Raw genomic sequence first — 288,358 nt, forward strand, 5'->3', positions numbered from 1 at the left:
AGAAGCTTTTAAATGTTATCGGCAAATGTAAAACACAGCAACCCTATTGACACTGGAAATGTTTACCGACTGGCCTTAATAATTGAGGTGAAAGAAGAAGCGAATCTATTAACAGCTACAGATATGGCCCTTTCCCCTTAGGCATGTCCATGAGCCAAATCTGACAATAGTTGTGTGTATCTATTATTTTTAATGAATGCACCACTGCCAAGCAGTTCTATACTAGTAGAATGGTCCTCTTTGGAATGTCATGGTTTTGTATAGCCAAATGAAGGGCTCATCTACACCAAGAAGGATATTAAACTATAAAAGCGATATGAAAGTGGTATATAAAAGGCAGGAATTGCAGCTGACAATTGCAGCACCAAGGAATTGCAGCACCAAGCAGGATATAGCAGTATGAAAGTGGTATATGGTATGTGTCAATGGGCCCCAACAGTTGTCAGTGCACTTCAATACTGCTATAAAGCAGTAGTGTGTCTCCTGCCTTTTATATACCGCTTTCATAGTGGAATATCATGCTTGGTGTAGATGAGCCTGAAGTCTCTGCAACCTTGGTCCAATCTACACCAAGCAGGATATTGCACTATGAAAGCAGTACGAAAATGGTATATAAAAGGCAGGAGCCACACTACTGCTTTATAGCGGTATTGAAGTGCACTGACAACTGTTGGGGCCCAGTGAGACATACCACTTTCATGCTGCTTTCATATCGCTATATCCTGCCTGGAGTGGTTCCTGCTTATTATATACTGCTTTCATACCACTTTCTAGGGATGTGCTACGCTTCTAATCGGACCGGCGAATTAGAAGCGGAGTGGGGGCTTCGCCTGCCCTTAAGGCGGAGGCGAAGAGGATTAGTGGGCCGGCGGAGCGCAGCGAAGAGGATCGAGGTGAAGGCGGATCCTTCGCCTCAATCCGGAGCTCTGCCGGAAAGGTAAGTGGGGTTTACCGGGCCCTGCCGCTGTCGCTGTCGCCCATGCGGCGACAGCGGCAGGTCCCGGTAACGCCCCCACCCTCCTCTTCCTTACCTGCCTCCGTCCGCGGTCCGTCGGCGTCTTCAATTGAGCCCGCGGTTCAACCAGGAGCAGCCCAGACTTCCTGGTTGAACTGCGGGCTCAATTGAAGACGCCGACGGACCGCGGACGGAGGCAGGTAAGGCCCCCTCCCCCTTGGTCCCTTACCGGGCTCTGCCGCCATCGCCGCAGAGGCGGCGATGGCGGCAGGGCCTGGTAAACCTCCCGCCCTCCTCTCCCGGCCTTACCTGGCACCACTCCCCTTCACTGCGGAGCTCTGATTCGGAGCCGGAGCTCCGCGGCGAAGTGGAGCGGAGTATGGGCGAAGCGGCGCGGAGCGGAGCGGGCCGATCTGAAATTTTCGGATCCGCCCACAGGGCGGATCGGGGGGTCCGTGCACACCCCTACCACTTTCATAGTACAATATCCTCCTTGGTGTAGATTAGGCCCTTGTTTGCAGTAAGGTAGTAGTTAATGTAAGGGGATTGGGGGCATGGTAGGTTTAGGATCTCTATGGCCTCCAGTATGTTTTCTCTGTGATTGCTCCTCCCCTCCACCCCCACCACTGTCTCTGACCTTTCTCCACATAGTTTGCCCTCTCTTGCTCCTGCCTGTGTAATGGAACAGAAAATGGACTGGACCAACTCTTTCTGAAACCCTATGCTGTACCTGCATTTCATGCAAGAAATTGTGAGTAAGCCATTTTACTTTTCTTCACTAAATAAGAGTGCCACTTTCAGCATAGAATCATAGAATAGTAGAGTTGGAAGCGGCCTAAAGGCCATCAAGTCCAACCCCCTGCTCAATGCAGGAATCCACTCTTAAGCATATCCGACAGATGGTTGTCCAGCTGCTTCTTGAATGCCTCTAGAATGCCTCTTGAATGCCTCTAAGGCCTTTGCTAGACCAGGCTATATCCCAGGGTCATACCCGGGATCATCCCTGTGCATCCAGTTGACACACAGGGGATCCCGAGCTCAGGCAGAGATCAACCCTGCCTGGCCCCGGGATATAGCCTACCCCTTTGGGCCCGCTTTTTCCCATGGTCTCGGGCTGAGCCCAAGACCGCGAACATGTGGCGGTCTTCATGGCTGGAGCTGGGAGCTGCGCACATCAGGGGCAGGGTGGGGGGAGCAGGGAAACCTAATTTTTTTAAAAAAGAAAACACCTACCTTGGCGCACGAGCGTTCGTGCACTTCGTTCCTTTTTTAAAAATGGCGGACATGATGGGTCTCTCCTTGAGCTTATCGCGCCTGACGTGTAGACTAGGGCGACATCTCGCGATACTTGCATCGCGGGGTCTCCCCTTGTCCGGCGCGGATTTACTGGTAGGTCTAGCAAAGGCCTATGTTCTCTTACCTTCAGTGTAACTCTGTTTAGTTCCTTTCCCAAAATCAATATGAAGTAGAATTTCTCATGTGAAGGTCAGTGGTGTAGTGGTTATAGTTTTGCATTAAAATCATGGAAAACTGGCCACTCAAAGGGTGAGCATAAGCCAATCACTATATATCTCATCCTAACCTACTTCACAGGCTTGTTGTGACGTGTATCCTGCCTAAAGTTCCAAGGAGAAAGAGCAGGATAATAAATATGCATGCAGGGTGCAATAGTAAAGCTACTACCAAGTGAGTTCCTAGGCCTGATGTTCAGTCCAGGAGCATCGCAAAGTTGCTGGGGAAAGTGTTGTTGAGCCAAGTAATTCATACTCCTTAATCCTATCAAGCCACTGGGATTCCAATAACCTCTTCAATACACATAGAGAGGGTAGCAATTTTCTCTCTCAGACAGGACCAGCCCTACTATTAGACAGTGTGATGCAGCCACCTCAGGTAGATACTGGGGGTCATGAAAGGGCAGGGAATTGTTAGTTGCTTAAATGATTATTGTTGAATTTTTACTGTCAGGGAAAGGGGGAGGGAGGCATTGCATGTGGTGTTCTGTTTCAGGTTCCAAACTAACTTGGCTGGCTTTGCATGCACTGGCTATGCACCTTGACTTGAGGGTCATGGTGGTGAAGATTGCTGTTGTCTACTCTGCCCACAACTTGGTGCTGCTACCCTTGCACCCATAAATGCTTTGGGGCGGTTGATGAATCCCCTAAGAATACTGTGCATAGTCCTTTGGAATCTGGGTCATGATGGTTCCATCACACTTGAACTCTCATTGGCTCAGGTGTACTATATAGGTGGGGCTACCACACGTGGAAGGGCCTTTTTGGTGGCAGCACCCTTGCTGTGGAATTATCTTTTGGAAGAGATTTGACTGTCTCCCATGCTGTTGTCATTTGATTGTCAGTTAAAGACCTATTTATTTATGCAGAATTTTGGAGTATAGACGAGTACTTTTTTGTTTTTGCTTGCTTGTATTGATGTTTTTTATTACATTTTTTTGTGATTTTGGACTCATGCTTTTAGTGTGATTTATGTGTTATATTGTGGTTTATATAGGCTGTCAGCTACCCTGGGCTCTTTGTGGGGAAATTTGTTTGTTTGACAAACAAACATGGCACTGTGATAAAAAAAAAAGTGAGATGTCCGTGCTGGCCACCATGTTCTTTTGGCTTTTTCAGTTGTTTGCTTCTGTGCTGATCTTCTTTTAGTCTTGACTTGCCATCAGGTTTCTTTTGTCTGAAATGATCTCAGCCCCAACTTGTTTTAGTCACGTCTTTGCCCTATTTTGGCCTACTATAACTTCCTTGTTCTAAAATTGGCTTCGTCCTCTTCAATTCACTCAGTATCTTTGTCTGATACTTGATTACTGATTGGCTCTGGTTTCATGTGACCATGGGCACGTCTATACCTACCGGCTATCCAGGATTCTGGGCTTTCCCGCTTACGGGATCATTCCCCAGTGTGCATATCCCAGTGCGATATCCCGGAAGTCAGGAGGGATGCCCCAGGGCCACGTGTGTGTTTTTTAAGGGCAGGAGCCAATCATGCAACTGTGCAGGAGCAATCCTGAGCAAAACATAAGTAAAAAAACAAACAAAAAAACCACACACCCAAAACTCAGTGCCGAAAAGCACCAACAGCCATCCTGGGGATGGTGAAACAGCTGCCCCCCCCAACTATGGGCACAGAGCTCCATGCCCATTTGCAAAGCCCTGCTACCCACAGAGAGGAGGGAGACCTGGGAGCCTGTTCCACACTGCCCGCAATCCTCGGGGTGCAGTCCATTTTATCCCGGGGGAAGTGAGAGGTCATCCCCAGTTGACCCCGGGATCAGCTGTGCGACATTTGGATGCACAGGGATGACTTTGAGCTGACCCCAGGATAAATGGATGGTGTTGACATGCCCCACATCGGTGGTTCCTGCTCCAGGCTAAACATGAGGCAGAGGGCATGTCTACACCAGCCCTATATCCTGGGATCATCTCAGGATCATTCCTGTGCATCCAAATGCCACACAGGGGATCCCAGGAGAAGGCAGGGATGATCCCTCCATTTTCCTGGGATAGTCCTTAGGTGTAGAAAGGTCCAGAGTCATGAGATTAAGTTTAGAAATAAATTGAGCTTTGGGTTCGGAATACAAATTCTACAATGAATTCCAAAAGAAATTGTGCTTAAGAAAAATTAACATAAAATTGTATAAATAGCACTCAGGGGTGTGTGTGTGTGAAATCCTCCAAACCAAAGGGGTGTTGGTATATCTATATAAGAACACGTCAGTGTGATGCTTATTACTAGAGAAATACCAGAGTGATTTTGCACATTTTTTTCTTTAAAAAAACCTGAAACTTGAGCAGTGTAGATGTGTAGAAAAATTTGGAAGTTCAAAACAGTTCAAAACTCAAGCTTTAATAGCCATCTGTGCTCTGGCCAGATGCCTGAAGCAGTTGGCAATTACAGTTCCAACTTAGCTTTGCGCTGTCCAGGGATAAAAACACAAAAGTTAAGACAGAGGAAGGCCTTGGGCATTGTGAGTTGGGCCCACTCTCAGAGCGACTCTTTTGGCAGCACAGATGGTGGTGGAGGCAGAAATGAATGCTCTGTGGTGGCGGAGGAGGAGGAAATAAATGGCCCTAGGAATAAACGGGCTTTGAAATGTGGAGGAAGAGAGAAGGAGGTGAGCTGGAGGCCTGAGGGGAAGAAGCAAATGTTTTTCAGTGGCAATGAGTGTGAGGAAGGGAGGGACAAATGTCATAGGTTGCATTGACAGAGGGCCTTTAAATCTGGGTGTGTAGAGGGGCCAGCCTGCGCTAGAAGTAGCGCGGGCTGTCGCTTCTGTCTACACATGACACACGATGGGGTAAAGGAAAGCCCCGTCATGTCAGCCATTTATTTTTTTACATTTAAAGGGGCCATGTGTGCAGGAGTGCACCAACTATGTTAGGCTTTTTTTTTAAAAAAAAAAAGAGTGTTCCCTGCTCCCCCTGCCCCAGATTCCCCCCGCCATGTCTGATGCCCCCCTCGCCCACCTGCCCACCCTGCCCGATGCCCCCCTGGCTGCAATCTCTGATCCTTCCGGCCGTGATCTCCCTCCCCCCTGACCGCAATCTCCCCACCCTGGCTCCGCTCTTTCCCCCATCTCTCCTGCTGGGTGCACTCTCCCCCCCCTGGCCCCATCTCCCTCCCCCCATGATTCCCCCCCCAGCTTGATGGGCACAGCTTCTCTCTGCTACTCACGAGTAAGGCATGTAGCCGGGAAAAGCCGTGGAAAGGGCTAGACCGGGTCTCAACTGGTGCTGGCTATCCCAGACCAAGGGAGGGTTTAGCCTGGGCTGACCCCAGGATCCCCTGTGCGTCATCTGGACGCACAGGGGTGAGCCCGGGTGCGTCCAGATGACCCTGTTGCTAAACCCTCGTCCAGCAACAGCCAGAAAGTATCCTCCATACACCTTCTGGAGTACTGACATAGTGGAGACAAGGAACAGGATGTTTCACCCTCAGACTACTCGCGCTTATGGCGACATGGGCTTTATGCCAATATATAATGACTTCTTTGATCGCTAGAATTTGAAACTAGGTCCCCAGAGCACATAGAAGGTCTGTAAAGATAAAGATGAATAGATTCTGGGGGTCGTGAGACAGACTATGATTGATATCATACTGAGGTTCACTACGCTAGGCTCTCTTTTGGTTCCTATGCTTTCAGTGGAAGATTCACACACATTTTGGCAATTTCACTCCAGCCATGAAGACTAGCTCTTCTGGAGATGATAGCCGAGTCTCCGTGGATTTTGCAAAAGCTGCCAGATACTGGGCCAGATCTACACTACTGCTTGAAGTGCTTTAAAGCACTTTATAACAGTTTTGAAAATGGTATATGGAGTGTGTCCTGGGCCCCAACAGTTGTCAAAACAATTATAAAGCACTTTAAAGTGCTTTAAAACAGTAGTGTAGATCCTGCCTTGGATTCAGTCCAGACTTAGGCTGTTGCTGGACCAGGGTTTAGCCCGGGTTGAACCCCGGGCTTGCCCCTGTGCGTCCAGATGATGCAAAGGGGATCCCGGAGTCAGGCAAGGGTAACCCTCCCTTGCCCCGGGGTATTTGGCTACAGTTGTAGCCCGGTATTTCCCATGGCCTCAGGCTGTGAGCGTGTAGACCGGTCCACCGCATTCCCCAGCTACTGCAATTACTTGCAAGTAGCTGGGAAAAGGGGCGGACAGGGCACAGCGCTCCACAGGAGCAGTGCGGCCATCAGGGCAGGGCAGGGAGATCGGAGCCAGGGGAGGGAGATCGGAGCTGGTGGGGGAAGGAGATCGGAGCTGGCGGGGAGGTCGGGGCAGGTGGGGGAGTGGGGAGAACAATTAAAAAAAAAGACTTACCTTTGCTGCTGGTGCACTCCTGCGCACCCGGCCCTTTAATACTACAAACAAAATGGCGGATGCAATGGGGCTTTCCTGCAGCCCGTTGTGTCTGACGTGTGGATTGAAGCAACAGCCTGCGCTACTTCCAGTGCAGGCTGGCCCCACCTCACCACCAGATTATCAGTTAGGTCTAGCAACGGCCTTAGACTGCAATGCTATGACAGGGCCATAGAAATGTCCAGGTTTCCTCTGATTTCTTCAGAGGACAGAAAGAGATCCCTGTCCATGCTCCTGTGGAAACTTCCATACTTGCTGATTCTCTGACATCAGAATGGGGGGGGGAGGGGAGGCATGAAAGGGGTGCACAGTCCTCCTGATCCCCAGACATGACCACAAACTGGAGAGAAATCTATGGCAGCCCTGGAGACAGTCTAGATAAGTTCCCTCCCACTTGTTTCAATGGGAGGGAAACTGAAACCCCACTTGGGAAGGTAGATAAAGAGCAAAATCAGTGTTCCTCCTTCACTTCCTACATGAGCCCAGCAAGGTGTTGGATATCTCGGACACTCTGATGTCAGAACAAAGGATTGGCCTTCCCATCATGCCTAGAGTAGGCCATTGAAAAGAATGGGAGAAGTTAGTCATGATGGATGGATAGTAGAGAGGATTATAGAAGGATGTATAGGAGATTATATATAAAATTCCAGACAGTTATAGCCATCAACTGGGAATTTGGAAATAAGTTGTTTTGTTTCAGCAAAATTCGTTGGGGATTGTTAATGGCTCTTCAGTATTACTAGTATGCTCTCTGAAGGTGTGTTTCCAAAGGAACCTGTGGATTTTTGGATGTCTGCCTTCCTTTCTATTCTCTTTTCACATACTGAATAAAGCTGAGCCTGTTGCTGCCAAGTCATTTGAGTCCGGTTGTATTCTCTTTCCCCGGATAAGTTTTCTCAGCTTTTCAGCTAGTACTACATTCCATAGTGAGTTGTGCCACATGTCAATTGTTAGGTTAGATACAATTTCTAGTCAAAAAATCACTGGAATGAAGTTGTATTGGTTTCATTAGTCTACTGTAAGCATGACTAAGGCCTAATCTACACCAAGCAGAATAGTGCAGGAGCCACACCAAGCAGGATATAGCACTACGAAAGCAGTATATGGTATGTGTCAATGGGCCCCAATAGTTGTCAGTGCACTGCTGTAAAGCAATAGTGTGGCTCCTGCCTTTTATATACCACTTTCATACTGCTTACATAGTGCAATATCCTGTTTGGTGTAGATTAGGCCTGTGTCTGCATCCAACCCATTGTTTGAAAATCTGTCTTTAGAGGTTATGCAATAATTATAAAGCAAGCTCTTCAACCATCTGTGCATCATACATATGCTAGCTGTTAATTACGATATACTATAAACCCAAAAACCTGGTCCATAAAACAGAATCTGCTGCAGAAGCAATTAAAGGTCAAAAGTAGACATTGTTTTAAATACGTATCTAGGAGCTAAGGGATTGTTTTGGGGTTGTTGTTTTTTACTCTTGAGTAAATGGAGATCCCCCCCATCTCGATCTTAACCCCCCAAGCCCTCATGCTTGGCTCCCGACCCAGATTAGTCCCTCTGTACCTTCTCTCTCTCTCTCTCTCTCTCAAGTTATAGATGCTAAGTAATGATTTAAAAGTTGTAGATTTAAAGTAATGTCTGTTTTGGTCCTAAAACATTTGACCTCATGAGCGACAAAGACAATATTAATTCCAAGTGATTTAAGTCTCAGATGGTACCATCCATATCAAGAAATGATTAGTTTGATTTTGGAGAATGTACAATGGGTGGGAAATCCCTGGCAAAACACTATGTCTCTGCAAATCGAGACTGGAGATCTTCCAGAGAATAAAAGAGCCATATTGACTCTATCAAGGTCACTTAACTGGGCCTGGAAAACATTCAGCTACTGTAATGTAGATATAATGTTATACTCTTGAAGGAGTATAACGGAAGATTTAAGGTTATTATCAGTTGAAATCGGGTGCAGATGAAAAAAAAAGAAAAAGATTGCAATATACACTTTGCCAGTGTGTAGCATGACTCCTGGAGAAAATACTAGAAGTTAACACCATTTATACATAGATCTTGATGAAATCAAAATCTGGATAGCTGTTAGTTATCCATGGGGAGAACAGGGGAGGGCAGAGTTCAGGATTGTTGTATTGATTTTCTTTTTTATTAGAATTCAGTGGTCCACCAACTGGAGCCAAAGGCAAATTGGTGGCTCAGGTAGAAGAGGTAACCACCTGCTGAAGCCCATGAGCCATACATTATCTTCCAGCAGGCCTATCCAGTAGAATTTTAGGATATTTTTTAGTATGTTTTAGGATGCTTTTAGGATGTTTTTAATCAGTATTTTATGTATTTTATGCTCGTTGATGTTCCTTGCCTCAATCCAATTGGAGAGGTGGGTAAGAAATATATTATTATTATTATTATTATTATTATTATTATTATTATTATTATTATTATTATTATTATTATGCTCTGCATACAGAAGTACAAATCTGCATTTGAGTTTCTAGATATCTGGGATTCAGTCTAGCTGAAAGCTAACATCTGCTATTGCTAAACAATTGGGAGTTAGAATACAAAGATTCTCAAGATTTCCATAGTTTGGCTTTTCTACTACCTTCTTTTTAAAACACACACATATGCACACACACATACTTGCACATGTAAGCAACACTCATCAGTGGGAAAGGATACTGACACATGATCCATACTCTCCAATATTTTACAGATAAAAGGAAAGAGACTTTAGTGCATGAGTACTTCAGTTGGCCCAGAGGTAGGCCTGGTTGGCCACGATGGGTCATGAAGAGAACCTGGGTGCCAAAGTGCACAAAAGACAGAAAGAAAAATCACACAATGGCAGATGAAGTGTGTCTTGGACCAACTATTCCATATTAAGTTATCTTACTTGAGTAGATAGCCCTGTGTGAAGTTGTTTGACATGAAATATTCCATGTATTTAACATATTGTGCATTGCCACAGTAACTCAGTTATTGAGGGGTTTAAAAGCAGGGATGTATGAGAGCTTGCAATGTGATTCGTAGACCGCCACCCCCCAAAAAAAACGAAAGTGAGACAGGATGAGTATGTTTAAAAAATAAGTACATTTCAAAAATGAGTACGTTTCAAAAAACATGTGCACAATTGATGCATACATTGGAAATATACACAGTTTTTCATGGAAAAAGAGAAAAACAAAGTTTGCGTGTGGGAGATGCTGGGAGTTGTAGGACTTATTTCTGTCTAAACATGTGTAGGATTAAATTATGCTCTAAGGGCGTTGCTAGACCTGCCGGGATAAGCCGGCAGGGAGGCGGGGCAACGGCGTGCTAACTTTAGCGTGCACCGCCCAGCCTCCTAGATGGCCAATGCGCAGGGACTACGGTAGCCCAACAGCATCAGCCATTTTTTTTTTCAAAGGGGCCACGTGCGGCCTGAAGACTCCGGACAAGGTAAGATTTTTTTTTTTACTTAAGCCCCCCCCATCCGCCCTCCCTCCCCATCCCCGTCCCGTGTGTTGCCCTCCGCCCTCTCATGTGTCGCGTCTGTCACCCTCTGCCCCCCTCGCCCTCCCGTGTGTCGCATCTGTCTCCCTCCGCCCCCCTCACCCTCCCGTGTGTCGTGTCTGTCTCCCTCTGCCCCCTCGCCCTCCCATGTGTCGCGTCTGTCTCCCTCTGCCCCCCTCGCCCTCCCGTGTGTCGCGTCTGTCTCCCTCTGCCATCCCCCTCTCCTGCCGGTCCGGCCTTCCCCCCCATCTCCCCCCCCGGATGCCCCTGGCTCGATGGGCACAGCGCTCGTAAGATGGTGAGGAAACACAGGCCATGGCTAGATGAGGGGGTTGTACAGGGAAGATCTTGCATTTTATGATTGCAAGTTCATCACCCTGGTCTAAACAAGGTGTGTGACATCACGGCTGCATTTTTTTTAAAAATGAGACGGAGCAGACAAGTGCTCATGCGCAAACCGGAGTTTTTTTAAAAATCACACACCTTGCCCTCACCCCACCCAACCCCTGATGGGCACAGAGCTCCTGAGGAGCTCTGTGCCTGCGTCCAGCTCATCGTGATTACTCGCGAGGAGCCGGGACAAACTGTGATGCCCGGCCGCACGTTCCATGGTCTCGGGATCATCCCAAGACCATGGAAATAGCTCCTGGGATGTCCTGTGAGTCATGTGGATGCACAAGGACGATCCCAGGGTGATCCCCAGAATATCGTCCCATTATTATAATTATCATAATAATTATGATCAACATAATTATTGGCTCATGTAGAGATGACATGGTAATCAACATAATACAAATGATAAGAGTAAGGCCTGAGTCTGCCAACATGGTCCCTAGAGGTTAGGGCTTTGATCATGACTCAGTAACCAATGGAGCAGACCCATTTAGCGTGTCTGCTCCATTAACTAAGTATGACTAAGCCTGGGTCCAACTTTTTGTCTTACTCTTTGAATACCTTTGTGATTGGCAGACCCGGAGATAATTTCCCAAAGTAACTTCACTTAGAAGTCTTTCTCTTCTTCTTTTTCTCTTTCTTGCCAAAAATGTCTGATTGGAATAAAGAAACCTGATTATCTGAAAGTCAAGTCATATTGAAGTAGGACCTTAAATTAATATCCATGTTGAATTTTTATCTTGGGTTCTTTACTTTTTGGTCTGTGAAGTTGGAAAGCAACATTGATTTCATCCCTGCCATAACGCTGAGTGCCATGATACTTTTATTAGTGCTTGAGACCTTTTCTAAAGTTTTCAACAAGATGATATGGCTCCTATGGTTGTCAAGCGTGACTTTGGAAAGTTACTTTCCAAATATATTTTTCATAATAGCATTCTTGCTTGTATAATTTGGTTTTTTAAATAGCAAGTATCATAGTGAAGCTGGCATGAATTCAGCAAGTTCTGTTCGGTTCTGCCTCTGTCATGGCAAGATTGTGACTGAGCCTTAAGTAGGGCTTGGCTTCCTTTAGGCTGGCTAGCCCCACCTCCACACTGCTTAAAGCCTTTTCTGTAACAACATCCTCTCCGATAACCATTGAGAGCCAGTGTGGTGTAGTGTTGGACTGGGAGTCAGGAGATCTGGGTTCTACTCCCCACTCTGCCATGGAAACCCTCTGCCTGACTTTGGGCCAGTCACAGACTCTCAGCCCAGCCTACCTCACAACAACCTACTTGTTGTGAGGATAAAATGGAGAGGAGGATGAGGAGGATGTATGCCGCCTTGGGTTCCTTTGAGGAAAAAAGGCAGGATATAAATTTAATTAATTAATTAATAATAACCATTACCTCAGGAGTCCCTTCTTCTGAGAATGAGGTGTTGATATCCTCAGAGCATGAGGGTTTAGATCATGACACAAATCTCCCTTATCATCCAAGTTGTCAATCACCATTTGTTGCTCAGTTTCATTTGATTCTAAATCATATGATTTGCTTAAACAGTGTCCTTAATTCAGACTTTCTTAGGTGCATTGCCTTGTTTGCCAATCTTTTACAGCTCTGGGCATGATGTACCAAGAGGTTTAACAGCTCTGGCAACTTTACTATTTATTAAATACAGATGCAGGTCTCATTTTCTTTTGAAAATGCCTGCAGTTTAGACGGATAAATTATCTAACAAATAATCCAGAGAAACCTGAAAGTGTATCACTGTTTTTCTCAAATAATGGTGTGGCTTGAGATAACAATTTACTTTCATGAATTCACATTACCTGCAGGGAGGGATGTCTGAAACCCCTGAAATGTGTTAAAAGTCTTATCAAAAGTCTTTTAAATCCCCTTAAAATTTCTCAGATGTTGTGCCTGCCAAGTAACCTTCAAAATCACTTCAAGTTTCACTTTAGGTGAAATCCAGTGTCTGGAATATCAAAATACTTTTACACCACTATGATTTATTATTATTATTATTATTATTATTATTATTTGTCATTACATTTATATCCCACCTTTTTCCTCTTTCAAGAAACCCAAGGTGGTTTACAGGATCCTCCCCTCCTCTCCATTTTACCCTCACAACAACTCTGTGAGGTAGGTTGGGCTGAGAGTCAGTGACTGGCCCAAAGTCACCCAATGAGCTTCATGGCTGAATGGGGACTAGAACCCAGGTCTCTTGAGTCCAATACTCTAACCACTGCACCACACTGGCTCTCTTATGATACATGTTGTGATGTTACAATAACATTATAGGGTGGAGGAAAATCCCTGCTACTTTGACTTCCCTTAAAATTGTTCCACAAGTGGGAAGCATAAACGGTCAATCATTAACACACTTTGATAACATGTGGTAAAATTACTCATGCTTATATTTTGCATTGTCAAGTTCTTTCTAAATTGGTTTTGCATTAATAAGAACAGTCACTAGATAATAGGGTCACAGAATCACAGAATTAATGTCCACATGATAGGAAGGCAACAAATTCTATTGTGCTGCAACTTTATTGATTACTATATCAGGTCTACTTTTATTGCTTTTTATCAGGCCTTCAAACTTAGAATCATATAACAGTAGAGTTGGAAGGGGCCTATAAGGCCATCGAGTCCAACCCCCTGCTCAATGCAGGAATGAGCCACCAAGGTCAACAGAGCCTCCCAGTCATGTCTTCCAGTTTACCTAATGCTTGAGAACCAAGGTAATTAGATCATCATCATCATCAATGTTATTTGAGCAGGGCTTGGGAGAGAGGCCAGTTGGCATGGAAGCCATATTTTTTATAAAAGAGAGCAGAAAAAAAAACTTTGTGAAAACTAAGTGAATCTTTGGCACAACTGATCTCAGAAATGTTTGACAGAAAGTAGATTACAGAAGCACACCTAACCTCTCAAGCAGGGGAGTGAAAAGCACCTGGCTGGTGCCATTTCATTTGAAAATAAACAAGAGTAATGTTGCTGCATTATGAAACAACTGGACTTTGCAATTCTAATTGCAGGTTCACTTGCAGGAAAGTTGTGATACAGAAAGATGCAAAGCAATGAGGGACATGAACCCCAAGGCTTTTTAAAATAATAATAATAATAATAATAATAATAATAATAATAATAATAATTGCACTCACAGAAGCTATGATAAGAACATGAGAAGAGCCGTGCTGGATCAGACCATGGGTCCATCTAGTTCACACAGTGGCCAACCAGCTGTCAACCAGGAACCCACGAGCAGGTCACAAGTGCAACAGCACCCTCTCACCCATGTTCCCCAGCAACTGGTGTATATATGATAATGCTAGTCTTTTTTGGAACACTGGATTTTCCAGTTTACCTAACGGCAGGATAGCGTACTAAAAGGGCAAAATGAAAGGAAACGAGGAAAACTTGAACCAACAATAAAATAGCAAGAGAAAGAAAACAATGCATAGGATTATAATTTAAGATGGACACTGAATCAGAGCAAAGGCTTGTTTCACTCAGTGGCCAATTAGATGACTATAGAAAGCGAAGCCTGTGAGGGAAATAGCCCTCTCTCACTGTTGTCCCCTGGTAACTAATATTTAGAGGCATACTGCTTCTGATCCTGGAGGTGGGATATCACTATCATCATTAGCCATTGATAGGCATCCTCTATGACAAGGGTAGGCAATATGGTGCCCATAGGCACCAGTGTCCCATTGTACATCTTTCTTGGCAACTGCTGAGGTGCCCTAACTACTCTCATATTTAATAATAAGAAAAGTGAGGGCTTCTAGGTGCTCCCATCTTCTTTCCCAATGGATGCCTCTGGTCCATACATGAGACTCCGAGACATTCTTAGGAATTGAAGAAGGCAGGTGGTTATAGGTCAGTGCTTTCATCTGCAGTGCACCCATTTTGTTGTGGTGCCCAGGACAGTTTCTCCAATGGCCAAATGTCCCTACAGGCCCAAAGAGTGTACCTAACCTATCTCTATGAATGTGAAAAAAAAAAAGCCTTTTGCATCCATCTAAATTGGCGATAGCATAGGAAAAATCACCCTTTCACCTCTGTTACAGTCCAGAGTAGCCTTCCCTAACCTAATGCTCTCCAGACGTATTGGTCAACAACTCCCATTAGTCAGCATGGACAATGAATTTGTTATCCAGCACATCTGGAGAGCACCAAGTTGGGGAAGAACCTAGTAGAGCCTTATTGATTGATTGATTGATTGATTGATTGATTGCATTTTAATACCACCCACTAGCTGAAACTCTCTGGGAGGTTCACAAAGATGAAGAAATGGGGATACACCAGGAAGCTTGAGAAGACCCATTAATGGTAATGTGACTTGCTTCTACACTGAAGAACCTTGGTGATGGGCCTTCTCTGTGGCAGCATCCACCCTCTGGAGGACCCTCCCTTGTGTGGTTCGGGAAGCAGAAAACAGAATATCTTTTAAACATCTCCTGAAAACATACCTTTTAACACAGATGTTCCCTGGTCTTTAATGTAGCTGATTTTATATTGCCTTTTAAACTTTTAATGTTTTAAATTTATACTTGTATTTTATGGTTTTTAATTGTGCACTGCCCAGAGAGCTTCGGCAGATGGGCAGTATAAAAATGTAATAAATAAATAAATAAACTTTCACCATTCAGGGAAGCCAAATTATTACTTGTTGAAATCCACCTTCTTCCTCATAATTAATAAAGAAACCAGACCTTCCGGCTTATGCCGGCAGGGAGGCGGGGCCGAGGCGCGCTAACATTAACGTGCCTCCCCCAGGCTTCCACACGTCGGACGTGCAGGGACATCGCATCCCCGTGGCGTCCGCCATTTTGTTTGTTTGTTTGTTTAAAGGGGCTGGGTGCGGCCCGAAGACTCCGGAGACGGTAAGTGGCGTTTTTACTGTTTTTTAAAAAAAGGGGGGGGCAAAGGATGGCAGGGGGGGTGGCAAGGGGGGAGGGGGGAGATCGCGCCGCTGCCGCCCGAGCAAGCAGGCGAGCGGCGTGCCAGGCATTGCCCGGGCAAGCGCCGCTCGCCTGCTTGCTCGGGCGGCGGCGGCGCGATCTCACCCCCCTCCCCCCTTGCCACCCCCCCTGCCATCCTTCGCCCTCCCCTCTCTTCCCCCCCCGGGCCGATGGGCACAGCGCTCATATGAGCGCTGTGCCAGGCAGGTCCGCGGCTTTTCACGGCTCCTCGCGAGTAAGCGAGGAGCCGCAAAAAGCCGCGGAAGTCCCTAGACGTTCCCCAGCTCCGGCCTGAGGCCGGAGCTGGGGAAAAGGCATGCCATAAGCGAATTCGCTTATGGCGCGTTGGAGGAGGCCTCAGCGCGGCCTGCCTCCGGATTCCCCTGTGCGTCTTCTGGACGCACAGCAGGGAAACCAGGTCAGAAGGCGCGCTAAGGCCTCGTCTAGGAGGGCCCCAAGTGCTTTCCTTGAGAGTGGAAAGCATTACACAACAATGATCTACAAGTATGCCATGATTTTCTGATCTTCTTTTCAATCTAGGGTCTGCCACACTATGCTTACATTGTGCAAAGACAAATACATTAGAAGGCATTTCCCATCTCATTTGTAAATAACTATATGCTTTCCAGTTGGGTTTTCCTTTATTTCTAAGAGAGTTTTTCAAAGATAATAAGGTGTGCAGGGTGGGGGTGGGGTGGAGTAGCGGGCTTCTTTTGTTTCTTAAAAAACCAGGTTCTGGTTTAACTGCTTTTTGCAAAGAGAGGTAATACCAAAGGTAAAGAAACTGTAACAGTATTTCTTGACATTGTTAAAGTGCTTGGGTAAAAAAGAGTAAATGAGTTGTCTGCACTGAATGATGTGTTTAAGACCACAGTCGCACTTAAAGAAAAATCAGATGAATTGCTGTAGCAGAAATTTCATCAATGAGCTGTAAAGGGTGGACTTTTTTTTTCCTACTTCAGCTAATAGTGTGATTTCAAGCATGGATTCATTCTCATTTTTGATGTTGCTAAAAAAAAGTTTACTGGGTTGTTTTGATCGACTAGGTGAATTACTCGAAATAAAAAAAAAAGCATTAGATATGCTGAATATATATTCACTAAGACAAATCTGGTTTGTCTTATTCATTTGGGTAGTTCCACTAAAAAGCCGTTGGGAAGATTGGGGGAAAGAAAACTAAGAAAAATTGGACCTTCTGTGAGTTTCACTTAGCAGAGAGAAACCATTAATATTTGCCATTAGCAGGGGGAGGAAGCCGGAATATCAAGGGAAGCGATGGCAGATAATGCTTCACTTGTACCTCTGAAAGTAAAAGTTCTTAAGGTGAATTTACAGAGACAGAATAGAGGTACTAAGAGCCAATAAATAAAATGCATTTTCTATCTCTCTTAAGTCATTGGTATTAAGACATACAACCCCATCCAAATTGCTAGCTAGGTCATTGTGTTTGTCACAAGAGTCTGGTGAGAATGGAATATCCTAGATCAGCCTTCCCCAATCTGGGTCCCTCCAGACGTTTTGGCCTTCAACTCCCATCAGCCCCAGCCAACATGGCCAGTGATGAAAGGAGGTGTATTTAAAAATATTTGGAGGGACCCATATCCTACAAAGGGCTATTTTAGTGTTGTTAACCATCATGGCTGATTGTTTAACTTGGAAAAAAAGGAGAGTTAGGGGAGACATGATGGGGGTGTACAAAATTAAACACTTCTTCACACAGTGCATAGTTAAACTATGGAATTCAATACCACAAGATGTAGTGATGGCCACCAATTATATGGCTTTAAAAAGGGTTGGATAAATTCCTGGAGGAAAAGGCTACCAGTCCTGATGGCTATGAGCTGCCTCCAGTATCCAAGGCAGGAGCCTATATAAACCAGTTGCTGGGGGAACATTGGTGGTATGTAATCACCACTTTATGTTCAACATTAGAACCATAGAATCATAGAATAGTAGAGTTGAAAGGTGCCTATAAGGCCATCAAGTCCAACCCCCTGCTCAATGCAGGAATCCACCTTAAAGCATATCCTGACAGATGGTTGACCAGCTGCCTCTTGAATGCTTCTAGTATGAGAGAGCCCACAACCTCCCTAGGGAACTGGTTCCATTGTCATACTGCTCTAACCGTCAGGAAGTTTTTCCTGATGTCCAGCCAGAATCTGGCTTCCTGTAAGTTGAGCCCATTATTCCATGTCCTGCACTCTGGGATGATCAAGAAGAGATCCTGGCCCTCCTCTGTGTGACAACCTTTTAAATATTTGAAGAGTGTTATCATGTATCCCCTCAATCTTCTCTTCTCCAGGCTAAACATGCCCAGTTCTTTTAATCTCTGCTTATAGGGCTTTGTTCTGATCATCCTTGTTGCCCTCCTCTGAACCTCCTCCAGCTTGTCTGCATCCTTCTTGAAGTGTGGTGCCTAGAACTGGACCCAATACTCAAGATGAGGCCTAACCAGTTCTGAATAGAGGAGAACCAGTACCTCATGAAATTTGGAAGCTATTAATGCAGCCCAAAATAGCATTTTCTTTTCTTTCTTTTTTCTTTTTTTTTTTTGCAGCTACATCACACTGTTGGCTGCAAATTAAACTTTCCACTAACTACTGAGCACATCATTTGGGGAACAATGTCAAGGACATGCTTAAGGATGCTGCTGAGTTCACATTTCGGGCCAAATTCTGGATGTGGGACAGGACTAAATAGCAGACTGGTGCAAGCTAGAACTTAGCTTTCCACTGGGTTTTGAACTTCTGTTGCGGTGCGGTGCTTGGTAGCTAGAACATATCAAAAGATATGAAAACAGTATCCAAAAACAGATACTGCCCATGTAATAACATCGAGGTGGAATCCATTCTGCATGTGCTTTTCCATTGCAATTTTTACCAACAGGCAAGGAAAGACCTATTATGTCCTATTATGCAACGTCTCCCTGGACGATCCCCTGAGTCACTCCTAATTAGTCTACTTCAGGGCTCCAGTAAATCTACCACTGAGCAGGTGGCCAAATTCCTGAATTTGGCCATCTGCACCAGATCTCTTATGGGTGTTGATTGTGCTTAAATCCACAGATTAGCAGTTTTATTATCTATATATCCCTCCCTTTTTCACTATGCTAGGCCCCAATAACCCAATTCTGTTCCCTTTTCAGAAACCAACAAATAACAATCTAGTATCTTTAGTGGTTTTGTAATACTCCCTATTTTTTATCCCTACTTTGTACTGTTTTATATAATGGTGTATCTTCTTGTTTTATATTGGTCTGTTGACTGTAAATAAAGAAATACAAATACAAAAGATACATTTAAATATTATCTTGAGGGGAAAATACTTTGTCCCTACTCCGCCATGGAAGCCGACTGGGTGACATTGGGCCAGTCACAGACTCTCAGCCCAGCCTACCTCATAGGGTTGTTGTTGTGAGGATAAAATGGAGAGGTGGAGGATTATGTACACCGCCTTAGGTTCTTTGGAGGAAAGAAGGTGGGATATAAATGCAATAATAGTAATAATAATAATAATAATAATAATAATAATAATAATAATAATGGAATCAGTAATTTATGGAAGATAAGGCTATCAATGGTTACTAGTCATTATGAGTATATATTAGGAATTTTGTAGGCCGCTGTAGGAAAAGAATGCTGGATTAGATAGGTGTTTGGTTTAATTCATCATGAGTCTGTTTAAATTCTTATGTTCTTAGTATACTGATAAGCCAATTTAGGAATACATATGCACTTCATTCAGTTTAAGTATCAGTCTTGCCTATTTGACATGATGAAACTGTTTAGGTTTTTTTTCTTTTTCTTTTCTTTTACGATATTATTCCCAATTTTCTCCTTGGAGACTCATTATTCTCCTCACCTTCAAACACAAAGAAGCAATAATTGATTGTATTTCTCTAGGCTCCTACATATGAGGTAAAACCCAAAGTGTGGCCTGTTTGATTTAGTGTTTTGTTTCAACAAAGGCCAACAGCACTATAGCAGGCGTGGGTATGGGGACACAGAGGTGGGAGGAGGAAGGTTATATTTTTGTTGGCCTCATCTTTACAGTGAGGTTGGGCTGAACTCTTTCATTGAATGAACATTTAAAAGATGCTGATCCTTAAGTTGTTCTACTTCCATGGAATGTCCTTTCTGACTTCTACAATGTAGGAAAAGAAAACACCATGATAACAAGAAGATATTGGGGAAGGGGGAAACTTTGTCCTCACATTAGTTAGGTTCCCCAAGTTTGGACAAATTCATGGTGGATAAGGCTTTCAATAGCTATTTGTCCTGATGGCTATAAGCTACCACCGGTATCAGAAGCAGTTGCATGTGAACCTGGGTCAGAGGGTCCTCTTGCACTCATGTTCTTCTTGTATGCAGCTGGTTCGCTATTGTGTGAACAGAATGCTGGACTAGATGGATCCTTGCTCTGATCCATCATGGCTCTTATGTTATTCAGTGTTCTTTCTCACATTCTTTCACAACATTTCAGAACTGAAATGTTGTGAAAAAGATGATGATTAACTGATCTTTCTTTACTCCACACTACATGCAAGTTCTTGCCTCATTGCATCTGACTGGCGCTCTGTCCCCAAGGGGATACAGAGGAAGAAAAGCCCAGATAACTGTTTAAGGTATTTAAGGATCAAAACCAGCACCATGAATGAAGTTGAGGAATTAATATCTGGAATTCAGGTTTTAATTTTTGTGAACCACGCAGAGAGCTTCGGCAATTGGGTAGCATAGAAATAAATAAATAACTACCAAACCCCTTTTTATTTTTTGGCATGATTGAATGAAATTTTCAGGGATAGTTGCCCCTTCTGAAGGATCAATCCCACCATGTTTCAGTTAAAGAGTTGTATGGGTTTTCATGCATTGCAACCTTGATGTTCTTAGGATATCCCAAAGAGGAGATCCTTATCCCACTATGTACCTTGAAGACCATTGTTTTGAAAATGTCAGACAGTCTAGAGGTGTCCTTAAATAAAAACCTGCAAAGTTGTAGAAGGATAAGTGCAGTGGTTTATGTGAGATGGGTGTCCTCAACCTATAGGGGGGGGCATTCACTTCCCCTTACCTCCTTGCCCCAGGTTTTTTAGGACAATTTGTATGAAAATTGCACACCCATAGAGATGAAACCTACAAAGTTTCATAAGGATAGGGGCAGGAGCTAGGGAATTTTGGTGGTTGAAAAACATTTTAAGGGTTTGTTGGGTGTGTGTTTTTCGTAGTGAAGCCCAGTGGCCTTGGAAGAATTGACATCTCCCGTTCCCATCCTTGCTTGCCCCCAAAGCACAATGATAGGAGCCCTGATGAGCCCAACACTCATCAGTGCTTTAAAGGAACAAAACCAAAAGACACAGTCTGGAGAGGAGACTGAAGTGATCCATCTCTGAGTACATAATGGTATTTTAAAAGCCTCAGTTTGGCCCCAGCTTCAATTCTGGTGGTTTCAGAGGGAAGTCTGCTTCACCTTGGAAGGCACCAGAAATGGTCCAAATGGCCCAATTTTTCTTGGGCTTTGGGCTTCATCTAAATCCAATGCACATCCCTACTATGCTTTATGTCTTTTGTTTGAGGGTGAACATGAATATATCCCTACTGCAATGTCATCTATGTGGGGCGGCTTTTGAAAAATGTTCAGAAACTTGCCTTTGGCTAATCCAGATAATGAGAATGCATTATGTCTGTTCATAGAGCTTTGAACTAGTTACCAGTCAATTGCTAAGCACAAATCAAAGAAGAGGGCTTGCTCTTTAAAACCCTAAACAGTTGAGGTCTAAAATAAGACCAAGACATAGGTGTCATAAACCAGCAAAGCACACTTTTACTAATGGGAAGGGAAAGAACAGAGTCCCTACAGTGGCAGAAGGCTTTAATTAGCACCTTCCAGAGGAGATCTTCACAAACCCCTAGCGAATATTCATGAAAACCAGCAGTAGGGGGCTCAGTAGGGGGAAGATGTGACATTATAAAGAGTTCATTTGGTGCTAATACAGAAGATATCCTGCTGGGAAAGAAGGATTAAAAAAAATGATACAAAATGTGAATTTTCACAAAAGCAAAATCTACACTAAATGCTTGGGCTTATCTCCAACTGTACTTGATTTCATTTGCATAATAATGTTGGGATTTTGGAGGGAGTAGATCATACAACCATGGTAGGGTGTACTATATTCTGAACGTTTCACATCTGTATGCATGGCAATAAAAATGTAAATCTTGACGACATCTCAATATGACACCATGTGAACTGTGTGCGTAGAAATGTTAGCATTTAAAACATCCTCTGGGAGCCCATGGAAGTCTACTTGTTCATTGTACATATTCATCATCACATACTTAGTGAGAAGTAAGTGTATCTTTTTCCCCTCCCATAAACATAGAATGGGATGTTATTGATGTGTTTCGTCTGCTTTCACCTGCTTGATACCTGCTTTCAGGTAATAACATAGGCAGGATCTACGCTACTGGTTTAAAACGGTTTATAACAGTAGTGACAACTGTTGGGGCCCAGGACACACTCCCTATACAGTCTTCAAAACATTTTCAAAGTGTTATATCCTGCTTAATGTAGATCTGGCCCAGGATATGACACTTTGATAATGGTTCAAAAACTGTATCTGGAGTGTGTCCTGGGCCCCAACAGTTTTCACTACTACATAAACCATTTTAAAGCAGTAGTGTAGATCCTGCCATAGTATTATTAGTATGAAGAGAAGTAAAATTCAGAAAGAACTGGAATGGTCCAATTAAAATGAGAAGAGAGAAGTGTTCAGTAATGTGACTGAGGCTAAGAGACATTATGCCAATAATTCCCAGACTGGGCTTGCTATGGTGCTATTAAATTATGAAAAATAAGCAAAACTTTGCAAATTCACTTAGTTTGCCATATTTATACAGATTGCACAGTTTTGCTTTTCTTATTGCAGAATTTGAATTTTCATGGAACATAATCTTTTAAATCATAATACAGCCCAACTATATGCTCTAAAATGTTTACAAGTTTATTTTATGTTTGGGCCCAGGTTCTTTGTTTTTCCAGCAAAAAAATATAGCATGAGACCTTATTTGATTTCCTCTTTGGTGAATTGTACTTGCTAGTTTTCACCTTACAGGAATACCGGTTAGAGAATATGGATTAATATAGAGATGTATGAGAATTTCATTTCAGTTCATAAACAACTCAAAAATGCCCCATTGGCAAACCTGAGCTATCTCAAAATGCTCACTTTTTTCAAAATGCACAACTTTTTAAAGATGCACAACTTTTCCTATTCAAATGAACTGAAAAAAAGTCACAAATGACAAGAGAAAGCCAAACTGACTTTTGAAGTAAAGTTCAGTTACAGGAAGCCACATTCCGGCTGGACATCAGTATGGCAGTGGAACCAATTACCTAGGGAGGTTGTGGGCTCTCCCACACTAGAGGCATTCAAGAGACAGCTGGACACACATCTGTCAGGGATGCTTTAAGGTAGATTCCTGCACTGAGTAGGGGATTGGACTTGATGGCCCTATAGGGCCCTTCCAACTCTACTAGTCTACGATTCTATGAATTTTAGTGACCTTGGTTCTCTCATCCCTACATTAATTCTCTTTCCTAATTCTCTTCTTCTTTCTGTGAACTTCAAAATGGTGTGATATGCTTGTTGTCTGGGGCAGCTTAAAATCATAAGTACAACATAAATTATAATATAAAATATTAAACACTGAATATAAAACTGCATTTCCCATGAAAAGCTGTGTAGCACGAAACCCCCTGCATGTATTTTTGTGACACTGGACAGGCTTATTCCTTTCCGAAGAGGCTACTATAACTGTGACTATCATCCAATTCTGACCAAGAATGGCGGGGGGGGGAGCCTTCATTTTTATTCCCCCTGCTAGCCAATAGGAGGCATGAAGCCTTGGATTTCAACACCTCATCTTGGGTTTGGTACCCAGGTCCAAAAGGACAGCCTCTGAATCAGTCCTAGCAGTACCAGGTCATTTCCCAAAGTGCTGAATTGGGATCCAAGTTGGATCTGGGAGTTGGTGTACACATCTAATGTGTACAGGAACAATATACCTCCTGGCTCTGCTGCAACATTACAGACCCCACCAGTCCTGCACCTGGTGTCCACATGTTTGGCATGGCATCAGAAAAAGGCAACTAGATACATGCATGCATAGGTTCTCCACGTGGAATTCTTATGACGCAGAATGGCATGTTCACCTTTTGCAGAGAGATAATACCTCTGGTATTTAGATAACACTAAGTTATCGGATTGGAAGGAAGTACAGCCTTACTCCTTTTTATTGCAGCTCAAGCAGGTCTTTGTACTGGACAACAATAATTAAATCAAAATGTCTGAGATGTACCCTTTATTTTAAAAAAATCTTATTTACTTAAAACATCAAACAGTATTGACATGATAATGAGATATGTTATGAGAGCACAGAACGTATATGAGAAGACAAAGTGGTAGTTGGAATAAGCAAAACACTTTTCAAAAAGCTTTCTGAGGATTGTTTCAGGAACATGCTTTTCTTTTTTAAAATAGAAAAAAATGTCTTATTCATATGATATTTCTGAGCTGGTTGGTTGAAGTTGGAGCAGGGAAAAATACATTTAAGAGATAAAAGCCCACATCTGAAAGAAAGAAAAAAACAGAGAGACAGAAGGAAGCTTCTGGAATTGGAGAATTGAGCGAAACAGCTGAACTAACAACAGTAAAATATTTCTTGGTAGGGACTTGGATGAAATAAAAATTCAGGCATTTGAAGAAGGGTTTAAATCAACATGTGAGGGGAAGGAGTGCTCCAGCACCACCCCTGTCCCTTGTTACATTTATCACACTGTGTTTGTGGAGGGAGACACTCTGAAGGGACAACCTGAGGGCTCTCCAGTAAGTGAGGATGTTGAAAAATCTGTGTTCTGGGTCATGGAGAGCACCTCCATGGATACAAACACTCTCATCTTCAGACTTTTGCCCTTAACAAATTCAGGGTGCCAAACAAAATAAGGGCCCCCTCCTTCTCCTCACATGTTGCTTTGAACACTTTTTGAACAACTGAATGGGGCTTCAGTCTACTCAAGATAACTTGATAGGTTCAACCCTTCTAGTTTTTATTATTCCATTGCTCATACGTTTTGTGTGGGCATGTATACGCATTCAGATTTTAAATTACTTTCCCATTGACATTTCTTTTCCAGTAAAATCTAAAGTTATTTGAAACTTTGTGGTCTCTATTGGGGTTGGCGTGTTACCCTCCCCATATCTAATAGCACCCCCCCCCAGCCTAAAATTGATGTCTGAGACCCAGATAATTTTAAGGCTGCTTTGGTGGAGGAAGCCAAAGGAAAATGAAAAAGAAAGATTTTCACCTGGTGCCAGTGGAAAAGGCCACAGGAAGGGAAGGGCAAAAAGGAGCAGGTGCACAATATTTTGCCTGTTTTCCTTTCCATTCACTGAACATTGGACATTTTGCTGGTCCGTAAAAGCTCAGTCTGACCTGGTAAGTCATCAATTTTGTTCTGTTGTTGTTTTATTGCTGGATGCAGTCATTGATACAAGTGAAGGCACGGAAGGCAAGAACAATAATTTGCCCAAGAAGGATTTAGCAGGGTGCTTTGGCTCCATTTTGTTTTCTTGTTCAGACTCAGCAGGAAGACTCACAGGAGCTGGCAAGAGAACCACCTACAGCAAAGGCAAGTGAATGCAGGAGAAGAAAGTAAATAAGCAAGCAAACGCACCTTGAGGAAAAGAAAACAAGGTTCAGCCTCTCAACGACTTCATCTATGTGGGGTCCCCAGGGAGGCCCATCTGTTGTCCTCATTAGTAACCTCCTTGAAGCTGGTGAAGACCTTGCTTTTTGAGAAGACACTCAATGTCCAATTCTAATCCATCTCTAATTTATTTATTTATGTACAATATTTATATTCCGCTCCATATCTAAATGTCCATATATAAAAATCAATTTCCTCATTCAGCTTGGTTGTCTTTTGGCCCTTTAAAGTTCCCACTTTTTCTTGAGCTACCAGGCTTTTAACCAGCCGAGAGGAGATATTTCAACTTGGTTAGGGTTTTGCTTGTGTGTGTGTGTGTGTCTGTGTGTGTGTTTAGCCCTGTGTCATTTGCTCTGCTCTCCACCAGCTGCCTCTCTGGAAAGAGCTTCCTGTCCGTCTTGAGAGTTCAACTACCTTTGCTCTCCTCAGATCTGTGCTTCTCCGTTGTTCCACTTTTATCTTTCTCCTTCTCCCACACACTTCTATTTTGGGTTTTGTTTTGTGCGGTTTAAAAAACAACAACTCTGTGAGCCTAAAGAAGAATAGAAATGATAAGGAACAGTCGATGTTTCTGATCTCATGTTTTAAAATCCTCTAGTGAGACTTTCCCTTTCCCTAAAGAAAGAGGGCACCCGATTGCATCTTGATATTGGCCAACATTATAGCAAAACAACAACAACAACAACAACAACAACAACAACAGTAAATGTGGCCATGCATCTAACTTTATGGAGCATACTCCTCTATTTTAGAGAGCTGGCAGAGGACAGTCCTCTATTTGAAGGTGTGCTCCATTTTATGATCTTTATCAGAAACCAGTCCAAGTCTGGTTTCCTCTACAGAACCATGTGAAGGGGAGAACAGCAGGGGGTGTAAAGTTGCTCATCAATAGTTATCACCTGGACAGCAGATTGAGCAAGCACTCAGGTCATCTGGTCACTTCCCTCCCCACTATGGTGAGATGTATTGCATTTCTATTTAAATTATAATCATTATCTCTATAATTGCACCTATTACTAGTGTTGAGGTGAAAATGCCCCAGGGCCGGTGCTACCATTAGGCCAACTAGGCAGCCGCCTAGGGAGCAGACCTCAGAGGGGTGCAGTACTGACCTTTGAGGGTCACCGTTTTATACAAATTAGCTGTTTTAAGAAAAAAACAATAAAAGGAAAATATAATAGTTCAGAAACTCTTATTGAATAGCTGAATCAAAGTTGGCAATTTTGGGGTGTGTGTGTGCAAGAAGCTCGCCTTGTCTAGCGTGCAAAATAGTCTGGTACCAGCCATGCCCCTGTGTCTGGCCCTCATGGGCCCAGGCTGATGCACCAAGCATCAGGACTGGCCCGTGCCCGACTGCTCTCAAGCCTTCCAGAGCAGTCGGGTGCACTTCCAGCCTAACCTTCCCCTTTGTCCTTTTCCCCTGCTGTGTGAATGGTGGCCGCCATTAACACAGTGGAGGAAATGGCATTTTATCCCACCCACCCATGCCGATGGAAGCCTATTAACAGGGCCTTTAAGCTGCTCATTCGGGGGTGGGGTGACAAACATGATTTCCCCTTGCATTAAGAGGGTTTTTAAGGCCCCGATTGGCATTTGGAGGGAGGCAAAACATGCTTTCTGGGGCCTCCAGAAAGTGCACAATTCCCCCAATCAAGTCCAGCACCTTGGATAGCTCCTTTAGGATTCTTGTAGGGATGTGCTCCGCTCCGATTAGAAGTGGAGAATCAGAAGCGAATTGGCCTGCTCTGCCTTGCCCAGAGGTGGAGTAAAAAACAGACCGGGGACCCGTAGAAGCACGGCGAAGAGAAGCGGCCATACGCAGAGCGCTTCTCTTTTCGCGGACCGATCCGATCGCCATTTTGAAAAATTTTGCCCATAGGATTGCATTGCGGAAAAGAAAAGGGGATAACTGTGTTGTTTTTTAAGCTATCTTTCTGAAACTTCGCGTGCTTAGAGAGTCGTGGCTGGGGGTCATTTTGAGCCTACTCTCAGCTCTCTGCGTGCTGTGGTTTGCTTGCTAGAATTTTTGGAAAAATTGGGTAAAACAGCGGGAAAATACCTTTTTCGAAGGGCTGAGGGGCAGAGTCAACTCCCGGTCATGATCACATGATCCCAAAGTTGGAGGAGGGGATAGGCAAAACGGGTAACTTGGGATTCTGGGAACTTCTCTTTCTTAGTCTGAATGGACTTTTCCCAGTGTTTTTTAAAACAGTAGCCCCACCAAATGCACAAACAAAACCTGAAATCATATACTAAGCCAATAATAAGAGATAGAAAAAACACAGCACTGCTACCCACCCTAACTTTGGGGAACAACTGAATAGATGTGGTGCAAGGGGATGAGCTCCCCTAGGGCATATGGACGTGCCCTCACTCTCTTGTACTTGGAGGGCCATCAGAGCCCTCCAAAGAGTAACCCAGTGGATCAATGCCTATCATGAGTTGAAGTGAGCGTTTGCTTCTTGAAGACTGGTACCTAGACAGGACCAGTCAAATTGGCAGATGATTCCCCCTCTCCCGGGCACGTCCCCCTATTACTGGTAAAAGACAGATATAGCCTTTTTAAAAAAGTTCTTCTTGTTGTTTATTCAGCAACACTGCTGCTTTTAATTCCACCCCTCCTTTGTTTATTTGTTTATTTATTTATTCCATTTTATATGCATTACTGGCTTATCCTTGGCTCACTTCCTTATGCCCCCAGAAATGTCTGCTGCCTGCCTGCCTTCCCTCCCTCCTCCCCTGCCCACCTCGCAGGGATGGTTTGTGTCTGGCTTTGACTCAGGGGAGAAGTCCTTCCTGCGCTCAATTAGACTTTTGGAAGTTCCAAATCCATTTTTCAAGTGTGGAAAAAGATTCATATTCAGGTTGATCTCTACTCCCCAATTCATGGCATCTTGGGATTTCCTTTGAAATGGCCCCATTGAGCTGTCTGCAGGTTTAAGCTCCGCCAAAAATCAGGGGATGATGGGATTGCCTTGTACCTTGGCATGATTGTGGGTCTAGATGGCATCTGTGAGTGTGCCCACTTCCCTTTTTTTATCTGTCCAAATGTCAGAGAACAGTCCACGTCTGCAAATGGGGTGCCCGATTTTCATAAATTCCCCCCAAAACAGGGGATGATGGGACTGCCTTGAGTCTTGGTGTGCATGTGTATCCCTGGATAAGCTATCATGGTGGCGAGTTTGAGGTTTTTAACGTGCAAATTGACGGAGCTATCGAAAGGGGTGTGAATGAGGTGCCCAATTTTCATAAATTCCCCAAAAATCAGGGGATGATGGGACTGCCTTGAGCCTTGGCATGCATGTGTATCCCTGGATAAGCTTTCATGGTGGTGAGTTTGAGGTTTTTAACGTGCAATTTGACAGAGCTATCGAAAGGGGTGTGAATGGGGTGCCCAATTTTCATAAATTCCCCAAAAATCAGGGGATGATGGGATTGCCTTGAGTCTTGGCATGCGTGTGTATACATCCATGAGGTGTCATGGTGCCAAACTTGAGGTTTCTAACTTTAACAGAAAAAAGTTGTATACTTTTTTAGCTTAATGCAAGCCTATGGGGGAAGAAACAGAGCTCCGATCCGGATCCGGAGCTCCGCAGCAGAGCGGAGTGGACATAGGCGGAGCGGGGGCGGAGCGAAGCGGCCCAATCTGCAAATCGCAGATCTGGAAGAGAAGCGGAGCGGGGGGTCTGTGCACACCCCTAGATTCTATGTGGTTCTGACTGAATTCACAGCCCCTTCAAAACTGGAGCTACCAGCCTTCATTAAAAGTAGGATATAAATGAATAAAATAAAATGAAATTGTGGCAGAAAGCAAATTATAGTCAGATCACTTAATTCCAGAGCAATGTATTTTCCATTTTTCTTGTTCATCAACATAACCTCTGTTCAAATTTCATTTTCATCTTGAATTCAGTCCTCATTTTAATTCAGTGGGACTCAGCTTCTGTTGCTTCCTGGAGGATGGGCCCAGGTCAGGGCATATTTTAATTTACATTTTGCATTGATTTTTTTTTTTACAAATGAAAATTCATAAGGTTTATCTTAGTGACTGTATTAATTTAGAAATATTTAGTATTCAATTGGCATGCTTAGAAGAGAGCTACAAGAAAGCTCCATCGAATTGTCCTTCTCAGAAAAATATGAAATATAATGCAGATGCTTATGTTGCTTCCAAATGCAAGTGTAAAACTATACAATTAAAAGGAAGATACAGGGTGTGGTTGCTCTTGTCAGGTGAATAGCCTATGCTGGCTAGCAGAAAGCTGTTTTGGTAAGGTGTCCATTGTGTTTCATCTTGTTTTCTTTTTCTGCTTTAAACTTTCTCAACAAGTACCATTGTATTATTTTCTTTCTGTAGTTGTCTTAAATACATTTGCTTTTTGTTAACACCAATTTTAAAAGATAATCTATGACCATCTATTTATAAAGTAACTGTGGTGTGTGTGAATGACCCAGGCCTTCTCAGCATCAGAGAACCGTATCTCTCTAAACCCAGAAATAGACAGGAAGTAAGAGCTTGTCATGGGTCTCCTTAATCAGGGGGTGGGTGGGTTTCTGCTTAATGAAATTTATTGCCCTTACATTTTAACTCTTACCATAACATCTGAATGAGCAAAATCAATCATGTTCAACTTTCACACATGACTTGATGGGAGTGATCAAATAAACCATAAAGCCTCCACAGAAATCACTTTCCGGTACCTGTTCCAGGCAGTAAATATTGTCCAGGGAAAATGTTCTGAACATCAAGTGAGCCAAACCAACCAATATCACCACTCATAAGGGAATAGATGGGATTTGTGCAGCAATCTGGAGAACTTCCACAGCAAACATGTTGCAGCACTCATTCTGGGAAGTAGTCCATGTTCCAGCAAATGGCCCACAATGGCAACTTCTGAGGGATCCAAACCAACCAAACAGACAAATCACACATGACTGGATAGAAGTGATGCAGGCAGTATCCCACAATATTTAAAGTGATGACCAGGCTTTTTTTTTTCCAAGATACAGATTATTGCCCCAAACATGAACCAGATGGGATTTTCTGGAAACCTTGTGATTTATAGCATCAACTCCATATAGCCACATGTGACTTCTGAATTCAGATGGTTTTGCCAGCTCAGATATTAATGTTCTGTTTCATTTCCCCAGAATCCCAAACATCACTTTTGTGGAAATATCATTGGAACGCAGCAGTAACTAGGGTGATAGGACAGGATAGGGATCCTGTATCTTTAACAGTTGCATAACGAATAGAATTCCATCAGATGTAATTTGTATGCATGCAGCATCTGGTGAAATTCCCTCTTCATCACAACAGTTAAAGCTGTAGGAGCCCTGCCCTCTTGACCAGATACAAAATAAGGCAGGGCTCCTGCACCTTTAACTGTTGTGATGAAGAGGGAATTTCACCAGGTTCCCCATATATACAAATGACACCTGCTGAAATTCCCTTTTCTATGCAACTGTTAAAGATACAGGAGCCCTGTTCTCCTTTCCATATGGTCACCTTAGCATTAAACCCTGTAACTGGTAAATTTGGTTTGTTTGGCTGGCAGAGAAGTTGGTGTTTTTCAATTTGTTGCATGCCCTCTCTATTCCCTTATGAGTTATGTTTTTCAATACTTTGGCTCACTTGAGGTTCCAGGCTGTTTTCCCTGGATAATATTTATGGCCTGGAATGGATCCCAGAATATGATTTCTGTGGAGGTGTTGTGGCTTATTTGATCATTCCCATCAAATCATTTGTGACTGGTGAATTTGGTTGACTTGGCTCCTTTGGAAGTTAGACATCTGCGCTCTTTTTCTAAATACAGACTATTACCCAGAATGGGTACCACGATGTGGTTTCTCTGGATACTTTGGGTCATATTTCTTCCCTCCCAACAGTCATTTTTGTCAGGTGAATTTAGTTGATTTGGCTCACTCAGACATTGGTGTTCTGGGCTATTTCCATCAGATACTGTTTATTGCATGGAACAGGTACCCAAACATGGTTTCTGTGGAAGGTTTGTGGCTTATTGCATCACTCCCATCTAGTCATGTGTGAATGCTGAATTAGGTTGGTTTGGTTCACTTGGAAGTTGGTGTTCCGGACTATCCTGTTCTGTTCCAGATGGGTTCTGGGCATTATGGGGTTAATAATATAATTTTTGCAAAGGATTCAGCCTAAAATATTGTTCCCAAGTGTCTCTGAGGCCATAACCCCCTCTTCCTGGTGGAAGGCAACCAATCATAGGTCGCCTTCCACCGGGTACCACCTAGCCACAGCTCCACTGTGACTCAAGAGTGAGGTTTGGGCACTGTTTTGACACCTCACCTTGCTCTGGAGAAAAAAGTCAGGGTAAGTCCAAACTTTCTCTCTCTGCACCTTTGACAGAAACCCTTGGGTGGGTGTATGATTGTAGCAGTGTCATATAATCAATGCTGTGCCGCCGTGCACCCACCCCAGGGCTTTTAAAGCATTTAGACAGCTCCCTAGTTGCGTGGTTAACATTACTAAATGTATAACAAATCTTTAAGAGATAGTGCATTATTTCCACACTAGTGGCAACAGAAAAAGACACAGGAAGAGCAAAAAGTAGTGTAGGCACACCTGTTTTCCCTTCCATTTACACAATACAGTGTTGCTGCTACGTGGCAAGAGGAGTGTGTTGGGTTATTATTGCCTATTATTTATTTTTTCTCACTCTAGCAGTTACCCATTGCTTTATATGAGTACAGCTAGTCAGTGGAGTGCTGTTACTTAAAAATTTGTTAGTGATCAAAACCACAGCAGTACTCGTGTAAACTCACTTTAGATATTTCTTCTTAGTCTTCCAGGATATTTGATTTATACTGAACTTGGGTGGGGTGGTCTATGACCATAATAAATTTGATTTGATTTGAATTTGGGTGGGGAGAAGGAATAAAGGCTGATAGGAAAAAGCAAAAGTCCAATGAAAATAATAAACTGGCTTGATACAGTGGTCCCAGGAGTGGTGAAAACAGGAATGAAACCTGACCACATGCATCATTATTCCTGTTCTTCTGCCTGTTAAATGTGACAGGTCTGATACGTGGGAAGCGGGTGGGGGGGGAGGGGAGGAATATATTATTAATTAACTAGCCATTTCCTGGCTCCAATAGTGCAAAAGGAGCCAGCAATCTGCCTGTGACAGTATGTATGATTTGCTGATAGCCTAGTTAAAATATAATACAATAAACTGATAGGAGTTTAGTATATAGCTAGAGCTTACAAGGTTAAAAAGTAATTATAGTCACAGGACTACTGAAGAGCGATATATGGAGGAAACCAACGAATTGTAGAGGTATGTCGTTTTAAATCTGTTTTGTTTGTAAATTTCATCACCTTTCTAAGTGGCGCTTATGCAGTTGTGTTATAATAAATCCTCAGTTCACAACTTCTCAGATTTATAGGCAAGTTGCAAGGAACTTTCCTGTTATGCAAGAGTTATGCAACATTCATTTGATGTTTTAAAAGAACCTTTATCCTTTCTAATGATAACTTGGTGTTACTTTTTAGTTGTCAATAATCACTCTCCAGAGAGGAGAGATGGATTATAATTATTGTATTATGTGCTGTTTCTCTTGTAAAAAAGAAAGAAGCGACATTTAATGCTACAAGTTTACAGGAGAAATAGGAAATACAAAAATAAAATAAAATAAAGTGCTGTGTAGCCACAAGTATCCATGCTGTAGAAACATCCTGGTTGGGTTACAGCATAGCTGTAAGGGGGATTACCTCTGAGGTTGGTTTCAGAAACTTCAGTTAGTTCAAAATACATACAGCTACTAGAAACTAAAAGCATGTCTATGTCTGCATGTACAGAGCACATGTAGGGCATAGGGGACCCTTGGCAATGGTCTGGGATATGATGAAGAGCTGCAGAGGAAGGGGGAGGTGACAGAAATCGCCCCCTCCCCCACATGGATGATTATTATTTAATTATTTATTACACTTATATACCGCCCCATAGCCAAAGCTCTTTGGAGGGTTTACAAAAGTTAAAAACAGTGAACATTAAAAAGAAATATACAAAATTTTAAACCCTAAAAAGCAGAGAATACAAACAAAAACAGACAATTTCCAAGTTAGGATTGTATATAAATAGAAGTTTCCTTGTTACACTGAAAGTATATTCTGAAATATAACTTATATTCAATGTTGCCTGAATTCTGCTCTTGTTTGCAAATTGATTGTTCGAAGTCTGCAGTCCATATTCACTTTTCTGGGAGAAAACCCCGCGGAACTCACAGGGGCTTACTTCTGAGTAGACATGGAAAAGATTGCGCTGTAACTCATTTGACAAAACTATCTACCCAGGGTCCATAACTTACTAATTATTGCCTTTTGACAACCACTTTGTGCCAGTCTGCTAAAATGTAATTTGTGCCAATGTGGTGTTTGGCTGATCATCTTAAAAATCCATAGGTGAGGGAGGGGGAGAGTAGATGAAACTAAGATAACTGAAAATTCAGTATCTATCTATCTATCTATCTATCTATCTATCTATCTATCTATCTATCATCTATCTATCCTCTGGCCTCAGCTAGACCAGAGGGTTGTTCCATGATGATCTTGCGATTTTATGATCACAAGATTGTTGCACTGGTCTACACGTGGCATGCAACATCGGGGCTGCCATTTTTGTTTTGTTTTAAAGAAGAAGGAGCGCATGAGCACTCGTGCGCACAAGGTAAGTCTTTTTCTTTTAAAAAATATCCTCGCTCCCCCCATCCCACTGCAAGGAGCCAGGACAAAATGTGACGGGGGGCCACACTTTCCACAGTCTTGGGATCATCCCGAGACCGTGGAAAAAAAGGAGGCCTAAAGTGTAGGGTGAGATGCCAGAGCAAGGGAGGGATCATCTCTCCTTGATCCTGGGATCCCCTATGTGTCATGTGAACGCACAGTGTCGATCCCGGGAATCGCCCTGGGATAAAGCCCCGTCTAGCTATGGCCTTTGTTTCATGGCATAGATACTTGAATATTTCCAACGTCTTTCAAATCAATCTTAACAATGGATTATTTTGACTATATATGGATATATTTGCAGTTTAACCTATGCAATCACCTGAAATGCTTTTATTCCAAATGCAAACTCAGCTGTTGCCTTATTGATCCGAGCAGTAGATATTACTTTAAATGTTTTATTGCTAGTTACAGTTAAACATTAATGCTACCATGTTGTTCTTCACACAAGATTGAGCAGTTGGCTGTGGAGTCCTAGCACTTCAACAGTCAGTGTTTGTCAAAGATGGGCACTGTTCCTAACTTTACTAAGCATTCTGTCTCCCTGGGGATTCAGCCAAGATGAGCAGCTGGTATGTTTATTTCTTGCAAATCACAAGCTAAGAGATCAAAGTTACACTGTATTTTAATCCAGCTTTCTGTTGGTTTCCCTTTCCAAATAAACATGATCCACGAGGCGTGGATAGTTTTTGTAAGAATAGTATAGTTTTGCAAGAAATTGTACAGGATTGGCTTAGCAACCCAGGAGAAGTAGAACTGTTTAGTGTTTCCTTTATTACTGATACAAAGTTTTCCATCCAGAAGGTATATATATCTTCAGCCATGCACAGCACATTTCATTAGGGTGTGCATCTAGGGAATTTTATTTGTATGTATTTTTAAAAGGATAACATTTATTGTATACTCAATCATAAAGGACATTATTTTTATTCATTTATTTATAAAACATTATAGACACTGATGCTCTACTCTGCATTCAGCTTGCCTGACCACGGGTCGGCTGTTGCAGGTGAGGGTGGGGGAAATGAGGGGATTCTCTTTAAGACTCAGCATTGTTGGGGCATTGTGGTGACACTGGCCAGAGGAGGGTCTTACGAGACAATCTTAGCCTTTGGGGGCCCTCCTCCTGGCCTCTTTGAAATGCAGCTCCTGGCAGAGAGGCGCCCAACAGAATGATTCCTTTTTGGTCCTGGTGCCAGGAGCAACAGTGTCCTCTCAGAGGCAGCACTTCTGTGGCACGGCAGCAGAGCCACTAGAGGACAATTCCCACTGCATCTGGATCATCCTAATGGCCCCCTCAATTCAGCAGTTATTCCTTGAGATATTAAGCTGTGCCTGGGCACACCCAGCACACCCCTTGTGCATGTCTATGTATACATAAGAACATAAGAGCTCTGCTGAATCAGACCAAGGGTCCATCTAGTCCAGCACTCTGTTCACATAGAAGCCAATCAGCTGTCAACCAGGGAATGACAAGCCGATATTCCCCAACAACTAGTATATAGAGGCTTACTGCCTCTGATACTGGATGTTGCACTTAGCCATAAGGACTAGTAGCCATTGATAGCCTTCTGCTCCAGGAATTTATCCCCCTACTTCCATTATTACTGGTACAAAGTTTTACATCCAGAAGGCATATAACTTCAGCCATAAGACAAGGGCTCTTTTATCTTCTCAAACAAGAAATGGCTAAGAGTAGTTCTATTAATAGTATTATTACTGCTTCTATAGTAAAGAAGAGCACAAGCTTAGCACTTCTGTGGTTGTATTTTAACTATTTGGATCAAAGGTCGTAAAGCACATGTTTGCGAAATTTGAATTAAGCCTTCCTTGAACATTTGTTCTTAATGTTCTCTTCCTCTCTTTGTGTCTGTGTGTGCATGTATCTAGATGGGGAAGAAGAAATTCAGTGGACTGGAAATCTCTCTGAGCACTCTCTTCCTTTTGGTGGTGATTGTAGCCTGTATCTTGATTGGACTTCTAGCGACAGGTCATTCTGGTCTCAAAGGTAATCGTTAATAAATCCATGTAGCAAATGGGAGTGTTTTTCTTTTCCCCTATGAGGGGTGGGCTATTAGGAAGCAAATGGTGGAGTGGAAGTTTTAATCCTTCTCTCCCCATGCACAGGGGTCTTGATCCAAATCAAAGCCACACTTACACTAGAATAAAGAAAAAGTTAACCCTCAAGTACACATTATAACATGAGTGTAACATGTAGTTTGGCTCTCAGTGAGCCATAATTGAGAGAATGCTTCAATTGCTAGAAGAGAAACAGTCAATTTTAAGTGTATCTGAAAACACTATTCTGCAAGATGTTTCCCATGTGATTTTGAATAATACGTCTAGAGCCAGTTCAGATATTATTAGGACCAGGTTAATTGGAGAAATAACTTTTCATATGAATGGAACACTTGTCTGAGTAGTGTAATGTTGGAAGAGCTACTCACAGAAGTTCATAGTAGCTACTTCCATGAACATGATGCAGCAGAATGCAGAAATTCCTTCTTCTGTAATGTGACAGCACAATCTTCCATTGAGTATTTATTTATTACATTTCCAGCACCCATTAGCCAAAGCCCTCTGGTCTAGATGGTTTTATTATACCTTACAATAACATTGAAATTCCTCTTATTGACAAGTAAGCAAATAACTACATTACTAACAGCACTCCTAAGGTTGAGGAGCTCTGTCTAAGATTGTGGCAGAGGTTTTTTTTTAGACAATCCTATTAGTTTTTCTAGACCACCCAGTCTAAAGATCATACTATTACTCCATTATTATCTTGACCATAGGTCACTGGGGGGGGGGAAATGAACGTACAGATATGAACAACTTACATAATAAAAGGCATTAATAATCAGTAAAAAACAATTATCCAAGATAACATACATACAATTGTTCATGCATCAATCTAGTACATAGGTTTCAAGATAAGACTGAAATTGTAGATTTTTTTTCCCTGTGAAAAATATAGTCATTTACCACAGTTATTAAACAATTGCTGTTTGCGAGCTAAAACTCAGGGTTTGTTTGTTTTTTGCTGTTGTGGATTGGATTAGTGGTTCAGTCCAATCCAAAAATGAACCAGTTTTTTGGTTTGTCATGAAAAGCTGAAACTAAGAAGTGCATTCAATTATTTGAACCTCACAAATACAGTGTGTCTCGATATAGGGAACTTTCTAGTACAGACCCAGGGTAGATGGCATTTGTTCCGACCTCTAGAAACCTGTGTTTATTTTTAATGAAATATATGAAATTATTTGAAGGATATATCCTTCAGAAATGTCTTGCTCATGATTGCAGGTGTTTGGGGAAACTATCTGCCTGTTGACTGTATACAGCTAATTTAAAGGGAAGGCATGAATCTTAGGGTGCATTCCTCTGGGTTGCACCCTCATAAGACGAAGGCCTCTGAAAGTGGAGGATTTTGTGTATCCAATGTGCTGCTGAACTGCTGCCAGTAGGGTGGGAGAAGCGAGGGAAGTGATTTTCACCACTCCATCCAAGATGGCTGCTTCTGTGACTTTGGGAAGCAGCTGGTACTGTTCTTTCTACTGTAGCTGCAGGGGGGGTGCAGGAAGGCAGGGGGAGGCATTGGAGACCAGAGTCCCTCTTCTGAAGCAGCTGCAGTTTCTATGGCATCAGAATGGCTCTGAAGAATCCTATAGACCTTGGGACGATCTTCCAGGACCATAGGACAGCTCTTTTAATCATTTTAATCAATTAAAGTCTGTTACCATGTGAAAAGCTGTTCGTGTGAAGAAAGTCATCACACAGTTGCGGTGATTTTTAATCATGGCAATGAAACATTTGGGAAGTCTGTATATCTATGAGGTAAATCACTCTGCGACATTCCATGCATGGAGAGATTAAAAATGGCATCCACAACGCAGCCGTAATGTCTAAACCAGGCCTATGTTGTTCTTGTTTATGGGGTGGAGAAGATAAGAGTTACAAATCTAATTATCCTGTTTTGAAAGTGCTCACTCCGGATAATGACCGGGGAGTTGTCTGAGTTTAGTCAGCCAGGTCATTAATAACACATGGGATGGAAGATTTTCCTTTATTTCTGGCATTCCACATTATGGTAAATGTGAGATATAGTATATAGAACTCCATTTGCCATTTGCCTTGTACATTCATCTGAACCTGAGCATTTTATTTTTAGGCTGTGGTTTAGTAAAACCATCAGTGCTTATGCTAATTTATTATATGAATCAACCAAAGGGAATCACTATCATGTTCCACTGATCTTGATGGGAGTATATTACTCATATGTTTAACCCTTTCATTGAAATCAACATGGCTTAGAATTGCTCCAGGTTTGGAAGATCATGCCCTGTCTTTGAAATTCATAATTTATCTAATGAATTTCAAACTTCTATTGAAAAGGAAATTTCAAATAGGGATGTGCTCTGCTCTGATTAGAATCGGAGAATCAGAAGCAAATTGGCCTGCTCCGCCTTGCCCAGAGGTGGAGTAGAAGCGGACCGTGGACCCTTAGAAGCATGACGAAGAGAAGCGGCCATAGGAGAAGTGCTTCTCTTTTCGCAGAGCGATCCGCCCACCATTTTGGAACATTTCTCCCCTTAGGATTGCATTGCGGAAAAGAATAGGGGATAACTGTGTTGTTTTTTAAGCTATCTTTCTGAAACTTCTTGTGCTTAGAGAGTCATGGCTGGGGGTCATTTTGAGCCTACTCTCAGCTCTCTGCGTGGTGCGGTTCGCTTGCTATAATTTTTTAAAAAATCAGGTAAAAAAAGCAGGAGAAGCACCTTTTTGAAATGCTGAGGGGCAGATTCATGATCACATGATCCCAAAGTTGGAGGAGGGAATAGGCAAAACGGGATACTAGTAACTTGGGATACTGGGAAACTTCTCTTTCTTAGTCTGAATGGACGTTTCCCAGTGTTATTTAAAACAGTAGCCCCACCAAATGCACAAACACAACCTGAAATCATATACTAAGCAAATAAATAACAGATAGGAAACACAGCACTGCTACCCACCCTAACTTTAGGGAACAACTGAATAGATGTGGTACAAGGGGATGAGGTCCCCTAGGGCATGTGGACATGCCCAGTGCACACACTCTCCCACCCTTGGAGGGTCATCAGAGCCCTCCAAACAGTAACCAGTGGAGACTAATGCCTATCATGAGTTGAAGTGACAGGTAGCTTCTTAAGACTGGTACTTACTTAGGGGCAGTCAAAAATTGGCATATCCCCCTCCCCCTGGGCATGTCCACTTTCCTCTTACTGGTAAAAGACAGACATAGCCTTTTTAAAAAAATTCTTCTTGTTGTTTATTCAGCAACACTGCTGCTTTTAATTCCACCCCTCCTTTGTTTGTTTGTTTATTTATTTATTTATTCCATTTTATATTTACACCCCATAGCCCAAGCTCTCCTGGCTTTTCCTCTTCAGTGAAGTCAGGCAGGCTTTCATTGTATTTCAACTCCTTGTTGTTGTTGTTGTTGTTGTTGTTGTTGTTGTTGTTGTTGTTATTGCTATTAATATTAATTAGTACTGCTATTATTAACGTTACTATTGTTGTTGCTGTTGTTTAATAATGGCTGTGATCACAGTGCAGTCAATCAACTCTGAAGCAAGGATCACAAAGCTTTACTCTTATCCTCCTAGCCTCCTAGTTATGGGATGCAAAAGAAAAGGCATCTCTCTGTGCTGCTCCCACCTCATAGGGATGGTTTGCATTACTGGCTTTGAAACTATCCTTGGCTCACTTCCTTGTGCCCCCAGAAATGTCTGCTGCCTGCCTGCCTTCCCTCCCTCCTCCCCTGCCTGCCTCGCAGGGATGGTTTGTGTGTGTCTTGCTTTGACTCAGGGGATAAGTCCTTCCTGCGCTCACTTAGACTTTTTGAAGTTCCAAATCAATTTTTCAAGTGTGGAAGAAGATTCATATAGGTTTATCTACTCCTCAATTCATGGCATCTTGGGATTTCCTTTGAAATGGCCCCATTGAGCTGTCTGCAGCTTTAAATCCTTGAGATACTGGGGTGTCCAGTTTTCAAAAATTTCCCCAAAATCAGGGGAGGCTTGGATTGGCTTGAGTCTTGGCATGTGTATGTATATGTCCATGATGTGTCATGGTGCCAAACTTGAGGTTTCTAATGTGAAAATTGACGGAGATATCGAAAGGGGTGTGAATTGGGGTTATGGGTGCTGCGTTAGAGGTTAAAGCCCCGCCAAAAATCAGGGGATGATGGGATTTGCTTGAAACTTGCCATAAATGTGGATCTAGATGGCAGCTGTGAGGGTGCCCACTTTTTTATCTGTCAAAATGTCGGAGAACAGTCCATGTCTGTAAATGGGGTGTCCAATTTTCAAAAATTTCCCAAAAATCGGGGGAGGCTTAGATTGGCTTGAATCTTGGCATGCATATGTATATGTCCATGAGGTGTCATGGTGCCAAACTTGAGGTTTCTAACGTGAAAATTGATGTAGTTCTAGCATGGGACTTGATTTGGGGTGAGTTAAAAGGTTAAAGCCCCGCCAAAAATCAGGGGATGATGGGATTTGCTTGAAACTTGCCATGAATATGAATCTAGAGGGCATCTGTGAGGGTGCCCACTTCAAAAAAATTTATCTGTCAAAATGTCAGAGCAAATCCCATGTTTGAAAATGGGGTGTCTGATTTTCAAAAATTCCCCGAAAATCAGGGGAGGCTTAGATTTGCTTGAGACTTGGCATGCATGTGTATCCATGGATAAGCTATCATGGTGCCAAGTTTGAGATTTCTAACATGAAAATTGATGAAGATATTAAAAGGGGTGTGAATTGGGGTTATTGCTGCGTTAGAGGTTAAAGCCCCACCAAAATTCAGGGGATGATGGGATTTGCTTGAAACTTGCCATAAATTTGAATCTAGATGGCAGCTGTGAGGGTGCCTGTTTCCAAATTTTTCTCTGTCAAAATGTCAGAGTAAATCCCATGTCTGAAAATGGGGTGTCCGATTTTCAAAAATTCCCCGAAAATCAGGGGATGCTTGGATTGGCTTGAGTCTTGGCATGCATGTGTATATCTCCATGAAGTGCCATGGTGCTGAACTTGAGGTTTCTAACTTTAACAGAAAAAAAGTTGTAGGGTTTTTTGGATTTCAATGCAAGCCTATGGGGGGAAAAGTGGAGCTCCGTTCCGGATCCGGAGCTTCACAGCGAACCAGAGCAGACTATAGGCAGAGCGGACCCGATCTGGAAGTTGTGGATCTGGAAGAGAAGCGGATCGGGGGTCCGTGCACACCCCTAATTTCAACAGGTGTCATTTGTATATATGGGGAACCTGATGAAATTTCCTCTTCATCACAACAGTTAAAGGTGCAGATGCCCTGCCCTCTTTTAAATCTGGTCACTCTAGGGCTTAGCTAGACCTAAGGATTATCCCAGGCAAATGCAGGGGTCATCCCTGTCTGCTCCCAGCATCCCTTGTGTGTCATTTGCATGCACAGGGATGATTCCGGGATGTTCCTGGGATATAGGCCTGGTCTATATATTGGCCTACTTTAACTCCTGCACCTTTAACTGTTGTGATGAAGAGAGAATTTCGCCAGGTTCTCCATATATACAAATGACAGCTGCTGAAATTCCCTTTTCTATGCAACTGTTAAAGATACAGGAGCCCTGTCCTCCTTTTCATATGGTCACCCTAGATTATCATATGGTCAAAAATGTGGAAGTATGTTTTTGCTGGGTCAGATTCAAAGCCAGGCTTTTTAGCTTTGTGGAGATGGTCATAGTATATACAAATGTATACACAGGGGATTGGGATTAACCTGCTGGCCAACACCCAACTTCTATGCATCAATTGTAGGGCCTGCATGCACAAAATGATAGCATCAGAATTTGTCATCTCTACTGCGCACTGTCTATCTTCACAGTAGTCCCATCTAAGGAAAAGAAGTGATATGGCTGCACATCAGAATCTGTCTGATGTTTGAAATAGGATATTGCCTAGAAATTAAAATTAATCCTTGATTTGAGCATAATTTGTGTAATGATAGCTGAAAGAGTTTGATCTATTTTTTTCTAGTTTTTTTTTAAAAATTCTTATATATTGTTATTTTTGGGTTACATCCAACATCCTGTGAGAGAACTTCCTTCCTCTCCTTCCATTTTCATCCCCTTGCCCCGAACCTGCTCTGGAGGATCTCCCTATCTTCTGGATCTGATTCGGGTGGCATGCAGGGGACTTCAGAAGAGAGAATCTATTCCACCACTGATTTCCATTCTGATACACAGATGGACACCACTGGATACAATCTGTTTTTCGTTGCTGGTCAGTACTCCGGCCCCTGGCTAATGCAATACATTGATTGATTTCTTGCAGATTTTTCACCCACTTGTCGACCTGTACAGCCCTCTGAGAGGATAGACTGCATTCCGGATCAAGTGGCAACAAAGGTACGAAAAAACATATAGAAGAAAATAATATTTAATAATTATTAACTATAAATCATTAGTTCTCTCTGGATAAGGTATATTAAGTCATCAAGTATGGGAATTTAGATAAAATGGTGGTAGTAATTCCTTCCAGCAATGATTACTTTGGAAAGGAAAGGAAGGCTTGGCCACTCTTTGCCACGTAGACACAGCATGCCAAAGGACATGTTCTTTCTTGTTGCCCGCAGCCATTTCAGGGGATGGGCAGGCTAATTTTTTCTTTAGCCTGAGGTAACCATTATGGACAAGGACTTGTGGCAATTGCCTCCTCCCAACTCCCATGGACAATTCTGATGGGGATGATCCAATAAACCAGTACTCCTTCAGGTTTATTGGATCAAACTAGATGTGACATTAAGCACCAAACTAGATGTGACATTAAATATGTGTTTGCATTTACTGTTCATGTTGTCTTTTTTAATGCAAATAGTATCAAGGATGGGCTGATAATTATTAGGATCACAGAAAACATAAAAGTGGATCATAGAATCATAGAAATGTTGAGTTGGAAGGGGCCTGTGAGGCCATTGATTCCAACTCCCTGCTCAATGCAGGAATCCACATTAAAGTATACCTGACAGATGTAATCACCACTTTATGTTCAAAATAATTAGAATCATAGAATCATAGAATAGCAGAGTTGGATGGGGCCTATAAGGCCTTCAAATCCAACCCCCTGCTCAATGCATGAATCCACATTTAAGCATACCTGACAGATGGTTGTCCAGCTGTCTCTTGAATGCCTCTATTGTGGGAGAGCCCACGACCTCCCTAGGTAATTGGTTCCACACTAGAGGCCTTCAAGAGGCAGCTGGACAACCATCTGTCAGGTATGCTTTAAGGTGGATTGAGCAGGGGCTTGGACTCAGTGGCCTTATAGGGCCCCTTCTAACTCTACTATTCTATGATTTGGTGAACTAGCCTCCTCACACCTTCCTTTCTATTAAGGGCCAATGCCTGAGCCAAGATATTCTCCTATGTTACAGGGAAGCAGACATACACTAATCATAGTCCAGGGCAAATGCATAGGGTCCTTGGGCCACTTTCCACTCCACACATGCCTCCCCTTGCATTGGGTCACTAAATGCTATGGTGTGGCCGCAGCAAAAAGATTCAGTGGCAAAAAGCTATGGGGCCTTAGAAAGGCCAAATTTAGTTTGAAAACAGATGAAGACTCTGTAGCCTTTTTGCCACCACTGAACTTAGTTGGGCAGGGGTAGGGATTGTGGGGGCTGCACAAGAGGATGGGGGCTCACGGGCCACATGTTGCCCTCCCCTGCTCAAGTGATTTAAGGATTTACAGGGGTTGTTTTGAATCCTCAGTAGTTCCCTTCAGGGTTTGGTAAAATCTTTTCTCCGTTCCCATTTGGCCTGCCAGCACATCTGCGTATGTGGGCTGCACTTTAGAAATACAGTGAATGAAGAATGCTTCCTTAAGAGGAAGGTGCACTAACCCACAACACACACACACACACACACACACACTATAGCTATCTCTGCACATTGGTGCAGATCTGTTTGTGCCTGATACATGCCCATCAGGTGGTGTAATGGTATTACAACTAGTGCTGTGTTGATTATTTTGATTCTTCCATATATATTTTTTTGCAATTCGTGGGGGTGGGGGGTGCAGGCAAAATGAAAGCTTCAGTGAAAGAGGTTGGAGATGGAAGAAATTCCAAATAATGTTCTCATGGTGGTGTGCAGGTATTCTGTTTAGCCTTTTAAGGGTGGAACGTGGCCAAGTGGTCTTCTTCCTTTTTTCATTTGTTTTTAAACCTCCCCATGCACTTGCAGTAGCACATAATTCTTTACAGAGAGGCTTCTCCGGCATGGCAGCTCTTCTTGAATGCCCATGAGAATGAGCTTCATCACGTGTCTCATGGGAGTTCAGGAAGAGCTACCAGGCTGATAGCCTTTGTGCCCAGCGCCCTGCAACAGAGCACAGGGTGATTTTAATGTTTAGAAATGGACAGGATACCTCAATGTTCTCCTACATTTAAAAAGGTAAACAGAAACCCAAGATCATTAAAAATTCTCCCTGTCCCTGCAAAAACAGGCAGAAAATACAATGCCAGTATGGGATGCTGCTCATCATAACTGTTCATATTTAGTAAAAATGTAGGCAGGCAAAATCCAAGAACTTCTACTTGAGAGGCTTGTTTCAGGCTGTCCTGCCCCTAATCTTGGACTTGAGAATCTCCCCATTTCACCTCTGTTCAGCTAGTGAAACCTGAAAGCAATTAGCGTTCACTATCATTTATTTAAGTAGGTGAAAATTCGTCAGAGGTTATTTTTTAACCTCTAATCACAGTTCGTCTCAGTGGCAAAGGCCCACCATCCAGTAGTATTTGCATTCATGAACTATTTATGCAGTTATAGATGACATTAACTGTAGCTGAGCTTCAACCTTTCCTCTTTCTTATCTTTTTTAGATTGGACAATTATTATCATAGTGTGGTGCTGTTGGTTATTACTATTACTAATGGGCTATCGGTTATTTTTGGTTCCTGCTCCACTTTTGAGGTTCATTGTGATCATATCCAGAAATAAAGAGGCAACACACATAGTCAGGTAGACTAGGGGCACAATTTTATTAAATTAACAGCAAAGCAGATCTGTACAATGGTGAAACCAGTGCAGGTGTTAATGCTAAACTCTTAAGGATGAGCCTGACTTGCCCTAGGTGGAGGTAAGGATTTATGGATTTTGTTAAATCTATTCCATCTATGTTTCACAGATTGTCAGGTGTCTTCCTTTCCATCATCTGCTCATTGATGAAATCTGTGTTTGTTTGTTTTTTTGTAGGAATATTTCAGTCTTCTTGCACTAATTCACATGTGTGCTAATGAGCACACATGCCTAGGATGACCATATGAAAAGGAGGGCAGGGCTCCTGTATCTTTAACAGCTGTCTAGAAAAGGGAATTTCAGCAGGTTTCATTTCTATGCATGCAGCATCTGGTGAAATTCCCTCTTCATCACAACAGTTAAAGCTGCAGGAGCCCTGCCCTCTTGACCAGATACAAAATAAGGCAGAACTCCTGAAGCTTTAACTGTTGTAATGAAAAAGGAATTTCACCAGATGCTGCATGCATAGAAATGATACCTACTGAAATTCCCTTTTCTAGACAACTGTTAAAGATACAGGAGCCCTGTCCTCCTTTTCATATGCTCACCCTAAACATACTCAAGTGCACAAATTCACATGACCAAATGTGCATTAGTGCTATTATCTATTACTTAATGCAAATTTTGGAGATCTGTTTTTATACTGTTGTTTTTTATGTTTCTGATGTTTTTTTTAAATCGTTGTATACTTTTTAATGTTTACCATTTTTAACTGTTGTAAACCGCCCAGAGAGCTTTGGCTGTGGGGCGGTATATAAATGTAATAAATAAATAAATCTCCCCCAAAATGCAGAAAAATTGAAAAATGTGCAACTCACCCCCACCCCACAATCTGCATTTTAATGCTATAGCCTATGGGAGGAAATGCTCATTTTTGGTTGGCTTTTCAAAGTATTGTGTTTTCTGGTGAAGTATTGTGTATTCTGTCACTACTGAGGTGGCTTTCCTCTGATTCAGCAGTGTGGCTTTGTTTGTTATCAGTGATGATGTCACATAGCCAAATCAGATTGGAAACTTGGCACTGTGATGTCATTGTGTTCATTATGTGGTCCCTGATTGGCTGGGATCAAAGAAGTGGTACTGCAGTGATAGCTGATTTGGAAAGCAATTTCACACACCCCTTCCCATTACAATTTTTACATCAAAAAAACAGGGGGGGGGGGGGAGAAAGAAAAACAAATCAAACTTCATGAAATTTTGGTACAGCACTAAAGAAGGGTTGGCATGAAGGTACGAATGTTGGTTACTCACTTGGATTATTATTATTATTATTATTATTTATTTATTTATTTATATAGCACCATCAATGTACATGGTGCTGTACAGAGTAAAACAGTAAATAGCAAGACCCTGCCGCATAGGCTTACATTCTAATAAAACCATAATAAAACAATAAGGAGGGGAAGTACTTGAAATGGAAAGGGTACGAAAATCAAGTTGGTTGTTGAAAAGTGAGAGTCAAGTACTTCAAAAGTGTGAACAAATGTTTCGGCTCCAAAATATTTTCTTTGTTACTGGGCAATTTTCTTGTGATAACTCCCCCCCCCCCCCACACACACACACACTCAACCCAGCTTTTCACTGAAGGCACATGCATGTTGGTGATTAAGAGCTTCTATATAAATTCTGTGGCACACAATGTACTGTAAGACGAATCACGTAGATTCTGGGATAACTCCCAAAGGCTTGCACTGGATTCTTGATTGATACAGCAATTGTGTGAACTTTTCAGAGTCTTCTTTTAAAAGCAGTTGTGGGAAGAGGGATAACTGAATGAATGCAAAGGAAACAAATGAATGAATCAATACTGACCCTTAAACAATGCTGCCATTGTAGTCTTTATACAAATATGCAGAAACGGATATATTTGTTTGAACTCTTTTGTTAAATAGGGTTTTTCTTTAACTATGATGAATGGACCTGACATTCTATTTCAGAATTGGTCCAAAGTAATTTTCCTGGATGTATTAATCATGGACATTGCTAAGTACCCAAAAGATTCAGGGGCTGGGGCCCAACAACGACTTATTGCCTACAATCCATATGTGCTAATTTATATATGGAACTATATAGCTAAAATAATTTAAATTTACAAAGGCAAGGGAAATCACTGTCCAAATCACTCTAAACTCTTCAACTTGAACCCCCAAACAGTAACCCAGATCACCCTAAAAGAGTTCCTGTTCAAATCTATTCAGTTCCCCTTCAGTCACTCTCATATTACCTGATAATTATCTTAGATATAGCCAAACACCCCCATCCAAGTAAAGCAAATAGGGACTCCCATCACCACCAGACATCCCCAATTTAAGGGTGGACACAAGCAAGCTCTTCTTCAGCTTCTCCTCTCTTCCCCTGCCCCCATATCCCAACCCAACCTGAACTAAAAACAGCCATGGCCCCTTTCCTCAGCCTCCTCTTTTCCTCCACACACCCATCACCCTTCTTCTTCTTAGGGTGCCTTCTCCTATCTGAAGTTAGCTATCATTGCAGCTATTTTTGCTCTAAATAATTGTATAGAAGTTACATTCCCTCAAGTTCTTTAGCCATGATGTTCGTCGTCTTCCTACCAATCTTTCCCCTTCAGTTTTCCCTTATGCAATAAGTTGGAGAAGTGTGCATAGTTCTCCTCAAATAATATGACCAAGATATTGCAGTTTTCTTCTTTTGATGGTATTTATCAGTTCTGTTGGTTTGTTTACCTTACATACAGTACATCCTCATTTGTTATTCATTCAGACCATGGTGTCTTCAACATACCCACATTACAACAGATTTTGTATATCCACATTACAAAAGATTTTGTAGAACAGCTGAAGCAGTCCTAACATGCTAACTGTGGGCTTTGCTAGACCTACCACCTAATCTGGGCGGGAGGATCGGCGAGCCTGTGCTACAAGTAGCATGGGCTGTCGCGCCTTGCTAGACGTGGACGCGACGGGGGAAAGCAAAGCCCCGTCGCGTCCACCATTGGGGCTGGACGCAGGAACGCTCCTGCGCTTAGGGAAGGCCCTTAAAAAAAAAACCTTCTCTCGACTCCCCCCTCCCTGGTCATGAGTCTCCCCCCTCTCCCACCGGCTTTGTTTCCCCCCATCCCCGCCAGCTCCGTCGCCCGCCCACCAGCCCCCTTCTCCCCTGCCTCTGACCTTCCCCCCACCCCCCGGGCTCCGATCTTCCCCCCCACCTCCCCTGGGCTCCGAACTTCCTCCTCCCACCTCCCCCAGGCCCCACTGCTTGTCCCGGCTACTCACGAGTAAGCGCGGTAGCCAGGAAAAGCAGCGGAATAAGCTAGACACCCACAGTCTTGGGCTCAGCCCGAGGCCCCGGTAATAATGGGCCAAAAGAGGCTCCGGTTAGCCCGGACCGAAGGAGGTTTCAGCTCTGGCTGACCCCGGGATCCCCTGTGTGTCATCTGGACACACAGAGGTGAGCCCGGGGTCAACCCGGGCCGAAACCTCCATCTAGCAAAGCCCTTAAGATGCTTCAAAACTGAATTGTTTGTAACTAGTGATGGGCAAACGTACTCTAAATGGAATCGTATTTTGCTCACCTGATTCTGAATTCTTCTGTCTAATCTCAGATGACAGCTCTCCATTATTCAGAGTTCTCATAGATATGAACTTCTACAGAAGGGGGGAAAACCCACTCCTTGCCCACCAGTCTGCTACCCAGGCTGCATCGCCCTCCTCCCAGCCTATTCTCTTGAAATGTCATATGAAGGCTGGCTGGCTTCAGAGATGGTATTTCAACCCAGCAGCACTTCCTGAAATGCCCATGGGACCACACCATGAGACGTGTGCTGGCATGGTCACATGCCTTTTCCAGGAAGCTCCTGTTGGGCTGGAACACTATACCTGAAGATTATGTGCTGCTGCAAATATTAAAGGCAGTTTTCTAAAACAGTAATGAGTTTTAGAAAATTTATTTCTGGATCAAAGGGTTGAGGAAAATGTCATGCAGGTTTCATCCAATGCCTCTTTGCCATGATGCATGCCACACCTCTGGGAAGAATATGGATGCCCTCTCAGCTATTCGGCTGAGCTTGGGTCACACTCTTTCTGACTCAACTGGCTGTGTGTGTGGGGGGGGGGGCTGTTCCACTTCCTGTTTAGTACCACAATCACTGGAGGAAATTGGGTTTCCCAGTTCTCCTTAGGGAGGTTGCTTGAACTCAGACGTGATAAGCTACAAACATGGGGCCATTTGCAAAATGAGTCTGGTGTGCACAAGATGCAAATCCATGGAGGAAAGCCAACCATGGTTGACTTCAGGCATGCAAATATTGATTTCAAAGGCCTTGTGAAACACATACGATCATTCGGAAATGAATTTGGAGATAATTGCAGCTACTAAATTAATTCTGCTTTTCTTGTTGATAATACAGAGCATATGCACACTCCGTGGTTGCTGCTGGGATCCTCAGAATGAAACAAACACGCCCTGGTGCTACTTTTCTAGCAGTCATGGGTATCAAGTAGAAGGAAGCCTTAAAGACACAAACACAGGTAAGGAGAAGAAGGTTGTTGTACTGCAGCAATAATAAACATATGCTTGAAATAGTATGCAGGCCAGCATAACTGGTAGGTTATGCTGGCCTCCATACTGATGGGCATTACGTTTGTGTAGGGTTCAGTGCTTTGCTTCATTGGCTTTTCTAAATGGATTTACTCAATTCACACCTCCCATCCTTTAAGCAAGCCGAGCCCAAAAAGTACTGCAATCTGATATATATATATATATATATATATATATATATATATATATATGAGCTTTTCAATGTAACCCATTATAAAAAGTGCACACAAATGGATATATCTGGGGAAAGTGTGGACAAAAGTGCATTTCAGTATGGAAAAACCCACACAAAATGTGTACATTAGAGTAATGTGCACAAGTGCAGATTTAAATAATAAATAAATAAATAAATAAAATTTCATGTGGAAACAGGGAAGAATGACCTTGATCGCTAAAATGACATAATCTCAGCAGATTCAACTTAGGCCTTAGCTAGACCTAAGGTTTATCCCGGGATCGTCCCGGGGTCATCCCTGTTCATGTAAATGACATACAGGGGATCCTGGGAGCAGGCAGAGACAACCCCGGGACGATCCCGGGATAAACCTTAGGTCTAGCTAAGGCCTTCGATAGCATGATATAGATAGAGCTCCAAAGACTAATTTTGCTCTATAGTTCATTGGCTGGGATTGGTCAAGGAATTTGCTGTCCATCCACAGGGGGCTTGTCTGTATGCATGAAATACCCCACCATTACTGTACAGTTGTGACCCATCGTTTGTATGCCACAGCCGCCAACTCGCAGCCACATTGGGCTTTTCCCCACAAAATTGTGCTTTATCTAAGTGTCAACGTGCCACCACTTTCCTCATCGCTGCAATGCCACCATGGTCATTTCTGTTGTCAGTGGCTGCTTCAGTTCAGGATTTACAAAAAGTGGGTGTACCAAGGGTGGATCTCAGTGCCGGATAGGCATGGGAATGCAGGGCAGGGAGCAGGGAGTTAGCGAGATGTGGGGCTGTGGGTTTAAGAAATGAAGCTACAAGCTTGCAAACAAACAAACAAACAAAAATACAGGCTAGAGGGGAGGGTAGCCACCACTGCATCCAGATTGTTTGAACAGCTGATTGGTGGCCAGAAAAGGAGTGTAAGGTGGGAGAGCTGGAAACGATCGGTGCGTGGCCAGCATGCCACTATTTACACAGCCAGTAGTGCAATCCCATCCAGGTCTACTCCAGAGTAAGACTCACTTGCTCCCCATTCTCGCTGTCTCACAATGCTAGGGTGACCATATGAAAAGGAGGACAGGGCTCCTGTATCTTTAACAGTTGTAGAGAAAAAGGATTTTCAGCAGGTGTCATTTGTATACATACAGCATCTGGTGAAATTCCCTCTTCATCGCAACCTAGTTAAAGCTGCAGGTGCCCTCCTCTCTTTTGTATCTGGTCAAGAGGGCAGGACTCCTACAGTAAATGTTAATAAAAATTCCCATTTTGCTTCTTTAGCATTCATTGGTTACTTTGAGGAAATTTCTTAATGAAGACTTAAGAGAAATATCATGAATATATAATATAATGAAAAAAATAAGCTTGGTTGCTGATTGTTATACCAAGGCAAGTAATTTGTGGTTTTTGCACTTTTTCCATATTCTATTTTTTTTTGGTCAAAAGGAAGGGAGGATAGCTAAAACATGAAAGCTTACTATTCATGTTTTATTAGTAAAATAAAAGGGACCCAAACTTTAATGTCAAATATGCGTGCTCCTATACTTCATTGAATAGTTAGTTACATGATGGAGCGAAAAGGAGCAGAAATGTACAATGAACCACCAGCTAACCCAAGAACAAATCACATTTCATTCTCGGCCTTTTGGCTAAGATCAAGTGTAGTATCTGTTCTTATCAGTTTATGGTTTTATACTGTTGTTTTATACCTTTGAATGTTTTTAATTTTTGTGAACCGCCCAGAGAGCTTCGGCTATTGGGCGGTATAGAAATGTAATAAATAAATAAATAAATAAATAAATAAATACAGCTTTAACTGTTAGGATGAAGACAAAATTTCACCATGTGCTACATGCATTCAAATGACACTTACTGAAATTCCCTTTTCTATACAACTTTAAAGAAACAGGAGCCTGTCCTCCTTTTCATATGGGCACCCTGATTTTTCCCAGACAGGATAGCCCGTGCTTACTCCTGCCTTTAAACTCTGTTGGTTCTGCTTCACAGCACTGATGCAAATCCAGCAGGGATTTGGGGAGCAATCAGGAGGCGAAGCGGAGTCATATAGACATGGCCAGGGTTGTTGTGAAGAAAAATAAAAATCAGCATAGCAGCGCATGTTAAGCATTTAAATGTGCTACAACCGTGAACAGCTACTATTTCTGGGCTGCATAATGAGAGTGCCCAAAATGGGCTACCAACAAATCCTCCTTCCCATAACTCTCTTTTCCCTCTGAGTTTGGAACCTTAGGCAGCATTTGGCCCAAGGGCTGCTAGTTGCTACAGATGTTATAAGTAAGAAAAAAGCAATGCTCTGATGTTTATGGCTTTTATTTGTTTTTTTGTTTGTTTAAGGATTTCAAGCTACACTAAGAAGATTGCCTGCACCATCTCTGTTTGGAAATGACATTGAAAAGATTCTCCTCACTGCAGAATATCAGACAGCAAACCGTTTCCGGTTCAAGGTTAGAATATTTCTTAAAGCAATGCTGTTAAATAAGTAGGTCAAGACCCACAACTGGTTTGCCACCTGACCTAGGTGGGTCACGGCACCAGCACTACCACCAGCTACATATGTGTTAACAAAATTAAGAAGTTGGTCCCATAATACATGCATGGGATTTATAGCACAGATCATATATTTAAACAAATAAGGCCCTAAACAACTTAGGTCTAGTACTGTGTCAAAAATTTTGACCATTCCATTTTCAAGATTTTTTTTGGTGGGGGGGAGGGAAAAAAGAAAAGAAAACTCAGGTGAAAGAGGCTGGGAGAGGTGAGAATTTCAGAGAATTTTCTCCTTGGGGAGGGTGACAGGGTTCCCACATACCCTTTTAAATGTAGACAGTTGCTGAGGGGGAGTCTTCCTTCCTTTCTTTAAAAAAAAAAACACCTCTGGTATTTTCAGGAGCCCAGTAATGCTTACTGGATGCTTATTGGAAAGGGTGAGGTCACATGGCCTCCAATAGGCAGCCACTAAGAACTGCTGGGCTCCTCCAGATGCCGTAGGAAGAGGGGGAGTTGGCCCATGAGCAACTGGCTGCACTTTTAAAAGGCACGTGGAAACCCTGTCCCCCTCCCCAAGGACAAACATCCCTGATTTTTCCCCTCTCCCTGTGAAAGAGGCAGGAAAAAACAGTGCCTTTTTTTGCAGGGAGAAAGTTCCCCAGATTTGGCCCAGCACTTGTTGTTTATTTGTTCAGTCATTTCCGACTCTTTGTGACTTCATGGACCAGCCCACACCAGAGCTTTCTGTCGGCTGTTGCCACCCCCAGCTTCCCCAAGGTCAAGTCTGTCACCTCCAGAATACCATCCATCCATCTTGCCCTTGGTCGGCCCCTCTTCCTTTTGCCTTCCACTTTCCCTAGCATCAGCCTCTTCTCCAGGGTATCCTGTCTTCTCATTATGTGGCCAAAGTACTTCAGTTTTGCCTTTAATACCATTCCCTCAAGTGAGCAATCTGGCTTTATTTCCTGGAGTATGGACTGGTTTGATCTTCTTGCAGTCCATGGCACTCTCAGAATTTTCCTCCAACACCACAGTTCAAAAGCATCTATCTTCCTTCGCTCAGCTTTCCTTATGGTCCAGCTCTCGCAGCCATAGGTTACTACGGGGAATACCATTGCTTTAACTATGCGGACCTTTGTTGTCAGTGTGGTGTCTCTGCTCTTAACTATTTTATCAAGATTTGTCATTGCTCTCCTCCCAAGAAGTAAACGTCTTCTGATTTCCTGGCTGCAGTCAGCGTCTGCAGTAATCTTTGCGCCCATCAGCCATTTTGTCCGTGCCTGATCTCTGCAATCATCAGAAGAATCACTTCCGATGGTGCCACATGGTCCTGAGGTTCACCCCAGGAGCACTTTTGTGTTGCAGCGTCCGCCCTCTGAAATACTTTACCAATTGACATTCGACAGCTTCCCACAGTTCTGATGTGAAGACGTCTTCTTAAAAGTCATCTCTTCACACAGCCTTTCAGCTATAGTTTGTAGCACACAGTATAGTGTGCTGTTGTACTGGTGATTACTCTGGAATTTTTTTTTTTAAAAAAAGATTATTCTAAGGTGAACATGCTACAGAAATTCAGTCTGGAGGGTGCACGGGTGTGGGTGAGAGTGGGCAGGCTATCTCTGTGCAGTCTGTGCTATCTCTGCACCAGTGACAAAGCTAGATCAATCAGCACCTCCTAACTGTGAGCCTAGTCCTTTATGGGAGTCCAAACCCAACCAGAACAGGATGAACACCATTTCTAGAGCCAGAAAAAACACCCACCAATGCCTACACTTTATCAGGATTAAGCTTCAGTTTATACTGGTCCTTTACCGGTCCATCATGGATCTCAGGCATCAGTTCAACACTCCTACGGCATTAAATGAGCTGGGTGTCATCAGTATATTGACGACACCACATACCAAATTCCCAGACTGTCTTCCATCTACCTTGAAAGGCATCTTGCATGTGGCCGCCAATTTTCACCTGTGGTGTGTTGCCATAGAAGTGTGATCTAGGACCTGTAGTCAGTCCATGTGAGCCAACAGCAAAAGGTCTGTGACTAGTTCTTTCATGTGAATGGAGCCTGCACTTCACAAACATGCCTATGCAGAGTGCAGAAGTTTCATAGCAGAGAGGCAGAGGTTCCACAACCTAGAGATGAGCCAACGTTTCTCAGAAGTTACTCCTACTTCTTCTGTTTCGTTTTCTTACTGCTCCACGTTGAATAAGAATGCCACTTTGTAGAATTTTATCCAAATCTTTCCATCAATTTGTTAACATGCTAAACATCATCCCCCGCCAACTCTACAATATTTTAGAAAGGGGCCAGATCCAAGGCATTGTGGATGATGCAAAATGGTGGCCAGGCTGCCAACATAACAGCAATGGAGGGGGGAAACACTTAGGAGGGAGAAAAAGAAAAAAGAAACTTTGCTACTCTTACTGCTAAGAGTGAGGCCTTAGCTAGACCTACCTGTTATCCCTCAATGGATGAGGGAAGATCTTGCGTTGTGTTTAACCCAAGATCCCTCCTCTGTTTACACACGATTCACGACGACCTCAGAAGGAGAGGCGTCACGCCCACCATTTTTTTCTTAAGGGGCCAGCAGCGCATGAACGCTCATGCGCAAAAGGTGAATATTTTTTAAATTTAAATTATTTTCCCTGCTCCCCCCCCCCGATGGGCGCAGTGCTCCTCCCAGCTCCACGTGAGGAATCGCGAGGAGCTGGGTCCACCTGTGGCACCTGGCTACACGTTCCATGATTTTGGGCTCAGCCCGGGACCACGGAAAAACCGTGACCAAAGTGGACGCACAGGGATGATACCAGGGTTTACCCTGGGATAAAGCCCCGTCTAGCTATGGCCTGAGTCCCAGAAGCTGTTGGAGTCATATAATGATTGAAATAATGAGACAAACATTTGGCTGAAGGTGTCCGCCAACACTACCATTCTGTAATAGGCAATAATGAATTCAGATAGAGGATTAGGGGCAGAAATTAGTTTAATTTATATTTTCATGTGAACTTATTTAATTTGCACATTTGAATCACTAATTGATTGAGCACAATCTTATGCATGCTCAGACAGAAAAATAAATCCTACAATTTCCAACATTCATCAGCCAGCCATGATGGGATTTGTAGGGCTTTCCCTTCCCTGTCCATCTAAGCATGCATAGGATTGCACCTTAAGTGAGCTAAAATTTAGCTGCCCTTTGAAATGGTTACCTCTTTAAATTGTGCAGTGGAGTTCTCCAATCAAAAAAATGCATACAAACTGTGTATATTAGTGAAAATATTGTTGAAAACTGTGTTATGTTAGGAAAATTGCTTTCTAAACACGTGCATATTAGCTAAAAAAGATGAACTGATTGTAAAACTAGAAGAATGAGAAATTGAGGAAAACAAAACTCAAAGATTTTCCACCCCTATTCATATATTTCTTAGACATTTAGGATGTGTTTTTCCAAAAAGGTCCCCTGCAGAGGAGTCTTTGTGCTTTACTTTACTCTTAATAGTCAGTGCTGAAAATTAGGCACACATGTAGCATTTTGAAGATTCTCAACTGAATGTCTATGATGTCAAGGTGTGAGGTAGAGATTGCTTAGAATAAAAATCTCAGATCTTAAGAACATGAGAAGAGCCAAGAGTCCATCAAGTCCAGCACTCTGTTTCCACCTTGGCCAACCAGCTGTCGACCAAGGACCCACAAGTAGGACATGGTGAAACAGCACCCTCTCATCCATGTTCCCCAACAAATGGTGTATACAGACTTACTGCCTCTGATACTGGAGGTAGATCTTGTTCAATGCTACCACAGGCAAATTTAAACATGCCTATCATCTTTTTTTTACTGAAGAAGTGTTAGTCAGAAAAACAAATATTTCCTTTTAGTTAATTGTAAAAAAAATGCTTTTAATGAATGAGTCAAGAGAACGCTCAGTAAATCAGAAAATTTGCATGGATCCATTAACTACAGCTGCAGACAGTTGGCTAATGAATCCAGTGTGTACAGCAGTCTAACACAATTAATTATATTCATTAAGCATGTAGCATGCTTAAAATTGATTCAGAAGACAATTGTGATGATAAGGGGTAGCTGGTGTTCAATAAGTAGAAGTTAATTTAGGGATCCCTATTAACTTTGTTGCAATTGTTTCATTGTTACAGATTACAGACCCTGCTAATAATAGATATGAAGTCCCACATCAGTATGTTAAGAAAACCTTTGATGGACCTAAAGCAAGCAACTTAAACTACATGGTTAACATCACCCAGAATCCCTTTGGCATCAGTGTGATCAGGAGTAGCAATAACAAAGTCCTGTAAGCTCACTTTTCTGTTTTGTTTGTTTTTACTGTAGTTAACTTTTTCAGTTGTCCAAGCGCTTCACCCTAGAAATAGAGGGAGAGCACTAATGCAGCAGGGTTGCAGAGGATGAGGAGAGTCATGTTTGTATGTGCAGGAAAATGCTTTTTTTTTTTTTTAGTCCCAATGCATTTTGACAAGGTCACCTTCAGAGTCATTGGCCCTGTTCAGAAGACACCTTAAACCACAGTTTTAACCATGGTGGTTAAGCCAGAAAGCCGGGCTGTGTTCAGAAGACAAGCCGAAGGCAGGGGCGGAACCAAGGATAATCTTGCAAAATGTTATTTGTATAAAAAGGGTTTAATGAAAGTGCTTATTATTTGTATTAAGATGGTTTAATGGAAGGCCTATGATTTCATTGAGCAGACAACTGCAAAACCCTTGTTGAATAAGCCCTGAGGAAGTAAGTTTTTTTGTCCGAAACGCGTAGGCACTTTCATTAAACCCTTTTTATACAAATAATATTTTGCAAGATTATCCTTGGTTCCACCCCTGCCTTTGGATTGTTTTTTCACTCCCTCATGGGGTTTCCCTTCTCTTCCTGCGTGTGTTCAGAAGACACCTTAAACCATGGCTTTATCTATGGTGACTAAAGCAATAAGCCTTATTCACCGTGGTTAAAGCCGTGGTTTAAGGTGTCTTCTGAATGGTGCCACTGTGAGAGAAAATTGTATGCACAGCAACACTATTGCTGGGGGAGAGGGAAGGGCATGCAACAGCCAAGTTACAATGAAGTTTTATCAAAACTGATATTTTAGCTGGAGGATAGATGTTTAGAACCTCTGTAACAGCTGCAGAGCCACTGTGCATTTGTTGTTGGGGGATAAAAAGCCCCATAATGTGAAAAAACCCAGTGTGGGGATGGATAATGGTGAAAGAAAGAAATGTGTCGTGATGACCTATTATATTGGGGGGGGGGGGAGAGAGAGAGAGACTGAAAACAGAAACACAACTGTTTTCTTTTGAGCTCACCATTATGGTGACAGGCAAATTAACAGTGTTGATTAATTACTCATCTCTTCTAGCTTTGGACCTAACTTCAGTGTAGCCAGTTACTCAGAGATCAAGCACATCCTGTAGAGCTGCAAAATTCAACGTAATGATACTGAAACAGCCTCTATATTTTTGGAGACAAGTGCAGACACCTGTGTTGTATAACTAAGAAAAGCAAGAAACAGATCATACAGTCTGATTAAGAATTTATAAGGACAAGAGCTATGGTTGCACATGCACCACATTATTATCATTACCCTCAGGGCTAATTGATTTCCATGTCCCTGTGGGTAAGGAACGAGGAAAACAGGGCAGACAAAGAGAACATCAGAGCCTGCTCCAGTGGGACTGTAAGCTCCCCCACAAGGCTAAGTGACACCCGTGGCCCTGTGGGTAAAAAGGAAGAGCAAGGGAGACATGTAGAAATGTAGAATTCCATGTAGAATGTTTTCATGAGTCTGGCACATCTATCCGGGGGTGGGGAATGTATGCCTGATGTTGAACAATGCCTACTTTGCTGGCCTTGATCTAGATTCAAAACAGGATGCAATTGGGGAACAGTAGGGCAATAGACATGGTCAAGAACAATAAGGTATTGGCTCAAGCAGACGAAAGATCTACAGGGCAGAGGCCAGTGTGGAGTCAACACCAGGCAGAAAGCCAAGTTCAAAGGCAGCAGTACAAGACTGGAGGGGCCAGAAACAGATGCAAGTTCAAAAGTTGGAATATGGGACAAAAGTTGGGAAAAGGAGATTAAGCCAAATCTGAGCACTTAAGACCTTCTGAAGGCCCTGAAGGCCCCTTCACCACTTTACACAAGCATTGCTTTTTCTGTGTGTGTGAGATGAAGAGATGTCAAGAGACGTAATATCTTTACTGTATGATCATCTTCGGAGGCCTTCCTCCAGATGCCCCCACCAAATGAGGAGAGGTGGGTGGCTACTAAGGAGAGGGCCTTTTCAGTGGTAGGATGCCCTCCCCAGAGTAGCTTGCCTGGTGCCTACATTGTGGTCTTTTCGGCCACTGGTGAAGAATGTCTATATTTTCCAAGGCTTTTTAGTTCTTCAATTTTGTTCATCCAGTACATTTCTGTACTTCCCAATAGCTAAAGCTCTCTGGGTAGTTCACAACATTTTAAAACATAATAGAAAACCTTTGACATACAAAAATTTAAAACATTAGTTTGAAACACTTTGAAAGCATGTTCAAAGTCCTTGCTGCTGTCTTTTACTGGGTTATTCCTCACCCCTTTTCCCCACTTCTCCCTGCGAGCCAGGATTTTCCATAAAAGCTGGGCTTCCGAGATCCAATCTTCCACATAATGGCTGCCCTTAAATGGCCATTTCTGCAAGATTAGAGGCATAAAGGGCAGCTTTTATGCATCTAATCTTGAAGAAATGGCCATTTACGGCTGCCATTGTACGCAAGGCAAAATCTGTGCACTTTCAGGAGCCCAGCTTTTCAGAAAATGCCGACTCTCAGCTGGCTTGCAGGGAGAAGTGGGCAGCTATGGGCGCTCACAAGCTGTGCAGCTCTTGATGATCCCCATGGCTCAGCGAGCTGGGTCTGGGGATGCAGATGGGGGGCTGCCTGCCAAATTCCTGTACCCAACTGGATGCCCGTGACATCCCTCAAAGTATAGGCTGAGTAGAGTCATAACATCTTATCAATGTTCAAACAGATTCAACACCACCATAGGACCACTGGTATATGCTGACCAGTTCTTGCAGCTCTCCATCAAAGTGCCCAGCTGGAATGTTTATGGTGTGGGAGAACAGGTCCACAAACAGTACCGTCATGACTTTAACTGGAAAACATGGCCCATCTTTACCCGAGATGCCTTTCCTAATGGGGTAAGAGCTTTCCTTTCGTTATGAATTTTGCTTTAATAATGATTCCTTTTCAATGGAGTGAAAGAAAAAAATAGACAAGCAAACTGAACAAGTAAATTCTATGATTCCATTTGTTCCTATAATAGGAGGTGATACTTCTTCAAATGCCACTATTTATAATGCTGACTCTAGGTTTTCCCAGATGTGAGTTTTTGTGAGGGTTGAATTCCCGATATTACCTATAAAAGGAAAAGAGGGAATTATGTTTGAGGTCCTTTTGACATTAGTATTCTTTCTAAAGATTTCAGAAGGATTGAAGGACTTGCATGGTTCTCTTTGGGGAGCCATATGTCTGTATATTGTTAAGGAACTGTCAGTCTTTACTCAGGCATGTTGTTCTGTATTTACCATTGAAATTGCCTCTCTACGAAATTGCCTAAGAACATACATTCCCCAAACCTGACACTGCTACCAATTATTTAAAGAACATTCTGAGCTTCAGAAATACTGTTGTGTATGAGAACATATGAAAAGCTATCCTGGATAAGGCCAAAGGCCTAGCTAATCCAGCATCCATCAGTGCCCAGCAACTACCCAGCCTCTTAGTGAGCTTCTGTTTTACATAAAAATGGCGGGAATTTCTGGGAATCTAATGTTGTGTAAATGGTGGCCATAAAGGGGCCACTTACGTAATATTAGACTTCTGGAAATCCTGAGCCACCGTTTTTATGCAAAATGGCAGCTGTCCCACAGTGCTTGCTGGGTGCTCACTGGCCTGTCCAGCAGTCCAGAGAAAACAACCACGGTGCGCAGATTACAGTCTTGCAGATGTAATCCTACTCTTAAGCTGTTAGAGCAGGCAAGGCTTGAGCCTACAGGTTTAAAGGACTGCTGTGGCTTCCAGATGGTGGCCCATGTGCAGTCCTTTTCACCCCACCCATGTAGAGCAGCGTGTGGAGCTAGCTCATGGCAGCCACTACAGACCTCCCTCTCCAGGCTACTGCTGTGCTGCTGGACCCTCAGCTTAATGAAAAGCCCTTCTGCACCTCATCTTGGAGCATCCAGCAGGTCATGGTTTCAGGAACACCCTCCACTCCCAGTAGATACAACAGGATGCCAAGACCTGCGCTGGAACATGCTGCTTATTTAATACTTATGGAGTTGCAAAAAGGCCCAACCTTGAGATCAGCAACCCAGCTGTGATGCTGCATGTCCTGCAGTACTTCAGACACCTGGCACACAGGTAAAAGAGTGGTTTAGTGTCCCTCCCAGCCCCCAGATTTTGCTCACCACTATTGTAAGAAAATCTGTGTTCTCTTTCGGTCCTTTGTTTATGGAAATAATTTCCTCTTTCTGGATGATGTGCAGGTGGCTACTATAATATAATATATAATTGGGTTCTAGCCAGGGATTGTTTAATGTCACTGGAAAACAGAATGGAAAACCATAGAAGGCAGCAATAGATCATAGATGGGGAGAAAGAGCCTTGGGGCTGTCCAGCTTCAAGGAGCACCTAGACACCAGACTGAGCAGGCACATAGGTCACCTAGTCAGTCTTCTCCACTATGGTCAGATGTCTGATATAAAATGGTGAAACTTTTCCATATTTTCCCATTAAGCAATGACACCATTTTTCTGAGGCATGTCACCACTTTCATAAACTAGAGTTGTCAACCAGCAGATTAAGTCAAGGCAAATGATTTCAGCTTAGTCCATGGGCGTTTTCAATGTGAAAAAATGCCCAAATGTGGACTATTTCAGTTGGCGATTGCCCCACCCCCTCTATGGGCTCTTCCATGAGATTTAGCAGAGCTTTGAAAAAAGGACGAGAGCCATGGCTTCTACCCAGTTCTATCCTTTTATTAACAGAAGACTCTTTGATCGAGAAGAGGCTTCCATGGCTGGACAGGAGACAGACAGAGAGAGAGAGAGAGAGAGGTGATTTTCACAAGTCCCTCCTTCTTTCTGTAGCCGCCACCCTCCAAATCTACTCAAGAGGGTTGCGGAACAGCATAGAAGGCAGTATAGAAGCCCACATTGGAAAGGGGGAATTTGCAAAAATTGCCCACCTTTGATTTTCATTCACAGTCATTGACTCCACTGGGTCAAATAGCCTGGAGGGAAGGATACAATTGGTTACAACTCCTGATGTTCTTCCAGATGTTGGTTAATTTCAAGGGTGGGTGGTATACTCGAAATATGTTTTTACCATAATTTGGGCTGATCTTCCAATATCAGAAATAAACTTGAGAATCCAAAATGAATGTATAATTGCAAATGTTTTACTGGCTCTGCTCTAATGCCTTTAATGGCATCCTATACTCAGGAAGTAAACAAATTGTTTGGCTCAGTCACTGGAAGTTTTGTGTCCTAAATATCTATGTATCAGGGTGTTCTTAAAGGCGAAGGGACATTTGTGGTGGTGGGGAATTGGGACAACTCTGACTGATTGGCTGTCTGTTTCTATTATTAGTTAGAGCTAAATGAGCCAGGCTTGGTAAAATTGAATGCCTAAGGTTTCATTCACATGACCATGCACTAAATTAAAGGAATCTGTGCCTAGTAAACAACATAACTCTCCAAATGGTGACCGAGCTAATCCAGAAGCCTGATGCTGGATTACCAAGGTACTGGGATGGAGCCCAAGAGCCCAAGAAAAGTATTTTAATTTATTGTGTTTTAGTTCTTTGATGGTTACTCAGATGTTTATAAGGGCTTTCAAATGGAAGATACAGGTTTTGTGGATCCCTGTCATGCATATGAGTTCTGCACATTTTAATCTGCTCTTCTTTTCTTCAAAGGACATGACCAATCTGTATGGTGCTCAGACTTTCTTCATGTGCCTAGAAGACAGCAGTGGGCAGTCTTTTGGTGTCTTTCTTATGAATAGCAATGCTATGGGTAAGGATGTTACTTCTGATTATGATGATGATCAAGTGGCTTTCTTATAGCTTTTGCTTCTTAAATACATAGGTGGGTTAGTGCGGTTGTTGTGGGGACCAACATATCTTTTACCCAGGTAACACATTTCTTGTGAAATTATACACTAAGGGTGAAATTCTGTGCATGTTTAGACAGACCAAAATTCCTACACCCAGCATTCCCCAGCCCACATGGAGTTATTTCTGTCTAAACATGCATAGGTTTCCCCTCTAAATGTATTCTTTTCTGGCTATGGAAACAAGGGTTTTCTTCTAGCTAGCAACAGTAACTTGGTTTGCACATAATGCTAACCCATGGTTTATTTAACCCATGTTTAACCCATGGTTTGTTGCCCTATCGTCAGAAGTAATTAGGACTGAATCAGTTCACCTGGCACCATCATTGTCATCTTTTCAGCACCAGGCAAAGGATGTCCACTGCTCCCAGGCATTTGACAGCATGTGATTTATTTATTTTTAATTGGTCTGTTTAGAAGATACCTTAAACCCTGTTGGTTAAGCCACAGGGTTTAAGATGTTGAGTGCAATATGTTTTGCTAAACCCTGGTCACTTTCTAACCCCAGTCTGACCATTTGCAGCAGGGTTAGCATCGCTAACTATGACTTAGAGTCTTGTATGTGACAACACGATCTGTGGTTAGTGCTAACCCCAAAGAACCACAGTTTCGCTAACCATAGCCCCTGAAGTGTCGTCTGAACAGGCCCAAAGACAGGTGTTTTATCAGGTCTCAGTATTTCATGTAACTGCTTTTTCTTGCTGTTTTAAATCATTTTTAATTTCGTATCTTAAAGATTTTATATTATTTTTGGGTTGCAATTTTTTAGAAACGCCCAGAGAGCTTTGGCTCTTGAGGGCTATAGGAATGAATGAATTAATGAATGAATCACTGGGAAACTTCTTCTCCAGCCTGTGCCTCCTTCCCTGCAAGGAAAAGTTCTTATATCTCATCAGCCATTAATCAGATATAAGAACATTTCTCTTCCAGGAGATGGATGGAGCTTGGGGAAGAAGCTGGTGAACCACATGGGGAACCGTTTCAGGCCAGATTCCCCATAGCCAAATTAACCCAAGCCCAACTCTCTGGAGAAGATTTTTATGTCTGTTTGTATAGGGGGAAATCTATCTACTGGGGTCTGGCAGTTCTGCTTTTGGTGGGGCTGTGGACCCACTCTGAGTTTTAGTCATTTCCAGCCAGAACTCTAAAGGAGCTATCCAAGGTGCTGGAGCTGTTTTAGGAAAAGCAAATCCACTCTAAAATGTGTGGAGCTGTGTGGACCATGATGTGCCAAATGTCACATATAAAAATCCAATTAGTATAAATGCAGCAATAAATTTCAGCCATGGACAGGGTCTCCTTATAAAGATCTAAACTTCACAACTCATGCCTTGAGTTCCTGTCCTCTAGATCAAAACAATTTTCTATTGGAATCAATACAGCATCACACTATATAATGAAAATGTAATATGTGAAAGAATTATACCCATGAATCACTTCTTACCTGCTCAGCCATCTGCAGGGACACAGGTTGGTGGTGAAGTGATTTCTGTAAATAACAAGTTCAGATATGATACTTCCACAACAATCCAGGCATAAGAAATTGCTCTCAGGAATGCTCTCTTCTCCCAATTATGTCAATTGATCATGACAATTTATGGCAAATATGTCCTTGTGTTGGGCGTGTCCTCAAGCTAACCTTAAGATGTTTGTCCTGGCAGATTTTGTTCTCCAACCTGCCCCAGCCGTTACATACAGGACAATTGGTGGAATTCTAGATTTCTATGTCTTCCTGGGAAACACTCCAGAACAAGTTGTCCAAGAATATCAGTCGGTACGTTTCTATCAAATGCAACATTTCTACTTGGTCAGTGATGCCGCTCCTGACCAATGATGGGTGAAATTGCTCACAAATTCATTCATTATTTTCTTGAAAAGTAACACATTCATCCATGTAATGTCAGATGAGAGTTTTCTTTTAATTTGGGATGTCATACTGTGCATTTGAGTTTTTGCTCATACACAATATTAAGCTGCACCTTGGGAGCTGTAGTTTAGAATTGTGTAATGATCACGGCATCATGCATCACCATGCTATGTAACCCTTCTTGACTGGCTATTTCTATGTGGCCTTTCTACATAATGTTCACCAACTGTTACCATTTGTTATATGGAGGACAGGTGCATGGATTGGTATATGGAGGTGCATAACACCTGTTTCGTCAAACAAAGCTGGTTTATGGAAAGAGTTCAAATAGCAACCTTTCCCTAAAGGGTTAAAGTGATGTCACATTTTCTCCTGAAAGAAAGGGGTCAAAGCAGCCAACTCAGCATATGCGCAGTAATGCTAGAGTTTAGATGCACCTGCTCCAAAACTCACAATCTATTCCAAAATTAATTTTAAAAAATCATAAGACAGTGATCCAAGCTCACTACAAAGATGAGCATTATGAAAGCATGAGTTTCAACCAATGAGTTGACTAATTACAAAATTTGGTGGATCGCTATTCCCAACATCTGGTGTCTTGAGGAGATCCATAAGACCATTAGCAATGACAAACCTCTGTGAAAATCTCTTGTAGAAACAGTGTTACTTTTGCTCAAACAACATGTTAATTATTATCTTCAAATGCACCATTTCTTTGGCCAAAACTATTTGCAAGGAATATTCCCACTTGCAATAAATGTCTTCAACCATTTTCCATGGAGATGAAAGGAAGCAGTAAACTGAAGATGTGAAGATGTAGTAAATGATTTACTCATTGAGTTCTTCTATGCTCTTTGAATTTTATTCACTCCTTGTCTTCTCCCTTGATTTATTTACCTTTGAGTTTGTTTATAATTTAAAATCGAACATCATTCTCTAAAGCAGCATTTCCCAAGCTTTGGTTCTCAGAATTGTTGCACTAAAACTCCCATCATCCCTGACCACTGGCTATGCTTGCTGGGTATGATGGGACTTGTAATATAACAACATCTGGGGACAGTATCTGATGATGCACAGCCATTAATGTAAATACTATTGCACCAGCATAAACTACCTTGTGTAGCACATTGCAGTGAACTGACCTTGAAGCGACTAGAGCATGAATGACTTGAGTGCAGGTCCAGTTTCCCCAGGTAAGGGCACAGCTGGTACACACACTGAGGCTGGTAAAAGGCTCTTTCATCTGCCATTGCCAACTGAGCATCTAGGAGCACATAGGAGCATTCTTTACACACAGTTTTAGCCCAAAGCAAGGAGCATGCTGAGAAGGAACAAAACCCTAAGCTGAGAAGTGTTTGCTTAAGAGAGAACTGCACTCTGTCCAGAACAAGTTTTACATCTATTTCTAGAAACCTAATCCCTCAACTAGGGATGTTGCAGGTACCAGACCGATGACCTATGCCCACCTCCTTGGACCTAGTCTGTTGAGCCGCAGTGTGTTTGTTGTAAAGGTCCCATTTACACAACTTGGAAAATATGCTATTTCTGGAGCTGCCATTGTTGTGCACAATGGATGAGGGCAGGCAGCCCTGCTGCTTCATTGGGTGCTCAGTGAGCCACAAGGAAGCTCATATAGTCCTGCAAGTGGAGGTGGGCATCAGGAACGGGTTGGCAGGCAACTGATGGATCAGGACATGGGTGAATCCATCCATCCCTCCCCCCAACAAAAAGTCCTTCCATTTTGTCAAGATTAAGTTTCAATCGGTTCACCCTCATCCAATCAAAAACAGCCGCCAGGCACTGGTTCCAAACTTCCACAGCACTCCCAGGATTGGATGTTGGGAACAAGAAATAGAATTGAATGTTATCATTCCAAAGTTAATTGTACTAGCCAAAGGCCATGACGAATACATCAAAAGAAAGCATCCATACATATACACTAATACAAATACCTCGAAAATACACAGATAACTTGAAATTTATTATAACAAAAATTAAGTTTTCACTCAACAGTCTGAATCTCCATGGCAGTTTATGGCAATTTTGTCTAGTTCTCTCTTCCTGATCTTTTTTGCTGCCAGTGCAAACAAAGCCACTTTATGTGTCTCATAACTGTTGGTATCCCTCAGAAGAAAAAAGAACTCTTTCTGCAAGGGCATTCCTATATCCATAATGATACTTGAACTCTAATCTCTTTGTGGTCTACTTGATAGATCATTTAAACTGTGAGAATTAAAGCTGTGATAATGGGGGAGGGGTGTAGCTCAATGGTAAAGCACCTGCTCTGCATGCAGAATTTATTAATTTATTTACAATATTTATATTTGTTGTTGTTTATTCGTTCAGTCGCTTCCGACTTTTCGTGACTTCATGGACCAGCCCACGCCAGAGCTTTCTGACGGCTGTCGCCACCCCTAGCTCCCCCAAGGTCAAGTCTGTCACCTCCAGAATATCATCCAACCATCTTGCCCTTGGTCGGCCCCTCTTCCTTTTGCCTTCCACTTTCCCTAGAATCAGCCTCTTCTCCAGGGTATCCTGTCTTCTCATTATGTGGCCAAAGTACTTCAGTTTTGCCTTTAATGCCATTCCCTCAAGTGAGCAGTCTGGCTTTATTTCCTGGAGTATGGACTGGTTTGATCTTCTTGCAGTCCAAGGCACTCTCAGAATTTTCCTCCAACACCACAGTTCAAAAGCGTCTATCTTCCTTCGCTCAGCCTTCCTTAAGGTCCAGCTCTCGCAGCCATAGGTTACTACGGGGAATACCATTGCTTTAACTATGCGGACCTTTGTTGTCAGTGTGGTGTGTCTGCTCTTAACTATTTTATCAAGATTTGTCATTGCTCTCCTCCCAAGAAGTAAACGTCTTCTGATTTCCTGGCTGCAGTCGGCGTGTGTAGTAATCTTTGCACCCAGAAATACAAAGTCTGTCACTGCCTCCACGTTTTCTCCCTCTATTTGCCAGTTATCAATCAAGCTGGTTGCCATAATCTTGGTTTTTTTGAGGTTTAACTGCATCCCAGCTTTTGTACTTTCTTCTTTCACCTTTGTCATAAGGCTCCTCAGCTCCCCCTCGCTTTCAGCCATCAAAGTGGTGTCATCTGCATATCTGAGATTGTTAATGTTTCTTCCTGCAATTTTAACTTCAGCCTTGGATTTGTCAAGCCCAGCACATCTCATGATGTGTTCTGCATACAAGTTGAATAGGTAAGGTGAGAGTATACATCCCTGCCGTACTCCTTTCCCAATCTTAAACCAGTCCGTTGTTCCGTGGTCTGTTCTTACCGTTGCTACTTGTTCGTTATACAGATTCCTCAGGAGGCAGACAAGATGACTTGGTATCCCCATACCACCGAGAACTTGCCACAGTTTGTTATGATCCACACAGTCAAAGGCTTTAGAATAGTCAATAAAACAGAAATAGATGTTTTTCTGGAACTCCCTGGCTTTCTCCATTATCCAGTGGATATTGGCAATTTGGTCTCTAGTTCCTCTGCCTTTTCTAAACCCAGCTTGTACATCTGGCAATTCTCGCTCCATGAATTGCTGGAGTCTACCTTGCAGGATCTTGAGCATTACCTTGGTGGCATGTGAAATAAGTGCCACTGTCCGATAGTTTGAACATTCTTTAGTGTTTCCCTTTTTTGGTATGGGGATATAAGTTGATTTTTTCCAGTCTGATGGCCATTCTTGTGTTTTCCAAATTTGCTGGCATATGGCATGCATCATCTTGACAGTATCATCTTGCAATATTTTAAACAGTTCAGCTGGGATACTGTCGTCTCCTGCTGCCTTGTTATTAGCAATGCTTCTTAAGGCCCATTCAACCTCACTCTTCAGGATGTCTGGCTCTAACTCACTGACCACAACGTCTGAGCTATCCCCAATATTATTATCCTTCCTATACAGTTGTTCCGTATATTCTTCCCACCTTTTCTTGATCTCTTCTGTTTCTGTTAGGTCCTTGCCATCTTTGTTTTTGATCATACCCATTTTTACCTGGAATTTACCTCCAATGTTTCTAATTTTCTGGAAGAGGTCTCTTGTCCTTCCTATTCTATTGTCTTCTTCCACTTCTGCACATTGCTTGTTTAAAAATAATTCCTTATCTCTTCTGGCTAACCTCTGGAATTTTGCATTTAATTGGGCATATCTCCCCCTATCACTGTTGCCTTTTGCTTTCCTTCTTTCTTGGGCTACTTCCAGTGTCTCAGCAGACAGCCATCTTGCCTTCTTGGTTTTCTTTTTCTTTGGGACATTTTTTGTTGCCACCTCTTGGACCATGTTGCGAACTTCTGTCCATAGTTCTTCCGGGACCCTATCTACTAAATCTAGTCCCTTAAATCTGTTCTTCACTTCCACTGCATATTCATTAGGAATATTAGTGAGTGCATATCTGACTGATCTGTGGGTCTTCCCTATTCTCTTTAGTTTGATTCTAAATTGTGCAATAAGAAGTTTGTGATCTGAACTACAGTCAGCTCCAGGTCTTGTTTTTACTGTCTGTATAGATGTCCGCCACCTTTGGCTGCAAAGGATGTAGTCAATCTGATTTCGGTGTCAGCCATCTGGTGAAGTCCATGTATAAAGCTGTCTTTTAGGTTGTTGGAAGAGAGTGTTTGTTATGCACAGTGAGTTGTCCTGGCAAAATTCTATCAGCCTATCTCTCACTTCATTTTGTTCTCCTAAACCATGCTTACCTGTAATTCCAGATGTCATTTGACTGCCCACCTTGGTGTTCCAGTCTCCTGTAACGAAAATAACATCTCTTTTTGGTGTATTATCCAGTAGGTGCTGCAGATCCTCATAGAACTGATCTACTTCTGCTTCTTCAGCATCTGTGGTTGGGGCATATATTTGGATCACTGTAATGTTAAATGGCTTACCCTGAATTCAAATTGAGATCATTCTGTCATTTTTTGGATTGTATCCAAGCACTGCTTTAGCCACTTTATTATTAATTATGAAGGCTACTCCGTTTCTTCTGTGATCTTCTTATCCACAGTAGTAGATCTGGTGGTGTTCTGATGTGAAGTGGTCCATTCCAGTCCATTTCAGTTCACTGATACCCAATATATATACTGCTCCCCATTCAAGAATTTTGGAGCAGCGGAGAAATTGAATAAAATAATAAAAACAGAATAAAAACACACATTAAAAGTACATTTTTAAAAGAAACAAAGTGAAAATAAAATATCCCCAGTTCGATTCCTGGCTTCTCCAGGTATGGCTCAAGCCAGTCTAAAGTGTTGAGCAGCCCACATCTACCACCATCCAATAAGGAGGAGCCGCAGATCAATGGTAGAGCATATGCTTTGGATGCAAGTAGGGCTAAGACATCTTACCTGAAATGCTGGAGCTACTCAATGCTGACAATATTGAGTGAGGTGGGCCAAGAATCCAACTTGGTATAAGGCACCTTCTCATGTTCCTATGACTTGTCCAAGAGTATCCAGTGACTCTAAAGAGGAATAAAGATGTGAATGTAGATTTTTCAAATCCAGATTCTTCTGCCCCCAACAGATTAGGTACCATTGCTCTTCATTGGAGTCTGCATATGTAAGCTTGGTTCTGTGATCAGAATGGCATAATGTGTCTTGAAAGGCTAGCTTTTAAAATGATAATAATAATAATAATAATATATTTCTTACCCGCCTCTCCACTTGGATCGAGGCAGGGAACAACAGCGAATATAAAACACATAAAAGCTGCTTAAAAACATAGTATACATGATTAAAACATCCTAAAAACATCCTAAAAACATCCTAAAATTCCACTGGATAGGAGTCTGGAAGGATTGTCTTCCGGTTGCCAATCTTCCACTAAACACAGTGGGCAGTATCCTATGCTGCCACTCTGTTTACACAATTGATGTAGCACTAATGCAAGTGACCCCCGAATACAATACTTATAGCTTCTGCCAGTACAATGGGTTTGCCTAGAAAACCTATTGTATCAGCTTAAAGTATTGGAATGTATAGACAAATTATCTGCAGACAACATCGTATTTGGATGTTGGTGTTGCACTAGAGATTGCTTAACGCTAGCACTAATCAGTTGATTAAGTCAAGTGGCAGCACTGGATACTGCCAATGATGCAAAACAATACTTACCCTGAGCTTCTTTGTCTGTTTTCAACTTGCAGCTTATAGGACTTCCATGGATGCCCTCCTATTGGAGTCTGGGGTTCCAGTTATGTCGCTGGAACTATACAGATATTAATGATTTGAAAGCTGTGGTAGCACGAAACCGGGCAGCTGGAATACCTTTTGTAAGTATTCACTTCTTTTGAGGGCTAGAGTGCAATATCAGTGTGATTTGTTTGGAGAATAGATAGCAGTTATGCAGGGTTTATGATACTACAGCCTATGTTTGGCTGGTGTTTCAGATCCTGTATATCTGATACTGGTAATAATACCTGAATTTAAGTCTATGGTGGTGAATAAGAAGTTGAAGTCATGTGTAAAGAGGTTCAGCACTGATTGGCAACTTCAGTAGCTGATAAAAACACTTCTCTTTTATCCCAGACTAAGGCTCCATTCACACATTCCTCTATTCGAGTGTGAACTATTATGTTGTGGTGAGGTCCCATTTTACTATGGTATGCATATGCATCACAGAACTATATAGCTGGGATAAGTCACATAGGATGGGGAACAGCTCCCATACCACTAGAATAGCAGTGATTTGCAACTTTCAGGGGGTAGGGGGGTGCACACTTACCCACCAGCCACTGAAATTCAATGGTGCAGTGTTACAAAAAAAATCCCCATTCCTTAAAGGAAAGGTTGGGTTCTCCTTTAAAAACAAGCCTTTTTTCCCTGTTGCCACACCACCAAACTTTGGCAGAATGGCAGTACCCATAAAAAAGTCCAAAGGGATCCATGGGCCATGTGTTACCCGCTCTGCACTAGAGGTATGCATCAGTGTGGTCAAAAGACCATGTCAATAGGGATGGGTGAACATGTGATGTTCAAGCTCATTGAGGTTTCTCTGGATTCTTCTTTGAAGCTGTTTCACTTTGTTTGCTTTCCCAATCAGGAAAAAAACATTGAAAGAATACACCTTGTTTAAAATGTGGTTTTCCCCTACAAAATCTGCATCCCCCCATAAGCTAAGGCATGAAAATGTGAATTGGTGGTGGTGGGGGATTTGGACAAATGTGCATTGTGTAAGTCCGGATTTTCGAATGTGAATGCATATTTGGGGAAATTGTGAAAATTTCCTGAAAATTCCGTTCCTGCTTGCATTTGGGGTTGTGAACGGGGCATGTTCTCAGGATTTGTGATGAGGAACAAAATTCTCGTGCATCCCTACATGTAAATCAAGTGTGCTCACTCGGTGCCCTCCATGTGTTTTGGACTTCAACTTTCACCAGACCCAGCTAGGGAACACTGTTGTAAATAGTCACAGGGGCATCACACCTGATAGGTGGAATTCACATTGATGAATGGGCGAACAACAAGGGAACATGGTTGGAGTTATTTGGGATTCTTTCTTCTTCTCATGGCAGCTGGAGATAATTCTGAAGTTTTATAGAGTGCACAGAATAGCAGAAGACCAGTCTTTGAAGCAGGGAACAAGTTTTGATAGGGTTCCAATAAAGTTTTCTATGCCAAGCAAGCATCCTAGAAGAATGTCGAGACGACAAAATCAAGGATGTCATTTTAGACTTCCCCACTGGGAGCCTGGTAGGAAGCATATTGTCCCTGGAGGCTGAAGAACTAAAATGAAAACAGGTGCAAAATTTTGTCACACCTGGAATATTTAGTTCAGTTATTGCAAAGAGCATTTATCTTTGCGCCCCCCCGCAAAAAAAAGCAGTTTCATCAGGTAAGTGAAAGGGTATTAAAGAGGCTGGTTTTGGGGAAAACCAATTTTCTGTGTACCATTAATGGCTGGCCAAAGCTGTGATGATTTCTTCTTCTTCTTGAAGTCCACTTTTCTCATATATATATATATATATATATATATATATATATATATATATATATGGAAATTACATAAAATATAGCCACACAGCAAGTTGCCATGGTAATGGAAGGCAGTGGTGAGGAATGAATTATACAATACACTGTAAAAGGTTCTTATTCAGGCTTTACATGCATGAAACTGCACCGATGGACAGTATTTCAGTGTCTGATTTTATCACTCTGTGCAGGAGATGTGGAGTGGACTTACTGCAATGAAACACTAAAATATGTAGAAGCGAGTTTATAGGAAATTGACATATGTTCGCATAGTAGGATTGCAGATCCAGATATTGGGTTGCAATGCAGACATAATTCTCCCAATTGTTTAAACATGGTTAAAAACCCGGGAATAGTCCATGGGCTCAAATGTTCGTTTTTTCCATTGTGCCTCAGCATTCATAATCATAGTGTAGTGTTATGCCCAATGTGATATGTGTTATTAACCATAGTTATTGCTAACTGAAGTTAGCTATTAATTAGAGTTTAAAACCAGGTTTAACAGTACATATATGTGCTTGTCCTCCTGTGCGGCAGCCCCCTCCCAGGGCCCATTAATCACAGGTTAAGCTGAGTGATATTTGCTAGGTGGTGTTACCATGTAAGGAGAGAGAGCCTCTCTCTGGGATTTTGGTCAGAAACCCAAACTCCCCACCTCTAGTCTGAATTAAAAGAAAATATTAGGGCTGTACAGGACCCCGCCCCCACCCTGATTTGCTTCGGAGGCCAGTTCTGAGGTTCCAGATTGGCCCTGATTCAACTTGGGTTTCATCGGGCCTGGGCTGATCTGCTTTGGATCTGGATCCGAAGTGAGGTTTGGAACTCAAAGTGGGTTGGCGTTCGCGAATTCCTAGGCACCCACCAAGCAAGTGCTTGATGGGCACCCAGGAAATCTTGGCATGAGGCCAACTGGGAACCCAGAGTGAAGACAGATAACAATTTACTAAGTGGTAACTTACCTTGATGCACATGCAAACTTTTGGTAAGCTCCTCATCTGGTTTTTTCCCCCTGCCAAACGTTGATGGACATCTTATCCATTCCTATATGCCCAATTTTCTGAAGAGATGAAGGAGAATGATAAAATGATGGACACTGTTAGTCAAGACAATAAGTTTTTCATTATAATACACTGTTGCCAATGTAAATCGAAAATATGAGAGTTTAAAAGCTTCAAGGTGTTTAATCTTCACAATGACTTCAATTCCTTTTTAGGATGTTCAATACACTGATATTGACTACATGGAAGACAGAAAAGATTTTACTTATGATACAATAGACTTTGCAGGCCTCCCTGAATTTGTTCAAGACCTGCATGACCATGGACAGAAATATATCATCATATTGGTAAGTCCAATGTATTGTACAATTTCATAGATTTTCTACATGTGGAAATGTTATTGAAACGATTGTTTGCAGATGATGATGATGATCATCAGCAGTAGCAACAGCATCCTTTCTTGTGTCAATCAGGCATATTGCAAAGTGCCTCCCCAACCCAGCAGTAGCATTTTTGGCTATGGCTGACTCAAAATACCCGCTCCATTTTTGCTTCTTCGTTTACACTGAAATTTCCCCTATAGTTCCCATGAGAACAATGCTACAGGATGATGTAGTGTTGTTCCCAGGGCGATTATATGAAAAAAAAAATGGTGGCCACCAGCTGGCCACCACTGGGAAGAACTCAGCTGTAACCACCACTGCTACTGCAAAACTAGCAGAAGAGGGAAAAAGAAAATTCCAGGGTGGAATTTTCACCCACTTTTGCTCCCTTGCCCCTCCCACGTTCAGCTGTAAGTTCAACATCAGGGGCATTTCTGCATCATTGGCCTCTTCCAAGGACCCCAAAGCTGAACATTCCTGGTCTGCGCCTTTACGGAGGAGAGGAATTTTCAATCGTTTTTCTTTATCATTACTTGTTCAGGGATATATCAGTTGCATAATTCCACAAAGGCTTAGGAAGAATACAATTTCCTATTCCTCGTTTCTTAGGACCCAGCTATTTCTATGAATAATCGCCAAAATAATACCCCATATGAAGCCTATAGGAATGGTGAAGAAATGAAAGTGTGGGTAAATGAATCAAACGGAGTAAGCCCTCTTATTGGAGAGGTAAGTAGCTATTTATCTTTTAATGGCAGGCTTTATCACCAAGGAATTTCTCTTCTGTTAGCCCCATTAAAAATAATATGGAAAAACATATTACTCTGGGAACAACTACCAATAATCCCACTCCACTCCAACAGCAGTGACAATCAACCACTTTTCCTAAACTGGTGCCCTGCAGATGTGTTGAACTACAACTCCAGTCACCCTCAACAAGCATGACAATTGAGCATATTGGCTGGGAATTGTGGCCCTTGCCATCCAGCACATCTGGAGGGCTCCCATTCTGGAGGGCACCAGATGTGGGGACGACTGATGTAGAGGGAGGGAGTTGTCTACCATTGGCTTGTGGGACTAGTTGCCATATTGGCAGTCCTCCCCTCCCAAAAAGACAACAAAAGCCAGCCAGCCATGCTGTTAGCCTCCTTGGATGATTGTTTCAGAAAAGAAAAGTTAGAGATATAGATTTTCCACATCAATTGTTTGGATGCCATGATGAATTTATAATGAGACATGGGGATACTTACATATGCAGCGGTATAGGAGATCTATATTTCTTTACCTGGTTTTGGAATTTAAATGTAGCAGTTCACATCTAACTTGGCGTAAATCAAAACTCTGAACTTGTGGAAATTGTGTGCAAATGAACATCTGAAATTGTATAATCCTTTCCTCCCAGACCCATGAATATTGCTTAACAGCACTGTTTCTGAACTGGTCTATTAACTTTGTTAATACCCTGATTATTCTTTAATATCTCTTCCCAAAAGGGTATAAATTTTAGACAGTCCCACCATGTATGTAAATAAGTCCCATTCATTCTAGAATGTTCCCAACATTCCCCCTATGTGTATTCTGGGATCTTCTTTTTTATCTCCCATGGGGCAAAAATGTTTGCTTTGCAGACAAAAATGGGACAAATGTGTTCTAAATAATTAATATCACCTTGATGTTGTAATAGGAGTCTGTGATGAGGGATGCCTTTGGAATCTAACGAGTTTTCTCCTTGATATTGGGATTTTGCTTTACTGGGAATGTTTACCATATTGGAACTGATTAATAGCTGTAATCTGTGGTACCTCTGGAGTTGTCATTCAGGAAATGAGAGAAATGTTACAAAAATGGTGTGAGCAGTTATTCTTTTTTTTATGAGGGGAACTTTCAATTGCATGGGTTTATTTGACGCAGAAATGAAAGTTGCAAATCTTCTTAACATTTAAGAAAAGAAGAAGAAGATCCATGCAAGACCTGTAATATAGAACACCTCATGACTAGGGGCTAAAAATGTTTTGTTTTAACTTCATAAGATAAACATACATACACATACACACAATTATACAACCAGATTCTTAGGGAGAGGGCCAATATATATTCCACCCCCACCCCCAAAGAAGGAAGTATAAGGGGGAATCTACACTGGCCATTTATTGCAGGATTGTATCACAGTCATCACTAACGGGGCACGTGATGTTCACCTGCTCCCTTAGTGATCTCGGGTTCATCTCTCAGTTATTCAGGAATATCACTGGCCTCAGCTAGATGAGGGGGTCAGAGGGCAACAATCTTGCAATTTTATGATTGTGAGATCATCGCCCTCGTCTGCACTTGGCGCGCAACATCCAGGAATGAAAAGGATGTCACGCCCACCATTTTGTTTTATTTGTAAGGGAGATGGAGCACACGAGTGCTTGTGCACAAAACTGTAAGGATTTTTTTTAAAAAAAAAAAAAATCCCTGCACCCCACCCCACCCCCAACCAGCTGTGACGCCCGGCCACACATTCCACGGTCTTGGGATCATCCCAAGATCATGGAAAAATTGTGCTAGTAGTGTAGGGTGAGATCCTGGGGAAATGGAGGGATCATCCCTCCCTGCGCCCAGGATCCCCTGGGCATCATGTGGATGCATAGGGATGATCTCGGGGCGATCCCCAGGATATCTCCCCGTCTAGCTATGCCCACTGCCTGTTTTTGTCACTTTTTTTGGCTCTCTCACTTCCATTATGAAGAACATTTGCAGTGTGCCCCCCCCCTTTGTGAGGTCATTGCTGTTCACCAGGAGTTCTGGGCTCAGCAAACAGCCAATCAGCTGTGAGGGCCGTGTACATGGGTATCAGCATTATCGCAGAGTGTCTTTTTAAAAAAACAAACATATCTCTACGCAGGAACGTGTATTTGATGGAGTTTATATCCCCCCATGTGTTGCGCTTATGCGCATCCCTAATGACTCAATAAAAAAAACCTTGTGCCCTGTAGCCATCTGCCTAGCCCCGCCCACTTCTACTGATACACATGCGGAACTGCCACACCAGGGCACATGTGCTTCTGCAACGGCATTCCTGAAATTGCGGGTAAGACCAGTTGTGTGTTCCCCTTAATGGGCGATCTCTGAAGCTGGGAACATGTGGGAGCATGCTTCTTCTGTTGCGAAAGGGCTGCAAGTGTAGATCAGCCTTAAATGAGCATACTCTAAAATCCACTCTAGACATTCTGAAATAATTTCCGCTACCCCCCCCCCCCGGCAACTTAGCAGAAGATAACTGGAGAAGAACCCCACAGTAGTGGTACAAAAACTGAGCAGAATTGGGCAGCAGGGCAGGGAGATCCATTTATCCCTCTTGATGAGGAATTCTTAAGTTGGGCACACTGCATGAACCAAAAACCAGTGCAGTAAAAAGTAGGTTTTTATATCTTACATTTGAATGCATCTTTGTACTTTACTGACTTTCATTCCTTTACCTCGTCTTCGGAGCATAAAAGACTTCATTTGTTTTGTTACTAAGATTGTCCATGCATCTCTCGCTGGCTCCGGTTCACATTGTACATTGCAAAAATGCTCCTTAACTTTCCCGCAGGTGTGGCCAGGAAAAAGCGTCTTCCCTGATTTTTCCAATCCCAGCGCTATTAAGTGGTGGGTTGATGAGAGTAACAATTTCCACAATACTCTCCAATTTGATGGACTGTGGATTGTAAGTACTACACTTCAGAAATATATCTTTTGGAAAATGTCCTCTCAAAGTTCTCCATTGTATTCACAGGAAGCAAAAGTAGGGGATCCTTTCACTAAATGTTTTCCAGGGGGAGACGAATGTTTACAACAGTTCCTTAAGCGGGGGTTACCATCAGCAGCAAGAGCGATGTGGCTTTGTTCTCCCTTCCTCTTTTTCTTTCCCACAGTGCTCCTCCATGGGCTGCACAGCTGCCATTTTTTAAAATCTCCCACAATGCCTTGGGCTAGCTCTCCAGGGAATTGTGAGGGGGGAATAGTGGCTGTCATAAAAAACTGGCAAAAGATATTCAGCAAAATTGCCTTTTGTTTGGAGGAGACTGAAAAAGAAAATTCTCAGAAAGCTCGCAATTCTTTTTATTTTTCCTGAGAAATGTCGGCTTAGTTCTAAACAGGATACATTCTGACATCATTGCATTCTCTCTTTCTCACTCGTTCTTTCTCTGCTTTTGAACAAGGGAAAAATTAAGCACTGGGTACATGGGTACAGCCTTTGTGGCTGTAAATATTTGCGTAGTACGCAGAATACTATGATCTATTTAAATTCACTCCTGTTATATGACACAAAATGTTTCTACCATGGACCACCATAAATTTAGCAAATACGTATTATGTAAACAACATTATGTTTGGATAATGCCACATAATCTGTTAGTGCAAGTTTCTTATTGATTTGGATTCTGGAAGAGCAGCTTAAAGATGAGCAGAAAACATTATATTCATTCAATAAGAACAAATTGCAAAGAGTAGAGCCATATCCACTTGGTATGGGAAAAGGGAAAGAATCATGGCACTCCATAAATGTGGATGAGCTTTCATATTTGGAGACTGTGCCCATGGTTATAGCCATTACAGTTTCCCCTCTGTCCCACTATAGTTTGGTCAAACAGGTCTGGAAGCCTTTAAAGCACTGTAAACATCTGCACAATGATATTTTATGATAGCAGGATATATATTTTTGAAAGGGGGGAATAGGTATATTTGTTACAACAAGCAGCAATGGCTATATATCATATATCCTTCAGCCTTGTTCTGAAGTTTATGGCCTATGCCAGGAGTTAGCAACTTGTGGCCCTCCAGAAGTTGTGACCTACAGATCCCATCAGCCTTAGTCAGCATGGGCAGTGGTGAGAGATGATGGGAACTGCAGTTCCAACAATGCCTGGAGGGCCAAGGGTTGCCCACCCCTGCCCAACCCAATTAGAATTGTGTGGGGGAGAGAATGACAGTGAGCCTATTGCCCTCCCCTCCATCCTGTCCTCACCTCCTGCCTCATGTGGAGGGCTAACTGTCTGCCATTGGGGTGCTGGCTCTTTTTTCATGTAGGCTCACTGCACAGTTTAGAACCCTAGGAAACCAGAGTTCTACTTGGCTTGGAGAGCCTACTTGAAGGGCCGCCTTTACCCATAACAACTTAGGGGTGCCATGAGCACCCAACTGAGTACAGAAGTCTGGCAGGGCCCCTGTGTCCCCACCCCCAGAACCAGTTGGGCATGCTTGGCTTGTCACGAGTGTGGACCCCGCCTGAACACTTGCAAGGTTCTGGTGACCGCTTGGCAGTTGCCCACGTGCCAAAATTGTGCACTTCCCCATCCTGCATCAATGGTGGCTGCCATTGACACCAGAAGGGGGAGTGCGCAATTTCAATTACATCTCTCTTGTGTTAAAAGCAATGTGCTTCTGATGTAACATGCAGCATAGAGGTGAGACTGGACAAGAACAATGAAAAATGCTGGGATGAGGCAGGTAATATGTTTGAGTTCTATTTAATAAATACCTAAAGCACTACTCACAAACCCATAAATTGCTAGGGACACTTGACATAATATTCTTTTCAAGTGTAGGTTTGGAAACAAAATAACCAAAAATGGAATACATGCCACAGATCAGCTGCAGGTTCCTGATCAGTGTACATTTGGTGCTAAACTTCATTTTCTGCCGTAGAAAATGAGGGATGGCTCTTCATCTTTAAACACATCTCTATGGTGTTTAGAAATATACCAGTACATCTGGTTAACCTCTACATTTGAATCCACGTTCTCCATTTACCACATTTATCTGGGTATTTATTTTCATTATGTCTTTAAAGAGTCAGCTGAATAGACATGAAGATTTAACTGACATCATAGGCTCATGCATTTCTCCCAATCTTTTCCAGGACATGAATGAAGTATCCAATTTTGTTCAGGGATCAAATTCTGGCTGTGCAGTAAACAACTTAAACTACCCACCTTTTACTCCGAGTAAGTTCTTAAGAGAAAATTCAGATCAGTTCACAGTGGAGAATCTGTATCCGTTCACACATCGCGCTAACCATCCTGCAAATAAGCTACCATGAGTTGATTGGTTGCTAACCTGACTGATGATTGAGCTTGCCATGGCTTGATTCTCACCACATTCCCCGTCAGTCCTCCCATCAGCCCTGGCATATATCCCAGGTGCTTTTGTGGCAGAACTCCTAGTTTCCTCAGGCTCTAGCTCTGTTTTTGCTGCTCTGGCCAACTGGCACTGTGGCCATTCCCATCAACCCATGAAGAAGTCACCATGTCAGGTTTGGACAACACAACAAGCCACCATGGGTATGAACTACCCTGAAACAAGCCATTGGTTCTCAGGGCATCTTGTTCATGAAAAAGAAGCCTGCAGAATCCGTGACAGGTTCACACAACAGAACCACCCACCATGGGTGATCAGCCATGGTGGGTTGTCCTGTTGTGTGAACCAGGTCAGTTTGTCCCATTATCAGTCGTTACAAAATTAAATTTTCATATATTTGTGAGATCAGTGTTCCAACGAACAAAATAAACAAACGAGGGCTAAAGCCTTAAATATAATATTGGACATGAAGTTCTTCTGGCAAAGAGGTGTTTTCCAGTTAAATATTTCATCATTACCCAGTTCATAAGCTGACTTTTCTAAAGTAGTTTTTTTCTTGCTTTAAAGTTTATCAATTGTATTGACTTTCTTTTGCCATTAAATTGATTTGCTTTTCAAGCAGAACTAAAATGGAGTTCCAAATGCCTCTTGAGTAATAATTTGCAATAATATCACTTTACAGCATTTCCAGATACACTACTTTGATTCTTCAAAGCTCAAAACTAAGAAATGTCTCATCCTGAAATGCCCATGCCTGTTTCTGATCAGAAGAGCCCTGCTGGATCAGACCAAAGTTCCATCTAGTCCAGCACTCTGTTCACAGAGTGGCTGACAAGCTGTTGACTAGGAACCCACAAGTAGGACATGGATGCAACAGCACCCTCAGAAAGATAGACAGACAATGTTTGGTGCTTTAGGAGCAATAAATAAGAAGTGGAGCCTACAAGAAACTGTAGCGAGGGTTCCAGCCAAGTGTCATGGCCTCCTCCATTATACTCCATTACATCCCCCACTCCAGTTTTCTCCCATCCCACCAGTCAGTCAACATTCCATGTCCACTGAGCACGCTCAGTACTTATTGAGCTGTTTTGGTCCCCTCTTACTTTTCTTTTTCTATTGTATTTTTTTAACTCCTGCAAACCATGGTGTTCCTTCAAAACTCCTAATACCTCCCTTTTGTGAAGATAAGTTCACCGTTCATACATAGACTTGTGACTTCAGTATGTCAAACATTACACCATGTTGATTCTCCAGCCTTGCAGAGATGTTATGCTTTCACTGGAGTCAGATATGCTGGTACAAACTATTGAAGTGATTTGGTACAAAAGTCAATATAATGTAGTGGTTAAACTATCCATTTTGACCCAGGGAGACCTGGGTTGCAAAAAAGCAATGACTGCCAAACTCACTGGATTAACTTGGGCCTGTCTGTATCGCTCAGCCTTACTACCTCACAGGTTGTAGTGAGGGTAAAAGCAGGGAGTTGAAGAAGGATGTGTGCCACTTGAACATCATTGGATGAAGGGCTGGACAATTTTTCTTCATGTTGATGACCTCTTAGTTTGAAGCCAGAACAGATGAATTCTACAATTGGTCTAGATCATGCATTTGCATCATTTCTCTGCATAATTTATCCATTATGGGGATGAACTGGTAGGGTACCAAAGGCCACCAGCTGCAACTATTGGGATCTTATTCAGCCACTCTTCTTTCAGCAGGCAGAATCCAAACACTTTCTGACATATCTTTGAAATCATAAGAACTAGAAACAGGACCTTTTTTTAAAAAAAAAAATGAAGCCGAAGATCCTCAGGAAGCCAGATGCCCCATCCAAAAGCACATTCTGTACTCGTTCATACAGCCATCTTTGAATCAACATATGCTAATGATATGCGATAGTCCACATAGACATGAGCTGGGACTATGTTCCAGGTTCATCAGGAGTAGCTCTAAAGATTTTGAGCATCATCAGATGAGCGTTTAATAGCATGCTCATTACTTCCACTCACAGATGTTCGCGGGTCCTTTTGACGCCACCGTCCTCCTGCTCTTTTTTCCGACAAAAAATAAGACAAGGAAAATCTTCTTTTTTACTATAACGAGACCTGCTACCATTTCCTGCTGTATGATAAAACACCCACTGAATGGGTCACGTGGTTGTTGCTTGCTTCCTCTTTCTTCCTGTGTGAAGAAACAGGAAGCTGAATGTCCTTACTGTGGGACAGAAGCAGGAGGCAAAGCGACGGTAGGGAAACACAGTTGTCTGATGAGGCTCTTTGTATTCAGTGTTCCATTCTCCGTTTTCAGTCCATGATAAATAAATAAATAAAATAAGGCAATCATAAGCCCAGAGGCAAAGCCAGGAGATCCAATTTGGAGGGGCTGTAAAGAGTCCCTGGACACTGCGTCTTTTAACCTTTTGGTGCTTGCTCCAGCAGTTGCAATCTTATACACACTTACATAGAAGTAAGCCCCATGGAACTCAATGGGGCTTCCTTCTGAGTACATAGGATTGCCCTGTTATTCTCTTCCCTGGTCTTGAGAATTGCTCTTGATGGCCCAGACTCATTGCTCAGACCATTAGTTTTGCTAGAAAATAACAGTGCTCTGTGGCAACTCATTCTATTGAAAAGCAGTGGCCGGAAAGAAAGCATAATGCTTTTTCAGATCTCACTTCCTTTTAGACAGTGGTTTATAATCGAATGATCTTGCCTGTGGAACAAGAGTGGCTGAATTATACCTCTGCATTCACTCTGATATAATGACCATGTTTTATCTAAGTGTTATGAGCTAATGGGTGAATTATTTCGCAGTTGTTCATTGATTGCTAGGAGGACTTGGGAGGGGCAAAGTTAACGGGGGACTTTGAGCTCCAGTGCAAACCATCACAATAAAGCAATAAAGACAGTCTTAATACACTATTTTCATAGGAAGCTGCCTTAAAATCAGACCATGGTTTCATCTAGCTCAGTATTGTCTACACTGACTGGCAGAAACTTTCCATGGTTTCTGATGGAAGAGATACTGGGGATGCTGGGAATTGAACCTGTGACCTGTTGCATTCAAAGCATATGCTTTAACACTGAACTACTGGCCTTCTAGTCTCCATGAATCTATTGTAGGAGATCTAGTGCAAAAAAAGTGGATACCCCGTGCGTTTCCTGAATTTTCTGCATTCCATAAATACGAAACCAGTAAGCCCCTTTGTCTCGAGCTTTTAGATACTGAAATGTTGAACACAGAGTGGTACTTCAATGGCATTTCCTCTCTCTTGGTTACACAGAAATTCTTGATGGCATCATGTATTCAAAGACACTTTGCATGGATGCAGTGCAGACGGCAGGGAACCAATATAATGTCCACAGCCTTTATGGATATTTCATGACTATAGCTACTGATCAGTAAGCAATTCCTCATCATCATTGTCTCATTTTATTTTCCTGTGCTAGTTTTCAAGTAACAGGATTTGTGGAGATGCTAGTTCACCAGAGATGCTCTAGTTTAAAATGCTTAAACTCATACATTTGGAGAGGGGTATAGAATTTTTTGGGATATCAAAAGAAATCATTTGTATAAGGTCCAAAGCAGACATTACTTTTTAAATGTGTGTCTGGCAGCTATGGGTTCTTTTATTTATTTTTTACTCTAGAGTAAACACAGGGACCTCAGTCTTGGGCCACAGCTAGACCTAAGATTTATCCTGGGATTATCCAGGGTTCGCCCCTGCCTGAGCACTGGATCCCCTGTGTGTCACCTAGATGAACAGGTTTGACCCCTGGACGATCCAGGGATAAACCTTAGGTCTAGCTATGGCCTTGATCTTAAAAGTCCCCAGCCCCATGTACGGCCTGAATTCAGGTCAAAGCCCCTGTACCTATCATAGAATAAAACTTAAAGCTGCCAGATGCACATTTAAAATAATATCTGTTTTGATCCCAAGTCTCAATGAGCATAAATTCTTATACTGCAAAGTTCATGCTTAATTATCCAGACTCATAGTACAGATCTTAGAAAAAACACTATGTTTAGATGTCCAGACTTGCATCTGAAATCTAAGATCAATTAAATCAGCATTCCCCAGCTTGCAGTACACAGGGTTTTTCTTATGGCCCATGGAAGCCTAATGCAGCCTGACCAGTCACAGACTGGCACAGTCACTCCTGTATCAATTGGTTGCACCTCTTTCTTGGTGCAGTTTAAAGCAGGTTTTGCAACTCTTCTGCCTACCCAGTTTGAGTAGTGATTTCAGCAAAACTCAAAATTATTCAGTTCATAAGTAGAATCTGACATCTGTGTAATTCTTGAATGTATAAAGTGAAGGAATGTGTGAGATTTTTGCTTCCCTTTGCTGAAGATCAGAATACGCCCTTTTCACACTTTGTCCTCTCATTGATTTTAGTAGGTGGGAGTCAAACATTTGCTTGACTTTCCTATCAAAATCAATCCAACATTGGATGGATTGAGTGTTCTTTCATTCTCTAGCCATCTTAACTATAAAGAATGTAGAAAACATTTCTGTGCCCGAGGTATCCTGGCATTTGATCTTTGTGAAGTAGAGAAGCACATTTTCAAATATTCCGGGACATGTTGCGAATACTCACTGGGGGCTGACCTACACCAAGCAGGATAGTCCACTATGAAAGCAGTATATAAAAGGCAGGAGCCAAACTATTGTTTTATAGTGGTATTGAAGTGCACTGACAACTGTTGGGGCCCATTGACACATACCATATACCGGTTTCATACTGCTTTCATAGTGGACTATCCTGCTTGGTGTAGATATGTCATGGGCCCCAACAGTTGTCAGTGCACTTCAGTACCACTATAAAGCAGTAGTGTAGATCCTGCAGTGCACCTCAATACTGCTATAAAGCAGTAGTGTGGCTCCTGTTTTTTATAGACCGCTTTCATAGTGGAATATCCTGCTTGGTGCAGATGAGCTCTGGGTGCGACAAGTCATTCCTTTGTCCTTTTTGCCCCCTCTTTCCCACATTCATGCTATCTCTGCAAACACAGGTTTTGGAATATTTATTTATTTGTTTATTTATTTATTACATTTCTATACCGCCCAATAGCCAAAGCTCTCTGGGCGGTTCACAAAAATTAAAATCATAGTAAAACAATCAACAGGCTAAAAGCACAAATACACAATACAATATAAAAAGCACAACCAGAATAAAAACCACACAGCAAAATTGATATAAAATTAAAATACAGAGTTAAAACAGTAAAATTTAAATTTAAGTTATAATTAAGTGTTAAAATACTGGGAGAATAAAAAGGTCTTCAGCTGGCGACGAAAGGAGTACAGTGTAGGCGCCAGGCGGACCTCTCTGGGGAGCTCTGTTCACAACAGCTGTTGAACATCATAGAGCTGTTAGCCAATTGCTGCTTCTCCATACCTCCTGTCCACTATCCCGTATCCCTGGATGATTTGAAATGCGCTTCTCTGTTTCATGCAGAACAGCAGCAAATTGAGCTATTACATATACCAAGCAGGATCTTTCAAGTAGTATGAAAGCAGTATATAAAAGGCAGGAGCCACACTACTGCTTTATAGCAGTATTGAGGTGCAATGACAACTGTTGGGGCCCATTGACACATATCATATACCTGCTTTCGTACTGCCATATCCTGCCTGGTGTGGCTCCTGCCTTTTATATACCACTTTCATACCGCTTTCATCATGCAATATCCTGCTTGGTGTAGATTAGGCCATAGTGTGGATTGTATTCCCAGAGCTTAACAGTTGATATTTGAACATTTGCAGTTGGGAAAACATGTGTGTGTGTTTGTTTGTTTGTTTGTTTTGGTTCATACTGTTCCTTATGGAGGAAGTGATGCAGACACACATCTGTACTGAGACTTCTTGGGAAGGAAATATGTTTGAAGGCACCAACAAAGCAGTGTGCAATCTGAGAGGTGTGCCCAGAGAGGCAGCCTTTAACAGTATTTAACTGAATGAGGATCCTTTTGGTCTAATAATGTCCCAAATTCATTTTCTTTTTAGGGCTCTCCAAACTATTTTCTCTGGAAATAGAAGCTTCCTCCTTTCTCGATCTACTTTTGCTGGATCTGGGAAATTCTCAGGACATTGGTTAGGAGATAACGCTGCCAATTGGAACGATATTAAATGGGCGATACCAGGAATGTTGGAATTCGGTCTCTTTGGATACCCATATGTAAGGCACTTTAATTATTCTACATCATTCCCCTGTAATGGATTGCCAAAGCACAAGTTAGATTTTCTTGGACTTCTTTTTACTTAGTGAACAAAAGAAAAAAGTAGTGAATAGAAGGATTTTTATAGACATTCTGGAGTCATAATTCATTCTGTACAGTTTATTTAAGGATTGATTATCTTAAAACAGAGATTGAAGTTGAAGTTATTACTAGATCTAATGTAGATCTTATGCCTAATATGTGCACTTTTTTTTCCAGATTGGAGCAGATATTTGTGGGTTCTTTGACAATGTCTCAGAGGAACTCTGCAGACGGTGGTTGCAAGTTGGAGCATTTTACCCACTTTCTCGGAATCACAATGCTGAAGCACATGACGTGGGTCCCCTTTTTAAATCAAACCCAGGTTTTAACTGTTTGAATTCCCCTTCTTTCTACTAATAACAAATGTAACATTCACTTTCAGCCTAAAGACCCTGCATATTTTGGGCAGAACTCTCTTTTGGTGAACTCAACTAAACACTACCTGAACATTCGCTACACTTTGTTACCATATCTCTATACTCTCTTTTACAAAGCCAATGTCCGGGGAGAGACAGTCATAAGACCTGTTCTGCATGAGTAAGTTCACTGTTTTGTTTTTAAAGAAAGGATGTTGTATGCCTGCGGAGGAGCTATTGATATTACTATGGCCAATATCCTCCAGTAATTCTCTTATGCAAATGGAACTGAGTGCTCAAACAACTGGAACTAGGGATTCCAAAACAATTCCAGAAACTAGCGCCAATGTTCATTCCCAGAACAGTCTCCTTTTATAAGTTCTGCTGACCTGCTCTGTTCCAGAAATGAGCATTGCTGCTCATCTCTGGATGTTTCTCAACCTGTAATTTTTCATTACACTAGTAGTCAGGGGAAATAGAATACTGCCTTACGTTTCGGGATTTTTTGACTTTATTTCCAAAGTACTTTGATTTGGCTAATGCATCCCCAAGAAAAGTAGGCTTTGGCCATTTCTACACCAGCCTGTAAATTCTGGGCTGGTCACGACCAAGCCCCTGTGCATTCAGATGAACCACAGGGACTCCCAGGAGGAAGGAGAGACAAGAATGTGTTTTCCCACGGATAAGCACTCCCTGGGAAAACCTGATTCTTCTAGGCTGATAACTGTTACCCAGAGGACCCTTTCTTCTGCTGCTCCCAGACTGTGGAATGGACTGCAGGAGGAGATTCATCAACTTAACACTCTCTCTGAATTTAAGGCAGCTATATAGACTAGTCTCTTCCAACAGGCCTACCCAGATGAATTTTAAACCTAAGAATTTTAAGATGTCCTGATTGTTATTTTAATATTTTATTCCTTTTATATGCTCTTTTAATTAGTTTTATGCATTTGATTTATACTGTATTGTACTAATGTTGTTCCCTGCCTCAATCCAAAGGAAGAGGTGGGTAAGAATTATTATTATTATTATTATTATTATTATTATTATTATTATTATTATTATTATTAATTTTGTAGAGCCTGCAGCCATTGACCAGATCTACACCAAGCAGGATATTGCACTATGAAAGTAGTATGAAAGCGATATATAAAAGGCAGGAGCCACACCAAGAAGGATATAGCGGTAAGAAAGCGGTATATGGAATGTGTCAATGGGCCCCAACAGCTGTCAATACTGCTATAAAGCAGTAGTGTGGCTCCTGCCTTTTATATACCACTTTCATACCGCTTTCACAGTGCAATATCCTGCTTGGTGTAGATTGGGACAGTGACAGATTGAGGTAAAGAGGTATAAATGTGATTTAAGGTACATGTATGTATGAATCCAAAGAATGGTGTGAGGGATATAGGTAAGAGGACTCGGCTTGATTATTGCATGTATTAATGAGACAGAAGTGGGATATTAGCAACATACACATGTGTGTACATGCACACAAATATATTATGTTTGGAAATAGAAACGCCTGTCTCTGAATTGTCTTAATTTGAAACAAACTGCCTGCATTTCTCTCCAATTGCATTATACATTAAAATATGGCAGTACAGAAGCATGTGCCCAATTTTATAATGGAACTGAAAAACATGCTGCTATATTATAAGCATCCAAGTTTTAATGCTGCCATTTTTCAATTCCAGAAGAAATGCCTCTAAGCCAAGAAATGCTCTGGCTACAAAATTAATTCTAATATTGTCTTGTTCATTTAGATTCTATTCAGATGAAGCCACCTGGGCTATTGACAGACAGTTCTTGTGGGGACCTGGGCTGCTTATTACTCCAGTCCTGGACCCGGTATGTCTAATTATATTAAGCTACAATCTATGTAATTAGTTGTTTTAAAGAGTGTATGCTCATATGCCATATCAACTCAGAATTCATGATGATCTCTATCAGGTGAAAAATGAAGGAGTGGAAACAATTGACCTCATTATCATAATTTTGTATAGCTATTTTTGAATATTTTTGAAGTGTTTCCCATAAATTGCTCACATTTGGATGATCGTATTTCAGCTTAATCATATCTCAGCCAAGATATGATCAGCACCTTTGCTCCTTCCTTTGTACTGGCAACCAACAAATCAGGAACTCTTTGTCCAACTATGGTCAACAGCTTTGGAGTAAGCCAGGATATGAAGCCATGGTTTAAAGCTGGCTTAACATCCTGGCTTGTTCAGGAGCCATTGATAAAACTTTCCTGGCTGAAATGGAAAGGCATAATTAATTGAAGAGTTCCTGCTTTGTTTGTTTGTTTACTCATCCACAAGAAAGGGGCAGTGTGCACACCCCAAAGGGTTGATCCGATCTTTGTGTAATAAGCTAAGGCCGTTGCTAGACCAGGCATTAGTGAGGTGTGAGGCTCGGTGTCCCTCCTGTGCATCCAGATGACGCACAGGGGATTACTGGGTCAGGCCGGGCTAACGCTTCCCTTAAGCCGAGATAAGTGGATTCGCTTATGGCCTGGCTTTTCCGCAGCCCCGGCCTGAGGCCAGGGCTGCAGAAGGTCTAGCAGGGTCCTTGGCTTTTCCCGGCTGCTCGCTAGCTGGGAGAAGCCATGGACTGGGCACAGCGCTCATAGGAGCACTGTGCCCATCGGGCCGGGGGAGGGAATCACGGGGGTGGGAGATAGGAGCCGGGGAAAGGCTGGACCCAGCAGGAGGGGGTGAAGAAGGACAGGCACGGGCATCAGGGACAGGGCGGGGGGAGAAGAGAGGGCATGGGCATCGGGGACTGGGGAGAAGAGCGGGCATTGGGCATCGGGGACGGGGGTGGGGGGAGAAGAGCGGGGACGGGCATCGGGCCTGGCAAGCGGGGGGAGAAGAGTGGGGATGGGGACGGGCCTGGCAGATGGGGGGAGGACGGGCGAGCAAGTAGGCAGGGGGGCATCAGACATTGTGGGGGGGAAATCAGGGGCAGGGGGAGCAGGGAGCCCTTTATTTTTTTAAAAAAAAATCACTTACCTGGTCCGGTGGTGCGCTCCTGCACACATGGCCCTTTAACTTGTAAAAAAAATGGTGGACGCAATGGGGCTTCCCCTTGCCCCATCGCGTCTTACGTGTGGAAAAGGGCGACGGTGCGTGCTAGTTGCAGTGCGCCATTGCCCCAACTCCCGGCCAGATTATCAGGTAGGTCTAGCAAGGCCCTCAGTTAATGATTGTCCAAATATGTGTCCATTATCTCTTTGATCTTCACAGAGAAAGACGAGCAGTGTAATATAAGAAAAGACTGGGATGTGGATATAGTTTACTATTGGATTTAGAGCAGGAAAACCTTGGTTCAACTTTATGGGCTGCCGTTAAGGTGACTGGGGCCAGATCTACACCAAGCAGGATATGACACTTTGAAAACGGTTTGAAAGCTGTCTACGGAGTGTGTCCTGGGCCCCAACAGTTGTCACTACTGTTATAAACCATTTAAAAGCAGTAGTGTAGATCCTGCCCAGGTGGCTTTCAAGCAGGGGTTAAGTCTCAGTATAGCCTACTTCAAAGGTTTGTTGTGATGAAACATGGCACAGGAAGGAACAATGTATATATGCATGCATTTATTACACTTCTATACCACCCAATAGCCAAAGCTGTCCGGATGGTTCACAAAAGTTGTATGCGTGCCACCCTGAGCTACATGAAGGGAGTTGAGGCTACAAATGCAGTTCTTGGTTTTTTATAAAACAAACAAATAAACAAACCCCAATCTCATTTTAAAAACAAGCACTACCACCACCAGGCTCTAATGGTAAACCTGCTCTATTGGAATGGTACCATAAAAAGACAAATGCACCTGATGTAGGGAATAGAAAACTTGTGGGGTCCTTGTCCTGTGAATTCGTCAAGCCCTGCTTGTCTTGTCCTGTTCCAAGGAACTAGGCTGGATGAGTGCTCGAGACGCTGTGCAAGCCTCCCAAGGTCTCAGCAAAGCACACTTTCCAGGGCCTCTAGAAAGTGCACAATTCCCCCAGCATAGCATTAACATCATCGGAGGATCTGTGCACTTTCCACAACAGTTAAAGCTGCAAGAGCCCTGCCCTCTTTTGTATCTGGTCACTCTAGTATAGCTAGTGCAGCTTTAGCTGTTGTGATGAAGAAGGGATTTCTTCAAGGGCTGCATGCATACAAATGACACCTGCTGAAATTCCCTTTTCTATACAATTTTTAAAGATACAGGAGCCCTGTTTTCTTTTCCATATGGCCATCCCACACTACTTTGCTTTTACTCAGTTACCACTCATATCAATGAGACTTGTAGAAGAGAATTTTGTCTGGATTGCACTACTTTTGCAGCAACTATTAAAACAAATTGCAATACTATACAAATAGCTTTAACACCCCCCCAATACTATACAAATACTGCATTCTATCAATTTCCTATCATCTCTTCTCCTTGACATCTCTTGACATATGAAACACTTGCTTGTTTAAATTTCAGGGTGTGGACACAGTGACTGCTTACATGCCTGATGCTGTGTGGTATGACTATGACACAGTAAGTGCATGACTATAAGAAAATGTTCCATATAAGTATCATTGTTTACTAGTTAAAAATTAGCATTATCTTTGGACATGTCTACACCATGCCTTATCTCCGGGATCACGCCGGGATCATGGCTGTGCATCCACATAATGCACAGAGGATCCCGGGGGCAGGGAGGGATGATCCCTCCATTTCCCTGGGATTACCAGGACGGCTTTTAGCCTGATTTTTCCCACAGTTTCGGGATCGTACTGAGACTGCAAGAGGTGTGGGCAGCTGTCCCGGTTTTGTCCCAGCTCCTCTTATTATTATTATTATTATTATTTATTTATATAGCACCATCAATGTACATGGTGCTGTACAGATAACACAGTACATAGCAAGACCCATAGGCTTAAACGCGAGGAGCTGGGAACCAGGCATGGGGCACAGAGCTCTTCAAGCACTCCGTGCCCATCGGGATGGGGGGAGCGGGATCTTTTTTTAAAAAAACCCAACCCTAACCTTTTCGTTGGAGCACCCGTGTGCTCATCTTCAATAACAATAATTTAAAAAATGCCGGGTGTGACATCTTCCTTCCTCCCAGGATGTCCTGCACTCGTGTGGACTGAGGGGGAGGATCTCATGATCAGCATATCGCGAGATCCTTCCCCCTCCGCCAGGAGGTGTAGACATGCCCTTCCAGAGCTTTCAGTCTAGCTGAGGGCTGGCCATCAGTTTTAACACATTTAGAAGCTCCTTTCAGCATTTAGCCTCCAGTATTTGAATACCATCCTCCCCAAAAGCATGTTACAATGCAATCATACACATTGCTGCTCAGAAGTAAATCCCCTTGTTTTTCAATGGGGCTATTTGCAAGTAAGCCTGCATTGGATTGCACCGTTAATCACTGTTCTTATGTTCTTCCTGGAAATGGATGGATGGATCAAACAACTGCATTGCAGTATCTGGTTTTTAAAAAGTAAACTCGGACTCTTTTAAGGATCATGGCTTTCTCTGTATGTTGATCAATTTATTATGGAAGCATGATCAATTTTCTATATTGGATGGCACCAACAAATTAAGGTGTGAGATTTTTGCAAGAATGTGGCTAGGGGTCGGTGAACTCAACTGTGCATGCCTCAGTGGGCACCTGCTTCAATGCTGCAGCCACTCACCTCTGCTCACTGGGCCACGAGAGTCTCAGAGAGGCTTGCAAGGCCCCAGGGAGCGCTTGGCAGCTGCCTATCCTTCTACCCGTACACTGAAATTGTGCACTTCCCCTTCCTGCATCATTGGCGGCTGCCATTGACACGACGGGGGAATTGTGCAATTTCTGGAAGCTCCGTAAATTGCACACTTCTCTCCATTGCCAATGGCAGCCTTAAACGCCCCATTGACACAAGGGAGCATTCGTGCCTTTACCCTTATGTCACTGGGGCCTTTAAGGCCACCATTGATGCAGGAAGGGAAAGTGTTTGATTTTGGCACATGGGCGGGGCCTTGCAAGGGCTTGGGTGCGAGTCCGCCTGAGCACTCGCAACATCCCTAGTCATGGCCAATTGATTTCGAGGAGATGGGCAACATCCACCTCTCTTGTCTAGAGCAACTTGGAATTTGAGATCTTATGAATATTGTAAATATCTACCCTGGCTTTCTCACTCTCATAAATTAGAGCATAAGAGCACCTTGGAGGAAAAAACAGTTTCAGATGTATCTCCCAGCCGACAAACTAGGACTTCATGTCAGAGGAGGTTACATCTTTCCAACTCAGCAACCGGCCAACACAACGTTTTACAGGTACTATCTGAGGATCAGATTTAGAGACTCCCTTATTCCTGGTCCGTTTGATTGATGCACAGCTTCTGAAGTACATTTCAATGCAATTACTTCAATCTTCTGTGTCTTCCTTGAGGTCAGACTAGGGGTGGGGAAGACATTGGTTCAGTTCACATTTTAATGCAAATGTACCTAATTTCACACTTTCAAAGCAATAGGTGAAGCAAAACCCATTTATGCTTTGAAATCTGCACATCTCTGAACGTTGTGGTGGAATGCTCCAATCAAACAATGCGTACAATAATTTATTTAATTTATTTTTATTTATTATTAGATTTATGTCCTGCCTTTTTTCCTCCAAGGAACCCAAGGTAGTATACATAATCCTCCTCCTCTCCACTTACCTTCACAGCAACAACCCTGTGAGGTAGGTTGGGCTGAGAGTCAGTGACTGGCTGAAAGTCACCCAGGATGCATCCAAGGCTGAGTGGGGACTAGAACCCAGATCTCCCGGCTCCCAGCCCAACACTCTAGCCACTACACCACACTGACGCTGTGTATATTAGGAAAACATGCACACTAATGTGTGTATATCAGTGGACATAAAGTTTTAAAATGCAATATATTAGGTGAATTGCTTGCAGAAAATGTGCTTGTTTGCATGCAAAAAGGCATGCATTGGCAGAAAGTACACAAGACCCATACAAATTTTGTTATGAACTTTTTTCTTTTTTTAAAAAAAATATCTCAATGTTTGGGATAAACATAAGTTTGAGAAAATGAGGAAAGGAAAGCGAAATTGACATTTTATCTATCTCTGGGATAGACTAAGAACTACATATTGTGTTTGACTGGAAGTAGTAGCTTTCTGTGATACATCATTTTCCTTTAAATAATACAGCCTGAAAAATACAGCTCATTTGGGCCCAATGTCCCTTCTAAGGCTTTGATGGGAGTTGAAGGTGAAGGTGAATTTTTGCCACACTAATGGTATTACAGGCACTACTCAGTGCCAGTGATTTTGCTAAAAATTAGTGTGGCAAAATGTTGTAAACAGATACCTGTGCATTTGTCTCAATGGCATGCATGGGAATTTATACCGGCTTATATAGTCATGGGAAGTGTCTCTTGCTTCCTGTAATTATATTTAGCCTCACAGTCTAAGGAGTCACACGTGAGCTTGTATATTCTCATTTATCCCAACATAAGCCCATATGTTTTCAGTTACTTTGGAGTAATCATGGAACAACCGACTGGATTTGCACCATTATAATGAATACAGGATGCCTATTTTATTTGTCACATACCTATTAGATTTAATTCTCACCTTAGATATTATCATTGTCTATGCCAATGAATTATTTTTCTTATAAACATTCAATATGCTTATGAGAAAATCTGTGGTGATGTCCACATTCTCACAATGGGAACCAGATACTAGGGGTGGGTGAGAATTATATATATATATATATATATATATATATATATATATATATATATGTGTGTTCTAAGATTCATGAATGTGTTCATAAATGTGATTTAAGATTTATTTATTTATTTTAAAAAGTGAATGTGGTAGAAAGTGAAACTGAGAGATTCCCCATCCAGACTTTGAATGCTTTGCTCTAAAAATTCGGAGTCTCTCTGATTCTAGCTTTCAACCATGGGCATGTCTACATGAGACTTTTATCATGGAGTCATCCCTAGGTCACCCCTGTGCATCCACATGACACACAGGGGAACCTGGCAGCAACCAGGGACGACCTCTCCATTTTTACAGGATAACTGGTTGCCCAGTTATCCCGATTTTGCCCACAGTCCGAGGACCATCCTGAGACTGCGGGAGGTATGGGTGCAGCTCCCTGCCCATCAGGTGAGGGGTTGGCAGCAATTTTGCCACCCCTGGGATGGCAGGGAGCAGGTTGGGGGTCCGATTTTGGGGGGAAAGGGTTTTCCTCTTACTTTTTTGTTGGAGTGGGGCCTCGCTCTTGTGCGACCAGCCCCGCTGCTTCCCGCCTAAGAAATGGCAGCCATGATGTCCTTGCTTCCTCCCCAGATGTTGTGCACTATGTGTGAATCCAGGGGGAGGGTCTTGCAATGAGCACATGATTCTCCGCTGTCCCTCCATCTGCACCCTTAGGTGTAGACATGCCCCACTTTAGTGGTGCTTAATTAGAGTTGCCACATCTTTTTTTTCTGACACCCCATCTTTCACAGCTACATTGTAGCAGGCACAACATTATTATTATTATTATTATTATTATTATTATTTATTTATTTATTTATTTATTTATATAGCACCATCAATGCACATGGTGCTGTACAGAGTAAAACAGTAAATAGCAAGGCCCTGCCACATAGGCTTACATTCTAATAAAATTATAGTAAAGCAATAAGGAGGGGAAGAGAATGGAAACAGGCACTGGGTAGGGTAAACAGGCACAGGGTAGGGTAAAGCTAACAGTATAACAGTATAATTAACAGTCTAAAGTCTGAGCAACATCAAGTTTTAAAAGCTTTAGGAAAAAGAAAAGTTTTTAGCTGAGCTTTAAAAGCTGTGATTGAAGTTGTAGATCTCAAATGTTCTGGGAGAGCATTCCAGGCGTAAGGGGCAGCAGAAGAGAATGGACGAAGCCGAGCAAGGGAAGTAGAGACCCTTGGGCAGGCGAGAAACATGGCATCAGAGGAGCGAAGAGCATGAGCGGGGCAATAGTTTGAGATGAGAGAGGAGAGATAGGGCGGAGCTAGACTGTGGAAAGCTTTGAAGGTCAACAGGAGAAGTTTATATTGGATTCTGAAGTGAATTGGAAGCCAATGAAGAGATTTCAGAATTGGAGTAACATGGTCAGAGCGGCGAGCCAAGAAGATGATATTAGCGGCAGCGTGGTAGACAGAAACCAACGGACTGATATGAGAAGAAGGAAGGCCAGAGAGAAGAAGGTTGCAGTAGTCCAACCGAGAAATAACCAGTGCATGAACAAGCGTCTTGGCAAAAGAGACAGACAGAAATGATCGAATCCTGGCAATATTATACAGGAAAAAGCGTCAGGATTTGGCTACTGCTTCAATATGAGGAATAAAGGAGAGTGAGGAATCAAATATAAAGCCAAGCCTACGAGCTTCCTTGACCGGAGTAAGCGTAACATCATTGACAGTAAGAGAGAATGAGAGATGAGGAGAAGGTTTAGGAGGAAAAACAAACAATTCAGTCTTTGCCATATTAAGTTTCAAACGACGATGAAGCAGCCAGGCTGAGATATCTGAAAGACATGCCGAGATACGATCGTGAACATCAGGAGAAAGTTCCGGAGATGAAAGATATAATTGTGTATCATCGGCATACAGATGATATTGGAGGCCATGAGATTGAATAAGATTACCCAAGGGCAACATGTATAAAGAAAACAACAACGGGCCAAGCACCGAGCCTTGTGGAACCCCTACTGAAAGGGGAAAAGAGGAAGACGAGTTGCCATTAGCCAACACGCTGAAGGAGCGACCTGCTAAATAGGAGGCAAACCAGTTATAGACAGAGCCATAAAGACCAAGGTCATGAAGGGAGTCTAAGAGAAGATCATGATCAACCGTGTCAAAGGCTGCGGTTAGATCAAGGAGAATAAGAACGGAATAAAGGCCTTTAGACTTGGCAGTAAGAAGATCGTTGGTGATCTTAGTAAGGGCTGTTTCAGTGGAATGCAAAGGACGGAATCCGGATTGAAAAGGATCCAGAGCAGAGTTACTAGAAAGAAAGTCAAGACGAGAGTAGACCACACGCTCCAGGATCTTTGAAACAAAAGGCAACTAAGAGACAGGTCGGTAGTTAGAAAGAGATAGCCTGTCAAGAGTAGGTTTCTTGAGAATGGGAGAGACTGTAGCAGTCTCTCCCTCTGTTTGAAAGCAGAGGGAAATGAACCAGAGGACAGAGAAAAATTAATAATATGAAGCAAGGAAGGAAGGATAGTGGGAATAAGATTTATAATGACGCGAGAAGGAATCGGATCACGAGAACAAGTGGAAGGCTTCGAAGAGCGCAGTATTGTAGACAGTTCATCAGCTGAGACCGAAGGAAACGCAGAGAAATTTGCAGGAGGAACTGGCAGATGAGGAACAGGAACTGGAAGAGGAGCAGAGCTGGCCAGATCGGAGCGAATAGTTTGGATTTTAGCATTGAAAAAAGAGGCAAAGTTGTTAGCAGACAGAGAGGCAGGGAGAGATGGTGGATTAGGCTTCAGAAGAGAATTGAAGGATGCGAAGAGCCGCTGAGGATGCCTAGCATTTGACTGGATCAGCGTTGAGTAGTACTGCTGTTTGGCCAATGAAATGGCAGAAGAGAAAGAGGAGAGTACAAATTTGTAACGGACAAAGTCCGCCCAGTCCCTGGTCTTACGCCAAAGGCGTTCAGCTGCCTGGGAACAAGAGCGAAGGTAGCGGAGGAAAGAGGTGAGCCACGGTTGGGGTTGAGAAGGGCGAACTATCCGAGTTGTAGAAGGAGCAAGATTATCAAGAGTTGAAGATAAGGAGGAATTAAAGGAGGAGACAGCTGAGTCCAAGGAGACAGCCGAAAAGACAGAAGGAAGAGAGGAGGCTAGAGACTGTGAAAAAGCCTCGTAGTTGATAGATTGCAAGTCACGGCAAGTGCGAGAAGCGGGACGAAAAGGAGGAGGATTATGAGTAATATTGAAAGAAACTAGATGATGATCTGACAAAGGAAAGTCAGCCTCTCAATAGTACTGTTGAGCCTCTCAATAGTAGGAATAGCTATACCTATTAAATGTGGTCAGTGCACATAGAGTTCAGTTCAGTTTTGATTGGCACTTACCAAAATTTGCAAATATCCTCATAAATCTGATGGAAAGAATTTGAAATTTAAAATGTTCTGATGTGGGAGAAAACAAAACTGACAGATTTATCCATCCCATCAAAATACTGAAAATTATTGTGTCTATTAATTAAATGACAATAGAGATTAACATATCCACTTGCCAAATTGTAACTCTTGGAGTCAAATGCACCTCTAAAACATAGCAATGTACGGTATTTTTTTTTAACAGCCGTCAAAATCCCATGGGACTTCTAATTGCCTTGGATGAGAATGGAACAGCAGCTGGAGACTTATTCTGGGATGATGGCGAAACCAGAGGTAAACCAACTAATGTTAGAATAATAGAAGTAATATGTATAAAATCCTATTGTTGGTATGGTTTCTATTTCTCATTTCAAAACATTACATTAATTATGCAGTTAATTTGAGTGACAGCAATTACACACCTTGCCTCCTTTTATTAAAACCGCACACACTGTGTTTATATAATCTTTCAGGCCATCTATAACCTTTTAAGACTGCATTCCTATATACACTTTCCTGGGAGTAAGTCCCATTGGACACAATAGGACTTACTTCTAAGTAAATCTAGGAGAAGCCTGGGCTGCTTTAAAAAGAAGAGGGTTATAATTTGGCTTAGAGTCGCTGTGATAAATTATCAAATGCCTTTGCTAGGTAGGTACGGATCCTGCTACAATGGGAACACATTTCAGTCTTTACAATGTCTTAGAAGCCAGTGGTTTATTGTGTGAAATATACAAAACAATACAATATCAAATGTTATTTCCTTAAACCTTCCTAAAATCTCATGAGCATGCTTCTTGCTTTTCCAAATTTGCTAGTAAACTGGTTTCTTATTGTCAACAATTCCTTTTCCCTGCTAAGTGTTCTAGAGTGTGGTATCTATCAGTTTTATTTCTGGAAGTTGTAGGGCATCTATCGTTCACTCTACACAACACAATAACTGTCAAGTTTTGGTTATTTCGCCCCCGCCCCAGAGGGCTATTAGTGAAATATGGCTAAAATATTTTTTAAAATGGAGATGAATAGTATGAAGAGACAGCCTTCTGCATTTTCTTTATTTAGGAGCCCCTGTTCCCTAGATCAATCTTCCCATCTGGTAGCCACCAGAGGTATTGTACTACAACTCCCAGTATGCCACAGTCAATATGGCTGGCTGGGGCATGTTAGGAGCTGTAGTCTAACACATCTGGTGGGCCTCTGGTTGAGGAAGGCTGTCCTAGAAATTAGTCCTGGGACTGTATTATCTATCTATCTATCTATCTATCTATCCATCCATCCATCCATCCATCCATCCATCCATCCATCCATCCATCTATTGTTTTATTGCACACCTTGAGTAAGATTTGGTCAGACAAGCTGGGAGCCCAAATAGCTACAGAGTTTCTTTAGTTGCAACATCCATCAATTGAAAATGAGTGAGAAAGACTTTAGGGGCCTTTCTACATTAGGCATTTACCTAGTGTTCATTATTCCCTACTCAAAGTTGTTTACAGGTTCCTTAGATGACATTGTGACTCTCCAGCTTTGCTTCTTCATATAACCAGCACTTTCAGCAAGCCTTTTTGGAGCAGGGAAAATGTGGCATTTAATTGTGAAGGCGAATGAAAGCGCAATTTCCTCTTTGTGTATTTACACTGTTCTGCTATACCATAGTGTCACCTAGGGGTTATGCAGTGGAAAAGCAAGAAAATACATATTCCTCATGTAGTGCTCGGATATAAATTTGACCAAAAGTAGAAGCAGTGGATTAATGGCCAATTTACAGCCCCATGTTAAAACTTAAAGATGCAAGAATGCAATATTTATTTCTTGTCCTTGAAATGAAGCACTCAATGTTGTCCATACTTTTTCCATGGTGTGTTAGTTTCTTGTGCTGATCAAACATCCACACACACACACACACACACACACACATATTTTTAACAGATGTTACTGTATGAAAAGGTACCATCTGCTTGGTAACCCTGATTCTCTGGGACTGAAATGGCAATGTGACTCCAAACAGACATGAGGTTTATTAAGCTTCCTTTCCTCTAGAACACCATGTTGTTTTGAAATTTTGAACTTTTGAGAGTATGAGAGTGGGAGTGAAATGTCACAAGTGCAGTGAATTCCTTGCATGAACCCGGAATATTAGAATGTCAGAGTAAATTCTAAATTATTCAGTACACACTTTTCCTTTATTTTTCTCCTTCTTGGAGCAAAGGCAGCATCCTTGTTGATGTCAGGCATAGGGTTGCCAACTGACCGAGGGGGGGGGGAACGCCCCAACCTCCCCTGTTGCTTTTAACAGCAGCTTGATGTGAGGAACTCATCCAGCGAGGCTTTTACTAGCATAAAGATAATCATTCTCATCTGCAAATTGCTGGATAACAAACCAATGTTAAAAGCAAAGATATAGCAGTCAGGTCAAAAGTTGGCACACCTAATGAGCCCTAACGTATGGTTCCCAAAGGAAAAAAATGCACCAGCGTTCATGATGTCTGCATTCATACCGCAATGCTACACACAGCTTTATGTCTTAGGCCAGATCTACACCAAGCAGGGTATTGTACTACGAAAGTGGTATGTAAAAGGCAGGAGCCACACTACTGCTTTATAGCGGTATTGAAGTGCACTGACAACTGTTGGGGCCCATTGACACATACCACATACCAATTTCATACCACTTTTATACAGCTATCCTGCTTGGTGTGGCTCCTGCCTTTTAGATCACTTTCAAACTGCTTTCATAGTGAAATATCCTGCTTGGTGTAGATTAGGCCTGGGGAAAAGGGAATGAGTGGATTCCATATTTGTTCTGTTGTTGTTGTTGTTGTTGTTATGCCATATTTTTATCTGGCCTTTCAAACTGTTATTGGGCCCATTCAGAAGACACCTTAAACCATGGCTTTAACCATGGTGAATAAGGCTTTTGAACAGGGCCATTGCCTCCCAAAATTGCTCACACCAATAAAGAGAGAGAGAGAGAGAGAGAGAGAGAGAGAGAGAGAGAGAGGCCCTGCCTTCAGAGTAACAAACTAAAGTGATGACATTGATTAAATAGGGGAAGGGCATAATTTATGGAGGCTCCAGAAATTGTGCAGTTCCCCTGTTGCATCAATAGTGGCGGCCATTGATGCAGAGGGAAGTACACAATTTTGGCATGAAGCTGGACAGCTGCTGAGCTCTCTGGAGACCTCACAGGCACTCAAGCATGGTCTGTGCTCATGCCAGGAGTACCCAACTGGGTCTGGGGAGGTGAATGGGGTGTGGTTCAGGGCACTGGACTCCTGGGCCATTTCTACATCTGCCTTTTTTCCTGGGATCATCCCGGGATCATCCCTGTATGTTCAAATCACACACAGGGGATCCCGGGAGCAGGCAGGGATGATCCCTCCATTTTCCTGGGATAATCCTTAGGTGTAGAAAGGGCCCTGGACTCAGCTGGGTGCTCATGACATCCCTAAATAGCATTGGAGGGAAAAGAAAAAGAAGGGAGTTCAGTTCTTCTAGGCCAGAAAAGATGGGTCATGGTCTCAGGGATGGGGAAGTGAGCATGATGTGTTTCCCTTCTGCTATTTGTTCCCATCAGGAAAGGAAAATTTTGGAAGGTTGATTAACAAATTTTTGCACACATACAAAAAACCAATTCTGCATTGTCATTTAGCTAGTGTTGTGTATACATTGACTGAATAAATGTTTGCCTTATGACATGCTGCTTCAAATGTACCTTTCCCTCTGTATTTTTAGATACAGTGACAAAGAACTCCTACATCTTATATGAATTTAATGTCTCCAATGTAAGTATATTTTCAATAGTGCTAGAGATTAAATGGCATCGCTCCCCAAAATTGTCCTCAGGTTGCTCCTCTGTGAATTTTTGGTGTCAAATGTCCAAAATTTCTCTGAGTACCTAAAATATTATAAATGGAGAAAGATGGTAAAAATATGTTTCAAGCAATGATAATGCTAACAATCATGGCTAATTGCCATTCATCATACCTATATAATTTATTTATTATCTATTTATTAAATGTATATACCGCCCCATAGCCGAAGCTCTCTATCAAGGCAAAGGAAGCTAGTTTGCAGTCCTACAGGATTGCCACATTTCAGACGGAAGGCTCCAAGAACAGAGTCCTCTGGCCATTCAGTGCCCTGCTGGCAAACTTCATGCTGGGAGAGAGAAATGGAATTTTCACCCACGCCATCCTCCTTTGCAAGAATTTCTGCTCACAGTTGGGCCTCTGAGCCTCTCTAGTTGAAGCTTGCTGTTGGAGGCAGGCCTGAGAGGGGCCTTTGGATCTGGTAGTTCCTCGGCGTCTCTTCTCCCATCCTCATCTTGCCTGCTAGCTTGTCTCCCTCCTTCCTCTTTCCAAGGTCAGAGCTTTGACCTTGAATAAGGAGCCGCCACAGAGCTTTCTGTGATTATTATTATTAATTACATTTGTATACCACCCCAAAGCCGAAGCTCTCTGGACGGTTTACATAGAGGGAGGGGGGATCCCGCAATCTGATTTTTTCACAAACTGATCATATCAGCCCCACCACCCTCCTCACCCTGTACATTTGGGGAATGACAGTCTGAACAGGAGAACCTGCTGTACCCATGGTGGGTCTCCATGTGATCCAGGACCCTGATTTTCTTTCTACTACATTCTTCCCTCTTTCTGATTCACCTGTTCCCTTTCCTGGGTCTCATGGCTCATCTCTTTTTGCTCCCTTTCTCTCCTTACTTATGATTTCCCCCAAATTGTGCTGTATTCTTTCCCCCTTCCTGATTTTCACTTCCTACTATCCCTTTCTCTCCAAAACCCGACCTCCTCCCTTCCTTCTCCATTTTTAAAGTCCCCAACGCTTCTACGTGAATTTTTCACTTCTCTTTTGTTGTGGCATATCTTGTAACAAAATTAGTCAATTGGAAGCAGGAAGCTACCCAAGGTTGTACCATGCAGTTGGCTCGTAGCTTACTAAAATAAACACACATGTTCCAAATATGTTCTAAATAAAGGTGCATAGGGCCAGGCTGCAAAGTCCAGAAGAGCTGAACAAACATAATGTGTGGGAGTGATGAGAAACGAAAGAGGCTGCAACCTGCTCTACTGAGGTTGAAAAGTTCAGCTCCCTCTATTTCCAGCTCTTTCACTTCTGATTGCAGATACTACTTTGTTAACTAAATAGAACTGTCACCGGTTTATTTCATTTAGGGCACAATTCTATGCATGTTTAGGCAGAAAAAGTCCTACAATTTCCGTCTGTTCCATTATTTTTTTAGTGTTTTGTCTATGTTTGTTACATATATGTAGTGTTATTTGTTTCCTCTATGATTTTGATCTCCTTGACCTATATGGTCAGAGGCTTTATAAGTTTGTCTATTTGTTGTTTCAACCATCATGGTCATATCTGGAAACAAAGCCCGATGGGGAGAGACTGAAAGAACTGGGCATGTTTAGCCTGGAGAAAAGAAGATTGAGGGAGACATGATAGCACTCTTCGGATACTTGAAATGTTGTCACACAGAGGAGGGCCAGGATCTCTTCTCGATCCTCCCAGAGTGCAGGACATGGAATAATGGACTCAAGTCACAGGAGGCCAGATTCTGGCTGGACATCAGGAAAAACTTCCTGACTAAAGTATGACAATGGAACCAATTACCTAGGGAGCTCATAAGAACATAAGAAATGCCATGCTGGATCAGACCAAGGGTCCATCTAGTCCAGCACTCTGTTCACACAGTGGCCAACCAGCCATTGGCCAGGGACCAACAAGGCAGGATATGGTACCACAGCACCCTCCCACCCATGTTTCCCAGCAACTGATGCACACAGGCTTAGTGCCTCGAACACAACCATCAGGGCTGGTAGCCATTGCCTCCAGGAATTTATCCAACCCCTTTTAAATAGGGGTGTGCACGGACCCCCCAATCCGCTTCATGGCCCAATCCTCTTCGCGCCGCTCCGCCCGTGTCCTGTTCTGCTCTGCAGAGCAAGATCCGGCTTCACTGCCGTCGCTACATGGACAGCAGCAGCGGTGGCGGCGCAAGATAAGCCACCTCCCCACCCCTTACCTGTATCTGTCATTGCGAGAGTCAATTGAGGACCCGGCTTGAAGCCAGAAGAGGCCTCAGCTTTCACTTCCAGCTTCAACCGGGGCCTCAATTGAAGCCCACGACGGACAAAGGTAAGCGTCCCTCCTCCCTGCTCCTTTACCTGGCAGCACCGGCGCCACATGGATGGTGGCACCAGTGGTGCCAGGTAGGCCAGCCCCCCTGCCCCCTTACCTGCATCCATCACGGGCTTCAATTGAGGCCCCAGTTGAAGCCAGAAGAGGCCTCGGCCTTCACTTCTGCCTTCAACCGGGGCCTCAATTGAAGCCTGAAACAGACGCAGGTAAGCGTCCCTCCTCCCTGCTCCCTTACCTGGCGCCACTGTATGGATGGCGGCACCAGCAGCACCAGATGAATCCCCCTCCCCCCCCACTTACCTCCAGGTGAAGCTCCAGATTGAGGCTATCCTCTTCGCCTCGATCTGCAGCCCCCCCGACTCTCTTCGCCTCCGCCTTTTCCGGAGGCGAATTAGGCCGGCTCGCTCCTGCTTCTCTGAACCAAAGAGAAGCGGAGCACATCCCTACTTTTAAAGCCATCCTCCAACCTGTTGTTCTCCAGATGGTTTGAACTACAACTGTCAACATTCCTGACCATTGGCTATGCTGGCTGGGGCTGATGGCAATTGAAGTTCAAAAAATCTGGAGGGCTCCAGGTTGGGGGAAGGCTGCTTTGTTCCTATGATTTCTAAAGAAGTGGGGGGTGGAAAGCCAAAGGGAAAAGGGTGGAACCTGGAGAATGTCCAAAAATATTTATTATAGCCTATGCATTTTGGACTGTGTAGTTATAGGGGCACTTTGTACAACAATATCAGCTCACTTCTCTCCTGAGCAATAATGTGCTATGATTTTCTCCTCCTCCTCTTCTTTTTTTTATCAACAACCCCAAAAACCTTGTAACTACTTTAAGCAGAGGCGTGGCTGGCCCAGCCATGTTCAATCGGTATGACACCTTTTTTTCTTTAAATGTGCCCTCTTTGGTGTGGGGGCTTAGGACAAAAAAAAAAAAAGGAGGAGGGGGAGGGAGCATTAATTTAAAGAAAAAAGTGGCTGCGGGGAAACATTTAATTCAACCCCCCTACCCATGTGTGATGGTCCCAGTCTGGATCTGGACCCCACATGCCTACACAAAAGAATGAACCTGTTCAGACATCATGCTAAACCACAGTGGTTAAGCATCTTGAGCTAAACATTAAGGCTTAGTGTGTCATGTCCACCATGATTTAGCATGTTGTGTGAACCATTCCTAACCGTGGCTACATAAATATTGTTTAAACACATTGAATAATAATAATAATAATAATAATAATAATAATAATAATAATAATAATATATTTACTTCTTACCCGCTTCTCCCTCTGGATTGAGGTGGGGAACAATATTGAATACAAAAATTAGGGGTGTGCACGGACCCCCCACTCCGCTTCATTTTAAGATCCGCCATTTTCGGATCGGCCCGCTCCGCCCCGCCCCCACTCCGCCTGTGCCCACTCTGCTCCGCTCAGAGCTCCGGATCTGGATCAGAGCTCCGGTCCCCCCCATAGGGGGGGGTTACCAGGCCCTGCCGCCATCGCCGCACATGCGGCGACGGCGGCAGAGCCCGGTAAGTTGGAGGGGGACCTTACCTGCCTCCGTCCGTGGTCCGTCGCCGTCTTCAATTGAGCCCGTGGTTCCACCAGGAAGTCTGGGCCGCAAATGCGGCCCAGACTTCCTTCTGGAACCACGGGCTCAATTGGAGACACTGACGGACCGCGGACGGAGGCAGGTAAGGGAGAGGAGGCCGGGGGTTACCGGGCCCTGCCGCCATCGCCGCCCATGCGGCGACGGCGGCAGAGCCCGGTAAGGGACCAAGGGGGAGGGGGGCCTTACCTGCCTCCGTCCGCGGTCCGTTGCCGTCTTCAATTGAGCCCGCGGTTCCACCAGGAAGTCTGGGCCGCGGCCCAGACTTCCTGCTGGAACCACGGGCTCAATTGGAGACGCTGACGGACCGCGGACGGAGACAGGTAAGGGAGAGGAGGGCGGGGGGCGTTACCGGGCCCTGCTGCTGTCGCCGCATGGGCGACAGCGACAGCGGCAGGGCCCAGTAAACCCCACTTACCTTTCCGGCAGAGCTCCGGATCGAGGCGAAGGATCCGCCTTCACCTCGATCCTCTTCGCCACGCTCCGCCGGCCCCCCAATCCTCTTCGGCTCCGCCTTAAGGGCAGGCGAAGCCCCCCGCTCCGCTACTGCTTCTCCGGTCCGATTAGAAGCGGAGCACATCCCTAACAAAAATATTATAAAATACGTAGAACTGATTAAAACATATAAAACTAATATGTTATTAAAATAACAGCGAGACATCGTAAAATTCGACTGCATAGACTTGCTGGAAAAGATCAGTTTTTATAGTATTTTTATATTCAAAAAGACTTTTGACTTGTTGAATCTCTTCCGTCGGGCCATTCCACAGTCTGGGAGTGGCAGAAGAGAAGATCCTCTGGGTAACAGTTGCCAGTCTAGTTTGTGGCAAAGGGTTAGTGGCCTAACCATGGTTTAGTGGGTTGTCTGAACAGGACCAATAAGAAAAGGTTATGATCAATTACATACATTTAATGTAGTCATAGAATCATAGAATAGTAGAGTTGGAAGGGGCCTATAAGGCCAACGAGTCCAACACCTGCTTAGAGGGTGGGGTTGCTTTGCCCTCATGCTTAGAATAGAGTCAATGGAATCAATGGAATGCAGGATGAGCCCTGTTCAGGTGTTCTAAGCCTGAAGAGGGAAAATGTCTGAACAGGAGTGCTCCAGCCCTGCCCGTCTGCTTCATTGCGTCTGCTGTTCTCAACTTGTGGAAAGTGACCGTCCAAGGAGAATCTACTCTATCTGTAGAGGGTCCCAACATGAACAAGAACCCTGATTTGGGTCTTAGCTAGACCTAAGGTTTATCGCGGGGTTGTCCCTGCCTGCTCCATGGATATCCTGTGTGTCATTTACATGAACAGGGACGACCCCGGGGATAAACCTTAGGTCTAGCTATGGCCTTCCTTTCTGTTGTTAGTTACTCTGACTATTATTATTATTATTATTATTATTATTATTATTATTTATTTATTTATATAGCACCATCAATGTACTATCTAATTCACACACAACAGTGGGATTTCAGAAGGAGAAAGCTGCAGTTTGCCTTTCTTTTCCAAAGGAGGTCAATCTTATTGTACATATTGTACGTACAATAAATGCAAGTGATCCCTTTTATCTACCTTACTGGACTTTGACTTTAAGAGAAATGATAGGAAAATGTGTTGTAAATGGGTTATAACACTGTATATAAATGTGTTACTTCTTTTTCAAAAGATTTCTAGAACAATATTGTGTGTATACCTTGTTGTCTTTCAGAATGTCTTAACTATGACTGTGACACAAAACAGCTACAGTGATCCATATAATTTGGAATTTGAGGAAATCAAAATCCTTGGATTGGCCCTTCCGCCTACAGATGTGAAAGTGCTCTCGAACAACGTGGCTCAAACGTATCTTGTCAATGTCAGTTACAATGCTCCAGATCAGGTAATTGTTGCTGAATGCCTTCATACATTCCTGGAAGTGAAAAATATGTTCATACACCTCATGTACTACATAGGCTTAGGTTAAAGATCATGGGCAGTATCCAAAACTGCTGCTGAATGTCCATTCTTTCTCTTGTGCCTCTGTAATCATGTCTGTCACATGAGAATCTGGCCCTTTAGGGTCCTTGAGATTCCCATGCTGCTCTCTTGGTTTGGCTCACCCTTGCATGCTGAGCTGGGGGTCCACCCCTGAAATTTGGGGACCTTGTCTATTTCCCCCCTACCCTGGAATGTGTGGAAATTATGGCTGCAATTTTTGCAAATCACACAAATTTTGGCATTAATTCGTGCAAATTACACTTGCAATTTGCACAAATGATGTCTGTAATTTGTGCACATTCCAGGCTAGGGGAAAAAGAAAACCCAAGTTCCTGTCACTACTGCCACTGACGTGCACAAACCTCCCTCTTTTAAGGAGAAAAGGGTGGTCATGCGGCAGTGGTAGCAGTGCTTCCCTTCCCATCCAGCTGCCACTTCTACCACACAAAGGTAGGTAGGTTTTGCTGAGGACCAAATCAGGCCAGCTGGTGGATATTGGACCAGATTCCATCAGGGGAGGGGCAGCCAGCAAAAGCTCACTGAGCTCCACCCCCTAAATGGATTCCTCTGGCAACTCTATGCCTGCAGGACCCACGGCAAACACAACAAGAAGCTAGCATTTCCTAAAATGGAAACAAACTGAAATGCTTCTCTCTGGAAAAAGACAGGTCAGTAGAGCACCCTTCTGCAAGCACCACAGACCACCCCAAATCAGGAAACAAGTGTTTTCACCTGTTTCCAATTGTTTTCACAACCAATAGCCTCCCGTTGTATTAGCAGTGGGTCCCACTAGCACTGGGGCAACATCAGCAGGAAACATAATGAGTTCCTTTTCCAAGTTGACACCCTTCAGATATTTTAGACAAAAAGTCCATCATCACTGATGTTTTGCATGCTGGCTGGGTCTATGGGAGTCTTATTATTAGGGATGTGCAGAGTGGGTCTGCTCCTCCCCAAAATTTAGGGTGGAGCTTCAATGAGGTGATTCCCAACCCTGGTTTTTGGGGTGGCTCTGCCTCCCCATACCGTTGGATTACCCGACGGAAAACCACTCTGTTTTTTGGAGAACCGCTCTATTATCGTCAATGGGAATTAACAAAAATACTTACATCTCCGTCATTTTTAAAGATAAAAAAATGAAACTTAGCACCCTGGTAGCTCTTAAGTAGGGCTTTAGCTATGCCAAATTGAATGCAGATCTCTTCATCCCTTGATAGTTAGGATTTTTAAAAACATTTTCCCCTCCAACCATTCCCTACCCCATACACATACATTTCAGATGCACTTCATCCTCTCTCAAGAGAGCTTGCAGAAGTTTCAGAAACTAAACACCTCCTACAAAAATCGAAGTCCCCTATCTCCATATGTGGAACAAGAACACATACAATGAAGTGCAGGAGAAGAAGTGTGTGGGTGGTCCTGAGGCTCCACCTGCACTCTCGCCTTAAAAACTCAAGTCTAACACCTGGAATCATTTTTCTTTGGTGGTACAGGATCCCAGGTATGCTAGATATTAAGAGGCTGCACCCCTTCAAGCCAGCAGTCAGTCTCAGGCTGGCAGCAGTGCTGTGAGCAAGGCTCCCACTCCCCATGCCCGGAGGCAGGCCATTGGCCCTGCTGGACCAGTGGGGCAAGGGCAGAGGAGGCTTCGAAATGCTCCCAGTTAGGAAGGTGCTAGGGAAAGCTGATGGAACTTCCCCATTTCTGGGATGTTCAGTCAGCATCAGCCACACTGTGAAAGAGCAGTGCTATGGGCTCTTTTATATTGTGTATATAAGCAACATGATTGGAGGAGACATGAAGGAGACTGTGGCTACTGGTTAGCGACAGATGTCAATCTCAAAACTACCCCTCCCTCACCCCTCAGCATCTGCCCAGCAACATGAAATGAGCTCTCACGTCACCTAAAAAAACTCCTGATACCTACACATCCATCCGGGGCTCCAAATGGTCTTTTCATCACACAATGGGTTTCCAACGGTTTTGAAACTGCCCCTTACCACCCCCTGATTTCAGAGGCCCATCAGACCATCAGATTTTTGGTGTGGAGCGCATACCCCTACTTATAATTACATTAATATCACACCATGTTTCCTCCAAAGAACCCAAGGCTCCTTACAACAGCCCTGTGAGGTAGGATAGGCTGAGAGTCAGTGACTGGCCCAAAGTCACCCAGGGAGCTTCATGGCTGAGTGAGGACTTGAACCCAGATCTCCTGAGTCCCAGTCCACACTGTAACAACTATAGAGTTGTCGTCCAAAACATCTGAAGGCTGCCATGTTGGGGAAAGGCTGTAATAGAACTTATTCTGTGCCCTGGTTACATGTTTAACCTGATCCTTAAACTGCTTCCCAAATGTCTTGTTATACTGTATGAAGTACACATGTACTCCTTTAAAATAAAGTGAAGCAATAACTGGCAAAGGATAATGTCCCCTTCCATCTATTTTAAATTGATACTTGAAGCAGTATTTTTATTTTAATTATGTATTTATTATGGATATTTTTTGCCATCCTTCAATTATATTCCCAGGGTAGTTTGCATAAAACAGAAACATATGACAAAGGAATTACAACAGTTTAACCTTAACAGCAGATGGGGAACATATTTGTTTTGAATCTTGAATTTGATCTAAGCTTTATAGAGTTATGATTTATGTTTTGACTTTTATTTAATGTTTACAGGTTGCCCATATTACAGGTCTGCAGCTTAAACTGGGGGAAACACACACAATATCCTGGAATCAGACCTTAAGTGATATCAACAAATTTGATTGTCACCCTTATCCAAATCCAACGGAACAAAGTTGTAATGCTCTTGGTTGTATCTGGAATGTAAGTTCGGGGGGGACCTCTCTTTCAGTGGACAAATGGCATAAAATGGTCCATTTCATACTTTAGTTTAGTTTAGTTTAGTTTAAATGTTTCTTGGATGCCTTTCAGAGCAGAAGCCCTTCCAAGGTGGTGTACAGCAATAAAACACATAAAACCAGTATGATATTGAAAACAATAAAAAATAAGAATACAATGAAAACAGCAATAAAAACAAAATATAAACACAGGAATAAAAACAAAAAATAAACACAGGAATAAAAACAAAAATAAAGACAGCAATAAAAACAAAATGTTTCTTTTAATGCCATTGGAGGCTTTCTTTGTTTTGTTAACCACTCCCCTGTGGTGGAATTTCAGCAGGATTGGGATGGGGGAGGCTTAATCCACCTCTTCCAGAGCACAGTGGTTCCATTGTGAATTGGGCCATGGGGTAAATAAAAAAATAAAAATAGAATCATAGAATAGTAGAGTTGGAAGGGGCCTATAAGGCCATTGTCTAACCCCCTACTCAATGCAGGAATACACCTTAAAGCATCCCTGACAGATGGTTGACCATTTGCCTCTTGAATGCCTCTAGTGTTGGAGAGCCCATGACCTCCCTAGATAGATAAGACTGAGCTACATGCCATGCAATTAGCGAACCATGTAGTTTGACTCTCAGAGCAGAGGCAGAAGTGAAGTTCCTGCCAACAATGACTTCCCCAGATTTAAAGCTGAACATTGTGATCTGGTTCTGCAGAGTAGCAACTCAGCCCAGCTATGACTTGGGGCTTTGCTAGACCTGCCGGGATAAGCCAGCAGGGAGGCGGGGCTACGGCGCGCTAACTTTAAAGCGTGCTGCCCAGCCTCCTAGATGGCTGACGCATAGGGACAACACAAACCCTGCAGTGTCGGCCATGTTTTTTTTTAAAGGGGCCATGTGGGGCCCGAAGCCGTCGGAGAAGGTAAGGTTTTTTTTAATTTAAGCCCCCCCATCCGCCCTCCATCGCCGTCTCCCGTTCATCGCCCTCCGCCCCCCCCCCTCACCGTCTCCCGTTCATCGCCCTCCGCCCCCCCCCCTCACCGTCTCCCGGTCGTCGCCTTCTGCCATCCCCTTGACGTCTCCCGGTCGTCGCCCTCTGCCCCCCCTCACCATCTCCCGGTCGTCGCCCTCCGCCATCCCCTCGCCATCTCCCGTTCGTTGCCCTCCGCCATCCCCTCTCCTGCCGGTCCGGCCTTCCCTCCCCCATCTCCCCCCCAGATCACCCCCCCCGGCACTATGGGCACAGCGCTCGTATGAGCGCTGTGCCAGGTCCGTGGCTTTTCGTGGCTACTCACGAGTAAGCGAGTAGCCGCAAAAAGCCACGGACCTTCCTAGACGTTTCGCAGCCCCGGCCTGAGGCCGGGGCTGTGAAAAAGGCGCACCATAAGCGACTTCGCTTATGGCGTGTTAGAGAAGGCCTCAGTGCGGCCTGGCGCCAGATTCCCCTGTGCATTATCTGGACGCACAGCAGGGAAACCGGCCCACAAAGCGCGCTAAGGCTTCGTCTAGGAAGGCCCTCAGTCACTTGCAGCTGGTTTTGTTCACTCTTGGATAGGGATGTACACTTCTGGGAAATCTGTTTCATCTTTGGCTTAACAGAGTTCTGCTGCATGATTGACTCAGCTCACATTTGTGGGCCAAGCTGCAGACTTTTTCCAAAACCTTGGGAACTTTTTCTACATTTGTGCAAATTTCTGACATTTGTGCAAATTGCAGCTGCAATCTGTGCAAATCTCTATTTAAAAATAAATTATTAAAAAATGAAATGCATTTTTTAAAAAATATGGAAAATCCACAAAGTGGCTTGACTCAATGCAGATCAAGTCAATCCAATTTGTGGAAAATGGACCAAAGTCCGGCAGGCTGAATCGAGGGAAGCTTGGTTAGGTTCATCCCGCAAAGAGATTCCTTCGCCATCCCTACTCCTAGATACTGCTGGCAATCCTGTCCTGGAAAAACACAGGGGACTAACAACTACAGTGTGACCAAACTGAAGTTGCTGTGAAAAGAGCACGTCAATACTGCTATTTTACAATATCATTGATAAGTAGTGCTAGGCCGAATCATGTCCCCTAGTTTCAGGAAATTTCTCTCTCCCTGTGAAAAAAAAAGCATTATTTTTTCCTACTTTTGCACAGAGAAAGGGGAAAATTCAGAGAACTTTCTCCTTGGGGAGGGGCGGGGATAGGGTTTTCACATACCTTTTTTAAGCATAGCCAATTGCTGAGGGGTCTACTTCCTATTTTTTTTTAGTCTTTCAAATAAGCACCCCATTTCCTTTGGCATTTGGAGGAGCCCATCAGTTCTTAGTGAATGCCTATTGGAGACTGTGGCCATGGCTAGACCAGGCCTATATCCCAGGATCGTCCCGGGGTCACCCCTGTGCATCTAAATGACACACAGGGGATCCCGGGAGCAGGCAGGGACAAGCCCTTCATTTGCCTGGGATAAACCTTAGGTCTAGCTATGGCCTGTGTGACCTCTCCTTCTCCAAAAAGCATTCAGGAAGAACTCCTGGGCTCCTGAAAATTCCGGGGATATTTTTTTTAAGAAAGTAAGAAAGAAAGAAGATCCCTCAACAACTGGTTACATTTAAAAGGGTATATAACCCTATCCCTCCCCAAGGACAAAATTCTCTGAAATTCTCACCTCTCCCAGCCTCTTTCACCCATGTTTTGATTTCCCCACCCACTGTGAAATGCAAAAAATGAAATGGTCAATTTTTTTTTGGCACAGCACTATTGATAAGCATGGGGATTGTAGATAGCTGAATGAAGCAGAGAGTTGTGCACCCCTGTCCCTTTCCTCGTACCAGTCAGTCTGAAATCTAAATTATGTGAACCACCCAGAGAGCTTCGGCTATTGGGCAGTATAGAAGTGCAATAAATAAATGAATAAATGGGAACACCCCCACCCCAGTTAAGAAATATATTTTAGGAGGTGATTTTGGTTAACTGATGAGATAAAAATGCAATCAATCAATCAATCTGAACAGTAGGATAATTAAACATCCAGAGATCAATGTATCCCCAGCTAACTTATCTAGACTGGTTCCCTATTTTATCCACAGTTCACCTAATCTACACCAGGCAGGATATTGCACTATAAAATCGGTACAGAAGCATTATATGGTATGTGTCAATGGGCCCCAACAGTTGTCAGGGCACTTCAATACTGCTATAAAGCAGTAGTGTGGCTCCTGCCTTTTACTGTTTTCATACCACTTTCATAGTGCAATATCCTGCTTGATGTAGATTAGGCCCTATTGTGGGATGAAGAGGGATCAAAAACAGTGCTCGGGTGGAAAATCAGCCCTTTGGCTACTCAGCTATCCTTGCAAGCCATCTAACGTTACAGACAGCCCTAGAAGAAATCTCTAGAGGCATCCCAATTCTTTATGTGGAAGAGGATTAAACAGAATGAACATCATTCTGTTTTCCACCTCATTGAGCACATGACCACTAGAGCTAAGCACCTCTAATGAATTTGGGTGCTATCCAACAAATGTTAAGCACACCAGTTGGTGTCTTTCTGCTAACAGAAGGCTCTTTGATCCAGTGGAGATTTTAGCAGAACATGGCAGGAGGAGACTCTTGGTGATTTTCCCTTTCCCCAGCAGCATCCCACATCCCCTCAATCTTCACTGGAGGGTTGGAGGATCCTTCAGAATAGTGTAGGAGATGGCGTCTGGGAGATGACATTGCAGAAGGAGGGGCAATGGCCAAAAATGTTCTCCCTCCTCCCATTAGGGTGGCCATGTGTCCTACTTTATGGAAGACAGCCCTCTATTTGAAAACATCCTCTGTTTGAAGTCCAAGTCCAGTTTAAAGATTAAGAAAGAAGAGCTGGGGTACAGACAGAGCTGGCATGTAGTGATGTTGTAGCATCCATTCCATCTAGGGTGGTCACGACCGTCCGACTTGGTCCGAGAAGCTGACATCCCCCAATGTCTGCCCCCCATGAGCACTTGGCAGCCGCCCACCCTGGCTGCTGACATCATGGTCTTCGCACTTACCCTTGCATTAATGGGGCCTTTACAGCCACCATTGACACAGCAGGGTGAAGTCCGTGATTTCTGGAGGCTCCAGAAATTGTGCATTTTCCCCACTGTGCTAATGGTGGCCACCCTTAATGCAGTGGGGTGAAGAGCACGTGTTCAACAACACTGGTGGGCAGCTGCCGAGCACTTGCCAGGCCAAGCTGAGCCACTGAAGATGGGGTTGACAGCAGCACTGAAAGGCAAGGGCCTACCGAGGCAGACACAGGGGATTTCACCCACCCCTCCTTCCGTCTGTGTTTCCGCAGATTGTCAGGCATCTTTCATTCCATCATCCCCACAGAGGCAGAATCTGATTATTATTATTTTTGAAAGGTACAAGAATTTGGTTCCACTTGCACAAGTCCACTTGAACTAATGTATATCTGTGCAAGCACGAATTTGTGCAAATACCCATCAAAAGTAAAAAAACCAACAACCCCAAACTGGTCTGCAAGTTTGCGCAACTCAGGAAAAGCCATTCCGCTCCACAATCTGTCGGAACCCATTTGAATCCGTTGTGGTTTCTCAGACATTCCTACAAGAACTCACGTCATCTGGCTGTGGCCAGATGACATGAGTTCTTGTAGGAATGTCTGAGAAACCACAGCAGATTCAAAAGCCTTCCCTACTAGGATGATATATTGTACGTATAGTGTTTCTGTTTCAATTACAGAGTTGCATCTATGCTGATCTGTTTCCATATCCAAATGTTTTGCAAATTGCTGTCTTCTCCCATCCTCTTTTTGGGTGATGCATTTCCGCTTTTCTGGTGATGTGTAAGAGGACACCCTGCTCCCCGTTCTACTGACATGAGCCTCTGCTGGATCAAAGAACCTTCCATCAGTGGATGGTTACCAGTCAGATAAAACCCATACTTAACTCTCTCCCACTGAAATCAATGACACTTAAAAGCTCCTTCTTTTGTTCGAAAGTGCTCATTCTAAACAACGTGAGCCAGAAGCTATGATTTTGAAGATGACATACTAATTCCAAGAAACTGATTTCTTTGTATTTTCATCCCTAATATTAAGCTGTATATAAGTGACTTTGAATCTACCATATAATTTCTCAAGTGTAGTGAAGCAGCTAAGGGCCGGAGTTAATTATATAGGGTGACCATATGAAAAGGAGGACAGGGCCCCTGTATCTTTAATAGTTGTATAGAAAAGGGAATTTCAGCAGGTATAATTTGTATGCATGCAGCACCTGGTGAAATTTCCTCTTCATCACAAGCGTTAAAGCTTCAGGAGCTATAATAGAGTGACCAGATACAAAAGAGGGCAAGGCTGCTGCAGCTTTACCTGTTGTTATGAAGAGGGAATATCACCAGGAACTGCATATATACAAATGACACCTGCTGAAATTCCATTTTCTGTGCAACCATTAAAGATACAGAAGCCCTGTCCTCCTTTTCTTATGGCCACTCTAGTTAATAGGGCTACGGGACAGGCATGAGCAATGTCCCAGCAGCAGCCACAGAATCTGCAAAGCTGATTGGATTGAGACTGGATGGGCTCTTTAACATTAACAAAATGCTCCTGACAAAGGACAGCGTTATTTGCCATTGGTATTCATGGGAAATATGGTTTCCAGTGTTTCTTTATTCAATGAACCAGGCCAGGAGGCATTGGAAACTACAACTGCCTTGCACTCCAGGGATAAAGTGGGTTCCTGGGCATGTGGGCTTTAAATACAAAGCCAAGAGGGCCTCTTCTCTAACTAGCCAGCCCTTCTGGCTAGTTTGCAACAGGATGTATAAGCCTGCCTGCACTTTTAAGATCAGCAAGAGAGGCCCTTCTCACTTGCCCACCTGTGAGGGCAGTTAGGGGGGGCAAGTGCACAAGAGAGAGCTTTTTTTCTGCAGTGGTCCCACAACTTTGGAATGGGTTGCCATCAGGGGTCCTCCAGGCCCCACCATTGCAGGCCTCTAAGAAGACCCTGTAGATATACGTGTGTACTCTAGCATCCGCCTGATTATGACCCTGTTGAGATGACACGCTAAGCCATGGTGGTTAAGCATTGTGAGCTAAACATCATAGCTTAGCATGTCATGTGAACCATGAATTATTTATTTATTTTATTTATTAAAACATTTATATCCTACCCTATATCGCTGGGATCTCAGGGCGGCAAGTTAGCATGTTGTGTGAACTACTCCTAACCATGGTGTCTACATAACCATGGTGTAAACATGCTCACTAACCATTTGCTGCAAAAGGGTTAGCAGCCTAACCATGGCTTAGGGCTCATCTACACCAAGCAGGATATTCCACTATGAAAGCGGTGTGAAAGTGGGATATAAAAGGCAGGAGCCACACGACTGCTTCATAGTGGTATTGAAGTGCACTGCATGATCTACGCTCCTGCTTTATAGTGGTACTGAAGTGCACTGACTACTGTTGGGGCCCGTGACGCATCTACACCAAGCAGGATATAACACTATGAAAGCAGTATGAAGGCAGTATATGGTATGTGTCAATGGGCCCCAACAGTTGTCAGTGCACTTCAAAACCACTATAAAGCAGTAGTGTGGCTCCTGTCTTTTATATACCACTTTCATACTGCTTTCATAGTGGAATATCCTGCTTGGTGCAGATGAGCACTTAGTGTGTTGTCTGAACAGGCCCATTGTTTCCTCAGACTGGGGAATAGCTGCAATTGTGCTGTAGGTTTCTGTCTTAGAACTTTCAATGCTTTAATTAACACATTTTTTTTTAATTGAATTTGATTACATGCATTTTATTGGTATATGCCACCTTGGGATGTCTCCTGCCATGAAAGGTGGCCTATCAATCTTTTAAATAAGTATTTAAAATAATAGGTTTAATTGGTATGGGGGGGTACCAGCAGAGGGTCTGGGTTGAACTCCCTAGGCTTAGTCTTTACAAACGTTCCTGGACAAAACCTCCAAGATTTTTTTCCAGAGTTCTCTGAATATGTTCAGAAAAACTGTGCTAATTTCAATGTGAATTGGGAGGGCATGCACACCACCAAGAAATATTTGTTGTAATTAATTCCTTCATAATTTCTGCATCTATCTGCTCCCAATACTATTCACTAATTCGCATATTATTTCAACATTTGTTTTTGCTTTCAGGCTGTTCTTCTTTCTGGAGTTCCTCACTGTTATTATCCTGCTGATGATGGTTATACTGTTGACCAAATTCAGTACACATCATCTGGTTTAATGGCAGACCTTGGCAGAAGCAAGAAATATGTTAGACGTGCAGAAAGGGCCATCGTACCCATAGATACACTTCGCTTGGAGGTGAAATATCATGAGAACAACATGCTTCAATTTAAGGTAAAAAGAATGTGGTAGTCAGTTATGTTGGAACCACATGCCTGTGGCTTTTATATCAATCACAACAACTTTTTATTTTGTCCCACTTGGTACAATTGTGTTGGTTCAAAAATGTGAAATAGAAAATGGCTCTGTTCAGACAACATGCTAAACCATGATGGTTAAACATTTTGAACAAAACATTATGGCTTAGCATGTTGTGTGAACCATTCCTAACCATGGTGGTGACATAACCACAGTTTGAACATGCTCACTAACCCCTTGCTGCAAAAGGGTTAGCGGCCTAACCATGGCTTAGTGTGTTGTCTGAATAGGGCCCAATATAGGCTGTAGCTAGACCTAAGGTTTATCCCAGGATTGTCCTGGGGTCAAACCTGTTCATCTAAGTGCCACTCAGGCAGGGATGAACCTGGGATGATCCTGGGATAAACCTTAGGTCTAGCTACGGCCTATGTCTAATACCCAATGCCTCTTTGCAGATTTATGATTACGTTAACCAGAGGTATGAGGTTCCCGTGCCACTGAACCTCCCCAGCACTCCAGCAAGTACCCCTGAGAATCGTCTCTATGATGTGTCAATTCAGAACAATCCATTTGGTATCCAAGTTCGACGCAGAAGCACTGGGACAGTCATGTAAGTGGATCCAACACCTCCTGCCCACTAGCAAGACATACCAGTAGTGCAGTGGGAAACTAGAGGTTCCCAAATAAATCAGAAATCAGTAAAAATGCTCATTTCTGGAACAATGCTGGCAAATGGAGCTTTCGGAAGGGAGCTCTGCTAACCTCTCCCATTCTGGGAACTAGAGTTTCTTCTTGTTTCTGGAGTTCCTTTCAAAAGGAGTAGTTCCTGTAGTAGTAGAAGTGTGTCCTATGAGTGCAATGGAACCAGCAAAGGTGGAGCAGCAGTAGTGAATACTTTCCATAGTTAATGGTGTTGTTACAGTCACAATATGTTGGGCCAGTCACACACTCACAGCTCAACCCACCTCACAGGGTTGTTGTTGTGAGGATAAAATGGAGAGGAGGAGGACTATGTAGTCTGCCTTGGGTCCCTTGGAGGAAAGGAGGTGGGATAGAAATGGAATTAATTAATAAATTAAAGCTAAAAAGGTTTGCAATGATCACATAATAGGTTTAGGTATGCCCATTTTTAGAGAACAGGTGAATTGAGGAAATATCAGTGTTTCATGGTTAAAACCCCTAGAAGTGCTCTGTTCTGTTATAAGCCTTTGAGTAAATGCTTTGTGAACCAAAAGTATTCACTGTGTTTCTTTTGGGATCAGCAGGCAACGGGCTAAGCTTCGTTTTAGCTTTTCCTCTCCATACCTGCCATCGCAAACGATCAGACAGCACAGAGAGATAAGCTCACCATGAAGCAGAGCACAGTAGCACAGATGAGCGAGGGTTATACATAATCAAAATCTTCTCAACACCATCACTGCTTAAAATATTTCCCTCACAGATTCTGAATGATTTCTGATATCTTTTCTGTAACCCTTCACCATTTATTAATTTGTTTATTTAAAAAGAACGTTGCTGCAGTTTCCTCAACCTAACGCCATCCATAGAATTTTGAGAATGGTTAAAATTAGTGGTAATATCCTTGATGGGATTCCTACTATTAGGGGGTGTCTACACCAGCCGTTTATTGCAGGACTGCATCACAGTCATCACTAATGGGTCACATGATGTTCACCTGCTCCCGTGGTGATCTCGGTTTCACCTCGCAGTTTTCCCAGACTATCCCTGACTGCTTTCGTCTCTCTTGTCCATTCTGAAGAACCTTTGTGGTGTGCTCACACCCTTTGCAAGGTCATTGCTGTTTTCCATGAGTTCTGGGCACAGTGAACAGCCAATCAACTATGAAGGGGCATGTGCATGGGTATCAGAGGTGTTTTAGCGCCGAGTGTACTTGTATTATTATTATTTTTAAAAAAATACAAACATATATCTCTGCAGGAGCGCATGAAGGTAGGGCTCCTGCAGCTTTAACTGTTGTGATGAAGAGGGAATTTCACCAGGTTCTCCATATATACAAATGACACCTGCTGAAATTCCCTTTTCTCTACAACTGTTAAAGATACAGGAGCCCTGTTGTCCTTCTCATGGGGTCACCCTAGTTATGCCAAGGGCTTAACACCACACAACTTTATCTTAGCCCACCATGGATCACTGATGCTTAGGTAACTCTTCATGGCATAGGAATACTCCAGGACTACCGTGAAATTCTTCTAAGTCTAGGACCATTCATGATGGAAGAGGGTCTTAATCCTAAATTCAACATTTCCCCCCATTGCCCGTATCGATGTTGCTTGTATCCCGCCTTTTTGTTTTAATTCCTGGGAAAATATCTTTGCGTTTGTTGTTGTGTACATTTCCGCAGAGCAAATCAAAATGTAGAGCAGCACTGCTTGCTTGCTTTCCTGAAGCTATGAGCTTTTGTAGGAAATTTACCAAGGTGATGAGTTGGCGCATCACTAAATAAGAGTTTGGAACTGTTAGCACAGCTGTATAAATTTTTCATGATTTCTGGTATTAGCTGGTCCATGAAATCTCACTAGAACAGAGGTATAGGTGAATGTGGCTGTGCTGGCATCAGCACTTATTACAATATTCGGCACAGCCTCACTATGCCCAACATGGTGGGGTCATGCGAGAAATACTGAAGGAAAGCTACATGTCATCGTGATGGCATGATGTGAACACCACATAATAAGTTGTATCAGGGCAGCTCTGCCCTCTAATATTTAAAAGCAACCTTGTATGTAGGGAAACATAGCAGGAGGGACTTGAGGCTCTTTGCCAGCATAGAAACACAGGAAGTTTGACCATTGGTTCATCTAGCCCAGTACTGTTGACTCTGAGAGCCAAAAGAGGTATGTATGTATGTATGTATGTATGTATGTTTTTCATTTTTATACTACCCAATAGCTGAGTCTCTGTAGGCAGTTCACACTAAAAGCCATAAAGTACAACATGAAAAGACACTTTAAAAAAAAAAGTTTAAAAGTACCGCATAAAACCAAGTAACTCCCAGCTGCAGTTAGAGCCCAGGGAATGCCTGTGTGAAAAGGTGTGTTTTCAGTAGGCGTTTAAAAGATGTTGCATTTTCTGCCTTCCGAACTGCACAAGGGAGGGTTTTCCAGAGTGCGGGTGCCACTACAGAGAAGGTCCGCGATTGAGGTTTTTCATGGCATCTTTCCATTTGTTTAGAACTGACCTGTAAGTCTTCCTTTGAAAACCTTAAATGTTGCCTGGGTATGTATAAGGGAAGGTGGTCTCCTAAGTATCCTGGTCCCAAGTTGTTTAGGGCTTCATATGATAATAACAAAACCTTGTATGTGGCTTTGTGCAGTTCTTTTAATACAGGTATTATGTGAACATAGCTAGGTGTCCCAGTGAGCACTAGCTGTTGCACTCTGCACTAACTGCAGCTTCCGAACCATGCACAAGAACAGCCCCACATAGAGCGCATTGCAGTAGTCTAAATGTGAGGATCACTGTGGCTAGGCTATCTCTTTGTCTACATTGCTACACTCAGGTTTACAAGTTGCAGGCATGCCCTCTACCACTGAGCTTGCAGCTCCTGCTCTTGCAGAATCCTTGTTGAAAAAGCTGACCAGTGCTCCATCATAGCTGTCTATAGGACTGAAGAGATAAATGTACATTTTGATAGTCCAAAAAGGGGTGTTTATTGCTATAATATATTCCTCCCTGCTTCATCCTACAAGTGATCTGAAAACTCAATGTCCTCATATATCATTATCATGTATTTGCTATTCTTTTCACTTTTCCCCCTAATAATAACCAGCAACTCTTTTGATTGCAGTTGGGATTCCCAATTACCTGGCTTCACCTTCAGTGACATGTTCATTCAGATTTCAACTCGGTTACCCTCACAGTACGTGTATGGGTTTGGTGAAACAGAGCATACACAATTCCACCAAGAAATGAACTGGCATACCTGGCCAATGTTTGCAAGGGATCAGTCTCCTGGAGTGAGTAGTGTTTACTTGAGGGGATTTCACTTTTACTATCCTTATTATATCTTTTAATGGAACAAATCTCTGTGGGCTGGATGCAGGCTAAATGATCCGCCCCACAGTATCCAAGCAGACATTGACCCTGTTCAGATGACATACAAAGCCATGGTGGTTAAGCATTTTGAGCTAAACTTTATGGCCTAGGATGTTATGTAAACCATTCCTAACCATGGTTGCTAAATAACCACAATTTAAACACACTCACTAACCACTTGCTGCAAAAGGGTTAGCGGCCTAACCATGGTTTAGCGTGTTGTCTGAATAGGCCCATTAACGCTAACATAAATGATATTGCATTACCATAAGCAACCTCTAGGGCAACACCAATAGCATTAGCTGGGGCAACAGATTTGCCCAGAAAACCGATCACGCCAACTAGTCGTGGCATTGTGCTGGAGGTCGCAATGTAATTTACATTAGTGCTAGTGTCAACTTGGATCCCACTGAAATCATTATGCAAAGTTAGTCATGACTTAAGTTCCATTGATTTCTGTGGGAAGTAAGTTCAATTCATTTTGTGCAGATCCAACCCAATATATGAGGGTGGCAGGTTTGCCTTTAGCAAACCTGAAAACAATGACAGCTGCTTCTTATACTGTAAAAAGAGGGATTTTGATACGCAATCTTTTTGGAATGAGTAATTCACCAAAGTACACTCAGGACTCTTTCATGCCTAGAAGCACATGGATTTCCATACAAATGGTCATATTTGTGTTGGGAATTATTGTTGGGAGGGCAAGGGTGAGCACCATACATACATACACACACACACACACACACACACACACACACACACACACACACATTCCTTTGTTATTTATTTATGTAATATTGCCTTTCTGCAGGAGGGCAGCAACACTACAGTAAAGGCCAGAGATACATAATAATCAAAAGACTATGGGCTTTGCTAGACCAGGGTTTAGCCCAGGCTGATACCCGGGCTCGCCCCTGTGTGTCCAGATGATGCACAGGGGTCCTGGGGTCAAACCTCCCTTGCCCCAGGTTAATGGGCTCCACTTTTGGCCCGGTATTTCCACAGTCCTGGGCTGAGCCTGGGACCGTGGAAGGTCTAGCCTGTTCCGTGGCTTTTCCCGACTACGCAGCTTCCTCACACCAACTAGGGGCAGGGGGAGAGATCATGGCCAGTGGAGGGAGATCGTGGCCAGGGGAGGGAGATCGTGGCCAGGGGAGGGAGATCATGGCCAGGGGAGGGAGATCATGGCCAGGGGGAGATCGGGGACAGGGGGGAGAGATCGGGGCCAGGAGTGAGACTGGGGGCAGGGGGGAGCAGGGAAACCTTTTTTTTTAAGAAAATCCAAAAACTTGCCTTTGGCACTCCTGCACACCCAGCCCTTTAAAAATAAAAAATGGCAGACACAATGGGGTTTTCCTTTAGCCTGTCACGTCTGGCATGTGGATTAGAGTGACAGCCCGCGCTAATTGCAGCGCGGGCTTGCCCCTCCACATGTCCAGATTTTAAGGTAGGTCTAGCAAAGCCCTCTGTTTCCCCAGAAGGGGAAAAAAAGTATTCCGTTGCAAACATTAAAAGAAAAAGCTCAAAATGGTGTGTGTGTTTGTGAGTTCCTTTTGGGGAAGCAGGATCTTTTAATTTTTAAAAATGAAACAAAAATTGTGTTTGTGTACTCCTAAAAGAAAGGCAGTATTTAATATTATTATTTTTAAAAAATCATTCAAAGGGGAAAAAGCATTGGGCCCTCCAGAACAGCATGGGAGGAGATGGCATTGTGGGCTGCAGGAAGAGGTGAAGAAAATTGCCACCCCACCCTCTTCCTCCTGCAGGAAGCTTCCACTGGATCCCAGTTCCCTCCACAAATAGAAGGTGCCTTTCCATTCATGGAGAGACAAGTCTGGACCCCACCTAGGGCTGGCCCTACCATTAGAAAGAGTGAGGCAGGTGCTTCAGGTAGCAGATGCTTGGAGGTGGCAGCAAGATGTTGGAAGACAGAGCTGTGGGCCCTGCCCTGCACTCCTTAAGCTAGCCTGCCGATTTCAAGTGAGGTGGAGGAGGCTGTCTCATTGCCAGTGTTGAAGAAAGCTGGTCCAGTTGGCTTTTTGTATATGGAGTGGGAGAAGGCAACATTTTGTCCTTCACCTCAGACAGTTAAATGTCTTGGGCCAGCCCTGAGCTCTCCCAATATCTCCCGCTGTTCCCATGCTATATTCGGCCAGCAGTCTGAAGATTGTATAGGGAAATTTGTTGTGACCTATACATACCTCATTTACGTGCTTCCCAGAAGCATGCTGGAAAGAAAATTAATTTGCTAAGTGAGTCATTTCCTTGAATTGAGGCCCATTGTTGTTGTTTTTGCCCTTCAGTACAAATTCAACACGTATGGAGTTCACCCCTTTTACATGGGCCTGGAAAATGATGGAAATGCTCATGGCGTTCTCTTGTTGAACAGTAATGGGATGGGTAAGTCACTGTTCCATTGAACTATTTACAGTTTGGAATTACAGTAGTCCATGTAAGGATGGCAAATTTGTGACCCATAAGCCATGCCAGTCCCCAGCCTGATTTGTCCAGTCCCTTCTGTTGTTTCCAATGCCAGAACATGAACATAAGTTAATGCTTCTTACCTGCAAAGTCCCCTGCCTATTTATTTGTTTGTAAACGAGTGGTCTAAGGCAGTGTATCATTTCCAGAAGAGAGGGAAGCCTGCTATGGAAAAAGGTGGTGCCACTGATCTGCTTTTAGCTAGGGCAGTTTTATGTGAGTTGCTCAGGAAGCAGTATGAACTAAAAGTAATTTATGATAGTCAAGCACGGCTTTTTACCTGGCAGATGCTCTTATCATGGGGAAATGTTATCATTTTTGCACATTCTAGGGAGAATTCTAACTTCCCAGTGGGAAAGGCTGGGGTGTGTGTGTGTGTGCTGAACTTCCTGCAGCCAAGCTACTGTAGTGGTGGGCAAAGAGGGGTAATATTGGCTGTTGTTGATCTATGTGATAATGCCTTATTTCTGCCTTCCTGAACTTCCAGAGGTAAAATTCCAGCCAACTCCTGCTTTGACTTATCGTACCCTTGGAGGAATTTTGGACTTCTATATGGTTTTGGGCCCCACTCCAGAACAAGTGGTTCAGGAATATACTGCAGTAAGACTATGTTACAAAACCTACAGTAAATTTGTCCTTTCCCCCCATTTTGCCAGTAATTCAAATATTCCTCTTTTTATTATTAGCTCATTGGACGTCCAGTCATGCCTCCATATTGGGGTCTGGGATTCCAGTTGTGTCGGTATGGATACAAAAATGATTCAGAAATCTCTGATCTGTATGATGAAATGAAGGCAGCTAATATACCCTATGTAAGTTGTGGACAGATATGATTATTTATTTACCTTTTTTTTAATCCCTCCCTTCCTCCAAGGAGCTCAGGGCAACAGTATAGTATCTCTCCACCACCATTTTATCCTCATAACTTCCAAGTGAGAGGGCTTAGGCTGAAAGATAGTGACAGGGCCAAGGCTATACAGAAAGCATCATAGATAAGTGGGGATTTGAAACTGGGGCAGGATCTACACTACTGCTTATAACGGTTTATAATGGATTTGACAATTGTTCAGGCCTAGGACACATTACATATACCATTTTCAAACCATTTTAAAAAGGTTGTATCCTGCTTGGTGCAGATCTGGCCTGGGAGACCTCAGATTTGCTCAGAAGGCTATTAGTAGATAAAATGTTGCAATAATGCATTTCAACTTTCCTCACATGGGCTGGGAAAATGTGTGGGCTGTGAAAAAGAGACAACATTTCTAAGCCTAATAAAGTACTGTGCCTTGAAATACTTAGTAAGGGACCTTACTAAGTAGAGGGAAGATTACCCTAGATTTACTCCTAAATCATGCCCAGAATGTGGTGTCAGATGTACACGTTGAAGAACCACTGGAGAAGTCTAATTCAACGTCTATACATGGAAAGTTGTCCAGAAACATGATCAACGCTTCATTTCCAAGCGGGGGAAAAATGCCAAAATTGAAAGGATAGCTTTAGAGTGTTATGCCACACCTTTCAAATGATTTAATGATATGGCATAGGGCCAACTGTTATTTTTTTATTTAAAAAAATCCACTGGTTTTAGCAGGAAACCTTTGCAGCGGCCCCAGTAGTTACTGTGGTTGTTGACTTTTGGGGAAAATTATTCATTGAAAACTGTAAATAAAGTTTGATCGTCTTTCCTTTTTTATATATATATATAAAATCCATACACACACACACACTCATTTACAAACTTCTCTGTTTTCCACAGGATATACAATATGCAGATATTGATTACATGGACCGGCAAATGGACTTCACTCTCAGTCCTAATTTTACAAACCTTCCAGCATTGGTGAATAAATTAAAACAGGATGGAATGAGATTTCTCATCATTTTGGTCAGTACAGATGTTTTGTTTCTCTGGAGTCTTTTTGCCATAATAACATAGTAGCATGCTTTCTATATAGGATTGCTCTTTTATGATTATAAATTTGGGTTTTTATAACATGTGTAAAAGCTATATGATTCTTTATTTCAGGATCCAGCCATTTCAGGAAATGAAACTAATTATCCAGCATTCACCAGAGGTGTTCAGGAAGACGTCTTTATTAAATGGCCCAATGGCAGTGATATTGTGTGGGGAAAGGTAATTTATATCATCATCTATTATATGTAAAAACACTGTATAGGATGGCAGCCTTAAATGTCCTTTGTGCCCCTGGATATGGAATCTAAATAGCGCTGGCTTGTTTGAGCAACTGTAGAAGGCAACTGTAGTCCATTAACAAATTGACTAGCTAAAGAATATGACTGCTTGTGAGACAACTCTTAGAAGTCATCTAATTTGGGACAAGAATGATTGCTTGCAATACACATATAACTGTTGACTGCTACATGCAATTGTTTCTGAAGAAGAGCGCATGTTCAAAACGTATGTTGAATTTTAAAGAAAAGATTAGTAAGTGGGGAATGGGTTCAAACTTGGAGTTCTCCCCCCCCCCCCCATGTCTCACTTTTGGAATGAGGTGTAGTCATTTCTTCTTTTAGGTAACAATAGAAGGCAGTCATCCACTTCCAAGGAAACATTCCTCCCACAAAATGTCATTGCTATATTAACTATTCACCCCCCCCCCCCCCAATATCTTTGTCTTAGGTGTGGCCATACCTTCCTAACGTCGTGGTGAATACCTCACTAGGCTGGGATGAGACGGTGAAGGTGAGTGTAGTTCGCACAAACACGGTCTCGGTAGAAAAGCAAATTTTGACACTGAAACACTTTCCTGGTGGTTTTAAAAAAAAGATAGATTATCCATATGACCATGTGCCAAGGTTTGCTTTGGCATTCAGACTTATTGCTCCCTGTGCTGTTGTCAGGGTCCCTTCTATGACCTGGACTCCCTGAGCAACTCTTTAAGGGTCTCTGCCTTTTTATGAGTCCCACCTTCCTTCCTTTTCTCTTCCCCTTCCCAGAAACATGTAGGCTTTCGACATAGGTGAGTAAGTCCATGTGTACACCATCCATTTATCCTGGGGTCAGCTTCAAGGTCGTCCCTGTGTACAGGGGATCCCAGGGTCAACCAGGGATGTCTCTCTTGGCTTTCGGGACCTCGTACTGGTGTTTGGGGAGGATCCCGGAAGCCGGAAATCCCGAGATCCTCCCCCATGCCTGGAAGGCTCATAGGTGTAGATGAGCCCCAACACTCCAGACACTTGTGGCATAACAACAGTTTACTAGTAAAGTAAAACAAATAAAGTATAATAAAGGTATTTAGGCAATAGTAGGGACTTGAAAACTCAGGGCATACTTGCCCCGTGATTTTTCCGAGTGCTGCTTAGCCGACCCTGTTCTGGGAGCTGGCCTGGATGAGAACTTGGTAAAGCATACTTTCCAGGGCCTGCAGAAAGTGCGCAATTCCCCCGGAGCACCATTAGTGTGGTCCTGATCCTCTGAAAAAGTAAGTAAAAAACCCACACACCTTAAAATTCAGTGCCAAAAAGAATGGCAGCTGTCCCCCTCCCCATGGCGATCTTAAAGGCCCTCTTAATACCTTGGATTCTGCATGTTGTGTACTTTCTCCCACTGCGTAAATGGCAGCGACTGCTTTAATGACAGGGGGAAAGGACAAAGGGTGAAGGTCAGGGCGGAACAATTCCACCCCGACCTGCGCCTTTAGCATTGGGAGAGTAATCCGCCAGGTGGATTAATTTTGTTATAAATTTGCACTTTCCAATCATTGATCTTTTTTTTCTTTCAAACTTGGCTTTTAAAATTATTCTTACAGTCTTTACAGTTGCTTTTAATGTTTTACTATGTTTTTACTTGATGAAGTTTTTATTTATTTATTTCTGAACTTTTCATGAAACGCCTTGCTTCAAGAAGGTGCTATTGAAACACAGTAGATAAATAAATAAATAAATATGCCCATCCCTGCCACTGCCTTACATGATCTCTTATTACAGTTATACAGCGCTTGGACTGCTTTTCCAGATTTCTTCCGCAATTCTACAATACAGTGGTGGAAAAGAGAAATTCAGGAGGTCTACACCAACCCTACCTATCCTGAGAAAAGCATTAAATTTGATGGTCTATGGATTGTAAGTCTTCAGCTCATTTAATTTTGTCTGTGTTCTTTTATTTAACTGTTAATATAGAAAGTAGCTACTGAGGTCAAAAATATGTATATAAAAACTTGTCCTTTAGTTTTATACATTAACGGTTATAATACTGGTTATGACCCATAAAGCCCTATAAGGCTTGGGTCCAGGTTATCTGAAGGACCGTATTCTCCCTTATGAGCCTGCCCATGCTTTGAGATCTTCTGGGGAAGCCCTTCTTTCAGTCCCACCTGGTGGGAACTTGGGAGAGGGCCTTCTCAGTGGCTGCTCCAGTGCTCTGAAACTTTCTTCCCCGTGAAGCTATACTGGCTCCCTCCTTGATGTGCTTTTAGAAGCAGGCAACAACGTTTTTGTTCCGGCAGGCCTTTGACAAATAATCTGGGCCTCCGTCTATGCTAAGGACTTTTAAAATTGTCATATATTTTAAATGTTTAACATCTTAAGTGAAATTTTAGAATGTTTTTAGGATGTTTTATTCATATACGCTATGTTTTTAATCACTTTTTAATGTGTTTTGTATTCATTCTTGTTCCCCGCCTCGATCCAAGTGGAGAGGTGGGTCAGAAATATATTATTATTATTATTATTATTATTAATAATAATAATAATAATAATGTAATATATGTAATTTTTTTTAAAAAAATTGTTTATTTCTTTTCATAGGTTTTAAAATGTATGTGTTTTAAAGTTTGTAAGTCTGCAATGAGGCCCACTTTTGGGCAAAAAGCAGAATAACAACAATAACAACAACGCTCTTATTAGGCAGATATGCTAACAGAAATATCTAGGATCTTTGAGTAACACAGCATATGCACTTTAAGGGGCCATCAGTGATGGGTCCTTTGCAGTTAAGGATCAACAAATCAGTCTCCATCTGGAAAACTCTGCACAGAGTGAAGCAGGCTCCACAAGTGAACCTCTAGCCAGAGACCCGATGATATTAGGGGCAGGGGTGGGACAAAACCCACTGATATCATCTGGCCTCCAGGAGAAGTCGGGGCCAATCCAGCCCCTAAGATGGAAAAAGTTCCCCTGCTCCTGGTGCATGGTATGCTACATCAATGAAATGATGAAGAGATAACAAACATGTATTACATTAAATTGCTGATATATTTTATTTTCTTTGCAATGTAAGGATATGAACGAACCAGCGAGTTTTGTCAATGGTGCTGTTACTGGCTGTGGGGACCCTACTCTAAATAAACCTGAATATATGCCAGGTGAATATTTCTTCTATGCATTCCTTTAGATTTCTTGGAGTTTTGTTGTTTAAGAGATCTTCCTTTGCTGAGTTTGAGCCCAATGTTTTCAGCCTGAGGCTAAAGTGAAAACTTTCATCTTGAAAGGTGGGGGGTGGTGGTGACAGAGGACAGGGACAGAGGTCATTTCAGTGGTGGAAGAAATTCTCCCCAAGGTTCCAGAGCTGCTTACCAGTCATGATCTAATGTCTGTTCTTGAGCTACACTGGTGCTGCTGCCTCTAATGGCAGAAAAAACTAGGGCTGTGCTCCGCCTCAGACCGAGGCCCCAAATCCGAGCCGAGGTGGGCCTATTCGGCTCGGTTCCAAGGTGGTTCTGGTGAAGCCTGAGATGGCCCAAAGCTGAAGCCAATTGGTTCCGAAGCTTCAGGCTGCCTCGGCACTTCGGAGCTGGCCCTCAGCGGGTCCCTTACCTGCTGCCTCTGCCTCTTACCTGCCGCTGCCATGTGCCACTGACACTGTCCTTGAGTCCAGCAGCTTCCGCTGCTGCCAACGCATAAGCCTGGAAGTAGGCTGTGCGGCCTACTTCCGGTCTTATACATCGGCGGCAGTGGAAGCCACCGGACGCAAGGATGTCGGTGGCAGTTGGCAGCAGAGGCACCAGGGAAGTGAAGAAGGGGGGAAGGGGGGCTTACCTGCCTCCACTATCTGCAGCCACCATTCTTGGGTCTAGTGGCTTCCACTGCTGCCAACACATAAGCTCGGAAGTAGGCCGCTCGGCCTATTGAAAGCAGTACTGATGACTAAAGAGCATTTCCTTTTCCCCCCCAGTTTTGTTAAGGCTGAGCCAAAATTCCTTCACCCACCTCCTCTTTCTCAAAAATATTATCCTGTGAAATTGGGGGTCTATATTCCATTGATTTATTTTTTATGGGCATGAGAGAAAATCATTAAAATGTTCAGTTTTGGGAGGTACAGATGGTAACTTTTGGTCCCCACCTCACTATAGTTCACATTAGGGGGCGGGGGCAAAGGATATTCATTTTTTCCTTACTTTCTAATTATTTTTGTAAAAGCCCCAGGCTGTTCCACATTTCTTTTCCCAAACTTCCTGGAATACCTTGGAAGTGATGTGAGGCAACATGATGTTGTATTGCTCACAAGCTGTTCCATGAAGTGTGGCTGGTGGAAGTTACAGAGAGCCTTGAACCTCTGAGACCCAGTGTGGTGTAATGGCTAAAGTGTCGGACTGGGAGTTGGGAGATCCGGGTTCTAGTCCCCATTTGGCCATGGAAACCCACTGGGTAATTTGGGCAAGTCACTGACTCTCAGCCCAACCTACCTCACAGGGTTGTTGTTGTGAGGATAAAGAGGAGAGGAGGAGGATTATGTACATTGCCTTGGGTCCCTTGGAGGAAAAAAGACAGGATATAAATGCAATAATCAATCAATCAATAAAATAATGCAGAAAATGACAAAAGCAAGGGAAAAAAGAGGAAACCCCTCAGCCACTGTGTGTGGTTAAGGGAAGAGAGTAGCAATGCCCCCTCCCCCAATATTTCAGTTATTTCTTTTTGCCAAAGACTTTTTTTGGGGGAGGGGGGAGGATTCATTTAGCCTCTTCTCACCCTATGAATGGTTGAAAAATAAAAGTTTGGCCCACTCTTACTTTTAATTAGTGAAGTTATGTTCCTTACAGCGTCCTGAGTTGCTATAGCCACCATGTTAAGTAAAGGAAAAAATGTTTTCTGGAAACATGTGACATATATTATTTTCCTTTTTTCATGTCAGCCCTTGGTCAATTTTATAGATACAAGATGGCTTGTTTGTCCACAATGCAGACTAGAGTAGCAAATATAAAGAGATCAGACTTTCTCTTTTGGAAGCAAGAACTTGAGAATTCCCAAAATTTTACCAATAGTTTTTCAAACAAGAAGATCTTTAAGACAAGTCACATGATCAACAACCAATAATAGGAAAATCATCCACCATTTGCTGGGTTTAAATCTCACTAGTAGTATTGGGAGGAAGGAAGTATCATGCACCCAAGAAGGTGGATTTTATGCAGCCATGTTACATTTATCAATCTTGGAATGTTTGCTCTAGGTCATCTTAAAGGTGAAAATCCGCCCCCCCCCCCCCACATATTCTATGTAGCTGTGGGCAGCCTTTTGGTGATGAAATTAAGAAAGTACACAAGCACACTCAAACTTCAGTGGAGTCACATTAATATTGGTCAACCTCATTCAAATATTACACCTCTGCCATTTTGTTAGCTTCCAGCCAAATACTGAAATTCAACTTCTAATACTCCAATTTGACTTCAAAGTGCCATTCTTTATACTGTCAAATGTAAAAGATTGGTTTGTTATAACCTACATACATTTAAAATTTATCCTCATTAGCGGTAGTGGGAAAGGATGCCGGGCTGAGTGACAAAACCTTGTGCATGCAGAGTGAACAGATTCTGCCCGACGGAAGACGAGTTTCACACTATGATGTCCACAACCTGTATGGTTGGTCACAAACCAAGCCTACATATGAGTAAGTCATATTTTTCTTTGTAGTAGCTTCAGTTTCTTTGGTGAGGTGTAATAGATAGGTTGTTACTTAGGGCACATCTACACCAAGCAGAATATTCCACTATGAAAGAGGTATATAAAAGGCAGGAGCCACACTGCTGCTTTATAGTGGTACTGAAGTGCACTGACAACTGTTGGGGCCCATTGACATATACCATATACCACTTTAATGCCGCTATATCCTGCTTGGTGTGGCTCCTGCCTTTTCTATATTGCTTTCATAGTGGAATATCCTGCTTGGTGTAGATGAGCCCTTACTTGAGCTCTGTGCTCAAATCTTTGCTCAGCAATTAAATTTTCTGAGTTCCAATGGACATGCCAATATTAGAAACATGTGCAACCCCTTTATTCAATTTAGAAATATTCCTGCAACCTTCTTCTCACTGGCCTTCCTTCTTCTCACATCAGTCCGTTGGTTTCTGTTCACCACTCTGCTGCTAAGATCATCTTCTTGGCTCGCCGCTCTAACCATGTAACTCCACTTCTGAAATCTCTTCATTGGCTTCCAATTCACTTCAGAATCCAATATAAACTTCTCCTGTTGACCTACAAAGCTTTTCACTGTCTAGCTCCTTCCTATCTCTCCTCTCTCATCTCACACTATTGCCCCGCTCGTGCTCTTCGCTCCTCTGATGCCATGTTTCTCGCCTGCCCAAGGGTCTCTACTTCCCTTGCTCGGCTTCGTCCATTTTCTTCTGCTGCCCCTTATGCCTGGAACGCTCTTCCAGAACATTTGAGAACTACAAGTTCAACCGCAGCTTTTAAAGCTCAGCTAAAAACTTTTCTTTTTCCTAAAGCTTTTAAAACTTGATTTTGTTCTGACTTTATACTGTTAGTTTTACCCTACCCAGTGCCTGTTTACCCTACCCTGTGCCTGTTTGCATTCTCTTCCCCTCCTTATTGTTTTATTATGACTTTATTAGAATGTAAGCCTATGCGGCAGATTCTTGCTATTTACTGTTTTACTCTGTACAGCACCATGTACACTGATGGTGCTATATAAATAAATAAATAAATAATAATAATAATAATAATAATAATAATAATAATAAACCAGGCCATCAATATCCACTGCAAGCTTCATGCCATGGGACCCATTTCATCCTCCTTCTATTTTGAATTGTTGTCTTGACTAGGCAAGTGGCCCTGGGGAAGTAGTCTGCAACATAGCACTCACTGTCTGTTGGGTCATATCACGACCTTGGATAACACATTGCAGGAATTGCTGGCTGGAGTATTCTCCCATAAGGAGCTGTTGTCCCAGCAAAGGACTGCAGTCCAGCAAGGCCTTTAGAAGGCTGACAGTTGTTTGTCTTTCAGTAGTTCCACCCCTGCTAGATGCAGTTCTTAAAGGGACAGTGATCTCAATCCATGTCAGAGGAATGTGGATCCTCAAACCAGGGGACATGACAATTACAGGTTGTGGGAATGACATCCAGGATCTCACATTCGTGGTACCAAATACTATCACAGTGGGCTCATCTACACCAAGCAAGATATTCCACTATGAAAGTGGTATATAAAAGGCAGGAGCCGCACTACTGCTTTATAGCAGTATTTAAGTGCACTGCAGGATCTACGCTACTGCTTTATAGTGGTACTGAAGTGCACTGACAACTGTTGGGGCCCATTGACACATCTACACCAAGCAGTATATAACACTATGAAAGCGGTATATGGTATGTGTCAATGGGCTCCAACAGTTGTCAGTGCACTTCAATACCATTATAAAGCAGTTGTGTGGCTCCTGCCTTTTATATACCGCTTTCATACCACTTTCATCATGGAATACCCTGCTTGGTGTAACATGGGGGGCAAGAAAGGGAAGGCATCCAGGAAGCAGTTTTATTGCACTTTGTACTTTTAACGTGTTTTAAATGTTTTTGTTCTATTTTATTTTATCCACCGCTCCAACATTCTGAATGGGGAGTGGTATATAAATATTGTAAATAAATAAAATAAATAATAAATAAATGTAACTTCCCAGTTTTATTAGCCTTGTAAGCATCAAGCTTCAATGCCTTGTTTTTTAAGTCTGTAAGTATATTGGGATACAACAGTGAGAGACCTAATTTCTTACCTAGCTGGGAGCAATTATTTGTACACATATTCTAATGACCGTATCTGTAAAATTTTATGTTGTGCAAGTTTATTTGCTGACATGCTTTGTGAAACCAAGTGGTCAGGTTGGTGATTTTAATATAGTTTAATGTGGATGTTTAATTACATACCAGTAAATGCTATCTTCCAGAGTGTTCAGACACAATGTTTTGAGTTTACGAGAGGGATTCCTCTTATGAGAAAGCTGGAAAGGCCGTATTGAGACAGTCCTGTGTGATGCTGAGTGCTCTGCCATTCATTGATGACATGAAGTAGTTTTCAGCATTTTGATTGGCCATTAAGACTGAAGCATAAGGAAGTAAAGAAGAAAATAACCCCTAGCTCCAAGCTTAAGATATGATGGACTACTTTAATTAAAACTCTTGTACCATTTGGCTAGAATTCCATGTAGGATATGCAGAATGATTGTTTTAAATTAAGTGTTCTGTTTACTCATTCTTAAATTAATAACAGTTTACAAAAAAAGCAAATGTTAAAGAGGGGCAAGAGGATCGGTATTATAATAAGAAATAGGCAAGACCTCCTTTAAACACTGTATTTCTTTGGTTCCAAGGCAACTTTATTACATACTGATTCCTTATTGAGTTATATCCTGTTTTAGATAATGTCTAATGTAATGATAATAAATCTAGGTTGTTTCTTTTCCAACTCAATGAGCAAGCAAAGAGCAACACAATTCCCCTCTCTTGGCTGTAATGACCTTAAAGCCCTTGGTAAGCTTGATATTACCATGAAGAGAGAGATGGGAAAGGCTACAAGGTTTTACCTGAGTGGATGTTATATCTGGCAGCATTCCAGCATTTCACTGTCAGTCAAGAGACTCACAAAACTGCTGATGAGAAAGAATTTCAGATTCTTCTATTGTCAGTCAGATCAAATACGATATGAACATTGTCAACAGGTAATATATGCGTAATGATACCTCAGATGATGAGAATGGAGTATAAAACAAAGAACTAGTGAGCTATTCCTCTCTCTTTTTCTTGAAAGAGAGACATCCATAGAGAATAAATTACTTGGGGCTTTCCTAGATGAGGCCTTAGCGCGCCTTGAGACCCGGTTTCCCTGCTGTGCGTCCAGATGACGCACAGGGGAATCCGGGCCCAGGTCGCAGTGAGGCCTCCTCCAACGCGCCATAAGCAAAGTCGCTTATGGCGTGCCTTTTTCGCAGCCCCGGCCTCAGGCCGGAGCTGCGAAACATGTGGGAAGATCCACGGCTTTTTGCGGCTACTCGCTTACTCGCGAGTAGCCGTGAAAAGCCACGGACCTGACACAGCGCTCATGCGAGTGCTGTGCCCATTGTGCCAGGGGGTGGGTGATCCGGGGGGGGAGATGGCAGAGGGCGACGAAGGAGATGGTGAGGGGATGGCGGAGGGCGACGAAGGAGACGGTGAGGGGATGGCGGATGGGGGGGATTAAATAAAAAAAACCTTACCTTCGGGCCTCACATGGCCCCTTTTAAAAAAAAAAACATGGCCGACGCTGCAGGGCTTCCATCGTCCCTGTGGGTCGGCCGTCTAGGAGGCTGGGCGGCGCGCGTTAAACTTAGTGTGCCGTAGCCCCACCTCCCTGCCGGCTTATCCCGGCAGGTCTAGCAAAGCCCTAAGTTACTAAATTACTTTGAATGTGTTCTGAAGTTCCATTCAAAACATTCTAATTTATTAAAGAATATTCTTCCACTTACATGGTGTATTGTGTAGCTGAGCTGAGACAGACTACTTTGGTTTCATTTTCACTTTTGTAATTGTCAAATAGCTCAGGATTGGTCCTTGAATTTGGGAACTAGGAGATTGTTTGACCAAGTTTTGGGAAGTTCCTCACCCAACTAAAGAGCTAAAACTCTTTGGAAGCCTTCCTCACTAGTCCTTGCAACTTTAAGCAGTAGTGGGGTTGGGTTTAGGGTAGTGGGAAGGGCTTAAATGGAACCTATACATTTCCAGCAGGGCAGCCATCTTACTACGTTGCAGCAAAACCATCACAGGGTCTTGTAACATCATAAAGACACATGTTACATTGTATGAGGAAAATAGAACATTCATGGACTGTGAAGCCATACACTACTTTTGGAGGAATGATGCAATGCTACACAAAGGAACTACAAAATTCAATATAATTCCCTACAGTGACTCTTAAAACACTTGCTTCAAAACATGGACATGGCTGAAATATTCAGAGAAAGTACACAGTCAGTCCTCCTGGTTCTGAACACCTTGGAATGCAGATGAAAATCATATGTTTGAATACTCCACCATATCAAAAAACTCCATGCATTTAGAATGCAGTGCCTTCAACCTACGATACCGTGCCACCTATGATACTGACAATAGTATTTCAACTGCTGATTGAAATAGAATTGCTGGAAGAATTGGATCTTTGTGCATTCCTATATAAAATGTCCTAATCCACAGCTCTTGGACTAATATACAGATTGAAACTCAGCTATCCACTAGATATCACACTTTTCCAAATGCTGCAATGCAGTTCTCAATGAAGATCAAAATGCATATTTTGAGAGAAAATGTGCATTTAAATAGTATTTTCAGCAAGAGTACGACTAATAGAAATAATACACATTTGAAAGTATATTTTAGAGAATTTATGCATTTAAATGCAGATTTTGAGAGAAAATGCACATTTAGATAGTATTTAAAAGTATGTGTTTAAATATGCATTTTGAGTAGAGATGAGTGAATTATTCTCCTTCCAGTCCATGATGTTGTATCTAATAGGCCATATCCAATATTAGTCTAACTTAAATCCCATTCATTGCAATGGGTCTATTCTAAGTAGGACTAACATTGGTTATACCTCATGTTCATTTAGTATGTGCCCACCGATAAGACCATTTTGCCCCACTTTTGCATTAATCTGTGATTTTTAAACATCTGAAAGGAAAATTCACATGTAAATATGTATTTAAGCTCATATTTTAAATGTATTTTCTCGCAAAAAGTAAGGTATTTTCTAAATATATTTTGTAGATGTATTTTCTCTAAATTGCACATTTGAAAACATATTTTGGTGAATTTTTTGAAATCAGAACTATATCAGCACATTCAGGAAGTATGAAAGCCAATGGATAACCAAGTTCTGGTCTACACATTAGCTGGGAGTTGTGGTCCAGATCAGTTCATATGGCAATTTGCACCCTAATTTTGTCCATTATAAAAATAATGATCTCAGATTAATGTGGAAATTGAATGGAATTGAATTATGGATAAACCATGTAAAATGGATATGGACCAAAAATAGGTTGGTGGTGGGAATTACCCATCTCTAAGCAGAAACAGTTCATGGCCCATAATACTTTTGTAAATGATAGGAAACATTAGCAATAACAAATTTATTGCTCTGATTTTTTTTTTAAAAAACCAATTACTATATTACTTTGGATTGGATCTAGATTTAGTTCATTGAACTTAGTCCCATTGAAACGTATGGAACAAGTTAGTCAGACTTCACTTAAGTCCCATAGTTTTCAATGGGAACTAAGTTCACTGGATGCAAGCTGGATCCAACCCTATATGTACAGATTGAGGCACATTCCTGGTATTTTTCCTCATACAAAGGCCTTAGCTATTCAGGGCTTTATCCTGGGATCATGGAGGGATGATCCCTTCCTTGCCCCGGGATCTCGCCCTACACTTTAGGCCCACTTTTCCCCCGGTCTTCAGCTGAACGTGTGGGCGGGCATCGCCGTTTCTCCCAGTTACTCGTGACGTCCTCTTTCTCTGAGGTCGTCATGCGCCATGTGTAAACAGAGGGGGAGATCTCGCAATAAAAATATCTCAAGGTCTTCAGCCCTCCGTCACGCTAGACCTCTAGGTCTAGCTGAGGCCAAAGTAAAATATTAGGTAAACCTCTGTAAGAAATGATCTGGCACACATGTGAGCTCAGCCAAATATGCATGGGGGATCGCCATGGTATCCAATGGAATGTTTTCAGGGGGAAAGTGTCCCTGTTCATGTTTGCACTTTCCCTCTATTGAACAAATCATGAAAACGTGTATTTTTGAGGAAATGCACATTTCAGAGTGCACATTTTTAAAGCATACACACTTTGCAAATTTGCAAACCTTTCTTTAAAAAAGCTGCTGCTGCTCACGTTCATGTTTGGAATTCAGGACACGTACACATAAATTGCGAACAGAAATGAAATTGTCATACATCCCTATGTTAAGCTTCTAAATATTTAACTTTGGCTTATTCCCTGGCTCAGTTTTCCTCTGATCTTATTTCCAATGCTAGTGCTCTACACAGTATCACTGGAGAACGTGGCATTGTTATTTCTCGTTCAACTTATCCATCGAGTGGCAAATGGGCAGGGCATTGGCTGGGTGATAACGCCTCGACTTGGGATCAGCTTTTCAAATCTATAATTGGTAAGTGAAAATTAAATTGTATATAATTGGTATGTTTTATGTAAAGTGATGTAGTTGCTTCCAATTTAAGTAACAGGCTTTCCTTAATATTGATGTTACACCATTGTTGCTCATTTTGCAAAGGAGTGCTTAAATAAAAACTGATGAGCATAGAAAAAGCTTTCCTAGATATACTAGCATACTATAATTAATGACACAAATAACAGAGGTATTGAGCGTTAAGAAAGAAATGCCATAAAAAACACTAATCAAGGGTATTTAATCCTACTCATGGGTCAGTTTGTTTTTTTATGATCTAGCTTTCAGTGTTGTCACTACACCTAAAGCTTAAGAAATTCAGCTTCTCTGACAACTTTTCAGTGTAACTCTCTGCTTTCTTGTTTTTTTCTAATTCCTCTGACTGAATGTTAGGAATGTAGGTGGTTTATTTTTCCCCCAACTGCAGAATTTTATATTGATCCTTTCAGGTTCTCAGTACTCTTGGGCCACAGCTAGTCCTAAGGTTTATCCTGGGATCATCCAGGGTTCGCCCCTGCCTGAGCACTGGATCCCCTGTGTGTCACCTAGATGAACAGGTTTGACCCCTGGACGATCCAGGGATAAACCTTAGGTCTAGCTATGGCCTCAGTTGTTGCTGGTAATGAACATTATCAGGAGAACTTTCCAAGATGTAGCAGTTACATTTGATTTCCTGCCAGATATGTGAATTCTGCATATCTGAACGTGTTTTTTACACCAACAATTAGCTGTGAATAGCAAACCCGTTCACATTTGCTTGTGGTTGATGTTGCTTGAGACATCACACCATTGATCTAGATTTATGAAGTGCATCCAAAATCTAATGGTCCATTATTATTTTCCTGGTATACTTGAATGTGGAGAAAATGTAAGAAGCAGCCAAAAGAGCAGGGGTGTTGAACTTCTTTCAACCAAGGGCCGGATTCTCTTTTGGGGGCCACATGCCAGTGGTGGGAAGGCTCAAAGGCAAAAGGGATGCAGCCAAAAATACCAACATATTTTAGCTTAAAGCTCTTGCTACCAGGAAATAAGCCTTGGGAGAGACATTTCGACCTTTTTTAAAGGGGAGAGAAACTGAACAAAAGTTAGGAAACCGTGGGAGCTGTTGGCTCCGATGTCGGTGGGGCAGTGAATCTGCTCCAGGTTTTCGTGAAGTGTCATGGATGGCTCCTTTAGAGTTCTGACTGAAACTCGGAGCGAATTCATCACCCCACTGACATTGATGCTAGAAAACCACCAAACAATTGGTGGCTGAGGAGACAGGAGTGGGGCCAAGGGAAGGCGGAACCCCCAGGGGGCTGGTTTGGGACCCCAGGTAGGCTGCATTCCCCTCTCCCAAACCTAAGGTTCTGCACCCCTGCTTATACAGAGACAATTTCCCCCTGCATACAAAACAGTATTACATAATCACTATGCTCATGCTGGTTTCAAAATAACTTGTATCCTGTTTCTGAGCCATCCAAACTTTTAACAGTTTGGATCCATCCTTGCTGCCCGTGGTCCATCCAAACAGTTTCCCCATCCTTGCTGCCCATGGTCCTTTTAAGAAGAGATGATGGAGATTGAATCAGGGTTCTTAACACCTTGTATGTATAAGATTGAGGAAGAGCCAAACCAAATGTTCTACAAGTGGTTATAACAGTGAAGGGGGAACCATTTGATAACATTGTGCTACTCTTCTTACAGGTATGATGGAGTTTAGCCTCTTTGGAATATCCTATGTAAGTTTGAGTCATCACTCAACAATTTCCACTGGTGTTTGATGTTTGCAATAATATGTGGTGTTTAATACTTTTTTTTTTTAATATGTTCCAGACTGGGGCAGATATCTGTGGCTTCGTTGGTCATACAACTTATGACATGTGTGCTCGCTGGATGCATCTGGGTGCCTTTTATCCATATTCCAGGAATCACAATGGCATAGGATATATGGTAGGTTTAGCTATACATTCTGGTTCATGGTTGCTTACTGTAGTTTTCTCTTCTTTACACATCTCAGCTCCCAGAACAGAACTCTGCTGCCAAAATCATTCACTGTCCAGCCTACATGATCCTTCTCCTTAAATTGTCTCTTTTTGCATCCAGCATCCTTTCCTTAAAACTGTTGATGACATCATCTTATCTTGCTTTTCCTAATATATTGACTGCCCTGATGTTCCCTGGTCTCTTAAACAGCACAACACTTGCCATTCTTCCTGGATGCCCCTTTTGCCCTGGAATTCTTTCTCAACACTCATGCAGTGCTAACTAGGGCTTCTCTAAGGGGCTTGCTGGATGACGGGTTAGCCCGGTGTAAGGCCCGGGCTCCCTGCTGTGCGTCCAGATGATGCACAGGGGATCTCGGGCCCAGGCAGGGCTCAAACCGCCCTGGCTCCAGGCTAACCAGCACCGCTTGTGGCCCAGTTTTTCCCACGGTCTCAGGCTGAGCCTCGGGCTGAGCATCCTTCCCCTTTAAAACTACAACTAAAATGGCAGATGCGACAGGGTTTTCCTTTCCCCGTTGCCTCCGACGCGTGGAAAGGAACGACAGCCCATGCTACTTGTAGAGCAGCGTTGCCCCTCCTCCTTCACAGATTCCAAGGTAGGTCTAGCAAAGCCCTAAATGAGCTATTTATAGCATGCTCATGACTGGCCACTCATGGAAGTTTCTGGGTAAATTACATGATGCTGCAAACCTTCAGGGCTTCTCTCATACTTTAGAAGAATTTCCATGGCTTAATTTGAAATGGAAAAAAAAAACCCACCCTTTTTCAGTATGAAAAGAGGAAATTGTGCTATAAGAAGGGGCAGACAACAGTGCCATCTTATGGCTGTATAAATGTAACATATAGAAATCCTGGTTAAAGGGGGAAAGGGGAGGGGGAAGGGACCAAAATGTAAGTGGGACAAAAATGGAAGCAGAAAGCTGCAGTAAAGTTACAGGTTTTTTCCAGGTGTAGACTATTTCTAGTAGCACAGTGGTAAATTTTGAAATGTAGCTGCTCATTATCATAGTTTCTATAGCCATTCCTTCAAGGGGAGACCAAAAAATGCAGGCAGCTGTTTTGATCCATATCAATCCAGCAGTTTTCAACCAGGAACAAATCTTTTTAAAAAGATAATAAATCTAAGGAAACTAACTGATATTGAGCCAGAACAGTGGTTCATCTAGCATGGTATTGTTGACACTGACCAGCAGCAACTCTCCAGGGTTTTGGCAAAGAGCTTTTCCTGGTCTATCTGGAAATACTGGGGATTGAACCTGGGGCCTTCTGCATCCAAATCATGTGCTTTATCATTGAACCACAGCCTTTCCCAATTAAATGCCCATTCAAAATACTTTGCATTTCAACAGGGATAGCTTAAAACTATATACTTTGCTTGGAAAATCCATTTCCCCAAAGTTACTGTGAGTATTGCAGCTACAGTCAGAGTGAACAGGGAAATGTGATGGGGGTGTGGCTGATGAAATAATTGTCCCTCCTTGTCAAAAAGTCCTGGTGGTTCAACCTTCTGAGCTTTGGCTCTAGTACAACCATAATGTCCTCTTTCCCTTCTTTTAAACCCTTCCATGATATCCTTGTTTAACCCCCACAGTCTTCAGTTCTGGGACCACTTGTCACTGCAGTTGTCCAAGTACATGAAACAGAATTTATTGAGATGCATCCCTTATCAGGCTCCTCCTCCCCTTTGTTATCTGCCTGCATATTGTAAGCTCCTCAGGCAGGGACCTCAGTTTCTCTGGGCATCCTTTCATTTCATGGGGGCTTATGTTCAGGATTCCATGTACATCGATGTGACAGATTCCCTTCACTGTCTTAATGACCATGCTTACCAGCCTGATGAATAAAATGCTGATAAATGCCATCAGTGCTCCTCTGCTTTACATTGTCAAAGTACTTGGAAGCTTCTCTTGACAACAATGTCATCTGTGCTACGGATATAGAGCTAACCTTCATTTGTAAATGTAAGGAATTGCACAGCAGCAAGTAACATGGAGATAAGTTTCATAAATGAGGATGCAAAGTTACTGTGATTTGCCATCTACTGTGTTTCTTGAATATTTAAAGGAAAAGCAGACACCCCGCTCCCACAAAGCAGAGAACAGAGCTAAGTTAGAGATGTATTGTAGAAAATGGGTTAAAACTGTGAGTGGGAAAGTAAATTAAATAGAATGCAGCACCTACCTACTTATTAAAGCTTCTGGAGTAGCAAGGTAAGATCTATTTTAATGGCACATTTCGAAAGGATTAGAGTTGCCTTTTTTTAAAAAAAAATGCAGTGCTTTATCTTGCAGCAGCACACCTTTCAATAGGTCTTTTAAAGCCTTTAAAAATGCAGATTCAGGGTTATCGTGTTGCTTCCAGTCTTACCCAATTTGCCAAGCTATTGTTCCTTTCATTTAATAAAGATTGAAAGGGCTGCCTGACATCACTCATTAGCACCACTTTTTCCTTTTTAAAAGTCCTGAGTGGTACCCTGCAGGAAAGAAAGCTAATGCAACGGAATGTGTCACACATGCTGGAGACAGGCTGGGAAATCCATTCTGTCTCTGTTTCTGTCTCTGCGCTTATCTATGCCAAGTAGGATATTCCACTATGGAAGTGGTATGAAAGTGGTATATAAAAGCCAGGAGCTACACTACTACTTTATAGTGGTGCTGAAGTGCATTGACAACTGTTGGGGCCCATTGCCACATCTACACCAAGCAGAATATAACATTATGAAAGTGGTATGAAAGCGATATATGGTATGTGTCAATGGGCACCAGCTGTTGTCAGTGGACTTCAATACCGCTATAAAGCAGTAGTGTGGCTCCTGCCTTTTATATACCGCTTTCATACTGCTTTCATAGAGGCATATCCTGCTTGGTGTAGATGAGCCCTCTGTCTCTGGCCTTAGCTAGACCTAAGGTTTATCCCGGGATTGTCCCAGGGTCATCCCTGCCTGCTCCTGGGATATCCTGTGTGTCATTTACATGAACAGGGATGACCCCGGGACAATCCCAGGATAAACCTTAGGTCTAGCTAAGGCCTAAATGACACACAGGGGATCCTGGGAACAGGCAGGGACAACCCCGGGATGAACCCAGGATAAACCTTAGGTCTAGCTAAGGCCTCTCTCTCTCTCTCTCTCTCTCTCTCTCTCTCTCTCTCTCTCTCTCTCTCTCTCTCTCTCTCCCACACACACACACACACACACACACACACACACAGAGAATTTGTGAAACCATCACAAACATGAATACTCCTATTGGGAATGGAAAGCATAACACTTCCTTCATTTCCTGTTTGGATTTCCTTCCTTCAGAAGATGGGTTTAGACCATGCTTTGTTACAGGTTATTTAAAACACTCCTGGCCTCAAGTATTTGGTCCAAGTTTTTTCATCAGTTTTGCAAACTGGGATGAGGCAAAAATGCCCCCTGAAGACTGGAATAATGTTCCAGGGGTTTGGTAAAAGTTAAGATTTTTTTTGGGGGGGGGAGGGGTCTACTATTAAAGATGAGACAGTAGACGTTTTTCCTTTTTACACAAAACATGTTTTGCTACTACTTCAAACAGTGGTGGAGGGGGGATCCTTTCTAATTTGGAACAGAATGGCCCAATGGGAACAACACTATGCCATGATGTAAGATCACTCCTAAGGACATAGTCGGAGGAAACAAAGATGGCTCCCCCCACTTCTCCTCCTCCAGTCAGAGGGGTCAACGTGTCCCATGAAAGTGTGTGTGTGGGGATTAGTTGGTCCAATGCTACTTTAAAAAGTTCAGATATGAATAATATATAACCTCGGAAAAAAGAAGGCAGAACGGGGCCAAATGAATGAGTACCACAAGAGCTTTGCAAGAAAGCATATGAAGAAGGCGATTATACTTGGGCTAAGGTTCCCTATCACCTGGATCACACATGCATATTCATCCGTTCATAACTGCAACAGCAAGGGCTGATTTGGCTGTGTGAATGAGCCATAACAGATCTAACACCATGCAGTGCTTTTCAGTGCAGGACCATGGGCCATGAATTCAAAGTCAGTAATTAAATGTACAGCTATCAAGTGATATCCATGCATTGAGTGAAACAGTCCTGTGTTGATAAGCATTGAATATCAAGGTACTGGCAGATATCAATATATTATATATATAAAAAATGTCTTCCTAATGAATAGTGGGTTTTCAGGGAGATTTAAGCAAGCTATACAAAATAGAAGGGAGATTTTCTGATGGCCTAACAATTATATTGATTTGTCTTTTCTTAGAGGCAAGATCCTGTATCCTTTGATAAGAAATTTGAAGACATGTCCAGGAATGTGCTCAACACCAGATACACCTTGCTTCCCTATCTCTACACGCTGATGTATGAGGCCCATGCTCATGGTAGTACAGTTGTGCGCCCTTTACTCCATGAGTAAGTATCAAATATTCTATGAGGCTCATTTGAAATAGAAGCTCATTTGGTAATCTCGTATCTCAAACAGTTCTATTGGTCTATTGCTAAAAGTTTTACTCTCTAAACATTTTTTTGGGGAGAGACTAAATATTAGTTCACACAAGGAGTGTTGAACCTCTTTTAGCCTGAGGTCTAAATACGAGTTCAGAGAAGCCCTTGGGGCCACGATCTGGTGGGAGAGGTCAAAGGTAAAAGAGCAGGGCCAGAATACCAAAAAATATATGCATATTTTAGCTTACTGCCAGGAATTAGGCCTTAGGAGAGGCATTTTAAACTTATAGAATGGGGAAATGCCCCCAAAGTCTTGTAGTGATTACTATAATGGGCTCAGTCAGTGGAGGCTTGTGGCTCTGATTTTGGTGGGGCTGTAAATCCATTCTGGGTTTTCTTCAGAACAAGTCAGAACTCTAAAGGAGCTATCCATGGTGCTACACCCTATCCCCAAAATTGGGTCAGCACCTTAGATACCTCCTTTAGAGTTCTGTCTGATTCTGAAGGAAAACTAGAATGGATTCACAGCCTCGCAGAAATCGGAGCCAGTGGTTACTGGCCCCAGTGGTTACCAAGATGGACCTGTCAGAGTTATTGTGATAATAAAGTGGTGTGTTAAGTGTGATAAAGCTGGCCATAGCTCCTTGGAAAGGGGGCAAGATAAAATGTAATAAATACAAATGCAAAGATGTATAAACTCACTGAAAACAGGATCTTATGACTGCTTTTCAAGACTTCTGAATAAGAACTGGTGCAGGTTAGACCAGTGTTATGGATTGGCATACCCCAATACTCCAGCAGAGCCATTCCTTTTCACCATTGCAACTTATTTGCTCACCAGCCTCAGTGGTTCTCTACCTGGCAAACAAGCAGATGATAGCAATGGTGAGGAGGAGCAACACGACCTGGTGACAGTAATGGTGAAAAAGTAGACTCACTAGTGCACAGAAGGGTGTTTTCCCCACCCACCTCCCAAAAGTACTTTCCTGTAGCTGGTACTGAGTTCAGCTGGTTCTTAACATTAAAATCACTCCACTGGGTGCCAATTAGTTTCTGGGTGAAGTATAAAGTGTTGGTTATTACCTTTAAAGCCCTACATGGTTTGGGTCCAGGATACCTGCAGGATTGCCTTCTCCCGTACAATCTGCCCCACACACTCAGGTCCTCTGGGAAGAATTTATGCCAGTCAGCCAAAACTAGGCTGACAACCATTACCTAGAGGACCTTCTCTTCTGCCACAACCAGACTGTGGAATGGCCTGCCGGGAGAGATTCTCCAACTTAACAGTCTTTCTGAATTTAAGACAGCTGTAACGACTAATCTCTTCCAGCAGGCCTACCCAGATGCATTTTAAACCTAAGAATTTTAAGATGTTGTGGTTGGTTTTTTTTTTTAAAAAAAATGTATCAGTTTTATATGCTCTTTTAACCATTTATGTATTGTATCGTATTTAATGTTGTTCCCCGCTTCGAGAAGCGGGTAAGAAATAAATTATTATTATTATTATTATTATTATTATTATTATTATTATTATTATTTACATTTCTTCACTCATGTGTCTACCTATCATATGGATATCCAAATGTCTATGTAGACATTTTTAGGGGCTCTTTTTCCATGAATGGAAAATTATTTGCCGCCATCATCCCTCCCAGTCATAGATTTGAACTATAGATCTGGGCCCAGCCAGTTTCTTCAACATTTGGAACACTCTTAGTGCTTCTAGAGCTGAAGCAATGCTTTAAAAAGGTTAACATTTGTTTTTCAGGCATCAGCTCATATTATTTTATTTTAAAGAAAGAAGGATTCTTCTTGTACATTCAGTCATTTTATCACACTGGACAATAATGTAATATGTTGCTTTCAGATTTACAGATGATAAAAACACATGGGTGATCCACGAGCAGTTTCTCTGGGGACCTGCATTGCTCATTAGTCCGGCACTCCACCCTGTAAGTTCAGAAATAATATGTAAATATGTGATGGCACATTTTTATTTATTTATTTACTTAAATGTAGTGTCCCATCTTCTCTAACATGAACATATGCATTCAACATTTCAGAATGTTACAGAAGTGCGAGCTTATTTTCCTGATGCCCGCTGGTATGATTATTACACGGTGAGCAAAATCTCTCTATGTCTCTCTATTTGTTCCTTCTTACTAAGAGCTAGAAGAGCGATTGTTTGCGGAAATTGTCTGCAAAAGATGAAAAGGAACGTCATTGAAACAGTCTGGTAAATGTGTGGTCAAGTGAGATTCTGTGGGTTGTACCCAGTAGCGGCTTTGCGTTAGAAGGAAGTGATTCTGCTTGCGTAATTCAGGGAACCCACATTTCACCGATCCTTCCACCCACCACAGCCCTCTGGGCCATGTGTTAATACTTTCTAGAGGTTTCCCAACACTCAGGAGCAGTTTTTCAGAGGGAATGGGGGCTTAAGGGGATTAGGGGCTACAGGCTATAATTTGCAGGAAGCTCTTTTTACTAGAGAAAAGCCACCAATGGATAATATCCATTGACTAGATTCTTCACCATTAGTGATCCTGAACGGTGTGGCCATTTCCAACAACAATTTCCGGAGGAAATTAGTCAACTTGACGGTCTTTTAGAATTTTAAAAAAGCAATAAAGACCAATCTATTCCGGCAGGCCTATCCAGTGAAATTTTATAATGTTTTAAAGATGTTTTAATGTTTTAAAGCCGTTTTAATCGTGTATGGTATGTTTTTAATCAGTTTTTAATGTGTATTTTATATCATGTTTTTATACTGTTTGTTTTATACTTTGAACGTTTTTAGTTTTTGTGAACTGCCCAGGGAGCTTCGGCTGTTGGATGGTATAAAAATGCAATAAATAAATAAATAATAACAATAATAATAATAACATTGTGCTGGTGGCTGCTACTCTCCCCAGACCTGGTACATCACTGCTGTGGACAGAAGAAGCCATGGCCCTCAGTGGCCCTGTTTATATATCTTTCTAAGAACCTTTCAGAAAGTAATCAAAATCTTTTGCATGGTAGAGACGGACAAATCTGTCAATTTCAGTTCCTCTCCATTTCTAATGAACCTTGAGGTTTTATTTTTAAATAAAATTTGCTTGAAATTTCATGTACATTTTCATGAGCATTTCTCATAATACATGTATTTTTGTATTCTATTTTGCCTAATGTATACACATTTTGCAAGCAAAATTCCTACCATAATGCATTTTAACATTATTTTTATGCCTATATGCATTTTTGTGTACACTTTCCTCAAATATATACATTTCTGTACACATTTTTTGATTGAGTAACCCCAGTGCAAAATTCAGAAATCTGCGAATTTAAAAAACACACACAACTCCCTGAGTTTTAGTTTGGTTGTTGGTTCAAGTGTCTGAAATTACATAAATTCATGTTAAAATACAAACACAATTAATACTTAGTGCATGGCTGATTCTTCTAGAATCATATGAACATCTCTGAGCTGCTTTCCATCCATATGAGGATAGTATAGTTATCACAGCCACACTTCTCCAAGTTCCCCTTCATTGTTTAAGTACAGATAATAAATAAATGGAAATAAATATTGAATCAGGGAGTCAGGGGCCAGATCTACACCAAGCAGGATAGAAGACTATGAAAGTGGTATGAAAGCAGTATATAAGAGGCAGGAGCCACACCAAGCAGGATATAGCACTATGAAAGCAGTATAAGGTATGTGTCATGGGGCCCAATAGTTGACAATGCACTACAATATTGCTATAAAGCAGTAGTGTGGCTCCTGCCTCTTATATGCTGCTTTCATACCGCTTTCATAGTGCTATATCCTGCGTGGTGTAGATCTGGCAAGGGTTGCATAGGAATCTATCTTATCAGAGTGTTCCTCCATTTAGCCCAGTATTATTTATTATTACATTTCATTTTAATGCTGCCCAATAGCCGAAGCCCTCTAGGAGGTTCACAAAAATTAAAACCATAAGGTACAGCATAAATATATAAATATGGAAGCTGAAAACCACAGTATAAAAGTACAATCAGAATAACATCAGGCAGCAATGCAGAAATTTCAAATACATGCTTAAAACACAGTTTTAAAACAGCAGTGCTAAAAGACTAGGATGCTAAAATATTAGGAAAATAAAAATGTTATTGTTCAACTTCGCTGAAAGGAGTACAACGTAGGAGCCAGGCCAACCTCTCTAGGGAGCTTATTCCACAGCCAGGGTGCCACAGCAGAGAAGGCCCTCTTTCCAGCAGCCACCTGCTTCACTTCCTTTGGCAGGAGCTCATAGAGAACGACCCCTACAATTGATCTTAGGGTCATATGGGAGGAAGTGATCCTTCAGATAACCTGGCCCCAAGCCGTTTACAGATTGAATGATAATACCAGCACTTTGCAACAGGCCTAGACATGGACTGTTATATCAGTAGCTCTCCAGGGTTTCATTTGAAGATCTTGACATCACCTGCTCCCTGATCCTTTTTTAAACTGGAGATGCCAGGGATCTTCTGCATGCAAGTGAACTATAGTACCTTTCCAAAATGCAACTTCTTGGAGGACCAAGGCAGGCTTAGTACAGAAAACGGCATTCAAAATAAGAGAAATAGGCCATGATTGTAGGCAGATTTCCACTGAAGGATCTGACTTGTTTTGAAAGGAAACTATAGTCTAATTAACCAATCATTGATTAAATATGGAAGCACAAGGTTTATTTTATTTATCATATTTATTTACTCCACATATCTGCTTAGAACGGATCTAGGATGGGTTAAAATTAAAGATTGGGAAATATCTCTCAGCTTGATTTAATATGGGGTCAGCAATTATATGAATCTTTGGATAATACTAAGGGCTCGTCTACACCAAGCAGGATATTCCACTATGAAAGTGGTATGAAAGTGGTATTTAAAAGGCAGGAGCCACATTACTGCTTTATAGTGGTATTGAAGTGCACTGGCAACTGTTGGGGCCCATTGACACACACCATATACCACTTTCATAGTGTTATATCCTGCTTGGTGTTGATGTGTCATGAGCCACAACCGTTGTCAGTGCATTTCAGTATCACTATAAAGCAGTAGGGTAGATCCTGCAGTACACTTCAATGCCTCTATAAAGCAGTAGTGTGGCTCCTGCCTTTTATATATTGGTTTCATACCCCATAATGGAATACCCTGCTTGGTGTAGATGAGCCCTAGGAGTCCTTCAAGAGTTCTAAATTGACTAAGGGAGCTATTCTATCCTATGAGCTTTTCCCTGGGTACTCATAAGCCCCCAGACTCAGGGAATTATGGCTATCCAATGCTGGGAGGCTGAAGCACAGAGAGGATTCATCTGCCCTGTTTTTTTCAGGTAGATGGCCAGTTTGGCTGTCTAGCTGGAAGCTTTGGAGCAGGAGAGGGGAAGGCGGGGCAGAGCATAAGAAATGGTCTCCTGCAGTGACTTCCACTCCCTGCCCCCAGAACTAACCCTTTTCACCGTCTCCATGCTCTGTTTACTGAGCTCTGAGAGGCAGCTGCCATGGTTCACTTTGTGATAGCTGCAAAAGGGAGGGGGGGAGAGCACAGTTTCCTAGCTCCCAGCTCAGAATGCTATCTATGAGCTCAGAGCCAGAAAACCAAAAAATCTATGTCCCCAAAGACGCTGTCTACGGGCATGTCTACACCAGGGGAGGGGTTGGGGAGGATCTTGTGATATGCTAATTGCGAGATCCTCCCCCTCAGTCCATATTTTTATTTATTTTATTTATTTATTTATCATACTTATACCCCGCTCCTCAGCCAAAAAAGGCTCTCAGAGCGGCTTACACTTAGGAAAAAAGACAGTCAAAAAAGACATATGGGCCGCATGACATCCCAAGCATCGCACCCATCACAGCGGCCATTTTTTTTTTACAAACATGTAGAGCTGGAGCGCACTCATGCTCCCCCAAAAAGTAAAAGGTAAAAAAACCCCACCCCATCCCGTTCCCCCCACCCCACCCCCAATGGGCACAGAGCACCTGAAGAGCTCCGTGCCCGGTTCCCGGCTTCTCACATTTACTTCCGAAGAGCTGGGATGAAACTGGGACGGCTGCCCATACCTCTTGTGGTCTCAGGATGATCCCAAGACCATGGGGAAAATCAGGCTAAAAGCCATCCCGGTTATCCTGGAGAAATGGTGGGATCTTCCTTCCCTGCCCCCGGGATCCCTTCTGCATCATGTGGATGTGCAGGGATGACCCCAGGGTGATCCCTGGGATAAGGCATGGTGTAGACATGCCCTAGGAGACATAGGATTGCTCCCTAATTGACTAAACCAAATATACTTTTAGCATCACTCAGTTATTACAGCTTCTGAAAAGCTGATTAAGAAAGGATTGACCTATTTAAAATTAATCAATATTTATCAAGGGGAAAAATGGCCCCATTTCTGTTATTCAGTCATACTGAAATTGTTCTGTCAGGTTAACTCTCAGCCCCTTTAATTTTAATGGGATTTAAACGTGACTGACTTTCACTGGATTGGGGCCCAAGAGTAATTTCTCTGTGGTAAAGAAAATGACACCGAGGCAAAGCAGCTGAGAGGAAAATCAAATTATTTTTAGCTTAATTGCATCCACTGTAGTTTGCTGAAATCAGCTGAGGAGGAGACCTTTTAATAGTTTTGCTTTTAATTAACCATGGAGAAAACAGATTTTTATGTTTGGAAATAAAACTGAAAATACTTGTTTTTCATGAACAGAATAAAAACATGGAAGTGAAGAGTGTGTTCCTGAACTTATCAACTCCTCTTGATCACATCAACCTTCATCTCAGAGGAGGCAACATTATCCCTTGGCAACTACCTGCTGCAAATACCAAGGCCAGGTACAGTCATAGGTGTTAGAATCATTATACTTTTTTTTATGGAGGTAGAATAGAGCCAGTGTGGCTAAAAGGCTGGGAGCCAGGAGATCAGGGTTCAAGTCCCCACTCATCCATGGAAACCCACTGGGTGACTTTGGGCCAGTCACAGACTCTCAGCCCAACCTACCTCACAGGGCTGTTGTTGAGGATAAAATGGAGTGGAGGAGGATTATGTACACCACCTTGGGTTCCTTGGAGGAAATAATAATAATAATAATAATAATAATAATAATAATAATAATAGAGATAGAAACTTCAGTACGATGCTCTTCATATCTATTCAAATGTAAATCCCATTGAGTTCAATGGGACTTACTCCCGGGTAAGTGTGTATACCAGGGATGTTGAGCCTAACGCCAATGGAGCAAATATGACCCACTTGGGGTTCCAATCTGAACCTTCAGAGTTGCCCCGATGGCTAAGCCCCTTTTCCCCAACAAATGTTGTTGTTCATTTGTTTTCACAGCCTTTGCACATTTCTCCCCATTCTGAAATGTTGAAATGCCTCTCTTAAGGCCTTGTCACTGGCAGGAAGAGCTTTAAGCTAAAATGAGCTGTTCGCTTTGGCACTTAGGCCCCGCCCCTTTTGCTTTTATTCCACCTCCATTTGCCTTCAGCTCCACCCACCACTGGAATGTGGCCCCTGAAACTGAATTTGGCCCTTGGGCTGACAGAGGTGCAGCAACCCTGATGTATAAGATTGCAGACTTAGGACAGAAAGAAATATTTTGAGGGTTTTCTGGGTTAATTTATAATAATCAATTGTTGTTTCCCTTAGCCGAAGAAACTTAATGGGCCTTACAGTTGCTTTGGATGATATGGGGGCTGCTCAGGGTCTCCTTTATTGGGACGATGGAACCACAATTGGTAAGTGTGTAATAAATTTAGTAATGACTTACCTCACAGAGCTGTTGTACTCATTGCTCTGAGAATGTATCTCGAACATTCTACATTTAAATGTTATTCATTTATTTAAAACATTTATTCTCTGCTCTTCAGCTGGAAAGTCTCCTAATCAGTTTACAAATCAATCAACAAGACATTCCCTGCCCTCAAGTTTACAATCTAAAAAGTCATGACCCCCATTCTTAATGTTATTAGTTCTTGGATGACCACCTCTAATGCACCTCTAATGGAGTAAGACAACCAAATGTTGGTCTTGTCATGACCAGCTGGAATAGAAACAGTTCACAGAGAGGAGGGCCCCCAAATTACTGGTCTCTCAGCTGTTTCTTGTCATTCCTCCTTCTACAGCCTAATGGAATGGCTGCGGTATGACAGCCAGGGAGACCAAAGCTCTAGGAATCTGGCTTCTCAGGAGGGCTGATGGAGCGATTAGCAAAGCGCGATGAAGCTCGCTTCTCAGAAGGGCTTTTGACAGCCTTTCGATCCTTCTCTGTCCTTCTCTGATCTATACTAAACAAGTCCCAAGGCATACTAAATACATTCCAAGCCACAGGTTCTCCTCACCCCCCTTGAGTGCTTCATTCCTTTAGGAGTAATTGGGACTCAGTGTATGGGTTTTAATGGTGCACAGGAAGAAGTTTCATAGATGGCACTATTTAAGGCTGCAATTTTGCACAAAATTGTGATTTACATAAATAGCTTACTTGCGATTTTTCACAAAATCACAGCTCTTTGAGTGCTGCTGAACTATCCAGCAGCTTGCCCCAAATGGCATACAGGGTTGAGGCAACTGACACGTGAGGTGGCAGCGGGTGGCCAAATACAGAATGTGCAGGGACAGGGTCAAAAGTGGGCAGGCCAACTGCTCTTCTCTCTCTCTCTCTCTCTCTCTCTCTCTCTCTCTCTCTCTCTCTCTCTCTCTCTCTCTCTCTCTCCCTCTCTTTTCCAACCTACCCCTTCCTCCCTGTCCAGATGGACAGATCACTGTTGACAGAGGTGTGAACTGATTGCTTACAGGGGGCTTTTGAAAGCCTTCTGCAAGTGACCCAAGGACTGCAGTTTGCACAACTCAATCATATGGGAAGAGTCTGCAACATGGCTCCTTCCTTGTGAGCATCATTTCCCCCTATTGGTTTAGCTATAGTTGGGTTTTATGTAAATCACTTTGAGCATGGAAAAAGTAATAAGTGGCAACAACAACAACAACAACAACAACAATAATAATAATAATTTTTACTGAATGTAAATAGGAGTACAGAAAATAATGTACAACGATAGCCAAGGATTAGCATGGGTGCAGGTGTGCATGAGATCCTTCCTGCAAGACTGGTGTAATGTCAGTAGTCCATGATCTGAGCTATGTTCACTCCAGGAGCATCATCATTTCCATGCTGGGCCAACTTGGACATAGACATGTACTGTTCCTAAGCTCCTTGCATTTCTCCCATATGGTTTGAACTTCTGAAGTTCCCCAGCTGTATGGGTAAGAGCTGTGCTGCAGTGATTTCCAGCCTTTTGATTAAGATCAGAATGGCACCTACTTGGTTCAATATATAGAAATGCATTAAGCAGTATCAAATGTCATTAATTCCACATGCTTAATTGCATTCCAGTTAGATTGCGTATCTTCACTAGTTCATACCCATTTTATTTTGCATCTTCCTCCATGGAACCTATTGTGTTTTGAAGGAATATGTGTCTAAAGCACTGACTTCCACACGGAAGGGGCTTTAGTGCAGTTCTCCTCTCCGTCTCCATTTCAACAATGTTTGTTGTGTTTCCCATGTGCCAGTGGAAATTAGTCACCCTCTAAACACTCTTTACATACTGGAAGACACCACTTGGCCCACTTTAATAGTCAGAAATGCAATAGATGTCCACAAAATTATTCTGTTGCTGCTTTCTTATTACAGATGCTTATGAGAAGGGTCTTTACCTCGTGCATACATTCAATGCCAGTCAGGTACGTATAATTTCCAATATTGTTTCCTTTTTGCTGGGTCCACTGTGATGTTCAGCCCTGCTGTGAATGGGGTCTTTTTGCAAATTTGTTTTTTGAGAGTCTAAAATATTGAAGCTTTGCAATGTGTTTCTCTTCTTAATTGCTTCATCACATTTAAAGGCCCTTCAACTCCTTCTACCTCAGCCTCTTTTACTTCTCAACAGTCACACACACTCCATATTTGCATCCCACCCTTACAAAGTGTGGTGTCTTTGGTTTTCCCATTTTGTTCGTTTATTTAAAGATTTCTGCACCATCATTTTATCAAATGATTTTTGGGGAGGTTTACAACAGATTAAGACAAAGCAACTATAAAATACAAAGCAGTTGTGGTGGTGATGAATCCGAGAACTGGAATAATTTCTGCTTTATGGGTGGATGAGCAAAGCTCCAAACGAAGAGACCTATGTACAAAGCACCAGTTAAATTTTCCTGGTCTTTGCATACAAGTTGGAAAGAATTCCCTGATCCAGACCCCCATTGCTCTTTGGTCTCACTCTTTTAAGATATTTGTTATGCAGCAGTTGTATACAACAAAGCCCTGGAAGTTAGATTGCATATCATCGCTGTTGGAATTGTCAAAGTGTCTATTTGTTCATGTTTGCTCTAGCTAAGGAATATTATTCTACTCGTAATATTCATGTGCTTGATAGAAAATCAGCCCTATTAGTATGGCAAAAATTAATAAAGTTAGCTGTTTCAGGGCTTTGTTTTGTTTTTTGAGAGTGCTAAAATATTGAAGCTTTGTAATGTTTTTTCTTCTCAGAATTGCTTCACATTTAATTTGGTATCTCCCTCAAGTCATTAAACATTAATGGTTATTATAATTTAGAGATGGGTGAACCTCCCCCCTCAAAATCTGTTAGGAAGGCCTTCATTCTTCATTCCTTTCAGGCATGGGCTTTTCCCAAGAGTTCTCTAAAGTGTCAGAAAGACCTGGTCCATTTCAAATGCTCCCCTGTCAGTCCTTCACCATCGCAGGCCTTCTCTATGGCCATGGCTAGACCAGGCCTATATCCCGGGATTGTCCCAGGATCATCCCTGTACATCCGAATGACACACAGGGGATAATGGGAGCAGGCAGGGACGGCCCCTCCATTTGCCTGGGTCTAGCTAAGGCCTATATCTCCCCTCTTTCCACACTCCCATTCTGACACGTTTTGGCAAGCAACAAAGGAAAGTGCAAAGGAATTGTGTGTTTCTGCATTTGTGTATTAGGAGCTTTCTATTGGGAGGACTTTCAAGGCTAATGTAGGCTCTTTCCATTCCAATATGACCTTCCTCCCATTGTGATGGTTTCTGGAAGATATATTTTGGGGAAAGAGAAAGCGGTAGGGGCAGCTCAGAATGGCCTCACCTTATTTACAAGCATAGTCACCTTTTAAAGGGTTTTCGGCTGATTGATAATCAATAAGAGATAATTTTCAAATGACTGGTGGGTAGAGGATTGTTTCTGATTCCAAAATTGAGTAATAACACCTACACAGATGCAATAATAATAATAATAATAATAATAATAATAATAATGATGATGTATCGATTAAAGCTCAGAGTAACTATTTCCTCCCTATTCTCTACTTAACAAAAGCCGAGTAGGAGGAGCCTCCTTCATTAAACAAGCAAACTTTTGATTTGATCAATAAAATAAGGAGCATTACACATGTACCTTATTGCAGTTATAGAAAGTACCTGTTGCTGGTAGATGCAATGGCTTTGGATGCAACAATGTATAACAGTTTCATTTCCACTAGTGAAAATTGTATGTTTGTCTTCTAGAAAGGGGATGAGCAAATGAGAGATATTCGAGATTGCTAGGATTCTCCAAATATTATCTTGCAGCTTCTCTCATGCCTTTCTGGTCCCATTTTGGATCTCTGCTTGCTCTGTCCGAAAGGGGAAATTGCCAAATTGAGATGTGATCGAATAGAACATTTAGGCAAATTCCCCCAAATTTACACAAGTTCCCTAGAAAAGGATTGATTCATTCTATGGGGGAAATTTCTGCAAATTAGGAAAATCAAACTGAGAAAGCTGTGGAAATTGAACCAGAGCACATGTTTGGCAATTTATGATTATTTTCAGTGGACACATGTTCATGATTGCAATCATATTTGAGGCTTTGAAGAGGGCATGCTTGCATGTTCTGCAAGAAAAACAACAGTCTCATCCGTTACTAATTCTGAATGTAGTAACAGGTTTCCTAAACCGTTGCCATAGATTCATGAAAAAAAAGAAAAAGAAAGAAGAAACAAAAAAACAAACAACTTATACCCATCCCTGTCAAGATAAGTTGGTGTGCAAATAGCCTATTTTTCTAGTTATATTTGATTAAATTCTGCAGGTTAGTAGTTGCAATTCTCCTTTACTTTGTGGATCAAACCAGGAGTCTGCTGCTTTAATTAATAAGCTTTCTCGAATTGCATAGAATGGGAAGGGATGCATATTCGCAACTAGTCTGCAATTGAGAGACCAGCGAGTATTAACTAGTACCAACCACAATAGCAAATAAGTTGGTATTTATTTGAGGGGAGGTTGGCTATGATGACTACTGCTTGCAAGTGGAGAAGGAAGCATGGAATTAAGACCCAGACACCAGAGACTAGGGCCTCTTTATTTAAACAATAAGGTAGATTGTTATTCTTACAATCACCCCACCCTGGATCTGCATGTGAAAGTGCGGGAGTCTATCAGATCCTGTCTTCAGGCACCTAGCCTGCCATGATGGGTGAGCCACTCTCCAAAGCCAGGAGTCCAGTAAACCCGGCTCCTCTCTTATGTGATACTTTGAAAGTGTGGAGAGACTGACCTACGTCACCCCCTCCTGGTGCTTCACAGCTCCAAATAGGTGAGGCAGGTAGGTTCCCAAAGGCAAACCTTATCCTGACATGAGAGCTGCACAGCCCCCAAGCAGCAGGTCCTCTGGATATGCTGATCACCAAAAGGTGCCAGAGTGCTCACTGCTCCTATTGTAATATCGTGCAACTCCCTGCACACCCCTGGCGATCCAATCTAATCCACCTACAGTATTTACTCACCCCCCTCACTAATCGTAATTCCAGTATGGAGTAGGCAAAACTTTACACAACTACGAATTCATGGCAGGTAAAATTCCTACTCATCCCCCACCCCCTCCAAAGGAAGTGACTGGCTAATCCCATGCTAGAGAGCTTCAGCTATTGGGCGGTATAAAAATGTAATAAATAAATAAATGCTAGTTAAAGGAATGGAGCGTTGGAAAGCGAAAGAGGCTAGGCTTCGGCGGGGCAGGCCTTTATTGGCTCTGCCCTGCCCATACCTCACACTGCTCACCTGCGTCTTGCATATGCAGCATCTTTCTTCCCCTCCTACCCACCTGCAAAAGCCACCCCCCTCCCGCCCAAGCTATTTCAGCTAGGCAGGAAGCGGGCTTAGTCAGAGTGGTGGATGCACGGTTGTTAGCTAGTCTGTGTGCCTTTGAATTAGGTACAATGTCAAATAGTGGAATGATGCAAACCAGTGCACAAAAACAACAATTTGGAAAATCCTTCCCTGGTGAAAATGGCATATCACTTTTTGACAAGGGAGAAATGTTCGCAAAAATAATAGAAGTTTTCCTCGTCCCTAATCATGGCAGAAGGGGATCTAGTGGGGAAAGGGTTCGGCCAGAAGATCTGGCCGGGGGAGGGGGAATCTGGGTTCATGTTGTATCTTTGGCATGAACAGATTGTTTTGCCTTATGCCTGTCCTGTTTCTGCAAACTGTGAATAATTAAAACTTCTCCCACAGGGTAAGTGTGTTGCATACATTGTAGCGGCAAAGTACTGGTGGTAACTTGAACACTATAATATGTTAATTAAAAATATTTTAAAATGTCCAGAAACATACTATATTAGTTAATTGATGTCAGGAGCAAGACTCTTGGGCTGGGGATGAGATGGAGTGTGTGTGTGTGTGTGTGTGTGTGTGTGTGTGTGTGTGACAAAGTAATTAGCTAAATCAACCCACTCTTTCTATTGAGTGACTTCTGTAAATTCTTCCTAGTAAAATTGTTGTTCTAAATGTATCCTATCCAACCCACCTTGATCACAGAAGCTGACTAATGACCCAATCTATTGAACCTTTAACATGCAAATGGATTTGTAGAAGTGGATGTGATAAAGTTCTTTGCCAATACACTAACAGTATTGGTAATACCCCACAACTGGATTCGATTTCACCAGCATGGTGGAAGGGGGAATCGTACAGTAGAAAGGGGCTGAAACACGATAGAGATTGTGGCCAACAACTGTGAAACCATAAATAAAAATATGGTAAACCCTCTGTCTTCCAGGGTGTCTTGGACATCAACATCGCCCATCAAAGATATTCGGACCCCAACAACTTAAAGTTTGGTGAAATTAAAATCCTTGGAGTAGTAGCTAACATCCCTTCCAATGTTACAGTGCTTCAATATGGTGTAGCAATTCCATCGAACCATAGAGCTGACTATAATTCTTCCAATCAGGTAAGAAAAAATAATCTTGGCAGTAGAAACTGCATAAGAACATAAGAAGAGGCCTCCAGGATCTGATGAAAGGCCTGCTAATTCAGCATCCTGTTTCTCACTTTGGCCAACCAGAGGTCCATGGGAAGCCCAGAAGCAGGACAGCAGAAGAAAAGCCCAGTTCTGCTGTTCTTTCCCAGCAACTGGTATTCACGGGCATACTGGCTCTGATCCTAGACATAGCATGTCACTCTCATGATTAGTATCCATTGATAGCCATATTCCTTGAATTTGAATTTCCCTGATCTCAGCTTTAGGTTTGAATACTCTGCATCACTTTGAATACTATTTGCATTTTTATGTATTCCCAGATAGGGATGGCCAAGCTCGCCCCCCTTCCACCTTGTCTTCTTGTTGGAACCCCTGCCAGCCCCCCCCCCCTTTTGAGTGCATGGGTCAAGCCATTGGACAGCCTGCAGGTACCCAGTGAGCTTCAAAACACAAAACCACTCTTTTGACCTCACAGTTTCCTGCTGCAGCACCCATTTCACAGAATGGCACATTGAACTCTTCAGACCTATGTCTATGCAATAAAGAGACAATCCCACTGTCTATAAATTCTAACCTAATAAAATGCATCTCTCTCTCTCTCTCTTAAATAGCTTAAATAGGCTGCTATTTAATATACACAGGAATGTGAATCTGAGTTTGTCATTTGTTGCTTGTTTTATTTGCAAAGGTCTTGCACATTACAGGGCTTCAGCTGGCCCTGGGGCAAACATATTCAGTACGATGGGGGCAAGAGCCCATTCAAGACACGGAAAAATTTGACTGTCATCCATACCCCGAACCCACCCAAACTACGTGTGAAGACCGTGGCTGCATCTGGCAGGTAAACAATAACGGTGAAACGGTTTAAAAGGAATCATTTCTTGTGACAATAGCCAGGCTCAACTTCCTGGAGAAGTTCACTAGGCCCTTTCAACAGCAGGTGAATGTGCCTATTTTTTTTCCCTACGAAAAAGGATTTCCCAATTTCTGAGTCTATTTGGAAGCATTTTGGTTTTTCATGGTAAAATTTAATTATCATTTGCAGTTATGGGAAATTTAATTGTAATCTTCATGCTGTTAGTAAGGTTTCTTTTATTTATTTATTTATTTATTACTTTTCCCTTCATTTCCTATTCTTTGTAAAATAGTGATAAATGTTTTTCAATCCTCGGTATTGTTTTAGAATGGATTGATTTGGTATTGTTAAACAATATCCAACACACACATACTTACATACACACATACACATTCATAAATACTATATAAATAAGGTGACGTGGTCCAGTATGAAAGTCAGGGGTGCAGAAGAACCTCTTTCAGCCGAAGGGGAAATCCAACGGTTTTTGGGATGCTGGACTTGCCTGGTGCATCCGACTTGGCTTGCATCTACGAGCTGAGCCAAGTGTTTTTCCTAAATTCCAAGGACATTTTCTGTATTTATTTTGAATTTGTGGAAATAGACACTTGCATATAGACTGAATTGCAGCTGCTATGTTTGTAATTTGCACACATTTCAGCTGTGATTTGCCCAAATGTCTGTTTCAACAAAAAACTCCCTACTTGGGTGTAAGCCCCATTAAACAGAATGGGACTAGCATTCAAGAAAACATGCATCAGATCACTTTGTTAGGTGTCATTTATCTCCCTTATCACCTATAGAATTAACTAAATTAAGATGGCATTTCGTTTCAGGTTGCCTCTACTCCTGGTGTGCCGTATTGTTATTACCCCAGTAACTATGGTTATACTGTCAGTAACATCCAAAACACAGCTGTGAGCTTGACAGCTGATCTCCACAGGATCACCAGCATCCCTAACCCATATGGATCTAGATCACCAGCAGTGGACCTGCTTCGCTTGGAAGTGAAATACCACTACAATGACATGCTACAGTTCAAGGTAAACTGCAGTCTCGTGAGATCTGCTTATTTTTCCTTAGGGTTCTATGTTGAAAAGCCATAGTGGAGGCTGTTGAAGTGTCTTTCTCAGCGGCCATATCCCCCCACAACACATGTAGATGATAACAACTTCATGGTGCATCACAGTGCTGATGCACTGACATTATAATTTGGGTGATGCAGCTTAAAAAAATCATTGGCCATCAAGTGAAGTGTTGCCAAAATGGAGGGCATTTGAACGTGCATATTATGACAATAGTAGAATCATAGAATCATAGAATAGCAGAGTTGGAAGGGGCCTACAAGGCCATCGAGTCCAACCCCCTGCTCAATGCAGGAATCCACCCTAAAGCATCCCTGACAGATGGTTGTCCAGCTGCCTCTTGAATGCCTCTAGTGTGGGAGAGCCCACAACCTCCCTAGGTAGCTGATTCCATTGTCGCACTGCTCTAACAGTCAGGAAGTTTTTCCTGATGTCCAGCCGGAATCTGGCTTCCTTTAACTTGAGCCCGTTATTCCGTGTCCTGCACTCTGGGAGGATTGAGAAGAGATCCTGGCCCTCCTCTGTGTGACAACCTTTTAAGTATTTGAAGACTGCTATCATGTCTCCCCTCAATCTTCTCTTCTCCAGGCTAAACATGCCCAGTTCTTTCAGTCTCTCTTCATAGGGCTTTGTTTCTAGACCTCTGATCATCCTGGTAGTTGAACTGCCCTTCTATATTGACCCTGATAAGGAGGAAAGCCTTGGTAACACCAGAAGAATAACACGGTTGCATTGCATATTTTGCACATATTGAAAATACTGTCTTTCTGTTGTGATGGCCATTGGCTACAAACAATAAAGAAATGAAATGAAATACTGTCTTTTCCATAGATCTATGATCCCAATCTCAAAAGATATGAAGTCCCGGTTCCACTCTTCACCCCAAGCAGCCCTCAAAGTACAGAAGCTAATCGGCTCTATCAGGTGGAAATTTTGAACAACCCGTTTGGCATACGGATCCGACGCAAAAGCACAGGAACTGTCATGTAAGTAAAGTCCTTACTTTTATTGATTGGAACATGGATCATTGGGAACAGACGTAGACCTAGCCCTACCTCAAAGTTATGCATTTTGAAAATAACCGCATGTGGAATATTGGGTCTTGTTGTTGTCACCTCAGGTCAATTGTAGCCAAGCCAAGTTAGTAGCTGTCTTGGAAATATGGTAGCAGGTAGTCCTTCTTGATCCTAGAATCAATAGCTGTTTCCTCACTCTTTTATTCTCCCAAGAGAAATGCCTTCTTTCCCACTTTTTCGTGTTCTGTACTATATGATCTGGATAACCGTCCTTCTTTTGTAGCTGGGATTCTCAAGTTCCGGGCTTCACCTTTAGCGACATGTTCATTCAGATTGCTACTCGCCTGCCATCCCAGTATGTATATGGATTTGGAGAAACTGAACACACTCATTTCCGAAGGAATATGAACTGGCAGACTTGGGGAATGTTCACAAAGGACCAACCTCCTGGGGTAAGCAGAGTTCTTGGTGTGTGTTTTTTTTTAAAAAAATGTTCTTTGGCTTTCTTTGTTTATTTCACTTCTAATATGGAAACTGAAATGGGTTTGGGACATAGTTTTTCCTAAGCAGTTAAGATCCTTTAGGAATTTAAAGAACATGGCAAACGTATTTAAGAAAGAAAGAAAGGAACTTTAAGTGCAGGAATGTGGAATACATTGATTTGTCCTAAAAATAAAACAGTATGTGAAGATAATGTTTTGTGTGGCCAATGAAGAGACATTGTCGGTGCAAGAGAACTGAAATTCCTTTGTGTTTGTGATTTTGTTTCTTATAGTACAAATTGAATTCATATGGTTTCCAGCCCTTCTACATGGGACTGGAAAACGACGGTAGTGCTCATGGAGTCCTTTTGCTGAATAGTAACGCTATGGGTAAATGAATGGCATCTTTTAACACAAACACAATTTTGTTGCTTCTAGATACATTTGAAATGATCAACATTGATCACTGACTCTGTCTTTTGGATTTTTCAGATGTCACCTTCCAGCCAACACCTGCCCTTACATATCGCACGATCGGAGGAATTCTGGACTTTTATATGGTTTTGGGGCCAACTCCAGAGGAAGTGGTTCAGGAATACACCAGAGTAAGATAGATCTGGGATATTAACTTACATACCCTGATGCAGTAATGGAATTTGGGCCCTTAAAACAGGCTTCCACATGTGCATCTAATGCCAAACATCTAATGTTCACTTTTCAGTGAACACACCACGTTAGTCTAGTCCCAACTGAATTGGCTGTATGCATCTATTAAAATGGAGGATATGTGTGTCACCAGTTGTGTGCAAGTAGATCCAGATTGGGGTCATACTATTGATTGCAGTTCTCTCTCCCCACCCCACCCCATTTCCTCTCCTGACATTGTTGTTTTTGGTGATATCATCTGCAGCTTGTAGGACGACCTGTTATGCCACCCTATTGGGCTTTAGGATTCCAGCTATGCCGCTATGGATACAAAAATGCTTCTGAAGTCGAAGATCTGTATAATGCAATGAGAAAGGCTCAAATACCCTATGTAAGTTTCTTACAAATGCAATCTGTTGCTTTTTGGACTTTGATGAAGAAGTATTTCAACAAAAATGAAATAGTAATTAACACAACTAAATTGGAGTTTAGCATAACCTCTGTTTGTTTGTTTGTTGTTTGTTTGTTTGTTTTTAAACACTGGAAATATTAAGATGATGATGATAGAGATGACAATACCCTTTCATGGATTCTGACCATCTGATGAAGTGGACAGAGAACTTTTCTAGTTGTTTAACTTGCTACCTAGTGCTGCTTTTGCTTCTGGAATGTGTGCAGGGTTTTGATGGGTTCTTCACACAGCATTTTTTTTTCTTTTGCTGCATATTGTTATGTGCCGCTATCTTGTAGCAGGATTTTCCAAGATGTTAATGGCATGCCTGACAACTGTTGATCACCAAACCATCCTTTCCTGGTTTGATGGCACCATCCATATTGACTTAGATCCCACCTAAAAGCTCTCTGTCCACATACATCACCCCCTCACAACCATGATTGTGTTGCTAGTTACAATTAAATGGAGAACTCTTTATACAAGATTGTAGTAACATGGAACTACATGCAATTACGATGGTAACAGGGAATTATGTGTAATAGCAAAAGGAAACTTAGCAGAATTTGAATTTCTAGCAGTTTTTGATACCAAGGCTTAGAAAAATATGCTTCTATGCCCAATAGGATGAATCCAGAGGGACCCTTCTGCATATAAAAAATCGTAGAATCATAGAATAGTAGAGTTGGAAGGGGCCTATAAAGCCATCGAGTCCAATGCAGGAATCCACCTTAAAGCATCCCTGACAGATGGTGCATTTCATTCATGAAAGGACTGTTTTATACTTTATTGTACAGTGCATTGCACTTGACAAATGAAACTGAATCTAAAAATGTTCTTCCAGTTGCACACTATGACAAGCAGAACCATGGGAACTGCTAGAGAGCATATATTTGATTACACTGCATGAACTGTTGTGTGAACTCTTGCACGTGTTTTTGTAGATAACCAGTGGATATTTCCCTTCTGTTCATGGCTCCTTGGAGCCAATCCAATTTAACTTTGATATATGATTATAACATTAACTATGAAGATTCTAAACTGAAAGCAGCCCTTTGTTCAGAAGTATTATTTTGATTGTGGCATACACAAATAGCAAAGAAAGAAACCAATATACAATACAATACATGCCCCATAACTGTAATAGTCTGGGTTTTTTTAAAAAACTGCTAAGATTAATTGTAGCATACTCCACTTGTAATTAACGATCTCATGGGAACGCCATGTTCATGGCACAAGAAGAGTTGGTTGGTGAAATTAAAAAAAGAAGTGTCAGCATTTATTGAATGTGTCACCTATTGATAATTTTCACTGCTAAATAGAAGACTAATGTTGCAGATCTCTTTGGCATATTTGGTTTTCCGCATTGCTGGCTGTGAGATTTATGTCTTTGCCTGTGACTCAAGAATGTGTGCGTTCTACAAGTGAAGTGAAATTTATAACTCTGAACATATAGAGAACTTGATCTGTGCACCTTCTGGTGCACATACAAATCTACCAAAACAGAAGAAATCCATCTATTGAAATAGATGGGAAAGACCTTGAGGAAGGAGAACTCCCATCCTAATTAACAATAACTATGTCTGGGTACCTGGAACAAGTCCTCCAATTTCAATAAAGTCTAAAACTGCTTTAAGCACAATTAAATTAAAAGATTTCAGACAACCCCCCACAGATTACCATCTTTCACCCGTCCCCTAAACCCAACACAAAACTGGAGACTTTGGGCCAGTGCGACATTTGCTCTTTACATTTGTACACTGAAAGCATCTTAGGTATGCATCTGGAAATGACTAAACATTTCTAATTGATTTCCATCTTAGTTTGAATCCTGAATATTAATAACTCTAAATTACATCCCGCTGTAGCCTATCATCACATGTTCATTTTATGTCAATTTTCATATATACCTTCACTACTCAATTAATTTGCTACTTTTAAAATTATTTTAATGTATTTTATGGTTGGTTTTATTGCATTTGCTTTTCGTATGTTTGTCACCTTGAGAGCTTTGGCTATAGGGCGATTCATAAATTCAGGGCTGGGGAAAGTGAGGCTCTGGGGCCAAATCCAGACAACCTGGGTTCCCAATTTGGCTTTCTAGGGTTCCCAGTTGGCTATGCTCCCTTCCCATGGCCTTTTGTGCAGGTTTTTCCCTCCATTCTAAAATGTGACAATGTCTCTCCTAAGGCTGAGTTACTTGCAGTCACAGCTTTCAGCAACAATATGTTTTTGTTTTGCTTTTGGGGGGTATTTTGGCCCTACCCTCTTTGCCTTTGGCCATACTGAAACGCAGACCCAGGGAGCGTCTCTGAACTTGAATTAGGCCCTTGGACTGAAGGAAGTTCCCAAATTCTGCATCAATGGAATGAATGAATGAATGAAATGCTTTTATTTTGACATAGGACGTGCAATATACAGACATTGATTACATGGAGCGGAAGCTAGACTTCACTCTTGGCCAAAACTTCAGCGGCCTTCCTGACTTTGTCAGACGAATAAAATCAGAGGGCTCAAGGTTCATCATCATCCTGGTTAGTAATTCAATCATTCCTGCCTTTTTGCAATTCTGCACTGTCAAATATTACACACACGCTGTCCGGGTGATAACTTGCCTTTCCCTTCCTTATTCTGCACAAATACCTCAACACATCCCTTCTTGTCCTCTTCACTATCCAGCTTCATCCTCCTTATTCATCCAAATGTCTTCTGTTCCCCAAAACATAAAGGGCCTCCTCCTGTATAATCCCTCTTGCCTTGACATTATCTGTTGAGGCCCTGCTTTGAGTTTCCTTTCCGGAGGAGTTCAGATATCTTCCACCAAGACTTGTCGGAGTAGCTGACAGTGACTTCCTACTCGAACATTTTCTCTCATAAAAGGTCCACCAGGACAGCTACCTGCAATCTTTCATGAAGCAACTCAAACCCTTTGTGCCCCACACAGGTTTGGGAGATTAGGGTCTAGACGGAACAATTAAAGTGGTGCAGTTATTTTAGAAAGTATTTTCTTTTGTGGATTGCCTATTTTGTTAAAGTTATGTTGTGTATTGTAATGTTTTATGCTTTTCTGCCTGGGGGGCTTTTAGAAATCTGAAACATAGGATAAAAGTAGAAGGATTAAATGAAAAGAATTAGCATACATGCCAACTGGTTCCTTTGCGACAATAAAATGGTCTCATTCTGTTTTAGGATCCAGCCATTTCAGGCAATGAAACTGCAGCATACCCCACATTCACAAGAGGCATGCAGGAGAAGGTCTTCATCACATTGCCCAACAGCAATGACATTGCATGGGCAAAGGTACCATTGCAAACTACCATCACTTCACTTGCCATATCCAAAACCCCATTTGATTGAAGGGTAGCAGGAAGGAAAACCAATACAAAGCAATTCTATGCGATCCACCCTGGAGGCTTATGAATGGGGAGGTTTACGAATATCCTCTGCGGATACTCGGGTGAACATAGGATTTGTTGTATGACTACTGCCCTGGTCTCCTCCCCTCCCGCCCTTGGGAATGCCTCTTTTATCCCATCTCTGTGCTTCGTTTTACAAGCATGGAGAGGTAGCTGGCATGATTCTCTCCACACCAGCTACAAGGGGGAGAGGAATGTGTTTTTGGGGGTGTGATGTCGGAGCCCTGTTTCCCACCTCATAGCCAGGAGACCGAGCAATCCTTATTCCCCCAGATGCTATCTAGGGAGCATAGGATTGCTCTCCCAGCCATTACCCATATTCAGGGCAGTGATTATGACTTCACCATTTTTCTGTTGTTTGTAGGAATTGATTTATGTGACTTTAAAACTAGTTTATAATAGGGGTGTGCACGGACCCCCCGCTCCGCCCCGCGGGCCGATCTGAACATTTCGGATCAGCCCGCTCCGCTCCATGCCGCTCCACCCATACTCTGCTCCTCTTCGCCGCAGAGCTCCGGCTCAGAATCGGAGCTCCGCAGTGGAGGGGAGTGGTGCCAGGTAAGGCCGGGAGAGGAGGGCGGGGGGGTTACCGGGCCCTGCCGCCGTCGCCGCCTGTGTGGCGACGGCAGCAGAGCCCGGTAAGGGACCAAGGGGGAGGGGGGCCTTACCTGCCTCCATCCGCGGTCCGTCGGCTTCTTCAATTGAGCCCGCGGTTCAACCAGGAAGTCTGGGCCGTGTGGCCTAGACTTCCTGGTTGAACCGCGGGCTCAATTGAAGAAGCCGAGGGACCGTGGACGGAGGCAGGTAAGGGAGAGGAGGGGGGGTTACCGGGCCCTGCCGCTGTCGCCGCATGGGCGACAGCGACAGCGGCAGGGCCCGGTAAACCCCACTTACCTTTCCGGCGGAGCTCCAGATCGAGGCGAAGGATCCGCCTTCACCTCGATCCTCTTCGCCTCCGCCTTAAGGGGAGGCAAAGCACCCTGCTCTGCTTCTAATTCGCTGGTCCGATTAGAAGCGGAGCACATCCCTAGTTTATAATACTGTTACTTTTCAGTTTAAATTTTAAATAAGGGTTTGGGAGAAGAGCAGAGGAAGGATAGCTCCATTAGTGTTCTGGCTGGTTCTGGCGGAAACCCAGAATTGAAACACAGCTCCAATGAAATAAGAGCCAGCAGCCTCCGCTGGATGTACATGGGTTTCATTTTGCCTCCAATACATATGAGCATGCCCAAACTGAACCTCTACATGCAGCCATGAGCATGTGTCTGCCATAAAAGCTTGCAGCTTGGCAAACATAAGTCTCATTTTGGGTACTCAGTTAGATTTGCACAAATTTTCTGATTTGCACAAATTTCCTCTATAGACTGCATCAGCCCCACTTTAGCCTATGGAGGAAATTTGTGTAAATTAGCAGAGATTTGCACAGTTTTGGGGAAAAGTGTACAAATATCCCATTCAGTCACTTCTCAATTTGCACAAATTTCCCAGTCACCCAAAGCAAACAGTAGTGATGTTGGAGGAATCTGTTTTGGGGGAGGAGTTCAGCAAGGTCTTGCCAGTTTGCCCCCTCCCCCAGATGTCTGCTCACAGATCCCTGAGATGGTTCAGACTTGGATTATTTCTGGTTCATTTTTATTTGTGCAAATCGGGATTTGCACAAATTCATGGGTGGGAACATTTACAGAAATTGTAATTTGTGCAAAATCACAGCCGTAAATACTGCTATTTTTGTAAAATTGCAGGCATAAATGGTGCTTTACAACTGCATTTTTATGCAAATTGCTCTATTTATGGCACTGTTTTTGCATAAATCACGATTTCCCTAAATATCTCCTGCCTTGAATTTGCACAAATGGCAGCTCATGTCTGGCGAGAGTCTGGCAAGCAGAGCAGAAACAGGACATGGGGGGCAGTTTGCCCCTCCGTAGCAAGTGCTGACAGTAAACAGGAATCAGGAACCAAACTCCTTAGACCATAAAAGAGCAACAAGTTTCAGAATCAGACAGTAAGTTCTTTTGGATGTCTGATTTATTCTTCATGCTTTTCGAATTAGGTGTGGCCAGATTATCCCAATGTAACTGTTGATGAAAATGCAAGTCTGGAAGAACAACTTGAGGTATTCTTTCCATTTCTTTTTTAAAAACTTCTTTCATCATTTTAACCCTGTTTTTTGAAAGCCACATATTAACTATAGTGATCAGGGCGAATGCCTATGATAGAGCTCCTGGAATGAATTTAGACTACAATTCCCACCATTCCTGGCCATTGGCTGTGGTGGCTGTGGCTGATGACAGTTGTAATCCAAAACAACCAGAGTGAACCACATTCCAAGATTGTTGTCCTTTGAGATCCAGGCAAAAACATTTTTTCTCTTCCTACTTCCTAATGCATTGTCTTATATTTCTGTAATGCATTGTATATTATTTTGATTATGGTGATTTCATATCTCATTTTGAAAATTATATTTTTTTCCCTTCCTGTGTTATTATCAGAAGTACCGGGCCTATGTTGCTTTCCCCGATTTCTTCCGCAATTCCACATCACAATGGTGGCAAAGAGAAATAACAGAATATCATGCCTCCGTTCTGCAGTTTGATGGCCTGTGGACTGTAAGTACCATGCACTGTAGCTTTGATGGCATGATGGCTTTTTTTTATAACTCTTGATCTTTATCTGGAATGCTTATTATGAAACCTCCTCCCTGGAATTTCTTTAGGCTAATTGATATGCAGTGTCCTGTTTCATATCATTTCCAGTCTGTGTTCAAGAGCCTGGTTTTGACTGTTAAAGTCCTAACTGACCTGAGTCCGGGATTTGTTATGGAGGATCCTTTCCCATATATACTCTTCTTGAATAAAGACTGTACAAAGTAGTGGACTAGTGGTCCTTCAGGTTCTACCACTCTGAGTGGTTAAGTTGTCTTCCAAGAATGGGGCTTTTTCAGAGCTCTAGCATAAACCAAAGTTACAGATTTGTTAATATTTTCATCCTTAAAAAATATTTCAGGACATGAATGAACCATCCAACTTCATTGACGGAAACATTGGTGGCTGCCATAATGATAACCTAAATCACCCTCCATATTTACCAGGTAAATTTGGTTTCTGAAACACATAGTCTGATCCAACTACAGCTATGAATACCTAATAGGGTTATATGAGAAATCTGTTCCCATTTGATTTTGTCCAGGATTTACCCAGTTCACACCTCCTGTACCTGAATGCAGACTTGATTGCAATCTGCAGTCGACATCCGCACATTTTCCATGCTTGCAATGTGTGATTCACAGGACCCACAAAATTGCCTTCGACAACATACATTTGAAAAATGTGTACAAAACAGCTTCAATCCATGGGCCAAGAATACACAGATTTTTTTTTTAAAAAAAATATCCCCTATTGATGCATACATTTGTAAAAATTTGCAAAAGCAAAGCATATGCACACAATATGCACAAATTGTTCTAGAGAAGAAAAGAAATAAAGATCACAATGCGATGTACACATGTCAGGTTGGAATGAGCTTCAAGGAAGCTCATTTGGAAGACTTTCATGAGCTCAATTTTTCTGATTCACACATCCCTAGTAATTAGGTCCTATTTAAAACTTGTAACTTACTCTATTAGTTGAAAACCGAATTTAATTATGACTAAATATAACAAAGCCATAGCTTAAGTCACTTAGGCTGCAATCCTAAACAAACTTACTAGAGAGTAAAGCCCACTAAACACAGAGGACATAATTCTTAGTAGACAGGCATAGGATCAGAGTACATGACTCACGTCATTCGAACAGAAAAGAAATATCAACTGTTTAATATACTTATCATTTATTAGCTGTTTTAAAATCTTTAGAGTCAACATCTTGTCCAAACCCCTACTTAATGCAATTAAAATAATTCCACTGTATACTTCGGTTCAAATAACAATGGTAGTATGCTAGAGCCATTAAAAACTTTAATCTGCGTTTTCTCAAATGCGGCCTTCCGTTCTGACCTACAGGAAGGGAGCAGGTTAAAAGCCTAACTATATTATGAAATGAAACTTTCCTTTCCCAAACCTGCAAAGTACATATAATTGGCTTTTGGATGTCCAGGAAAGATCCTTTTGGGCAGTGGAGGCTGGTGGCTCTGATTTCAGTGGAACTGTGAATCCATTCTAGGTTTCAGTCAGAACCAGGCAACACTCTAAAGGAGCTATCCAACTTGCTGAACCTAGTTGGGGTTGGGGTTCAGCACTTTGGATAGCTCCTTTAGAGTTCTGGCAGGTTCTTGCTGAAACCTGGAATGGATTGACAGCCTGCCAAAACTGGAGCCACTAGCCTCCACTGCATGTGGTTATTCTTTGTGGCTCTCCAGGTATACCATCCAGGTACTGACCACACCAAGGCATGCTTATATTTAACTGCACAACCTCATTATGTACTTCCAGATCACTCTGGAGCCCTCTGTTTGCAGGAAAGAAAGGCCCTGCAAACTGAGCAACCATTTGGATGAGAGAATAGATTGCAATTTGTCTGTGTTCTCAGCTGCAAATGGCTATCCAGTGCAGTAATGTGGTATATTGTATGAGAACAGGGTCAAATATATCTTTTCCCAAATGATGTATAAGCTAGTAACATGTTCCATTTCTGTGAATATGACATACTACTGTGAGAATCAAGGGCAGATGAGGAAAGTTTGAACTAGTATTTATTTCCCTGATTCATGGAGTGATACCATTTTCCTCCTAATATGATAGTCTTTGTGAAAATCCTTGTGAAGATTTGCAACAACATATATACAATATGCACAGACGTTCAGTGAAAAGAAAAGAGGTGGGAAGCATGATCAGCATCTGATAACCAGCCTTAACTCTAAAGGACCTATCTAAGGTGCTGAACCTATTTTGGGGGTACATTTCAGCAAAAGATGTATATGCTTGATCGTTGGTTGAGACAAAATGTCATGTTCCATTTCTGTGAATATGACATACTACTGTGAGAATCAAACGCACATAAGGAAAGTTTGAACTAGCATTTATTTCCCTCATTCATGGAGTGATACCATTTTCCTCCTAATGTGATGGTCTTATGTTATCTCCATCAGCCTTGGTTTTAAGGGAGAGAGGACTGGACCTTGTGACAATATGCATGGAAAATGAACAGCAGCTCCCTGACGGGACACCCGTGAGGCACTACGATGTGCATAACCTGTATGGATGGTCACAAGCTGAACCCACCTACTAGTAAGATATTTTCATAGCTTTATCTTCTTGAAATCACACTATTTTTGAAGTAGTCTCTGGCGTGATATAAGTAGTAACGATGTGTGAACCCAGAAACCAAAGAGACAGCTATTTCCTTTCTCGTGTTAAAGGACACTGTACGATGGGGGAAATTACTGTAAATTTCTGAAAAGCAGCAAATAAGAGGATGCGCCTTCTGCCCTGCCGAATGTCTGCCAGCAGAGGATAGGATGTCTGCTGTGCTCCAATAGTAGAGCTCTCCTTGGGTATGCATAGGGTGGGTCTGCCTGCACACAAACCATGCATATTACACCTGTGCAGAGTATTTCATCCTTTAGGGCCAGGATAAGCTGGAAATTGAAATAGCCCAAGAGAAATGGTTAAACTTTAAGATTTTTTTTTCTAATAAATTGGATTCCCCCCCCCTGTTTCTTAATGACCTTCCAAAACATTATGACCAACCAGTAAGTGCTAACTGCATGACTATGATTATATTGTAATTCTTTAGTTAATATTTCGTATATCCGCTATCCCTACTGTAAAAGCAGTGCATGAAACCTTTTAAGTCTATCATCTTGTCATGGATAATTTCTGTCATGGACAACGGGTGATCCTTTCACTGAATTCCTGTTTTCTGTTTCAGGAAAGGACTGCTAGTGTGAAAATCTAAACATTACGGAGCAATCCTATATTCCCTACATAGTTTCCCTGGCCCATAGAATTGGTCAGGAACACCTCTTTCACCACTAGAGTTAGAGCTTCAACCTCAGGGAAGGTTTTCTGATGTTCAACCCCCCCTCCTGACACCACACAGCCACTATGGAGTTTTCCATAGTGACTTCCTCTATGAGGTCAGAACTCATAGAATGTCATCTTCATTAATGGAGGAGAGGGAGTGGGAAAGGATACAAAGGATCCTAAGTCCGACCAGCCCAGTCCCCAGGAAACACTTAGGGCCTTGCTAGACAAGGCCTTAGCACGCTTTGAGACCCGGTTTCCCTGCTGTGCGTCCAGATGGCGCACAGGGGAATCCGGGCCCAGGCCGCACTGAAGCCTGCCCTAATGCGCCATAAGCGAATTCGCTTATGGTGCACCTTTTCCACAGCCCCGGCCTGAGACTGGGGCTGCGGAACGTCTAGCAGGGTCCGTGGCTTTTTGCAGCTACTCGCTTACTCGCAAGTAGCCGGGAAAAGCCACGGACTGGGCTGGGGTGATCCCATGGGGGGAGATAGGGGGGGAACGCCGTACCGGCAGGAGAGGGGGAGGGCGAAGGGCAGCACGGGACGACGAGGAAGGGCGCAGGGTGGCACGGGACGACGAGGTATGGCGAAGGGTGGCACGGGACGACGAGGGAGGGTGAGACGGGATGGGGAGGGATGGCGGAGGACAACACAGGGGACAGGATGGGGAGGGAGGGTGGGGAAAGAGGGGGCAGGGGGCAGGGGGCTTACTTTAAAAAAGGGTGTGGGCTAATTTTTTTTTAAAAAAACCTTACCTTGTCCGGAGTCTTTGGGCTGCACGTGGCCCCTTAAAAAAAAAAAAAAGGCAGACGCTGCAGGGCTTCCGTCAGCCAGGTCTAGCACGTCAGCCAGGTCTAGCAAGGCCCTTAGACATGCTTAAGAGTACATCTAAATGTTTCCTTGCCATTGCCATCAATGGGAGGAGGAAACGATTTTCTTCTGTCCATGGGTGGAAGAAAAATACAGGAGGCTGTAGCTGTCACCACACCTCCACCTAGTTTGAAAGAACTGACAGAGCATAAGAGGAAATGGAGCATTCTGATCTTTGAGCACATCATAGGATTGCTGTAAAAGTTGCCCACTGGGGGATACTGTTGGTCAACTAGAAGTTGTTTTAATTTAATTTAAGTTTTACACTATTATAAAATGTATTAACCTGCTTTTTAGCCCAACAGGGCTCCAAGAATGATGTATATAACATCAACTTTAGCCTTGGTGGAATCTTCAAGTAGAATAATATGGAAATTAAAGGTTTTCCCTGTAAGCCTTTCTTTTGAAAACTGATTGACACCACTCACCTGTGTTTCATTGTATGCTCCTATCAGCGGTATGCAGAATGCCACAGGAGAACGTGGGATTGTCATTACCCGTTCAACTTATCCATCCAGCGGACGATGGGCAGGACATTGGCTTGGTGATAACTATGCAAGATGGGATCAGCTTGAGAAATCTGTCATCGGTAAGAAGAATCTTCAGTTTAAATACATGTCATTTGCTAGGAAAATGTCAGATTGACAACATTGCTGTTTCAGTGAGGTATTGACCTATTTGATATGGAAGATTCACACACCTGATTATTAGCATTTGTTTACGTGATTATACAGTAGATAAGGTTTGGAGACATTCCTATCCAGAGTCTGGATGTGATCCATGGGTTGTGTTTGTCCTCTGGCAGAGTGCCCTTCTACCTCAGGGATGCATCTACAGCATAAGAATATTAGAACATAAGAAGAGCCATGCTGGATCAGACAAAGGGTCCATCTAGTCCAGCACTCTGTTCATACAGTGGCCAACCAGCCGTTGTCCAGGGATCGTCAAAGCAGGACATGATGCAATAGCATCCTCCCATCCATGTTTCCCGGCAACTGTTGTATATAGGCTCACAGCACCTGAAACTGTAGGTGGCACATAGACATAAGAACTGGTAACCATTGATGGCCTTCTCCATCAGGAATTTATAAAAAAACCCTTTAAAGTCATCCAAATTGGTGGCCATTACGACATTTTATGGTAGTGAATTCCATAGTATAACTATGCACTGTATAAAGAAGTGCTCCCCTTTATCTTTCCTGAGCTTCCCACCAGTCAGATTCATGGGATGACCCCAGTTCTAGTATTATGGGAGATGGGGGAAAATAACTCCCTATCCACATTCTCCACACTATGCATGATTTTGTACATCTCTATCATATCGCCCCTTAGCCTTCTTTTTCCAAGCGAAACAGAATTTACCCTAGAAAGTGCTGTTCTATCTCATTTTAACAGGTATCATGGAGTTCAGCCTCTTCGGAATCTCCTATGTAAGTTCTGCACTTGGATTAACTTTTCATCTGAAATTCTTTAAAACACTTCCTCATGTGACATGATGGGACATTCTAACCTCTTGTTTTCTTAATTGTAGTGTGGTGCTGACATCTGTGGCTTCTTCAATGACACAACCTATGAAATGTGCGCCCGATGGATGGAGCTCGGAGCATTTTACACCTTCTCTCGAAATCATAACGTGATGGGAACTAGAGTGCGTCAATGTTTATTGGCATTTTTTTTTGCATAAAGTAGTACGGCGACTCTAATAGTGCTTGGCATAGAAATTTGCTTTGGGTAAGGGAGCAGAGAATTCCCTCTGCCTCAGAGAGTATATTGTGAGCAGCTCTGGGGCCTGTTTATCCATAACCTTACAGAGGCATTCTCAACCCTGCCATAATAAGTGAGCACATGGAGGGAAGAAGGATACCATATTCCTTAGCTTCTAATATTTATTTTATTTATTTATTACATTTTTATACCGCCCAATACCCGAAGCTCTCTGGGCGGTTCACAATAAAAAAGCGGAGTGATGCTCACCCATTTTGCCAGTCCAACCCCAATACTACATTTCCCTACACTTGGTTGGCTGTGCTCCTATCTTTGACTTGCTGCTTTTGCCTTCCCTTCTAATATGTGGTTTGATTCAGATGGAGGCATTTCCTCTGCAGCCAGAAACCTTACTGTGTGCATCTTTTGCTTGCATGTGACACATATTGTGGGTGATCTATGATAGACTGGAAAGCTTTGTAGGAGAAGACTGGGTACATGACCGGCCCCAACACTTTTGAGTGATGGTGCCAGCAACCGGTGGTACAACTTTGTGTAGATATCAAGCAAGTCTGGGTTTCCTTCATTTTCCTTCCATCAGCTACACTACTGTCAAATCCTGCTACATAAAATCTCTCTCTCTTTTTTTTATATACCTTTCCGATTACAACTCGGCACATTTTAGATTAGTTTTTAGATGACAACCCAGTATTTTAGATTACAACGTGTGTGTGTGTGTGTGTGTGTGTGTGTGTGTGTGTGAAACACACCGATCTTCCTAGTGTGTTGCACACATATCATGCACAGAAATGGGTCAATGGCTGATTATATTTCAGTCAGATGGAGGAACAATGGTTCTGAGTCAGTGATGGGTGCATCAGAAAGCATCTTAAAAGGCTCACTTGGAGCAAGTTTGATATAGTATCCTTGATTCAAGGCTGGAAGATAGAAGTAACATCAGTATTAATTTTTTCCCTAAGGATATTCCTTTTAATACTCCATTTACCTTGTATTCTGCTCCAGAAACTCTTGGCATTAATAGGAGGATTTCTAGAGCCTTCAGATGATCACCCCCACCATATTTCTTAGGGGTTTTTTTTATTTCTTTGTGTCCTAGTCTGCAGGGATGCCAGAGGAATCAGTTATGGGGGTGGAGCTCAGTGAGTTTTTGCCAGCTCAGCCCCCAGATGCCAGTTTTCAGGTCCCTGAGCTGGTTTGACTCAGTGTGTGCCAAATCGGGCAAGCATGTGAGTTTTCACCTTTTTTAAAAAAATATTTGTGCAACTCCCAATCTGCACAAATTTACAGCTGGGAATATCTATATAAATTGCAATTTGTACAAATTTCCCATGCTAAATAGCACAATTTGTGCAAAACTGCAGGTGTAATTGGTCCTTTACACCTGCATTTTTATGCAAATTGTGTTATTTATGGCCATAATTTTGCACAAATTGCAATTTCCAGAAATATCACTATCCACAAATTTGTGCAAATCATGGATTCTCAGCCCCACCGAAATCAGACACGCCAGGCTCTACTGGTTTTGTTCATTTGATCAGTGGAGGCTGTGGGTCCAATTGCGAGTGCTGTAAATCCATTCTTGGTTTTAGTTAGAACAGCCAGAACTCTAAAGAGCTCTAAAAGAAACTATTTTGGAGATAAGATTCAGCATCTTCATAGTTTTGGCTAGTTCTGACAATAAACCAGAATGGATTCACAGCCCCAAAGAAATCGGCCTGAACTGATTTTTCTCATTTATTCAATTTTATTCCAAATCTCACCCACATTTTCTTTCAGAATGAGCAGAATCAGGGCAAGATATTTTGTAGTTTGCATGAATTTTGTATCTCTTTTGCAGAGGCAAGATCCTGTATCCTTTGACTCAAGATTTGAAAATATATCGAGGAATGTGCTCAACATACGATACAGATTGCTCCCCTATCTCTACACATTAATGCATAATGCCCATGCTGATGGCAGCACTGTTGCACGTCCTATGTTGCATGAGTAAGTATGAAATGGCAACAACCTGTGGGGAGCACTGTGGGATCATTTTAACACAGTTCTTACATTGCTACAATTCCCTAAAACCCAATGTACCTCCCTCTGTCATTCCCCCAAATTTACTTGGAAGTGGCAATGGACCAGTGGCTGTCCTCCAGCAGTGGTGTCCCCTCAGAGATCTTCCTGGAAGACTCTTTGCAAGACCTCCCTCCCTCTCTGACATAGCTTGTACATCTATCCTATGTGCAAGAATTAATATGGAGTGAATGGCTCAGTTCAGACAACACTTTTCTCAATGGTGGTTTTAGAACTCCACGGTGGAGTTTTTACATCACCATTGATAAACGTGTTATCTGGCAGTAAAACTTCACCCCATGGTGGAGGTGTTTTTTAAAAAAACCCTCCACAATGAATATCCATGCTGTGCAGAGGGGAGTTTCTGCATAACCATTGTGTGTTGTGTTGTGTGGCAGGCTCTGTGAAGTTTTCTGTTGTATTGGGTTAACTTTTCCCACTGGCTACAGAGTTCCCTGGCAAGAGCAGCGAAAGGAGCAAGTGCCGCTCTAGGAGGGTCGCTGGGATTGTTTCCCCACCGCCAGCAATAACTGATGGGATACAATTGGGAGGACTGGGGGAGGAGAGAGGGTGGAGGAACTGTCAATAAAACATCGCAATGGATTTTACTCAACTCCATGGTAGCCCACAGTCACAAAACGGTGGAGTTAGAACATGTTGTGTGGAGAGTGCCCCCTAAAATCTCAACTGTTGAGTGGAGTTTTCACACTGCGTTGACCAACATGTTGTCTGAACTGAGCCAATGTCTCTGTATGCTAAGGGAAAATATACTGAGGAGTCAGTTTCTCTGGACCCCTCCCCTCAACATTTCCAGCGTTCCTGTTTCCTGAGATCCTCTTGGAACTAGTGGGGTGATTGATACTGTCATCTAGGCATTTTGTGAATCCCTTTGGGATCCGGTCCCACCTTTTGTAATGTGGTTTGTAAAATGGCTAGCTGCAAGGCACTGAAATTCAACAGTGGCTTTAGACTCTTTCCCTCCACCCCCTCCTAAAGTCAGCTTGTCAGAGTTTGTCCAGTTGGCACAAGCATCATTAGGTAGAACAAAAAGAAGCTCATACAAGTAATGCATAAAGGCTTGCTTTTGACTCTGCAATTAAATAGCTGGGCAGTAGCATCTGGCAACACAGCCTCCTGTCTCTGTGAGAAAAGTGAGCAAATGACTGTGTGTATGTGTGTGGGTGGGAGAGAGAGAGAGAGAGAGAGAGAGAGAAAGGGCTCATCTACACCAAGCAGGATATTCCACTATGAAAGCAGTATATAAAAGTCAGGAGCCAGACTACTGCTTTATAGCAGCATTGAAGTGCACTGCAGGATCTACACTACTGCTTTATAGTGGTACTGAAGTGCACTGACAACTGTTAGGGCCCATTGACACATCTACACCAAGCAGGATATAACACTATGAAAGTGGTATTGAAGTGGTATATGGCATGTGTCAATGGGCCCCAACAGTTGTCAGTGTACTTGAATACCGCTATAAAGCAGTAGTGTGTCTCCTGCCTTTTATATACCGCTTTCATACCGCTTTCATAGTCCTGCTTGGTGTAGATGACCCCTAAAATAAACTAATTTTCTCCCCACTATCCATGAGCAAATTTTATTCCTATTTTTGTACAATTAGGCTGTTGATGTTTAAATGCCATGTATAGCAGGATGTAACAATCACCTACTGAGCTTGTCAAGTATAAGTTATAGGAATAGATTTGACTGACTAGAACTGAGGCCTTAGCTAGACCTACCTTTTGTTCCGGGACAGAGGAGGGGAGATCTTGCGTTGGGATTAACACGAGATCTCTCCCCCATTTACACCTAAGGCGTGACGACCTCAGGAAGAGAGGCGTTGCGCCCACCATTTTTATTTTTAAAGCAACGGCAGTGCACGAACGCTTGTGCGCTGAAGGTTAGTGTTTTTGAAAATTTAATTTGGTTTCCCCGCTCCCCCCACCCTAACCCCAATGGGCTCCGCACGAGGAATCGCGCGGAGCGGGGTCAAGGCGCGGAAATGGGCCACATGTTCCATGGTCTTGGGCTCAGCCCAGGACCACAGAAAAAGTGGTCCCAAAGGGGAGGGCTCTGTCCCGGGGCAAGGGAGGGATGATCCCTCCCTGATCCCGGGATCCCCTGTGCGTCATGTGGACGCACAGGGACAATCCCGGGGTTCACCCCAGGATATAGCCTGGTCTAGCTAAAGCCTGGGATTCAGTTCTGTATTTTTGAAAATTCAATGATTCATCCCTTAGCACTTGTTTACCCAAATATATTAAATAATTTGGGGCATATAAATATTTCAGTCAAATTGTATTAAATTAAAAAGTGAGTTACGCTTTAGAGCAGGAGATGGTTCATAATGTGTTGAGGTTGTTATCAGTCTTTAAGATGAAATAATAGTTGTTTGCCATTTTTCTCAGGTTTGCAAATGACAGGGCAACATGGGATATCTACAAACAATTTCTGTGGGGCCCAGCATTGATGATCAGTCCTGTACTTCAACAAGTAAGCAATTAAATAACTCCAGCATTGAATATATTAATGGAATTCACCCACCCTGTTTTGTGTTTGTCATCACTTTACATTTTGGTCATTAAATTCTAGGGTGCTGTGACAGTGACGGCTTATATCCCTGACGCACGATGGTATGATTATCATACGGTAAGGAACTTAAGACATCTCCTGAAAAGTAACTTCAAATCAAAAAAGCTGCTTAGAGGTTGGATTTAAGTTTAAATGCCATCCAATTGGGGATGTTGGTGAAATCCAGTTGGCTGGTGGAGCTTTCCCTAGCCTGATCCCTTGGACTTCAGTTTGTCTTTTACTAGCTGGCCCAATTGGCCTGCAACAATTCGGGCCAGTTGTTGGATTTCCAGTGTTGTTGTGTGTGTGTTTTTTTAAAAATGCACAATTACGTATGCAATTTCCACAAACTACATCAATTTCAGACATAAGTTGCACAACTTATGCAATTTATAACCAGCACAAAATGTATATACGCAAAAAGTCCCTGGAATTTGGGGAAAACCGGTGTCTTGGCTCACAAATGCAAGCCAAGTCAGGCATGCAACAGAACGCCGGTGAGCCCCAAAATGGCCGGATTTTCCAGTGACGGACATCTTTACAACCAAACAGGCTATTTTTCCTAAGCCTAGGATATTTTTCTGCAACTCAGTTCAGGGGCACATAAGGACGCAGTTCTGTAAAATCTACATACTTTTATTTATTTGTTTTATTTACATTTATTTATTTATTTATTAAAAGTGTATACCGCTCCACATCCAAAATTTTGGAGTGCTAAACAGCAGGATAAAAGAATAAAACGCCATGTTAAAATAATTACTAATAAGAAACAGAGGCCTAATATACACCAAGCAGGATATTGCATTATGAAAGCAGTATGAAAGCGGTATATAAAAGGCAGGAGCCACACCAAGAAGGATATAGCAGTATGAAAGTGGTATATGGTATTTCTCAATGGGCCCCTACAGTTGTCAGTGCACTTCAATACTGCTATAAAGCCATAGTGTGGCTCCTGCCTTTTATATACCACTTTCATACTGCTTTTATAGTGAAATATCCTACTTGGTGTAGATTAGGCCAGAGTTCTGATAAGTTTTAGGGCTAACTACAAATCCCACATTCAAGTCACATTTTCAACATCAGCCATTGCTTGACCTTTACAATGTGGGGCGAAGAGGTATTATTTTCCAGTAGAGCAATGATCCATAGAGGAGAGGCTGGGAGACCCACGCTCATCTAGGTTCTCTGAGTTCCACCTTGAAAACCCGGATCATCTCCACATGCGAATTTTCATTGTTGTGATTTCTTAAATTGCACACTCAAACGCATATTTTGCCCTCATAGATGGAAGCAGGAAAATACTTCCAGGGTGAACATTTTTTTATCAAATGTATTTTTATCGAACACATTTTGTGAACGTGATCAAAAGCTTGGGAGTTTTGCTAAGAAAAATATGCTCTCAGTCAGGATTGTGAACAAGGCAAGTTTTGATTTTAAAAAATTGAATCAAAACTAAGTTCTTCCACATCCCTAGCAGAGGAAGGTATTTATTCTTTATTTTGCCTGCCCACCAATAGACTGGGAACACCATGCACTGGGAGGGGAGGATCAAATCCCTTCCCTGAAATTACTCGCTCAATCCCTCAGGGCAGGGGTTGTTGTTATTGTTGTTGTTGTTACTATTATTATTATTATTATTATTATTATTATTATTATTATTATTATTAAATTATTATTATTATTATAGCCGAAGCTCTCTGGGTGGTTTACAGAGATTAATTCAGCAATAAAAACCTATATACAAAATTTAAGAACCATAAAAAGCATAAAAACAGACAATAGCCATTTAAAACAACTATTCTGGGGTCAGATAAAAACTCAACATATGCTGTTAACGACCTGGGAGAAGAGAAACGTCTTGACCTGGCACCGAAAAGATAACAATGTTGGTGCCAGGCGAGCCTCGTTGGGGGGATCATTCCATAATTGTGGGGCCACCACTGGAAAGAAAGAAAGAAAGAAAGAAAGAAAGAAAGAAAGAAAGAAAGAAAGAAAGTTTTTATTTGTAACTCGAGTCAAGAGGTGGAGAGATTTCAGGGAAAAACAAGTGAGAAACAAGGTTTAATCCTCCCCCCCGTCCTGATGTGCAGTGGTCTTGATCCGTCAGGACTCCGCATACTTCCTCTAGAGTTTAAAATAGAGATTATCCTCAGCTACACGCTATGCAATTGACATAACATGCAGTTTGACTGTCAGCAGGGGTTCCAGACCCATGTTTCTATTGCATACCCAGGTCACAACCTGGGCTACAAGACAATTACCATTGCAGTAGAGGAAGTTAAGTGGGAGAACAGTGAGCTATAGACCATATTCCTGCCTGCCACTTCTCCACTAGAAGTACCCTGCCCACCCAGCTCCATTTTGCAAAGGAAACAGAGGCCGGCTTGGAGGAGATTCATTAAGGAGAATAGGTCCTAGGGTTCCACTGTTTTAAATGGGAGGGATTTAAGTATATACTAAATTCTCCTATTGAAAACAATGGGACTTAAACATGTTTAACATTGGTTAGATTGTAGATATTTTCCTGAAGGATTAAACAAGTGCAACTAGTGTTCTTGTTCATAATACAGTGAAATGCTGGCCACGTACATTCTAGTAGCTTGTAACCTAAAGGCTTTTGCCTGTACTAATTATTAATATAAGTTGTTTGTACACATATATTACAGTTCTACATTAAATACAGGACTGGTCTTTCCTGTCAGTAAAACATGTGGGGATGGAGAAATTCTGGGCGATGCACCTTCTACAACTACTGTAACACCATGCAGCATTGGAAATCCGTGATTGCCATTTCAAATTTCTGATAATATTCTTCTAGGGAAAAGACATAAATGTGCGAAAGCAGTTCCAGGATTTGCAAGCACCTTTGGAGCATATAAATCTACATGTCCGGGGTGGTTATATCCTTCCCTGGCAGGAGCCTGGTATCACTACTAATGCCAGGTAGGTAGTATTCCTTATAGAATGAACTTGTGTTTTCATGGCGATTGATCTCAACTTAAGCCCTGCGTTCTCCTCCATGTACAGTGGAGGGGCAGGCTATCCCTTTTTGCACATAGACATGCCCTACTCCCATTACATTTTATTTATTTGTTTTATTTACATGCTGCGATTTCCCCAAGAACTTCAGATTTACATACATGGGGCAGTATCCAACAGTGACATTCTGCAAATTTCAATGGTACTAGCAGAGCTCTGCTGAATTTTTCAATTTTTCCAGTATACTTGCACAACCATCTGTGCAATTGCTTGCAAAAATTGTAACTTTAGTTGGATTTTCCTCTTGTGCATAGTCAGGAACCCTCTTTCCGCTAGCACAACATTATTTGTGCTAGCAAAATGACACAGTTGGATACTGCCCATGGGGATTTCAAGTGGTCAAACCTAGCTCTCAAAGATGGAACAACATTAAATGCTTGTTACATGCTACTGGATCATAACCCCAGTATGATAGGTAGGGCAACTTTACCCTTTTGCCTACCAATGTAGTCCTGATCTGATTTGGGACTCCCACGCCTGAAATTTTCATTGCCAAAAATGTGTGTTTTCATTTTTAAAGAAGAGCTTCAATTAAAAATAAAATAAAATCTGAAGGTGATGCAATTCAACAAGCAACACATCTATATTCATTATATTTTGAAATTATTAAAACAATTGGTTTGAGCAATTCCATTTTGTTTCAGTTTTTAAAAGACCACTAGACAGTGGACCACTAGACCACTAGACAGTGTTGGGGAGCCACAGGAAGCTGTGGATCACCTCCTCCACACCCGTAGGTAGAGCTACAAGGAAGGAGGAAGAAATCTAATCCTGGATCTTCCCTCCCTTTACCCGGCCCTCTCTCAGCTGCTGTGGAAAGCTTCTCTCATGATGTCACAACTGCAACCTCATAAGAGAAGTCAGAGAGGGAGAAAAGGGGTGTGCTCATAGGGGAGGGGAGAAGAGAGGCCATGATACACAATATCCTATGGGCTCTCCAGTCCCCTTCCCATTCACTGAAATGGAACCACAGCCCTGTGTAGCTGCTTTTTGCATTTTAAAACATGTCAGCAGATGCAACCTCGTCTGCATCCTCATTTAGAATGTAGATCTCAAAGACCCTAAGCCTGGTCTTTGCAGTCCATTATCCATTGATTCTGGAGCTGAGCTGTTTCAAACAATTATTAAATCAGCAGGGTTCAGCCCTAAGCTTAAAATCTTATTTCAAGTACCTTGGATGAAAGGTCTTTGAGATGTTGATGATTTCCTTTTGGTAATGGAAAAAATGGATTGAAGTTGTTAGGCATTTTTAGAACAATTTTAGAATGTTTTCTAAAAAATATTTTTATTCCCTTCTAGTCGGCAAAATTTTATGGGACTCACTGCAGCTTTGGATGATAATGGGGCTGCACAAGGACAGCTTTACTGGGATGATGGAATTAGTATTGGTAAGTGCTAAAATGGTCAAACCCTGGTTTCTAATTTATTACTTACTGCATTTGTTTCCCACCCTTCCTCAATATATTTCAGGGTTGTGTTATCCCTTTTTTATTCTCAGAGGATAAAAAAAATGGTTGAAAGACATTGACCTGATTCGCATGATCAGAGGGTGGTTAATAAGCCATGGTGGGTTGTTAACCACCCTATGGCTCCCATCCAGCTTTGCATAATTACCCTTGCTGGCATGGCCTGATATGATGTCCAAACCCGGTGAGGGTGGTTGTTTAACAAACACCCAGACCCCATGGCCTGTTTTGCAGTTGCTGGGTGGTTTGTTAACCAAGCCAACCACCTAGACTCACCAGGTTCAGATGTCATAACAAGCCATGCTATTGAGGGTAATTATGTAAATTGGGTTGGCACATTGGAAAAAAGCAAGATGTACAAGTCCTAAAGAAAGAAGATATTTTTTCACAGGGAGTAGACTGTGAACCTATTTCCCCTTCCCAGTGGTAGGTGTTGTTACACTCATGCCCTGGGTTTCCCATTGGCAGCTGGTTGGCTACTGTGTGAACACCATGCTGGACTAGATGGACTAGATGGACCCTTGGTCTGTTCCAGAGTGGCTCTTCTTATGTTCTCACACATCCCTTTAGGTCTTGATTCTACCAAAGGGTTTGAGCAATGAACCCCCCAAAGCTGGAGGCTCTCTACTTGAGCTGGGTATTTCATGGCTTGACTGAACATAAGGGCTACTAAGTCTGTAGCTCTCCCCAAAACCAGGTTCATATTTCTGGGAAGTGAGGAGGGTAGTAGAAATAGGGAAGTTCAAAGGTGGGAATATTTCTTTTGCCTTTCTTCTCCCTCTCTGCAACATTTGTCAGGAGAACTCAGTTTCCCCACCCAAAAAAAGGTTTAGCTTATTATTCTGGGAATATAGATAGATAGATAGATAGATAGATAGATAGATAGATAGATAGATAGTACAACAAAGCCTTTGATGTCTAAATTCACCAAGCCTACACATAGTTTTAATTGTTTTAATTGGTTTTACTGTTTTTAAATTCTGTACTGGTTTTAGCTCATTAATGGTTTAATTTGTTTTTAGCTGTGTACATTTATTGTTTTATATTGTTTGTATGATTTTATCTGTATGCCTCCCTGAGATTCTTGTGATATAGGGCCAGATACAAATGTCTAAATAAATAAATAAATAAATAAAATGTCTTCTTTTCTTTTTCTTTTGCAGATGCGTATGAAAAGGGCAACTATTACTTTTCAACATTTGAAGTAGCTCAAGTATGTATTTTAGCCTTTCCCTCCAAATAATTTAAAAGAAGGGGCACATTACTTATACAAATGAATAACTCACGTACATGTTTGAATTCCAACTGCATACTCTTCATTATAGAAACCATTTCACATAGCATTTATGTGTAATTCAAGTATGGATGAAGATTGCTCTATGGCACATCTTTGCAATGAAAAGTTTAGGCCTGGATTCAAAGAACCTCTCAGGCCTTAGCTAGACCTACCTTTTATCACGCAAAAGATGAGGGAAGATCTCGCATTGTGTTTAATGCGAGATCCCTCCTCCGTTTACACGTGAGGCTTGATGACCTCAGGAGGAGAGGCGTCACGCCTGCCACTTTTTTTAAAGCAGCAGGATCCCTCAAGCACTGAAAGGTAAGTGTTTTTTTAAAAAATAATTTAATTTCCTTGCTCTCCCTACCCTACCCCAGATGGGCACAGCTCCCTGCTTTGTGCAAGGAGTCGCATGGAGCCGGGTCAACCTGTGGCAATGGGCCACACGTTCCGTGGTCTCGGGCTCAGCCCGAGACTGCGGAAAAAGTGGGCCCAAAGGGGAGGGCTCTATCCCGGGGCAAGGGAGGGATGATCCTTCCCTGATCCTGGGATCCCCTGTGCATCATGTGGCACTCCATCTAGCTAAGGCCTCAGACTACTTCTTCATGTGCAAAGGAGCTCTGGCTACTTCCTCACATACAACGGAGCTCTGGCTTTACTATGCATAAGAGACTCCCTTATGCATAGCAAACCTCTTTGGAAATTGAAGGGTGTTTCCAACACAGGAGTTTGCTGTTCAGTGGAAAACATGCCACACATTTTGCTGGGCATGCCAAAGGTAGGATCTTTGGATCTCAGCCATTGTTTTGAGGTGATATGCAAAACCTGGCTGTAGTGCTTGAGTTATTTCCCACCTGAATGCCATCATTTGATACACAGCCATTGCTTGATGAACAGAAATCTCTGAACTTTGAGCCATTAACCTATGAGCAGATAGTAGGGTTAGAAGTCAGAGAGGCCTGATATAATTTGCATCAAGTATATAAAGCTTATTCCTGCATTTTTATTAAAAGCACATACTCTTTTTCTCCACTTTTCAGAACACATTGAGTGCCTCTGAGATCCACAACAACTATCTAACTGACTCCGTTGCTTTGAGAATTGGTTATCTGCACATCTGGGGAGTCACAACCTCAGTTACAAGTGTTGCAGTTACTTATAATGGGACCATAGAAACAGCTACTTTTTATTATGATTCTGCAAACCAGGTAGGTCAAATACTAGAATGATAAGTGATGTGGTGGTGGTGGGGTAATCATGTTACTTAAATTTCTAGGATACAGGAATGAACACAGTACTCTGTTTCCCTTTCTCTGGTAATATTCTGGTTTGCTTAACATTAGAACAGACATGAAAACTTATAATGCTGAGATTCAGATCTAAATCCTAGCTAAAAGTGATGTTAATATGAGATGCCAAGAGCACCACTGTGCTTAAAAGGTTTGTGACTCTCTCTGCATAGCAATGTACATGTGGTTAGGGAATGTGAAAGTATGCACATGAAGAGGGCTGGTGCCATGATGCTGATATCCTATACAAAATATGAGAGTGGTTAATCCATTTCTATCTCTGCCCCTCCCTGCTCATTTCAAGAAGCTACTTGCACGAGGCCCACAGGTTACCACTACTACCGCTTTGGCATTGCAGCATAAAACTATATACATGTGAAGAGTCCCTGGAGGAAAGGCATATATTCTATATGAACACCAAAAAGCTGTCTGTGAGATGCTCTAGCTGATGCTGTTTCCACTTACTTCAGTAGCCCTAATCAGGTGCTTTGAATCTGAATAGGACAAACACTTGAGAAGGAGAGCTCTTGTCTCGTCCCTCTTCCCCATCAGGTTTGTCACCCTCTATGCATAAAGGGTGACAGTCTGAAGAAGAGAGGCCTCTGTATCCATGGAGTCTCTCCATGTGATTGAGAACACTGGAAAATCCATGTTCTGATATGAGGCTCTCCTCTTCAGAAAGTCACTCTCTACAAGTAGAGAGTGACAAAACACAATGAGGGAGAGGGGTAGGACTGGAACGCTGCTTCTCCTCATGCCTTTGCCCTATTCAGTCCTGAGTAGGGCTTCTGTCAACTAGGGATGTATGAGAAATTCATTTCAGTTTGTTTTGGATCAGAATTTAGCTGATTTTGCATTGCCCAGAATCAAACACGGACACAATCTGCAGTTGAACTTAATACATTCCCAAGCTTCTGATATGATTTGTACAAACCAGAATTGCACTTGAAAAAAATGCATCTATTTTAAAAACAAATAAATAAACAAAATAACATCTGTATAACATACACTGCAATGGGAGAAAATGTAGTTGTTTCAAAAATGCTCACAACCATGCATACATATATTACAAAATATGTGCATGACAATACACACATATTTTCAGGTGAAAAGAAAAAAAATCCAAAGTTTGCAGTTTGATACAGAGGCAAGTCAGAATGAGCTTTGAGGTGAAAACTGTAGAACCTCATTGAGCTGATATTGCTGATTTGCACATCTTTACTCTCAACTATGTGAATTGGTCAGAGATTATCATGGAGGGCGAAATTCACAAATACCATTGGATTCTTGAGCTCCTCAGCCTGGTATCTTACAGTAATAAGAGGACAGTTGGGAAGGATACCATTGTGATTGATGGTCTTATGATACCCTGGGAAAGGGCTAAACTATGCATTCTTCAAATTAATTGCCTCAGTGTAAATTCATCTGGCCCCAATTCAGTTCAAGACTATTTAAGCTTTCCCCCTCACATTTTCATCCCAAAATACTGTGTACCTCATGTGAGGTGGAGAAGGGGTTAACACACGCGTGCTCACACACACACACACACACACACACACACACACACACACACACAACATAGGAACATAGGAAGCTTCTCTATAGTGTGTAGACCATTGGTCCATCTAACCCAGGCCTTAGCTAGACCTAAGGTTTATCCCAGGTCGTCCTGGGGTCGTCCCTGCCTGCTCCCGGGATATCCTGTGTGTCATTTACATGAACAGGGACGACCCCGGGATGATCCTGGGATTTTATTTATTTATTTATTTTATTACATTTATATACCACCCCCATTGCTAGAGCTCTCTCGGCGGTTTACAGAAATTCTAAAATGAGATAAAAACAAGTATACAAAATTTAAAATTCTAAAACACAGAACATACATACATGAAGCATTAAAAACCGTTAAAATAAACATGTGGGTGATTAAGATGTGCTGCCATCTAAACCTAAGGGATAAACCTTAGGCCTAGCTAAGGCCCCAGTATTGTCAACAATGACCAGCAGTGGCTTGCCAGGGTTTCAGGAAGCAGTTTTTTCAGCCCTACTTGAAATGCTGGGGGTTGAACCTGTGACTTTCTACTTGAAAAGCATGTGCTCTATCACTGAGCTATGGTCCCTTCCTGCTTGTCCTTGGGGGCAGGTGGAATTTGGAAAAGAAAGTGGAACTTGAAGGTTGTGTAATTTGGCCCTGAATGTCATCTTTCACTTGTTGAATCACCACTGCAACAACCTTGCTCTTTCCCTGAGCTCCAGTCTGGTGAAGAGGAAATCTTTCTCATCTCCAGCTGCAGATTAAGTGCTTTTCTAGAATCCTAGAATAGTGGAGTTGGAAGGGGTTTTATAAGGCCATAAAGTCCAACCCCCTGCTCAATGCAGGAATCCACCTTAAAGCATCCCTGACAGATGGTTGTCCAGCTGCCTCTTTAATGCCTCCAGTGTTGGAGAGCCACTACTTCCCTAGGGAGTTGGTTCCATTGTTGTACTGCTTTAACAATCAGGAAGTTTTTCCTGATGTCCAGCCAGAATGTGGCTTCCTGTAACTTGAGCCCATTATTCTGTGTCCTGCATTCTGGAATGATTGAGAAGAAATCCAGGACCTCCTTTTGATCCTCCATCAACCCTTGTAGTAAAGGTTGGTTACCTAGGAGAAAAAGTGGTCAACATAACATTTCAAATAACAAGGCTAGTAATCAGTTCTCTTGAAAGTAACTTCATGGAAATCCTGCATTTTTGTCCTCTTGCACTTCTTTTAGTTGGTATTTTTGCTTTCATATTCTGCATACCCCACTATTAATGAACTAATTGCTGGTTAATAAAACAAGGCTTCTGAGAAAACATACGTTAGTCATTTGTGTAAGACAGCAACACTCACTTCTGGCCTCTAATAAAATGCATCTCACATTGAGATAATGTGAGATGCATTATCCTTTTCTCATTTTCACTGTCAGCCAACTTCCTTCTTTTTCTGACCTTCTGCTGCTATCGGCTCGGAGAAAATGCTTTTAAGTTTCTATTTCCCCCATCTTTTTTCCCCCACTAGCTTTTGAAAGGTAAAATATTTTCATGCCACATCTCCATGTGGTAATTTAAAAGGTATCTTATCTTCCCTGTCCTCTCCTTTTTATAACAGGAGAACTTTTTAAATGAAATTGAGATATCCGTACCCTTACTATAGCGATAACTAAATCCCCCTTTTCTGACAACTCCTATTTGAAGCTGGAAGGGGAGGGGGCTACCCTAAGTTCTGACTTTGAGAACTTTTCTTGGCATTTGTAAATCTATTTCCAAGAGTTTTAATTAAAGCTACGCATTTATTTGGGTTATAACGTCCTATCTTCAACTTGAATAGAACCATTTCTTTTCTTGTGTTTAACCTTTGATCATCTGCCTACCTTTGAACTTTTGAATGACTATCCTTTCCTTGTTATCCTTGTCCCATTTCTGCCTTCATTCTTGTGTAACGTTATCTTTTAATACACAATAGAATTCTTCCCAAATCAATGGTCTCACTTGCTTTGCATCTTCTTTTCTAATGTACTACAGTGCTCTGCTGTCAAGCTTTTAAGTTGCAATGGCACACTAACAAATCTATTTGTTTTTAGTGGACATGACCTTGTTTTTTGGGAGGGTGGGATGAGATAGATTAAGCTATGGTTTTCCCTATTTATTTATTTATTTATAACATTTCTATACCACCCAATAGCCAGAGCTCTCTGGGCGGTTCACAAATTAGTTGCATTTAATCATAGAAAAGCCTTTTTGCCTTTTGCCTTTTGCCTTTTCTCTGTCGGTAATATATCACGCAATTAATGCTTATTGAAAGTATATCTCCTACAGAGGTGAGACAGAATTATAATCAAATTTTGCCTAAAGTCAAGTTTCTGGGTGAATGTAGAGGCTCTTTGCCTAAGAAAAACATTGCAGGAATTTGGAGGTAAAGAAAACCTTTTTCTTTTTTTCTTTCCCCCCTTTTTTTTCAACAGCAACATCTAAACAAGCATCACACATTATACATACACAGACATTGTACATACCCACAAAACTACGTATAACAACTACAATTACTAAAAAACATTTAAGGGTGAGGTTAGGATATATATTTCTTCCGTCCTCTCCATGTCTGAAATGCCTCTTATATTCTTAATTATCCTTCCACTTAAATTACAACCTTGAATTCACAGAATTTGTTTTCCCTTCCCCCCTCTTAACCTAAAAACCACAAACAAATAAATATTTTTTCTCTGTCTCTTTCAAATAATCTATCAATGGTTTCCATTCCAACATAAATGTGGCTGTTGTCCTTTCTCTCATTATCGCTGTAAGTTTTGCCATTTCTGCTGGTTCAGCATCCACTCCTCCATTGTTGGTATTACTGGTTCTTTCCAGTTCTGTGCAAAAAGAAGTCTTGCTGCTGTCACCATATACAAAAACAAAGTTCCCTCCTTCTCTTGAATTTGTTTATCCATTAATCTAAGTAAGAATGCTTCCAGTTTCGAAACAAAACATTTTTCTGAATGAGATTAATGAAATTTCTCATGGCAGTTCCATACATCACTACCCACAACCTAACTAAAATAAATAAATAAATGTAGGCTGCTATTCATGTTTGCTATGAGAGGTATCCACTTGTCACCAGCACTAGCTGGTAGAAGGAACAGCACTCCAGGTAGTGGGCAAAATTAACCAAACTTGGGACTAGACTTTGCATTTTGCCTGAAATGAAATGCCATGTTAAAATCAGAGGCTCCTGCTTGAAAAGAAGAAAACACATATCCAAGGCTTTCCAAGGGTAGGGTGTGTGTGCATAACTCTTAAGGGCAAAGCCCATTGCTCATGGGCAGAGCATAAGCTATCCATGCAGAAGATTCCAGTTTCAGTCCTTCGTGCTCTAGTTAAAAAGAGCTCAGGGAGCAAACATGGTAAATTCTCTTACCTGACGCCTGGAGAGTTAATGCCGAAAGAGACAATATTGGGCTAGATCAGGGATGGGCAACTTCTAGTGGTCTGTGGAAAACTACCAGGGGCCATACCACTGCCCCCGTCTGTCCGTTCGTCAAACCACGCTACTGAACTTGCTACTGAAATCTGGTGGCGTGGCAACGAAAGCCAGGTAATTTTGCTTCAAAAGATGGCCTGCACTCCCTACATGCTTGTTATATGCTGCAAAATTGCCAGGAGGTGGGTTACCATGGCAGTGGCAAATTCAGCAGTGAATGTTGGGGGGGGGGGGATTGGAGAAAACTGCACAAAAAGCCAGGGGAGCCCCAAGCAGCTCATGGGTCACATATCCCGCCCCCGCAGCCAGATGGAAACACGGTTTGACTCAGTATAAAGGAGCAGCTTATGCTCTGTCTGAGTGCTTCCACAATCCATTGGCCCTAGTGCCAGTGTGCTCTCATAACTCAACATATATAGAAGTCAGTCCCATTTCTAAATATCCTGGGATCTGTGTTGTTTGTATTTTACCAAGGCACGTGACAGTAATTGACAGCACAAAATAGATGGCTAAGACCCTTTTTTCCTTCAAAGAGACATCAGGAAGGGAAAGATGGGGGCATAGAGCTTTCAACAGCTGGGCTTCACCCCACCTCCCCCTACATAGACAATCAGAACCAACTTCAGGGTGAGGAAGAGGAGGTCAGGGACTAGTGTTGTGATAAAAACTGGCTCCTGTTCCACAAAAATTAGAGGCAGCTCCACTGCTTGATTTGAGCAGAAGACCATTAGTATCAGGTTTGACGCTTGTTGAAAAACGAAGACCTGAATCACACCCATATCGACAGTGGGCAGGAAACACATCAATGTGGATGTGTTTCCTGCCCACCTGCAGCCCCACCACCTCCTGGTTCAGGGGCTGCACTAACACTACAGAACACTAAATGGGTCAAATTTAGCTTCAAAACTAGCTACATTTAACCTGTTTAGAGCTTCGGAGTACTAGCACATCCTGATTTGTTGTGTGTGTGTGTGCCCTGTAGAGTGCTGCCTCTGTGTGTGTGTGTGTGTGTGTGTGTGTGTGTGTGTGTGTGTGTGTGTGTGTGTAGTGAGGTGAAGATGCCCCTTAGGCCTCCTGCAGTTGTCCACCTCTGAGCTAGGAGAAGTTTGAAGGTGTATTTTTGTGTGGCAGAACATCTAATGCAATGACAGCAGTTTCCAGCAGCCATGAGATCTGATGTCTCTGAAAGAAGCACTGACCATGAGTGAAACATGACTCATAGTATATTAGCCTGTTAGATCTTGTTCCTGATGCACCCCTGGCAGTATGGGATGGGTATTGTTTGGAAAAAGTGCTCCATAATAATGATTGCTTGTGGGACACAAGTTAGACATTCATTGTTCTATCCCCATTACCACCACCACCCCTCCAAAAACAGGACTGAATAACCTTCTCTCTCTCTCTCTCTCTCTCTCTCTCTCTCTCTCTCTCTCTCTCTCTCTCTCTCTCTCTCTCTCATAATCCCCTCCATATAGATACTGCAAGTTGATTTCACTGGAAAAAATTACCTCATTCATAAATTAAACCAAGTCAAATGGTGACAACAACCACTTAAATGTCTGTGAAAAACAAGCTACATGAAGACCTCTTCAGACCTAATTAATGTGTTTTTCCCGACAGTATTTTGTTCAGTTATGGTACCTGTAGACAAATGAAGACATGGATGTGACTTAACTGTAGGTAATATATTTGTCAGAAGGCATATTCATTTTTTGATAAAACACAGTAATTTTGTTGCATATGCCAATCCTAAAATGTTGCTTTTGCCATTACATGAAAGGGGATGTTTATTTCATTGAAGTACAGAGAAGGACAATAATTCTGTAAAATAGCCAGTAGAATGTGTTTTTTTAAAAAAGGGGGAAAAAGATTAATTATTGCAGGGCAATCTGTATGGCAGGAATCAGATTTTGTGTGTGGCTGTTTTGCAGAGGAATTAAAATGTCAGTACAATGGCTAAGTGCCTAACATGATGGACTATATAATTGTTCTTTATGATGATGTTTATAAATCTCTTTGCAAGGACATGTCATAAAATACAACAGAGCTCTATTTTTTGTAAATTATACTAATGTGGCAATAAAACTTCATTGACAGTGCTTAGTTTCATGGCTATATTTGCATATGTCTGTACATGTGTGTCTACATATATGTGTGTGCGGGCTCTCTCTCTCTCTCTCTCTCTCTCTCTCTCTCTCTCTCTCTCTCTCTCTCTGTGTGTGTGTGTGTGTGTGTGTGTGTGTGTGTGTGTGTGTGTGTGATGCCATCCAGACTCATATTTCCAGGCTCAGAAATATGAATTTCAGAGGTTCATAATGATCGCCTCAAATACAAGCTCTAAATTCTTCCCCGATTCAGATTTTAATCTGAGCTACAGTTGAATTTCCTTTACTCCTAATCCCCAGTTCTTCTAGCACCCATCTAGCACACCCACACACACACCAACATACACACACATCGTTCAACCCCCTCTCTCTTTTCCTCTCACTCCATTTAGTCTGGTGTACTACTGCTGGTGCTCTGACACAAGTAGGGACAAGGAAAGAGGGAGGATTTTCTCCCCTTCATCAGGCACTGGTGCCATATTGACTGCCGTCACATGGAAGAGAAGGAAGTCACCCCTTCTCCTCTCCACCCCCTGGGAATTGTAGCTTTCCGGCACACCTACCACCAACATGGTGCAACATGGATGGGGACCACAGTGGTTGACTCGCATGCTTGGTTCCGGTTCCAGCAAGAGGTCCTGCATGAGGAATTCTGCTCCCATACATGGATCTTCATGGGTGGAGTAGGGCCACAGGGGCCACTGCTAACAGCAAAATATTACTCATGGATTGCGTTTTGTGCATGATTCAAAGTAATGGGATAGGTGAATATTTATTTAGATTGATAAACCCACCATATCCTCAATTTCAGTTTCGGCAGCCCTTTCCAACACACACGCACATACATGTGTCAGAAAGGGACCACAATTTTGGTAATTGAAAACCTAGGAAAAATAAACAGTATCCCACCAATAAAAGGAGGAGGAGGAGGAGGAGGAGGAGGAGGAATAATTTGAGATTAACTTGCAGAGTTCCAAGGAAATACAAACACCTGCATGGGGAATGTGGTAGTTCCATTCATTCTGATGAAAGGACCAATCCATATATGTAGATGAGCTATGTGAACATCACATGTTTAACTGAATGGTTATGCCATTCTGGGCAGGGTGTTTTTGTCACTGGAATGCTTACATCCCAACCAGTTTCCAATGATGACATTCCACAAACTCAAATAGTGCTAGCGGAGTTCTGCTGAATCTTTCCATTGTGCAAGTGGTTGCCCGTTATTCTTGTGCAACCAGTTGTGTAACAGGTTGTACAGTGCATTGCACAAGCATAATGCATACAAACATAAGTAGTGCCATGCTGAATCAGACCCAGATCTCTCTTACCAACCTGCATATGATGAAGTACGAATGGGCCTCTTCAAACTGTGGCAGGTCGTAAGTGGAGAAGACACTTAAGCCTCTAAAGAAATTCTAAACAGAGAGCAATTAGTTCAGATAGGAAAGGCTGTAAGGAAGATACTTCCACAAGATTTCACTTGAGATATAAATATCAAAGAGCAATGGGCCATTATGGAGATATTATGTTATCATTAAAGGCATTTCTCAAAGAGATTATTATTAATGCCCAAACAATTGCGCTGTCAGACTTCAGAGTTGAGAAGATTATTTCAAAAGACAATGTAGCTTACAAAATATGGGCAAGTGAGAAGGGTTAGCCAGACAACTGTATTGAAAAGATTAATCAAGAGATTTCTCCAAGACTGTTAGTAATATCCAAGATAAAGATGACTGCAGCACAGAGAGAGAGAGAGAGAGAGAGAGAGAGAGAGAAACACTGGCAATGAGAAATTGCAGTATATAAAGGAAAGTGGAAGCTAAAAGTGCTACTCACAATCTTCAATTTCTGCCCTGCTGTCAATTGAATTCTGATTTTAAACCAGGGGGCTGTCTTCATGGCAACACAATGAGAATTGTTTCCACGTTTTCTGCACTTTATTCTGATTTCAGCTCCGATCTGACAGGGCCCCACTGAATTGAAAAAAGCAGCAGTCACACTGCACTCTGCTCCACTTTCTTTCTTTCTTTTTATTTATTTATTACATTTGTTTACTGCCCCACAGCCGAATCTCTCTGAGCGGTTCACAACAGTTTGGGTGGAGTCATGGCAGCCTACATGAATGTCATCCTGGGATCCTTGTTCTCCCCACTCCGTCCTGCCCCTGCTCCATTCCCGGCTCTGTGGAAAGTGGGACATGAGGCATCCTTTGAAAAGAGCATAAACTTCTATCTGGAAACCTCAGTAGCCAGTTCCCCACCTACAACTCTAGAGCATGTTCAGAGGAGGGCAACCAGGATGATCAGGGGTCTGGAAGCAAAGCCCTATGAAGAGAGACTGAAACAACTGGGCATGTTTAGCCTGGAGAAGAGAAGATTGAGGGGAGACATGAAAGCATTCTTCAAAGACTTAAAAGGTTGTCACACAGAGGAGGGCCAGGATCTCTTCTCGATCATCCCAGAGTGCAGGACGCGGAATAATGGGCTCAAGTTACAGGAAGCCAGATTCTAGCTGGACATCAGGAAAAAACTTCCTGACTGTTAGAGTGGTACGACAATGGAACCAGTTCCCTAGGGAGGTTGTGGGCTCTCCCACACTAGAGGCCTTCAAGAGGCATCTGGACAACCATCTGTCAGGTATGCTTTAGGGTGGATTCCTGCATTGAAGAGGGGGTTGGACTTGATGGCCTTATAGGCCTATTCCAACTCTACTATTCTATGATTCTATGTTAGCCCATTGTCCCTTTAAACGACAGTGGAAGGTATCCTAAGGTTGCTTTCCTGTAACTAGCCAAATGCTGATATATCCCCATATTGACATATCTATACATGCTTTTGCAGAAAAGGGGAAGCACAAGATCCTGCAGCGTTAAACCTGATAGAAAGATTTAATGCTATTCCTGTGTTGCACAGTAACAATGCAGTGATGGATGTGATGATTAATAGGGATGTGCTCCGCTTCTAATCGGACCGGAGAAGCAGTAGCGGAGCGGGGGGCTTCGCCTTCCCTTAAGGCGGAGGCAAAGAGGATTGGGGGGCCGGCGGAGCGTGGCAAAGAGGATCGAGGTGAAGGCGGATCCTTCGCCTCGATCCGGAGCTCCGCTGGAAAGGTAAGTGGGGTTTATCGGGCCCTGCCGCTGTAGCTGTCGCCCATGCGGTGATGGCGGCAGGGCCCGGTAACCCCCCCCGCCCTCCTCTCCCTTACCTGCCTCCGTCCGCGGTCCGTCAGCGTCTCCAATTGAGCCCGTGGTTCCAGCAGGAAGTCTGGGCCGCACTTGCGGCCCAGACTTCCTGGTGGAACCACGGGCTCAATTGAAGACGGCGACGGACCACGGACAGAGGCAGGTAAGGCCCCCCTCCTCCTTACCGGGCTCTGCCGCCGTCGCCGCATGGGTAGCGATGGCGACAGGGCCCGGTAACCCCCCCTATGGGGGGGGGACCAGAGCTCCGATCCGGATCCGGAGCTCCGAGCGGAGCGGAGTGGGCACAGGCGGAGTGGGGGCGGGGCGGAGCGGGCCGATCCGAAAATGGCGGATCTTAAAGTGAAGTGGAGTGGGGGGTCCGTGCACACCCCTAATGATTAACAAAATTGCTCTTTGGGGAAATCTGCTTTGACACTGGAGGCTCATCTACACCTTCCGGCTATCCGGGATGAGATGGAGGAACCTGAGCTTTCCCAGTTCTTGGATCATGCCCCAGCATGCACATGCCAGTGCAACGTCCAGGAAGTCAGGATGTTCCGACTCCCAGTTCAACACTCTTAACCACTACACTACACTGGCTCTCATGCCATGCAATGAAGCTGATTTGCGGGAGATTCAGGACAGATAAAAGGAAGTACTTCACACAGCATATAGTTAAATTATGGAATTCACTACCACAAGACGTAGTGAGGGCCATCAATCTGGATGGCTTTTAAAAGGGGTTAGACAAGTTCATGAGGGATAAGGCTATAGTGGCTACCTGTCCTGATGGCTATATGCTACTTTCAGTATCAGAGGCAGTACAGCTATGTACACCAGTTGCTGGGGAAAATGGGTGGGAGAGTGCTGCTGCACTCATGTCCTCCTTGTAGGTTTCCCTTGGGTGGCTGGTTGGCCACTGTATGAACAGGGTAGGTTTTCTTTGTAGCAATGGGCAGAGGAAGAATCACAGGCTTGACCATGAGCAATGCCCATTTACCCACATCTCTGGCCCACCATGGCTCCAATGCGATGGCTATGATGAGGTGACCTTTGTGCTAGCTTGGTCTCCTGTCCAGATGCTGAATTCCTGTTGAGCATCTTCAAGGCCCATTTATATGTAAACAGGACTTGAACTGGACATCCCTTCAAAAAGAGGACACCTTCAAATAATGTACAGCCCTCTGATATCCCATCAAATAAAATGCTGTCCGTTGTAAAGTGGGACACCTGGACCCCCTAGATTGCTTGCTAAAAATCAGCCCTGCTCCTGACATGTTCTACGAATTTCAGTTCAATTTCAGTCTCACACCCAAACCCCGGTGTATGCCCTGCGCTTCCAAAAGCAAGTAAAAACCTGTATTTCAAAAGATTTTTTTTCCTGTTCAAAAAAAAAATGAAAAGGGGATATTTGATGCTATTTCTTCTTCTCGCTTTGAACCACAACAGGATGAGCATGTTGATAAGCAAATCTACAGCATCCTTCCATACGGGTGGCTTTTGTTTGAATCATGTGACACCAAAACCTGGCAAGTCCTGTGCTGCAGCTGTAGCTTGCCACAGACAACTCAGCGGGTAATTGTAACACAGTGGACGTTTCCTGCATGGATGAACTCTTATTACAGCCTTGCAGATGGTTCTAACAGATCACATTGACTTTCACAAGGGTACGGCAGAAACTAGCATGCAGGGAGAGCTGTCTTTCAAGACTGTAGAGAGGTAATCCAGAAGACTTTAATGATCAGTAGCATCTGCGACTTATTTACCTATGGGTGTCTTTTTCTGTATATAGGAGTACCATCTTTAGCTATCTAGCTTTCTATGCATCCATCTATCATCTATCACATTTGTATTCCATCAATTCTCTGGAGAGTTCAGAATGACCTCCATGGGGTTATCTCATTTTCTCCTTAAAGCAACCTTGTGATGTTGGCTAGATAGAGCAGGGGTCCCCACATTTGGGACATTTAGCATTTGGGAACTTGAGAATCTGCTGTGGGCACCACCACAAAATGGCTCCCATGGAGGATATAGCTAGTCACATAATGGCTAAAATGGTGGTGGCTGGAGTGGGTAATGGTCCTCCTAATTTTTTCTCCTATCCAGACAGACCTTTCCCCTTTCCTGCCTTTCTCTCTATTCACTTCCCAGCCTCTGTCTCCACTATTTGTCTCTTCCAATGTCTTCCCTTGCTATTTCTCTCCAATCCCTATCCCTAGCTTTCTTCTTTCTCTCCTTTCATAGCCCCTAGCCTTGCTCTTCCTCTCCCACTCATCACTTTATTTTGCTATTTCTCTTTAGCCCTTCTCACTTCTAGCCTCTCTATCCCCCCCACCTCTTTACCTCATTTTTCTTTCCCCCTCTAGCCTCTAGCCTCACTCATCCTCTCACCTTTACCCATTTGTTTGCTTTCTCTTCCTACCTGCTGAACAGTAGCAGTTTCAGGAACAGGAATGAGAACCTGGTGACCCAATGTTTATTTATTTGGTTTTTTTTTAAGGTGGCAGGGAGTGAAAAGCTGTGTGTGCACCACTGTAGGTTCCTGTGGACATCACACTGGGAACTCGTGATATAAAGTGTGACTGGTCCAAGGGAAATAGGCAATTTCACGGTGAAAGGGGAATTTGGACCTAGGCCTAATCTACACCAAGCAGGGTATTGCACTATGAAAGTGGTATATAAAAGGCAGGAGCCACACCAAGCAGAATATAGCGGCATGAAATTGGTATATGGTATGTGTCAATGGGCCCACAACAGTTGTCAGTGAACTTCAACACCACTATAAAGCAGTAGTGTGGCTCCTACCTCTTATATACTGCTTTCATACTGCTTTCATAGTGTGATTTCCTGCTTGGTGTAGATTAGAGCCATGTCCAAGCCCAATCTCCTACCTACTACACCTTTCACTAGCTTCAGCTGGTTCTTGACATATCTGTTTTAAACCTTAAATACTCTAAGAGAAATTGCAGCCGGTGCTCATAGGTTCCTGTTCTTCATCCCCATCTTCAGCCCTTCCTCAATGTGATTTGATCCATGTGGCTTGCCCAGATCTTCGCTTATATCCAGTGTGACCAGAAATAAAGGAGAACAGGAAGGTTCAGTTCTAGATTTTGGGGTGCTCTTTGGTAAGGATGATGAAGAAATGTGTTCACTAATTTCATCCTTTTGAATCACTGTGCAAACCACAACTCAGTTATCCTTCAAAATTCATTTTTCCCCTCAATTTTGCCATGGAGTTATCTGATCAAAAAAGAAGAAGATGTGCACATGGGTGTATATTAGGGCAAAAGAACATTAAAATGCATTCTGTTAGGAAACTTACTAGCAAAAAGTATGTAGTAGGAGAAATGTGCACAAAAATGCCTATGAATTTTAATAAAAATTAAAAGTTCTGGATGAACTGAATGCAAGACTGCACAAATTTTCAAAGTTCGAGATGAACTGAACCTAAGACTGGAAAAGCAAGGAACCAAGAGGAACCAAAACTGATGGATTTGTCCATCCCTACTCTTTGGCAAGATGCCCTCTGTGGGCTCCCATCTTTGCCAATTCCTTTGCCTTCTCCTTCTGAACCAAATCTGCACCACTGGTCAGGTGAAGGGAGTGGAGTTTGCTTCTCCTTATCCTTGCTCTTGTCACTGGTTACATGCTTGGAGGGGCAGGTAAACAAGCAGAGACTGCGAGGAGGAGGAGCAGGGCCAGGACGTTCTGGGGTGGGGGGTCTACAGGGGAGTCTCTGCTGTGGGGCGGGCCTTGACAGATGCTTAATAATGTCAACCCCTGGCACCAGCCATTCAAACAGGATTCCAGTACCTTTAATAGCGATGCACAGAGGCTGCAGTTTTTCTCATCCACACATGACAAACTGCATCTTCCAATATTATCCTTTCTGTACAAATATTAAAAGTACAAAAGCCCTATTTCTTTGCTCCCTCTTTCATAATTCTGGCTTGTTCCTACTGGCATAAGACTTGCTTGCTCCTAAATGAAAAAAAAGAAAGAAAAGAAATCCATGCTCCCCCCTCCCCACCCGCTTAAATGTATTTCATCACCATGGAAAAGGTATAACTTTTACCACGGCTGTGTCCGTTTCCTTGCCTCTGTCACTTTTCAAACCGAACAACCATGAAGCCAGACAAAAATGTGCTCATATTACCTCTAGCGGCACAATCACATTCCAGAAAGAAATCACTTCTAAGCAGTCTGAAAGCGATGTGATGAGAGGGCCATTCATCAAAATTATCTGGAGTAATCTCTAGAGAAGCTGGATATACTTCCTCCTTTTCAGTATGATGGAACTTCTCTTCAGTACTCTTCCACTCTTGTTTTGTAGAAATAGTTCTTTTGAGAAGGAATAGTTCTTTACAGGGCAAGAAATAAACTAAAATAACAAGACACATTATCCCATATATCCTTTGACCACAGACTAAGTCCATTAGACCTATTTTCCTTTCATTTTTCTTTCCTAAGAGACATGATGGTTTTACTCAGGCTGGCCCTACCATTAGGCAGAGTGAAGCAAGTGCCTCAGATCGAGGATGCTGGGGGAAGGAAGTGGGACAAAAGAGGGAGCTTTGTGTGTTACACAGCCTGCCTTGCATCTCCTAAACTAGGCTCTGTCCTCAGGTCTGGTGGTGAATGCTGTCCCATTGCCAGTGTTGAAGTTAGATCCAACTGCCAAACTAGCAAGCTTCTGCTCATGGAATTCAGGGTAAAGGGAAAGCCATCTTGCCCTTTGCCTCAGTCAGGAATATGACTTGGGATTGACCTGTGGTAGTGAAGTGTATCAGTGATAATTTCAACAGTAGCCTTATCTACTTGGGAAATGTCTATACCTTAAGGGTATAGAGGGAGGGAGCAGGGAGGATTGCAGACTTACCTGCTTCTGCAATCCTCCTCTAGCATCTTGATGGCCATGTGACATCCTGGAAGGAAAGAGGGACATCACAGCCACCATTTTTTTCCAAATGGAAAAAAAGAATTTTTTTCTCCTCCACAACAGTGAGTAAAAAAAAAAACCTGGACCCGCAACCCCCACCCCCACCCCCATGGTCTGCCCCCATGCAGCTCCGTGCCCATTTTAAGAGCCCCACTACTCATGGGGAGAAAGGGATGACCCAGGAGCAGTGGCCATATGGCCCATGCTCCTCAGGATGGTCCCGGGAAAAATTGGGTTTTCTGCAGTTCCTGATACCCCAGGGAAAGTCCCTGGTCATCCTGAATTGCCCCTGGGTTCCCCTGTGTGTCATCTGGATGTACAGGGACGATCCCGGGATGATCCCGGGATATAGGCATGGTGCAGACATGCCCCAAGACTTGATATGGGTGAGGAAATATAATCTACCTATTTATGCACTGTGATCATCATTGCATTCCCCCAGTCCGGGTGTCCAGTCATGAGAAATAAGGTCAGGAGTGACTGCAGAAAGGGCCTTCTCAGTGCCCCAGTTTCAGAATGGTATCCCCATGGAAGCTTTCTTGGTGTCTACTTTGCTATCTTTCTGATTCCAGCTGATTTTTTTTTCAAACCCAGGCTTTTTAATTGTTAAACTCTGATAATTTATTGCTGCCAGTTTGTTTGCATTACCTTTTATTGTGCAAGCCACCCTAAGAGTATTTATAGTAAAGGGAGGTGCTATTACATGCCCTCATCTATATGTGTAGAATACTGCACATGTGTACCTAAATAACATGTGTTTGGATCTTTTACCAAAAACACAGTGTGGCATGACAAAGACTGGGCCTTCTAGTAAGAGAAATTAGCAATGAGACAGTAGGCCAGAGTTTAGAATAATCAAATATGTATGGCTTCATAGACAGTATTCAGGTTGCACCAGCAATTTTTGGTTAAATCTACACATTTATTTATTTCTGACATTTATTTACTGCAGAATATAATAACATCTTTCAGTGGTTCACAATATTAAAAGCACAACAACGGCAGCAAAAACAATTTAAGAAGCAGCAAAATGAGTGGCATGATTAGTTTACTGACAGCTCAGGAAAAGCCTAGGTGAAGAGATGTTGTTTTAGGAGGTGTTTAAAAGATGTCATGTTTTCTGCCTCCTCAACTAAACAAGCAGAGTTTTCCAAATGGTGGGTGCCACGGCTGAGCACGAATGAGGCAGAGGATTGGGGAGGATTGTGTTAAAGGAACAACATGTAAGTGATGTGAGAAGGTTGAAGAAGAGGACGGAGGGATGGAGATAGAGGGTGTCATCAGATGAGTCTTTCATTGCACTCTCGCTGCTGCCCACTTATGGATGTTTGCACATTCTTTAGATGACGTTGTTTACCTCCCGCGTGTCTCCCATTCCTTCCGCTTATTTTTGCATCACAAAATAGACCCCTTTAATCCATTTAAAAAAACAACACGCAGAATGTGCTGCAATCTCCAGCTGTGTCCTGGAAAAGTGGGGTGATGAAAATGGCCCCTGAATGGGCCACATGGTCTTTGTTTTCTTCCTCTTTCCTCTCCTGGAATAAAGGAAGTAATGAAGGACAAAAGTGGGGGTGGAGAAGCAACGGTAAGGAAATGCCATTCCCCCCCTCCCATGTGATGATGCTCAGATGCAAGATAGATGTGTGAAGAGCTAAATTGTGCTTAGTGAGAGTGAACATGTAAGGAACACTTCACAGGAGGTGACTGGAGTAACTTGCTTAGAACATTAGAGAGGCATGAAAGGATACAGATTTAAAGAGGAAACCAATGTGCAAAGGTTATCTATTCCAACATGTGAAAGGCATTGGAAGGGATTCTTTCTCAGGGGTCTGTTTTAATTTGGGAATCCATTCTTCACACCAGGATGCCACAGTTGCTTGGGCTGTTACTTATGGATCACAATAAAAAGCCACAGCTTATTATGTATATATATTCAGAGACTGAAGCCTTAGCTAGACCTAAGGTTTATCCTGGGATCATCCCGGGGTTGTCCCTGCCTGCTCCCGGGATCTCCTGTGTGTCATTTACATGAACAAGGATGACCCCTGGACGATCCTGGGATAAACCTTAGGTCTAGCTAAGGCCAATGTGATGATGGGGGAATGAGGTTAGGCTGAGCCTTTGTAGGTGCCCTTGAGCCTTTAATGAAATGAAACCTTCTTGTGTGAAGGCTACAACCCCAGCAAAACCACATATAAATATAATAAAAATGGAGATGGGGAAGAAAAGAAAACCATATTGATGTCCCCTTGATTTCAATGGGCTGAATTTAAGTATGTACCTAACTCAATGTAAGTAGATAACATCATAATAACATGAGAAGAGCCATGCTGGATCAGTCCAAGGGTACATCTAGTCCAGAGTCCAAGGGTACATCTAGTCTAGCAGTCTGTTCATACTAGGGATGTGCTCCGCTTCTCTTCGGTTCAGAGAAGCAGGAGCGAGGTGGCCTAGTTCGCCTCCGGAAAAGGCGGAGGCGAAGAGAGTCAGGGGGGCTGTGGATCGAGGCGAAGAGGATCGCCTCAATCTGGAGCTTCGCCTGCAGGTAAGTGGGGGGGGAGGGGGACTCATCTATGCGGCGGCGGTGGCGGCGGCACCAGGTAAGGGAGGAGGGACACTTACCTGCATCCATCGCAGGCTTCAATTGAGGCCCCGGTTGAAGGCGGAAGGCTGAGGCCTCTTCCGGCTTCAACTGGGGCCTCAATTGAAGCCCGTGATGGGTGCAGGTAAGGGGGTGGGTGGGGTGGCTTATCTTGCGCCACTGCCGCTGTCCATGTAGCGATGGCGGCGAAGCCGGATCTCGCTCCATGGAGTGGGGCAGGAGATGGGCGGGGTGGAGCAGAGCGAAGAGGATCGGGCCCAATCCGGATTTTCTGGATCGGTCCACGAAGCAGATTGGGGGGGTCCGTGCACACCCCTAGTTCATACAGTGGTCAAAGAACTGTCAACCAGGGACCCACAAAGAGGACATGAGTGCAACAGCACCCTCCCACCCATGTTCTCCAGCTTAGTGGCTCTAATACTGGAGGTATCACAGAGCTGTCAGGCCTAGTAGCCATGATAGTCTTCTCCATAATTTTAGCCAACCCCCTTTTAAGGCCATCACTCCATCTTGTGGTAGTGAATTCCATAGTTGAACTATGCACTGTGTGAGCAAGTACTTCTTTTTATCTTTCCTGAACCTCCCTGAACCTTCATGGGATGATCCTGGGTTCTAGTATTTTAAGAGAGGGGGGGAGGAAATGTCTCCCTATCCATAGTCTCCATGCCATGCATAATTTTCACACCTCTATCACAGCTACATAGTGCTAGCTGTTGTAACCTTCCCTCATAGGGGAGATCCTCCAGCCCTTTGGTCATTTTAGCTACCCCTTCCTGCACTTTTCCAGCACTACAATAACTTTTTTAAAGATGTGCAATCATAAGTAAAGAATTGGTAAAGTAAAAATTGGGAGATCCCCATGTGTGTGCAAAATATTTTAGAAACACGTTATTTGTTTTGGAACTGATAACTATAACCCCCTAAGTTATTTATTGGGGACGGTTGAGGGCTGGAGGCTTCCTTTATATTTATATCTAAAAAAATAAAAATGAAATGCAATTCCAAAACAACATTAGTTGTAGAAAAATATAAACAGCAGCCACTACCCCTCTACCAAGGAGTTACACTGTGCATTTAAATGGAATATGTTCTATATATGTTAACAATTACTACCATTAAATACTGGGATCTTTGAACACTGGCTCTCATGTAATTTGTAGGAATCCCTCTGCAGTGATAAAAGAAAATGTGTTAAATAGTAATAGAAAATCATTTTAAAAAGCAGATTCCTTTATTCCCTGAACTGGCAGGCTCATCCTCTATGGCTGAGTGGGTTTGTTTTGCTCTTTCCTATTCATGCAAAATAAATATATTACAATGTCAAAATCTGCAGAACCAAGTCACACTTGAACCGTTACTGGTTAGATTTTAATAGATGTGAGTACACGTGCCTCTCCAGCAAAATTAAAGGTATCCCTGCCTAAGATATATCCATTCTTTTTCCTTTGAGACTCCATTGTGAACTAAAATACCAAATGGCAAGGAACTAGAATAGTCGAGTTTTGTTATTAGGCCCAAACCATACCATTTCTTTTCTTACTAGTTTAGTTTAAAAGAAGAAGAATTCAGTGATAACAGAAACAGGCATCATCTACCCCAGAGTCAACTTTAGAATATAACAACATCACTTCAAAGATTCCACTTTAAAGAAACACAAAGATACTGGAGTTAACAACATCTTTTCAGAATATTTCCCGACACATGGGGGGAAAGATTCATGGCCTCTACAGTTGACATTTTGACAAGAGATGCAAGACAAAAGATCTGGTCATGGAAATAAAGATGCTGAGTGTGTGTGTGGGGGGGAGGATATATGACACTCTCTCTTCAGCTAATGACAACTTGGGAAGACAACACATCAAGGCAAGAAGATTATTATATTACACGGTGGATATCATCTTGTCAAAAATGCTGCCTATGTATTTGTTACAAATAAGCATTTATTTTGATCTCAGACATCACAGTGGCACCTCTTTGAGAGCAAACAACTCCTTGAGATATCAATACCTTCAAAATGCACATGTGTTTGTGGTGGTGTATGTGTGTGTCTATGAATCTATGAATGTAGATGCAGCAGGAGTTTTCCTTCTTCCACAACACTTGAGTGCAATTTTCAGGGGTTTTCTGGGTGGTGGTGGTAGTGGTGAAATAAAGTAGAAACTGGGAAATTGTGGGAATTCATTCAGCATGGTGATCCATTAGTTAATTGCAGCCTTATAATATGTTTATTATCAGGGAACCTAATATTTTATCAATGACTTTTCTGCCTTTTCTTGTCTGTAATATCCTTTACCATTGTGAGTTGCTGCAAGTTCATGGGATGATGATGATGATGATGATGATTTACATTTCTATACTGCCCCATAATCTTTGTTGTTGTTTATTCGTTCAGTCGTTTCCGACTCTTCGTGACTTCATGGACCAGCCCACGCCAGAGCTTTCTGTCGGCTGTCGCCACCCCCAGCTTCACCAAGGTCAAGTCTGTCACCTCCAGAATATCATCCATCCATCTTGCCCTTGGTCGGCCCCTCTTCCTTTTGCCTTCCACTTTCCCTAGCATCAGCCTCTTCTCCAGGGTATCCTGTCTTCTCATTATGTGGCCAAAGTACTTACATAAGATTAAAATAATTAAAAACAGGGGGAGAGGACTCTGACTCTGGAGCAGAGGCTGAGCTACCCCCTGACCCTCAGGAATGCCATCGCCTCAAGCGACAAGCCAGTAGGCCTCCTGTAAGAAGAAGTGCTCAGTTGTAAAAATGGTCTCCTTGGGAGAAAGCAACTCCTCCAGAGTAGGGCTCTGTCCAGAGAGATCTGATGGACGGCAGCTGAGACTGGGTGGGGTTCAGCAGCCTTTGTGAATGAAAAAACCCAGCAGTAAGAGCCTCTTGGTAGCAATATCTCAGTAGCTTCTCTTGCCTTGTGTCCTGACCCTGCTTTGTTCCTGAACCTCTGTGTTATCAACTTGGACCTCTGCTTGATCCTGCTACAGGATTATGTATGTAATGGACTGCCTCACTGTGTTTGCCTGTTTGATTACTTCTGCATTTGCCTGAACTTAAAGCTTGTCTGCTGGAACATTGGTCTGGGGTATTACTTGACCTGGTAACCAAGAATGCTACAGCCAGTGCAGGACACTGTGTATGTGTGTGTGTTTTATTCTTTGTTTGATCATTGCTGCTGCTTGATCAAACTTCCTATACCCACTTGTATTTTTTTTTAAAAAAAATCCATGTATTTGATTTTTAAAGAATTTTTTATTCCTTGAGTCTCTATCTGACTTCATATTGTGATGTTGCCACTTATGGCACCTCAGAACTGATCATAAGGGAGGGGAAGGGGTGCAGGAGAAGAGCCTCATTGCACTGGCAAAGTGGGTGGGAAGGAGGAATGTTTTGAGGAGAGTTTTTCTCTCCTTTGCCCACCCTACTCTGGCAATCCAATCTGACTGGGAATCATGATATAGATATATACTGCTTGGGCTCCTATTAGCTATGATGGGTTTTAATGTTGATAACTGGGTAGGAAGAAGTAGTGTAGGGAGAGGTTTGGGGCTGGAAGTCTTACCTTGAAAGGAAAGCATTACCATTTTAAAAACAACACCTTTAAAAGTTGGGAAAGCACTTGAGCTCCAAACAGTGCTCTTCTATTCTGCTATGGCTAGGACATGTAGTTTTGTCAAGACTTAGCCATCCCAAGTTTGAAACAGATCCATTCATGCCTTGATTTTTAGGATTTTTTTTAAAGTTCAAGGGGTGAACAGATCTGAAAAAGGCCCACATTTCCCTCCATATAGAAGAGAAGTTCTCTGCTGCCCTAGAGGGCAGGAAGAGATCTCATGCAAAAGTCGGCAATTCATGGCTCACCCAACAGCACAGGCCAGCATAGCCAATAGTGAAGGATGGTGAGAACTGCAGGCCAAAACATGTGGAGGGCTACGGGTTTCCCACCCCTGATCTAATGGGATTAAGTTACAGGAGAGAAGGTTTTGGTTTAACAATTGGGATATATGTCTCAATGGTAAGAACAGTTCAACAATGGAACCAATTACTTATGTTAGTTGGGCTTTCCAACTGGAGTTTTTTTAAAAAAAGAAGTCCTGACTGACATCTGTTGTAGATGTCGTAGCTCTGTGTTTCCTAAATTGCAAGGTTCTTTAGATGAGTGTTTTATCACATGCTCAGTACTGTGCACTTAAGGGTGTGCATGCTTTCTTTAAGTGATGCCGTCCACCTCCTGTTCCTACCACTTGTTTTTCCATCACAAAATAGAACCCCACCAAAAAATAGATGACCCCCCCCCCTTATTAAGGAAAGGCTTCTTGGAATAAAGATGTTTTCGGCGCCTCCTGAAAACGTCTTTATTCCAAGAAGCCTTTCCTTACTATGCAGCCTTGGATCTCTGTTTTTGCTTCTTTTAAATTTTGTTTTAACTGTTTTATTCTGTTTTTATTTTCATTTTATCTTGTACACCACTCAGAAATTTTTCAATGGGGAGCGGTATATAAATATTCTAAATAAATACATAATAAAAGAGTGATAAAAATAGCCCCCGAATGGGCCACATGGTCTTTGTTTACTTCCTTTTTTCCCAGCCGTGAAGAATGAGGAAGTAATGAGGAACAGAAGTGGGGGTGGAGAAACGACGATAAGGAAGCATGATTTCCCCCCATGTGATGACGTTCTAAATACAGGAGTGTAGTATGTGGCCTCTTCCAGCTCTGATTTTTGAAGCCAGGCATTATGGACACATGGCAATCTACAAATGTTTTCCCTTTTATCCTCAGAACTACCCTGTGGGGAAGATTAGTTCAAGAGATAGAGGCTTTTCAAAAGTTAACCAGTGTGCTTCATAGCTGATATAGTATTTGGATATTTTTTGTTTACTTCCATGCCCCGTATTCTAGGCATGGCACTAATTAGCTACAGCTAAAATACTGGCTGCTACAAAAGCAACTTCATTTAAATCAGTAGAGGTCTGAATTAAATGCTTTCAAGATTCAAACTTGTTTCTTTTTCACATGCTTCAAAAGACAGGAATAAGCAGCAAACGGTTACTATTCAAAACTTTTTGCCTTTATGACAACTTGAATTTTGTAACAAGGAGTTTATATTCCTCTCAGCGTTCTGAGAGAAAATGGTAATAAAGGTCTGAACCCCAGAAACATCTGTTCCATTTATGGACTGGTGAGCACCTTCCATTTGGGTCCATATTTGCATTTAGAATGCCACTGAACCATATGACATATCCTGAAAAGAAAAATCTTCTGTTGTTTCTGCCATGCATGCTTACGCAAATTAATAGTGATGTACCCTATCAAGCAAAACACTGTAGTATATAAATTGCTGTTTCGAAATGAGGATGTCTTCTGTACCCACTTTAAAGAAAGCACAATGTCTACAATAGGGATGTTTGAAAAATTAGTTGCTCTGCATTTTGAAGCAAATCTGTTTCACTGCGCCCAGAAGAATGTCTGGATTGGACACTGTCATCATTTGGACTTTGTCCAACTCCCAATTCTGTGATGCAGCTCCTAAAATCCTATCTTTTCAGGATATTGATAGGGATGGGCAAACAAACAATGTTCTAGATACTAGGACTCTCATAGCTTGTCTTGTGCCTCATTCCCAGTCGTGTTTGCAGTTTCAGCTTGCTTCTTGCAAGTGGGAGATTTGTGCATATTGAGTAGGGGTGTGCACGGACCCCCCGCTCCGCTTCTCTTCCAGATCCGCAATTTGCGGATCGGGCCGCTCCGCCCCGCCCCCGCTCCGCCTATGTCCGCTCCGCTGCGGAGCTCCGAATCGGAGCTCCGTTTCCCCCCCCACATAGGCTTGCATTAAGCTAAAAAAGTATACAACTTTTTTTCTGTGAAAGTTAGAAACCTCAAGTTTGGCACCATGTTACCTCATGGAGGTATACACACGCACGCCAAGACTCAAGGCAGTTCCATCATCCCCTGATTTTGGGGGAATGTATGAAAATCGGGCACCCCATTCACACCCCTTTCGATAGCTCCATCAATTTGCACGTTAAAAACCTCAAACTCGGCACCATGATAGCTTATCCAGGGATACACATGCACGCCAAGGTACAAGCCGACGGCGACGGTAAGGGACCAAGGGGGAGGGGGGCCTTACCTGCGTCCGTCCGCGGTCCATTAGCTTCTTCAATTGAGCCCGCAGTTCAACCAGGAAGTCTGGGCCGCAGGCGGCCCAGACTTCCTGGTTGAACTGCGGGCTCAATTGAAGAAGCCAACGGACTGCGGACAGAGGCAGGTAAGGGAGAGGAGGGTGGGGGAGTTACCGGGCCCTGCCACCGTCGCCGCATGGGCGACAGTGACAGCAGCAGGGCCCGGTAAACCCCACTTACATTTCCAGCGGAGCTCCGGATCGTGGCGAAGGATCCGCCTTCACCTCTATCCTCTTCGCCACGCTCCGCCGGCCCCCCAATCCTCTTCGCCTCCACCTTAAGGGCAAGCGAAGCTCCCCGCTCCGCTTCTAATTCGCCGGTCCGATTAGAAGCGGAGCACATCCCTAATATTGAGCTGCAATCAAGTGGGTGATCTGTGCAAATCTGTTGAGATTTGTGTATATCTCCCCAAAACATGTGCAAATTTCCAAATTTGAGGTACATTGGTCTACCAAGAAAATTTGCCCCAAATCAGGAACAAGGCTAATGTGAGCATGTGTTTGATATGTGAATAATTTTGGCAAACACTAGCGATGGACAGGCTCACCTCCGTCCATTCCCGCCAGGCACTCACGAGATGCCACTACTACCCACCTGCATGAGCCGTGCCAAGCAAGCAGCAGGAGCATCCAGCAAGTGACACGAGGCACCCTCCCTCTTAGCAGGCTGCCATTTTGCATAGAAATGGTAGCTCAGGTATTTTGGGAAATTAATGTTGTGTATATGGTGGCTGTAAAGGAGCCATTCAGGCAACATTATGGTAATAAATGGTCCTTTTACGGCTACCATTTCCCCACTGTTAATTTCGGGAAATACCCAAGCTGCCAATTCTGCAAGAAATGGCAGCTCATTAGGAGGACTAGTGCCACTGGGTGTTCACTGACTGCATCGGTGTTCGGGTCTTGGTCTGGTAAGTAACAGGCAACTTAGAAAGTGGGGTCCAATGAACTACACTTCCCACTCAAACTCCTGCAATATCTGTAGTGGATACCTGCTGGTGCTTGTGTCCAGAGCTTCTAATGGGGGTGGGTGGGGTGTCACATGTTTTGCAAGCAAAAACATTCTTATACATCCCTAGATATACATTTAGAAAGTCTTATGCTAAGAGAAAATATATTTACATTTGGCATCTATGATCTCCAGGAGGACATCTAGAGCCATAGGTTATGTCAGGTCTATCCCTTTGAGTGTGTGTGTGAGGGAGGGGGGGAGAGAGAGAGAGAGAGAGAGAGAGAGAGAGAGAGAGAGAGAGAGAGAGAGAGAGGGTGGGTCACCCTTGAATTTGGAGATCCAACCTCGGAACCTGCTCATGCCAACATGGCAAGTTCTGAGACTGGTTCTTCTCTGACGTTGGAGGTGGGGTGGGGGAAGAAAACATGCCAGGAGTATGCAGCGATCATGCTGTGAGCCTCTGTTGATTTGAGTGGTCCACAGTCTTCCTGGTCTATAGATATGCCAGTAGCAGATCTGCACTAGCCCTGGAGTTGGGGTAATTGAGCTCCCTCCCATTGAAAGTCATATGAGGGAATTGGCGGAAATGAAATGGACAAATAATAAACAGCGGGGAAAGGGAGAAAACAAAAACACTGCTCATCCCTTACTTCTACTCTATTGGCATGAGCCCAGCAGAGTTTTGGATATGACTATTCATCTGCCTTCACATTTCCTCAAGGCACAGGTAGGACTGATCTGCTAGGAATCTGTATTTTTTGAGTCCAAGGATATGTATTTCAGTATTTATATTTCATAATATGAATATCCATGAAGGTATTTAAATAAAAAAATGCAGATGAAATTAGAGCTGTAAATCAGTTAAAAACACATTGATAAAAATTGATTAAGTAACACCTACCAGTTAAAACCTATTCCAACAAACAGAAGTCTCAAGACCTCTGAATAAAAATGTATTTGCGTGCCGCTGGATGGAGAACAAAGTTGGAGCAAGCCTCCAGGTCTGCCTTGGCAGGAAGTTCCAAAGCTTGCTGGGCGTAGCCCTCTCTTACATTCCTGCCAAAAGTGCCTCCTGTGGTAGATAGAAAAAAGGGCCTCCGCTGGGGATCTTAAAACCTAGCTAGGCTCAGATGGGAGTGTGTGGTCATTCATCCCAAACATGTAGGACATATAATCAGCAGTTTGAATTATGTCTGGACTTGGGCCTATAGCCAGTTGAAGCTGTTGTAACAAGGCATTACAGCAGAGTTTTGCAGGAAGAGAAGATGGAACCCTCAGGGATATCATAGGCCAATGGCCATGGTTTCAAACAGGTGTCCATCAGCATCACCTTTTGAAAGTACCCCTTCAAGAAGGACTGGAACCTCTGTAAAACAGTGCCTACAAATCCCATCCCAGCTAGGCAGTCCAGAAGGATACTCTGACTGATAATATTGAAAGCTACAGAGAAGTCTAGCAGAACCAACAGGCACAGCCCGCCCCTGCCCCCGTCCAGTTCCTGGCATAAATTATCCATTAAAGTGACCCAAGCTGTCCTTCAATCAGGCCAGAAGCCAGATTGAAATGGATCTACACAATGCTCATCCAGAAGCATCTAGAATTGAGGTGCCACAACATTTATTTATTTATTTATTTATTTATTACATTTTTATACCGCCCAATAGCCGAAGCTCTCTGGGCGGTTCACAAAAATTAAAACCACAAAAAAAATCCAACAAGTTAAAAACACAATTACGAAATACAGTATAAAAAGCGCAACCAGGATAAAACCACACAGCAAAGTTGATTATAAGATTAAAATACAGAGTTAAAACAGTAAAATTTAAATTTAAGTTAAAATTAAGTGTTAAAATACTGAGTGAATAAAAAGGTCTTCAGCTGGCGACGAAAGCAGTACAGTGTAGGCACCAGTCGAACCTCTCTGGGGAGCTCGTTCCACAACCGGGGTGCCACAGTGGAGAAAGCCCTCCTCCATGCTTCAACACCTTGATGAAATACGGAATATTGGGCACTGACTAGACATGATCCAATATTGTGGGATTCAGGGAAACAAAGATGTTATCACTGCCTTTTTAGGAAAGATGGAATGGACTCCTACCCTGTTGAAATGAGGTATTCAGCACTACCCTTACTTTGCCAGCCCCCGCCCCCCGGACAATTCTTATGTGGTAGGTCTCACCTCTCCATGGATTCTGTTCACTTTCTCAGACTGTAAAAACTGGAAAGAATCCATTCTAAGTTGATAAGTAGAGGCCATAGTTATGTCAACTGGACCTGTACCAACGATGGGAATCATGTTGGCATAATATGAGTGATTTTATCTGTAAAGTCTCATGTAAATTAGTCGCCATGGGCTATCAAGTGATTTTTGTTTTCTTCTCATAGACCAGACTATAGAAGACCTTTGACACTTGGAAAAGTTCAATTCAATTACTCTGTACAAATGTGGTGGAGAGGAGTGACTTCTTCTTTGCAATCACTGCCACTGAGTAGGCCTTCAAATAGAATCTAGCCCATGTACAGTTGGACATTTTCCTGGTTTTCTGCCAATATCGATCTGGCCATCATCCCACCTTTGAATGAATACATGTGAAATGGACATGGGCTGGAAACAGACTCATTCATTCATATGTAGTCTACCATTGTAATGTAATGTAATGTAATGTAATGTAATGTAATGTAATTAATGTAATGTAAACTCCATGATGGTATGGGTACCCGTGAACAAAATTGTGTGGGTTTCCATAACCAATCGATGGCCTTGTAGGCCCCTTCCGACTCTGCTATTCTATGATCTGATTAAATGACAGTGAAGGTGTATGAGGCCAGGGACAATGAGGACAAAAAGAGGCAAAAAGGCAAGAGAGACAGGAACATAATGGAACCAGGTAATAATGAAAGAACATGAATATTTGACAAAATACCCTTGCAGTCAGTTGACTGCATTGAATATGCTACTTTAAGTTGTGTGTATGTGTAGTAGTAGTGGGACATATTCAGCACAGCCACATTTATTATTATTTTACACTCTCAGGCCACCAAATCACCAGGATTGACTGGGTGATGTACAGGTAAATTAAAAATACAAAACAGTAAACAATGGTAAAAAAAAGAGCACATAATAAAAATAAGATAAAAACAGCACCAAAGGGTATTTATTTATTTATTTATTTATTACATTTCTATACCGCCCAATAGCCGGAGCTCTCTGGGCGGTTCACAAAAATTAAAACCATTCATAATATAAAACAACAGTATAAAACCATAATATAAAATACAATATAAAAGCTCAACCAGATAAAAACAGCAGCAATGCAAAATTACAAATTTAAAACACCATGTTAAAATGTATTTATAGATTGTTAAAATGTTGGGAGAATAAAAAGGTCTTCACCTGGCGTCTAAAAGCATATAATGTAGGTGCCAAGCGAACCTCCTTAAGGAGCTCATTCCACAGCCGGGGTGCCACAGCAGAGAAGGCCCTCTGAGAAGGTAAAAACAATGTCACACATAAATGAGGTGTTTATATTTAAATGGATAATTGTTGCAGCTGTTTTAAACTGTATGATTTAATTCTGTCACCCTTAGTCTCATTTTTTTAGACATTGTTATCATCATCACCACCACTATCACCACCACTGTAGACCCAGTAGGAAAGTAAAACAGGTTGAAGATCTTGAAGCACTATAAGAAGTTCTGGGCAGAACATTCCATTGATGAACCACCATGCATGAAAGGGCCCTCTTCCTTGTTGCCACCTGGCTTACCTTACTTGGTGGAGACACCTTGAGAAAGGACTTGCTTGAAGACCTTATTTCTGGGTTGACAGATATGAAAGCGGTGCCCCTTCAGGTACCCTGGCCTCAGGCCATTTAGGGCTTTGAACGTTAAAGCGAGCACTTTGAATTGGGCCCCGAAAAGGACTGGCATAACATGGTCATAGAGACCATTCTTAGTTAACAGTCTAGCTGCCCTGTTTTAGACTAACTGAAGTTTTCGGACCATTTTTAAAGGTAGCCCCAGGTGTAATGCATTGCAGTAATACAAGCGGGAGGTAACCAGAGCATACCTCAGCAGCGGCAGCTTCCTCTGGTGACATATTCCATCTTAGAAAGGTGGAAAAATAGATTCTCCCTGCCAGGTGACTGATTGTGCAATTACTGCCTTCCATTCAAGTTTAAAAAGATAATTCAAGCTAAAAGATGTGAACCAAGCTCGCAAAAATTAGCCAGCAGTTACTGAACAGCATGATGCGCCATCAGGATAGGACGATGTCCTATGCTTTGGCTGCTTCGTGCAGAATGAGGTTCTGAACCCTTTAGTGAGTTTAGCTTGAAGGCATTACTTAAAAAAACAAAAGAAAAAGAAAAACCTTTGCCAGGCCCCCTTCTGAATTCACACCATGGGGAGCAAGCGGTCTTGTGTTGGAAACAGTTTGAAAATAATGGCAGTGTCAGTGGGTGACTCAGATTTGGAACACAGAGAAATGCCTTTTGGGCAATGCGGGCGGGCGGGAAGATACAACGAACACATGTTATATTTGGAAGGCCATGACGAAGAGACAAATAAGAAAGGAGGATCATTAATGGTTTCTGCTTAACTTTTCCTATGTATGCATTCATATTGGATTCCTAGATGATTAATCATCATTACTATTACTTCTAACGCAATTGTTAGGAAGACTGTTGGTTATGGGTGGACAAATCTGTCAATTTCGCTTTCTCTCAGGCTGCAAAGCTGATGCCCACTTATCTGAGGGTCGACTTCATTGAAGTAGGAGGTAGGATGGGGCCACATGGAGGTGGCAACCATGGAATTTGTTTAACATGGGCCACACTACAGAAACATGGCTTGTCAAAGCCTTGCCTTTTGAAGAAAGAAGGTGTTCCTGCACCACTTTGGATTTTGCTAATATTACTTACATACCTTTAACTGCAGGGAAGAGCAGACAGAGTGATGGAGAAGGCACTCTCCTAGTTTTTATCCCATGCCATGGATTTCAAGGACTATTTTGGATGAAACAATGAGTGAGGGATTCATGTGACCTGGGCTTCAAGTTCACTGTGCTTTCCTATCTTATCAAAACTGACCCTGCATTTTTCATACAGAGGAGATTAAAACCATTTGACTAAGATCAGTTTTGGACAAGGCTTGAGAGAAGCTTTAGTGAACAGGAAGCATGGCCATTGCTCCTCCTCTTCCTCCTCTTCTTGTGAAAGTAGACATTGCTCTAGATGCAACACACAGAGAGATCTACAGAAGGATAATGCAAACAGAATCATTATATTTGGGATGTGCTTTACTGTATTATTTGAATAAGCCATTAGGCATCCTACCTTAGATCCACTGAATGGGATAAACCTCCTGAAGAGTTGAGGCAGATGGCTTTTAGTTTCTGCTCCATGCTGCCTCCGATCCTTTGCTTTCAGTGTTATTATTGTGCAAAAATAAGGGGAATGATATTCACTTGTAGATAAAACCACAGTAAGGGGATTCAGAGTCTGAAGAGGGAAAATAAACTGAATGTCATGCACCTGAAATACCTAGCATCAAAGCAACTGACACTTAACTTCTCATTTTAAGGAGATCCTTCTTGATATTATGGAGAGCTCACATCCACAAAGACTGTATTTTCTCAAAGGGAAAATGAACCCTTATGAGTTAGAACTAATAAAAAAAAACAGTGCCCCTACATGACTCATGAAGCTTTCAGTGACAGAACTGGGACTTAGATAGAGAGATAATAGCACATCCACTGTGAATAGGAGCTTTACAGAAGCAAGTTCAAAGAGGTGAACAAATTAGAACTCCAATCTCTCTTTTTTTCTATCTTTTATAGCTACATCTGTTGAAATGCATAGCCAGTCATTTTGTTCTATATCTTTTTCAAAAAGGAAGCTTTTAAGGATTTGGAAAATATTTACTCACAGAAAGATTAGGTTGTATTCTTCACAAGCATAAGTGGGTTTTACATGGTGAATCTTTGTTTTCTCAGAAGTTATGAATCCAGTAGTGTTACTGTCAATATTTACCTAGTTTTATGATCTAAATTAGCCCAGGAACTAATTTACGAACTGCAGGGAGCAATATCATAGATCTAGGCAGCAATCCTATCCATTTTATGAAGAGATCTTGGAAGGTCATCTCACTGACCTCGATGGGATAATTTTGTTGCAAAAGCAATCAGGATCAGAGTGTGTGAGAGAAGTCCTAACATAGGGCTTAGAAAATGTTGGGCATTTTTAGATTCCATGGATTTAAATGGAGAATCTGTCAGTTTCTCTTTGTCCCACATCTCTCTCCCTCGTTCTCTCTCTCTCTCTCTCGTTCTCTCTCTCGTTCTCTCTCTCTCTCTCTCTCACACACACCCACACCCACACCCACACACACACCCCAAGTTCCTTCTGTCCCACATAAGAACTTTGTGAACTTTGGTAAATTCTCACCCATCTGCAAATTTAACAGGTGCAACTATTCTATTCCCAGTATGGAGAGGACCATGATGTGCCTTCCTGATGTATAGCTGTTAAAGATGAGAAGCTTGGCCGAAAAGAAGAGAGGCATTGTAGTGAGTTTGTTAATGACCAAAAATATGGACTTCCAAATATGGAGTTCCAAAATGCTGCTAAGATTCCTATATAGCCTAACAGTGAGTACATTTTAGCAGGCTTTAGCTAATAAGAGCAGGCCTCATTTACTGGATGAGCCTCTCATAGTTATGTCATCCTGGAGAACCTGCTGTGTCTGAGGGTCAGCTTCTGTTTATCATGGCCCCCTGATAGACATGCATCTTGCTGGCAGGAGGTGCTAACTTTCTTTGCATGTATATATTCTGCATCCTTTTCCCTTCAATAAACTGTCATCTTTTTGCAGTAGGGCTTGTTTTCATCTTGGTAACCAAAAGAACCTGATGGATGACTTGGACCTGGCAAACCCAATCTCAAGACAGGCATCAATCCTAATCCAGCAGTAATATGGTTGAAAACACAGGGATTCAAACCCAGACTTTTAAGAGCAAAGCACTCCATACCTGGATGGATGAATTTGTGAGGTTCAGTTTCTCTCACATTCCAATTGTTTAAAAATCTCAAATTCAAATTTTTGTCTTGAATTAGGAGAACTTCACAGGCCATAGCTAGACCTAAGGTTTATCCCTGGATTGTCCAGGGGTCAAACCTGTTCATCTAGGTGACAAACAGGGGATCCAGTGCTCAGGCAGGGGTGAACCCTGAATGATCCCAGGATAAACCTTAGGTCTAGCTGTGGCCACAGATTTCAGCAAATTCTGATCAAACCCAAAATGAAATTCTCACCCAACCCTACCCATGGATTACAATGGGAATTCAAGTCTTAGGTTAGAAAACACCAAAGCTGCAGTCTTATGCACATGCTTACCTCTGCACACAGTGAAGTGTACTTTTGAGTAAACATTTATTTATGAGTAGATTTATACCACACCTTTTTACAAGCATAGGATTGATCTTTAAAAGATACAGGGGACAATGTCAGGAAAACAATACAAAACACCCACTTCCTCACTCTTTCAAAACCAGAGGATAACATTAATGCTAGCCAGGCAGATGAAAGAGACATGATCTTGATGCACAAATGATGCATCAAGTATTCACCAAGAGTATAACTGGAGAAACAGCTAGACACGGTAGGACAATAACCTCCCAATTTCATTTCCCATAGACATCATAAAAGTGGACCCTCAAAATGGCTTTCCTAGCTCTCGTGTTGAAATAGTCCTGTCCAAAGCAGAATCATGAAAAGCTCTAGAATTTAAAAAATAAAATAAGTGTTTTGTGTGTAACTGGGGACAGGAGCAGAACTTCAGATATATGGACTCACCATTCTGTTTCACTGAAATGGATTATAACCCAACACCTATTCTTCTCTTAATCAACACATTTATTTTTTACTAGGATTCAGTAGAAAACTTTAAGGCCAAATATGCTGGAGTATGTGTTTCATGGGTAATATAAATCTCTGGAAATATAGGTTGTTATCGGAAATGCTGACATCTTTCCATGCCTGCATTCTCTATAAATGATTAGGAAAGATTAAATGGATTTGATAGTTTTGCCTAAGGAGACAGAAAGGATTTTAAAGGAAGAACCTTGAGGTTTTCAGAAAACAGACCAAGTATTATGTTTCTATTGAAAGAGGGCTGAATCCTGATTTATTTATTTTTAAAAAATGATTGTGTGTGTGTGAACAAAAAAGTTGCAAGTGGAAAAATGGTGGTGAAAAATAATATGGAATGATAATGAAATAGTAAATTGCACTGAGAACAGACCATAATTCAAAAGACAATATTAATTTTTAAAAACCCATAATATAAATTGTATGCAATATACATACTAATTATAATCAGACATACCATAAAAAACTCATAAAGCATGGAACATGCTTTTATAAACTTAGTCCATATACTGTGCTAATCAAAAACAAATCGATGTCAGCCGCTTCTACAATTATATTTTTTATGACAAATCAACTGATGCATTCATGACACTGTTACTAGGGATGTACAGATTTTATTTCATCCATTCCATCTCTGTTTCCTGGATTGTCAGGCATCATTCTTTGTGTTTTCTGTTCATTGATGGAATCAGATCATTTTTCCCCTGTGGAAACATTCACAAAAAAAAAAGTCCGTAGCAATTTATGTAACTTTCATTGGTATGTAACATTTTGTGTATTTTTGGTAGCATACTGTCAATGAGTAAAGTGCAAAAAACAAAAACAGAATGCGACACAGTGAAGGCTGAAGCAAGACCAAAGATGTATAAAATATTGTGTATGTATGTTTTAATGGCATACATTTGTATGACTACATTTGCTAACAGAAAGGATATATATATATATCTACCTACAGTTTACAAAACAACGTTAAAGCTCTACACTTTTCAACCAAGCACCAAAAAGCAGGAAAATTGGGAGTTAAGGCTCACAAGCCTTAATGCCACATCCTCCCTAAGGAGGCAGAAAGTGCAAGTGAAATTCTCAGTCTCCCAAAGCAGATAAACTATGAGGACGGGATGGAGAATATACATAATATGCAGAGGTGACTGTGGGGTTGTGGAAAACCAGGGGGCTGGTGTGACTCCACTTTGTAAGAGAGAATACTCAGGAGCGATTGTTTCCACTGCCCTGGTCATTTCTCTATTCCAGAGATCAACCAGGGCTTCAACAGAATCGCCTGCCAAGGCAACAGGAAAATCCTCAAGAGCCATCAGGGAATCATTCAGATCCATCAGCCTCTTGGGAAAGACCATCTTAATTGGTCCTCCACCCCTGCAGAGGTTCTGAGTAGAATCATAGAATACTAGAGTTGGAAGGGGCCTATAAGGCCATCGAGTCCAACCCTCTGCTCAGTGCAGGAATCCACCCTAAAGCATCCCTGACAGATGGTTGTCCAGCTGCCTCTTGAAGGCCTCTAGTGTGGTAGAGCCCACGACCTCCCTAGGTAACTGGTTCCATTGTCATTCTGCTCTAACAGTCAGGAAGTTTTTCCTGATGTCCAGCTGGAATCTGACTTCCTATAACTTGAGCCTGTTATTCTGTGTCCTGCACTCTGGGAGGATTGAGAAGAGATCCTGGCCCTCCTCTGTGTGACAACCTTTTAAGTATTTGAAGAGTGCTATCATGTCTCCCCTCAATCTTCTCTTCTCCAGGCTAAACATGCCCAGTTCTTTCAGTCTCTCTTCATACGGGCTTTGTTTCTAGACCCCTGATCATCCTGGTTGCCCTCCTCTGAATGTGCAAGTATAAACCCTGCCAGGTAATGATCTGTCCATGACAACAGAACTAAACAATGTTCGTCCACTATCAGATCACTATCACCCTGTCCAACACAGAAAACAAGGTCCAGAGTGTGCCCAGCAAATGGTGGGGCCAGATACCATTTGGGACAGACCCATGGTTGTCATGGCAGACATGAAGTCCTGAGCCACTCCCCACAGGGCAGCCTCCACATGAATGTTGAAATCCCCCAGCATGACTAGCCAGGAGGAGTTCATTTTAGTTGACCTTTTCTGCACTTTTTCCAGCTCTATAATATCGTTGTCTTCTTTTTTTAGGCATGGTGGCCAGAAGTGTGGGGTAGATGGCAGCAGCAGTTGCGTGAGCATCCCCAGAGCCTGGCATGGGTGAGATTGCCCATCCCTACTTTGCACAATCAGTTCATCACATCCATAATCTTAGCTTCATCCCACGTACCTGTTTCCCTCGAATTATCCCCTACAGTGCTAAGCTGTCACCATTGTTGTTGTTATTAGCTAAATCACACCCCGGGCGGCAGTGCTCTTAAGATCCTTTACATACCAGGAAATGGGTTTAAGGAGGGAAATGTAAAAAATAATAAAAATCAATGGATGAACCAATCTGATTCAAATTTGGTATGCCTAAAGCTCTCCTTAATATCTATTACTGTGCCCGTTTTAATGTCTTTATCTTTAAAACTTACGCAGATGTAAGCATTTGTTTAATTTTTCTTTAAACAGAATCCTGCGCCCCCAGTGGCCGCTTGGAAAACAACAAATAATTTGCATGAAAACTAGTAGCTAAAATACCTCTATTCTTTTCCCTTTATAGCACAATTAAAGCAGGATGCATGGGAGTACTTCACACTCAAAGCAGATTATAAGATGGAAAACTTCAGAGTCCTTTGCACACAATTCACAGTGATTGCACAGTATAACGCTGGTGTGATAAAGTTCTTAGTCTGCACAGAAAAAACAACAATCCCAGACTAACCCTAAAAAGATCCCAATGGATGGTTGTGTAAATAGGACAGCATATTTTAGATGAGAGAATCTTGCCTGCATGGCTATAACTTGCCTTAATATTTCACACTTGTTTCATTGGCAATAGTGTTCCCATTAAAATACACACTCTGCCTTTTTTTATTTTCTTTCTGTTTTGAAAAGGAAAGCCCTATTGCCTTGCATGGTTAAAGATTTTGAGACTTCATGGTCAGCTTGATTTATAATCCTTTTCAAGCAGTTACCCTCTGTTCTGTCTGGGTCACTAAAACGTCCAATGATACCACATGGCTAAACTCACAGAACAGCACTTTTAGTGGATGCATTTTCTATCTTTTGAGATGGCATGACCTATTTGTTAAGAAACCACTTGCTTTCTACTGCTGGTTGAGAAGGAATCTTCCTGGTTGCAAAAAGAAAGAACAAAGAAAGGAAAGAAGAAAGGAAGTGTGGGAGGGAGAGAGAGAGAGAGAGAGAGAGAGAGGTGCCCTAAATATGATACTGATTGTAAATGACAGCGTATTAAAAGCTGCATGTTTTTTTGCTTCTAAAGATTTGTTCTAATGTTTAATTCCTTCATTTTATTTCTAGTGATCCAAAAGGTGGCAAGCTGGAGAGGGAACATCTGAAATGGTGTGCAAATTTTGCAAAATACTCTCCTATAACCCATCATTTATTTATTTAGAAAGTGCATATCCTGCCTTTTTTTCTGACAGGGAGAGAAAACGCAAGCCCCTAGTGCAGCGGTTCTCAACCTGTGGGTCGGGACCCCTTTGGGGGTCGAATGACCCTTTCACAGGGGTCGCCTAAGACCATTGGAAAACACATATTTCCGATGGTCTTCGGAAACTGTATTGACTGAACTATCTCATGTATCATCTTCTGTATTATTAAAGCTATTGTTATGTATTATTTTCATTAGCAAACCATCCCATGACAATGGATCGTGTAGAGAAGAACGGAAATAATTTTATGGTTGGGGGTCACCACAACATGAGGAACTGTATTAAAGGGTCGCGGCATTAGGAAGGTTGAGAACCACTGCCCTAGTGGCTGCTGCTTCTCTTCCCATGGATGGGGCCAGGCTGGTATTCTGCTATTAACAAAACCTTAGGGAACAAAATCCGTTCCTTTTTGCCACTGGACATAGCGATGTATGTTATTTCTCCAACTGGCGTGCCATTTCCCCCCTTGTCTTAATGACATATCTTTATTTTTGTAATACGTGATGATGAAATAATAGTAACACTAGTGCCTCTGCTGGGCTACTGCTGCCACCGTTGCTGCTGTTGCTGCTGCTACTACTACTAATGGGTTGGATCCAGACTAAGGGTGATATATTATTATAATCATATATAGGATGACACCGTAAGAGAGCAATCTCGTGATCCCAGGAGAACATTGCAGGGACCACAGGATAGTTCACAGTCTCCCCTGCAAGATTGTAGACACTTCTACAACCTCAGAAGGGGGACTCCAGTAATCTGTCATACCCCTACCTCCTTTCTGTCACAGCCAGTGGGCTGTTCCAGTGGGCAGGGAGGGGAGGGGAGGGGAGAGGCCAGGATACATAGAATATCCTGGATATCCTGGATACTTAGAAGCCTATCTAGAGAAAGAAACAGGTGAAAATTGCCTTCGTCCTCTTCCTGCCCTGTCAGTGCATTGGAAACATGGAAACTTCCATCTCAAGAGGCTGCATCCCATAAAGACTGCACCTTCAGTCAGTTGAACTTTGTCTCATTAAAATCAGTGGGGGTTCAATTAACTTAGCCTGGATCCATCATCATCGTCATTATTTAATTTTAATGCATTATTATACACACACAATACATGAAAATGGTCTAGAAGTAGGAAAGGGCAGACTTGCTGAGGAGAAACTGAATAGCTAAGACTGGAATACTAAGACTTGAATACCAAGCTATTCTTTCTCTTTAGGATAACCATACATGGTCATGATCAGGAGCAGGGAGCAGATGGTGATCTTGACAGAGGAAGAGTGTAATTAATTAATTAATAAAATAAATAAATAAATAAATAAATAAATAAATGTTATAAAAGCAGGCAGTTAAAACAAAGCAACAACAACCAGATAAACTGTCCAAGCAGCCAGAAATCCAATGGCATGAGTTTTGGTATCAGAGGAAGTCTGTACTCAGAAGCTGGACATGATAATAAAAGTATTTGGCTGAGCTGGAAGATAAAAGAAGTCTTTAGAGGCTTGCAAGAGCAACAGTGTCTCTTGAGTCCTAAAGAATTGTCACTAAGCAGACTTGGGAAACCCCCAAAGTAAATGTTAGTAATCCTTATATACAAAATCTTCCTTTAATGCATTACTTGTTTAATAGTTCAACTTGTCTCTAGAGTTGGTGCCCATCTCATGCTTAAGCCTCTTATACTAGCTACAAGGAGGTTTTAAAGTATTCTTACAGAACTGGTGGCAGCAGAAAAGAGTCAGCTTGTGGAACTCTGAGTTATAGTGGCAGAGAGTTCCTTAGGCCTCGAGAAACAAGCTTTTACTATAAATAAGAAACCCCATAGGCAGGATTGCCCAGTGAAGAAACAGTTCCACATCGGTGGTGGCCATGCTTCAGAGCAGAAATCCACATAACTTGTCTGAGGCATTTTGAAAACCACCTAAGCCAGCTTCCATCACCACATCTTGTTTATGTGCCACATTTTAATTCTTCGTGCTCTTTGCGGTGGCTACAGCCATGGAGTTAATGTACTCCATTGAGTCTCCTGATCCAAGGCAGTCAAAATCCCTATTCAGGCAATGGAGGGGGAAAGAGGAGCCACAATTCCTCTCCAGCTCTCGCACTCACCAGCTACCATGAATGGGGGACATCTGTAGAAGAGGACTTGTTCTATGTGCATAAGTTTCCTCCTGTGATGTAGAACCCTAATTGTGCAGGATTTCACATTGTTGAGGGGACCTATACATGTACAGCAGGCTCATCTTCACAGACATCCCCCTCAACATTTGGCTGGTCAAGCCAGTGGGGATGAGGTAGCAGGCACAACTCCACTCTCCCTTTCTACACAATTACAATCATGTGGGGGAGAAACAACTACATAGGGCTAATATTTTGCAGGTATCTAAAGAAACATGCAATGTCATGTTGGATGACCAATTTAGTTGCTTCTAGAGAGGGCGTGGGAAGGTAGCACCTAGATTTGAACCGCAAGGAATAGAGAGTTAACACTAACCATGGCCAGACAAACAGACAAAACCAGAGCAGAATAACCTATAATAAAATGAAAAACTGAGGCACATGGGATGCTTGTGACCAAAAATTGGGACACATTCCACCTTAGGGTCTTAACAAACAGCCTCCTCTTCCTGCTGTATTGTTTACAGGCAGAACGAGGAATTGTTGGTTGAGAGAAACATATCCAAAACTGCCTTGCAGCATTTCTTCCCAAAGGAAATCAAAGTTTTGAGCAAGTGTAAGGCAGTATTTGTGTGTGTGTGTGTGTGTGTGTGTGTGTGTGTGTGTGTGTGTGTGTGTGTGTACACGTTTCTAAAGTTATTTTGAATGGTCTTGTTCTATGCCCACAACTGGATCCATGAAATGATCCCACTTTGCTGGCATTCAGTTCTGTCCTGGTTCCTAATTTCAGTTCCCTTTTAGCTGGGTCTGAACTAGAGAGGAGATACAGGATATTTTTTATGTCATATTGGCAGCATTTCAGAAGTGAGAAGGTCTTCAGGCAGTGATGGCAAAACTTCCAGCTTTCAGGAAAATAACACTTTCTGTATCCCTTTTTCTGCCCAGGGTTTTCCCAATATCTGCCACAGAAACTCAGGGTGTTCCAAAAGTTTCTGAGGCATGTTATTAGGGTGCCTACTGAGGCCTGATCTACACCTTGTGAATCATTCTGATCCCATTCTGATAACGCAATATCTTTTTTGTCCATTTATACCTCGTAGGACACACTATGGCAAGATCTGCACTACTGCTTTATAGCCATATTGAAGTTGGGGCACAATCCAGATTCCATGTACTGCTTTCATAGTGTTATTTCCTGATTTTTATTCCATATTTGTAATGATTTGACACAAGGTGTGGATCTGACCAATGACATTTTTTATGGTATTTTAGATAATGTGGAAATAACACTATGAAAGCAGGAAATAACACTATGAAAGCGGTATATAGAATGAGTAATGTGCCCCAACAGTTATCAGTGCACTTCAATGCCACTATAAAGCTGCAGTGTGCCTCCTGCCTTTTATATTTATTTATTTATTTAAAACACTTATATCCCGCCCTATATCATTAAGATCTCAGAGTGGTGTACAGATAAAAGCATACAGTATAAAACAGTAAATATGCACAGCTAAAAACAAATTAAACCATGAACTAATTTAAAACAATATTTAATTTAAAAGCAGGAAAACAATATACTGCTTTCATACCACTTCCATAGTGCAATATCCAGCTTGGTGTTGATCTGGCCATAGTTTTAATTGTTTTTACTGCTTTTAAATTATATACTGGTTAACTTGATTAATGGTTTAATTTGTTTTTAGCTGTGTATATTTATTGTTTTATATTGTATAATTTTATCTGTACGCTCCCCTGAAATCCTAGGGCGGGATACAAATGTTTTAAATAACTTTTAAAAATAAAGTATATGGCGGCACATCTTAATCACCCACATGTTTAGTTTTTTTAATGGTTTTTTTAATGCTTTATTTGTGCATGTTCTGTGTTTTAAAATTTAAAATTTTGTATACTTGTTTTTATCTCAATTTTAGAATTTCTGTAAACCGCCCAGAGAGCCCTGGCTATGGGGGTGGTATATAAGTGTAATAAATAAATAAATAAACTTGTGGAATTTATGCAAATTGCACAGATAGCCACAATTTGCACAAATTATACAAATCCCAGTGAAATTTGCTCAAATCACAGCTGCAACTTGCTCAAATCGTGTCTAACTTTACACATTAAAAAAAAACAGATAATCCACCAGGTGGCCTGATTTGCTGCGGTTTAAGTCAAGCCAGCTGACAGAAGATGAGCTCATATCTGGGGACAGCGAGTTGACGAAACGTCCTCACCATCCTACAACTAGATTCCTCCACCGTCCCTAAACTCCATGCTGTAACATTTTGTTGCAGGCACCACTTGCTCACTAAAGATGTATTTCTTCAGTTAGGAATACACAGCACCATGTTCCCCTCATTGATCTGGACATTTCACCCAGTAAACGATTAGGTTTTTTTGGAGGACAGAAGTAAATGGCACTATTTGTTTTCGGGGAAAGACTTGCTGTTTTCTGAAATGTGCGGAAGCTTGTGGTTAGTGGGCAGAAAGTGAGGAATAAATAAGAAAAAAATGGGGCAGCAGAAATAAATCTTTTATGATGACTTTTCTCATTCATTTAAATGGGAGCAGGTCCAGGAAGTAGCTACAGGTGACAAGAAGCAACAAAGATTGCTGGTTCCTGAGGAAATGGGTTTAGTAAAGGAGGTAATTTTCAAGGCAGGCTTGTTGAAATGTAATCTTGTAAAATTTTGAAGAAAAATGTAAAAACATGAGCTTCTAACAACATCGGTCAATTGTGCGGAATTATACCAACAACAGAACAAGAGATAGTCACTGCAGCCAGTTAAACAACAAATTGCTCGAAAATGCTGAAGTAAAACACAGATGGAAACGGAGGCTATATCTCACGAGGTGTCAGCTATGCTCAGGCAGACACTTTAATAGCACCAGGTATAGATAAAACTACAAAATGGTTTATATGATGATGGTTGCGTTTTACAAGGCTTCACAATGCCCATTTTACAAAATGTGAGGGCTATAGGTGATGTGTCTAATTTTCAAAGCACCCTCAGTGCCTACTGATTGTTTTTTCATAATCATTTGAATTACAAGGGTTTCAAAAAACAACTACTCTTTTAATCCTTTTGATTAAACAGCCATACAATTTTGAAAGCTGATTGTCTGGGTAAGCTATTTACTAAGGCTACAAGAAGTGACTAAAGCAGTGGTGGGCAATGCATGGCCCACACGTGGCCTTCTCCAGGCAGACTGTAAACCCAGGTGAAATCCACCATGGATTTAATTGAGTTCAGATTTCTTTGAATGTGACCTGGGGGTTCCAGAGTAGACCATGCAAGGAGGGATTTGAACAAATTTCTACTTGCGCTAATGTGAGCTTAGACATCTCTAAAAGAAATCTGTTTCTGTCAGTGAGCAAAAGGTGGCATGAAAGATACCTCACAATCTGCAAAGCACAGAAATCCACATTTCCTGACCCAGGAGAGACATTGGTCCTTTCTATACTTTTCGTTTTCCCCGGGATCATACCTGTGTGTCCAAATGATGCACAGGGGATCCTGGGAGCAGGCAGGGATGATCCCTCCCTTTTCCCAGGATTTCTGGGACCTTATCCTGGTTTTACCCACAGTCCTGGGACAATCCCGAGGGCCACTGGTTGTTTGGACACCCGTCCCAGCTCCTTCCCTCCTCCAGCTGAGGGAAGCAGGTGGGCCAGGGGGCATCTAGGGACATTGGGGGGGGGGAAGCTGGGGGGGACTTTTTTATTACTTTACTTACTTTGTACTGCAGTGCAATTGCACTCCGGATCCTTTTTTAAAAAAACTGGCAGGCGCAACATCCCTCTTCCCTTCCAGGATGTTGCATTTCCATTTAGATGCCCAGGGATGATCCCGGAAGCAGGTAAGTCCAGGATTATCCTCCCTCCCTCCCTGAAGGCCCTTAGGTGTAGAAAGGGCCCTTTTGTATATGGGAAACAGCAACACACACACTTCTTCAAACTAAGCAGTTATTTATTATAACTTACAGAAACACAGAACATGCTTAATTGTAGGGCTGTACACGGACCCCCCCAATCTGCTTCTCTTCCAGATTTGCAACTTCCGGATCGGGTCCACTCCAATCCATCTATGGTTCGCTCTGCTTCTCTGCAGAGCTCCAGATCCGAATCGGAGCTCTGCTTCCCCCCCCCCCCAAGACTTGCATTGAAATCCAAAAACGCCTACAACTTTTTTTCTGTTAATGTTAGCTTATGATAGCTACATGATAGATACATGATAGCTTATCCATGTATACACATGCATGCTAGTCCTCAAGCAAATCCAAGCATCCCTGATTTTGGGGGGATTTTTAAAAATCTGACACCCCATTTTCAGAAATGGGATTTACTCTGACATTTTTACAGATAAAAAATTGGAAGTGGGCACCCTCACAGATGCCATCTAGATCCACATTCATGGCAAGTTTCAAGCAAATCCCATCATCCCCTGATTTTGGTTTTTTTTTTCCCTTTTAACTCGCCCCAATTCAAGTCCCATGCTAGAACTCCATCAATTTTCACATTAGAAAATTACATGGATCAGCAGTCATGTACACAAATGCATGCCAAGCCTCAAGCAAATCCAAGAATCCCCGGGTTTGGGGGGGATTTTTGAAAATCCGACACCCCAGTATCTCAGGGATTTTTAAAGCTGCAGACAGCTTAATGAGCTTTCTTTCTTTAAGGCCATTTCAAAGGAAATCCCAACATGCCAAGAATTGGGAAGTAGATAAACCTAAATATGAATCTTCTTCCACACTTGAAAAAAATATTTGGAACTTCAAAAAGTCTAAGTGAGAGCAGGAAGGACTTATCCCCTGAGTCAAAGCAAGACACACACAAACCATCCCTGCAAGGCGGGCACAGAGGAGGACAGGCAGCACTGGGAGCAAGCATGCCAGAGGCTTGTGGGGTTGAAACACAAAGCCCATCATGTAGTATAGCTCCCAGGCACCAGGCAGGCAGAGAGGCAGGCATAGATATACCATAGATCTATGGGGAAGTCAGTCCCAGCAGATACCCCAAAACAACAGCACCCAGGCGGAGGTGGAAGGCAGGCATGGAGCAGACATTTGTGATCCTTGCTTCAGAGTTGATTGACTGCATTGTGATCACAGCCATTATTAAACAACAACAAAATAACAATAATAGCAGTACTAATTAATATTAATAGCAATAATAGCAACAACAACAACAACAACAACAACAACAACAATAATAAGGAGTTGAACCACAATGAAAGCCTGCCTGAGTTCACTGAAGAGGAAAAGCCAGGACAGCTTGGGCTATGGGGTGTATAAAATGTAATAAATAAACAAACAAAGGAGAGGTGGAATTAAAAGCAGCAGTGTTGCTGAATAAACAACAAGAATATTTTTTTAAAAAATGGCTATGTCTGTCTTTTACCAGTAAGAGGAAAGTGTACGTGCCCAGGGGAAGGGGGAACTGTGCTAATTTGACTGGCCCTAAGTATCTGTCTTTAAGAAGCTACCTGACACTTCAACTCATGACAGGCATAGCTTCTCCACTGGTTGATCTTCGGAGGGTTCTGATGACCTTCCAAGGACAGGAGTGTGTTTACTGGGCACGTCCACATGCCCTAGGAGACCTCATCCCCTTGCACCACATCTATTCAGTTGTTCACAAAGGTTAGGGTGCTGTGTTTCCTATCTGTTATTTATTTGCTTAGTATATGATTTCAGGTTGTGTTTGTGTATTTGGTGGGGCTACTGTTTAAAAAAACACTGGGGAAAGTCCATTCAGAGACTAAGAAAGAAAAGTTTCCCAGTATCCCAAGTTACTAAGTATCCCATTTTGCTTATCCCCCCCTCCAACTTTGGGATTGGAGGATGCTTCATCAAGTGATCATGATTGGGAGTTGAATCTGCCTCTCAGCACTTCAAAAATGTACCTCTCCTGCTTTTTATACCCTATTTTAAAAAAAATTATAGCAAGCAAATCACAGCACACAAAGTGCTGAAAATAGGCTCAGAATAACTCCCACCCACGACTCTCTAAGCACAGCGAATTTCAAATAGCTTGAAAAACAAAAAAGTTATCCACTAATCTTTTCCACAATGCAATCCTATGGGCGAACATATCCAAAATGGAGGGTGGAGCGCTCCGTGGACAGAGGAGCAATCCGCTTATGGTTGCTTCTCTTCGCTATGCTTCTCCAGCCCCCCGATCCACTTCTCCGCCTGTAGCAGAGGTGGATCACCCCTATCCGCTTCTGCTTCTCTGATCCGAGGAGAAGCAGATCACAGCCCTACTTAATTGCAGTCATCTCAGTACTTCACATAATGAAGGGCTGAACCATGGAGGACAAGACCAGTTGAAGCCTCCACTCCACCACTTCCTCTTCCACAGATGTAGAACCAAAGCTGGCCTCCCTTCACAAGGTGGGCAGAGAGCATGCATGTCCTGTATCTTAAGATTGAAAGCAGAGCATTTTATAAATATGGACACCCTAGTTGCAGAAGTAATGGAAAAGTAATGGAAATGAAGACAGATTCCGAGCATAAGCTGACCATCTTCAGAAAAGCTAAGGATTAATTTCCACAGACAGCATCCAGCAGAGTTTTGATTTCAGCAAAGTGACAATCTAAGCCTGAGGTATATTTATAGAAAATTTTCACTGCTGGAATTCACAGAGGTCAGCTTTAGTAAATGTCCAATTCGTACATTTATTCACCACAAATATCATCAAAGATTAGATAGAGCCAATCTGAAGTCAACGGCAGCAAACAACTGTGTTTACACAAAACATTAATTAGATAAAGGATCTCGGAAACACCTTCAAAGATGAGTCAGATGAAGTAAACTTCAATTAGCACCATCTTACTATAGAAACAGCAAATTTTCCACTAGCAAACCAGGACCAGATCTACACGAAGCAGGATATAACACTTTGAAAGCAGTTTGAAAACAATATATGGAATGTGTCCTGGGCCCCAAAGGTTGTCAGTGCATTTCAATACTGTTACAAAGCAGGAGTTTAGATCCTGCCCTTGTCATGGCAGGCTGAGTGAGAACAGCAATAATTATGGCAAAGTAAACCAAACTTAGATCTATAGACCAGCTTTGGCAGGGGGGTGGTGAACAAATATTTGCCCTGACAATCCATCAAAGTGGTCTTTTCTAAAAACAACAACAACAAATGTCTGGAAACTGGAGTGCCAACAGGATACAATTTAAATATTTATTTACTACTTTGATAGCCAAAAAAAGTGCATATAGAGTGAAGCCATTCTGGCATTTAAAAGAAAAGAAAAGGTTATGTGTGAGCATGGGAGACTGACCTAGCTGAGTCTTTGGAAGAAGATGATTGGCAGTGTATTTGGACCTTTGCATCTTTATCAGACAAAATTAATATAATGGAAGGACAATATAAAGTTGCGAGTGAGACACATAAGTATGGTATAAAATTGGGCCACATTTATTCAAATTAAATCTGCAAAGGACTAAAAGGACGGGCAGCTTAACTCAGCAGCAACTAGCTAGGTTGTTATTGGGCAAAAACATTCCATTCCTGTCGACTGCCGTCAGCCAATCTTCACCGACCAGACTGCCCCTTTTGGGGAGGGGAGGCCTTCCTGTGTCATCCCCTCCCAGGTCATAAAACACCGGGTGGGTGAATTGACCTCACGGGTTACCCTTATCTCCCCTCTGGGGCCGTGAAACCTTCAGCAGGAGGCTCTCAAGGATCACCTGTCATCGTCATGGTGCCACAGAATGCACACCATCCCTGAATTCCCTAATCGTGCCCCCCGCCCAGCCTAACTGAAAATTGTGACCAATTGATCTAACAATCTAAATCAACCTTGTGGTTAGTCTAAGATACTTCCACCCCACTTACAGGGTGAAGTAGGCAAAAAGACTCCTAGTCAGGCCAATTCAACTAAGAGTAAGAAAGACCCTTACTCAGCCCCCAAAAGGATGACCAGCAAAATCCCACACTGCATCTGGGGAGGTAGGGAGCCATGATCCAAAGAGGCTGAAGGTGGGTCGCAAGGCCTAATAATGCCTCATAGACTCCACCCCCAAGCTAGTGGCACAATCATGCCACCACCAATGGAGGCAAGCCAAGTGTCCTTCTCTCTCCCTATTGTAATGCCCCCCACCCCATGGCTAGGCAAGCCAGACACATGGTGTGGCACTTATGAGTAGGTGGAACATTACTCCTGCAAGGGGTGTGGTCGCATTGGCTCATACTTCCACCTTTGCTGAGACAGATCTACAGTGCAGGATTTTTGGAATGTGGTCGCTGGTTACTATCAGGAATTTCTTCACATTACACCATTAAAAACTCCTAAAGCAACACTGCTTCATCTTTTTGAGCCCAATGATCCTGGATTCCTGCGTAAAGACCTTCTTAAACATTTGTATACAGCTGCAAGGTTATGTATAGCCTGTAACTGGAAATCCTCAAAGCAACCAACTAAAGAGCAGTGGATTAATAAAAATTGGGAGGCCATGAGTATGTATAAACTTACACAGCAATATCGTGGCACTGTGGTTTCCATTCAATTCCTGTGTTGAAACACTTTAAATTTTTGATGAAGTTCCAAATATATATATATATATATATAATTTTCATTAGGAATTGAGCTCCTTCTTAGGCCATTTAGGTGTAAATGTTACATAACAATTTCAGTGAAAGACTAATATTTATAATTAGTGGATTCCTTTGTTTTTCTAGTGATTATGATTAATTATTATGTACGTTCATCTTCTTTTTGTGACCTGTATTTTGTTAAACGTATTTCGAAATACAATAAAATTTAATGCGAAGAAAGAAAAGATTTCAGAGGAGCCTTTGAAGGTGGAGGGGAGGGACGTGGCTTGATGGATGTAGAAGGCGAAGGTATTGGCGGCAAGATACTTTATGCATGGCAGGCAAAGGGACAAGGTGGCCAACTTTTCAACTGGCCTTGAAGGTTGGCTTTAACAGCAGCTTAATTTACAGACATTAGCACAGGGGTGGGAAAGCTCTTTTAGCCCTAGAGCTGAATTCAATTTCAGAGAATTGGGGGGGGGGGGATTCCTGTGATATGTGGGGCCAAAGGGTGCATCCAAAGGCAAAAGGGGCTTCGCCCACTAAAAATTAAATAAATACCCGCAAACACCAGTGCAGTGTAGCTTATAGCTCTTACTGCCAGTAACTAAGCCTTAGGAAAGGCATTTCAACCTTCTGGGTTGGGGTGGGGTGGGGAACACAGAAAATCTGGGAAATCACCAAACAATTGGCAGTCATGTAGAAGGGGTGGGTCCAGAGAAAGGGGCAAGGTTGGCCCTACCATTAGGCAGTATGAGGTGGTTGCCTCAGGTGGCAGATGCTGGGGGGGGTGGCAGCGAGGTGCTGGAGGAGAGAGCTGAGTGCCAAGCGATGTGCCTTGTGGTCCCTAAGCTAACCTGGGCTAGATCTAGGCCAGATCTACACCAAGCAGGATGTGACACTTTGAAAACGGTATGTGGAATGTGGCCTGTGCCCCAACAGTTGTCAATGCCATTATGAGCCATTATAAAACCATTGTGTAGATCCTGCTCTTCAGTGATGCTTTATAGTGGTGTTGAAGTGCACTGATAACTGTTGGGGCACATTACACCTTCCATATACTGCTTTCATAGTGTGATTTCCTGCTTTTTATTCCACCTTATCCAAAATGTCATTGTGTGTCCTTCAAGGTATAAATGCACAAGAGGGATATAATGTTACCAACAACGGTTACCGAGAGGACCTTCTCTTCTGCTGCTCCCAGACTGTGGAATGGCCTGCCGGAGGATATTTGTCAACTTGACAGTCTTTTAGAATTTGAAAAAGCAATAATGACTGATCTATTCCGGCAGGCCTAACCAGTGAAATTTTAGAATGTCTTTAGGATGTTTTAGTCATGTATGGTATGTTTTTAACCAGTTTTTAATGTGTATTTTATATCATGTTTTTATACTGTTTGTTTTATGATTTGAATGGTTTTAGTTTTTGTGAACCACCCAGGGAGCTCCGGCTATTGGGCAATATAAAAATGCAATAAATAAAATAAAATAAAAATAAATAAAATGAAGATATCATAAATAATTTGACACAAGTTGTAGATCTGGCCCTGCTGCCTTCAGATGCAGTGGGGGATGCTGTTCGATTGTCGGTGTTGACAAAAGAGTCCTGTCAGCTTTGCACATGGAATAGGAGAAGGTACCATCTTGTCCTTTGCCACAGGAAGCAAAATGTATTGGGCCAACCCTGGGAAGGGGATATGACCACTTTGGGAATTCTGGAGACTAAAGTTGGAACCACAGGAAGGCTAGATTTGGCCCATGGGTCTCAGGTTCCCAACCCCTGCATAAACAAGTGAAAAGCTTCACCTCTCAATCTCTTTAAATCAACATTTCATTCGGCACTAGAGCAAATTTGACCAGTCTTTTCTGATCAGCTGGCCACCTTACAAAGGGACTACTGGGTGGCGACATGTCAGCCTGCATAATGTTTTTTTTAATTATTATTTCATTTTTTTTGGGTGGTATGAATGGTTATAGACCTTCAGCAGCTATCTAGTGAAAAAATCATGTATGCAACCTCCTTTGCCAACCAGTTCCTCTTAAAACTTTCCAGTAGTCCACTTGACAGTACTGCAGGTGATACCACTGATTATAATCTCAGCCTGTTTTTCATCCCTGTTACCTCCTACTGCTGCTATGAAATGAAATAATTATTTTTGTGCCTTTCTCATGAATACACTGTGTTCCAGCTACTGCCTAAATGGAATCTATTGTTGCTCTTACAAAAATAATAAATGATGCTCAACAAAGAAGCAATGCATAAATATTTAAATGATGCTGAAGACCACTATTATGGTACTGTGTGGGTAGCAAACCCCATTGGCTTTATACTACCGATACACACAGCAGATAAACAGTGTCCCTAAAGAAGATCTGGTTACATTAGAAGCTATATTTTACTGTGCAGCATTTGGATAGGAAGGAAAAAGGAGATCAAGCATGTTTTAAAGAGGGGAACGTGGATAATACTGCAGCCATATGAAAGGTGGCTCATGCAACAGGCCTTGAACTAATTAACCTGTGATAGTCCCATGTGTCCAATAGATTTGCCACCTAGGGCACAATCCTATGTATGCTTAGAGAGAGAGAGAGAGAGAGAGAGAGAGAGAGAGAGAGAGAAGTTCTACAACCTCCAACATTCCCCAGCCAGCATGCTGGGAGTTGTAGGACTTTCTCTATCTCTCAACATGCATAGGATTGTGCCCTTATTCTTATAAATTGGTGTTCCATGTTTTCTTTTTCTTTTTCTTTAGTATGCTTAGCATTTGGTTTGGAGTTCTTTGCAATATCCTAAAGTTAGCTCTCTCTCTCTCTCTCTCTCTCTCTCTCTCTCTCTCTCTCTCTCTCTCTCTCTCTGTGTGTGTGTGTGTGTGTGTGTGTGTGTTATTGAGGTACAGTCCCAAAGTCCCAGTTTCCATTTGGTTTTAAAATAAACATTAGACATTTTGTATTTAAAGACATTGTGCCAATTTACTGTCATTTGAGATCTCATTATTATTATTATTATTTATTTATTTATATAGCACCATCAGTGTACATGGTGCTGTACAGAGTAAAACAATAAAATAGCAAGACCCTGCCGCATAGGCTTATATTCTAATAAAATCATAATAAAACAATAAGAAGGGGAAGAGAATGCACCAAACAGGCACAGGGTAGAGTAAAACTAATTATTTTTAACATTCCAGTGCCATGGATTTGCACCATCATCATCATCATCAACAACAACAACATCATCAAGAATCTTTGTTCCAATATTTTATTTGAGGAAAAACCTCAAATAACTGGTTCTTGTACAATACATAAATTTATTGTAACAAACGAACATCCCACAAAAACCTTCCCCATCCCAATGTAGGATCTTGGAAATTGACCAATAGAATGCAGAGGGTTTGGAAGCAGATATAGTAGTAGAGGAAGAGAATGGAAGGGGAATCAAAAGGAGATAGAGAACTAGGGTGACCATATGGAAAGGGAGACAGGATGTCTGCATGTGTCCTTGTTCTATAGAACAAGGACTTCTGCTCAGTAAATTGGAACTCCATGTATTTTTGAAACCATTTTCCTGATAGATCTGGAGAAAATCCACACACATACACACATCCATGTTTGCTTTCATACACATTTCAGTCATACACGTTACCTCTGGGTGCTCACCAATGAGTGACTTGCTGATCACCTTTGCTGTACTGCCCTGCCATTGTGACCAGCCTATTGAACAGCATGCCACCTATGTCCATCTCACTCAGTGTGCATGTGATGTTTTACTGCATTATATTGTGTTGTGAAGTTTGCTATTAATGTTTATTAGTATAAGTATTTAAAAGGTTTAAAGATATACTCACTATTTGTACTTACAGGACATGGGTAAGTCTAGAACCCTAGAGGGGGAGGGAGTGCTGGATGGAAGGAGAGTGATGATTGGATGTTGGTGTGGAATGCCTGGATTGGCTGTGAGAGAATGGGAGGAGTCAGAGAACTGTGTGTGTGTGTGTGTTTGTGTGTGTGTGTGTGTGTGTGTGTCTGTCTGTCTGTCTACCTGTCTACCTGTCTATATTTCTGCTGACTGGGGAAATAGAAGAAGAGATTGAGTTAAGAGTAGAGAAGAGATGGAGTGAGAGCTGAGAATTGATTTGAGAGAGACTAGAGCGAGAAAGGGTCTGTGTGCTTTGTTATTTTGTGAGGAATTAGTTGGAGGGAAAGAGAATAGTGTAGCCTAGAAGAGACAGAGTAGACAGGAGAACCTTAATGTTATATTAGAAATGTTTAAGAGGAATACTGAACTGAAACCATTACATATTGTGCCTTTGTAACTATCACACTTTTAGAACTGAGGAAACCATTAAGCTTTTGTACATGAACATACTTCTTGTTAATAAATTACATCTAACTTAAACTGGCGTGGTCCTTGGAGTACCTGGGAACAGTACAGGTTTATGGCGGCAGCAGAAGAGATATTTTGGGGCTAGGGTGCTGAGCTGTATAGGTGTGGGGGCCTAAGAAGAGAGAGGTGTGTCACAGGGATGGTTGCAGCATTCCAAACCCCTTGACTGCCTTAGCTGGGTCCTTTGATTCAGAGAAAGAATAAAGGAGCAGTATAAGGTGGGGGTCATCACAGTGTACAGCAGGCTAGTCGTCGTCATCATCATCATCTGCATCCCAGTGCCAATGAGGTTTGTGAAGGGGGAGATTCTTTTTTGGTCCTGAAGCAACCCAACTCATCCACAGTGCAACCTGCAGAGAGGAAGGATGGGTGCTGAGCAGATCTGAAGAGGGTCTGAAGCTGGGTGGACCATATGTTTATGGATGTCCCACATACACACCAGCCAGTGTGTGGATTCAGCTTGCATCTACATGCTCATCTCCCTACTCCATCTTATTCCAAGAGTGAGTGCAATGTCACTCCCTGCTCCATTCGCCTGCATTGGCCTTGGACCAAAGAAACCCCCAAATGACCCATGATCAAATACATGCATTTTATACTGGAATGGGTCTGGTCGAGAGGATTTACTTTGGATCTCACCCAGTAGTGCTCAACATTCACTGGAGTGCATTTTTAAAACCTCCTGGGAATATGAAAAGCACTTACCCTAATTAAAACGTTTGTTGTATTTTTGTATAGTCAAGCTCATCCTTTCATCTGCATGGTAATGATCTTGTCTCCGTGGTATGAGAATCATTTGTGGGTGGATACGATGAAAGATGGAATCACTTAATGAGCCTCCAAATGAGTACAATAGACTTTGCTTCTCCTTGAGTCATCCATCCATAGTGCTGCATTAATCAGAAAATAATGTCACCCTATAAATGTATAATGCTTTAAATGAATTTTTCAAATATTTGTTATTGCTCTAGCATTTCTTGATCATCAGACAATTGACTGAGACAAAGACTAGACAAATAATTCTAATTTTTAAACCGTATGTTGCTTGTGCAGGGAGACACTTGTAATGCAAACAACTTTAAAAGGCTGTTCGCCACTCCCACCCCCTGCAAAACAAACCCAGGGCTCATGCAAATGAGATTTTCTGCTCAGAGTTCCCTAACCAAATAAGGTCTACTCTATAGGGGGTTAGTACTGAAAAAGAGTGCTAACAGGGGCCAGGGGTCTACAAACATTTTAAATCTCATTAGTAAACTTAATGAAAATGGTCAATTGGACTAATGTAGATGTTCAGCATAATGAAGCAGGCCAGCAAAGAAAACGTCAAGCTGCTGTCCATTGTATCCTGAAGATTACTGCTTGTCAGCCGACTGGAAAAAAAGTTTAGATCATCATAAATTAAATGGGAAATTGCTATCTACAGAGTTAGGGGTGTGATCTATGGCTCAACGTTGGGATATCCAAAGTATGGAGGACTCATTAACTACTCCATTAAAGTTCCACTTTGCGAGGGGGATCTGGACCACAATACGTTGTTGGTGGCAAACTGGATCTTGTGTATTTTCTTCTTAATGTGTGTTTGAAACAGGCAGCCTTGCAGTGATGTAAAATACTTCCCTGCCCAATCCAGGCCAGGTATCACCTCTTTGGAGAAGGAGGAGGAGGAAGAGGAGGATGACTATGACCCCCCCCCCCAGTATAAGCATCTCCTACAATATACCTGGGGCAACTGAGGGGTCCTGTGGCAGTGATGGCTCGTCTGAGGCTCTCAAGAACCCTGTAAACTCTGTCCTGAGTCCAGCCATGATTTCAGACTCTCCTCCTACCACCAATGGCTCACCAATGGCTCATTGAAGCACCAACAGCAATGGATCAGGCAGGACCTGTATTCAGACCCATTGTTGGAGTACCTGCCTGGCTGCTAGAAGACCCTTCCACTCAGGGTACCTTGCTCTTCTCTGGGGCTAGGGTCCACTCAGGAGAAAAGGTCTAATTGTGAGGAGAAATACTCACCTCTGACTACTAACAAGGCAGACTCAGCTGCAACTGCTGAACCAGCATATCATTTCTCATCGTATCGGCTCTCCAGCTTCCCCAGATTTTTGTGGGTTAACAGCTCTGATAGAGCTATCTTGCCCCAGCTACTCTGCTCCAATTTGGGCTCTGAACATTGCCTGATACAACGGGTGGTGGTGGTGCCATTTTCCTGCTTCCAACCTCTATCTTGGAGTCACTTCCTTGCCTCTCTCACCAAAGGAGATGGTGAATGTTGGGCTAAAGGGTCACAGTGTTATTGAATGACAAAACCTTGGGATCTGCATCAAGGGTAAACTAAGGCAAGAGTGGGCACACATTCCCTAAGGAATGGTAGCCCACTGGGCAGTCCCTCCATGGCCCTATACAGTGGGTCTCATGCCTACCTGATCCATGCCTTTCATCATTGCTTGCCTACCACTGCTGCTGGTGAGTGACTGCTCTGGCAAAGCTTCCAGGTTCAAAAGATAGCTTCCTTCCACCCCTTTTGAGACAGCCAGCAATGAGGTATAGGCTGACCCAAGTCATCCCCACACACTCTGTTGTCTTAGGGTGTTCACCACAGTAAAGAAACTCTGCTGAAAGAGTGTACTTGCCAATGGAGACCAAAGGAGCAGCCACACTGCCAGATTAGGAATATATGTCCTTGAGCATTGATGCAGTAAAGAGTAAGTCAAAACAGAAACCTCCAACGCTACTTGGGAGTTGCCTCCTGACCAAATCCTATTCAGCCTGCCAATAGGCAAGAAGCCAATCCCTTAGTGTGGCAAAGAGTGGGAGGGTCACTGTGCCAGGAAAAGAGAGGCCCTAGAAGAGGCCCTGCAACTGGCTATCCTCCTCATGATTGGCTTGTCCCCATCACATGGGGATGCTGAAGTTTCATATCGGCATCTTCCTCCTGAAAAAATTCAGGAGGAAATTCAGGGGCCTCAGTGCTGGGAAGCACCATGCAACCAAATTCCTCCATTCAAACACATACATAGACCAAGGACAAAAGCTAAGATGAACAGGATACCTCACTATCAGGAGAAAGCTTAGCATGAACTAGGGATGCTTAAGGAATTCCATCTTTGAGAATTCCTACATAAAAGGACTGGATCTGCATCTCTCAGATGAAGGTGGAGTTTGGATCTTTTACTCTCCATCAGATTTTGCACTTCCCCAAATGGTGTGATGTAGTTTCAGAAATTCAATGCCTCACAATATGCCTCTCTCTATATATGCATTTTGAGAAAAGATACACAATTCATGCATTTTGAGACAATTCTTTTATTTTTATTTATTTATTGCATTTAGTTTTAACCAATTGATTGGATATGGGTAAAAGCAAAATATTTGAAGTAAAGAAACATATGTCTTTGTTTCAGCTATTGGGAGGTATAAAAATGCAATAAATAAATAAATAAATTGTTTTTAGATGACACACACTTAATAGCAGGCATCATCTTAGAAAATGATGGTATTAATGAAGGTATTAATCTTTTTTTGTGAGGGTAGGGGGGAATGTCTCTTTCATGGTGGTGCTTGCTGCGATCTGTCCTTTTTATAAGCATTTGTATTTTAAAAATAATACAAATAGAAGAGACCACTCCTTCCATCAGAGAACATTTCTATGTTACACAATATTTCAAAAAAGTTATCTGCCCCATTTCTTTTTTTAAATTATGTACCACTTCTCATTTTAAAAATCCTGATATGGTTACAGCAAATAATAAAACAATACATCATTGCATAAACACAACAATGTAAAGACAAGTAAATGGTAAGGAAAAGCCAGGATAAACAAGTAAGTTTTTAATATTTTTCAAAGATACATGGTCATCAGTGCTGGACATGCCACAGAGGGGTGGTCGTTCTAGAGGGAGGGTCCCACTCACTACAGAGAAGACCCAATGCTGGGTTGCTGCCATTCAGTAGGGATGGGGAAACTTACCTATATCCGATTTGTCAGGTGATCTCCCTGCCACTGTTTGCTCCTACTCATTGTGCCTCACGAGCTTCTGATCTAGTTTGGTGAACATCTGATGATGTTGCGAGCCTGTTTGCCCTCATCTGGAGCCTCCATTGCATACAACAATGGCTGTTCCGCCAACTACATCATTTCCCCCACTGTGTAAATAGTGGCAGAAAAGGCCCCATTTATGCCAGAATAAAGGTGTGATTGGAGCCTTTATTCTTGCGTAAATGGGGCCATTTACACAGTGGGGGAAATTACGTAATTTCACGAACCTCCATTGTTGCACACAGTGGAGGCTGTGGACAAGGGTGGATGGCTGCCAGGTGCCTGCCGGGCTGTGTGTATACTCGACCTGTGGAACCACAAATGTGCCATGGGTTCCCAATTGGGTCTGGGGTTGGTGGATGTGGGGGAGTCTCTTGCACTTCTGCTCCCAGTTAGGTGCCTGTGATGTTCCTACTGCCAGATGGAATGCTGCAGGATGTAGCCCAGGCAACAAGGCCCCCTCTGAAGATTGAATCAATTCACAGTATTGTGAATTGATTCAAACAGGTTGAATCAATTCACAGTACAACCCTAAACATGCTTACTCAGAAGTTAGTCACACTTAGTTCAATGGGGCTTACTTCCTAGTAATTGTGTTTAGGATTGCATTTTAAACATAACACCCTTGGATTTTACCTGTCATCACCCCTGCTAGATTGAGCAGATTTTCTTTCATTCCCCCCTCCCTTTCCCTTCCGATGGTATGGAATTAGTACTGAACAGAGTTTATCTAATGGAGTTGATATTTTCCTACTCTTCACCCTTGTTTGGCCATTATGAATTATACTACTTGGAGGATGTTATACGTTTCCGTACCCTGAGGTCTCCAAAAGCCAGTGAGTGATATGAGACCTGACATTTAAAATATGAGTTATTGTATGCTTGAAATACACATTAATCTCAAAACTGGCACAGATTCAAACATTTTTGGAATATCTGTCAGCATGTTCAACTGGTTAGTCAGATATAGGTTGCTGCTTGTAACGCCACAAATCTCTCAAAGTAGGAATAGAATTATTCCATTGGACATAAAAAGTGATAACCTCAAGTAACCTGGTAGAACTCTTTGGATGAAAGGATGCACGTACGATAGATAAATAAATAAATATTACCCCGTCTGTACAGACTGAAAGCACAAGCTATTTAGTGGAAGAGATTATGGTAAACGCATATATGAGTTATGCATTAGTTCATGTCAGACAAAAGGAAATATTTCACCCAACATAAAGTTGACTTATTGAACTCATATGGTGATTAGTTGTGATGTCTTTAGAAATTAATGGTGTGCTTTGGGATCTAAGGTTTTTATTAAATCTATTCTGCCTGTGCTTCATGGAATCAGATTTTTCAGTTCCTGGATTTTCTCAAATTCACATTTGTGCAAATTTGTACCTATGCAAATGATCAAATCTCCCCCCTCCTTTATGGGGGAAAAGCACATTTTAACTTTTTTAAAAAAACATATTTGTTATTACTAAATTTGTGGAAAATTCTGGAAAGTTGAAAAAACAGTTTGCAAGTCTGTGGAATTTGCAGAACTTGGGAAAAACCAGTTTCCACCATTTGGATTCATTGAAGTCCCAACTCATTTGATTCCATTGGAGATTTCTCTGACAGTCCTAGCTGGAGTAGACGGACATTTGACCTGATCTAGCAGGGTTCTTTTTTACGTTTCCATGAGATATTTTTTTATGGAGCACTGTACACTTCACGTACAATATAGATCTGGAGATCTGGATTTGTAATCTGGTAAACATTCCAGTTTTAGGGTGGACACATTCCAAAAGAAATTGGATTGGATGGTAAGTTTTCATTCCATGATTGGGAAAAGGTTTGCTCTTATGAAAAAATAATTCTAGTTATCAAGTTGTTCATTTAATGAATGGAAGTGTTCCTTCCATGAGCGAAACTTTCCTTCTGCCAATGGAAGTTTCCTCTGTTCATGAAGTTAAAATATAAGATCCAGGCAATTATTTTTATACTGTTTTGTTTGGAAAGGGCTCCTTGGCAGTAGAGGCTGTTAAGTCTGATGTTAGTACAGTGGTGAATCCACTCCAGGTTTCAGTAAGAACCATTAGAGTTCTTACTGAAACTTGGGGTGCATTCGCTGCCCCAGTGACATCAGAGTCACTAGCCTGCACTGCCCCTTGGGCTACCATCTGATCAAGTCTTAGAACTAAAACTGATGTAAAGTTTGAGAACAGGGCATAAATTGATCAGGGGTAGTGGCATAAAAGAAATATGGTGTTTGTTTATGGTGTTGTGATGTCCAGCTTGTTCTGAAATTAATATTTCAATGGAGAATATAAAGAAGACATGTTGTAAATAACATAAGGGAACTATTGATGCAAGAAAACGATGAAACTTCAAGGACATAAGAACAGATGGGGTTGAATTACTACAAAAAGGATGTGGTTTGAAGGCAATTTTCAGTTAAGAACATGGTTGATGGTATGGTGGCTTGTATATCAGCTAAGATTGATACAGCAAAGGAAGTTGAAAAAAATATATATTAGAAGCTATGAGTAGGAAGTTCATATGAGTTTTCCTTTACAAGAAAAATATCAAATGACAACTATACAAATACCAGGTGGTAAATACATACAGCTGGAATATTTATAACTTCAGATTCTGAAAGATTCTGGTATGAGCTCTGCAAAGATGAGTCTGTGATATTCCAAGCTCTGAACAAACCAGAGCTGTCAAAGTATATTGCCTTGAAGAGCAATACTGCCAATCATCAACAAGTTGCCATTAAGGAATGTATTTTAAATATGTTTTAAGTGGAGAGATTTGTACATTTCATTTCATGGGGAAAGAATGAGAAGTCATTGCTGCTGCTATATTATTATTATTACTAAAGTGGAACCAGGATCTGCCTTGTGTAAGAGGAAGGTACCTAGGGCTGTGCACCGCATCGGATCCAAACCCTGAATCTGAAGCAGATTGGGGTGATTTGGACCCTTCCAAACCTGATACAAGGCGGATTGGGCAAAGGTCAAGGCGGCCCAAAGCTAAAGCCAATTGGATCCAAAGCTTCAGGCTGCCTCGGCACTTCGGAGCTGCCCCCACAACCAGTCTCCTTACCTGCTGCCTCTGTCACCATCTTGGTTCTGGCGGCTTCCACTGCTGCCAACACATAAGATGGGAAGTAAGTCGTGCGGCCTACTTCCAGGCTTATGCGTCTGCGGTAGTGGAAGCAAGGACAGTGGTGGTGGTGGCAGACAGCAGAGGCAGCAGGTAAGTGGGGAAGGGGGAGGGGCTTACCTGCTGCCTCCACTGCCTGCCGCCGCCGCCCTTGCATCCAGCGATTTCCACTGCTGCCGACGCATAAGCCCAGAAGTAGGCCGTGCAGCCTGCTTCTGGGTTTATGTGTTGGCAGCAGTGGAAGCCGCCAGACACAAGGATGGTGGCAGCGGCAGCAGCTGGTGGAGGCAGCAGGTAAGTGGGGAAGGCAGGAGGGGGCTTACCTGGTGCCTCTGCCATCCGCCGCTGCCATCCTTGCATCCAGCGGCTGCCACGGCGGGTGGCGGAGACACCAGGTAAGTGGGGAAGGGGAGACTTTTCTGGGTGCTGGCTGTGCAGCCGGCACCCAGAAAAGTCCAAGTCACCTCAGAGGGCCCAAATTTCGCCTTGGCTTTGGTGCCGAAGTGGGTCGGGCACCCCCCAAAGCACCCCCAAGCTGAACTGGTGCTGCTTTGGGGGCTCTGAACCGGTCTCTGAGGCGGATCGGGGTGGTGGCTGCACATCCTTAAAGGCACCTCCTATAAGAGGAAGGGCATTGATCACTGAAGATGAAGAACCTCATTTGAGGGGGATCTCCCTTTCCATTTACACCACCACTCACCCCATTCATCAGGGCTTCCTGACTCTCTGTGAAAGAGGGTAGGGATTGTCCAATTTTATCACTGCAGCTGATCCTGCAAAAACCATTTTCTCCCCATTGAAGAAAGACAGGGCGGCAAAGAAGTAACCTGGAGCAAGTCATAGTCTTGTGCCTCTCCTCCTTCATCTGCCCACCCAAATGCTGTCAGTAGATAACGCAGCATATGTATATACATAGACTATCAACATAATAAATTAAATGGGCACAGGAGCATCCTTTTAGTTAAAGTGAGCCTCCCATCCCCCCCAAAAGTGTTCTGCCATTATAAACATTGTACCATCTTTTATACAAATAACACCTATTAGGGATGTGCTCCGCTCCGATTAGAATCGGAGAATCAGAAGCGAATTGGCTTGCTCTGTCTTGCCCAGAGGCGGAGTAGAAGTGGACCGGGGACCCGTAGAAGCACGGCGAAGAGAAGCGCCCATACGCAGAGCTCTTCTCTTTTCGCGGCGCGATCCGATCGCCATTTTGAAAAAAATCGCCCATAGGATTGCATTGCGGAAAAGAATAGGGGATAACTGTGTTGTTTTTTAAGCTATCTTTCTGAAACTTCTTGTGCTTAGAGAGTCATGGCTGGGGGTCATTTTGAGCCTACTCTCAGCTCTCTGCATGCTGCGGTTCGCTTGCTAGAATTTTTTGAAAAAATCGGTTAAAAACAGCGTGAAAATGTACCTTTCCGAAGGGCTGAGGGACAGAGTCAACTCCTGGTCATGATCACATGATCCCAAAGTAGGAGGAGGGGATAGGCAAAACAGGTAACTTGGGATTATGGGAACCTCTCTTTCTTAGTCTGAACGGACTTTTCCCAGTGTTTTTTTAAAACAGTAGCCCCACCAAATGCACAAACACAACCTGAAATCATATACTAAGCAAATAAATAACAAATAGGAAATACAGCACTGCTACCCACCCTAACCTTGGGGAACAACTGAAAAGATGTGGTGCAAGGGGATGAGCTCCCCTAGGGCATGTGGACGTGCCCAGTGCTGAAGCTAATGCCTGTCATGAGTTGAAGTGAAAGGTTACTTCTTAATCCCCCTCTTACTGGTAAAAGACAGATATAGCCTTTTTTTTAAAAAAAAAAAAAATCTTCTTGTTGTTTATTCAGCAACACTGCTGCTTTTAATTCCACCCCTCCTTTGTTTATTTATTTATTTATTTATTCCATTTATTTATTTATTTATTTATTCCATTTATTTATTTATTTATTCCATTTATTTATTTATTTTTATTTATTTATTTATTTATTCCATTTATTTATTCCATTTATTTATTCCATTTATTTATTCCATTTTATATGCATTACTGGCTTTGAAACTATCCTTGGCTCACTTCCTTGTGCCCCCAGAAATGTCTGCTGCCTGCCTGCCTTCCCTCCCTCCTCCCCTGCCCGCCTCGCAGGGATGGTTTGGTTTTTGCGTGTCTTGCTTTGACTCAGGGGAGAAGTCCTTCCTGCGCTCACTTAGACTTTTGGAAGTTCCAAATCAATTTTTCAAGTGTGGAAGAAGATTCATATTTAGGTTTATCTCTACTCCCCAATTCATGGCATGTTGGGGTTTCCTTTGAAATGGCCCCATTGAGCTGTCTGCAGCTTTAAATCCCTGAGATACTGGGGTGTCCGATTTTCATAAATACCCCAAAAATCAGGGGATGATGGGATTGGCTTGAGTCTTGGCATGCATGTGTATCCCTGGATAAGCTATCATGGTGGTGAGTTTGAGGTTTCTAACATGAAAATTGACGGAGATATCGAAAGTGGTGAGAATTGGGGTTATGGGTAGTGCGTTAGAGGTTAGAGCCCCGCCAAAAATCAGGGGATGATGGGATTGGCTTGAGTCTTGCCATGAATGTGGGTCTAGATGGCATCTGTGGGGGTGCCTGCTTCAATTTTTTTTTATCTGTCAAAACGTCGGAGAACAGCCCATGTCTGCAAATGGAGTGTCCGATTTTCATAAATTCCCCAAAAATCAGGGGATGATGGGATTGGCTTGAAACTTGGCATCCATATGGACACATGGATAAGCTGTCATGGGACCAAACATGAGGTTTCTGACGTGCAAATTGATGTAGTTGTAATTGAGGTAGTTGTAGCATGGGACTTGATTTGGGGTGAGTTAAAAGGTTAGAGCCCCGCCAAAAATCAGGGGATGATGGGATTGGCTTGAGTCTTGCCATGAATGTGGCTCTAGATGTCATCTGTGGGGGTGCCCACTTCAATTTTTTTTATCTGTCAAAACGTTGGAGAACAGCCCATGTCTGCAAATGGGGTGTCCGATTTTCATAAATTCCCCAAAAATCAGGGGATGATGGGATTGGCTTGATTCTCAGCATGCATGTGTATCCCTGGATAAGCTATCATGGTGTTGAGTTGGAGGTTTCTAACGTGAAAATTGACGGAGATATTGAAAGGGGTGTGAATTTGGGTTATGGGTGGTGCGTTAGAGGTTAGAGCCCCGCCAAAAATCAGGGGATGATGGGATTGGCTTGAGTCTTGCCATGAATGTGGCTCTAGATGGATTCTATGGGGGTGCCCACTTCAATTTTTTTTATCTGTCAAAATGTCGGAGAACAGCCCATGTCTGCAAATGGGGTGTCCAATTTTCATCAATTCCCCCAAAATCAGGGGATAATGGAATTGGCTTGAGTCTTGGCATGCATGTGTATACATCCATGAGGTGTCATGGTGCCAAACATGAGGTTTCTAACTTTAACAGAAAAAAAGTTGTATACTTTTTTGTATTTCAATGCAAGCCTATGGGGGGGAAAGCGGCGCTCCGATCCGGATCCGGAGCTCTGCAGCAGAGCGGAGCGGACTATAGGCAGAGCAGGGCGGAGTGAAGCGGCATGATCTGCAAATTGCGGATCTGGAAGAGAAGCGGATCGGGGGGTCCGTGCACACCCCTAACACCTATTACTTTATAAAAATAAATAAATGAAATGTGACGTCTGTGATTTACTTGATGAGGGCTATAAATGTGTCAAACAACAAGCTTATTCCACAAAAAATGGTCACAGGTACACCATGTTAACCCGTGCTGAAACTGACCAATTTACCCTTTTTGACTCCAATTTTTAAACAGGCACATCATAGATTTCTTTCAAATTTTGGTGACAGTTATTGATGTACTTCATTCAGATAAGGCAATCAAGGCAATCCTTCATTGGTTTGGTGAATTTCTGAGCAGAAATTATTATTAGTAGGGTATGGTATTTATCAATATCAGGTCCCTTGCTCTTACTCTTGAGCAAAAGAAGAAGAAAGAGGCATAGCTGCTTGTTACATCATTAAAGTAATTTATAGTCAGCTTCTGCATCCAAGCCTGTGGATGAAACACTGGAATGATGTATCCACCGGTAAGGGCTCCCCACATGCACCCAAACAACTTAAAGATACCTGGAAAAGGAGCTGTGAGAATTCTAAGTATAGTTGTAGGAGAAATGGATTGGCATCAGTTCTACGTACACAATTTGCAATGGTGTCAAATGCTCCAATGGTGAAAAGAATACAGACATACATACACACATACCCCTTTGTAAACCATGCAATAATCATAGCCCATTGGATGGTATATAGATAGATGAAAAAGTCATAAAATGCAAGAAAAACCAACAAAGAAAAAACATCCCAGGATAAAATTTGGTGCTACCATTGAAAATGCTGTATGCCTCTCAAAACCAGTTGCTGGGGAACATGAGCGGAAGAGTCTTGCTGTTTACTGTTTTACTCTGTATAGCACCATGTACATTGATGGTGCTATATAAATAAATAATAATAATAATTTGTGACTTGCTTGTTGGCTTCCTATGGTCCAAAATGCTGGTCTGATAGCCTTTGGTCTGCTCCAGCATGGCTGCTCTAAGTTTTCATCTCATTGGCCGGGTCAACAATAAACCAAAACCAAAACACCCAACTCACATAAATTCCTTTAATAAAACCAATAAAGAATCACCAGAGAAAACAAATAAACAACAACAGATTTTACATTCAGTCTGAACGCTTTTTTAAAAACACCTATGCAGCTAGCTCAAAGCCGAAAGGACGGCTAGCAGCCGATGGTGCTGGTGGTGAACGACGAATCCGATGTTCTAAAGGTCAACACACCATAGGAACCTGGAATGTAAGATCTATGAGCCAGGGCAAATTGGACGTGGTTATTGGCGATATGTCAAGATTAAATATAGATATATTGGGTGTCAGTGAACTGAAATGGACTGGAATGGGCCACTTCACATCAGATCAGCACCAGATCTACTACTGTGGACAAGAGGATCACAGAAGAAATGGAGTAGCCTTCATAATTAATAATAAAGTGGCTAAAGCAGTGCTTGGATACAATTCAAAGAATGATAGAATGATCTCAATTCGAATTCAGGGTAAGCCATTTAACATCACAGTGATCCAAATATATGCCCCAACCACAGATGCTGAAGAAGCAGATCAGTTCTATGAGGATCTGCAGCACCTACTGGATAATACACCAAAAAGAGATGTTATTTTCGTTACAGGAGACTGGAACGCTAAGGTGGGCAGTCAAATGACATCTGGAATTACAGGTAAGCATGGTCTAGGAGAACAAAATGAAGCGGGACATAGGCTGATAGAATTCTGCCAGGACAACTCACTGTGCATAACAAACACTCTCTTCCAACAACCAAAAAGACGGCTTTATACATGGACTTCACCAGATGGCCGACACCGAAATCAGATTGACTACATCCTTTGCAGCCAAAGGTGGCGGACATCTATACAGACAGTAAAAACAAGACCTGGAGCTGACTGTAGTTCAGATCACGAACTTCTTATTGCACAATTTAGAATCAAACTAAAGAGAATAGGGAAGGCCCACAGATCAGTTAGATATGAGCTCACTAATATTCCTAATGAATATGCAGTGGAAGTGAAGAACAGATTTAAGGGACTAGATTTAGTAGATAGGGTCCCGGAAGAACTATGGACAGAAGTTCGCAACATTGTCCAAGAGGTGGCAACAAAAAACATCCCAAAGAAAAAGAAAACCAAGAAGGCAAGATGGCTGTCTGCTGAGACACTGGAAGTAGCCCAAGAAAGAAGGAAAGCAAAAAGCAACAGGGATAGGGGGAGATATGCGCAATTAAATGCAAAATTCCAGAGGTTAGCCAGAAGAGATAAGGATTTATTTTTAAACAAGCAATGTGCGGAAGTGGAAGAAGACAATAGAATAGGAAGGACAAGAGACCTCTTCCAGAAAATTAGAAACATCGGAGGTAAATTCCAGGCAAAAATGGGTATGATCAAAAACAAAGATGGCAAGGACCTAACAGAAACAGAAGAGATCAAGAAAAGGTGGCAAGAATATACGGAAGATCTGTATAGGAAGGATAATAATATCGGGGATAGCTCAGACGTTGTGGTCAGTGAGTTAGAGCCAGACATCCTGAAGAGTGAGGTTGAATGGGCCTTAAGAAGCATTGCCAATAACAAGGCAGCAGGAGACGATGGTATCCCAGCTGAACTGTTTAAAATATTGCAAGATGATGCTGTCAAGGTGATGCATGCCATATGCCAGCAAATTTGGAAAACACAAGAATGGCCATCAGACTGGAAAAAATCAACTTATATCCTGATACCAAAAAAGGGAAACACTAAAGAATGTTCAAACTATCGGACAGTGGCACTTATTTCACATGCCACCAAGGTAATGCTCAAGATCCTGCAAGGTAGACTCCAGCAATTCATGGAGCGAGAATTGCCAGATGTACAAGCTGGGTTTAGAAAAGGCAGAGGAACTAGAGACCAAATTGCCAATATCCGCTGGATAATGGAGAAAGCCAGGGAGTTCCAGAAAAACATCTATTTCTGTTTTATTGACTATTCTAAAGCTTTTGACTGTGTGGATCATAACAAACTGTGGCAAGTTCTTGGTGGTATGGGGATACCAAGTCATCTTGTCTGCCTCTTGAGGAATCTGTATAACGAACAAGTAGCAACAGTAAGAACAGACCACGGAACAACGGACTGGTTTAAGATTGGGAAAGGAGTACGGCAGGGTTGTATACTCTCACCTTATCTATTCAACTTGTATGCAGAACACATCATGCGACGTGCTGGGCTTGACGAATCCAAGGCTGGAGTTAAAATTGCAGGAAGAAACATTAACAACCTCAGATATGCAGATGACACCACTTTGATGGCTGAAAGCGAGGAGGAGCTGAGGAGCCTTATGACAAAGGTGAAAGAAGAAAGTGCAAAAGCCGGGTTGCAGTTAAACCTCAAAAAAAACCAAGATTATGGCAACTAGCTTGATTGATAACTGGCAAATAGAGGGAGAAAACATGGAGGCAGTGACAGACTTTGTATTTCTGGGCGCAAAGATTACTGCAGATGCTGACTGCAGCCAGGAAATCAGAAGACGTTTACTTCTTGGGAGGAGAGCAATGACAAATCTTGATAAAATAGTTAAGAGCAGAGACACCACACTGACAACAAAGGTCCGCATAGTTAAAGCAATGGTATTCCCCGTAGTAACCTATGGCTGCGAGAGCTGGACCATAAGGAAAGCTGAGCGAAGGAAGATAGACGCTTTTGAACTGTGGTGTTGGAGGAAAATTCTGAGAGTGCCTTGGACTGCAAGAAGATCAAACCAGTCCATACTCCAGGAAATAAAGCCAGACTGCTCACTTGAGGGAATGGTATTATAGGCAAAACTGAAGTACTTTGGCCACATAATGAGAAGACAGGATACCCTGGAGAAGAGGCTGATGCTAGGGAAAGTGGAAGGCAAAAGGAAGAGGGGCTGACCAAGGGCAAGATGGATGGATGATATCCTGCAGGTGACAGACTTGACCTTGGGGGAGCTAGGGGTGGCGACAGCTGACAGAAAGCTCTGGCGTGTGCTGGTCCATGATGTCACGAAGAGTCGGAAATGACTGAACGAATAAACAACAAATGCATCATGTGTTGCTGTTATCAAAGAACCCATTTCACCTCAATGTACATTCCTCTGGGATTTTTTTTTTTTTAATGTAATAAAGAAAATTTGCACATGGTCACTCTGTGTGTATGTAGAGTGATGGGACTCACTCTTAATTTATAATATTAGGAACTGATTGAACTCAAGGGGATGTACATCTGAGTAAAGATTTGTATCAAATGCAAGATTCCCAGTCAAGGGTAAAGAACCAATCCTTTGCAGGGTTGGGGTCTCCGATGTGCACACAGAGATCACATTCCTGCAAGGGCTCTCTCACTGAACTTAAGGTGTTACACTGTAATTTTCACACTTTACTTTGAAATAAGCTGCTAGTTGGGGGGGGGAAACTAAAATTGTTGCTAACGCACACACACACACACACACAAACACACACACGTTTTAAGCTGAGCACTAATTAGGTCAAAACAAACCATTTTCTTTTCATCAATATCACATAGCTGTATTTACTGATTGTATTATTAAAGTGTAATGGACCACATTAATTTATTCCACTGAACAAATGAAACAGTTTTAACAGGTGTAGTGAGAGTTCAAGTAGACCACATTACAATTACAGTAAACAAATATTAAGAAATACTTTTCAACATGTTTATCAACCTTAAGTTTTAATTATGTTTGGGAAGTCAAGGAACAGACATGACATTTCCAGTCTCAAGGCAATAATTTCTTTACATTTAGATTACAACTGTATACATTAAGAGAGATGCTTGCCTATTTTCTTGAATGTCATAAGGAGAAATAAAGGGAAATACACCCTTTCCCACCCAATCATAAACAGGAAAGGTACAATGTCATGGAAGTCAGGCCTACTTCTCATTGAGGTGGCAAATATGTGTTTCAGCTGTGCCATATGACCAAATGATCCTTCACTGAAAAATATATCCCTGACTTTGGAAAGCTAGGGTGTCAGAAAGAAGACTAAGGCTGTTGCTAGACCTTACCTGATAATCTGGTGGTGAGGAGGGGGCAGCCCTTCCTCCAATCCACACATCAGACGTGACAGGCTGCAGGAAAGCCCCGTTGCGTCCGCCACTTTGTTTGTAGTGTTAAAGGGCCGGGTGGGCAGGAGCGTACCAGCGGCAAGGGTAAGTCTTTCTTTAAAACAAAAAACAAAAAAAAACACCGTTCTCCCTCCTCCCCACCCCAACCTCCCCCCCAGCTCTGATCTCCCTGCCCCCCCAGCTCCAATCTCCCTGCCCCCCCGGCTCCGATCTCCCTGCCCCCCTGGCTCTGATCTCCCTGCCCCCCCTGGCTCCAATCTCCCTGCCCCCCTGGCTCTAATCTCCCTGCCCCCCTGACTCCGATCTCCCTGCCCCCCTGACTCCGATCTCCCTGCCCTGCCCTGATGGCTGCAGCGCTCCTGTGGAGTGCTGCGCCCCGTCCGCCACTTTTCCCAGCTACTTGTGAGTGATTGCAGTAGCCGGGAAAAGTGGTGGACCGGGCTGAGCCCGAGACCGCAGGAAATACCGGGCTACAACTGTAGCCAAATACCCCAGGGCAAGGGTGGGTTACCCCTGCCTGATCCCGGGATCCCATGTGCATTATCTGGATGCACAGGGGCGAGCCCAGGGCTAAACCCTGGTCTAGCAATGGCCTAACTTAGTACCCTCCTTTCTGAAATCCAGTTTTCTACCCTGTGGCATTTATTTATTTATTTATTTATTTATTTATTTATTTTCATATAGTGGAGCATTCAATCATGCAAGCTCTCACCCACAGACTGAAATATTACTTGCCAGGCCACATCAGTTTAAAAGTTATGAATGAAGTGATGGACATAAAACCTTCTAGATGGTCTTGGGCAAGAAACTATATTTCATCCTTATGTATCTATTGAGGATAAAATGGGATCCCATGTGGTACCCCTAGTGGGTTAAACCAGAAGAAATGGCAAGGAGCATAAGAGTATAGTGAGTTTCCACAGTCACATTCTATACAGTTTGTTAAGCATTTAGAGCCCTGTGTTAACCTAGATGGAAAGCAGATTTTAGATTATTAAGTTGGTAACAAGCAAGGATATTTTTATTATTTATTTATTTATTTATTTATTTATTTATTTATTTATTTATATATATAGCACCATCAATGTACATGGTGCTGTACAGAGTAAAACAATAAAATAGCAAAACCCTGCTGCTTAGGCTTACATTCTAATAAAATCATAATAACAATAAGAAGGGGAAGAGAATGCACCAAACAATGTCAACAGGTGTGTCAACAGGTGTGAGGCAGACAGACTCTTGCCAGGTTGCTCTGGTCCCTCAGGCAAGAGCACAGTGTTATGTCTCTCTGAAGAGCTGAGGGGCTTTCACCAGATTGGAATGTTGGGGCATCTTTCTACGGTAGTTCATTGCTCTGATTGTGGCACTCTATGCATTCACCAGGGCATGTAAGCATATATAAGTATCATTTAACTCACGTCAAGTCGGTCCCACTTCAAGGGGAATATGCGCATATACCAATTTGGGCCATAGCTAGATGGGGCAAAATCCCAGGGCAATCCCCAGGATTGTCCCTGTGCATCCACATGACGCACAGGGGATCCCGGGAGCAGGGAGGGATGATCCTTTCCTTGCCCCGGGATCTTGCCCTCTCCTTTGAGTCTCCTTTTTCCACAGCCTTGGGCTGATCCTGAGACCGCGGAACATGTGTGCAGACGTCACAGGTTGTCCCGTTTTCTCATGGTTACTCACGAGGAGGATGGGGTGGGGTGGACTGGGGAAATTAATTTAAAATAAAAAACCTACCTTTTGCAGATGACTGTTCATGTGCTCTTCTTCTTTAACAACAAAAACAACAAAATGGCAGCCGCAACATCCTCTCCCTCTGAGGTCATCGCGCACCGTGTGTAAACAGAGAGGGAGATCCCGCAATAAAGTATCACGAGATCCTCACCCCTCCATTGCACTAGACCAGTAGGTCTAGCTGAGGCTGGAGAATTGATTATCAGTCTGTGGAGAAATATCCCTTGTATCTTGATTGGGACCCAGATACACACATGGCTGTGGAGAAGTTACCAGCTCTGGTCAGCGTAAGGGACATGTGAGGTTCTTTGCCTTGCTAGATTTCTGCATCTATTTACTATCAATAACTTACTAAACTGATCCATTTATGACTTTGGCTCATCCCGAATCTATTATGGATCCTAGCAACACAGTACCACAGGTTAAATGAGATACAAAAATGATACATGTAGGGTTGAGTTATATTGTTTCAATGGTTCTTTATTTCAGTGGAACGTGTAGTGCAGTCTTATGCATGTTTACTTAGAAGTTATACCCTCTGATTTTGATGAGACACTCTGTGGCACGTTTGTATAGGATTGCAGTCTCAGTGAGTTTTGTTTTGTTATACCCAAAGGCTACATCGTAGTGCACTGTTGTATGTGTCATCAGTTGTGTGCGTCATTGCAATGTAGTAAAAATTCGTAATGTTTCCTAGAACAACAGATCTAATAAGAGAAACTACATTTTTTCACCTAGTTGATCATGTAATAACTACAATCACCATGTGATTGCAATGGATGTAGGGATGTTTCCAGTGTTACCACAGCTGGTACCCAACTCACAACTCATCCCAAATTTACCAGATCACTGCACAATCAGGAATAGGTTGTGTGACATTGAAGTCAATGTGGGCCAAGTTGCAATTGAGAAGTCTGGGGAAGCAATGAAAAAAAAAAGTGTAAAATACCCAGAGATTTTTTTTTCTTATCTGATGAAAACTCTATTGTCTTCTTTGAAGTTTCACAGGTGTTTTACCTGAAGATTAAGTAACAAGTTTTCTTTGAATTTAACTTTTGGTGGAAACTCCTCTTGAATGACATAATGGCTTCAGCAGACAAAATATGTTGCATGATGCACTCATCTCTGACTCATAACAGCCGAGCAATTTGATTTGATTCTGGCCCACTATCGTTCCTGTAGCTATATACCATTTGTAGACTTTTTTCTTTTGGTGATATTTGCTCCTCAGTGCTGCTAAATGCTATCAGGTATGCATCAAAGTAAGCTCAGCTGCTTTCCTACAGCTTCCAACATAGTTGCTTTATTTATTTTGGGCCACTGCATAATAGGGTGGCGATGCAACAGCTGGCTAAAACAAATCACAAAGCGAATTCAAGTCTGCAGTTGTAAAAGGAAATGCTAAAACCCTGCACACTGCAAGCCATTCTTCTCTTCAGCAGGAAAGCTCTTGACAGCGAAATCAGCAGAAGGTGATGGAACCAGAGGAGTGGTTGCAGGAGCACAGCAACTCCCATGGAGAATCTTTTCACACATTATATGACATAACCACAGGGTACAAAGCGAAGATGGGATAGCTATTTGCACCCAAGAAAGGATTCAAGTGGGAAGCATAAAGTTCAGTAGGCACTTGGTTGTTTTGAAGGTAAAAAAAAAAAAACCCCAAGCAGATTAAAAGCTGTGAGTGCCCGTCCAAGCAAGCCAAATGTTATATCAAAAGACTATTTTCTACAAGTAGCTTAGGGGAACCTGGGCTATGTTAATGTTTCATGAAGAGTTAAAGTGGTCCCATTGGGGAAAAACAAATAGTGAGCAACAATATCTTTTTATTAAGCCACTTAGTTCTCAAAATACCAGAAGGAAGATTTTGCATTACATAAAACTTCTATGGGTGTTTTGAGTAAAACTGTTTGGGCTGTTGACGTGGTGTTTTTCAGAACACAGAAACTGCCTTATACTGGGTCAAGATATACCTCCAACTAGCCATGTATTGACTGGCAGTGGTTCCCAGGGTCTCTGGAAGAGAGTGGTCTTTCCATCACCTATTACCTGATCCTTTTAACTGGATATGACAGGGATTGAATTTGGGACTTTTGTGGCCTTTACTGAGCCATGGTCCCTTTTGAAAGAAGCATAGCATGGGGGGTGGCTACTAATTCTCTCCTCCTAGCTGACATCCAAAAGACCATTTTGATAAAAGCTATGGCTTTTCTGGCCTCTATTGTCAGCGTAGACACTGTTTACCTATGAAAAATGGTTCCTGGTAGTTGGTTTTTTCCTTCTTCAATTTTTTTATTGTGAATATTAACAAAGCAGAACAACAAATAAATCATGAAAAAGAAGCGAAACATCACATATATAGGAATATTGTCATTTTTTCCAGCAAATACACCAGTCATATAAAAACAAAAAAGGGAGAGAGTTATGGGTAGGTTTCCAGAAAAGCAGACCAAATATCCATGTATTTATCCACTTGCAAGTTGCACTTATATAACACCCACTCAAATGTTGATGGTGTTATTAAGGCCTCAGTCCATTGCATCATGGGAGGTGAGCATTTATCCTTCGAACATGACAGGATAAGCCTTTCAGCTGTCATAAAGGCTCTGAAAATCCACTTGCACTGACCATGTGTTAACTTCCAAGAAGCCAGTAGGGAGTTTAGGAGGACATGCACATCGTTCCATATTAAAGATGGTTTCAGTACAAAGATTATCATTATTATAACCTATTGAGCATTACCCAGACATATGAATTAAGGAAGCAGTAGGTGCATTACATCTCCAACAATTATGCAAGTTAGAAAAACCCTTATTGAAAAGACATTGTGAAGTCCAATAAACCCAAAACAAGATGTTTTGCTGAATAAGACCATAGAAGATCCATAGAAGCTTCAGGTACAGATGCTAAGACAACAATCCTGGTAGTTGTGAGGGGCTGCAACACAGAGGAATGACAACTGGAAATCCATCTGTATCCTTTAGATCTTAGGATCAAGCTGCAACAATTAGAATTGATTATCATTAGGGAAAATTCCATACATAACTGTTTCGGTTTCCCTTGGAATTCCTTTGATATCTTGGTTCAGAGTGACCTCAACGTTTGCTTTGAATTTCAGTTTCATTGTTATCTGAGAACAACCTAACGCTATACAGAGAAGCCCCTTGAATAATTTAACAGGTCTAATCCAAATTCTTTTACCTTTCTATGGATTCAGTTAAATTAGGGATGTGCAAATTAGCAAAACTTGAGCTTGCTGAGGCTTTCCAAATTCCACCTCAAAACATATTCCAACCAATGTCCCTATCAGATTGTGAGAGTTTCTTTGTTTGTGCCACACATACATGCATGCCTTTTCATGCACAGTTTTGAAGTGTATCCATTTCTCTCCCATTTATTAAAGCATAATTGTGCATATTTTTTTCCAAAAGCAGATCTTTTTATGTTGTTATTGCACTATAAGGCCAAGGTTGTATGGACTTAAACTGCAGCTTTTTTTAAGGTCAGTGTTCAGTTCTGAGAGGTATGAGCTAGGTAAATTCTGGTCAAAAGTGAACTGAAATGAATTTCTCCTACTCTCTTAGGCTGTAGCAAGACCTAAGGTTTATCCCAGGATCATCCTGGGTTTGTCCCTGCCTGAGCGCTGGATGCCCTGTGTGGCACTTAGATGAACAGGCTTGACCCCAGGACAATCCTGGGATAAACCTTATGTCTAGCTACAGCCTTAGTTTAAAAATTTCAGATTCTTCATCTAGATTTATTTTTTGTTTATGCTGAGGAAGTGCTGTGTGCAACTGACAAATCTTTACAAGTTATCTGATGCCTGTTAGGTATTGTGTATGGTGGTTTTAAAGTCTTGTAGTCTTTTTGAACAAGGCAAAAAGCCTTATTCACCATGGTTAAAACCATGGTTTAAAGTGTCTTCTGAATGGGGCCAGTCAGTACAGTGAATAAATCAGAAAATTATGATGTTTCTGGAAATGCCTGCCCTGTGTGTGTTTAAATAGGCATTAATGATTAGGCATTTCAGTATAGATTTGAGAAATCAATACATTTAAAAGGGATCCATAGTTTTCTGCCAGGATTAACTAATTTGCAAGTATAGAGGTCATAGTATCAACCACAGTCTACTCCATAGACTGAACAGAGAATCTATTTTGCAATATATGAATTCAAGCAATGTAATTATAACCTTGACTCAGGACCAATAGAAATTGATGAATGATTAAAATGTTAAAGGTTTTGATTGACTTGGATTTAAGGATAGAAATACTTGAGACAATCAATAATGTCAACCAAAGGGCAAAATATTTGCAAAGACAGCTTTGGGAAAAGCAATTCAGTAAAAACAAAAGACCCAGTTAAATGTTAAAGAAAGGAACTATAAGGAAATACACAGTGCTGGATTTCCTTTGTGGGCTTATTTGAGAGTGAGTAAGCAGAATTTCCCCCCTCCCATAGTATATCTCAGAAGGTTATTGTATTAAACAATAAACTAATTCTATCTAAAGTCATTTAGCATTGTCGGTGTGTAATAGGAGAGAATGGAGGAAGAGGAAACCTAAAAATAATGAACTACTTATACGTATCGTTTACTATCTTGCTTTTGACTCATTGGGCCTGTTCAGACAACACACTAAGCCATGGTTAGGCTGCTAACCCATTTGCAGCAAGTGGTTAGTGAGAGTGTTTAAACTGTGGTTATGTGGCTACCATCGTTAGGAATGGTTCACATGACACACTAAGGCTAGATCTACACTACTGCTTTATAGTGATATTGAAGAGCACTGATAGCTTTGGTGGCACAACCCACATTCCATTTACTGCTTTCATAGTGTTATTTCATGCTTCTTATTCCACATTTGTAATAATTTGACACAAGGGGGGAAGTCATCAGTAACAAGGCACATGACATTCAACTGCTCTGGTTAGGGCTGATGGGAGTTCTAGGCTAAAATAGGATAGATTCAGGACAGATAATATGAAGTACTTCTTCACACATCACATAGTTAAATTACAGAATTAACTATCACAAGATGTGGCGATCACCACGAATTTAGGGTTAGATAAACTCATGGAGAAGAAGTGTAGCGATGGCTACTAGTGTTGCATATAGGTGCACACAAGCTTATTGCCTCGAATACTGGAGGTAGCACATAAGTATCAAGACTACTAGCCATTGACAGCCTTCTCCTCCAAGAATTCATCCAGCCACCTTTTAAAGCCATCCATATCGGTGGCCATTACTACATCTTGTGGTAGTGAGTTCCATAATGTAACTATGTGCTGTGTGAAGAAGTACTTCCTTTTATTTGTCCTGAATCTCCCACCACTCAGCTTCATGGCATGACCCTGGGTTCTAGTATTTTGAGAGAGGGAGAAAAATATAGCACTACTATGTGTGATGCTTTCCTTTTTATTTTGTGTAAAGTGGGAAGGATCCATGAATTCAGCTGGGGTTTCTTTCCAATTATTCCTTGAACTAACTGCACTGCGGTGCCAAGCACAGTGCCAAATAACAACCAGGAATATAATGCAGAGTCCAGGAGCAATGTTTCCTGGCACGTGTTTCATAAACAATTCAGCAAAACTATGTAGATAACCCACGGGATTTATCAACAGCCCAAATGAAAATGCTGGCAAACTCACAGTTCATCATGAATAAAAGTAGAGAAGATAGCTCTCTTCTCGGGTCCTTTTCAATCCAGCATCTTGAATCTTTCCACATACCAGGTAGACATGCCTTACTTCCATGCCTGGCGCAGCCTGGACATGGGGAGGCTATTGTGAGTGGGGGTGGGAGACGAGGTGTGGAGGCATGCCATTGGCAGCCTCCCCGTGGTGACACCGTAGAAGGGAGGGGGAATCTGAGCCCATAAATTGGCTCTTGCCCCTCCCCACCTCCTCCTCTTGGAAGTGTGTCTCCTTCCCTGTAGGCAGTGTGGGCTTGTAGGTCATCTTTTAAGGGGGCCAAGTAGAATTTTTTTGCTCATAATCTTTCATTGGTTATGAGTTTTTTCACCTACTTTACACTGTAAGACAAGCAGGGAGAAATAATTAGGTTGATTTGGCTGTTAACAATGTGGTCACATTTGATGACAGGCAGGTATGTGTTGGCGTCTTGAGTGGGTTAGGGTTGGTGAGCATTCAGAGGCACCATTGTGGTGATCGGTAATGCCTGAGGCTCCCCAGCTACCTTTGTGCCTAGTCTGGAAACTTCAATTAATTCAAAATATGGCAGCCAGGTTGGTCACTGGTACATCTGGGGGGAATCACATTACACCAGTTTTAAAATCTCTTCACTGGCTGTCAATTAGTTTCTGGGTGAAGTATAAAATGTTGGTTATTACCTTTAAAGCCCTACATGGTTTGGGCCCAGGCTACCTGTGGGATCGCCTTCTGCCATACAATCCTCCCCACAAACTCAGGTCCTCTGGGAAGAATCTACTTCAGTCTACCAAAATCAGGCTGATAAGTATTACCCAGAGGACCTTCTCTTTTGCTGCTCCCAGACTGTGGAATGGCCTGCCAGAGGAGACTCATCAACTTAATAGTCTTTTATCTTTTAAGAAAGCTATAAAGACTGATCTATTCCAGCAGGCCTATCCAGTGGAATTTTAGGATGTTTTTAGGATGTTTTTCAGATGTTTTAGTAATGTATACAATGTTTTTAATTCAGTTTTATGTATTTTATACTTATTGTTGTTCCCCACCTTGATCCAAATGGAGAGGCAGGTAAGAAATAATGTATTATTATTATTATTATTATTATTATTATTATTATTATTATTATTACCAAATTTGTGCAAATCCGGCTGTAATTTTTGCAAATTGCTCAGAAATTTGTGAAAATTGGTGAACCTGCAGAAAACAATGCACAAAAAAGTTCCTGGAATTTTGGAGAAAGCCCACAGCTCAGGACTCTAATACAAATTGAGTTATGCATGCCGTGGAAATGTGTTGAGTGCACTTACTGGATTGGTACCAAGTTATCCTTCCACACTTCTCTGAATTCTATGATGTAGATAGTTGATGGTTCCAAAATGGATACAAAAATGTGTTTATTAGCAAAAGTTGCATTGAAAAATAAACTGAGTGCCAATGTATCTGTGTGTTTGCATGTGCACACATGCATTTTAAATTGCAGACTGATCCAGAAATCAGGAAGAATGAACTTATGATTGAATAAATGTGAAACTGGCCTAGATATAGACTGATTTGTACACCCAGAACTCCTAACAGATTATTTCTACTTCTGGAACATGGCCATGCAATTTAAAACTCTGTAATCCATAAAGAATTTGCATGAAGAGAATTTGAGAGGCAAGAGCTAAATTCTTTAAACAACTTCCTATTCATCTTGAGTTGTCATCATCAACAAAATGACTACTTGCTTGCAAATGACAAGAAATCACCAACAGAGAGGTTGGCCTCATTGCCCTTGCATCAGAAAGGTCAACACAAATTCTCCTGGAAATTCAAGTGGTGCCATATTTTAAGGATAATTGAATATCTGTTACTATATGTGTATTATTTTTATTTTGACCTATGGTCAAGTCAAACTGATTGGAGACAACGAAAACAAAAAGGATGAAACGAAACATTGAAAAAAATGTATGATGTGTCGGTTAAAAAAATGCAGTGGTTTCTAGGGATGTACAAGAATTTTGTTTCTGCTTGCAAAACATGCAAACAAGGCCGGTTCATAACTCGGAACATGAGCATGAGGAGGTGAACTCGTTCTCCAAAAATGTTCACAAATCCTTGAACATTCTCTTTCATTAAAAAATATATGCAAGTTTTGGCAAGAAAACAGTTTGGAATCAAACAACTCTAAGAATGCACCATTTCATGAGTCAGTCTTATTAGGGAATTTTGTGTCATGTTTCAAATTTGCATACATTTGAGGTTTTTTCCTCCAACAATTTTGACATTCAATCACATTCACTTTACATTATTTTTCAATTCATGCAAAATAAAGCAGATTAATTATTATTTATTACATTACAGATTGCATCTACAGGCTCCATCACATGTGAGAAAACACGTTCCCTATCATTGCTTCTCCACTCCTGTTTTCGTTGCTCAGTTACTTCCTGTTTCAGTATCCTGTTATGATCCCATTGTTTCTCCTGCACACAGCAGAAGAGAGCAGCAACTTCCAGGTTTAAAATTATTTCAGACTTTCTTGAGAGCTTTTTTTTTTTTTTTGTCTTCAGTGTTCTGCAAATCCTGGCCATAATTGTACCAATTGATCCCATCCCAATTGATCCCATCTCTCCTTCTCTCCTCTGCCCACAAGGTCCTATAGCCTGCTCTGCCACAATCCTACCTGGCCTGGTGGCAGCAGCAGTAGTGAGAGTCATGGGATTGTTGTGTCAGAGGACCTGAGACATGGTGTTTCCAGGGCATTCATACCTTGAATTTGGGTGCCCTGTATAAGTCACATTTCCCATGCTCCCTAGTGCCTAAGGGCATGTCTAAATGCCTAAGGGTATGTCTTGATGGCTGCGTGACATCCCAGAAGGGAAGAGGGACATCATGGCCACCATTTTCCCCCTGGAATGGAGATGGAATGCAATTGCACTCCAGCATAAGTAAGTTTTTAAAAATAAATAAATAAATAAATAAAACCTTTGAAATGTCCCCCACCCACCCACCTCCGATGGGCACAGACTGCCCCCACTCAGTGAAGAAGGAAAACGCAGGGAGTGGGCACCACACCTCCCATGGTCCTTGGGATGGTCCCAGGACCTTGGGGAAAATTGGGATAACTGGGCAACCAGTTATCCCGTGAAAATGGAGGGGGTCATCCCTGGTTGCCTCTGGGCTCCTCTGTGCATCATTTGGAAGCAAAGGGATGATCTAGGGATGACCCTGGGGGGAAAGACTGGTGTAGACATGCCCTATGACATGTCTGTAGGAGCTAATGCAACGGGAAGGGTGTGCAGCAGACCCTAGGAAAACCGCCCTGGAACTGCTGTTGTCTTGAACATACGAGTAGGGAGTCAGGAGGAAGGGAGAAGTTATGTTTTTGGATTACAATCCAAACTGGAGAAGAATTATGAGGTTGTAATAGGAAGCTGCATTATACCAGCTCAGACCATGGAACCATTTAGCTCCTTATTTGATGCCACTGACTGGCAACAGCTCTCGATGGCTTCCGAGAGGAGCCTTTCCAAGTTCTACTTGGCAATGCTGGGTACTGAACCTGCGATCTCTTGTATGCAAAGCGTGTGGAAGGCTGATCTATTATCAAAGCCGAGTGTTATGCATTGCTGAGGTTCATATTTTGTATCAGGGAATTACAAACAGAGGTGGCATCATTATTCTTAATGGATGTTTGACTGTACCTCTGTCTCAGTGGTTGATCGTCCCTTTTTAAACTCAGAGGATTAGGACATCAAGACAGCAAAGCTCACAGATACTGTGTTCTTCTGTTGCATGTGTGTTGTTTAACTTGTGGCTTAATTAACGGAAAGAACAGTTGGATAGCTAAGCTATCATAGCAGTCAAAGGTATCTCTGTTCTTTGCTTTTAAAAGCACTGTACACTTTTTGAAGGATGATGATGATGATGATGATGATGATGATGATGATGATAATAGATGTGTAGTCCCTGGACATCTTTTCCCATGGTGTCACAGCTGTAATTACTATGTGCAACATCTTCATAGTCCCCTGATACATTACTCAAAAATGTGTGTGTGTGTGTGTGTGTGTGTGTGTGTGAGAGAGAGAGAGAGAGAGAGAGAGAGAGAGAGAGATCTATTTTGAAAGTTTCTTTGAACTTCATAAGTCAATGGTTTCTTATATAACTGTAATAAAAACCTCTGGGAAAGAACCTATTATGAGGACTGTGTCAGCAATTTTAGCTTATTACAGATGGCTTGTTCCCCTTTCCACATAACTATTTAATGAATTTAAACTAAAGATTGTATAATTTCATAGCTGATAGCAACCCTGAGCTTTTTCTCTCTGAGTTTTTAAAACTGAAATTACAGACCAATTTAGTAAAGGAATTTAATGAAGAAAATAATTCTTAAATGCTGCTGAGCTGTATTTGCCTTCAGTCATTTTACTAGGGATTCCACAGCAGACTACATCGTGCAACAGCCATTTTCAGAAACCTAAGCAGCTTTTAAAATTATGTCAGGCCACAAAACACAATGGAAACATGCCGGATGTTGGAACAGAACTCAAATAGCTCCTCTCATACTGGGTAGGAGTATTTCAAAGAAAGTTTCTACATGGCTCAACTGCTGTGATTTTTTATTTTATTTCAATTTTTTTTAGCAGTTTCTTACTGTGTCTTAGGAATAACTAAGGGCACATTCCTATGCAGTAGAATCCTAGCTTTTGCAGTAGAAATAGCAGACTCAGGGGAATCAATCTGGATTGGACCCTTGCCATGGAGGGGTGTTAAAGTCCCCCTAGCCCTCATCCCATACTAGGGTACCAGGCTTTCATACTGACCTGGAACTAGAGAAAAAAGGAGAAGAAGAAAACAGATGTAAATGCCAGGAACCTCTTTAACATAGTAGTAGTAGTAGTAGTAGTAGTAGTAATGATGTCTCTCCCTCTGGATTGAGACAGGGAACAACATTAAATACAAAAAATACCATAAAGTGCATAAGACCAATTAAAAACATATAAAACTGATACAATATTAAAATAACAATCAGATATCTTAAAATTCATATGGGTAGACCTGACAGAAGAGATCAGTCTTTATGGTTTTCTTAAACTCAAAAAGACTATTAAGTTGAGAAATCTCCTCCAGCAGGCCGTTTGACAATGTGGGAGTGGCAGAAGAGAAGGGTTAAATACATAATACATAAGTGGTTAAAAGAGCATATAAAACCGATACAATATTTTTAAAAAAACAACCACAACATCTTAAAATTCTTAGGTTTAAAATGCATCTGGGTAGGCCTGCTGGAAGAGATTAGTCGTTACAGCTGTCTTAAATTCAGAAAGACTGTTAAGTTGGTGAATCTCTCCCGGCAAGCCATTCCACAGTCTGGTTGTGGCAGAAGAGAAGGTCCTCTAGGTAATGGTTGTCAGCCTAGTTTTGGCTGACTGGAGTAAATTCTTCCCAGATGACTTGAGTGTGTGGGGCAGATTGTACGGGAGAAGGCGATCCTGCAGGTGACCTGGACTCAAACCATGTAGGGCTTTAAAGGTGATAACTAACACTTTATACTTCAACTGGAAACTAATTGGCAGCCAGTGAAGAGATTTTAAAGTTAGTGTAATGTGGTCACCTCTAGGTATACTGGTGGTGACCAACCTGGCTGCCATATTTCAACACACACACAGTATGTCTAATTTCACCTCACAGACACAGTATTTAGAAGGGTCAAGGGTCTCACAAAGAGGCACTTTAACATGCAATTTTGTTCCAAAAAAAGAAACATTGTGATGCATGTATTTTAATATGAACAGCTGATGATTATTTTAGGAAATTTACAAGTACTGTATAAATGTCCTGAATTCCAAAAAATAATTTCAATGGCACAATCACAGTGGCATAAATCTCTGATAGGCTTATAAACATAGGTGCCTGTAAATGGGCCTTTCTTTTGTGGCCTGTACATTTAGAAGTAGAAATGGCTTCTTGCAAGTGCACAGAAAATGCCAGCATCAACTATGGGATGCATAATCCTTAAGAGACCATATTTAGGGTGACCATATGAAAAGGAGGACAGGGCTCCTGTATCTTATCAGTTATAGAGAAAAGGGATTTTTTTAGCAGGTGTCATTTGTATGCATGCAGCACCTGGTGAAATTCCCTCTTCATCACAACAGTTAAAGCTGTAGGACCCTTGCCCTCTTGACCAGATATAAAAGAGCGTGGGGCTCCTGCAGCTTTAACTGTTCTTGACTTAGGCGGCTGTTTGTTGTGACATCAGCAATTATCTAAGAATCCTAACATTATGCCTTAAGTCGGCAGACTCTTAGCCATCAGCAGTTTTGTCAGCAGAAATAGATTAAAGTGAATTCTGATATAAACTCTGTGTTCTATCCTGGTGGAACATCTGTAGGAATTGTAATTTTGCTACAGTTCAGAAGGTTGTCCTTGGACAAAATGCTCGTGGAATACTGAGGGGGACAAAACAGGATTTAGAAAGACTAGCAGAACTTCCCAAGGGTGAAGGGGTTTCTGTTGCTACCAAAGTAAAATTTCAAAGCAAATGTGGACGTTCCTGTGCCTGGATGAAACATTGGAAGAATTTCAAGAGAAGCAAAAAAACAAAAACAAAAAATTCCAATAAGTCTGAATAAATGCTTTGGGATCTGCGTTCCCATAGTGTAACCCATTGCTGACTTAAACGATGAATTTGGAAAGCTGGCAATCTTCTACTGTGTGTATTGAAACGATGGAGTTATGAAAACTCCTGACAAAACTTTCTAGTTTCTTCCTTCTCAGCATGACCTTTTTGTTATTGTTTTTGTACAAAGGAGCTGCTGAAGTCATACTATTTGGACCAAGTCACAGATATGCCTTAGGCTGTTATACACTGGGTCTTGTATGCCTCAGGACAATTTAGGCACTTTTTCAAATCCATTGTTGTTTATTGCAGAGTTTTGTTACCTGTGGGGGAGAAGCCTGCAAGTTGAGCTCAGCAAAAATGAGGATGATATCCTGCCTTGACATTATCTAGAATGAATGGAACAACAGCCTTTTGACTTCAAGTTCTAAAAAGACATTTAATAAGTGGGAACCTTACTGATATTTGAGCATTTATGTAATGTTACAGTTCCTTTGCAGAATGGCTTACAAAAACGTAAAAAAGCTAATAATATCCACTTGCTACTAGGGACTAGGGCCACAGCTAGACCTAAGGTTTATCCTGGGATCATCCAGGGTTCGCCCCTGCCTGAGCACTGGATCCCCTGTGTGTCACCTAGATGAACAGGTTTGACCCCTGGACAATCCAGGGATAAACCTTAGGTCTAGCTATGGCCTAGGTGTCATGTTTAGAAACAGAAAACAGTAATATTTCAAAGAAGCATATTAGGAAAGATTCAGGAATTGGGGCATCTATAACTGCATTGTAGGTAAACAACTGAAGGCACTTCTGCACCAAGTTTATTTATGTGGCACTTAAGTAATAAGAGGTTCGATGCTCAGAAGACTTGAATGCATAAGTTTCCCTTGACAGATTATGTCAAAGATGTGCATTCATATTATGGTGCAGCAGTGAGATACTTTACTTACAACACAAAGGGCATGTCTAAACCAGCCCATTTATCTTGGGCTGGTCATGTGGTTGTCCCTGTGCTTCCAAATGATGCACAAGGGTTCCCAAGGTCAACCAGGGACAACCACACACTTTCCTCAGGATAACTGGGAGTGCTGTTTTCCTGGTTTTTACAGTGGTCTTGGGACAACCCCAAGGTCTGCGGGTAGTGTGGCATGGGCTCCTGCGTCCTTCCTCCCCCCCCATAAGTAGCAGGGCTCCACAAACAGGCACAGAGCTGTCCAGGGTGTGTGTGTGTGTCCATGCCCATTGTGGTGGGTGAGTAGCATTTTCACCATCCCTGGGATGGCTCTCAGCAGTTTTTTTAAAGCAATAACTAACTTTTGATGCAGGATTGTGCCCATGCCATTGTGCAATTGCTCAAATGTCCCGTTGTTGTTGTTGTTGTTGTTGTTGTTGTTGTTGTTGTTGTTGTTTTAAAAAAGAACACCATGTCAGAATGTCCCTCCTTCCTTCCAGGATGATTCACTTCCATTTAGACCGTGGGGGACAATCCCAGAAGGGGAAATGCCCATGTTCATCCCTCCCCACCGCCGAAAGGCCTGCAGGTATAGACATGCCCAGAGTCAAGAATTTCCCGAGAGGTAGCCATAGTTACTCTGTTGCAGCAAAAACAGCAAAGAATCTTCTGCCACTTTGCAGAGGAACACATTTATGATGGTGTAAGGTTCTGTGGATCAATAGCGGGTTCTGTGCTATCTCCAGGGTTATTTGGGAGGGTAGGGGAAGGGGCTTGGGCAAGAAGATATCCTCAGTACTCTCTTCCTGAGTGGATTCACTTCTCCTTCACGACTGTCCGTGCCACTTCTTCACCTGCCCTCCACCCTGGTTCCAATCTGCACAACTGGCCAAACAGAAAGCACAAGGAAACAAAAAGCAGCTTCTCTGTCCTCTCACTTTTCTCACTGTTTGTATGCTCAGAGAGGGAAGGTGAACAGGCAGAAACTGCCAAGTGGAGGAGGAGCCGAGGCATCAGTGCCTGGGCTTTGACCATGTGGGCCTAAGCAGGTGCCCAGGGGTGCCTACCCTGACACCAGCCCTGAAGAAAGGAGGCAAAATGTCTGGAGAGCAATACATCCAGGAACACGTGTGAGGCAAACAATCATGAGACCATCCCATTACATTCTGGACTTTGCATGGATCCATCTAGTTCTCAGAACCATTTTGCATGTCTGTGGCCAGATCTACACCAAGCAGGATATAGCACTGTGAAAGCTGTATGAAAGCAGCATAGAAAAGGCAGGAGCCACACTACTGCTTTATAGCAGTATTGAAGAGCACTGACAACTGTTGGGGCCCATTGACACATACCACATACTGCTTTCATAGTGCTATATCCTGCTTGGTGTAGATCTGGCCTATATCGATATCTATGAGGATCATTAGATGAGCATTTTATAGCACGTGAAGGAAGAGGAAGCTCTCGTCCCTATTGTGGGCAGTAGCATGAGGCAGTGATGGGAGGGAAACGTGATTTCCCCTGTCTGAAGAAGCCCTATATATCTCTACTGAAGATCATTGTATATTCCCATATTTTATTCTTGTCTCTTAATACTGTTGTTCATCCTAAAGACAATTAAGCAGATATTTTAAACTTCTACTTCTTTAAGTGTCCCATTTCCACAATGTTATTTGTCACCCTTGGGCTGCTGTTCTTAGTTTTCTATTTGAGTTTCTTTGGGTCTTCCCCCACCCCTCCTCCCCTTTTTTTCCTTTCTAAGACTATAAAGAAATCATATTGTTCTCTTTTTCTGCCATTCTCCCGCATTCTCCCTGAAGGAATTATAATTGAAAAGAGACACAATAACCCTTTCAGACTCTCAACTGGTTTATCCCTGACAGGGGACTCATCCCTCCCTCTAACTCTTTAGTTAGATTTCTCCTAATTTGCCAGACCCTGAAGGGCTCACTAGTTTACAATTCTCAGACTCACCTTTAGCACAGATTTGAAAGAGGAGCAACCCATTGTCTACGGTATTGTCCTCTAGCTTTTAATGATCTTATATATTTTTGTGAGCAGAGAAGATCTGGCACTTCAATCTTAAATTTCCAACAGGAGCATTAGATAAACATTTCCGTCTGGAGAAGAATGCAATTTAGATGATCAATACACTCAAGCCTGCACACCTTCTCCCGACACTTGAATCTCTGACGGTCCTTCAACTTTATCTTAAGGAAAGAGAACTTTGAAGAAAGCAGGTCCCCATTCTCCATTGTGAAAGGCTTCATCTCAGCAATGGCCCCTTTGAGCTCCCCATTGTCTAAATGAGCTGCTTCCCTGAAGCTTGACTACTAAACTAAACCACATTTCATTGCCGTCATGCAGAGCATTCAGAACAATACTGCTAATAATAACCTACAACCATAACGAGGCTCAGTTGGGTTTGTTAATCAATAATAAAATGATATTGCAGACTAAGTAGCAATGCAATTCTGTAAGAAAGATTCCAGAGGCAATTACTCATTGTGGTACCTCACAGACCTTCGCAAAAACCAAATGAAGAGAGTTTTCTCGCCGCTTAGGGTTTTTATGGATGCATTAAACCAAACAGCATTAATAGGTTAGAGTAGAGCTAGGCCAAATTGTGCTGCCTTCTAAACCCTTTGTGTAAAATGCCTTTCCTAATTACTTCATAACCTTCTTGCTAAGGGCCATACTAGTTGTAACACAGGAGATCCAAGATTAGATTAAACTTTTATTTTTTTTATTTTTTTATGGCTAAATAAAAGATACTATCTGAATAGTACATGCATACTTTCCATTGTATGGCAGATAGCCCAGTGTGGAGTAATTTGGATAGAGTAGCCACCTATGAATAGCCAAAAAAGGAGGACACCATGGCACTTCTTCTGTTCTTAGATGAAGGTGTGCCAGTGTTAGGGTGACCATATGAAAAGGAGGACAGGGCTCCTGTATCTTTAACAGTTGCATAGAAAAGGGGATTTCAGCAGGTGTCCTTTGTATATATGGAGAACCTAGTGAAAACCTTTCTTCATCACCACAGTTAAAGGTGCAGGAGCTATACTAGAGTGACCAGATTTAAAAGAGGGCAGGGCATCTGCATCTTTAACTGTGGTGATGAAGGGGAAATTTCACCAGGTTCCTCATATATACAAATGTCACCTGCTGAAATTCCCTTTTCAACACAACTGTTAAAGATACAGGAGCCCTGTCCTCCTTTTCATATGGTCACCCTAGTGGCCTTAGAGCAGAAATGCACATGGCTCCACACACACGGAAAGAACACAGGTGAGGATTGTTCAGGCCATGCAGGCTGGTCAAACCCATCACGTGCATCACAATGTCAGCAGCAGAAATGCTTCCCCCTCCCCCATGCATTCAGCCAGCAGGGGAAATTGCCCAATCAGGGCCCTAACATACATCATTATGCATGTGAAGATAATACTAATCCAGACTGCATTATGTGCTCCTACTCTTGAGTATAAAAGAAAAAAAGACATAGCTCCTAGATATAGATTTAAAGTAATGTTTGCTTCTCCAAAGGGTTCCCATCTACGTCCTGGAGCCATCTAGGTCTTGGGACACCAATGACATCTTTGGTACACCTGCAGCTATTTGTAATTAATTCAGAAATCATACTGAAATCCAAATTAATTGCAAATCAGAAATGCAATTAAGAAAAGAGAATGCCTAGAAGAAAATGTCGTTTGATATGGAATCCAAATAATCTGTTATTCTGTTTCTTTTTTGTCAATGAAGAAAACTTGCAATGCTGTATTTTCCCACTGGCATTAAACTCAAAATGAGCTACCATGTGCAACATTATTATCATATTGGATAGAAGGCTCATTAAATTAACGACTGCAGTTTCCTAATCACTGCCTGATATATGTAAAGGATGTAAATGACCCAATGCATTATGATAGTATTCTAGGAGTAGTCAAAAATGGTGTAAAAACATTGGAAAGAATAAGTTTCCCTCTAAATCCTCAAGTTTTTGTGCCTTTGCATGAAACATTGCATTGGAATTACGGGCAGAGCAATTTTAGTGGGGCTTGTGGGTGGGTGTGGATCTACCAGTAAGTTCAGATCCATGCCAGCTTGCTGCAGCCAGGTGAAAGGTGGTTCCACTCCCCCACCACCACTTCCTTTCCCTCCCATTGCGAGCTGTAGATCTCTCATAGGCCATGGCTAGACAAGGACTTATACCGGGGATCACCCTGGGGTCATCCTTGTACGTTCAGATGATGCACAGGGGATCAGGGGGCAGGGAGGGATGATTCTTCCATTTCCCTGGGATATCGCCCTACCCTTCTAGCCCAGTTTTTCTGTGGTCCTGGGATGATCCAGAGACCACAGAATGTGTAGCCAGGCATCACGGTTTGTCCTGGCTCCTCATGAGTAACTGTGGGGATCCGGGAGCCACGCATGGGGTGGGGGAATGGGGAAAATTATTTTTTTAAAACAACAACAACACTTACCTCCTTCACACAAGCACTCGTGCACTTCATCTCCTTTAAAAGAAAAATGGCGGCTGTGCTGTTGCACGCTTTGTGTAAACCAGGGTAATGATCTCACAATCATAAAATCTTGAGATCGCCTCCCTCCGACCCCCTCGTCTAACTGAGGCCATAGTCTAGAGCAGGAGTTCAATCCTGAGGTCTCAATCCAGCCCTCTGGATTTCCACAGGTGGTTCCACTCCTTTCCCCTTGCTCCATCGCTTTCCCCTAATCACAGATCATTTGGTGGTTTCCCTAGCTTTTTATGCAGCTTTCTTCCCATTTTAGAAGGTTGAAATGGATCTCCTAAGGCTTATTACTGGCACCAAGAGCTTTAGAATATATTTGCTGGTATTTGGCGTATTCTGGTCCCACCCCTTTTGTCTTGGATCCACCATTTGAGAGTTTCTCTGAAATAGCGTTGGATGGATTCCTGGCCACCTGATCTCTCAGGGTGATCGCTGGGCTGCCACCGCCACTCACCCCACTGAGACGCAACATTTTGAGCCTCCACACACACTTGGAACCATGCACAGAGTGGCCACATGCCCAAAGGGTGGTCCAGCAGCCACCCATGCCCACAGTGAGCCGCCATTTTGCATAAAAATGGTAGCTCAAGGATTTCCATAAAATAACATTGCATAAATGGGCACCATGAAGTCACGAAGAGTCAGAAGCGACTAAACGAATAAACAACAAAAAATTGAACACCATTTGCACAATGTTATTTTAGGGAAATCCCTGAGAGGCCATTTCTATGCAAAATGGCAGTTCACTATGGGGACAGGTGGCTGCTGGACCCACTCATCGGGCATGGAGCTGCTTGGCGAGTGGGTCCATGGATTGGGAAGCAGTGTCTGGGGGTGGGGGAAGCAGTAGAATCTATAAAGAGGGTGAAGCTTGCTGATCTTCAACCTGGACTTTGGTTTGCTTTCTCATGAACTGTCCTGACTCGATCTGCATCGAGTCGGACCAGTTCATGGATTTCTGTCTTTTTAAAAATTTGTGTAAAAAGCAATTTGCAAAATTTTTGGCAGCCCTAATTTGCATAATTTCCACAAATTGCAGCTGCGATTCATGTAATTTGCCCAAATTGTGGTCTAAAATTGCATAATTGGTGCAAATTGCAGGTGTAATTTCCACAAATTGCTCTTTATGTATTCTTAAAAAAAAAAAAAAAAAAACTTTCAAAGTTTCCCAATTTTGGGAAGAACCCCCAACATCATGGCTGAGTCAGTTCGGAAATGCAATCCAATTTGGGGACACCACAGAAATCCAGCAAGCCCCCAAAGCGCAGGTTTTCCCAGCGACAGACATCTTGACTTCTGTAGCATCTCACCACCCATCAGATACCCTTCCTGGGAATTTACGGTTGCTTCCCAGCCATTTTTATAACCTTATTTTCTTTAATTAAAATATTCCCATCCCCCCGATAGAAAAAAAAAATCCCTAATTTTAATACATTCTCTGTTTCTTACTCAAAAGTATTCTTTGAGCAGGAATGTCAACATTCTCTTTAAAATTCATGTTGAGAGAAATCTTGTGGCAGCTTTAGAAATCATATATAATCCCAGCCTCCCCCCAATAATATTATTTAGTGTGGGTATCATTGTTTCCCCCCTGCCAGATTTTAATGCTAGTGTATGCTCTTTAAGTGTGTGTGTATCAGCCACTTTGGATAATGTGTCTGAAAAAGGTGGGGAGAGAATTATAAATGGAATTTAGTTTCATAATCAATGAAACAATAGTATGCAATACTAGTTAAGCGTATCAAGGGTTCAAAGTGTTTCGTTATGATGCATACCATGGTAGGCATACAGGCAACAGTGTGAAGAGTAGAGCAACCTCACAGAGAGGTGAAGGAAGGCAAGACCTGAGTGAAAATGTCACTGCCGCTCACTCCAAATTTGCCAGTGCAGTAGCAGGTGTGCAGCCTGTAGGGGGATATGGGGGGACCCGATGACTCCCTACATTTTCCACCCCTATTCCAGATGGATGGTTTTCCCCATCATGTAAATTCCTACTCTGCTCAGTGATTAATGAGTCCCACAGGTCTGCAAACAGGATTTGCAAACTTGTCACTTGGCTCATCATTCCATGTTCTACACCATTTGCTAATTTATTTATAAAATGAAGATGAGTCTAGACATTCAAAACGCACGAGTCATTTGAAGCACCTGGATGTCATCCCTTCACTGAGGAATTTTAGTTATAAAATTTATTCATTTATTGCATTTTTTTGTACTGCCCAAAAGCCGAAGCTCCCTGGGTGGTTCACTAAAATTAAAACCATTCAAAGTATAAAACAAACAGTATAAAAACAAGATATAAAATACAATATAAAAGCACAATCAGGATAAAAGGTAAATGTAAATTTAAATACAAATTTAAAATATGAATTTAAAACAGCAAAGTTAAAATTAAATTTATAGACTGTTAAAATGCTGAGAGAATAAAAAGGTCTCATTTAACTACAGATAAACCCAGAGGAGGTTTCTTGACTTGTTTTGTTTGGAAACATGTCACGTTTCTCCCTGGTTTACTCGTTCTTAATCAAGTGCAGATTTTCCAAAAGTCCTTCACTGTCTATCAACATAATGTCTAGTCTCATTCTGTAACATTGAGTTTGATCTTGAAGTGCTTGGCTCAGTTTTTGTTTTTTGTGGCAAGGAGCTACATAGGCATCATACATTTGTACAATACTGGAGCCTTTTTGCTGGGTTTTGGTTCCCAAACCTGATCTTTGCTAGGGATGTCCAGGTTTTGTGAAATCCATCCCACATCTATTTTGCAGATTGTGCAGTTGTTCATTTTGGCATCTGTTCATCGATGGATTTAATTTTTTTTCCTGTTAGGTGGGGAAATATGCAAATTATTCCATAAGAAAGTTTGCAACAATTTACATAATTTGTATTAGTACATCACATTTAGTGTACTGTAACTCATTCCATTTGAGTTTTCCCTGTGTATATTTTCCAGCATTGCATATGTCTCAGCAGATGCTTGCATATGTTCCCGTGTATGGATTCGCATAAGTTTTGAGAACCTTTTTTTAAATAAATAAATAAATAAATAAATCAGGACATCCACAAGCTCAGTGTAGTCTGAGGAGGCTGGTCCTCAGTAGATTCTACAGGGCATTTTCTTAGATATCCAAACTCAGTTTAGTCTAACTCAGATTTCTCCAGCATCCCTAGACTTGGGACATAGCTAGACGTGGGGGGCTTGAGGGGAATGATCTCTCAATTTTATGATTGTGATATCATCCCCCTCGTCTACACACTGCGTGCAATGTCACGCCCACCATTTTGGATTTTTTTTTATTTAAAGGAAAAGGAGTGCACGAGTGCATGAATGGCACTGTAAGGTTTTTGTTTTTAAAAAACAACCTTGCACTCCCCCCACCCCACCCCTGATGGGCATAGAGCTCCTAAGGAGCTCCGTGTACCATGCCTGGTTCCCGGCTCCTTGCATTTACTCACGAGGAGCCAGGACAAAATAATGATGGCGGGACACACATCCCATGGTCTCGGGATCATATATATTAATGCTTACCACTTATGCTCAATTAAACTCTTGTTGATTGCAGTTGAACTGCATGGCCAGATCCCCCCACTAAACTAAATGGCCTTTTGTCTGGTAAGTATCTTCTCCATTTGTATCAACACTTTTGATGGTTTCTTGCACAAACATGTTATCATCATAGAATCATAGAAACACAGAATAATAGAGTTGGAAGTAGCCTATAAGGCCATCAAGTGCAACCTCCCACTCAATGCAGGAATCCACCCTAAAGCATCCCTGACAGGGTTGTCCAGCTACCTTTTGAATGCCTCTAGTGTGGGAGAGCCCACAACCTCCCTAGGTAACTGGTTCCATTGTTGTACTGCTCTAACAGTCTGGAAGTTTTTCCTGATGTCCTTATGTGGTCGCTGTCCCAATATCCATATCTGCAACCCCGTTATGTTCCAAGGTATGTAGGTTTGGGGAGAGGGCAAAGCTGCAACTTCCTAGCAGATCTTTCTCAGGGCTATTGCTGGGAATGAGAGTTCCCAGATAAGTGTCTGGTAATATGCTGGGAAACCAAGCAGATTTCCCAGGAAAAGGTTTGCTCCTCAGGTTTGTGCTTCAACTAGAGAGCATCCTAGAATTAAACTAATTTTATTTATTATTTTATTATTATTATTATTATTATTATTATTATTATTTATTTATATAGCACCATCAATGTACATGGTGCTGTACAGATTTATTAATTAATGTATTTATTGCATTTCTATACCACCCAATAGCCGAAGCTCTCTGGTCGGTTCACAAAAATTAAAACCATGGAAACAAACAACAATATAAAAATACAGTATAGAAGTACAATACAAAAGCACAACCAGGATAAAACTGAGAAGCAATGAAGAGATTAATATCGATTTGAAATACAGATTTAAAACAGCAAAATTAAAAAAGCTAGGATGATAAACTGTTAAAATGCTGGGAAAATAAAAAGGTCTTCACCTGGCACCGAAAATAATATAATGTAGGTGCCAGGCGAACCTCTCTAGGGAGCGCATTCCACAGCAAGAATGCCACAGCAGAGAAGGCCCTCCTCCTGGGCTAATGAAACACATGGGCTATCCATTGATGCACTACTTGAGCATTGCAGAACTTCAGGCTTGGTGACAAATCCACTTGTGTGAGAGCCAGTGTGGTGTAATGGCTAAAGTTTTGGAGTGGGAGTCGGGAGATCTGGGTTCTAGTCTCCACTCAGCCATGGAAACACACTGGGTGACTTTGGGCCAGTCACACACTCTCAGCCCAACCCACCTCACAGGGTTGTTGTTGTTGTTGTTGTTGTTGTTGTTATTTATATAGCACCATCAGTGTACATGGTGCTGTACAGAGTAAAACAATAAAATAGCAAACCCCTTCCACATGGCTTACATTCTAATAGAAGCATAATAAAACAATAAGAAGGGGAAGAGAATGCACCAAACAGGCACAGGGTAGAGTAAAACTAACAGTATAAAAGTAAGATCAAAATCAAGTTCTAAAAGCTTTAGAAAAAAGAAAAGTTTTAGCTGAGCTTTAAAAACTGTGATTGAACTTGTAGTTTGCAAATGTTCTGGAAGAGCGTTCCAGGCATAAGAGGCAGTGGAAGAAAATGGATGAAGCCCAGCAAGAGAAATAGAGACCCTTGGGCAGGTAAGAAACATGGCATCTGTGGAGCGAAGAGCATGAGCGGGGCAATAGTGTGAGATGAGAGAGGAAAGATAGGAAGGAGCTAGATTGTGAAAAGCTTTGTAGGTCAACAGGAGAAGTTTATAATGGACTCTGAGGTGAATTGGAAGCCAATGAAGAGATTTCATAAGTGGAGTAACATGGTCAGAGCAGCGAGCCAAGAAGATGATCTTAGCAGCAGAGTGGTGAACAGAAACCAATGAACTGATGTGAGAAGAAGTAAGGCCAATCAGAAGAAGGTTACAGTAGTCCAACCGAGAAATAACCAGTGCATGAACAAGAGTCTTGGCAGAAGAGACAGACAAAAGTGATCGAATCCTGGCAATATTATATAGGGTTGTTGTGAAGATAAAATGGAGAGGAGGAGGATTATGTATGCTGCCTTGGGTCCCTTGGAAGAAAAAAGGCTGGATATAAATGCAATAAATAAATAAATAAATAAATTCCAGCTTTCTTTGGGTAAAAATCTGGCCCTCTGGGGTTTCCCTCTGCCCCTTTCCCCTGGCCCCACCTACTTTACCTGGCCTTCAAACATTGGGCGGTTTCCTGACTTTTGTGGTGTTTCCCCTTTTGTACAAAGTGGGAATGCATCCCCTAAGGCTTAGTTACTGGCAGTAAGACCTTCATTATTTATTTATTTATTTATTGCACTTATATACCGCTCCCATAGCCTGGGCGGTTTACAGAAATTTCTAAAATTAAGATAAAAACGAGTATACAAAATTTAAAATTCTAAAACACATAACATACACACATAAAGCATTAAAAACCGTTTAAAAACTAAACATGTGGGTGATTAAGATGTGCCGCCATTTGCCTGGGCAAAGAGGAAAGTCTTAACTTGGTGCCGGAAAGATAGCAGCGTTGGTGCCAGGCGAGCTTCATCAGGGAGATCATTCCATAGTTTGGGGGCCACCACCGAAAAGGCCCTATCCCTCGTTGCCACACTCTGAACCTCTCTCAGAGTAGGCACCCGGAGGAGGACCTTAGATGTTGAACATAGTGACAGGGTATATTGATGTCGGGAGAGGCGTTCCATCTGGTATTGTGGTCCCAAGCCGTGCAAGGCTTTATAGGTCAAAACCAGCACCTTGAATTGGGCTCGGAAACATACAGGCAGCCAGTGCAAGTGGACCAGAGCAGGTGTTATATGGTCGAACCTTCTGGTTCCCGAAATCAATCTGTCCGCTGCATTTTGCACCAGCTGCAGCTTCCGAACCATCTTCAAAGGCAGCCCTACGTAGAGTGCATTGCAGTAATCTAACTTGGAGGTTACCAGATCATGGACAACTGAAGCCAGGTTATCCCTGTCTAGATAGGGGCGTAGCTGGGCCACCAACTGGAGTTTGTAGAAGGCACTCCGTGCCACTGAGGTCACCTGAGCCTCAAGTGACAATGATGGATCTAAAGGAACCCCCAAGCTACGAACCTGCTCCTTCAGGGTGAGTGCAATCCCATCCAGAACCGGTAGAACACCCCCCATCCTGTCAGCAGAATCACCTACTAACAGCATCTCAGTCTTGTCTGGATTGAGTCTCAGTTTATTAGCCCTCATCCAGTCCATTGTCACAGCCAGGCACCGGTTCAACACATCCACAGCCTCTCCTGCTGAAGATGAAAAGGAGAAATAGAGCTGCGTGTCATCAGCATACTGATGACAGCACACTCCAAAGCTCCGGATGGCCGCACCCAGCGGCTTCATGTAAATGTTAAACAACATGGGGGACAAAACTGACCCCTGCGGGACCCCATACTTTAAGCTAAAGTGTGCTGGTATTTCTGATATTTTTGGCTCCACCCTTTTGCCTTCGGCCCTTTGGCCTGCCCACCACTGGAATTGGCCTTCATGACCTTCTCCAAAATGGAATTTGGTCCTCAAGTTGAAAGAGGTCCAACACCCTTGCACTGTTTGGAACAATGGAAAACTATAGATTTTCCTAGTAAAGCAGAGAGGACTGAACCACTATTCAAATGTTTCCTCCAAGTCACTTTCCCCACATCTTCATTTAAATAAGGGCTGTAACTTGTCACTCATCCCATTTCCCAAATGATGGCTCTTCTCCTTTTGGCCACAAAGATGTTTTATGCTACAGAAAAGTCTTTAGCTTTAGCTCTCTAGGACATTAATAGGCATTGGTTCATTTGCAGTAAAACATTTCCTCAGACCCAGGTGGTTTCATAGTTTTCAACTTTTCTCAGCCAAAACACATATGGCCAGAAGCTGCAGCCTTTAAACTTTAAAGGACCGGCAATGCATTGCGTCAGTTTTTAGGAGTTAAGTAGAAATGGCTCTGAGTAATATTGATAGCACATAGCACATATCTAGTGCCTTAGATCTTCAAAGCAAGGTCTTACTGCACTAATCCAAAGTAAAATCCAGAGCTCAAGATGGGGTGGAAGATCATGGCATCTTTGGACTTCTCTCCCTTTGAATTAATTCGGGTCCCGTATGCTTTGGTTTACTGTTTTTCCAAGTTTTGTGTCATTTTCATGAATGAGATGCAATTGCTACAAGCCATGATTTGTGGCTTCTACAACTTGCCTATGAAAACACCTTTGGAAATGCATAATTTTAAACCCTCTCACATGGCTATCATTTGCCACAAAGGATGATCCCAGTATTTCAGATCAGGATGATCAATGATCCCCTATGTGTTTGGGGGTGTGCGTTTGAAATGGGGGGGGGGCAGCAGTGTCCAAAATGAGAACTCTTCCCAGCAGCCACCAAAAGGCAGCCCAAACTCCCCCTGTCATCTGAGAACTGATGCACACCACTTTGAGATCCAGCTTGAAAGAAAAGCGGGGTAGAGGTGTCTTAAATACATACATACATACATACATACATACATACATCCAAGTGGCTGCATGGTTAGAAGAAATTTGAGCTTGAACTTGTCAGCATTGTTCCATAGACCTACATGACATTATATGGGGCACCATAAACAAACAAACAAAATGAGAGTCCCTTGCCCTTAGAAAATTGTAATCTATATTTCAATAGTGGGAGGACAACAACAAGGGAGAATGGAAGATAGGGAGGGTAAAAAATGATCAAATGCCATGATGCATAATTAGGTCTTGTTTCAGGAAGTAGGGCAGGTATTTGAAGCAGGATGCTCAACAATGCAAGTGTCCCTTTCAGTTGAACAGAGCAATCCTAAGTTGAAATAGTCACATCCCTTCAAGCTTGCTGCTACATGAACTGGGGCTCACATCCTGCTTGCGCCTGTGACATCCTTCCCCCTTTGTTGTCTCAACTTCACCTGAGACACCCACACGCTACCTGACAGGACTGTCCATACCACTAGGACCCAGGACCACTTTAATCCACCCTGTGCTAATGATGTGTTTGAGGGTTTAGGTCTACTGCTGCTGCTCCTGTCTCGCCTCGTCTTCACGCCCCACAGCTCCACAGCCCAGCAACTTCGCCCTCAAGTTTCTCATTCTGCTGCCACCATTTGTTGTTTTCTCCTCAGACACCTCCACAGACCACACCAGTTGGTTGTAAATAAAATTGGAATTAACTCAAGTAAATGCGTGTTCAGTCTTAATGGTTTCCTCAATGCAAATGCATATGGTTACAAGGTTCAAAGCGTATTGGTTTCAGTCACTTCTTTATTACTAGGTTCCACTATATAATCCTAAAATCTTCTACTTCTCTCTACCTCACAGAATTCTAACCCACACACTGTATCTCTCACTCTCTTCACAGACCATCTCCTAAGACTCAAACTCTCATATTCTACTGACTCATCTCCCCCCCCGCACACACTTAACTTCATACAGATATTTTTCTCTATCTCCTCCCACTCTTTCTCAGCCAATCTGCACTCCCCCCTCAACCATCCAATCAACACACAGGCATTCAATCCCCGCTCTACTAATTGTAAGTACCATGAGGCCTACTTATTTCCTGAACCTTATACATATAAACAATAACTTTGTATATATATATATTTACATTTACATCATATAAGGCAGCTGAACATCACAGCACCCTTTTCAAGTGTGGGTTGTGCAGTTTCCTAACCACCACAATCTCTGGCTGCAAGTGTGCAGCTCAGGCAAATCCTCAGGCAGGGGCTCTCCTGGGCTCCATGAAGATGTCTTGCAGACCAAGATGGTGGGTTGTAATGTAACCCACTCCACTCTACAGCACGCCAAAAGTCAGGGCATTAGGTTATTCCTAAGTCATAATAATAATAATAATAATAATAATAATAATAATAATAATAATTATTCTTACACAAAATGGCAGCTTGGGGAAGGTAGGGTGACCATATTTTGGAAAACAAAAAGGAGGACAAAATGGCCACCCTCAGGAGGTGTGGCCACCCCAACATGCCCACCCCCAAGGTGGAGCCAACTCAGCATGTCCAGCCCCCAAGGGGGCATGGCCTCAGTTACTATCACCAGCAACAGAAGGAGCATTATTAATATTAGCATCAGCATCCTTTATCACCATCACCAATAACAGAAGGAGCATTATTAATATTAGCATCAGCATCCTTTAACACCACCACCAGCAACAGAAAGAGCATTATTAATATTAGCATCAGCATCCTTTATCACCATCACCAATAACAGAAGGAGCATTATTAATATTAGCATCAGCATCCTTTAACACCACCACCAGCAACAGAAGGAGCATTATTAATATTAGCATCAGCATCCTTTATCAACATCACCAGCAACAGAAGGAGCATTACTAATTCCATCAATATCAGCATCATCATTATCAATAAACTGTTGTTTTTATATTGTTATGTTTCTGATGGTTTTTAAATTTTCTATACTTTTTAATGTTTGCTGTTTTTAACTTTTGTAAACCGCCCAGAGAGCTTCGGCTATGGGGCGGTATATAAATGAAATAAATAATATAAATAAATAAATAAATAAATAAATAAATAAATATCATAACCATCAAATGTTTGGGCATTTCAAAAGTGGCTGAAGAAAATTCCCCCACTCAAGCTCTAGCCTCCCCCTCCCCGCCTTTCCCTATCATATATGAGCCCTTTTAACATGAATGTCCTATGTACATTTGCACTGATATACTGTATCCCAGGAGGCCATTTAGTTTGTGATTATGGGTGGGGTTGTTTGTTTTTGGTGGTGGTTGCTGCTGTCATATTTTCCACAGGGGCACAGAGAATTGGCTCAATTCCTGTATATGGCATACAAGTATACAGTGCTTTTACTTTTTTATGGTTAAATTTCTGTGTCAACAAACACTATCCCCCCTACATCCCAGCCTCTCCCCCCCCCACCTCTCCCCCCCCCATGCCAGAAAATTAAATTAAGGAGGATGGTGGCCTTGGCCTACCTTTTCCCACATTGGAGCTCAGTCAGCTGCTTCCTCCCTTCTCAGATAAGGTGAGTCTGTCCGTGCATAGACATAACACATGACCATTCATGAACACTTTCCCCCCCGCACACACACACCTGGGCAGGATCTACACTACTGCTTATAATGGTTTATAATGGTTATGACAACTGTTCAGGCCCAGGACACATTACATATACAGTTTCCATACCGTTTAAAAAGTGTTATATCCTGCTTGGTGTAGATCGGCTCACACTCAGCACCATGTAGCAATTAGGCTTGAAAACACCCTTCAGGTTGTCTTCAGTTGAAGCTTTTTTCAGGGCTTAATGCCAAGTGGAAGTAGTGGTTAATTTACATGGAGAGTGCAGCATAGTTCTATTTATTTATTTACAATATTTATATACTGCTCCCCATTCAGAATTTTGGAGCAGTGGACAAAATAAATAAAAACACATTAAAAGTACATTTTAAAAGAAGGAAAGTACAAAATAAATTGCAGCTGGTTGTTAAGGGAAAGGCTTCCTGGAACAATGACATTTTCAGGCAGCACCAGAAGGCATACAAAGTTGGCACCTGCCTGACCTCCAGAGGCAGAGAATTCCATAGGAGGGGGGTCACCGCACTGAAGGCTCTGTGAATAGTATATATATTTATATGTTTGTTTGTTAGTTTTAGGCTATTTGTATACCACTTCATATTTTAAAAATACCAAAGCACTTTACAATGAATTATAAATGAATATGACATTATAAAGGCACAACAACATTTAGGCAACTTAATGGTGAATATCAATAACAAGTTAATATATGTTACTCCCAGCATAGCATCTAGGCTGATAGGAAAAGCCTGCCATTATAGCTGATGGCTATTTTCCATTGCCACACCCAAGGGAGGGGGGATTTTTCACAGCACGCTGAGAGGATTAATCCCCCTAAAACTACCTCCCGTGCAGCAATTAGGCCTAATGAAGAGCTTCCATTGACTCCAAAGGAAGCTTTTTAAAAATCTTCTCAGGGAGCGGGAATAAATGAAGGAGAGTTTGGTGAAGGAAGCCTCATGGTCTGAATCTGCTGCATGGCATAGAGATTCCCCAGATCTAACTAAAGATGTCCGTCGCTGGGGAATTCAACCCTTTTTGGACTTGTCGGACATTCCCCACATTTCCCCCGAATTCCAAGGCCTTTTTACATTTGTTTTTATTTACTTGTGTAAATAGACAGTTGTCCAACTTGCAGCTGCAATTTGTGCAAGTTCCACAAAACATGGCCCAAATTTGCGCAAATGTCTACTTCCACAATTTTAGAAAAAACAGAAAACAGAAAGCACACCAGCTGTTCCAACTCGCTGTGGGCTGTGTTGGGCCAGCTGACAGAAGATGGAATGGAGTCCGGGGACCCAAGCCCACAAAAGCTCATTGAGCTCCACCCCAACTGGATTCCTCCAACATCCTTACATCTGACCCTGAGAGCTAACGCCAAGGAGTTTGTCCTGGACAGGAAAAGATGAAAAGATGAAAAACTGTAAGAAATGGGCTTGTTTCTTCAGCCATTGCCACATTACTTCTTTTCCTGATCCTGATATGTCTTGTCTGTCAAGACTTCTGAGGCAGTTAGGAGGTTAACATGCATCCAAAACTCATTTTGCTTGCCATCCTAGTTACGGAGCTTTGGGCTGACTTAATTTCTGATCTGGTTTTTCAAGCCTAACGCTTTGAAAAGAGGCATAAAATCACATAACGAGAACATTTCCTTCTGTGCAGACTGTCCAAACCTGGTAATTTATATGGGTTATGTTTTTTGCCTTAATTGAAATGGAAGAAGATAACTGATAGGCAATCCCATTTTCAGAGCGACCTGAAAAGCTGATTGGCCTTGCCCCCACCTCAGATGCCTCAATATGACTTCAGGTAAATTGCTTCATTGTGTGACAGTCAGGTGCACCTTATTTAGAAGAGGGAAGAAAACTACTTCAAAGGTCAGCCAATGAAGACGCAAGTAGGATCATGCTGAATTTCACCAGAATCACATTTTCTATTTTCTATTTTAGCATTGTTGAACACCTGCTCGAGTCGCGTGGCAAATTACTTGCACAGATTATGATAGACAATTTATGCACACCATATTGAATAATGCTAACTGCAATTTCATAGTGATTTCACAGTGTGCATTGAATAAATACCACCTCAGAAAACCCATCATAACACAGGCTGTTGTTTGCCCTATGCTGAAACAGCCCTATGCTGAAACATAGCATGGCACTGTGTGGATATCACTTTTCTGATATCCACAAAGACTGGTGCGGGTTATGGTTTTAAACGCAGCAATTAAGTAGTTTTTCTTCAGTGCTGGAGAATTTAACACAAGGCAGTAAAGTATAACCAATTTCCAGGTTGTGTAAGAATATGCTCCAGATGCATTTGAATATTAAACATTAAAATGAATAAATGACATGGGCTTAAAAAAACCACTATTGGGTGGTATAGAAATGAAATAAATAAAATAAAAAATAATTAAACACACACACACACACACACACACACACACACATTCCTTTAGTCTCTTATATCAAAGTGTGTAGCTCAGAGTTGTTTGGAATTGTATTACGTTACATTACATTATTATTTTACGTGTGAACAGACTTGGCTTCACACAGGTTGGAATAGTCCTTAGTTTGATACTGCAAAACCTTCAAGCAAAATTGTGTAGCTGTAAGACAAATTGGACACATTGTGAACAGATTCACATTCTGATTTAAACCACAGCTGCTGGCATCCCTAAGCATGTCCCCTACTATTGTGCGCCCCTAACAACCCCCTGAAGGAGGAGTCCGTCTAGTCCATTTCTTGGAGGAGGGTCTACCCCACAGAGGTGGAGGAGGCAACTATATAACTCTGTCCCTCAAACTAGACCCCTTAACCACCCACCAGCTTTGAAGTATATTGATTGCAAAGCACTATCTTGGTTAGGGAGTTCTTCCACCTAGTGACTGAAGATGGCACTGTAGGCTCCAAACACTTATGTGTCCCACAACAGAAAAGATTATATTCTCAGGTCTCTGAATTTTTTTTATTATGTCCCCAAAACACATTTAAATTAATTAAATTATTGATGTGTTTTAAACCCAAATAACCACTACAATCCACTTAATGTCCATGTTTAGTTTCAATTGTCTATCTTTCATGATCTTGGATCTATGACACATGTCAACTTTTATTATTATCAATTACATGTTTATCCTACCCCTCCTCTAAGAAGTTCAGGGCATCTAATGTTGTGTCCTTTCCAGGTTAATCTGAGACAATCTTGGGAGAGCTTGCTCATCTC

The 288,358-nt window shown here is 42.4% G+C and overlaps 1 protein-coding gene and 1 pseudogene across 1 annotated transcript; both read left to right on the top strand.

Moving 5' to 3' along the window:
* Positions 1–32,579: 32,579 nt before the first annotated feature.
* SI (sucrase-isomaltase) lies at positions 32,580–194,678 on the top strand. Its single transcript, XM_063132013.1, has 71 exons — positions 32,580–32,751; positions 36,087–36,204; positions 42,539–42,612; positions 49,667–49,787; positions 52,376–52,485; positions 56,681–56,835; positions 59,553–59,724; positions 62,505–62,604; positions 64,363–64,475; positions 70,711–70,836; positions 73,749–73,880; positions 74,526–74,645; positions 77,494–77,607; positions 79,804–79,888; positions 83,305–83,422; positions 86,032–86,203; positions 86,463–86,579; positions 86,668–86,822; positions 88,408–88,492; positions 91,121–91,177; positions 92,820–92,944; positions 97,975–98,063; positions 101,502–101,551; positions 107,233–107,403; positions 110,186–110,335; positions 117,494–117,700; positions 118,180–118,334; positions 121,533–121,701; positions 124,084–124,180; positions 124,749–124,861; positions 124,948–125,073; positions 126,018–126,146; positions 126,288–126,395; positions 126,903–126,965; positions 128,210–128,344; positions 129,501–129,585; positions 131,969–132,107; positions 138,514–138,647; positions 140,352–140,386; positions 140,481–140,597; positions 144,902–145,050; positions 146,951–147,035; positions 147,147–147,203; positions 151,793–151,917; positions 152,735–152,823; positions 154,776–154,825; positions 159,174–159,347; positions 160,066–160,218; positions 161,070–161,276; positions 162,150–162,304; positions 162,618–162,786; positions 163,110–163,206; positions 163,309–163,421; positions 163,727–163,852; positions 166,318–166,446; positions 167,102–167,212; positions 169,382–169,444; positions 169,821–169,937; positions 170,335–170,419; positions 172,414–172,552; positions 174,618–174,751; positions 175,558–175,592; positions 175,694–175,810; positions 177,725–177,873; positions 180,357–180,441; positions 180,541–180,597; positions 183,338–183,462; positions 184,858–184,946; positions 186,188–186,237; positions 187,344–187,511; positions 194,067–194,678. The coding sequence occupies exons 2-71, from the start codon at positions 36,087–36,089 to the stop codon at positions 194,130–194,132; spliced, it is 8,109 nt and encodes a 2,702-aa protein (XP_062988083.1). The 5' UTR covers positions 32,580–32,751; the 3' UTR covers positions 194,133–194,678.
* Positions 51,650–51,802, top strand: LOC134403201 (U2 spliceosomal RNA; annotated as a pseudogene).
* Positions 194,679–288,358: the final 93,680 nt, after the last annotated feature.

Source organism: Elgaria multicarinata, chromosome 8 (assembly GCF_023053635.1).
Source record: "Elgaria multicarinata webbii isolate HBS135686 ecotype San Diego chromosome 8, rElgMul1.1.pri, whole genome shotgun sequence".
NCBI lineage: Eukaryota > Metazoa > Chordata > Lepidosauria > Squamata > Anguidae > Elgaria > Elgaria multicarinata.

Bases quoted from the DNA above. Each gene is read 5' to 3' on its own strand.
- SI (XM_063132013.1), top strand. From the start codon at position 36,087: ATGGGGAAGAAGAAATTCAGTGGACTGGAAATCTCTCTGAGCACTCTC. The intron at 169,445-169,820 runs GTATTCTTTCCA...TGTTATTATCAG, and splicing joins GTCTGGAAGAACAACTTGAG to AAGTACCGGGCCTATGTTGC. The intron at 169,938-170,334 runs GTAAGTACCATG...AAAATATTTCAG, and splicing joins AGTTTGATGGCCTGTGGACT to GACATGAATGAACCATCCAA.